Here is a 238,901-nt window from a genome sequence, read left to right as displayed (position 1 = left end):
GAGGGTGTGGGAGCCTCCAGCCACTGGCTACAGGAAGAAAATCTGGCTTGCCAAATTCACCACTAGAGGCAATGCCCTACTTCTAGCTACTGGGTCTCAGGAGAACCCAAATCCACTTACATGTGGCTGAGGCGGGAGCCATATCTGCATGAGCCTTCCTGCAAGTGAGGAAGACCCTGAGGGCTTCCCCTGCCCCAGCGCTGCTTTGTGGGGCCAGTCTCCCAACTCGAGTGTACCCCAAAGCAGAGAGTACTAATGTGTAAAGGGAGCACTCTCTACCCTCCCCCCTGCAGTTAGTGGGACTATGGAAGTGAAAGGGGCATGTTACCCCAGCCACCAAGTACCTGGGTATATTGGAGCAATAACCCCTATAATAAGCCTCAGCCTGGTGCCTAGAGAGCACATTCTCCCCACTCACCACCCACCAGGATGTAAATTCCAGAAGGGCAGGTATTCACATATGTTCTGTTCACTTAGAGCAGTGACTGGCATGGTATGTGCTTGATAAACATTTGGTATTGATACCTCCTGTGTAGGTGACATCCCATACCCATCCTTGCCTTCTGGCTTACCCCCCTGAGGATGAACACTTCTCATTCCCTTCTGCTCTGCCTCAGCAAGCTCCAGGGCTCTCCAGAAGCCTCCATTCTGGTCAAACAGAAGGCTGCACTTAGACTTAATCCTAAAATCCGAGCCCTGGCCCCCTTCTGACAATACTACCTTCCCCTCCCTCATCATGGCCCAGCCACACTGACTGACTCTTTATAAATCATTGAATTAAAATACACATGCAGAAAAGCTCACAAAGCTCATTTACTTTTTATAAATTGGGCACACCCATATAACCAGCACTCAGGTCAAGAAACATACTTTGAGAGGCAGAGGCAGACTGATGTCTCGAGCTTGGGAGTTTGAGACTAGCCTGGGCAACATAGTGAAACCTCGTCTCTACAAAAAATACAAAAATTAGCGAGGCATGATGGTCCCAGCTACTAAGGGCGCTGAGGTGGGAGGATCGCTTGATCCTAGGAGGCAGAGGTTGCAGTGAGCCGAGATCGCACCGTGCCACTACACTCCAGCCTGGGCCACAGAGCGAGACCCTGTCTCAGAAACAAAAAGACAAACAAAAATCACAACATGGCAAACCCCAGAAGCTCCCTTCAGGTCTTCTCTCTTCCCCACCAAAGGTAGCCACTCTCCTGACTTCTAACAATGTTAGGTTACTTTGGTCTGGTTTTGTGTCCAGTTTCTTTCATTCTGTACGTTTGTGAGACTGATCAACATCGTCACATACATGAGTAGTTTGTTCATCCTCATTGCTGTATTCCATTTCATTGTATGAACAGACCAGACTTTAGCCATTCTTACGTTGCTGAGCATTTGAGTTGTTTTATATTTGGGGCTATTAAGAATTTTTTTTCTTTTGAGACAGAGTCTTGCTCTGTTGCTCAGGCTGGAGTGCAGTGGTGAGATCTTGGCTCACTGCAACCTCCACCTCCCTGGGTTCGAGTGATTCTCATGCCTCAGCCTCCCGAGTAGCTGGGGTTATAGGCGTGAGCCACCAGGCCCAGCTAATTTTTGTATTTTTAGTAGAGACAGGGTTTCACCAGGTTGGCCAGGCTGATCTCAAACCCCTGATCTTAAGTGATCCACCTACCTTGGCCTCCCAAAGTGCTGGGATTACAAGCATGAGCCACTGCGCCTGGCTAAGAATAATTCTGTGAACATTCTTGTACACATCTTTTGATAGACATATGTACTCATTTCTTGGGTATATAACCTAGGAATGGAATTGCTAAGTCATTGCGTAGACATGTGACCAATCAGCTTCAGTAAATCATGCCAATTTTCCAATCTACACTTTCCCAGAGTTGACTCCCCATCATTCGGCATTTCCCATCTTTTTCACTGCAGCCATTCTGGCGGATGACTAACCTTTTTTTTTTTCTTTTCTTGGGACAGGGTCTCACTCTGTTGCCCAGGCTGGAATGCAGTGGCACGATCTCGGCTTTCTGCAACCTCCTTCTCTCAGGTTCAAACGATTCTCCTGCCTCAGCCTCCTGAGTAGCTGGAACTACAGGCACCCACCACCACGCCCGGCTAATTTTGTTTGTATTTTTTTTTTAGTAGAGACAGGGTTTCACCATGTTGGCCAGGCTGGGGATGACTGACCTTTTAAGGACCACATTGGGATGCAGAGGGAGGGAGTGCCTACTGAGTGCCAAGCCCCAACAGTGTGCCAGGCACTGGCGGATATCAGAGTCCCTGCCCTTAGGAATTTCCCAGGATGAGGGCAGAGGCTGGTGTGAGTGATCAGAGACCTTAATACAATGTTTTCACCCTACTGTTCGACCCCAGGGACCTTTGAACTTTCATATTTTGGACGCAACTTTGTTCTGCCAACATAATAGATACCGGCCTCCTTTATCCTTCAATCTAATAGGACATTACCCAGAAAATAAAAATAGAACATCTTACCAGATTAACAGTGACTATTACCAATAAACATAAGCACCACAGAATAAACTGACAGCAGCCAAAACTCTGAACCTGAAACTGTGTTGAGGGAAAATTGATGGAAGTTTTTGATGTTCTCAACAAAATGTGGACCTGCAAATTTTGATCCTGAAATATTAGACTCAATGGAAACTGTCCACAAATAAAGCTCAGAATGACAGGAGGTATTCATTCAACAAATATTTATTGAAGTGCCTACAGGGTCCTAGGCACTGTTCCTGTTGTTTTGTTTTTATTTTTGTTTTGAGATAGGGTCTTGCTCTGTTGGTCAGGCTGGAGTGCAGTGGCGTGACTATGGCTCACTGCAGCCTGGACCCTGGACTGAAGTGATCCTCCTGCCCAGGCACTGTTACAGGCAAAGGGGATACAGCAGGGAACAAAAGATTTAAAAATGCCCGTCCTCATGGAGCCTGTATTCCAGCTGGGAGAGACAGAAAATAAACAGCACAATTTGTGTATTATATGTATGTAGGGAAGTGATAAGTATGGATTAAGTTAAAAATAAATCCAGAGGCTGGGTGTGGTGGCTCACGCCTGTAATCCCAGCACTTTGGGAGGCTGAGGTGGGCAGATCACTTGAGGCCAGGAGCCTGAGGCCAGCCTGGGCAACTGGGCTGGGCATGGTGTCACACGCCTGTAATTCCAGCTACTCGGAAGGCTGAGGTGGAGAATTGCTGGAGCCCGGGAGGCGAAGGTTGCAGTGAGCTGAGATCGGGCCACTGCACTCCAGCCTGGGTGACTGAGCAAGACCCTATCCCAAAAATAAATAAATAAGTAAATCTGGTAAGGGGGGTGTCAGGGAGTTGGGGGGAGAGGAGAACCTGAATTTAAATAGGATAGTCAGCAAAGGTGATTACTTGAAGGAAAAAAATGTGAAGGAAGCCAGAGATGAACTACACAGATGCAAGAGCATTTCTGGCAGAAGGAACAATCAGTACCAAGTTCCAGAAGCAAGAATGTATGTGCCTGAGATGGTCAAGGAGCAGCCTGAGGCCAAGGAGCTATCTGAGGGAAGCTGTTACTGCTTGAATTTGACACAGATAAGAGAATCAGTGTATGGATTGAATCATCGTTGCAAAAATTAACCAGAAAATGATCACGATGAAAATAACTTCAGAGAAATGAAACAGCCAAAATTGGTTTTGGGTTAACTGCACCACTGTATGGCATTGATCAAGGAATTAAATTGGCTCAGGAGAATTCACTCCGGTTCAAAGTTGCTCAGTAAAAATTCACCTGAGTTGAGTTGGTCTAATTCCAATTTTTTTTTAAATTTTTTTTTTTTTTTTTGAGACAGAGTCTTGCTCTGTCACCAGGCTGGAGTGCAGTGGTGGCGCGATCTCAGCTCACCGCAATCTCTGTCTTCCGGGTTCAAGTGATTCTCCTGCCTCAGCCTCCCGAGTAGCTGGGACTACAGGTGCGTGCCACTACACCCAGCTAATTTTTGTATTTTTAGTAGAGACAGTTTCACTATGTTGGCCAGGATGGTCTCCATCTCTTGACCTTGTGATCTGCCCGCCTCGGCCTCCCAAAGTGTTGGGATTACAGGTGTGAGCCACCGCCCCGGCCTTTTTTTTTTTTTTTTTGAGATGGAGTCTCGCTCTGTCGCCCCGGCTGGAGTACAGTGGCAAGATCTTGGCTTACTGCAACCTCCACCTCCCGAGTTCAAGTGATTCTTGTGCCTCAGCTGACAGAGTAGCTGGGACTACAGTTGTGCACTACCATGCCTGGCTAATTTTTTGTATTTTTAGTAGGGACAGGGTTTTACCGTGTTGCCCAGGCTGGTCTCAAACTCCTGGGCTCAAGCGATCCACCCGCCTTGGCCTCCCAAAGTGCTGGGATTACAGGCGTGAGCCACCACGACTGGCCTTAATTCCTATTAAATTAAATTAAATTAATTAATTAATTTTTGAGACAGAGTCTCACTCTGTCGTCCCAGCTGGAGTACAGTGGTGCGATCTTGGCTCACTGCAACCTCTGCCTTCTGGGTCCAAGCGATTCTCGTGCTTCAGCCTCCCAAGTAGCTGGGACTACAGTTGAGCACCATCATGCTGGGCTAATTTTTGTAATTTTAGTAGAAACGGGGTTTCACCATGTTGGCCAGGCTGGTCTAAAACTCCTGACCTCAAGTGATCCACCAGCCTCAGCCTCCCAAAGAGCTGGGATTACAGGCGTGAGCCACCGCGCCTGGCCTGATTCCAATTTTAAATGTTAGTATTCGTAAGCAGAGCCAATACTTTAGAGGTCAAGTGCATGTGAGTCAGAGGGGTGAATCCAGGGCCAGTTGAAGGCACAGGACCCAGGCAAAGCAGCTGGGAATCAACAACCATTACCTATACATAAGTGTGAAGAAGGATTCATTTGTTCATTCAATCATTTATTCATTCATCTCACAAATATTGATCAAGTGCCTACTATGTGACAGGGATACAGCAGTGAATAAAACAGGCAAAAATTCCTGCCCTCTTGGAGCTTCCTTCAAGAGGAAGGAAGCTTATTGATTTATTAAGCTTATTTATTATCTGTAGGAGACAGATAATAAATTTAAAGAATAATTAACAATTTGGAGTAATGATAATAGCTAAATAAGTAAAATACAGGCTGGGGACCATGGCTCATGCCTGTAATCCCAGAACTTTGGGAGGCTGAGGGGTGCAGATACCTTGAGCTCAGGAGTTCAAGACCAGCCTGGGCAACATGGCGAGACCCCCATTTCTACTAAAAATACAAAAAATTAGCTAAGCATGGTGGCATGTGCCTGTGGTCCCAGCTACTTGGGAGGCTGAGGTGGGAGGATCACAGAGGTCTAGGCTGCAGTGAGCCGAGATTGTGCCACTGCACTCCAGCCTGGGGGACAGAGTGAGACCCTGCCTCAAAAAAAAAAAAAAAAAAAAAAGTAAAATATATAATATGATAGTGATATATGTTGAGGAGAAAAATGAAGCAGGGAAGAATATAGTATTTGTGTGTATGTGTTTGTATGTGCGCGCACACCTGTAGTCCTAGCTACTGAGGCAGGAGGATCCCTTGAGCCCAGGATGTCAAGGCTGCAGTCAGCTATGATCCCTGCCACTGTATTCCACCCTGGGCAACAGAGCAAGACCCCCATCTCTTAAAAAAAATTAAATTTAAAAATGACGTTTGATGAAGATCTGAGGGAAGTGTCTAATTGAAGAGAGAACTTTGAAAGAAGAGTAAAACTTTCAAGACAGTCTAACACAGGGGTTAGGGTAACGTCCCCTGGAGCCATACTGCCTTGGTTCAAATCCCAGCTTCCTCCATACTAAATGTGTGACCTCATACTCCTATTTTCCCCCTCTGTAAACTGGGGCTAATGATGTTAACTACCTCGTAAGGATATCAAGAGGATTAATCTGAGTGCTTACAATGTTGTTTGACACAGATTAGCTGTTTGTAAACATTGGCTGGCTGAATGAATTAATCTTCATATTAATACAGTAATCATGGAAGTTTTTAAATTAAAAAAAACTTCTTCAAAAATGAGATTGTGGGACAATGGTTTGGGGAATGTTCAAATTGTGGACCCCAAGATGGAAGGTGGTTTTGGAACCCTGGCAGTCACTACTTCGAAGTTTTGGCTCTGTTATTGAAAGTGGTGGGGCAGGATATGGTGGCTCATGCCTGTAATTCCAGCACTTTGATAGGCCAAGGTGGATAGATTGATTGAGCTCAGGAGTTCGAGACCAGCCTGGGCAACATGGCAAAACCTCGTCTCTGAAAATTTAAAAAATTACCCAGGTGGTAGCGCACACCTGTGGTTCCAGCTACTTGGGAAGCTGAGGTGGAAGGATTGCTTGGGCCTGGGAATTCGAGGCTGCAGTGAGCCATGATTGTGCCACTGTACTCCAACCTGGGTGACAGAGTGAGACCCTGTCTCGAAAAAAAAAAAAAAAAAGTGGTATATATTTACTTATTTAGCTATTATCATTACCCCAAATTATTATTTGTTCTTTTTTAAAAAGATTTTTTTGGTCCTGCATGGTGGCTCACACCTGTAATCCCAGTACTTTGGGAGGGCAAGGCGGGTGGATCACCTGAGATCAGGAGTTCAAGACCAGCCTGACCAACGTGGAGAAACACCATCTCTACTAAAAATAGAAAAAATTAGCCAGGCGTGGTGGCACATGCCTGTAATGCTAGCTACTTGGGAGGCTGAGGCAGGAGAATTGCTTGAATCCAGGAAGTGGAGGTTGTAGTGAGCCGAGATTGTGCCACTGCACTCCAGCCTGGGCAACAAGAGTGAAACTCTGTCTCAAAAAAAAAAAAAAAGTCTCCATAGTCTTGTTACGTTCCCCAGGCTGGTCTGGAACTCCTGGGCTCAAGGAGTCCCCCCGCCTTGGCCTCCCAAAGTGCTGGGATTACAGATGAGAGCCACTGTGCCCAGCCAGCCTTGTCTTTTTATTTTCTTTCCAATTCCTTCACCTCCTTCAAGTCGTTGGTAAACATCAACTTCTTAAAGTGGACTTTCCTTATTTAAAATTCCAATCCCCTTTTATTACTCACTCTCCAAATGTTTTCCCTGCATATCACACACAAACTGCATTAGGCATGGTGTCCTTTTAGTTATAGTCATGGTACTAGGAAATTTTTTATTTTTTTTATTTTTGAGACAGGGTCTCGCTCTGTCACCCAGGCTGGAGGGTAGTGGCATGATCTCAGCTCACTGCAACCTCTGCCTACGGGGTTCAAGTGATTCTCATGCCTCAGCCTCCAGAGCAGCTGGGATTACAGGTGTGTGCCACGACACCCAGCTAATTTTTTATTTTTAGTAGAAACCGGGTTTCACCATGCTGGTCAGGCTGGTCTGGAACTCCTGACCTCAAGCGATCCGCCCACCTCGGCCTCCCAAAATGCTAGGATTACAGGTGTGAGCCACGGCACCCGGCCCCAGTCTACTTTTTTTTTTTTTTTTTTTTTTGAGACGGAGTCTCGCTCTGTTGCCTGGGCTGGAGTGCAGTGGCGCAATCTAGGCTCACTGCAAGCTCCACCTCCTGGGTTCACACCATTCTCCTGCCTCAGCCTCCCGAGTAGCTGGGACTGCAGGCGCCCGCCACCACGCCTGGCTAATTTCTTTTTGTATTTTTAGTAGAGACGGAGTTTCACCATGTTAGCCAGATGGTCTCTATCTCCTGACCTCGTGATCCGCCCTCCTCAGCCTCCCAAAGTGATGGGATTACAGGCGTGAGCCACCGCGCCAGGCCCCCAGTCTACTTTTTAGGTGTAAAGGTGTCAGGCAGATCGCGACTCCTAGGCATCCCGCAAAGTAGGCTGGTCACCTTAGGGGCGACCTTTACCAGCTCAAAAATTCGTCTCACATTAGCAGTGAGGATTCGGGCGTCACCCCGAATAACAATCGTTATTTTCCTTACTCATAAGTTTAAGACATGGTACTGGGAATTTAAAAAAATAAATTAGGTTATTTTAGTGAGAGAGAAAGAGCGAGAGAGAGAGAGAGAAAGAAGAAGAGGAGGAGGAAGAAAGGGAGGAAGGAAAGAAACCATCATATTCTTTTTTTTTTTAAACCATTATATTCTAAATGAAGTAACTCAGGAATGGAAAAGCAAACATCGTATGTTCTCACTTTTTTGTTCTGTTTTGTTTTTTAAGATGGAGTTTCGCTCTGTCGTCCAGTCTGGAGTGCAGTGGCGTGATCTCGGTTCACTGCAACCTTTGCCTCCCGGATTTAAGCGATTCTCCTGCCTCAGCCTCCCAAGTAGCTGGGATTACAGGTGTGTACCACTAGGCCCGGCTAATTTTTGTATTTGTAGTAGAGACAGGGTTTCGCCATGTTGGTCAGGCTGGTCTGGAACTCCTGACCTCAATTGATCCACCCGCCTCAGCCTCCCAAAGTGCTGGGATTACAGGCGTGAGCCATCGCGTCCGCCCTGTTCTCACTTACAAGTGGGAGCTAAACTATGAGGACCCAAAGGCATAAGAATGATACAATGGGCTCTGGGGACTGGGGGGAGGGGGTGGGAAGGGGGTGAGGGGTAAAAAACTCCACATCGGATGATGGGTGCACCAAAATCTCAGAAATCACCACTAAAGGACTTTTTCATGTAACCAAACACCACCTGTTCCCCCAAAACTACTGAAATAATACTAATAAAATAAAAATAAATTTTAAAAACCCCTAAATCCATTAAGATAAGGCAGGACTGGTGGGTTGGGGCCAGATCACACAGGGGTTTGACATGTGTGTGTTCAGAAACTTATTTGTTTATTTTTAGAGATGGGTTCTTGCTATATTGCCCAGGCTGGACTTGAATTCCTGGGCTCAAGCAATCCTCCCACCTAAGCCCCCCGAGAAGCTGGGACTATAGGTGCATGCCACCATACCCAGCTTAGAAATATATTTAAATTTTATGAATCAAAAGCCTTAATGCACCAAGAGTTCATCCAGAGTAGGGTGTGGAACTTGGGAAGGGTTTATAGCAGGAAAATGACCACAGCATGAGCCCAGCTAGGCCATGTACCGAGTGGCCTTGGGCAAGTCATTTATTCTCTCAGAACCTGTTTCTTCTTGTAGAAAAGGGGGATCATGTTGATCCCTAACTCACAGGGTGGCTGGGAGCCTTAAACAAGGCCATGACTGCAGTAAGTTCTGCCATGTATTCAGAGCTAACTATATGTCCTAATCACTTTACATGTATTATTACCCCCATTTTAGAAAACAAAAAACACCGTTCCAGTGCAGTCCTTAAGATGGCTTGGGTTCAAATCCCATCTCTGCCACTTATGGATGTTTCCCCATCTGTAGTATGAGGAGAATAAATGTGCCTATTTGTGAGGATTAAATGAGACAGTACATGAAGGGCATTTAGAATGACAAATAAAAAGAAAAAAAGAGAAAAAAATAACACATGATCGGCATTTAGAATTATTCCTAGTACATACAAGCAATCAATAAATGTTAGTCAGACATCGAAGTCTCCCTGCGCAAAATTGCTCACAATTTTCTCACAAACCAGCTAGGAGAAAAAGAAAGACAATCCCACTTCTATGCAATTCATGATGAATATTAGTGGCAGATATAATCAACGCAAAATTACACAGTACTTAACTGAATCTCTTAACAGTTTCTATCTTACTTTCATTGATGGTTATTATTAATAATTAGTAATAACCATTAATTATTTATAAGATATTCCCCACCAGGCCTTAGTATTCTGGGGATATATAAAGCAGGGTTTTTAGAATAAAATAATTAATGAATAAAGTACTCTATATATTATCAATAGCTCCAAAGCATCATAAATGTATGTCTCCAGACCTGTTAACACCAGAGGAATCAATACATTTTCTTGTAATTTTAATTTAAAAAGCCAGAAACTCAGGATCTAGAAGAATTTGCTTTAAAAATAAGTAAGGCCAGGCGCGGTGGCTCACGCCTGTAATCCCAGCACTTTGGGAGGCCGAGGCGGGCGGATCATGAGGTAAGGAGTCCGAGACAAGCCTGGCCAACATAGTGAAACCCAGTCTCTACTAAAAATACAAAAATCAGCCAGGCATGGTGGCGCATGCCTGTAGTCCCAGCTACTCGGGAGGCCGAGGCAGGAGAATTGCTTGAACCCGGGAGGCGGAGGTTGTGGTGAGCTGAGATCGCGCCACCGCACTCCAGCCTGGGCAACAGAGCGAGATTCCGTCTCAAAATTAATTAATGAATTAATTAAAAGCCAGTAGCAAAAAAATTTAATTATACAATTTTTAAGAATATGAAATTAAAAAACAGCAAAATTAAACTTCGAAGATAAAAACTAAGTGGAAAAAAGAAACCGAAAATTAAAAAGCCAAAATATTAAAAACAAAGGCACATAACCTTCGCACCTTTCCAAACTAGGATTCGTACAGATGCCACCTAAATGAAAAACACTCTGCTCGCTTTCCCCAGCCTCTGCCTCTGCCAAGACTCTTAAGTCATAGCGACTTCTGGGCCACCATTGTCCTCATCCAGAATCCGCTTTCTCCCTTTTCCAAAAAATTCTACTAGCCCTACAAACGTGGCCTCTTTGGGAAAGCTTTCATTTTGGAAAAAAAAAAAAAAAAAAAAAGCAGGGGGTGGGCGCCAGAAGGGTCGGTCTGGAATCTGACCTTGAAAAAGGCTGATTCATCAAATTGAAATATATTAAAAACAATCATATGCACACATACGGGTAACATTTCTATACCAGGGTTCATTCCGGGGGGGGGTGGGGGGGCGGTCTGGATAAAAGCCACTACCAAAGCGCTATAGGAGAAAACCAAACCATCAGCGCGTTCAATCAATCTTAGTGTTTTGAACCCGCCTCCAGATTGTTTTCCTGAATTGTGGCTGCGCAGAGACTCCGGGGTGGGATGAGAACCAAGACTGCCCCACTGCCTCCCTACCCGACTGACATCGGACATGGAACAAAAGACCTGACAGGGTCCAACAGAGAAACGGGGATGGGCTCAGAGCCTCTTTCCAGACCCGCCAGTCTCTGGTGCAACAGATGATGTCCGGGAAGAGGCGGAGCCAGGTGTGACAGTTCTGAAGGCCAAAGACAGCCGTTGGGTTAATCAATTGTTCTTTGGAGCAGCTTGGACACCTTTAGAGGGTGGGCTCTATAGGTGAAAGAACGGCAGGCGGACCGACCAGAAGTTCGTGCTCTGATGGCCGGGGATGTGCAGAACTAGAGGATGCGGAGCCGATTGACAGCAGGCCTGAGAGAGAGGTTAGCACCCATAGTTCTTCCGCGAGAAGAGGGCGGGGATTGAAACTTGATTGATGGTATTTCCGACCAGTGAGAACGTCTGAATCAGGGGCCCTTGAGTGGTATGTGTCTTTTGGCAGTAGAGGGTTGGTCCTTACTTTGACTGACCCTCTTATCATCCAATAAACATGCCTACTTGCGTTGGGGGCGGGGCGACTGAGTGCAGAAAAGACGGGATCTTGTCCTTGTCCTCGTTTCCCTTAAAGAGGAAACTCAGTTCCACCAGTAGCTCCCTACCCGCTTATCTGTTTTTTATTTTATATTTTTTATTTTTTTGAGACGGAATCTCGCTCTGTCGCCCAGGCTGGAGTGCAGTGGCACGATCTCCGCTCACTGCAACCTCCGCCTCCCGGGTTCCAGCGATTCTTGTGCCTCAGCCTCCTGAGTAGCTGGGATTACAGGCGCCCACCATCACGCCCGGCTAATTTTTGTATTTTTAGTAGAGACGGGGTTTCACCATGTTGGCCAGGCTGGTCTCGATCTCCTGACCTCAATTGATCCGCCCGCCTCGGACTCCCGAAGTACTGGAATTACAGGCGTGAGCCACCGCGCCCGGCCTTATCTGTTTTTTAAAACGCATATGATGCTTTAAAAAATTCGAAAGTCACAGATTTAGAACAGTTTAGCTTTTCCGCGCTGTACAGAAACGATGGCCTCACTGCACCTGTGAAAAAAGAGCCGCCCCAGAAAAGGCAGTCTTAGGGTTGGGGAGTTGGCCTAGGATTGGAATTTGATTTGAGATTTTAGGCCTGAGAGGCTACAATGGAGGGCGGGTGTTTCTGATAGAAGATTTCTGGGGTGAGTGATGGAAGGGTTCTAGGGACAATATTGGGGTCTGTGGAGATCAGTAATAGATGGTTAGTGGAAAAGCTAAACTGTTCTAAAGCTGAGACTTTCAAACGTTTTAAAACATCATATGCCTTTTTAACAGATAAGCGGGTAGAGAGCTACTGGTGGAATTGGCCAGTCTGGGTCACCCATGTAGACACCCATAGTAAGAGCCTATTCTCTGATGAGGCCGACTGGAATCAAACAGCTGATGCACTTCTAGTTCACTGCCCCCTGAACATGGCAATGCATCCACCATCATAGACTGGGCACAAAGTAAAGGACTCTGTTTCTGACACAGACCATTTGCAGTCTGACAGTGGTGTGCCTTTTGTTGCAAAGGCCACCCAACTATGGGTCAGTAGTCAAAGCCTTCCATAGATGTTCTATGTGCCCTACCATGGGCAGGTATCTGATATTGTTAAATATTGAAATGGCCTCCTCAAAAATGAACTCAAAAGGATTGCAGAACCTACCTCTCTCTCCTTCTCCTGGTCCACTCACCTTAGTAAGGCCGTTTGGTCACTAAATGTGGCTGTCCCAAGAATGGGATTATCTCCCATTGGGTACCTCAGATAATGGTCAGGACAAAAGGGGTGGGCTATAGAGGCATTTGGGATTCTGCCCTGGCCGTTCCTGGACGTGATGTATTTTTCCTTCCTTTAACAGTAATCACAGGTCCCAGGCTAGCCTAGTTGGTAACCCTCCAGGCAGCAGCCCAGCCCAAAAGAGCCCTAGGGGACTTAAACTTTTTTTTTTTTTTTTTTGAGACTGAGTCTCGCTCTGTTACCCAGGCTGGAGTGCAGTGGCGCAATCTCAGCTCACTGCCACCTCTGCCTCCTGGGTTCAAGTGATTCTCGTGCCTCAGCCTCCCAAGTAGCTGGGATTACAGGCACCTACCACCACGCCTGGCTAATTTTTGTATTTTCAGTAGAAACAGGGTTTCACCATGTTGGCCAGGCCGGTCTCGAACTCCTGACCTCAGGTGATCTGCCCACCTTGGCCCCCCAAAGTGCTGGGATTACAAGTGTGAGCCACCATGCCTGGCTCGGACTTAAACTTAATTCTGGTCAGTCACCTGAATTCTCTTGTTGGGTGGACACGGTCCTAGATCCTAATGACAATGACCACTTGATTGAGTACACCACTCACCAAGTTCCCATACAGCAGCTCACACTGACTAAGATAGAAGACATAAAAAAAAAACTGTAAATTTTATAAAAATGCCTTTGGCCCTCTTGTACTTGACCCTTCTGGATGAAAGGTCTGGGTACAAATAGGGGATGATTGGGAAAAAGTGAAGTTACAGGCTCTGGGATGGGATACATTGATTTCATGAGATGTGGAAGGAGAGCATTTGGGGAGTGATATGGTTGGTTTGGCTCTGTGTCCCCACCCAAATCTCACTTCGAATGGTAATCCCCCTGTGTCAGGGGAGGGACCTGATGGGAGGTGATTGGATTATGGGGGGAGTTTCCCCCATGCTGTTCTTGTGATAGTGAGTGAATGAGTTCTTACAAGATCTGATGGTTTAAAAAGTGCATGGTGCTGGGCACGGTGGCTCACGTCTGTAATCCTAGCACTTTGGGAGGCCAAGGTGGGCAGATTGCCTGAGTTCAGGAGTTTGAGACCACCCTGGGCAACATGGTGAAACTCTGTCTCTACTAAAAATACAAAAAGTAGCTGGGCGTGGTAGTGTGTGTCTGTGGTCCTAGCTACTCAGGAGGCTGAGGCGGGAGAATGTCTTGAACCTGGGAGGTGGAGGTTGTAGTGAGCCAAGATCACGCGACTGCACTCCAGCCTGGGTGACAGAGCAACACCCTGTCTCAAAAAAAAAAAAAAAAAAAAAAAGTGGGTGGCTTTCTTCCCTCGCTTTCTCTCCTGCTACCTTGTGAAGAAGGTTCTTGCTTCTGCTTCACCTTCTGCCATGATCGTGAGTTTCCTGAGGCCTCCCCAGCCATGCAGAACTCTGAGTCAATTAAACCTCTTTTCTTCATAAGTTACCCAGTCTCAGGTAGCTCTTTATAGCAGTGTGAAAATGGACTAATACAGGGAGGGAATATCTTAGACCCTCAGAGGTGCAAGATGGGGAGAAAATGAATGCTCTCTTTGTCCCCTAGATCGAGCACTCGCAGCCCAACAAAACAATCATCTGGTCTGCTGGAGTCAAGCAGCAGGTGCAGCTGGCAATCTAACCTGCTGCTAGGTTTGCCATCACCATCCTTGGGTGACAAAACCAGAAAAAAGCATGTGAGTATGGCTGCTCCTGAATTACTCTGCTGTGCCTGATGCCATCAACAGCAGCTCCTGAACACAGGCTTCCCTCATACCTGTAGACATACGTGGGCCAGCACAACCTTGTTTAGATCTGATTGATCCAAATTCATCTGCTTCTCCTGGCACCCAAGTGGCCTTGGATTATGCCACGTTTAGAGATTTAAGTACAAGCACTAAGATGCTACTTGCTATAGGTGGAATGTTTATGTTACCTCAAAATTCATATGTTGGAATCCTAAGCCCCAAGGTATTAGAAGGTAGGGTCTTTGGGAGGTGATTAGGTCTTGAGGGCAGAGCCCTCATGAAAGGAATTAGTGCCCTTATAAATGGGGCCCCAAAGTGCTCCCTTGTTATTTTCTCCATGTGAGGACACAGTGAGAGGATGGCCATCTGTGAACCAGGAAGTGGAACCTCACCAGATGCAGAAATCTGCTGGCACCTTGATCTTGGACTTCCAGCCTCCAGACGTGTGAGAAATAAACTTGTTGGTTATATGCTACCCTGTCTATTGTATTCCATTATAGTAGCCTGAATAGACTACTGCTCATAACACTTTACCAAACCAATGTAATGGTGAGTCCAATCAAGTTGAACAACAAATGCTGAAGTGAAATGAACTGTTCCCCTTTGGATGGTATATTTGTATATGGGGGGAACAGTAGGTAACAGAATGTCTCTCCACTGGGACAGGGTTTGCTTTGGGGCCCATGTATTGCCCCCTAAATTATTGACAGTATGCCAAACGTCAGCGCATCAGTCTAAATTCCTTTGTGTGGGTTGTAGCGTATAGTAACCTGGCCTTAGTTTTACTACTTTGTAGCTGCCTAAAGATACAAGGCCCCAATCACTGATTACCCCAGCCATTTCTCAGGGTTGTGATGACACCGAGCAACCCTGTGGGATGAGGCAATGTCTCCCTCTGGGGCAAAAAACAGGCTGGATCACTCATGCTCAGATGCTCAGTGTTTCTTGGCTGTGATGTAAACCTATTGTGTGTGCAACGTCCACCAGGGACCCTCTGCATCACTCCTGTGGGACTTGGAGGACATGGGGAGCAGGTGCCCACGTGATGTGCATGCTGCTTGCTGTCCTAGGAGCAGGAAAATCCTTTGTCTCAGCCTCAGGAGTCTCATGTTTTCTGTCAGCATCTCTAAAACATGTTAGCTTGTAAGAGGGTGAAGTCTCAGACCTTTCGCAGACCCTGACAATCAACAGTGGAGGGATTTTTTCTTTATGCTCTGACAGTCTCTATGGTCTGGCCACAGTTTTGGAAGATCAGTGATTGGTTGCCAGTGGTGTCAGGATGAGGCTCCAGGGACTCGAATCCTGAGGTAATTAATAATTGGAGGCCTTTGAGGCTACTGATTGAGGGTCTGTGGCTGTCAATCATTGGGAGAGGGGCCATAGTGGTAGTGTTCGTGTGAGCCAGTGATGAGTGACGCTCTGTGCTTCCTTCCTTCCTTCCTCCCTCCCTCCCTCTCTTTCTTGTTTCTTTCTCTCTCTCTTTCTTTCTTTCTCTTTTCCTTCCTTCCTTCCTTTCTTTCTTTCTCTTTTCCTTCCTTCCTTCCTCCCCTCCTTCCTTCCTTTCCTTCCTTCTTCTTTCTTTCTTTTCTTTCTCTAATTCTTTCTCTTTCTCTCTCTTTCATTCTTTCTCTTTCTCTCTCTCTCTCTCTTTTTTTTTTTTTTTGACAGAGTCTCGCTCTGTTGTCCAGGCTGGAGTGCAGTGGCACAATCTCAGTTCACTGCAAGCTCCACCTCCTGGGTTCAAGCGAGCACGCCCAGCTAATTTTTGTATTTTTAGTAGAGATGAGGTTTCACCATGTTGGCCTGGCTGGTCTCAAACTCCTGACCTCAAGTGATCCGCCCACCTCAGCCTCCCAAATTGCTGGGATTACAGGCATGAGCCACTGCGCCCGGCCTCGTTCTCTTTCTTCTTTCTTTCTTGCTCTGTCACCCAGGCTGGAGTGCAGTGGTTCAATCATAGCTCACTGCAGCCTCAAACTCCTCTCCTCAAGAGGTCCCCTACCTTGGCCTCCCAAAGCACTGGGATTACAGGCATGAGCCACAGTGCCCGGCCTTGATTGTGGTTTCTTTGGTTCCTTAATTGGATTCTTGGAGGGTCAGTGATTGGGCCTATGTGTGATTACTGTTTGGAGACTTTGGAGGACCCTGTGGGAAACAGCTGCCCCAGGCAGGTGGGAATGGGTCTCCAGGAAAGCACAGAGTTGAATTTTTTAGGTAATAGTCTCCCTTTAGATTCAGACCTACATTTATTTGGTACATAGCTCTACTACTTACTAACATAGTATGACCTTGGTTGAGTTTCTGATTCCTTCTGAGCCTCAGAAGTTTCCTTATCTAGAAAATGGAGATAATATAGAATGCATATGCTATATAATACTGTAATATATATAGTATATAATATATACAATGTCCTAGTATTGTTGTGGAAAGTCCTTTCCATAGTGCAAAGCCATAGAAGATTTGTGGGAATAGGGGCAGTGACACACTGGGATACACCCCTGTGGATTCAGGACTTGCAGGGCGAGAGGTGGGGAGAGTATGAATGGGGACTGGCTTTGCTGCAGGGCAGCTGCTCCCCCACCTCTCTGTGGTAAATCCTATCTCCATGTATCCTGTGAGGTACTTCCACTCCCTCGGACAAATCCGACCTTCACGTGTCCTATCAGGTTCACAGTTTGACTCAGAGAAAGGCTAGCATGGAGACAGTCCTAGGGCAGATCTCCTGGTTTTCGGCCTAGGCAGGTAATCTTGTCAGCAGAGAAGTTTGTAATCTTGTCAGCAGAGGGTAGACAGTGTAGGTTGCCCAGGATGTGCACTGAAATATTCAGGAGCTTTATTTTAAGTAACCCTGACATTGTCATCCTGCAGCCTGAGCTCTTGACCTGAGCCTCACAGATGCCCCCTGCCCTCCACAATCACTGACCTCCACAGACTACTCATTCTTAAAGTTTCGTTTCTTTTTCTAGTTTTCCTGAACTGGCTAGATTCTTCAGTACAATGTGTTTTTTGTTGTTGTTGTTTGTTTTTTGAGGCGGAGTCTTACTCTGTCGCCCAGACTGGAGTGCAGTGGCGTGATCTCGGCTCATTGCAACCTCTGCCTCCCGAGTTCAAGCGATTCTCCCACTTCAGCCTCCTGAGAAGCTGGGATTACACATGCCTGCCACCACACCCGGCTAATTTCAGTACAATGTTGAATGGCAATATTGATACTAGAACCCTTGTCTTTTTCCTGATTTAAAGGAAAATCTTTCAACTTTTCCCATTGAGAACATATTTTGTAGAGACTATCACGTTAAAAAAAACTTCCTGTCTTTTCCTAGTTTGATAGGAGTTTTTTTGTTTGTTTGTTTTTTTGACAGGGTCTTGCTCTGTTGCCCACGTTGGAGTGCAGTGGCTCCATCATTGCTCACTGCTCACTGCAGCCTTGACCTCCCAGGGCTCAAGCGATCCTCCCATCTCAGCCTCCCAAGTAGGTAGGATAAGCTCACTCCACCATGCTCAGCTAATGTTTTTTTTTTGTTTTTTTTTTTTTTTTTCTGTAGAGACGAGGTTTTGCCATGTTGCCCATGGCTGGTCTTGAACTTCTGGACTCAAGCAATCTGCCTGCTTCAGCTACCCAAAGGGCTAGGATGCTGGGAATAGAGGTGTGAGCCATCATGCTCAGCTTTTTTTTTTTTTTAGACAGGGTCTCATTCTGTCACCCTGGCTGGAGTGCAGTGATGCAATCATAGCTCACTGCAGCTTCGACCTCCTGGGCTCAAGTGATCCTCCCCCCTTGGCCTCCTAAGTAGCTAGAACTAAAGCTGTGCACCACCACACCTGGCTAATTCTTTAATTAAAAAAATTATAAATGGATGTTAAGATTTGTCAGATGCTTTTTCTGTGTCTTTCTTGGCAACCACAAGAGTTTTATCTTTTAATCTGTAAATATGGTAAATTGGCCAGGCAAGGTGGCTCATGCCTGTAATCCCAGCATTTTGGGAGGCTGAGGCAGGTGGATCACTTGAGACCAGGAGTTTGAGACAAGCCTGGGCAACATGGCGAAACCCCTCTCTACTAAAAATACAAAAAATTAGCCAGGTGTGGTGGTACATGCCTGTAGTCCCAGCTACTTGGGAGGCAGGCGAATCGCTTGAAACTGGGAGGCGGAGATTGCAGTGAGCTGAGATCATGCCACTGCACTCCAGCCTGGGGACAAGAGCGAAACTCTGTCTCAAAAAAAAAAAAAAGTAAATTACATTATTTAATTTTCCAATATTAAACTAACATTGTATTCCAGGAATAAACCCAACTTGTTTATTGTTTATAATATATTAACATTTTTATGTATTACTAGTATTTCATTTAGGATTTTTGCATCTATGTTCATGAAGGAGATAAACCTGAAAATTTCCTTTATTAAAAAAAATTTTATTATTACTTTTATTTTTTAGAGACAGGGTCTCATTCTATTGCCCAGGCTAAAGTGCAGTGATGCGATCATGGCTTACTGCAGCCTTGAATTCCTGGGCTTAAGTGATCCTCCTACCTCAGCCTCCCCAGTAGCTGGAACTACAGGTGCACGCCACCACATCTGGCTAAATTTTTATTTATTTACAGACAGAGTCTCACCATATTGCCCAGGCTGGTCTTAAATTCCTGGCCTCAAGTGATCCTTGTTTGTTATGCTATCTTTTATGGGTTGAATTGTGTTCCCCGCCAAAAAGATGTTGAAGTCCTAACCCCTAGTAGCTCAGAATATGATCTTATGTAAAGTTTGGAAATAAGGTTGTTGCAGATGTAATTAGTTAGGATGATGTCCTTATAAGAAGATGGCCATGTGAAGACAGAAACATACTGGGAGAATGCCATGTGGCCACGGAGGCAGAGATTGGAGTTTTGCTTCTCAAGCCAAGGAACGCCAAAAATTGCTGGCAAACCACCAGAATCTAGGAGAGGAGAGGAAGGATTCACCGACAGGTTTCAGAGGGAGCATGGCCCTGCAGACACCTTGACTTCAGACTTCCAGCTTCCAGAACTGTGAGAGAATAAATTTTTGTTGTTTTAAGCCACTCAGTTGGTGGTCGTCTGTAATGGCACTTCTATGGAGCTAATACACTATCCTCTTAAAATGAATTGGAGATTTAAGCCTCTTTTTTCCTCTTCTCTGTAAGAGTTTATGCAGTACTAAAGTAATCTGTTCCTTGAGTGTTTCGTAGAACTCAACTGCAAAGCCCTCTGGGCTATTTTCTTTGCGGGAAGGTATTTCTTGAATAGGAACTAAACTCTTAGTCATCTACTGTGTATCTTGAGCACTGAATATACAGGTGGGAACAAGACAGGCAAAGTCTTTGACCTCATGGAGTGCCAATGGACAGAAAAAATACATTCTGGATATATCTATCTATCTATCTATCTATCTATCTATCTATCTATCTATCTATCTATCTATCCCATTGGTAATATCCAGTAGGCAATTGGATATGTGTGTCTGGGCTCTGCAGAGGGGCCTGGGATGCATGTTCAGAAGTGGATGGTTGTGGCTGGGCACAGTGGCTCACGCCTGTAATCCCAGCACTTTGAGAGGCCGAGGCAGGTGCATCACCGAGTCCAGGAGTTCGAGACTAGCTGGCCAACATGGTGAAACCCTGTCTCCACTGAAATACAAAAATTAGCCAGGTGTAGCAGCAGGTGCCTGTAATCCCAGATACTCAGGAGGCTGAGACATGAGAATCGCTTGAACACAGGAGGTGGAGGTTGCAATGAGCCAAGATCATGCCATTGCACTTCAGCCTGGGTGACAGAGTGAGACTCCATCTCAAGAAAAATAAAAGTGGATGGTTGTTGAGACTTTGGGAAAAGATGAGTTTGTCCAGAAAGAGAGGATACATTCCTTCATATAAAATTATTTCTGATGCAATAAATTCCTCCTTATACTATTTGTGCAACCTCAGGTCTGTGATATCTTTTCCAGAAAAGTTTGTGTAGGATTGGTGTTTTATGTATTTTTGAGACAGGTTCTCACTCTGTCGCCCAGGCTGGAGTGCAGTGGTGTGAACATGGCTCACCGCAGCCTCAACCTCCTGGGCTCAAGCAATCCTTTTACCTCAACCTCCTGAATAACTGGGACCACAGTTGTGCACCACCACATTTGGCTAATTTTAAAATTTGTTGTAGAGATGGGGTCTTACTGTTTTGTCCAGGCTGGTCTCAAACTCTGGGGCTCAAGCAGTCTTCCCGCCTTGGCCTCCTTAAAGTGATGGGATTACAGGTGTAAACCACTGTGTCTGGCCTAGGATTAGTGTTTTCTTCCTCTTTAAATGTTTGCTAGAATTCACTGGTGAAGCCAGTTAGAACTTTGGGTACAATATTGAAGAGAAGTGATAAGTGTAGATATTCCTGTCTTATTCCAGATCTTACGAGGAAAGCATTGTTTTTCACCATTAAGTATGATGTTAGATGTAGGATTTTTGTAGAAGCCCTTCATTTGGGGATTTTCCAAGAATCTTTCCATTATTGATTTCAAATTTAGTTCCAATGTGTTCAGAGAACATTTCTCATTTGACTTGAGTCCTTTTTAATGTATTGAGGCCTGTCGATGGCCCAGAATATACGTTTGTAAGCTTTCTATGTGCACTTGAAAATAATGTGTATTCTGCTGTTGTTGAAGGAGTATTCTACAAATGTTATTAAGGTTTAGTTGGTTAGTAGTGTTGCTCATGTCTACTATGTCGTTGCTGATATTGACTGACTACTTATTCTGTTAATTATTAAGAAGGCTTATTGCCCGGGTGCGGTGGCTTATGCCTGTAATCCCAGCACTTTGGGAGGCCGAGGAGGGCGGATCGCCTGAGGCCAGGAGTTCAAGACCAGCCTGGCCAAAATGGTGAAACCCCATCTCTACTAAAAATAATTTAAAAAAAAATTTAGCTGGGCATGGTGGCACATATCTGTGATCTCAGCTACTCAGGAGGCTGAGGCACGAGAATTGCTTGAATGCAGGAGGCAGAGGTTGCAGTGAGCCAATATTGCGCCACTGCACTCCAGCCTGGGTGACAGAGTGAGACTCCATCTAAAAAAAAAAAAAAAAAAAAAGAAAAAGAAAAAAGAAAAAAAAGGAGGCTTATTGAGGCCGGCAAGGTGGCTCACACCTGTAATCCCAGCACTTTGGGAGGCTGAGGTGGGTGGATCACCTGAGGTCAGGAGTTCGAGACCAGCCTGACCAACATGGAGAAACCCTGTCTCTACTAAAAATACAAAAATTAGCTGGGCATGGTGGTGGGAACCTGTAATCTCAGCTACTGAGGGAGCTAAGGCAGGAGAATCGCTTGAACCTGGGAGGCGGAGGTTGCAGTGAGTCGAGATTGTGCCACTGCACTCCAGCCTGGGCAACACAGCAAGTCTCCATCTCAAAAACAAAAAACAAAAAACAAAACAAAAACAAATAAACAAACAAGAAAAACACGAAGGCTTATTGAAAGCTCCAACTATGATTGTGGGTTTGTCTATATCTTCTTGCAGTTCTATCAGTTTTTGCTTCATGCATTTTGAGCTCTGTTTTCAGGCTATAAATGTTAATAAGGCTCTTAATATCTTCTTGACCTTCTTTATCCCTGAAATTGACCTTTTTCAATATTAATAGTCACTCCAAGTTGTTTGAAAATATGAGCATGATATATTTTTTCTATCCTTTTACTTTTTTTAATTAGCGTCTTTGTATTTGAAGTGCATTCCTTGTAGGGGGCACAGAGATTGGTCTTGCTTTTTTATCCAATCTGGCAATGTCTGCCTTTGTATTGGAGTGTTTAAACCACTTATATTTAATGTCATATTGATGTGGTAGTTAGATTTGATTCTATCACCTTCCTATTTGTTTTCTATTTGTCCTGTTCTTTGTTCCAAATTTAATTTTTTTCTGTGTTCTTTTGGATCAATTAAATACATTTATGATTCTATTTCATGTCTTTTGTTGTCTAATAAGCTATAAGTCTTTGTTTTTTTGCTTTAGTGGTTGCCTTATATAGTATACATTGTTATACTATATAGTATATATTGTTACTATATTTATACATATAGGGTTTATAGTATACATTGTTAACTTATCAGAGTCCACTTTCAAGGGGTATATCACTTCATGTGTAGTATAAAAAAACCTTATAATATTATACTTTTACCTCTCTCCTTTTAGCCTTTATGCTATTAGTTAATGCATTCCACTTTTATATATGTTGTAAACCTTAAGGAGCCAATTATATTTTAAAAATATTTAAATAATAGAAAATACATATATTTATCCATATAATTACCATTTATTTATTTACAACTGGAGAATTTTCCTTTTGCTTGATGCATTTCTGTAACATTTCTTTTTTTTTTTTTTTTTTTTTGAGATGGAGTCTCGCTCTGTTGCCCAGGCTGGAGTGTAGTGGCGTGATCTTGGCTCACTGCAACCTCCACCTCCTGGGTTCGAGCGATTATTTTGCCTCAGCCTCCCGAGTAGCTGGGACTACAGGCACATGCCACCACACCCAGCTAATTTTTGTATTTTTAGTAGAGATGGGGTTTCACCTTATTGGCCAGGTTGGTCTTGAACTCCTGACCTCGTGATCCGCCTGCCTCGGCCTCCCAAAGTGCTGGGATTACAGGCATGAGCCACCGCGCCCGGCCTCTGTAACATTTCTTATAGTGTGGCTCACTGTAGCTTCAACCTCCTGAACTAAAGCAATTCTCCTTCCTCAGTCTCCAAATAGCTGTGACTACAGGCATGTGCTACCACACCTGGCTAATTATTTTATGCTTTTGTAGAGATGGGGGTCTCGATGCTACTCATTTTTGTATGGTGATTTTGTATCCTGCAACTTTCCTGAATTTGTTCATCAGTTCTAATAGTTTTTTGGTGGAGTCTTTAGGTTTTTCCAAATATAAGCTCAGATCATCTGCAAAAAAGTATAATTTGATTTCTTCCTTTCCACTTTGGATGCCCTTTTTCCTTTCTCTCTCTCTCTCTTTCATTTTTTTCTTTGAGACAAAGTCTCGCTCTGTCACCCAGGCTGGAGTGCAGTGGCTCGATCTTGGCTCACTGCAACCTCTGCCTCCTGGATTCAAGCGATTATCTCCTGCCTCAGCCTCCGGAGTAGCTGGGATTATAGGCGCACGCCACCACACCCAGCTAATTTTTTTTGCATTTTTTGTAGAGACGGGGTTTCACCATGTTGGCTAGGCTGGTCTTGAACTGACCTCAGTTGATCTGCCCACCTTGGCCTCCCAAAGTGTTGGGATTATAGTTTTGAGTCATCCTGCCCCGCCATATTTCTTTCTCTTGTCTGATTATTCTAGCTAGGACTTCCAGTGCTATGTTGAGTAACAGTGGTGAAAGTGGGCATCCTTGTCTTGTTCCAGGTCTTAGAGGAAAGGCTTTCAGTTTTTCCCCATTCAGAATGACACTAGCTGTGGGTCTATCATATACAGTTTCATTGTGTTGAGATATGTTCCTTCTACACTCAGTTTTTTGAGGATTGTTATCATGAAGGGATGTTGAGCTTTATCAATTCCTGCCATTTGGTTGTTTGTTTTCTGATTGTTTTGTGGTCTTCTCTTCCTCCTTTCCTTTTTCCTGTCTTCCTTTTAGTGAGGGTGGTTTTCTCAGGTGGTATGTTTTAATTTCTTGCTTTTTTATTTTTTGTGTATCTGTTGTATGTTTTTTGATTTGAGGTTACCATGAACCTTGCAAATATCTTATAACCCATTATTTTAAACTCATGACAAAGTAACACTGATGGTATAAACATACAAACAAACAAACAAACAAGCAAAGAGAAAACTAATAAAAACTCTTACACTTTAACCTCATCCCCCATTTTTTAACTTTTTGTTGTTCCTATTTTTATCTTATTGTACTATGTCTTGAAATGCTGTCGTAGTTATCATTTTCAACTGGCACATCTTTTAGTTTTTTTTGTTTTGTTTTGTTTTGTTTTTTTGAGATGGAGTTTCACTCTTGTTGCCCAGGCTGGAGTGCAATGGCGCGATCTCGGCTCACGAAAAACTCTGCCTCCTGGGTTCAAGCGATTCTCCTGCCTCAGCCTCCCGAGTAGCTGGGATTACAGGCATGTGCCACTATGCCTGGCTAATTTTGTATTTTCAGTAGAGATAGGGTTTCTCCATATTGGTCAGGCTGGTCTTGAACTCCCGACCTCAGGTGATCTGCCTGCCTTGGCCTCCCAAAGTGCTGGGATTACAGGCGTGAGCCACTGTGCCCAGCCTCCTTCAGGACTTTAAATATGTCATGCCATTATCTCCTGGCTTGTAAGGTTTCCACTGAGAAGTCTGCTGCCAGATGTATTAGAGCTCCATAGTGTTATTTGTTTCTTTTCTCTTGCTGATTTTAAGGTCTTTTCTTTATCCTTGTCCCTTGGGGTTTTATTATTATTTTTGAGACAGGATCTTGCTCTGTTGCCCGGGCTGGAGTGCAGTGGTGCAATCATGGCTCACTACAGCCTTGGCTTCCTGAGCTCAAGTGATCCTCCCATCTCAGCCTCTCAAGTAGCTGGGACTACAGGCGCATGACCCCACATCTGGCTAAATTTTGTGGGTTTTTTTTGGGTAGAAAGAAATGGGATTTTGCCATGTTGCCCAGGCTGGTCTCAAACTCCTGGGGTCACGTGATTTACCCACCTCAGCCTCCCAGAAAGCTAGGATTACAGGCATGAGCTGACATGCCTGGCCAGGAGTTTGATTATTAAATATCCTAAGGTAGTCTTATTTTGGTTAAATCTGCTTGGTGTTCTGTAACCTTGTACTTGAATATTGAAATCTTTCTCTATGTTTGGGATGTTCTCCGTTATTAGCCCTTAACAGAAAACTTTTTTCCCTATCTCTCTTTCTGTCTCCTTTTTAAGGCCAGTAACTTTTAGATTTGCCCTTTGAGGCTATTTTCTGGATTCTGTAGGCATTCTTCTTTCTTTTTTGTTCTTTTTTCTTTCTTTCTTTCTTTTTTTTTTTTGTGAGACGGAGTCTTATTCTGTCACCCAGGCTGGAGTGCAATGGCGCGATCTCAGCTCACTGCAACCTCTGCCTCCTGGGCTCAAGTGATGCTCCTGCCTCAGCCCCCCGAGTAGCTGAGATTACAGGCCTGGCTAATTTTTGTATATTTAGTAGAGGTGGGGTTTCACCATCTTGGCCAGGCTGGTCTCGAACTCCTGACCTTGTGATCCGCCCACCTCGGCCTCCCAAAGTGCTGGGATTACAGGCGTGAGCCACCATGCCTGGCGTCTTTTTTCTTTTGTTTCCTCTGACTATGTGTTTTCAAATAGCCTGTCTTCAAGCTCACTAATTATTTCCTCTGCTTGATCAATTCTGCTATTAAATGACTCTGATGCATTCTTCAGTCTGTCAATTGCATTTTTCAGCTCCAGAATTTCTGCTTTATTCTTTTTTCATTATTTCAATGTCTTTGTTAAATTTATCTGATAGGATTCTGAATTCCTTCTTTATGTTATCTTGAGTTTCTGTGAGTTTCCTCAAGACAGCTATTTTGAATTCTCTGTATGAGAGGTCACATATCTCTGTCTTTCCAGGATTGATCCCTGGTGTCTTATGTAGTTCATTTGGTAAGGTCATGTTTTCCTGGGTGGTCATGATGCTTGCCTGGGCATTGATGAGTTAGGTATTTACTGCAATCTTTGCATCCTGGGCTTGTTTGTACCCATCCTTCTTGGGAAGCCTTTCCAGGCATTCAAAGGGACTTGGGTGTTGTGATCTATGTTTTTTGTCATCGAAGCCATATTTGCATTGGGGGGACTCCAAGCCCAATAACACTGTGGCTCTTGTAGACTCGTAGAGGTACCACCTTTGTGGTCTTGGATAAGATCCAAAAGATTCCTTTGGATTACCAGGGAAACATTCTTGTTCTCTTCCTTTACTTTCTCCCAAACACACAGTTTCTCTCTCTGTTCTGAGCCACCTAGAGCTAGGGGAGAGGTGACACAAACACCCCGGTGGCCACCACCAGTGGGACTGCACCAGGTCAAACCTGAAGCCAGCTCAGCACTGAGTCGTGCCCAAGGCCCATGGTAACCACTGCCTGGCTACCACTAATGTCCACTCAAGGCCCTAGAGCTCTACAGTGAGCAGGTGGCAATGCCAGCCTGGCTTGTGTCGTTCCCTTCAGAGCAGCAAGTTTCCCCAGTCTTGAGCAGGCCTAGAGATGCCATCCAGGAGCCAGGGCCTGGGCATGGAAACCTTGTGAATCTACCTGGTACTCTATTTTATGGTGGCTGAGCTGGCACCCAAGCCACAAGACAAAGTCATTCCCACTCTTCCTTCCCCTTTCCATAAGCAAAGGAGTCTCTCTCCATGGCCAAAACTGACCCAGGTCCTTGGCAAATATTGCCTGGCTACCATTGCTATTCACTCAGGGCCCAAGGGCTCCCTATTCAGCTTGTCGTGAATGCTGTCAGGCCTGCAACTCACTCTTCAGGCTAGTGGGCTTTCCTCTGGCCCAGGGAAGGTCCAGAAATGTTGTCTAAGAGCCAAGGCCTGGAATCAGGGACCCCAAGAGCCTATTTGGTGCTCTATCCCCGTGTGGTGAAGTGGAACATAAACTGCAAGACAAAGTCCCCTTTACTCTTTCCTCTCCTTTCCTCAAGCAGAGGGGGTCTTTCCCTGTGGCCACCACAGCAGGGAATGTGCTGGGTCACACCTAAAGCCAGCATGTTTCAGGGTCTTACCCAAGGCCCATGGTATACTACCTGGGTACCACTGTTTGTTATTCAGGGCCCGGGGGCTCTTTAGTCAGCAGATGTTGAATTATACCAGGACTAGAGCCTTCCCTTCAAGGCAGCAGGTTCTCTTATGGCCCAAGGTGTGTCTAGAAATGTCATTTGGGGCCAGGCGCAGTGGCTCACGCCTGTAATCCCAGCACTTTAGGAGGCCGAGGTGGGCAGATCATTTGAGGCCAGGAGTTTGAGACCAGCCTGGCCAACATGGTGAAACCCCGTCTGTACTAAAAATACAAAAATTAGCCAGGCATGGTGGCACGTGATTGTAATCCCAGCTACTCGGAAGGCTGAGGCAGGGAGAATTGCTTGAACCCGGGAGGCGGAGTTTGCAGTGAGCCGAGATCGCACCACTGCACTCCAGCCTGGGAGACAGAATGAGACTCCTTCTAAAAAAAGTGTGAAAAATGTCATCTGGGAGCTAGGGCCTGGAATGGGGACTTCAGGACTCTGCCTGGTGCCATATCCTACTGTGGCTGAGCTGGCTTCCAAGTCGCAAGACAAAGTCCTCTTTACTCTCCCCGCTCCTCTCCTCAAGTAGAGGAAAGGAATCTCTTTCAGTGGTTTGAGCTGCACTGCTTGGGGTTGGGAGAGGGGTAGCTCAAGCACTCCCTTGGCCACCCCAGCTGATGTTTCACTGGGTTGTGTGTCCAAATCCACTGGCTCCAAGCCCAGCACAGCAACAGGACTTGCCCAGGAAAGGCAGTCCTTGTAGCCCAGACTGACTTTCAAGTTCATTTAGGACTGCAGAGCACTTTAGCCCACGGTGGTGAGGCTTGCCAAAACTCAGGTTCTGACTGCTGGGATGGACAGTTTGCCTCTGGCTAGGGCTGGTCCAAGTGCTCCCCTTATGGGTGCCGGCTTAGTTCTCTCCGGTTTTTGCTTTCTGTTGTGACAGGGAAGCACCGAGTTCCAGCACAAAGTCTCACGATTGCTGTGCTCTCCTGCCCCCAAGCGCACAGATTCTCTCTCTGTGCCACACACCTACTACCAGGGGATGGGGGCGGGGTGGTGTAGGTGATTCAAAGCTGTCTTCCCTACCCACTTTAGTGCCTCTTTCAGTGATAGGAAGTTAAAACCAGGTACTGTGATTGCTCATCTGATTTTTGGTTCTTATGAAGGTGCTTTATTGTGTGGATAGGTGTTCAATTCAGCATTCCTGTGAAGAGGATGATCAGGAGGCTTCTATTCAGCCATCTTGCTCCCTAGGTTGACAGTTTTTAAAATTCATTCTTTTAAAAATGTTGCACCACTGGGTCATTTTTATATCTTCTATGTCTCTTGTTGAACTCTTATGAACTTGTGGAACATAGCTTTAATAACTCTTAATGTCCTTATCTGCTAATTAATTTATGCATCAAATCTGGGTTGGTTTTCCTTGATTGACTGTTGTCTTCATATTTTCCTGCCTTGTTGCATGATTAGTAAGCTTTTTTTTCCCCCCCAAGATGGAGTCTTGCCCTATCGCCCAGGCTGGAGTGCAGTGGTGCGATCTCAGCTCACTGCAACCTCCGCCTCCCGGGTTGAAGCAATTCTCTTGCCTCAGCCTCCTGAGTAGCTGGGATTACAGGTGCCTGTCACCACACTCAGCTAATTTTTGTATTTTTAGTAGAGACGGGGTTTTACTATGTTGGCTAAGCTAGTCTTGAACTCCTGACCTCATGATCCACCTGCCTTGGCCTCCCAAAATGCTGGGATTACAGGCGTGAGCCACCATGCCCGGCCTGACTAGTAAGTTTTTTGTTTGTTTGTTTGTTTTTAGAGACAGGGTCAGCTCTGTCACTGAGGCTGGAGTGCAGTGGTGCCATCATAGCTCATTGCCTCCTTGAACTACTGAGTTCCAGCAATCCTCCCAAATAGCCTCTTGAATACCTAGTGAGAGGTGACAGCGTGCTGGCAGTCCTCACAGCCCTCGCTCGCTCGCTCTTGGCGCCTCCTCTGCCTGGGCTCCCACTTTGGTGGCACTTGAGGAGCCCTTCAGCCCACCGCTGCACTGTGGGAGCCCCTTTCTGGGCTGGCCAAGGCCAGAGCCGGCTCCCTCAGCTTGCGGGGAGGTGTGGAGGGAGAGGCGTGAGCGGGAACCGGGGCTGCGCGTGGCGCTTGCGGGCCAGCTGGAGTTCTGGGTGGGCGTGGGCTTGGCGGGCCCCGCACTCAGAGCAGCCGGCTGGCCCTGCCGGCCCTGGGCAATGAGGGGCTTAGCACCCAGGCTAGTGGCTGTGGAGGGTGTACTGGGTCCCCCAGCAGTGCCAGCCAACCAGTGCTGCGCTCGATTTCTCGCCAGGCCTTAGCTGCCTTCCCGCAGGGCAGGGCTCGGGACCTGCAGCCCACCATACCTGAGCCTCCCACCCCCTCCATGGGCTCTTGTGAGGCCAGAACCTCCCCGATGAGCACCGCCCCCTGCTCCTGGGCGCCCAGTCCCATCGACCACACAAGGGCTGAGGAGTGCGGGCGCACGGCGCGGGACTGGCAGGCAGCTCCACCTGCAGCCCCGGTGCGGGATCCACTGGGTGAAGCCAGCTGGGCTCCTGAGTCTGGTGGGGACGTGGAGAACCTTTATGTCTAGCTCAGGGATTGTAAATACACCAATCGGCACTGTATCTAGCTCAAGGTTTGTAAATACACCATCAGCACCCTAGCTGTGTCTAGCTCAGGGTTTGTGAATGTACCAATCGACACTCTGTATCTAGCTACTCTGGTGGGGCCTTGGAGAACCTTTATGTCTAGCCCAGGGATTGTAAATACAGCAATCGACACTCTGTATCTAGCTACTCTGGTGGGGCCTTGGAGAACCTTTATATCTAGCCCAGGGATTGTAAATACAGCAATCGACACTCTGTATCTAGCTACTCTGGTGGGGCCTTGGAGAACCTTTATGTCTAGCCCAGGGATTGTAAATATACCAATCGACATTCTGTATCTAGCTACTCTGGTGGGGCCTTGGAGAACCTTTATGTCTAGCCCAGGGATTGTAAATACAGCAATCGACACTCTGTATCTAGCTACTCTGGTGGGGCCTTGGAGAACCTTTATGTCTAGCCCAGGGATTGTAAATACAGCAATCGACACTCTGTATCTAGCTACTCTGGTGGGGCCTTGGAGAACCTTTGTGTCCACACTCTGTATCTAGCTAATCTGGTGGGGACGTGGAGAACCTTTGTGTCTAGCTCAGAGATTGTAAACGCACCAATCAGCGCCCTGTCAAAACAGACCACTCGGCTCTACCAATCAGCAGGATGTGGGTGGGGCCAGATAAGCGAATAAAAGCAGGCTGCCTGAGCCAGCAGTGGCAACCCGCTCGGGTCCACTTTGACACTGTGGAAGCTTGGTTCTTTCACTCTTTGCAATAAATCTTGCTACTGCTCACTCTTTGGGTCCACACTGCTTTTATGAGCTGTAACACTCACCACGAGGGTCTGCAGCTTCACTCCTGAAGCCAGCGAGACCACAAGCCCACCGGGAGGAATGAACAACTCCAGAAGCACCGCCTTAAGAGCTGTAACACTCACCGCGAAGGTCTGCAGCTTCACTCCTGAGCCAGCGAGACCACGAACCCACCAGAAGGAAGAAACTCCGAACACATCCGAACATCAGAAGGAACAAACTCCAGACGCGCCACCTTAAGAGCTGTAACACTCACCATGAGGGTCTGCGGCTTCATTCTTGAAGTCAGTGAGACCAAGAACCCACCAATTCCGGACACACTAGGACTACAGGCATGCGCCACCACACCTAGCTAATTTTTGAATTTTTTGTAGAGACAGGGTCTTGCTATGTTGTCCAGGCTGCTCTGGAACTCCTGGCCTCAAATAATCCACCTTCCTCAGCCTTCTAAAGTACTGGGTTAGAGGCATGAGCCACTGTACCTGGCCCCATTAAGTTTTTCTTTTCTTTTTTTTTTTTTGAGACGGAGTCTCACTCTGTCGCCCAGGTTGGAGTGCAGTGGCGCCATCTCGGCTCACTGATGTGGCCGCCTCCCGTGTTCAAGCGATTCTCCTCAGCCTCCCGAGTAGCTGGGATTACAGGCATGCGCCACCACACCTGGCTAATTTTTTTGTATTTTTAGTAGAGACAGGGTTTCACCATTTTGGACAGTCTGGTCTTGAACTTCTGACCTCAGGTGATCCACCCACCTCGGCCTTCCAAAGTGCTGAGATTACAGGCATGAGCCACTGCACCCGGCCCTATTAAGTTTTGATTGGATGTCAAACATTGTGATTTTTTTTCTTTTTGGGTGCTGGATATTTTTGTATTCAATATAAATCTTCTTGAACTTTGTTGAGTTGCAGTTAAGTTTCCTTGGAAATATTTTTATCCTTTAAGGTCTAGCTTTTATGATCTGTTTGATGGAGTCGAGCAGTGCTTTGTGTAGGGCTAATTATTCTCCACAACTGAGAAAAGAACTTTCTGAGGACTCTACCCAATACCTCATAAATTATGCGTTTTTTTCCAATCTGACTGGTGGGAGCAGGCACTATTACTGGCTCTGTGTGAGCATGAGGCACTATTCCCTCTAATTCTTTCAGGTGTTCTCTCCCTGGCCCCAGGCAGTTTCCTCACATGCATATACTGATCAGTAAGTACTCTTTTGAATACTGAAGGGTATGCTCTTCAGATCTCCAGGGTTCTCTGTCTATTAGGGTTCTCCAGAGAAACAGCACCAATGGGATATATTAGGATATATGTATCTATATCTATCTACTACCTACCTACCTATCTACTATCCATCCCCAAAGATTTTAAGGAATTGGCTCACATGATTGTGGAGGCTGGCAAAGTTCAAAAATCTTCAAGGTAGACCAGCAAGCTGGAGACCCAGGGAAGCATTGATGCTATAGTGTGAGTCTGAAGGCAGTCTCCTGGCAGAATTCCCTCTTCTGGGGATATCAGTCTTTTTCTATTAAGGTCTTCAGCTGATAGGATGAGGCCCGTGTGCATTATGGAGGGTAATCTGCTTTACTCAAAGTCTACTGATTCAATGTGAATCTCATTTAAAAACTACCTTCACAGAAACATCTAGAATAATGTTTCACCAAATATCTGGGTTCCAAGGCCTAGCCAGGTTGACATATAAAATTAACCATCACACTCTTTGTGTAGCTTTTTGCTTTCTGGTACTCTGTTCTATCAACTCTAGCTATTTTGATCTCCCAGAAGTCTTAGCTCCAAATCCTCAACTCAGGGAGTCAGGTGGGCTCTACCTCAGTTCTCCCATCTTGTGCCATAGCCTGAACACTTTCTCAAGGGGGCAAACTGGTCTTCCGGGTGTGGCGGCTCACGCCTCTAAATTCTAGCACTTTGGGAGACAAAGGCAGGAGGATCACTTGAGCCCAGGAGTTTGAGATCAGCCTGAGCAACACAGGGAGATGCTGTCTCTACTAAAAATTAAATAAAAAAAATTAGCTGCATATGATGGTGCACGCCTGTAGTCCCAGCTACTGGGGAAGCTGAGGCAGGAGGATCCCTTGAGCCTAGGAGGTCGAGGCTGCAGTGAGCCGTGATCATGCCACATGCACTCCAGCCTGGGCAACATAGCGAGACCCTGTCTCAAAAAAAAAAAAAAAGGCAGTAAACTGGGGAATCGTAACTCTTCATCTCGTTTGTTTCCCATCTCTCAGCCCTTGGTTGCCTGCTGTGCATTGTTCAAAACCTGTTGTTTCATGCATTTTATTTTTTTTTTTTGGTTTATTTGGTTGTTTCAGGTGGGAGGGTAAATCTGATCCCTGTCCATCTTTGGGACAATCAAATCTGAATCATACATTCTTCTCCAGTATAGCCTCTCAATATCTCAGTATGATTTAGAAGAAATCTAGATGAGACTAAGCAGTTTACCTTTTTTTTTTGAGACGGAGTCTCTCTCTGTCACCCAGGCTGGAGTGCAGTGGCGCCATCTCGGCTCACTGCAAGCTCTGCCTCCCGGGTTCACGCCATTCTCCTGCCTCAGCCTCCCGAGTAGCTGGGACCACAGGCGCCCGCCACCACGCCTGGCTAATTTTTTTGTATTTTTAGTAGAGACAAGGTTTCACCATGTTAGCCAGGATGGTCTGGATCTCCTGACCTTGTGATCTGCCCGCCTCAGCCTCCCAAAGTGCTGGGATTACAGGTGTGAGCCACTGTGCCCGGTCAAGCAGTTTACTTTCAAATAACTTGGGCCCTAAAAAATTCTTAACTGATTAAAGTAAATCTAAATGAAACTGAGTAATTGATGTGAAAACAAGCTCAGAATCACACATTCTACTCCAATGTAACTTCTCAATATGAGTTAGAATAAATCCAGCAAAATTAAGCAATTTATGTATAAAATAACTTAGAATCACGTATTTTCCCTAAATAAAATTTTATAGTGAGTTAATCTAGGTGAAACTAAGAGCTTTATTTTAAAATATTCAGAATCACAATTTTTTTTCTCAAAAGTAATATCTTATGGAGAGTTAAGAGTATGTGAAGATGAAACTAAGCTGTATATGTACTAACAAGCACAAGATCAGACATAGTTCTAAAAAATAACTGCATATGGTGACTTAGTGCAACTCTAGGTAAAATTAAGCAATATAAATGAAAACAAGCTTAGAATGACACATTCTTCTCAAAAGTAATTTCCCACTGTGAGTTAGGGCAAAATTAGATGAAAAGAAGCAGCATGTCTTAAAACAAGCTCAGAACCTCACCTTCTTTGGCAAGGAAACCAATTCTTGAAAGTTTGAGCAAATTTAGATTAGTCTAAGCATAAGCATTATAAGTAAAGATGTGCTTAGAATCACACTTTCTTTTCTTTCTTTTCTTTCTTCTCTTTCTTTTTCTTCTTTCTTTCTTTCTTTTTCTTCTTTCTTTCTTCCTTTTTTTTTTTTTTTTGAGACAGTCTTGCTCTGTTGCCCAGGCCGGAGTGCAGTGGCGTGATCTTGGCTCACTGCAACCTCTGCCTCCTGGGTTCAAGTGATTCTCCTGCCTCAGCCTCTGGAATAGTTGGGACTACAGGCATGTGCCACTATGCCCGGCTAATTTTTTTGTGTTTTTAGTAGAGACAGGATTTCACCATGTTGGCCAGGCTCATCTCGAACTCCTGACTTCAAGTGATCCTCCCGCCTTGGCCTCCCAAAGTGCTGGGATTACAAGCATGAGCCACTGCGCCTGGCCAAAATCACTCACACATTCTTCTTCCAAAGTAATTAACTTTTCTTTCTTTGTTTTTATTTTTATTTTTTTTAATTGAGACAGAGTCTCGCTCTGTCACCCTGGCTGGAGTGCAGTGGCACGATCTTGGCTCACTGCAACCTCCACTGCCCGAGTTCAAGCAATTCTCATGCCTCAGCCTCAGCCTCCCAAGTAGCCATGTGCCACCACACCCGGCTAATTTTTTTTGTATTTTTAGTGGAGACAGGTTTCACCATGTTAGCCAGGCTGGTCTTGAACGCCTGACCACAGGTGATCTGCCCACCTTGTTCTCCCAAAGTGCTGGGATTACAGGCGTGAGGCACTGCGCCTGGTCCCAAAGTAACTTTTTACTGTGAGTTAGAATAAACTTAGATGAAATCAGAGTATTTGTGAGAATAAGCTCAGTGAAAAGACCAAAATAATGCATTCTTCTCAAAGTAACTTCTTATGGCTAATTGGAGAAAATATTATTATTATTATTTGAGATGGAGCTTCGCTCTGTGGCCCAGGCTGGAGTGCAGTGGCACAATCTCGGCTCACTGCAACCTCCGCCTCCTGGGTTCAAGTGATTCTCCTGCCTCAGCTTCCCAAGTAGCTGGGATTACAGGTGCCCGCCACCATGCTCGGCTATTTTTTTTTGTATTTTTAGTAGAGACGGGGTTGCACCATGTTGGCCAGGCTGGTTTTGAACTCCTGACCTCAAGTGATCTGCCCTCCTCGGCCTCCCAAAGTGCTAGGATTAGAGGCATAAGCCACTGCACCTAGCCAGAAATCTTGTTATTATAAACAGTGTATACGAAAACAAGATCACGGCTGGGCACGTGATTACAGATCATGCCTGTAATCCCAGCACTTAGGGAGGCCGAGGCGGGTGGATCACTTGAGGTCAGGAGTTAGAGACCAGCCTGGCCAACATGGTGAAACCCTGTCTCTACTAAAAATACAAAAACTAGCCGGGCGTGGTGGTTCGAGCCTGTAATCCCAGCTACTTGGGAGGCTAAGGCAGGAGAATTGCTTGAACTGGGACCTGGGAGGCGGAGGTTGCAGTGAGCCGAGATCACGCCACTGCACTCCAGCCTGGGCTACAGAGCGAGACTCTGTCTCAAAAACAAACAAACAAACAAAAATGAAACAAAACAAATAAACAAGATCAGTCAGAATAACACATTTTCCTACAAAGTCAGCATGAAGGTTAGGTTAAGGGATAATGTTAGTGTTAGGGTTATGGTTAGGTTTAGGATCAAGGTAAGGTTCAGGACCAGGGCAACAGTTAACTTCTTTTTTTAAAAAAAATTTTTAAATTATAAATAGAGATGGGGTCTTGCTATGTTGCCCAGGCTGGTCTTTAACTGCTGGGCTCAAGCGATCTGCCCACCTCAGCCTCCCAAAGTGTTGGAATTACAGGTGTGAGGCAAGACGCCTGGCCAGGAAACAGTTAATTTCACTATTAGGGTCAGGTTCATGGTCAGAGTTTGAGTATCAATTTCAGAATCGATGTCACGATGAGTCAAGTTCGTTTTTGGTATCAAGATTAGGGTTTAGCATCACGGTCAGGATTAGGGTCAGGGCAGGTTCTGGGTCATGGTCAATGTTCTGGTTAGGTTTAGGTCAGGGTCAGCTTCATGGTTAGGGATATGTTTAGGGTAAAGATCAAGTTTATGGTTAAGTTAGGGGTTATGGTTGAAGTCAGGGTCATGACCAGGTCATATTTAGGATCTAGTTTATGGTCAGCGTTAGCATTAAGGTTTATTTTTTTATTTTTTTTTTTTATTTTTTGAGACGGAGTCTTGCTCTGTCACCCAGGCTGGAGTGCAGTGGCACGATCTTGGCCCACTGCAACCTCCACCTCCTGGGTTCAAGCGATTCTCCTGCCTCAGCCTCCCTAGTAATTGGGATTATAGGCATGTACCACTGTGGCCAGCTAATTTTTGTGTTTTTAGTAGAGACGGGGGTTTTGCCATGTTGGCCAGGCTGGTCTTGAACTCCTGGCCTCAAGTGATCTGCCTGCCTTGGCTTCCCAAAGTGCTGGGCTTACAGGCATAAGCCACCATGCCTGGCCTAGCATTAAGGTTTATAGTCAGGTTTATAATCAGGTTTAGGATTATAATTAATGGGAGGGTCAGGTTCATGGTCAGGGTTAATGTTAGGGTTACATTTAAGTTGAGGTCAATGTTCAGTTGTTCAATTTCAGGGTTAGGGCCAGAATTAGGTGTGGGTTAGAAACAGGGCTGGGGTTCCCTACTTGAGGTTGGTTAACTAGCTGACTGCAGCTGGGATTGGAGGAGCATATCCAGGGGATTTGGATCACCCTCGTTCCATTCCAAGGAAGACCTCTTCTTTTTTTTTTGAGATGGAGTTTCACTCTTGTTGCCCAGGCTGAAGTGCAGTGCCACAATCTTGGCCCACTGCAACCTCCACCTCCTGGGTTCAAGCGATTCTCCTGCCTCAGCCTCCTGAGTAGTTGGGATTACAGGCATGTGCCACCACGCCTGGTTAATTTTTGTATTTTTAGTAGAGATGGGGTTTCACTATGTTGGCCAGGCTGGTCTTGAACTCCTGCCCTCAGGTGATCTGCCTGCCTCGGCCTACCCAAAGTGCTGGGATTATAGGCGTGAGCCACTGTGCCCGGTCCATGGAAGACCTCTTCTAAAAGGCCTCTGAACTCTGTGTTGGCTGTTATGGACTTCCCAGAGATGTCCCTCACAAACAGCTTCTGCACCCTCTGCACAGATCCGTGGGACCTTCTGGTGCTGGTCTCGCTCCTCTCTGATGTCCCCATGTTATGAATGGGGATTGGAGACAACTGGGACTATGTGAAATAGCAAGCTATCTGCATACAGGGAAGCACAGTATGCAGTAATGGATGCCCCCACCCCCAACCTGGTCTGCTGTAATCCCTCCTAAAAGGCTTCTTTCTTCACTGTGGAGGCCTTCAGGTGTTCATGAAGTCATTCTAGCTGCTATCTGATTTCTCCCAGCTGAGTAAAGTCTGGGTTGAAATAGCATGCTTAACCTGCTGCAGTTGGAGGAGCTTGGTCTAGAGGTAGGGACCAGCCCTGGATGTTGGGTCATCCCTCAAAAAGGCCTCTTGGCTGGCCGCAGTGGCTCACGCCTGTAATCCCAGCACTTTGGGAGGCCAAGGTGGGTGGATCACCTCAGGTCAGGAGTTCAAGACCAGCCTGGCCAACATGGTGAAACCCCATCTCTACTAAAAATACAAAAATTTGGCTGGGCATGGTGGCTCATGTCTGTAATCCCAACAGTTTGGGAGGCCGAGGCAGGCAGATCACCTGAGGTCAGGAGTTTGAGACCAGCCTGGCCAACATGGAGAAACCCTGTCTCTAATGAAAATACAAAAATTAGCCGGGTGTGGTGGTGCATGCCTGTAATCCCAGCTACTCAGGAGGCTGAGGCACAAGAATTGCTTGAACCTGGGAGGCAGAGGTTGCAGTGAGCCGAGATTGCGCCACTTTACTCCAGCCTGGGCGACAGAGCGAGACCCTGTCTCAAAAAAAAAAAAGAAAAGAAGAAAAAAAGCCTCTATAACCTCCAGAGGTTGCTGGTGCTAGTCCTGCTGATTGCTGAGGAAGGAGCCTGGGAGCCCAGCATGCCTGTTCTCCATGGGAGCCTCGAAAGGACCAGCAAGCCTGTCCTACTTCTCTCTGACCTCACCTGCTGAGAGCTGGAGCTGGCAAGCCATGGGGTGGGGGTCACACAGTTAGTCTTGGCCGGGTGCAGTGGCTCATACCTGTAATCCCAGCACTTTGAGAGGCCGAGGCAGGAGGATCATTTGAGGCCAGGATCTCAAGACCAGCCTGGGCAACATGAAAAGACCACATCTCTACAAAAAATATAAAAATTAGCTGGGCATGATGGTGTGTGCTTGTAGTCCCAGCTACTCGGGAGGCTCGCTTAAGGCCAGGAATTCGAGGCTGCAGTGAGCTGAGATTGTACTACTGTACTCCAGCGTAGGCAACAGAGCAAGACCTTATATTGAAACAAACAAACAAAAAACCCCAAAACAGCCTCCTGAGGTGTGAGGAGCTTGATCTGGGGCTATTGTACACCTAGAGATAGGTATCTGGAGGGGACCTTCAGAAAGGCCTTTGCACTTTATGCAGAAGCCCCTGGGGGCTGAGCAAGTCAATCTGGCTTCCAGACCATGGTGTGAGAGAGTGACCAGGACGATTGCAGGTGGCCAATTGGCTAGAGAGGATGGAGCCCAGATGGGGTTTCAAAGAGCCCTTGTTCCACAGAAGGTCTCCCTGAAAGTTCCCTTCCCCCCTCACAGTGGCCACTGGGGTCATCCCATGGGGTTCCATCACTCTTCAGCCTCCTCCATGTGATAAACTGGGCCATAAGTCCCTGGTAGTTATTGGAAAGCCGGCTGGCTGCATGGAGTGGGTAGGGAGGCTTCTTGGGATATCAGATGCCCTCAGTTCCTGTAGTGCCCCTCCTGAAAGGCCACTGCACTCACCACGGAGAACCCCAGGGCTGATCTGTGCCATTCTCCCCAATTCTTTTCTTCCCTGCCCAAGAGATGGGGCCACTAAGTGCCCGAGTCAGGTTGTATGTCTAGCCACCTGTGTTGGGAAAGCATGTACTGGTGTTTGGCTTTGCTTCTGTTCCCCAGTGGGTCCTCCCTAAAGGGACTGGGCACCCTTAGTGTTAGCGCCTAGGGATTTTCCCATGTCAGTCTTGCTGCCCTCCAAACTCCTTTACCCAAGAAATAGGGCCACCAGGTGCCTGGGTTATTATCTAAAGACCAGACAGACACAGAGGGTTGGGGATCCCTGCTCAGAGTTCTTATTGTTCCTGCTTTCCCTTAGGTCTGTTCTTTTTCTTTCTTTCTTTTTTTTTTTTTGAGGTGGAGTTTTGTTCTTGTTGCCCAGGCTGGAGTGCAATGGTGCCGTCTCGGCTCACTGCAACCTCTGCCTCCCAGGTTCAAGCGATTCTCCTGCCTCAGCCTCCCAAGTAGGTGGGATTACAGGCGCCCACCACCATGCCTAGCTAATTTTTTTGTATTTTTAGTAGAGATGGAGTTTCACCATGTTGGCCAGGCTGGTCTCAAACTCCTGATCTCAGGTGATCTGCCTGCCTCGGCCTCCCAAAGTGCTGGGATTACAGGCGTTGAGTCACTGTGCCCGGCCTCCCTTAGGTCTGTTCTAAAAGGAGTCTGCATCCTCTGTGGAAGTCTCCAGGGATACCTCTGTCAATCCCTCTCTTCTCCTTTCTCCCCTGCATGAGAAATGGGGTCACAAAATCCCCAGGCTGAGGTCGAATGGTAAGACAGCTTCAGTGACTGCTTATGACAGTTGGGACTTAGCCTCTGCAGAGAAAATTAGAGACTTCCTATCAGGACTATGAAGTGGGGACTTAGACTTGGGAGCTGAAATCAGAATTTAGCATCTGTAGGGGCAGTGGAGGAGAGTTGGTCCCTGGAGGGGGATTCGGGGAACCTAGTGCTGGTGGCATAAATTGGGACTTATCCTCTGGAGGCAGAGATCCCGACTTGCTTTCTGGCAAGATAGGTCAATACTCAGCCTTGAAGCATAAAGTAGGACTTAGGTCCTAGAGCTATTAATGTGGAGTTAGCTTCTGAAGGGGGAATTGGGGACCTAGTAGTAGGCGACATAGTATCTGGCAGGGGGAAGGCAGGACTTAGTGTCTGGTGTGAGGAGTCTGGTGTTAGTGCCTGCCTGAGGACCCTAAACTCAGTGTCTGATGGGTGAGAATCAATGTCTAGAACTGTAAAGGGGTTGAGGTTTTACCCTATTTTCAAGCCAACAAGATGTCTTATATCATGGAGGCAAGCAGAAGACAAGAGATTCCTTGGTCAGAGATAAAGGATTATACTATTCACAGCAAAAGCAGTAGCCAGAGTATCAGCATGATGTTTGGGCTGGTTTGCCATGCCCCCAGGTCTCAGAGAGGTATGCAGGTGGGCCTAGATGCATGTGTGCGCACATAGTGGGGTTGTGTTATAGGAGAGGTACACTGAATGTGGTGGATTCATTGCTTTTATAATGAGCAGTGACAAGCTCTGCTTTTGTCTGGAAGGAGATATTACCTGCTTTCTCAAGGGAGCTCATTGAGCCACTGCCTCTGTAAAGAGTGGTCAGGGACTCGCATTCTTGGCATGCCTAGCACAAATGTGCAGGGACCCTCAGGAACCACGGCGCATTGCCTTTTGGTAAGTCAGATTGACCAAATGGCCTGCTTTGTGGTTTGATAAGATGTTCTGATTTGGGGGTTGACCATAAGTCTGGGTTCACAGGTTGACCAGATGTCTTGATTCAACCAACTGTTCCTTTTAGAAGTTTGGTTGACCAGATGTCCATTTAGACAATTGGCCAAAAAAGACTCAGATAGTGCTGGGCTTTAACATTTGTCAGGGCGGAGGCTTCCACCACTGGGGAGTGGAGCTAGAGCCTGTGCCCCAATAGATTGAGTTCCCAGGTCCAGGAGTTCCAGAGAGGGCAAGAGAGCCACACCGGGGGCCTCGGATTACCTGTAATTCCTGGTGATCTCCTCCTCAGACTTCTCAGAACACACCACTGTGGCCCCTGGAGCTCCCTGGAACCATTCCACTCCTCTCCCCTCTACCTTGATTGAGAAATGGGCTGGAAGTGACTGGGTTAGGAGGCTAGCCAGTTCTGTTGAGGTGGGGGACGGTTCCCTATTTTAGGCTTCGGATCATCCCTGGTCTTCTGAGGGTCTTCAATAAAGACCTCTATACTCTCTTTGGAGCCTTGGGAACCTCCCTGTGCCAGCCCTGTTGCTCTCTCAATACCCTCTTTTGAGAAATGGGGATGAAAAAGAACCAAGTAGAGATCAGACAACTAGTAGGCCACAGTGAGGGTTGGGGATGGGGAGAAGGAGGCCAGCCTGGACCATCATATCCACCTGGTACCTTGGAGAGCTCCAATGAAATGGCCTTTGTAGGTTAGGTTTGAGCCCAGGAATTCATAAACAACTTTATGACATTGCTTTCCCCAGCTCCTGACCTCATGTGCATGGATTGGATCCTGATTTACATACCAAAGACTGTGAGCTGAGCTAATGCTCCGTCCAAGTCCTAGACTAACTACTGGGTGGTACACAATGGGATGGACCTGAATAACACTGTAAAGTCTGTAAAAACTGAATGGAAAAAAACCCCACACCAACAGAAGGCAGGATGGAACTTGTGGCCTGAACCTAACTGTATAGATTGCATGCTAAAACAAATGTATCAACATTCTTCATATGATTTAAACAAGGCCCATATTATGTATTATGAATACACAATATTCAAAATGGCCAGGATACAATCCAAAATTACTCAGCATGCAAAGAATAATGAAATGCTCAATTCAAATGGGGAACAACAACCAGTAGATGCCAAGAATAAGATGATGCAGATGTTGGAATAATCTGACAAGCACTTTAAAGCAGCTTTATAAAAATGATTGAATGAGCAATCATCCTTGAAACAAATATTAAAATGGAAAGTATTGGAATAGAAAAGAGGAGACATAAAGACTAACCAAATGGAAATTTTGGAACTGAAAGATAAAATTTAAAAAAATCACTGGGTAGGCACAACAGCAGAATAGAGATGACAGAGTGAAGAGCCAGTGAACTTAAAAATAGATCAATAAAAAATATTAAACCTGAACAACACAGAGAAAAAAAGATTGAAAAACAACAACAGTCTGAGGAACTTGTGGGGTAACAACAAAAAGTCTAATCAAGCTATTGGAGTCCCAGAAAGAGAGGAGTGTGGGGCAGAAAAAATATTTGAGGCCGGGTGAAGGCAGTGGCTCAAGCCTGTAATTTCGGCACTACAGAGGGGGCCAAGGCGGGAGGATCATCTGAGCCCATGAGTTTGAGACCAGCCTGAGCAACATAAGGAGACCCTGTCTCTAAAATAATAATAATAATAAAATAAAAAAATAAAATAAAAAAAAGCTAGGCATGGTGGCATTTGCCTGTGGTCCCAGCTACTTGGGAGGTTGAGGTGGGAGGATTGCTTGAGCTCAGGAGGTCAAGGCTGCAGTGAGCTGTGATTGTGCCACTGCACTACAGCCTGGGTGACAGAGCAAGACCCTGTCTCAAAAAATATACACATTTAAAGCAATAATGGCCCCTAACTTTCCAAGTTAGGTGAAGACATAAAGTCAAGAAGATGGGCAAACCCCCAATAGGATAAAGCCAAAGAAATCCACATCCAGACACATAATCAAATTGCTGAAAACTAACGGCAAAATAAAATATCTTGAAAGCAGTGAGAGAAAAATGGCTCATTACCTGTAGGAGAACAGTGATTTCAATGACTGTGGATTCCTCATCACAAACCGTGAAGGCCAGCGCTATGGTTTGAGCATACCCACCAAAACTCACATTGGAACCTTAGTTTCCAGTGCAACAATGTTGGCAGATGGTGCCTTTAAGATATGATTAGGTTGTTAAGATACATTAATGTCTTTCTCGTGAGACTAGATTAGTTCTGATGGATTAGTTCTCTCTGAAATGCATTAGCTCCTATGAGAGCGGGTTGTTATAAAGTGAGGTTGTCTCTTGAGTTTGGTTTCTCTGCATGCACCTGCTGCCCCTTTGGCTTCTCTGCCATCTTGTGATGCAGCACGTGGCCCTCACCAGAAGCTAAGCAGATGCCAGCACCATGCTGTTAACCTTTCCAGCCACCAGAGTTGTGAGCCAAATAAATCTCTTTCTTCGTAAGTTACCCAGACCCAGGTATTCTATGATAGCAATACAAAACAGATTCAGACAGACAGAAGGAAATTACACACTTTTAAAGTGCCAAAAGGCTGAAAGAAAAGAACTATTGACCCTGAATTGCATATCCAGTGAAAATAGCCTTCATGTGAAATAAAGACATTCTCATATGAAAGAGTGAAATAAAGACATTCTCATATGAAAGAAAAGAAAACTAAGGGAATTCATAGCCAGGATACCTGTTCTAAAAGAATTGCTAAAGGATACTTGTTCTAAAAGAATTGCTAAAGGAAGTTCCTTTTTTTTTTTTTTTTTTAAATCGAATTTTCCAGGCTGGAATGCAGTGGTGCGATCTCAGCTCACTGCGACCTCCACTTCCCTCCACTTCCCGGGTTCAGGCCATTTTCCTGCCTCAGCCTCCTGAGTAGCTGGGATTACAGGCCCCCGCCATGATGCCCGGCTAATTTTTGTATTTTTAGTAGAGACAGGGTTTCACCGTGTTGGCCAGGCTGGTCTTCAACTCCTGACCTCAGGTGATCCACCTGCCTCGGGCTCCCAAACTGCTGGGATTACAGGCAAGAGCCACCGTTCCCAGCCAGGAAGTTCTTTAAACTATAAAAAGGATACAAGAAGGAAACTTGGAACATCAGGAATGAAGGAAGAAGAACAGGAATGGTAAACATCTTGGTAAATATAATGGACTATTCTCCTTTTGAGTTCTTTAAAACATGTTTGACAGTTCAAAGCAAAAGTTTTTAACATTGATGAGTTTTCAATGTATACAGAATATATAATACACTTGTAACATGAAGGAGAAAGGGTCATGCCTGTAATCCCAACACTTTGGGAGGCCAAGGTCAGGAGTTCGAGACCAGCCTAGTCAACATGGCAAAACCCCATCTCTACTAAAAATACAAAAATTAGCTGGGCTTGGTGGCGGGCACCTGTAATCCCAGCTACTCAGGAGGCTGAGGTGGGAGAATCACTTGAACCCGGGAGGTGGAGGTTGAAGTGAGCCGAGATCACACCACTGCACTCCAGCCTGGGCAACAGAGTGAGAGACTCCATCTCAAAACAAAAACAAAAAACAAATCCAACTTGAATTTCAAAGAACTGAAATAAAAAATATGCTCTCTGACCATAATAGAATTAAATCTGAAATCAATACCCAAAAAGATAATAATAAAATCTCCAATCATTTAGAAATTAAACACACTTCTAAATAATCCATGGGTCAAAGAAAATGTCTCCAAGGAAATTAGAAAATATTTTTAATTTAACAAAAATGAAAATACAATATATCAGACTTTGTGGGCTGCAGAAAGAGCAGTACTGAGAGGAAAATGTATAGCATTAAATGTTATTTTAGAACAGAAGAAATGTCTCAAATCCATAATCTGAGATTCCAATTTAAGAAACTAGAAAAAGAGCAAAATAAATCAGAATAAAGCAGAAGGAAGGAATAACAAAGATAAAAGGATAAATCAATGAAATTGACAACCAAAAAATGAAATCAAAAGCTAGTTCTTTGAAAGATCAATGCAACTGATAAACCTCTAGCAAGACTGACAAAGAAAAAAGACACAAATAACCAATAGCAGGTAAAAAAGGGGATATCACTACAAACCTCTCAGGCATTATTAAAAGGATAATAAGGAAATACTATTAATAACTCTACATACATAAATTTGACAACTTAGATGAAAAGGATCAATTCCTTGGAAGCCGCAAACTAACAGACCTCACCAAAATTAAGTAAGGCACCCAAGTGGCCTTGTCATTATTAACGAATGTTAAAAAGCTTCTGAAAAACAAATCTCCGGGTCCAAATGTTTTCGCTGATGAATTTTGCCAAATATTTAAAGAAGAATAATAATTATACATTATCTTTTCCAGATAGTAGAAGAAGGAATACTTTCCAATTCATTTTATAAGGCCAGAATTACCCTGATGTCAACCACAGACGAAAGATAGTAGATGCAAAAATCCTCAACAAAATATTAGAAAATGGAATTCAGCAACATATAAAAGTAGTAATATGTCATGACCAAGGGAGGCTTATCTCAGGAATGCAAGAATTGATCATATTAACAGTCTAAAGAAGGAAAACCACATAATCACATTAATACATGCAGAAAAGTAAATGAGAAGGGAACTTCCTCAATTTGAGAAAGGCCATCCACAAAAATACATATAACTAATATCATATTTAATAATAAAAGACTGCATGCTTTTCTCTTGAGATTGGGAACAAGACAAGGCTGTCTACTCTTACTATTTCCATTCAACATAATAGTGGCAATTTTAGCCAGTGTAATAATGCAAGAAAAATAAAAACATACAAACTGGAAAGAAAGAAAGAAAATTGTCTCTATTCACAGAAGACATGATTATATACCCAAAGAATCTCAGAGAAGCTACAGAAATACTCTTAGAACCAATTAGTGAGGTTAGCAAACTCATCAGATACAAAGTCAACCTATAAACGCCAATCACACTTCTATAAACAAGCAATGATCAACTGGAGACAAATCCAAAAAATAATAATAAGGTTGGGTGTGGTGGCTCACGCCTGTAATCCCAGCACTTTGGGAGGCTGAGGTGTGTGGATAGCTTGAATACAGGAGTGCAAGGTTGCAGTGAGCTATGATCGTGCCACTTCACTCTAGCCTGGTCCATAGAGCAAGACCCTGTCTCAAATAATAATAATAATAACATTTACAATAGCTCCCAAAAGTGAAATACTTGGATATAAATCTAACAAAACATGTACAAGATCTGTATGCTGAAACCTACAAAACACTGATGACAAAAATTGAAGAAGGCCTAAATAACGGGAGAGACATGCCCTGTTCATGGATAAGACTCAGAACAGTAAAGAAGTCAATTATCTCCAAATCGTTTTACAGATTTAAAGCAATTTCAGGCCTGGCGCGGTGGCTCATTCCTGTAATCCCAGAGCTTTGGGAAGTCAAGGCGGGAGGATCTCCAGGAGTTTGAGGCCAGCCTGGGCAGCATAACAAGACTTCGTCTCTGAAAAGCAAAAAATCCAAAAAACCAACCAACCAAACAAACGAAAAAATGACCATAGTGGCACGCACCTGCAGTCTCAGCCCAGCTACTCGGGAGACTGACGTGGGAGGGTTGCTTCAGCCTGGGAGGTAGAGGCAGCAATGAGCCATGATCGTGCCTCTGCACTCCGACCTGGGTGACAGAGTAGATCCTGTCTAAAAAAAAAAAAAAAAAGCAATTCCAATTAAAAAATTGTAGCTTGATTTCTTTTGTAGATATGGTCAAGCTGATTTGAAAATTTATATGGAAGGCCAAAGGAATTAAAATAGCCAAAACAATTTTGAAAAAGAGCAAAGTTACAGAAATCACACTACCTAATTTTAAGACTAATTTATAGTGACAGAAAGCAGATCAGTGGTTTCCTGGGAGCAGGGGACAGGCAGGCAGAGGGGCTGAAGAAAAGGATTATGACAGGACAAGAAAAGTTTTGGGGTAGTGGATAGATTCATTATCTTGTTTGTGGTGTTGGTTTCATGAATGTATATATGTGACAAATTTGTCAAATTATACACTTTAAATATGTACAGGCCAATTATAACTCAATAAAGCTATTTTTAAAATAAGTATTCTTTCCAAAGAGACATATTACTTTTACATCCAGTAGGTGGCAGCTGGAACCATGGATTTTGACAGCATGTTTAAGTCTAACCCTCCAGCCATATTTTAGTTTGTAAAATAACATATAGGAGGTGAAATATCTATGTAGGTTAGCTAACATTGTGGTATATTTTATAAGATTGTGATGAAAATAAAAAGGAACATAATAGGTCATTACCAGGTTACTATTTATTGTTCCTTGCAGCTTTAATATAGTTAAGTATGAAATGCAGAATCAAGAAGAGATATGTACCCACCCACCCTGGCAATTTACAAAGAATCAAAAGGCTGATTGACAGTTGAACGATTCTTCGCCCTTCTATAGTACCTTTTACAGAAAGCCTTATAAGTGTGTTATCAAAACCACCTGTCACCCCTTGTTAAAAATGCTCTGCCTTTTAAAAGTTGTAAATTAAAACTTAACGCTGTTAATAAAATCATTGCCTCATTTTTCTTTCTAACTAGATTGAAATTTCAGGCCCAGAATTCTCTAGTTGTCTTCAGAGCTCCCTCTGGCAGGAAAGAAGACCTGTCCTCATCCCGCATAGGAGTAGGGAGCAATTCCTTTGACCCCCAGACCAGTTATCTGTTGAAAAAGAAAAGAGGGAATCTCAGGTGAAAGGTAATTCACAAGTATTCTTCAAAAGCATTTTTATGATTTGTAGTAATATACTTAGCCACCTATTATCTTTGTTTTATCTCCTATCATAAAAAGGAATTACCTGACTGGATATTTATGGTCCAACCCAATTATTCATATAGTTTATAATTCAACTAGCAATCATTTACGACTAACTTAGATTTAAAACTGGATTACTCCTATCATCTGCCGCCTGCTAAGAAAGGGGTTTCTACATTATGTATTTCTTTTCAGCTCAAAAGCTCTATGATTTTTATCAGTGTTTATTCTGCTGCCAAAAGATGTTTAAAATCTGAAAAATCCTTAAGACATCAAAACAATCAACTGATCTTCTAGGCATGTTGTAAATACTGGCTTTCCAAGTTCATTCTACTGATCTGAAGAATTTCAATAAACAGGAAGTAAAAAAATTAAAGTAATGTACAAAGTAGGCTAAACACATCATCTTGGACTTCAGATAACTTACTCTCTAGAAAATTGAAACAAAATGTTTTTCAGTCTAGTATGATGAGCTTAACATGCTAAATAGGATTATGCTTTGGAAGTATGCAAAAGTACCAATCACTCAGTTACTTACAGGGGATCCCCCACCCCCAAAATAAAAGAAATAGCCATATCACCTTGAAAATTCCACCAGCTTCAGGTTGCCTCAAAAGACCCTCGGGGTCCATCCCATCCCGGGCGCAGGTCACATACATTTCAGAGTAATTCTTCCCTCCAAAGCAGCATGAAGTTGTTTTATCAACAGGCAACTTCACAGTTTGAAGTCTTTTCCCTAGACCACCAAATATTTTATTTTAAGTTTAGTTGTAGCAATTTCCAACCTGTGTATTGTTTCTAGGGAAGATCTAAGAAGACTGTGGAGGTCAGGATTCATCTGTGCATTTAATATTTAATCTACTTTCCCTGACAATTTATTTTGAGCAAAAAGTCGCACCTCTACAGGAAAAGAAATTCTGACTGTAACTTTCGGGCTATATCTCTGCCTAGCCATGACAAGGATTTTTCATTTTGCTGCGGGCCTACCTGTCACAGGATCTAAACGAATCACTCTTCCTCCATTGTAACAGGCCACCCAGAGCTTCCCCTCAGCATCAATACACATTCCATCTGGGATTTGTTCTTCCTTTTCTAGCTTGTAAACACTTCTGCGGTTGGCTATGGTTAAAAGGCAAAAACAAAAACAGAACCACAACAAAACAACAGGCCACTAAATACTGAGAATCAAACAGAGAGCTCTCAAGCTGGTTATAAATACAGATCACTTCAGCTTATCCAGTGTCTGGCATGTGAACAAAGGATTTTTACCACATGATTGGGATGGATTCATTGTCTTTTGTTTGGGTACAGGCATATCTGTTTAAGCATTCAGAGGGAGAGAGAAAAAAGAAAGCAGAATTCTTACTAAAATACCAATAATACTTCTTTTTGAAGCTGACCTGAACTGGGGCCCTGCATGTCTATGTCAAGTACACGCCAGCTTGTGGTTAGACCTTTGCTGTTTCAGTTACAAAACTCTTGAGATCCGCAAGGCAACTTAATGGTACCACGTGAACAGTTCATGCACAAAAACTAGCAAGATACATGAATTCTTTTTCTGCCTGACTGAGTGCTCCAAATTCAAGACTAAATATTAGAAGAGCCTGTTTCTTGCAGGAGGGGCACTCAGAAACAAACTAGGTGCCCTTAAAGGGGGGTAACCGTGGTATACAAAAAACAAATATCAAAATCCAGAACTTTATACTACAAAGTCCAGGTCACTACAGTCATTAGATTGAGGTATAATGGAAAAATGTTAAAACCACGTACAATGACAATGGGTAAAAACAGTCATAAAAAAGAGCACTACATCTTTCTTTCTTTCTTTCTTTCTTTCTTTCTTTCTTTCTTTCTTTCTTTCTTTCTTTCTTTTTTTTTCTTTCTTCTTTCTTTCTTTCTTCTTCTTTTCTTTCTTTCTTTTTTTTTTTTGACAGAGTCTCGCTCTGTCGTCAGGCAGGAGTACAGTGGCACGATCTCGGCTCACTGCAACCCCTGCCTCCCGGGTTCAAGCGATTCTCCTGCTTCAGCCTCCCGAGCACTACATATTTCAAAGCAAAACATCTGCACCAGAATAGTTTGCCTCTGATTAAATCTGCATGCAGAGTTCTGGGGATATTTTTTCCAAGTCATTTTTATTATTAGTGTTGCTCTTTTGTTTCATAAAAGGTTTGGCACCTTTCATGAAACAGTTTCAAGGACTCCCTTCTAGATTCTAAATAATTCCTTCCCTCCCAGTTTCCAACTATGGCTCCTTTCAAGCGTATTGATGGAGTTGGACAACGTGCAATTACTTTTTTTTTTTGCTTTTCCATTTTGAAAGGTTGGTAATTAGCTTCTGAGTACTTGCCTATGGTTAACTAAAGTACAAACAAGAAATAGCAATCAAAAACCTCAAGTTTTCTGCTCTTTTGCGCCAATACTCCATTAAGTATTATCTGCCTTTAGGCACCTCCTGGTAGAATAGGATCTCTTTTGCAGTGAACCTCTTTCTGGTGATGATGGCAAGGAAAAGGATTGAGAATCTACCCATATTTGTATTAATTATTTTTTATTAGCTTCCCCAGATCTATCCATATTATGCCAAACTCTTGCCATATTTAAATGTGTTGAGGACCATGATTTGATTGGCAGCACAGTCAAGTCTGTGCTGTCGTTACTATATTAGAATAGTAGCATCAGAAAGCTCTCCATTTAAGTAAAGACTTCTTCACATGAGGCGAGGGAGAGGCGCCTTACTAGTCACAAACATATGAAAACAATAGTGGCAGCACTGAGACAAATAATGAAAAATACATACAGATCTGTCCTGTCTGCAGGTCATAGTCAAAGGCATCCACGGAGTAGGACAGGCTGTCAATGTAATAGAAGATTTTGTGGTCTAGCGACCAATCCAAACCATTGGAGATGTCCACCTGGTCAAAGTACTTTTTCACGTGGTGATCAGGAAAGAGGGAGTACAGGGCCCCCTGGTGCCGCTCAAGAACTGCCGGAGCTGTTTCCTCAGCCATGGTGCCTACAAAAACCAAACAGCACTGAGCTCTGCCCCATAGCATCTCACCCCATGCACGACACCATCCTTTCTCACCAGGGATCCTTTCCAGTGATTAAATCAAAGGAAATCACTACACAATTCCAATCTGGGCCATATATATATATATATGTGTGTGTGTGTGTGTGTGTGTGTGTATATATATATATAAAGTATATATAATATGTATATATATAAGTATATATAATATGTATATATATAAGTATATATAATATGTGTATATATAAGTGTATATAATACGTATATATAAGTATATATAATATGTATATATGAGTATATATAATGTGTATATATAAGTATATATAATATGTATATATATAAGTATATATAAGTATATATAATATGTATATATATAAGTATATATAAGTATATATAATATGTATATATATAAGTATATATAATATGTATATATAAGTATATATAATATATGTATATATAATTTTATATTATATTTATATAATATAATATTATATAATTATATTATATAATTATATATGTAATTATATATACATATATTATATTTATATATAATATAATTATATTATATAAATATATTATATGTATATAATATAATTACATTATATAATTATATTTATATAATATAATTTTATATTATATATACTTATATATATAATATAAAATGACAATTATGTTGCATATAATGCAAATTAAAACTGTGCCTAGAAGTTCTGGTTCAAGATAAGAAGGAGTAAACATGCACTAACCTCATTTTCTCCCACTGAGCACAGTTATAAAACCTGGATAAAATACATGGCACAGCCATCTTGGAACTCTGAAAAGCAAATATTAGCAGGTAGCTCAGGGAAGAACAGCAGACTTGGAAGTACCATGGAATTGATGGTGAGCTCTTCATTTTCTTCTCTGGTATCTGCCAGCCTGAACTCAACACATCCTGAAATCTGGAAATGTGCACTGTGGTGCAGACAGAGATCCAAGAGGAACCCCCTAGATCTGGCTCAAGGAGCAGGAAAAGAAACTCCTGAAGCTCAGAGAGAGTGGAGAAAATCCCTAGGTTATTTTCCACTCCTTTTTCTCCACTGTCTCACGCACCAGTCCCCAGACAATACTGCAGCACGGGTAGCAACGGCAGAGAGAATGGCCAGCAGCAGGAAACTGTAGGAATGAAAACTCCAAGGGAAGTAGACATTCGTCTCCATTGGGTGAAGCTGCAGCCCCAAAAGGGTGACGGCGAATACTGTTGCTTTTATATTCTCTTTCTCTGTCCTTCTTGCTGCTTGGCCCCAGAGGCAGCACAGTCATAGAAATGGGTGGTTTCTGGCTGGAGGAATGAAAAGGAGAGCTCCAGGAAACTGGAAATGACTGAGAGATAGTGAAAGGGCAGTTGCTCAGGAACGCAACCCCCTTAAGCTGTTTACGATCTCCTAGGCTCACCCCCAACTTGGACTTTTACATGCATGAATTGGATTCGAATTAGCCTACTGAAGACATTGAGAGCAGAGTTGATAGAACTCCTTCTGGGTCCCAGACTGACCACTGAGTGGCACACGTGTGGGACAGATCCTAATAACATCTAATAAAAAACAGGTTGGAACTTGTGGCCTGAACCTACACATATACATTGCCTGCTAAGACAACTAAGACAACTATAACAACATTCTTCAAAGGATTTCTTCTTCTTTTTTTTTTTTTTTTTTTTTTTTGAGATAGGGTCTCACTATATCATCCAGGCTGGAGTGTTGTGGCGCAGTCATGGCTCACTGCAGCCTCGACCTCCCAGGCTCAGGCAATTCTCCTACGTCAGCCTCCTGAGTAGCTCGGGCTACAGGCACATACCACCACGCCAGGCTAGGTTTTTGTTGTTGTTGTTGTTGTTGTTGTTTTGTATTTTGAGTAGAGATGGGGTTTTGCCATGTTGCCCAGGCTGGTCTCAAACTCCTAGACTTGCTCTGGTTGCCCAGGCTGGAGTGCAGTAATGCAGTCTCGGCTCATGCAGCCTCCACCTCCCCCAGGCTCAGGTGATTCTCCTACCTCAGCCTCCCGAGTAGCTCAAGCAGCTCAAGCAATCCACCTGCCTTGGCCTCCAAAGTGCTGGGGTCACAGGCATGAGCTGCCATGCCAAGCCTCCTCCTTCTCCTTCTCCGTCTCCTTCTTCTTCTATCTTCTTCTTCTTCTTCTTCTTTTTTTTTTTTTGGCAGAGTGTTGCTCTGTTGCCCAGGCTGGAGTGCAGTGGCGTGATCACAGCTCATTGCAGCCTCAACCTCCCGGACTCAAGCATTCCTCCCACCTCCACCTCTGAGCAGCTGGGACTATGGGAGTAAGCCACCATGCCTGGCTCATTTGTTTTATTTTTTTTGTAGAGACGGGGTTTCACTGTGTTGCCCAGGCTGGTCTCAGACTCCCGAGCTCAAGTGATCTGCTTGCCTCGGCCTCCCAAAGTGCTGGGATTATAGGCTTGAGCCACCGCGCCCGGCCAAAGGATTTCAACAAGACTCAGGGCCTCATAATATTCAAAATGTCTAGAACACAACCCCAGATTACTTGGCAACACAAAGAAACATGGAAATCTCAACTCACGTAGGAGAAGAGAATCAACAGATGCCGAAAATGAGATGGCACAGATGCCAGAGACAATGTAGATGGGAAGCCTGAATAGCAAGCAAGACAGGGTCGATCCTCCCTCCCTGGGGAGAAGGATGTTCCCTCGGCAGTTTCCTGCTCTAGGGCAGTTGGGTTTATTTCATGACTCTCCCTGCACATTATCTGCCTCACAGAAAAAGAGGCCTGGAACATGCATGTGAATCTCCTGCTGCTTGGAAAGCCTCTTCCTTGGTGGATAGAATAATCTAGAGCCCTGGCTTCATTATCTAGTAACAAGCATAGACAGGTCAGATCTTGGGTGTGGTGATATATTCAGGGTGCGATCACCTTGAGAATCCATCTAGACTATAAGATAACCCCACCTTTTTCTGGGCCTGGGGCACCTCCAAGCACCTGCCAAGAGCTATGACCTCTCTTGAGAAAGAGTCTCAGGTGCTTCTGGCAGATGCATAGCACTAGTATATACCTAACAGGTATATACTAGTGTACTAGTGTTATGCATCTGCCAGAATACTATAGTATTATATTATAATTATATATAATATAATATTATATATTAATATAATATATTATATATAGTTGTATTATATATTATATAATATATAATTATATAATATATAATATGATTATATTATATATGCTTATATAATTATAATACTATATTATAATATATAATTTAAAATTATATATTATAATACATAAAGTAAAACTATATATTATTATAAGTATAATATTATAGTATTGGTATTAGTACTATAGAATACTATAGTAATACCTAATAGTTACACCTACAATGACACCTATAATTTTAAGAGGTCTCCTGATGGCCCAGAGACTCCATGCTAAGAATGGAGGCCTTGGAGGCCATCTTTATTTTTGTCTCACAGAGTGCCTCAGAACTGTAAACTTTTTAAGAAAAATATGGAGCTCTTCATGCATTTGCATGTCATCCTTGTGCAGGGGCCATGCTAATCTTCTCTCTGTCGTTCCAACTTTAGTAGATGTGCTGCTGAAGCGAGCACAGAACTGTCAACTTCTACTTAAAAGAAGGAGAGAAAATCAATTTCACCAGGAGGTGAAATATCCAATCACATATCTTTATCCTGCAGAAATTACTGCAGAAGGGCTTCCAACAGATTCTCATCTTTAATCTTTCAACCTGTCCCGGACCATATCTGTGGTTGTATAAAGTCCAGGAAGATGGGAAGCAGTCTACAGTCAGCTGCTCTGACCTCTCCTGCCTTCCATATTGAACTTGCACAGGGCCAGGACAGCAGGGCCAACAATGTGAGGCGGCAGTGTGGGAAGGTGGGAATAGTAGAGATGGAGAATCAACTTCGGCTAACTCAGAAGGTTATTATGATGAGAAATATATGTGAAATGCAGTATCTAATTTAAAACTGTAGATAAAATTCTTTTAAACCTGCATGTAAGTCATTCTGCAACTATCATAGTAAACTTTGGTTCAAGAAAGAATCATCAATGAATGTAAAACTTAAGGAAGAAATTTTGATGAGGACCAGGATATTTGTGTGGACTTAGAGTATCTCCCCATGTTGTAGCCAGCCTCCAAGACAGCCCCTAATGATTCCCACCTTTCAGCATTCTCACCCTTGGATAGTTCCCTCTGTCATTGTCTGTGTGACCAATAGCATATGGCATAAGTGATGGTATGTCACTTTCGATTGGTTAAAGACTGTAGCTTGCATCTTGAATCTTGGGTGCATGCGTTCTCTCTCTCTCTCTCTCTCTCTCTCTCCTGTTATCACTGATTCTAGGGGCAGCCATGTCCTGAGCAGCCCTGTGGAGAGATCCACCAGCTAAGGAACTGAAGCCTCCTGCCAACCCCTATGTGAATGAGCTTGGAAGTGGATCTTTCAGACCTCTGCAGAGAATCCAGCCTTTTCCGAGGCTGCAGCCCCTGTGGAAAGCTTGACTACAGTCTTATGAGATAGCCTGAACTGGATCCATCCAGCTAAGCTGCACCCAGATTCTTGACCTTCAGAAACCATCTGAGATAATAAATATTTCTTATTTTAAGCCTCTAAGTTTCAGGGTAATTTGTTATCCAGCGATAGATAACTAACAACCCCCACAAATTGCTTATAAATTGCATTAAAAATAGTTATGCAGTAGAGAAATCTGACAGGGCCTTAACCTGGTGATCAAAATCACTAACGAGGGGACACACGGACATCGTGTACCTCCAGATGGGTTACCCTGAGAGCAGAACATTATCTATGCGGTATTCCAGTCAGGAATGTATAACATCAACTTAATCACAAACAAACACTAGACAAATACTAAATAAGGAATGCCCTATTAAAAAAGGGGGAGTTGGGTAGGCCTGGCTGTATTCTTCAAAAATGGCAATGTTATAAAAAACAAACAAAAAAAGCTATGAAAATGTTCCAGTTTTAAAAAAGATCAAAGAGATACGAAAAGGAAATGCAATCCATGAGCCTAGACTGCATCCTGTGCTGGAGGGAAAAATGTGAGAAAGAACACTTTTTGTACAATTGACAAAACTGGGATTTAGATAGTATATCAGATAAAATGACTGTGTCAATGCTAAACTTCTCTAAGTTGATCACTCTAACTGTGGTCATGTAAGAATATGTCGTCTTTCTTGGGAAATTCACACTGCAGCATTTTAGGGGTAAAGGCACATAGGATATACATGCAACCTACTCTCACATGATTCTGGAGATAGGCCAGGCGCAGTGGCTCACACCTGTAATCCCAGCACTTGGGAGGAAGAGGTGTGAGGATCACTTGAGCTCAGGAGTTTGAGATCAGCCTGGGCAACATAGTGAGATCTCATCTCTATTTTTTTTTTAAATAAAGGACTCTGGAGATAAATATGTTTAGATATATACAGACAGCAAATGATAAAGCAAATGGAACAAAATGTTAGCAATAGGTGAACCCGGGTAAAAGGTATACAAGTGTTGTTTGTACTATTCTTTTTTTTTTTGAGATGGAGTCTCGCTCTATTGCCCAGGCTGGAGTGCAGTGGTGTGACCACAGCTTACTGCAAGCTCCACCTCCCAGGTGCATGCCATTCTCCTGCCTCAGCCTCCCGAGTAGCTGGGACTACAGGCGCCCACCACGCCCGGCTAATTTTTTGTATTTTTAGTAGAGACGGGGTTTCACCGTGTTAGCCAGGATGGTCTCAAATCTCCTGACCTCGTGATCTGCCCGCCTCGGCCTTCCCAAAGTGCTGGGATTACAGGCGTGAGCCACCACGCCTGGCCTGTACTATTCTTATTTTTTTCTGTAAATTTGAAAATATTTCTGATTTAAACATCAGCAACAAAACCCCTGTATTTAAAACTCATTTAAACCACCAAAATACCATACAGATTTTAGTCTCTGCTAGAGATGGAAATGCAAATGAACATTTTATCATAGAATTTTTTTTTTGTCCTACAACTTACTCAGGCAATAATAAAAGAAGAACCCAAGATTCATTATAAATAACACTTTTGAGGTAGTGAGAACTAACTAACTTACTTACTTTCTTTCTTTCTTTTTTCGAGACTGGGTCTCACTCTGTCACCCAGGTTAGAGTGCAGTGGCACGATCTTGGCTCACTGCAGCCTCAACCTCCTGGGCTCAGATGATCCTTCCAACTCAGCCTCCTGAGTAGCTGGGACCACAGATGCATGCCACCAGGCCCAGCTAATTTTTTGTATTTTTGGTAGAGACAGGGTTTCACCATGTTGCCCAGGCAGGTATCGAACTCCTGGGCTCATGCGACCTACTCGCCTTGGCTCCCAAAGTGCTGGATTACAGGCGGGAGCCACCACCCTGGTCAGTAGTGAGAACTTTGTATGTCAAAGTATTTCCTCCAAGGCTCAGTAATAAGTAGGTGTTAAGAGAAATCTTACCAGCAAAGTACCTCCCGGCGGGATCCACCTTCCCATCATTGAAGCGATTGTTTTTCTTGTCGTTATCCACCGTGGCCAAGACAACTGCTGATTGTTCTTTCCAGTTCAAAGCACAGAACTTTGTTCCAATGGTGGCAACATAGCCTCCCGACTGGCGAAGAGCCACGGAGCTGACTGGGGCATCTGTAGAGGTAAAGCAACAGTTAAAAAACAGTACCAGTTTAGTGGCTGAGGCCACTGAGATCACTGTGCTACCTGGCATCTCTTAGAGTGGGAGCCCAGCTCTTGTGACAGTGGGAGCGCTCTCTTCCTTCTGTTGAGTAGGGAAGGCTATGTAACCTAGTACATTTGTTGAGTATGAATTCTGTGTGCTGATCTGGGCAGCAATAGATAGAAATGTGAAAAAAACCCAACTCCTCTGGAAGCTCCCAGTCTTGTGGGAAAAGCAGAGAAGTGAAAGCACAGTGGCCATGATATGGGGCAGGTGCCACATCCAGTTCAGAGGAGGAGTTTCTAATCTAGGGGCACCGGGACAGTCATCACAGAGCTAGTGATGCCCCATTTTGCCAGAAAATGCTCCAGAAAATTCAGAGACACAAACCGAGTTTATTTACAGCAACTAGGTTTTGTGACATCTCTCTCCCTCTCCAATCCAGGATTTGCATTTTTTTTTTTTTTTTGAGACAGAGTTTTGCTCTTGTTGCCCAGGCTGGAGTGCAATGGTGCAATCTCAACTCACTGCAACCTCTGCCTCCTGGGTTCAAGCAATTCTCCTGCCTCAGCCTCCTGAGTAGCTGGGATTACAGGCATGCACCATGCCTGGCTAATTTTTATTTGTATTTTTAGTAGAGATGGGGTTTCACCATGTCGGCCAGGCTGATTTCGAACTCCTGACCTCAGGTGCTCCACCCGCCTTGGCCTCACAAGGTGTTGGGATATTAGGCGTGAGCCACCACACCAGGCCCAGGATTCGTCTTTTCTAAGGGGCCCTATTTTATATGTATTTAATTGCAAATTGTTTCTCAGATCCTTTTTTGGAAGTAAGCATGGTAAAAAATAATAAACAGATAGGAATGTAGTTGCAGAGATAGTACAATCACATCTCTTCATTATATTACTATATTTTATGTTTTTAAATTTTAGGTTTTCTTCATTTAATATTTTTCCATGTATAAGAAAACTTTTTTTTTTTTTGAGATGGAGTCTTGCTCTGTTGCCCAGGCTGGAGTGCAGTGTCGTGATCTTGACTCACTGCAACCTCCGCCTCCCAGGTTCAAAGGATTCTCCTGCCTCAGCCTCCCTAGTAGCTGGGACTACAGGCTGTGCTACCATGCCTGGCTAATTTTTGTATTTTTAGTAGAGACACGGTTTCACCATGATGGTCAGGCTGGTCTTGAACTCCTGGCCCCAAGTGATCCACCAACCTCAGCCTCCCAAAAGTGTTGAGATTACAGGCATGAGCTACTGCACCCGGCCAAGAAAGCTTTTTTTTTTAAAATTTATTTTATTTTTTTAAGTGGAGAGATTGATTGCTGTGGTGAATGGTCACAGGAAATAAATTTATCAGAATAGATTTTGAAAACATTTCCTAAGCACCCCTTCAGTGTAAGATAATAGGAGCTTCAGGAGCCACCCTTAGCTCAAAGCCCTGCTCACACTTTGATTGGAGCCATCAAGGGTCCCAAGGAATGTGTAGGACACACTCTCATTGGGGATCCCAACCTGCAGCCTGAGACTTCTCTTGGTAGCTCTCTAAGCTACTGCTGACACCACAGATTTTTCCATGGGTTGGGGGCGGGTGGTGGGGGGGGGCGGGCTTTTCAGATCACAGGTTGGCATGTGTGTCTGCTGCAAGAGACTAGAAAAGGCAAGGGGACCCCATCCCCATTCTACACTCAGAGGTCACAGTCACTTTACCACAGTCATACTTCTGGGTGAATTAAAAAGTTGTTCCCTTTCATTTAAAAATAAAGAAGTTTAAGGCTGGGCGTGGTGGCTCACACCTGTAATCTCAGCACTTTGGGAGGCCAAGGCAGGAGGATTGCTTGAGCCCAAGAGCTCAAGACCAGCCTGGGCAATATAGGGAGACCCTGTCTCTACAAAAAATAAATAAAAATTAGCTAGGTGTGGTGGCACGTGCCTGTGGTTCCAGCTACTCAGGATGCTAAGGTGGGAGGATTGCTTGAGCCTGGGAGATTGAGGCTGTAGTAAGCCATGTTTGCATTATTGCACTCCAGCCTGGGTGGCAGAGCCAGACCTTGTCTCAAAAAAAAAAAAAAAAAAAAAAAAAAAGTTGAGGTCCCAGTTCTGGGTTGAGAAAGAATGTCCCAAGATTATAGGAATTCCTGATATTTTTTCCCATGGGCTCAGTGAAAACAAGAAACTTCTTTCTCTATCAGTAATTACATTAAGCCCATTCCCTTGGGCCATAGAAAGTGATAAATCCCTTCTTTAGAATTCGCAGGGCCATAAACGCATCACACTCAAATGCACATGAAATTCCATCATGAATTCTATTTTGTGCAGTAAACAAAGATGGTCCTGGTTGATGCTTTATACATCCAAAAGCTAGTTTTCACTTTCAAAGAAGAGAGGCACCTGTTTTTGTTTTGTTTTGTTTGAAAATTAAGGTTATTTTGTTTGAAAAATAAGGTTATTGTTTGAAAATTAAGTTATCTGCCTGACCCAAGGCAGATAACTGGGTCTTTAACTTTCCATGGTTATCTGAAGGTATTAAGGAAAGACAGGAACTAGAGTGCCCCAGCATCCAAACAAAACTGGGAATGGGCTGGGCGTGGTGGCTCACGCTTGTAATCCCAACACTTTGGGAGGTCGAAGTGGGTGGATCTCTTGAGCCCAGGAGTTTGAGACTAGCCCAGGGCAACATGGTGAAACACCATCTCTACAAAAAATACAAACTAGCTGGACATAGTGGCACGCACCTGTAGTCACAGCTACTAGGGAGGCTGAGGCAGGAGGATCCCTTGAGCCCCAGGAGATCAAGGCTGCAGTGAGCCGTGATCACACCATGGCATTCCAGCCAGGACAACACGGTGAGACCCTGTCTCAACAAAAACAAAACAAAAAATAAACAAAAACACCCCCCCCCCAAAAAAAAACTAGGAATGTTGCCCCTCATTCAAAGAGGAAGAGGAAAGTATTGACCATCCATAATTAAACCCTGGGTCAAAGTGGGAGGATATGGAGTGGGGACAGACAGCGTGACAAGTGTATTCAGTGTGCTTTAACAAGAAGGGTGCCGTGGTGACCGCCCCTCCCCTGGGAAAAGGTAGCTGGCTGATCTGAGTCCAGCCTTCATCCTTACCCATGGTCACTCGCTGTACTTGCTTGGTGAATGAATCCCACCGGCAAACCTTTTTTGCAGGAATGTCTACAAAGAGCAGAGAGTTGGACGCTTCCTCCCATACTGGAGACTCACCACACCGGCAGTTCTCTGGCAAAACACACTCAATCTTAATGGAAGACATGGTCGCAGGGGAGATCTATTGAAGGTAACAGAGGTGAATGAAAGGTCATCGCACAGAACAAATACAGTAAAACACCTGGCTAAGAACTGGCAAGGCTGGATACACTTCCCCCAGATCAGAGCAGGATATGCAATGTGACAGGGAGAGACACATAGGCAAAAGAAAAGAGCTGATAACAGGGACCATGAGACATCTTCAACCAACTTACCAGTGACGTGTTTCTCGAATGATCTTTCAAAAAGAAAACAAAAAAGTGACACTCTGACCTCCACTCCTTGGTGTTTGTGACCCTCAGAGAACTGGCTGTTGAAATAGTGCAAGGCCGTCCTTTATGTCAATACCCTGGGCCCCAGGGCGGGTCAGGGAGCTGGCAGTTTGCTCATTGGTGGCCCCTCTGGGTGTCTGCAGGGCACCTTCTGCTCCCCCACCTTCTGTTGATGCTGTTGAGCCCCTCTATGAGGGTGCAGAGGTCAGGGCCCGCCACACCTGCATTTTTCTGAGCTGCTTTACTGATTTATTTATTTTTCTTCTCTGTGTGGTTGATTTTTATGAACTGCATTTTTAGGACTATGTTCACCCCAATGAGAACTCGCTGAATTCGAACTAACACACATTTTCCAACGCAGACCATGGAAGGAGTGGAGAAAAGGACAGCATCGAACCACCCTGGCAGGAACTGACAGCCCCTCAGTGATTTCTTGCTTCCCAGGAAGACACCGTGCCAGTTTGGCAAAGAGTGTTGGACTCCACAGGAGAGGAACATTCTATGCTGGGACTTTAGGCCAGAGACCATGACCAGCGAACTGGGAGAAGACAGAGAAAAATTATCTGAAAAGGAGAAAAAATCAGATAAGAATCCCATGTGGGAGAGGAAAGACAGGCAACTTTCAAGAGCAATCTTTTCTTTCTGTACCTCTGCCCTGAGTAGGCGGTTTCCAGGAATGATCCACACTGCCTGCATTTGTCAGGGATTACAGGCTCAGGCCTGTAATCCCAGCTCTTTAGGAGGCTGAGGCAGGAAGATTGCTTGGGCCCAGGAGTCTGGGACTGGTGTGGGCAACATAGTGAGACCCTGACTCTATAAAACAACAAAAAATTAGCGGGTGTAGTGGCACATGCCTGTGGTCCTAGCTACTCGGGAGGCTGAGGTGGGAGGATCATTTGAGTTCAGGAGGTGGAGGCTGCAGTGAGCCGTGATCATGCCACTGCACTTCAGCCTGGGCAACAGAGCGAGAACCTGTCTCTAAATAAATAAATAAAAATGGCCTGCATCTTCATCCTTCTCCCAGGGTAGCTATCTGCTTTGAAGTAAGTGGTCCTACACATGGTGGGCAAATGAATAGAGAGGGAAAAAAGAAAAATAATGTTTGATCTAATATTTCCTTCAATAAACTACATTTTAAAAAAGAAACACAGGCCGGGCATGGTGGCTCATGCCTGTAATCTCAGCACTTTGGGAGGCCGAGCCGGGTGGATCATGAGGTCAGGAGTTCAAGACCAGCCTGACCAACATGGTGAAACCCCATCTCTACTAAAAATACAAAAAAATTGGCTGGGCACGGTGGCGGGTGCCTGTAATCCCAGCGACTCACGAGGCTGAAGCAGGAGAATCGTTTGAACCCGGGAGGCAGAGGTTGCAGTGAGCCGAGATTGCGCCACTGCATTCTAGCCTGAGCGACAGAGTAAGACTCTATCTCAAAAAAAACCAAAAAACCAAACCAAACAAAACAAAACAAAAAAACAAAAACCAAACCAAACCAAAACAAAACAAAAAAAACAAACAAAAAAACCTCAGCCCAAACTGGTCCCAAATACAAACTGCCTGCATCTGCAGCAGCATTTGAAATGTTTTTTGGCTATTAAAAATGGGCTCAGGCCGGTGCCGGTGGCTTGTGCCTGTAATTCCAGCACTTTGGGAGGCTGAGGTGGGAGGAACATTGAGGTCAGGAGTTTGAGACCAGCCTGGGCAACATGGTGAAAGCCCGTCTCTACAAAAAATACAAAAAATTAGCCGGGCTTAGTGGTTCGAGCCTGTGGTCCTAGCTACTAGGAAGGCTGAGGCCGGAGAATCGCTTGAACCTGGGAGGAGGAGGTTGCAGTGAGCTGAGATTGGGCCATGGCGCTCCAGCCTGGGCGACAGACTGAGACCTTGTCTCGGGGGAAAAAAAAAAAAAAAAAAAAAAAAAAAAAAAGCGGGGGTGGGGGGCAGTGTTCAGACTCCAAAGGCCTTCATCCTATCAGTCTTAGATAAGGCTCAAGATCAGTGGCACGACTTTTGCAATAGCGACTTTTAACCCCATGCTCCCTAGTAGAAGCCGGTGGGGAGGGGACGGGGGTGCCAAATGTTCCATTTAGGCCCGGCCCGTGACCACAAAGGAGTGGCTGGGCAGCAGGGAGCGGGGACGAGGCTTCAGGTGCCCGCGCTGCACCCGGGGTACCTGTGCGGGTGAGAGGCCTCCACAACAATCTGGTAGAGCCGCTGGGACCTCGGGCGACGGCGACGGCGACAGCGACAGAGAGGCCCTGGGAATCTGAAGGTTGAGCCTGCCTCCTCCCTGGCGCAGGCTTTGCAGAGGGCGCACCAGCCAGCCCGGCTGAACGGGCCCGGGTCCCCGGGTGGGCACAGAGCAGTCAGTCTCCTGGCGCGATCTCCTTCTGGCAGTCAGCTGTCAGTCGCCTTCTGGGAGATCGGGATGAGCGGGTCTGGCTCTGTTGTCGCCGGGGCCTTTCCTTTCCAGGGAGGGGGCGGGGAGGCCGGCCTGGCTCGGGCACTCGCCAGGCTGGAGATTTCTCAGGCGGCTCGAAGGTCAGGCAGCGGGCCGAGGGGAGGGGAAACGCCTCCCGGGACTCGGCGGCTTGGCAGGTGGATGGCACGGGCCTGGGACCCCGCCCCGTCCCCGTCCCCGTCCCCCGAGGCTGGAAGAATCCTGCAAAGCCGCCCCTGGCAGGCCCGGGGATGGTGGGTACAGGCTTACGGCCCAGTGAACCTGAGCTTTGGAGTTTGGACGAATAGCTAGTTTACCTCTTACTTCAACCAAGAAAAGTTGTTAAATGCCGAACAGAGAGAGACTGGGACGGTTAAACCCAAACAGGTTAAAAAGGAAAGAACAAAGCTCCTCTCCATCCTAGTGGAGAAGACCCTGGTGGCCGAAGGCCAACTCTTGCAAAAACGTTTTTGGTGGGGGAAGAGGAAAGGCTCGATTTCATTTTCAAATCATATGGAAAACACATTCCTCAACAACACTCAGCTCCACAACCCCATTCTCAGCCTAAATGTATTCCTGGTCCTGCCATCTGACGGTCCAGGCTTTCTCTAAATAACTCATATTAAAAAAAAAAAAAGGCCAGGGCCGGCACAGTGGCTCGGGCCTATAATCTCAGCGCTTTGGGAGGCCGAGGAGGGTGGATCGCTTGAGCCCAGGAGTTTGAGATGAACCTGGCAACAAAGTGAGACTTCGTTTCTACTAAAAATTTAAAAAAACCCAAAAAACAAAAAACAAAACAAAACAAAACTGGCCAAGTGTGGTGGCTCATGCCTGTAATCCCAGCATTTTGGGAGGCTGAGGCAGGCAGATCACCTAAGGTCAGGAGTTTGAGACCAGCCTGACCAACATGGTGAAACCCCGTCTCTACTAAAAATACAAAATTAGCCGAGTGTGGTGGCACATGCCTGTAATCCCAGCTACTCGGGAGGCTGAGACAGGAGAATTGCTTGAACCCGGGAGGTGGAGGTTGCAGTGAGCTGAAATTGTGCCATTGCACTCCAGCCTGGGCAACAAGAGTGAAACTACTTCTCAAACATATATATATATTTCTGGGTGTGGTGGTGCATGCCTATAGTTCCGGCTACTCAGGAGGCTGAGGCAAGAGGATCACTTGAGTCCAGGAGGTTGAGGCTACAGTGAGCTGTGTTTATGCCACTGCACTCCAGCCTGGGTGATGGAGTGAGACTCTGTCTCAAAAACAAACAAACAAAAATAACTCTCTTCCTCTACTTCCTCAGTGCTGATGTCTCCCTAACCTTATCTCAGCCCAGATGTCGCCCCCAGGATACAGGCCAGCAGCTTAACTGAGCTGACCCAAACCAATCACATCATTTCCCACCAACCTCCTGAGCACTCTGTCCTGGGAAATGGGCTGTGGTGCAGCCAATGGGCCGTGCAAGAAGCCCTGACACCTCGCAAGCCTCCTCTTGGTCCTAACTCAAGTCCAGTTAGTCACCAGGTCATAGAATTGTCCCTTTAATGTCCTTCTATGTTGGCACTGCCTTAATTCATTCAGGCTTTCCCCATTTCTTGCCTAGATTGTTTTAATCTTCCCGGAGGCCTCATCTCATCCCTGTGGATCTGCTGCCAAAATGACCTGCTAGACCGTGAGTCTTGCAGGGGAGGGGATGTATCTTATTCACCCTCACCTCCCTGGGTCCTGCCACAGTGCTGACACATAGAGGTTGTTCAACTATATGCTTTTTAGGCTGGGCACCGTGGCTCACCCCTGTAATCCCAGCACTTTGGGGGGCTGAGGCAGGAGGACCACTTGAGGCCAGGAGTTTGACACCAGCCTGGGCAACACAGCAAGATCTCATCTCTATTAAAAAAAAATAGCCAGGCATGGTGGCTGTGATCCCAGTTACTGAGGAGGCTGAGGTGGGAACATCGCTTGAGCCTGGGAGATCAAGCTTGCAGTGAGCCGTGATAGCGACACTGCACTTCAGCCTGGGTGACAGAGTGGGATGTGGGATTCTGTCTCTAAAAACAAAACAACAACAACAAAAACTATATGCTTTTTTTTCTTTTTCTTTCTTTTTTTTTTTTTTTTTTTTTTGCTGAGAGGGGTACCTTTATTTAGAAAAAAATTTCAGTTTTACAGAAAAGCTGCAAGAATAATAGAAAAAATTCATGATTACCCTTCACCCAGATTCCCCAAATGTTAAGTTTACCACATTTGCTTTACCCTTCTCTCTCTTATTTACATATACATCTATATATAATTTTTTTCTGACCAGTTTGGGAGCAAGTTGCAGACATGATGCTCCTTTACCTTTAAATACTGTAGTTCAGTGTGTGTTTCCTGAAAGCAAGGGTATTCTCTTCCATAAACACAGCACGATAGTCAAAATCAGGTAAATTAACATTGATACAGGATTATCTATTGGAGTCTCACCAATTGTCCAACTAATGTCCTTTATAATAAAAGGAAAAAAGATGTTTCATGCCCAAACCCAATCCAGGGCGAGGCATTGCATTTAGCTGCATTTAGTTGCTTTTCACCTGGAACAGCTCCTCAGCCTTTTATTTTTGTTTCCTGACATCATTGACATTTTTGGAATTCAAAATGTAGAATGTCCCTTAATTTGGGATTCCTTGATTTTTCCTCATGGTCAATTCAGGCTATGCCTTTTTGTCAATGCTACAAAAGTGATGCTGTATCCTCACCATCTGCAGGCAAACAAATGTTGATTTGTTAACTTTGATCATAATATGTGGTTATGAATCTTTTAAAATTGGCTGGGCATGGTGGCTTATGCCTGTAATCCCGGCACTTTGGGAGGCCGAGGCGGGTGGATCACTTGAGGTCCCAGCCTGGCCAACATGATGAAACCCCATTTCTACTAGCTGGGCATGGTGGCGCGTGCCTGTAATCCCAGCTATTTGGGAGGCTGAGGCAGGAGAATTGCTTGAACCCAGGAGGCGGAGGTTGCGGTGAGCCAAGATCATGCCACTTCACTCCAGCCTGGGCAAGAGAGTGAGACACTGTCTCAAAAAATAATAATAAATAAAATAAAAAAATAAAGTGTAGTCATAGCACCCTGCAATGGACCCCGAGCACACAAGGCTCTTCGAACTTGTGGGGAGTCCCTTCTTGACCTCTGTCATGTTCTAGCCATGTTCTCTGCTTCTTGACTTTGAACTTGCTATTCCCTCTGCCTAGAACACTTTTCTCTGACCACTAATCCAATGCTCCCTTCTGCACTGGACTAACTTCTATCTAAGAGTAAGTTGAATGTCCCCTCCATCAGGAAGACTTCGCTGACCCTCCTCGCTCTCTGACCTATTGCTCTTCCAGGAGCGCCTCTTTATGTTTTATTACATTACTCATCACACTGAGATCCATTGGTTTATGTGTCTCTCCTGCTTTATCAGGAGCTCTCTGAGGATACATAGGGATCTTTTATTACAATATAAGTGCTCTTTATTCGCAGACCACCTGCAGTCAAACACATCTGGGTTCATTGACTCTTTACAGTGAGGAGGGAGAACACACACCACAGGGTACCTGGGACATCTCAGTAACAGGCTGTTAGAAAGAACCTACTATAGGCTAGGCACAGTGGTTCATGCCTGTAATTCCAGCACTTTGGGAGGCAGAGGAGGGTGGATCACTTGAGGTCTGGAGTTCAAGACCAGCCTGACCAACATAGGGAACGCTGTCTTTACAAAAAATACAAAAATTAGTGCGCGTGGTGGTGCATGCCTGTAATCCAAGCTACTTGGGGGGCTGGGGCTTGAATCTGGTGGGTGGAGGTTGCAGTGAGTGAGCGGAGATCGTGCCATTGCACTCCAGCTGGGGTGACAGAGCGAGATTCTGTCTCAAAAAAAAAAAAAGTTTTTTTTTTTTTAAAAAGAAACTACTATAGAATTTGGCCTTGTATTAGGTGATGTGATTTTGGGGCGAGTCCAAGGATTGAATGCTGTCAGGGAGTAGGGGTGACTCCATGATTGGGCATTTTAATTTTCATCTAGAAGACAAGGAGAATGGGCTGAAGAACAAGCAGCCCTCACTCAGATGAGCCAGGATGGGGCGATGTTGAGTCATTTTTGTGATTTTTTTTCCTTTCTTTTCTTTCTTTCTTTCTTTCTTTCCTTCCTTCCTTCCTTCCTTCCTTCCTTCCTTCCTTCCTTCCTTCTTTCTTTTCTTTTCCTTTCTTTCTTTCTTTCTTTCTTTCTTTCTTTCTTTCTTTCTTTCTTTCTTTCTTTCTTTCTTTCTTTCTTTCTTTCTTTCTTTCCTTCTTTTTTTTTGAGATGGAATCTCGCTCTGTTGCCCAGGCTGGAGTGCAGTGGTGTGATCTCCACTCACTGCAACCTCCACCTCCTGGGCTCAAGCAATTCTCCTGCCTCAGCCTCCTGAGTAGCTGGGACTACAGGCACGCGCCACCACACCTGGCTAATTTTTTGTATTTTTAGTACAGACAGGGTTTCACCGTATTAGCCAGGATGGTCTCGATCTTCTGACCTCGTGAACCGGCCACCTTGGCCTCCCAAAGTGCTGGGTTACAGGCATGAGCCACTGCGCTCGGCCTGTGATTTTTTTTTTTTTTTTTTTTTTTTTTTTTAGTAGAGACGGGGTCTCACTTTGTTTTGCCCAGGCTGGTCTCGAGCTCCTGGCCTTAAGCAATCCTCCTGTCTCAACCTTCCAAAAGTGCTGGGATTACAGGTGTGAGCCACCACGCCCGGCCCAGATTTTTAATTTTTTGTAGAGACGAGGTCTCCCTGTGTTGTCCAGGTTGGTCTTGAACTCCTGGGCTCAAGTGATTCTTCCACCTCCGCCTCCTGAAATGCTGGGATTACAGGCATGAGCCATCAGGTCCAGTCCATTTTTGTCATTTGTTCAGTCTATGATTAATCTTGTTTTTGTCTTGATCCATTGCAGTCCCAGAATGGCCTTGTCTGATGTTGGTGACCTCTGAAATTGTTCATGTTCAGCAGGAGAATGCCAAGGCCTAGCTGTGGGTGCCATGGTGGATTTTGGATGTCACGGACTGCTTTTCTTTCTTAATCTCCCCTTTTGTCCAAGGTCAGATTAAGTAAAGGCCATAGGACGTGAATCGATGATTTTCCGATCTTCACCATTTACCAGGATTTTGCTGATCTACAGGTGGCTCCAAGAAAATTGTCTGTAGTAGGACAAGGGTTAGTCTGCCCACCCTTTAAAAAAAATTTTTGAGACAGTGTCTTGCTCTGTCACCTAGGCTGGAGTGCAGTGGCAGGACTGTGGCTTATTGCAGCCTTGACCTCCTGGGCTCAAGCAATCTTCCCATCTCAGCCTTGTGATTAGCTAGGACTATAGGCACACATCACCATCCCTGGCTAATTTTTTTTCTTATTTTTTGTAGAGATGGGGGTCACACTATGTTGGCCACGACAGTCTCGAACTCCTGGGCTCAAGCAATCCTCACACCTCAGCCTCCCAAAGTGCTGGGATTACAGGCACAAGCCACTGTGCCTGGCCAGTTTTTATAAGACCAAAGTTTGGGGTTAATGATGCAAGGGAAACTTAAGAACCAGAAGGGGCTTACTAAAGGAAATGTACCTTCTGTAGTGTTTAAGGAAGAATGATTAATTTTTTTTGTCAGCAAACAGTTAAATTCAGAGCAGTAGCTATGCTCTGAGAAAAACCTATCAGGATGCTTTGTTTTTTCTTTTTTTAATTTATTTCTGAGACGGGGTCTTGCCCTGTCACCCAGGCTGGAGTGCAGTGGCACGATCATGGCTCACTGCAGCCACAACCTCCTGGGCTCAAGTGATCCTCCCACCTCAGCCTCCCAAGTAGCTGGGACTACAGGCACACTCCACCAAGTCTGGCTGATTTTTGTACTTGTTTTGTAGAGAGGGGGTTTTGCCATGTTGCCCAGGCTGTGTTTTTTCTTAAGTGAGAGGGGACTGTAAGGGTTCAGAGTCACAGGATGAGGGTAAGGGAGAACACACTGAGAAGCCTTTTCGTCTGTTAGTATCATAGAGAGAGTGTAAAGTACAATAGGCAAGATGAGCAGGAGAGTGAAGGGAAACAAAAGGGCTGCTGAAGAATCAGAAAATTAACCTTGAGTTGAAGTTGGCCACTTCTGCAGTCAGCGGTTTCTGGAGGGCTACTAAGAATGTCTTAATTTAAAGTGTCCCGATGGAATGGACATCCAGGAGTCAGGATAAACTGATGTATATCTTTTAAGTTGGGAAATGGGAACTTAAGTGTCCCGTTGGAGTTTTATTGCTGCGCAAGTTGCTAACAGTCCCTGATAAGGTCTTTTCCACGGAGACTCAAGTAGTTTTTCTCTGCTGTCTTTTCAGAAAACCAAACCTTCAGGTTTGAGATCCTGCAGAGGCTGCTGAGGTGGGGGTTTTGAAAACGCAATTTACTAGGCGGGCGTGGTGGCGTACGCCTGTAATCCCAGCTACTCAGGAGGCTGAGGCAGGAGAATCACTTGAATCTGGGAGGCAGAGGTTGCAGTGAGCAGAGATTGGGCCACTGCACTCTAGCCTGGGCAACAGACAGAGCCAAACTCCGTCTCAAAACAAACAAACAAGAAAATGCAGTTTATACCTGTTGGTGAGAAAGCTGGAGGTATTGTAGGAGTCCCCTGCAGTAATGAGTCATATCAGCCTGTAATAGAGTGGAGTCTAGCATTGGGAATACTTTCCAAATGCATAGGGAAACCTGTTATTATCTCAGAAGCAGATAACTTGTGAATCCTTTGTGGGGGATGCAGATCTTATTGCCATGAAAAATAATGGCAATACTTGAGGCTATGGAAGTTCAAGGGGTTTCTAAGAGCTTTGATTATTGTGGTTTTCGAATTCCAAGAGTTCTCTGTTTTTGTTTTGTTTTGTTTTGTTTTGTTTTTTGAGACAGAGTCTTGCTCTGTCACCCAGGCTGGAGTGCAGTGGTGCAATCTCGGCTCACTGCAACCTCCACCTCCCGGGTTCAAGCAATTCTCCTGCCTCAGCCTCCCAAGTAGCTGAGACTACAGGCGTGCACCACCACGCCCGGCAATTTTATTTTTTTATTTTTTTATTTTTAGTAGAGACGGAGTTTCACCATGTTGGCCAGGCTGGTCTCGAACTCCTGACCTCACGTGATCCGCCTGTCTTGGCTTCTCAAAGTGCTGGGATTACAGGCGTAAGCCACCATGCCTGGCCAGTTCTCTGCAATTTTTCTGAATTGACAGTTGATAAGGACCGTGCCACTTTAGGAAATGAGAATAAAAAATCACCTTCAGTGACTAGTGTTTTCTATCCATTCCTTACTCAGAAACTGTCAGTTTCTTATGTGTCCAAAGATTATTTATTAATGAACTTAATCTTTTGTCTTAAGTCTTAAAGTTGGGATCTAGAGATTTCAATTTTAGCCAATACATTAAATCCTTATGATTTGTAGAAATTTAAGAATTTTTCAGGCTGGGTGCAGTGGCTCACACCTGTAATCCCAGCACTTTGGGAGGCTGAGGCAGGAGGATCACTTGAGCTCAGGAGTTTGAGACCAGCCTGGGCAACATAGGAAGACACTGTATCTACAAACAAAAACAAAAACAAAAACAACAACAAAAATTATTTCATGAAGGTGCAGAATGACAAAATATAATAAAACAGAAAAAAAATTAGCCAGGCCTGGTGGCTCATGCCTGTAGTCCCAGCTACTCAGGAGGCTGAGGTGGGAGGATCGCTTGAGCCCAGGAGGTCGAGGCTGCAGTAAGTTATGATTGCACCACTGCACTCCAGCCTGGGTGACAGAGTTGAGACCCTGTCTCAAAAAATTTTTTTTTCATAAAATTAAACTATTTAAAAAGACACCTGTTAGTATTATTCCTTTCAGTCGTTCATATATATATGAAGTTATAGAAACAATGGTAATTTACTTAACCCATAAAATCAGTGTAGGAAATTTAGAAAGCTTAAGTAATTTAATCCTGATTTTTGTACAAGCAAAAATATTGTTCTGACATTACTTTAAAATGGTAAACTATTTTTAAAGATCTTCAGTCATAATTGAAAGCTCTTCTTTATCTTGAAATTAAATTCTTTTCTTATTTTTTCATAAGTATAATAACAAAGACTATTGTGTTAAATATACTTTCTAGTGTCCTCCAAAAGAAACACATTCAATAACTTTTTCTTTCCTTCTTTTAGACACTTTTGACAGTTTATCCAGACTAGATATTTCTAGAGTGTACACAGAACAACTAAATTTTTTTTTTGAGACAAAGTCTCGCTCTGTTGCCCAAGATGGAGTGCAGTGGTGTGATCTTGGTTCACTGCAACCTCCGCCTCCCGGGTTCGAGGAATTCTTTTGCCTCAGCCTCCCAGGTAGCTGGGTGCCCACCACCACACCTGGCTAATTTTTGTATTTTTAGTAGAGACGGGGTTTCACCATGTTGGCCAGGCTGGTCTTGAACTCCTGACCTCAAATGATCCACCTGCCCTGGCCTCCTAAAATGCTGGGATTACAGGCGTGAGCCACTGTGCCTGGCCCTGAATTTTTTTTTTTTTTGATCAGTTAATCTTTAAAGTTTCCCAAGGGAGTAAAAGAGAGGGAGAGGAACAACAACAACAAAAAGCCAGCTTCAGACAAATATGAAATTATCATTTATTAGGTTGGTGCAAAAGGAACTGCCATTACTTTTAATGGCAAAAGCTGCAGTTACTTTTGCATCAACATAATAAAAGGCTAATTTTGTTCTTTCTTGAAGGACAGGGAAGAATATATAAACATAGAAAGACCATTTTGACAAACACACTGGGGGGTGGGGAGGGAGACAGAGTACAGAGTACGGTATTGTCAAAACCAAGTTATTGGTTTAGACAATAACTTGGGCCTTTGACAGTTTTATCCATGTAAAGAATTTTAAAGCTACCACTCATTAATCCTTGAAATGTGGAAACAAAGGAGGGGGGGTCACCTACCCCCCAAAATAATTTTTCTTTTAGGCAAAACCAAATAATCTCCTAATAAGGTTTTCTTCACTCTTTGTTCTAAGATGCCTCTTAAATGAACAATCTTGTTCATCTCAAAAGTTCCCCAGTGTGGCCGCAGTAATTTCAAACAGACCCTAGAGAAATTTTGCCATATGGAGAATATTATAGTAGGAAAACATGAAGGAAGCAGGTATTTAGTATCAAAGACTTGCAGTTTTAGACTTGGAAGACCCCATGTGAATGTTCATGGGCTGTAATGATGACGCTTGGGCAACTTTGTGTCTATGGAACCTGGCTGAAGGCCAATCATTACCCGTCAAGAGGCCATGTAAAACTTCCTGATTCCAGGCTGATTAGTTTGTTTTTAACTTTGAGACTGGGTTTCACTCTGTTGCCTAGGCTAGAGTGCAGTGGTGTGATCATGGCTCACTGCAGCTTTGACCTCCTGGGCTTAGGTGATCCTCCTGACTCAGTTTCCCTAGTAGCTGAGACCACGGATGCATGCTGCCACACCCGGCTAATTTTTAAAATTTTTGTAGAGACAGAGTCTTGCTATGTTGCCCAGACTGGTCTTGAACTCCTGGGCTCAAGCGATCCTCCTGCCTCGGCCTCCTGAAGTGCTGAGATCACAGGGATGAGTCACCCACGCCTGGCCAGAGTATAATTTGATTAGTTTTGACATATGTATACATGTCTAGAACTATCTCCACCACCAAGATAATGAACATTCTGGTCACCCCCAAAAGTTTCCTCCTGCCCTTTTATTATCCCTTCCTCCCACCTTTCCCTGCTCCTAACCCCCAGGCAACCACTGGTCTGCTCTCTGTCACTCTAGATTTGCTCCTATTTTGTAGTTTTTTTGGTACCTGGGATTATATTTATACAGTATGTATTCTGTTTTGTCTGGCTGAGCATAATTACTTTGAAATTCTTCTCTCCCAGTCTGTGATTTCTCTTTTCAGTCTATTAATAGCATCTTGCAAAAAGTAGTGGTTTCGGCTGGGCATGGTGGCTCACGCCTATGATCCCAGCACTTTGGGAGGCCAAGGTGGGAGGATTGCTTGAGTCTAGGAGTTCGAAACCAGCCTGGGCAACATAATGAGACTCTGTCTCTATTAAAAAAAAAAACAACTTATCTCTCACCATATACAAAAATCAAATCAAAATGGACTTCAAACTATGAAACTACTACAAGAAAACACTGGGGAAAATCTCCAGGACATTAGTCTGGGCAAAGATTTCTTGAGTAATAACCCACAAGCACAGGCAACCAAAGAAAAATGGACAAATGGGATCATATCAAGTTAAAAAGCTTCTGCACAGCAAAGGGAACAATCAACAAAGGGAAGAGACAACCCACAGAATAGGAGAAAATATTCACAAACTACCCATCTGACAAGGGATTAATAACCAGAATATGTAAGGAGTTCATACTATAGGAAAAAAATCTAATGATCTGATAAAAAAATGGGTATGCCCCCACACCCTAATTTTTAATTTTTAATTTTTTTGTACAGATGGGGTCTCACTATGTTACTCAGGCTGGTCTGGAACTCCTGGGCTCAAGTGATCCTCCCACCTCGGCCTCCCAAAGTGCTGGGATTACAGGTGTGAGCTAATGTGCCTGGCCAACTGTAGGGTTTTTTGTAGGTGTTCTTTATAAGGTTCTGGGTAGATATCCTTTCCTCAGCTTCTATTCACAGTTTGCTGAACACTATTATCAGCAGTAGATACTGTCAAATGTTTTTATTTATTTATTTTATTTTTTTGAGACAGAGTCTCGCTCTGTCACCCAGGCTGGAGTGCAGTGGCACAATCTTGGCTCACTGCAACCTCTGCCTTCAGGGTTCAAGCGATTCTCATGCATCAGCCTACCAAGTAGCTGGGATTACAGGTACCTGCCACCACGCCCGGCTAATTTTTGTATTTTTAGTAGAGACGGGGTTTTGCCGTGTTGGCCAGGCTGGTCTCAAACTCCTGGCTTCAAGCGATCCACCCGCCTCAGCCTCCCAAAGTTCTGGGATAACAGGTGTGAGCTACAGCACCTGGCCTCAAATGTTTTTTATGTATCTATTGAGATATGGTAAATTACACTGATTGATTTTCAAATGTTAAGTCAACCTTGCATGTCTGGGATAAATCTTACTTTTGATATATTCTTCGATTAAATCAGCTAACGTTTTGTTAAGAACTTTTGCATTATTTTTATTTTTATTTTTGAGAGGGAGTCTCACTCTGTCACCCAGGCTGGAGTGCTGTGGCATGATCTCAGCTCACTGCAACCTCTGCCTCCTGGGTTCAAGCGATTCTCCTGCCTCAGTCTCCCAAGCAGCTGGGGTTACAGGCACCCACCACCATGCCCAGCTAATTTTTTTGTTATTTTTAGTAGAGACAGGGACTTCACCATCTTGGCGAGGTTGGGTCTTGAACTCCCAGCCTCAAGTGATCCTCCTGCCTTGCCCTCCCAAAGTGCCGTGATTACAAGCATGAGCCACCACGCCCAGCCACTTTTGCATTAATTTTTATGAAGGATATTGGTCTCTAGTTTTCTTATGTATTTGTCTGGTTTTGGTATTGGGGTAATGCTGGTTTCATGGAATGAGTTGAGAAGTATTCTCTCCTGTCAAATTTTTTGGAAGAGTTTATGTATAATTAGTATTATCTGTTTCTTAAGAGCTTGTTAGAATTTACCAGTGAAGTCATCTGGGCAGAGTTTCTTCAAAGGAAAGTTTGACTGCAAATTCAGTTCATTTAATAATAAGGAGCTATTCAGGTTATCTCCTTTTTTTTTTTGAGATGGAGTCTCACTCTGTCGCCCAGGCTGGAGTGCAGCGGCGCAATCTCGGCTTACTGCAACCTCTGCCTCCTGGGTTCAAGTGATTCTCGTGCCTCAGCCTCCTGAGTAGCTCGGCTACAGGTGCGCACCACCATGCCCGTACTTTTAGTAGCGATCTGTACTTTTAGTAGAGATGGGGTTTCACCATGTTGGCCAGGCTGGTCTTGAACTTCTGACCTCAGGTGATTGGCCTCTCAAAGTGCTGGGATTACAGGCATGAGCCACCGCGCCCAGCCTGTATGTTTGTTTGTATTTATTTATTTATTTATTGAGACGGAGTTTCCCTCTTGTTGCCCAGGCTGAAGTACAATGGCGCAATCTCGGCTCACTGCAACCTCCACCTCCTGGGTTCAAGCGATTCTCCTGCCTCAGTCTCCAGAGTAGCTGGGATTACAGGCTGGTCTCGAACTGCCAACCTCAGGTGATCCGCCCGCCTTGGCCTCCCCGACTGCTGGGATTACAGGCGTGAGCCACCGTGCCCGGCCAATATTTAAAGTGGGCTTCTTGTAGGCAGCATAGAGTTGCATTCTTTAACCTCCAAGCTTGGCTCAGGTATCTGGGGTGTTTTAAGAACTCAACTCTCAGGCCATTCACTTCCTTTTAGGAAGCTCTGATAACGAAAGCATTTATCATAATGAGCTACATGTGCCTTCCATAACTTCCCCTGTGGAGTAACACTCAAGGAATTATTTCTACTTCCCCAGGACAGTTTTTCAGACAACAGGACCATACAAACCTATGGGCAACTCCTCAGGCAGTGCCAGATTCAGCCACGGTGGATACAGCAGGCCCATGGAGGATTATCCAAGGCTACCTAAGAAGTACCAAAGGCTACCTTGGAAAAAGTGTTGGGGGATGGGGCGAGAAAGAGAAAACTAATTTCTCTAGGGGAGGATTCTATTGATCAAAAAAAAACACTGGTTTTCCATTTAATGGAAAGAGTTTCAACTAATGAAAGTACAGGACCAACCTAGAGTATCACAGCAGAGATGGACACACTGGGAAAGGAACATTCCCCCAAAAGGGTAGGGAGCACTTGCAGTATGCCTAGTGTATTAGTTTTCTATTTCTGCTGTAAAAATTACCACAAATTTAGTGGCTTAAAACAACACAAATGTATTCTCTTAAGAGTTCAGGAGGTCAAACGTCTAAAATCACAGCATAGGCAGGGCTGAGTTGTTTCTGAAAACCTTCTGAGGTGGGGTCTGTTTCTTGTCTTTTTCCATTTCTAGAGACTGTCTGCATTCCTTGGCTCATGGCTCTTCTTTGCATCATTCCAACCTCCCGCTTCCATTGTCACATCTCTTATTACTGACTTGGATACTCCTGCCTCCCTCTTATAAGCACCCTTGTGACTATATTGGTTGGGCCCACCTAGATAATCCAGGATAACTTCCCCATCTTAAGGCCCTTAAATTTTTATTTTAGAGTCGGGGGTATATGTGCTTGTGTGCTACATGTGTAATGGTTGGGGTCGAAAGCCCTTAACTTTAATTACATCTTCTAAACCCCTGTTACCATGCAAGGTAGCATACTCGCAGGCTCCAGGGATTAGGACATGGACATCTTTGGGGGGGCATTATTCATCTTTACTATGCCCAGTTGCAAGTTAGATTAGCTACGGAGAAGGCAAATCCACCAGGTCCTAGATCTGTGAGGTCTGTACTGTTCAGATTTGTGTGACGTATCTTGTGTTTTGGACGTGAACCTCTAAACTGACTTTGTGTTAGATGACTAATTGTGGTCCAATCAACTCTGTCCAGGCGTCACGGATAAAGTGGTACAGAATCCTTACGACCAAACCCCAACTCATGTTGGTTTCTTCAGGGAGAAACTGAGTAAGAGTGTTTAGAGAGGGGGCTTTGGGCACAGGAGTCAAGCAAAGTGACTAAAAGTATGAGTTGTAGAGGCAACCTCACAGGTTCTAGCTTTGAACAACTGTCTTAAACATTTGGCCTCAGTTTTCACGTATCAAATGCAGCTGATAGTATTATCTTCATATGGTTGTTGTGAGAACTAAATATAAGGTAGCCCCATGTAAAAGGCTTAGCAAAAGGCCTGCCATAGGTTAAGGGCTTGATGAATATTGTAACTTTTATTATTTGAAGGCTTGACTGGTCCCAAACAAGTTTCCTGGCTTGTCCGACCAAGGTTTTTTATTTATTTTTTGTTTATTTTTATTTTTTTTTATAAGATGGAGTTTCATTATGTTGCCCAGGCTGGTCTCGAACTCCTGGGCTCCAGCGATCCTCCCCACCTCAGCCTGCCAAAGTGGTGGGATTACAGGCATGAGCCACCACGCCCGGCCCCAAGTAGCTGTCTTGAAACTGACCTTTAGCTTGAAACTGCTCATGCAGCTCTCAGTCCATCTTTAAGGACTGGGGGACAAGACACGGGCACAAATTCTGCCCCAAAGATGCAGGCAGCACTGTCTGATCTTGTTCATTGTTGTCCTTGAAGGCAAATATGACTGAAAAGGCTGAGTGGCCACAGTACTGCACACAGCTAACCACCACTTTGTGAACACTGTTGTTGCTTAACCCCTAGAGCCACCTTTGTTTGCAGAGCTAGGGGGAGGGGAAAGAACCAGAGATCCAGTTTTGTAAAGTAGAAAAGTTAAGGTGAAGAGAGGAAAAATCTGTTACCAGAACACTGGCACCTATGCCAGGCTTATCTGAAGCAGGAATACGTATTTAATGTTTTTTTCCCTAAGCAGCGGCTGAAAGATCTAAAATGGTACTGGTCCAACCCGAAGTGTCTTTCTGTTGTGAGGCTGAAGTGATTATAATTTTCAAAATTTCAGCAATTTTTCGAATGAAGTTTTCTCATGTGAGAAATGACTATAAAATAACGAGATCCATTTCCACGTGTGGTGTATGAAAGCAGTGTCATTACATTATGGCAATACTTTAGAAAGCAATGTTGAGCAAAAAGTGGTTCCGCAAATGGCCTCTCAATTCAGATAACTCGCTGTAATCAGTACAGCTTGAACAGACCAATTCCATCTTTCCACCTTGTTTATAACCTGATATTCAGTTATAATAAATGAAATTGAGAAGAAGAGTGGAAGTAGTGAGAGGAGGGGAAAGAAATTTAAAGCTTGGGGCATTCAAGCCTTGAGGCTGGACTGCTCACATCCAAATCCATCTTAATAAAATGAGAAATGATGGATGCTCTAAGACCCTAAAAAAAAAAAATCATCAGTGGCCAGGCATCATGGCTCATATGCCTGTAATGCCAGCACTTTGGAAGGCCGAGGCGGGAGGATTGCTTGAGCCCAGGAGTTTGAGACCAGCCTGGGCAATATAGTGAGACTCCATCTCTACAAATAGAAAAATGTAGCCAGGCATGGTGGCATGCTCCTGTAGTCCGCAGTTACTCTGGACCTGAGGCGGGAGGATTGTTTGAGTCCATGAGTTGGAGGTTACAGTGAGCTCTGATCATGCTGCTGCACTCCAGCCTGTGTGACAGAACGAGACCCCAACTCAAGAAAAAAAAAGATGATCAGTGACTACATAGAGTAGGGGACCCTAGTCTGGGGCTTGATCCTCCTTAACCTTGATTTATTTGAAGAACAACTATCCTCACATCTTCAGGTCATGCAATTTGTTCCAATCTGTATAGTAAAATTAACCGTATTCAAAGAAACTTCTTTTACAGTGCTAGATTGTTATAAAGCTCCCACATAGAAGTGATAGCCTCAGGGTGGGTCTTTATTAACTAAAAATTACTTAAAAAAATCCAAGTTTGCATGGTTGTTAGTTAAAAGAACAAATTAAAAAAAACCACACAATTGCTGCTTTCTATTAATATTAAACTTGAAAATAGCCGAATTAAGGTTGTGAAAATCTAATAACATTTATAAATAAGTTAGATTTTTTGGAAAATATCACATGAAAGCTATTCAGTAGTAAATAAGTTTTTACTTCTATCATGTACTTTTCCCCAATTCTGAAAGGTCAGCAAGCATACTGAGGATTTTAAAGTCCTAGAAGGAAAATAACCCAGGATTGTGCATTCTTTGGCTTATCCTCTGAATTTAAAGTTGCTTCAACACAAGGACAAAGATTCATCTCCCATTGGAAATGTACACATTAGTATAAACTCAATAGCTTTTTTTGGCTGTAACAGGGTATACCTGTAGTTTCAGTTCTCTAGCAGAGAGAGAGAAAGAGAGAGAGAGAGAGAGAGAGAGAGAACCAACTTCACCTTTTACCTATCTTCACCACTGATTTACCCAATGACCTTTGGCAAGTACATTTTTCAATCATGAAAATGTTTATAATGCCTAAAAGCCCCCCTTGACACCACATAACCCCATGACATCAACATACTCACAAGACTCCATATAGAGATGCCTGACTGAAGCCTTTTCAGTCTTGTCACTTTAGATAGGATCAATCTCTCTGGTGATGTTTTATGATGATCCTAAGGCCTTTATCTTAACAGTCTGATAAAATCATGATTTCTGGGTAAAGTTCAAGTATCCAGAGTTCTCCTGGGTCCCCGGTATTGACTCGAATGTTGAATGTGTGCTTCTAAACATTCAATTCCTCCTCTTCCTCCTCCCTCTCCCCACACTATCTGTTTTGTTCAGTGAATATAATTTTTTAAATATAAAAGGAACATGTGTAACCAATATGCCGAAATAAAAAACACACTGACAGTAGTTAGCAGTTTTCATAATTTAATGAAAAAGTATTGGTAAAAAGGTGACATTTGAAAAAGGACTGAGCTTATCTTGGAAAACTGGACTATATAAGACAAAATGAAAAAAATTAACAAAGAAGGTTAAGAGGTAATACTTCAAACAACAAAATGTAGCAAATACATTTTGGGGTAATTGAAATTTACAACTGAAGGCTCCTTCATTTACCTAGGAATATCCTGTAAAAATATTACAACTATATTTCCCTGACGAATGATATTTTAGTCAATACTCTCCCAATGGCATTACATATGGAATTTGGCTGAAGCACTGTTTTGATGTTTGCTTTTCCTCCCACTCAGAATTGAAAGGCATGAAGGGACAAAGGCTACCGCACTGGCCTCTGACATAAGGAATTTATAACACAGCTCCATCATAATTTCATTACCATGAAGGTATCAAATTAATATCTACTCCAGAGAACTCAAAGAAAAAGCACAGAAACCTAGTGCATAAATAGGGGAAATTCTCTTCCTCATTTTGATAGTTTTTTTCCCAAACAAAATACAGGACACCTACCACACATGCTATGGCATGTTTACACATGTACATAGGCACAAAAGAAATGTTTTGAAGATGTAGCCAAAAGAGAGGCAAAACACATACATTTTCAGAAAAGGAGAAAGCAAAAAGCAAAGGAACCCATTAACAACGTTACAAGAACACAACTGGGGGAGAGGAAAACTGCTGAGTTTTCCATATTGACGGAGAGAGGGCCCCTGCCTTGACTGACTGGCACCTACTACAACTGGGCTGTTTCACCAGTAAGAAGCTTTAAAAATGGAAAATGGCCTCTTTTGTCTGAATATTCCCACTACACTTTCCCAAACTAGAAGAAAGAGAATATTAATTTAAGGCTAAGAAGAAAAGAGAGCTGAGAATTATAGTCTGCTTCACATTTAAAAAACGGCATCATTTCTCTCTTATTTAAATGAGAAGCAGACATGTTTTTATCCACCACCCCGCCCCCCCGCAAATGTAATTATTCTCTTCCTACTAGAAATTAATCAAGGCTGATAGTTTGGGAACAGGGTATAAGCAACTTCTGAAAAATGGCTCCAGCCTTTTTGTTTGGGAAACTGCCTCAGATTCAAAGCTGACACAAAGCTAAATTATATCCATGTGTTAAACACATGCTTTCAAATTCTGTTTGACAATAAAAATCTGTTTCAAAATTAAAGCAGGTAAGAATACTTAACCTCTGTGCATTTTACTATATTTTAATTATACCTCAATAAAAATTTTATAAACATTAAAGCAGGTATACAAAAACTGTCAGCCAAACTTATTTTAGTCAAACTTATTTGAAAACAACACAAAAACCCTGACCTGGTACAAATACCCCAGAAATGGTCTCACTTTGGGAAAGGCTCTGGAATCCTTCACAAATGCCTAAACAGAGAATCAGAGCATTTTCCTTGGAAGTAGTACTTTTGTACTTTTGTAAACACTATCCACAAGTTAGCCTTTTATGCTTGTCAGTCAGGTGAAATAGTTATGAGTGTGTCCCCAACAAGCAAGTTTAGGAACAGGCACTGGACACTGATAAGCATGAGCAGTATTGACTCAGTAAGTTAAGATACTGTGAAAGAAACTCAACCTTGTGCAGAACAAAGGAAGACAGTAGTGAGTTTGACAGTATCTAAGATGGTGGTCTCCTGGTCTCTCCCCTGAAAAGGGTTTATAGATACCAGTGGAATCAGAAACTTCCTACAGACAGGAGCTCTGGGAGTCACATGCTGTAGCTTCAAAAGATAAGTAGTTTTAGTGTCTGATAATCATGGTCTCTTGCAAATCAGTTAACAATGCAAGGACTCTTAATACATATACTTGTCAATGTGTTATATAACCGGAAAGCTGCCCCAAAATATTTACTGAGCAAATACCCTGGGCCCAGCTGTTCCCAATAGCCTCTGACAAACCAACCTCTGGACAACCTGCAATTACTGTAATGTGCTTGTAAAAACTAGACTTGAAACATTTTCAAAAACTGCAAGACAATTTACTATGGAAAAATGTTACCCTTTTCACTGCAATTCCTCTTAACATATGCTAAAATCCTTTTGGTGTATGGGTTTTCCCCAATATATGGGGCAAAGGCAAAGGTTGGGTCATCCTTGGAAGTTTCTAATCACCTTTGCATTGAACTGTGGGAAAGGGGATGTGTCTTGCTTTTACCATGGCAATCCCGTCTAGAGTCATGGGGAGGATTTTCCCTGTCTGAGCTATCTTTCCTTACCCTGACTTTTTCTTTATTCCCATCACTTTCTGCTTCTGAATCACTCAGCTCCAAATCTGGGCAATAGCCATCATTTTCCTGATATGGAGCCCTTCCTGCAGACCGCCTGAGAACCTGTCTACCCCAGAACTGCTCCTTGGGGCTCATATTCTTGGTTGGCTTCACATAGCACTGGAGGTCCTCTGTGTTCTTCACCCACCTATTGGTGGTCTCTTTAAAGGACCTACTCAAGTGTTCTACAGTGGATTTTCTAAAGCTGCCCTGACTGACCAAGTGGGGGCTGAGCACAGGCTCCTGGTCACAGAACATCTCACTCGAGCTGTCTTTTTGGGTGACATTCCCAGACCAGCTGCCCTCCAGGCCATTGGATTTGGCAAACTTGGAGTTAGGCTGACTTTTCCCATTCCCAATGGAAGACTGTCCATGGAGGGCAGCCTGAAGGACCAGAGGCTTTCCCAGTGACTGCCCATGATAGCACTCCGAGGACGGGGTTCTCCAAGCAGGACTGGACTCCTTTGCTTCACTCCTAGAATGGCTGAGACTGGCCAGCAAACGGTTATTCTTGCTCTCTAGTGGGTATCTCGGATACGATTTCGTTCTCATTTCTAGTGACTCCTGAGGCACCTGCATGCTCCTTATACTGTGAACAGATGAGCTGCTGTCAGGAGAGTGGGGCTGCTGATCGGTTTCTGTGGAGCTGTTTCTGTGGTCTTCTGGGGTTGATCTGGGCATTTTTAACTTCAAGGTAATTCTTGGTGGTGGGTAAAACAGTGAGTTTTCGAGTGCATTTGTCAAAGGAAGCCCTGAGATAAAAAAGAAAGATTCGTTTTAACAACCGATTTAAATAATGGCTTTTGTGCTTATGGCAGAGTGAGTTCACATACCTACTCTTCCAAATGTTTAACAAGCACCTGGCTCTGCTATGTATGTATATCATGGTGTAGCAGCTGGAGTGAGCTGAACTAGAGGTTGGGGCCAAGAATGCTACAGATGAAAAACTCAGCAATGCCACTGTTTGCTATATGGCTCCACACCTCTTCACCTCTGCTCTTTCAGTCTGTAAAATGATCGCAAACTAGTGTGTTGCCTCCTGCGTCCCATCTCTGCCCTTCCATTTCTGAGAAGAATGTCTCTAGCAATGGTTTAGAACAGGGTCTTCCTATTTGTGTGTCTGTGTATGCATGTGTTGGTATGGCACAGCACTTAGTATGTGTCTTAAACACACACATTTCAGGCCCCATCCTCTAATCTCTTCTGGCCTTCCTGAAGCAAGGCAAACACAAACCTTCAGAAATGTTGCAAGGGTTTTGGTGGGTGAAGAGTATGTATGTGTTTGAACTTGGCATTAGAGTTGATAGTTGGGTGGTTCCCATAAATTTTATATCCTTAACCTAGAATAATTTCCTGACTACAAATGAACATTATGGAGGTGGGAGGTTTTGTAGTGGTAAGGCCAGCAGAAAAGAATCATAACATTCCTGCCAACCAGCCTGCTATAGGATTGGTTGGGGAGTATCGGCAATCAGTTTCTCAGTTAAGTCATCCTACAATCACAGTCAGAGCAGGTCTTCTTCTATTATTTCAAGTACTTTGAAATTTAAAAAGCACTATCAAACAATTCCTCCTTGTATATGGACTTGACCTTTGCCCATTACCATCTTACTGTACCCTCACAAAAATGAGATATCGAGAGGACAGCTCTTAGGTATCCCAGTGGGCAGCATTTGTTCCCCAAAGGTCCACCTTGAACACCTACAACCCCCATCTCTGTCAGGAGCTGTCACCTGCTGATGCTGCAAGTCATAATGAGGTTGACTCCTACACATCAGAAGGCATGTGGGTAGGAGCCAATTTCCTTGGCATGCAGGGACTCTCCCTGTTGTCCTCTGCTTCTCCTTGTTTTGCTTGTCATGTTGCCCTTTGTGGCTGAGCAGTCTTGCTGCCTCCTGCTACACTACTCTGTTGAGACCCATGACACTTAGATACCCCAAGGCCTCTGACACCCACCTGTCACCTCATTTCTGAGTCTCTCTCATGCTCCATGGCTGACCCTCCCTTGGCAGGAGCTGATTCTGCACGCCCTGTCCAGTGACCCCTAGTTGCCCAGGCTCTGCCATTGACCTCTGTGTTAAATGAGGCACAGGGAGTTTACAGGTGTCACTGAATATGACTGTCATCATTCCAGCCAAGCTCCCTATGCTTAGGGCACTATAATTATGCTCACCTGTCTTGCTCACCAAGTGGGCAGTGTACCCTACAGGAAGGGATTTTGTCTTGCTTTCTACTGTATCTTGTAGCTCAGCTCTTAGTCCACTGCAGATGCTCAACAAATATTAGTGAATAAATGAAAAGATAACAACTCAGATCTCCAAACTTACTTCTGGCTAAGGATTTGTTTTAATAGACTATTGTTAAGATGAGTAACCCTAGAATTAAGTGTTTTCTGGAAACGTGTTAGATCCTATCCTGTCAATTTCTAAATGAATTTGATAATTACAGAATAATTTCATGGCTTCCACTAATGGCCTCGAATATCTGTTTGGGACCTAGATTACCTGCCCTAGACCTGCAACTCCTCCTACCCCACCCTGGGATTTCTTGCCTTATGAACTGACAGTGAAATGGGCCAGGTTATATTAAGATTAGACTGAAGCAAATGAGATATCTGACAAGAATTTTAAAAGATTTTTAAGTGGAATGACTGGCATGAAATTTAAATTGTTAAGATAGGATATAACCAGAGTCTACATATTTGTTAGGACATTTTAAATATACAGGTTACCTGCATCAATTTCTTGGTTAAGAAGCTGGACTTGCAAACCGAAGATCTGTTCCTGTATTTTGTTGTGTGACAGCTTCAGCTTCTCTCGTCTGCTTATCATATAGCACAGATTTCGGACCTGAAAGCCCAATCCCCAACAAATAGAGATGTTTGTCATGTTAAGCAAACCTGACAACTGAAATTGTTTGGCTAAAATAAAGACCTAAAGTCAGGTGGGGGTGAGGAGAGAAGACAGAATCCAAGAGTTGCAGAATGAGACCCACTCCACAGGAATTCACACAGCATGGTCAATTGTGGGATCTATCAACCAATAGTAAGAGCAAAATGCTCCAAATCTGCCTTCTGAAACCTACTCTCCTTGCAGTGTCATGGGCTTGATATTTATTTGCACAGCCAGGTTTGGAAGACTGAATAATGGTTTAACAATTCAGCCTTCCCTTTAGATCTCTGAGTACGAATGATGGCAATGCTGGCTGTATCCAGTACAATTTTCTAATCAGTGCCGGACGAGCAGGATACAGTTGCACTGGGAAGACTAGAAGTGTTTTTTTTTGCTCACACTTTCAGCTCAACCAAGTTTCCACAGCCACAAAGGTGAGATACTCTCTCTCTCATACTCCCTACCTAGGCAAGTTACACAAACTTTCTTTGCCCCAGTTTGTTCATCTGTAAATAGTGATGATGATAATAATAGTTTTTCATGGGCATGTTAGAATTAAATGAATTAATATTTATAAAATGCTTAGGACAGTGTTGGCAATAATAGTAATAGTAGGTGCTATATGTGAGTGTCTTAAATTTTTAAAAGTGAGCCAAATCTATTAGTTCTCTTTCAAATTCTGGTAGCAGAGAAAAAAAAACACAAGCCATTTATAGATTTACATTTAATTAGAAAATTCTCTAGGATAAACACAGGGCTTAACTTACCTTTGAAGCCCTGCAGTATCTCATTTAGTAGATACCTGATAAATATACCATGAGTTATACTGAATTATCATGTGGAGTGGCTCTCAACTGGAGAGCAAATTTGGTAATTTGCAGACATTTTTGGTTGTCACGCTGGGGGTGTGTGTGCGGGTGCTACTGGCATCTAGTGGGTAGAGGCCAGGGATGCTGGTAAACATCTTAAATTGCCCCTACAACAAAGGACAGCCCCCTAACAACAAACAACTATCCAGTCCAAAATGTCAACAGTGCCAAGTTTGTGAAACTCTAATTTGGTGTTTTCCTGAACAAAATTCACTCTTTTTTCAGCCTAAAGTCTCATAAATATGTCAGTAAAATATGGATGGGCCAATTTAGGCTCAACAGTGAATAAAAAGTAAACCAAATGAGAGTTTATTTCAAATGTAAAGTTCATAGAGCATATACCCGAGGCCTCCCAAATCCCCTGCATGTGCCTGTCAGAATTTACACAGAGCCCAATGTCTGGGGCCACAAAGAGATCAGAAGATAAGCAAGGACACAGAAGCCCACACTATTATGAGCTGACTGACCATTATTAAACCAGAAGTGGGACCTCCATTTCTACACAGACCGAGACGTATATACTAGTCACAGCTGGTCACCTTACCCTCTCCAGGTCCTGGCGTAGATGCATAAACATTCTCATTCGAGTGTGAATGCTTTCCTCTTTTGGCTGCACCAGCCCATTTTCTTCATCCTCCTTTGGAGGAAATAATGGCTTATTGAAGTTACTTTTCCGCTTCAGTTTCCAGTAGTTATAGATAAAGTCCACAGCTAGTGTGGGCATACCCAGCTCTGCGGCCACATCTTCCACTCGTACCAAGGAATAGAACTCCTCCTCCAGCTCCCGAAGCTTCTGTGCCCGCAGGCTGGTTTTCTCACTTTTGGCCTGGCTCTGCTCTTTAGCCCTGTGGTGGGGGTACTCAGCTTCTCCAAGTTTCTGCCTGTTTTGGCTATGCTTGAGGCAATATGACTTGAACTTCACTTCGTCTCCCTCATCTAGGATGGTCTTCATCTCTAGGCCGTGCTCAAAGGCACAGGTGACGTGGAAGGCAGTGATGCAGCTTTTTATAGAGCACTGTAGGAAGAAAATATGTGTCAAGGTAGCAGAGTTGGAGGAAAAGGGAGAGACCTATGTTTCTGGACCTAAACTGATAGCTTGTAGGAAGCAAAAGAAAGACTGGGAGAAAGTTAGTCCTAAACCGACCATAACAGATGCTTTACAAGTAACCCAAGAAACCTGTTCTAACAGAAAACAGCAAACACAGAGGCCAAAAAAAATTCAAACACTCCTTTTGAGGTTTCAGCTCAAGCATTCAAGCATCAAGTTTTCTGAGATGCTTTCCTGGGCTCCTGTAAACAGTCATGTAGTCTCTTCTCTGTGTCTCCCACATCACCCTATAAATGCTTTTAAAATGGTACTTTTCACACTGTACCTATAACAATTGTCAAGTCCTTAGGGATAGATCTTAAAAACAGAAGCTGTGTCTTTCATTTTGCATTGTCATTAACTATTGAAGAAGCAGTTGCTCAGAAAATGTTTCTAAACAAACAAAAGAAAACACACAAAGTGAGTATTATTGCTAGAGCATCCACTAGTTCTAAAAAAGTCATAGGAATTCCAATATCTAAGTAACCTAACTTCTTGAATTTTTTTTTAAACATAAAAATTTTAGGCCAGAGCACAGTGGCTTACGCCTGTAATCCCAGCACTTTGGGAGGCCAAGGCAGGTGGATCACTTGAGGCCAGGAGTTCGAGACCAGCTTGGGCAACATGGCGAAACCCTGTCTCTACTAAAAATACAAAAGCTTTCTGGGCATGGTGGCGCACGTCTGTAGTCCCAGCTACTTGGGAGGCTGAGGCATGAGAATTGCCTGAACCCGGGAGGTCCAAGCTGCAGTGAGCCGAGATCACACCACTGTACTCCAGCCTGGGCAACAGAGTGAGAACCTATCTCAAAAATAATTTTTTAAAATATTTAAAAATAGAGAATCTATGTTGCTCAGGCTGGTCTTGAACTCCTGGGCTCAAGTGATCCACCAGCCTCAGCCTCCTAAAGCGTTGGGATTACAGGTGTGAGCCACCATGCCCCGTGAAATTGTTGTTATAGAACTGAGCTGTCCAACTTGGTGGCCAAGTAGCCATGAGTGGCTATTTAATTTTTTTTAAAAATTTTTTTAGACGGTGTCTCACTTTGTCGCCCAGGCTGGAGTGCAGTGGTGCAATCTCGGCTCACTGCAACCTCTGTCTCCCAGGTTCAAGCAATTCTCCTGCCTCAGCCTCCCGAGTAGCTGGGATTACAGGCATGTGCCACCATGCCCGGCTAATTTTTGTATTTTTAGTAGAGATGGGGTTTCACTATGTTGGTCAGGCTGGTCTCAAACTCCTGACCTCAAGTGATTTGCCTACCTTGGCCTCCCAAAGTGCTGGGATTACAGGTATGAGCCACTGCGCCTAGCCTTAAATTTAATTAAAATTATGTATAATTTAAAAATTTAGTTTCTCAGTCACAGTAGCTACATTTTAACTATACTAGACAGCACAGATATAAAACATTTCCATCACTGTGGAAAGTTTTTTTTTTTTTTTTTTTGAGACAGAGTCTCGCTCTGTTGCTGAGGCTGGAGGGCAGTGGCACAATCTCGGCTCATTGCAACCTCCACCTCCAGGGTTCAAGTGATTCTCCTGCCTCAGCCTCCCAAGTAGCTGGGACTACACGTGCCTGCCACCACACCTGGCTAATTTTTTTGTATTTTTGGTAGAGACAGGGTTTCACTATGTTGGCCAGGCTGGTCTCGAACGCTTGGCCTCAGGTGATCCGCCCGCCTCAGCATGCCAAAGTGCTGGGATTACAGGTGTGAGCCACTGTGCCTGGCCCACTGTGGAAAGTTCTATTGAACAATATGGTTACAGACAATCTGAAATTAAGTTTATAATATTCTGCCATTCAGTCATAGATTTAACACATTTATTAAGCATTACTATGCAGTATGTACTGACTATTCATAGGGGGGGAAAAGGGGGAAGGACCTGGCCCATGACTACTATACTCCTGTGCTTCAGTTAGCCTTAATTACTATTTGTTATGGTTACAATGTTACAGCTTTCCTTCCAAAGACTGACTGATTGATTGAGACAGGGTCTCACTCTGTTGCCCAGGCTGGAGTGCAGTGGCGCGATTTTGGCTCGCTGCAACCTCTGCCTCCCAGGCTCAAGTGATCCTCCCACCTTAGCCTTGTGAGTAGCTGGGATTATAGGCGTGCGCCACCACGTCCTGCTAATTTTTGTATTTTAGTAGAGACGGGGTTTCACCAATTAGCCAGGCTGGTCTCAAACTCCTGACCTCAAATGATCTGCCCACCTCGGCCTCCCAAAGTGCTGGGATTACAGGCATAAGCCACTGCGCCAGGCCTAATTTTTTTTTTTTGGAGACAGAGTCTCACTCTGTTGCCCAGGCTGGAGTGCAGTGGCATGATCTCAGCTCACTGTAACCTCTGCCTCCTGGGTTCAATCGATTCTCTTGCCTCAGCCTCCCGAGTAGCTGGGACTACAGGTGTGCACCACCATGCCTGGCTAATTTTTGTATTTATAGTAGAGATGGGGTTTCACCATGTTGGCCAGGCTGGTCTGGTCTTGAACTCCTGGCCTCAAGTTATCCGCCCACTTTGGCCTCCCAAAGTGCTGGGATTACAGGCATGAGCCACTGCACCCTGCTGCCCAAAGATTTAAAATGCATGAGTGCATCTATGTGTTTATGTAGAGGAAGTGGGGAAAGTAAGGGAAGATTCATTTCTAAAGAAATATTGGGAATTCTTATGGTTAAAGCCAAGTGTTAATTCTTACATATGAATAAAGACAAAAAGAATGCAAAGGCCCAATAGATCATCTTAGATTGAGAAATTCAACATCTAAGAGAATACTGGCAACTGTCAAAGTTTTAAAGGGGCATATTCCATATTTCATTTAAACTAATTTCATATGATAAAGAATTCCAGGGATGAAATATAATTCTAAGATCATCTAATCCAGCCTTACATTTATTATTGCTTGAATTTCCTCTAGAGTACCTGATTTTCTGCCTCCATCCCCCACTCTATACACCTCCCCCTCCACTTTCCAATTAAGTGGTAATCTAGCCACTTACTGAATTCTTACAGATAAGAAGCTCCTAAGATGGTCCACCCCGGCTTTTAACACCACTATCAGAAAAGTTTGTCATATTACACTGAAGCCTCTCGAAAATGAGGATGATGAAAGTTCAAGATGTACTTTTACCTGGGTACCTTTTGTTATCACTTGGCTAAGAAACTAGTCAGACGTTTAAAAAACAAAGTAAAAGGTATTCTTTAGTAAAAGATTTAAAGTGTTGGGCACAGTACTCTTTTGCTGTTTAATAACTGTTAAAGATATGGGAAGAAAAAGCAAATGATTTTCTATTCAAGGGAATGAGTAAGTGACATCAAACTACTATTGGGAAGCTAAAAACAGATCTTCTCAGGTCAAATTTATAGAACGTTTATAGAATGTAGAGACAAATATAAACATAAATTACACAAAATAAAAGATAATGCACAGATAAGAATTGGGTACTTATATGAAAAATATAATACCTCTTAGGAAACTGCCATAAAATCCAACTCTTTTCAAAAAAAGGTAATTCTGTGGTATTTATAGCTGGAGATCTATATATTTTGGTGGTGAAAAAATGCTGGTCAATGGGTACGAAGTTGTAATTGGGAGGAATAAGTTCTGGTGTTCCATTGCACAGGGTGACGACAGTTAACAGAAGGGTATTATATTTTACAAAATAGCTAGAAGAGAGGCTTTTGAATGTTCTCACCATAAACAAATGATAAACGCATGAAATGACGGATATGCTAAATATCCTGATTTGACTATACAACATATATAAAGACATCAAATTATACCCCACAAATATGTACAACTACAATGTGTTAATAAAAATTGCAATTTAAAAGATAAAACTTGGGCTGGGCATGGTGGCTCACGCCTATAATCCCAGCACCTTGGGAGGCTGAGGCAAGAGGATCGCTTGAGCTCAAAGGTTCGAGACCAGCCTGGGTAACATAGTGAGACCTCGTCTCTAATAAAAATTAAAAAACTAGCAGAGTGTGGTGGTGCACGCCTGTGGTACTCGGAAGGCTGAGGTGGGAGGATTACTTGAGCTCAGGAGGTCGAGGCTATAAGGAGCCATGATTGTGCCACTGCACTCCAGCTAGACTGTAAAACAACAAAAAATGTACAATAATATTACCATTAAAAAAAAGAAGAAGAGTGCCGGGTGCAGTGACTCATGCCTGTAATCCCAGCTATTTGGGAGGCTGAGGCAGGAGAAATTCCTTGAACCCAGGAGGCAGAGGTTGCAGTGAGCCAAGATCGCGCCATTGCACTCCAGCCTGGACGACGGGGCGAGACTCCCTCTCAAAAAAAAAAAAAAAAAAAAAAAAGAAGAAGAAGAAGAGCCAGGCGCAGTGGCTCACGCCTATAATCCCAGCACTTTGGGAGGCCAAGACGCAAGGACTGTTACAGTCCAGGAGTTCAAGACCAGCCTGGGAAACATGACGAAATCCTGTCTCTACAAAAAATACAAAAATTAGCTGGGTGTGGTGGTGCACACCTGTGGTCTCAGCTACTAGGGAGGCTGAGGTGGGAGCCTGGGAAGTTGAGGCTGCAGTGAGCCGTGATTGTGCCACTGAACTCCGACCTGGGCGATGGGAGTGAGACCCTGAAAAAAAAAGGGTTGGGCGCGGTGGCTCACGCCTATAATCCCAGCATTTTGGGAGGCTGAGGCAGTTGGATCATGGGTCAGGAGTTCAAGACCAGCCTGGCCAAGATGGTGAAACCCCATCCCTACTAAAAATTACAGGCGGGCACCTGTAATCCCAGCTACTCAGGAGGCTGAGGCAGAGAATTGCTTGAACCTGGGAGGTGGAGGTTGCAGTGAGCCGAGATCGCGCCACTGCACTCCAGCCTGGGCGACAGAGCAAGACTCAGTCTCAGGGGAAAAAAAAAAAAAAAAAAAGGAAGAAGAAAGGTGCCAGTCAGATACAAGATACCTATTTGTTTTCTTCTAAAACATATGTCTGGCGCATTCTATTAAACAAAATGCCTTTGCATACATCTCACTTATTTCCACTGTAACCATGGAAGGTGATAGAGAGGTTTTATTATGCCCATTTAAAAAATATTTTTATCTTTACAAATTTAAAATAAAAAATTGAGATAGCACTGTTCTCATTGTGGCAAGCAAATAGCACTTGTACAAAGCATCTTTTATACATGTGTCTTTAAACACTTTACTACGTGCATTACAGCATGGTCATTATATTCATTCACCGAAATGACAGAAATAGCTTTATTAAGATATATTTTATATACCATAAAGTTCACCAGTTTAATGTGTACATTTCAATGGTTTTCAATATATTTACAGTCATGCAACCATTGCCACTACCTAATCCCAGGATATTTTCATCACCACCAACCCAAAATCTTGTGTCCATTTGTAGTTACTCCCTGTTACCAACTCCAGCCCCAAGCAACTACTAATCTACTTTCTGTCTCTATTGATGTGCCTATTCTGGACATTTCATATAAGTGGAATTACAACAATATGTGGCTGTGTGAGTCTGGCTTCTTTCACTTAGCATGTTCTTCAGGTTCCTCTATGTTGTAGCATGTATTAGAACTTCATTCCTTTTTATGGGCAAAAAATAATTGTATGGATATGCCCCATTTCATCAAGTTGATGGACATTTGGGTTGTTTTAACTTTTTGTCTGTTATGAAATAATGGTGCTATGAAAATTCATGCAGCAGTTTTTGTGTGGATATATGTTTTTATTTCTCTTGGGTATTGTGCGGTAAAGGATAACCTTGTCTAAAAAAAAAAAAGGTTTGGCTGTTTGTCTTTAGCTCCTTAGAAGTAACCTTTAAGCCCCTGGAATGTCCTGCCTGATAAGAGTGTCTTTGTTTACCTTGGGTCCTTGGGCCAAATGAGATAGTCTATGCTAACGATGTGATTTATGGTAGAGACTTTGGGGCACCTTCTATCAGCCTGACCTCTGGAGGGACTGGAGAGTAACATCAGCCACGTGGATGGTGAGCAATGCCTACGTGGCCAACTCTCAATAAAATCGCTGAACACCAAGGGTGAGCTTTCCTGGCTAGCAATACTCTATGTGTATTATACATTGTTGCTGGGAGAAATAAGCACTATCTGCACAACTCAACTGGCAGGGGTAACTGGAAGCTGCATTCCAGGTCTCTCTTGGACCATGCCTTATGTGCCTCTATCCTTGGCTAATTTTAAATCTGTATCTTTTCACTATAATAAACTATAACTGTGAGTATAACTGTTCTTCTGAGTTCTGTGAGTCCTTCTAGTGAATTACTGAACCTGAGAATGGTCTTGGTGATCTCTTAAACTGCAGGTATATACTTAGGAGTAGAATTACTGGTTTATAAGGTAACTCTATGTTTAACATTTTGAGGAGCTGCCAAACTTTTTTCACAGCAGCTGCATCGTTTTTACTTCCACCAACAATGCATGAGGGTTCCAATTTTCCCACATCCTTGATTGTTTGCCTTTCTTATTACTGCCACCCTAGTAGGTATGAAATGGTATCTCACCGTGGTTTATTTACTATTTTTTTTTTTTTTGAGATGGAGTTTCGCTCTTGTTGCCCAGGCTGGAGTGCAATGGTGCAATCTCGGCTCACCGCAACCTCTGCCTCTCCTGGGTTCAAGTGATTCTCCTGTCTCGGCCTCCCAAGTAGCTGGGATTACAGGCACATGCCACCATGCCCAACTACTTTTTGTATTTTTAGTAGAGATGGAGTTTCATCAAGTTGGTCAGGCTGGTCTTGAACTCCTGGCCTCAGGTGATCTGCTCGCCTTGTCCTCCCAAAGTGCTGGGATTACAGGCGTGAGCAACCGTGCCCAGCTGGAAAAATAATTTTCTACATATTCTTCAGGAATTGTAGAAGAAAAATACTTTTTCAAATGCTTTCACTAGAGGAAAAATGCTACCTTTTACAAATCCACATTTGTAAGAAGAGTTTCCGTGCCCAGGCTTATCTTGAACTTCTGGCTTTAAACAATCCTCTTGCCTCGGGCTCCCAAAACACTGGGATTTTAGGTATGAGCCACTGCATCCAACCCAAAGTTTCTTCAAAGAGGAATGATATGCCTTAATTCCTAAATCAGTCTCTGGTGTTCTTTTTCAAGATTTTTATTCTAGCCACTCTATGTTATTCAATTTCTATCCCACACCTCAAGCATTTATCCTTTATGTTACAAACAATCCAATTATACCCTTTTAGTTATTTTAAAACAATCATTCATCATGACCAAGTGGGATTTATCCTAGGGACGCAAGGATGGCTCAACATATGCAAATCAAGCAGTGTGAAAAATCGTATCTTCAGCATGAGGGACAAAAACCATATGATCGTTTCAACTGATGCTGAAAAAGCATTTGATAAAATTCAACATCCTTCATGATAAAAACCCTCAATAAACTGGTCATGGTGAATGATCTTTTCAAAGTATTGTTAAATTTGGTGTGCAAGTACTTTGTTGAGGATTTCTGCATCAATGTTCATCCAGAATACTGGCCTGTAGTTTTCTTTTTTTGATGTGTCTTTGTCTGATTTTGGTATCAGGGTAATACTGGCTTTGTAGAATGAGTTTAAAAGTATTCCCTTCTCTTCTATTTTTTGGAATAGTTTGAGTAACACTGGTACTAGTTCTTTAAATGTTTTGTAAAATTCAGCAGAGAAGCCACTGGGTCCCAGGATTTTCTTTGAAGGGAAACTTTTTATAACGACTTCAATCTCACCATCTGTTACTGGTCCGTTCAGATTTTAAATTTCATCATGGTTCAATCTTGGTAGGTTCTAGAAGAAGGTTCACTTCTTCTAGGTTTTCCAGTTTGTTGGTATATATAGTTGCTCATAGTAGCCTCTAATGATCCTTTGAATTTCTGCAGTATCAGTAGCAATGTCTCCTTTTTCATCTCTGATTTTATTTATTTGGGGTTTCTCTCTTTTTTTTTCTCAGTGAGTTGGGCTAAAAGTTTGGTGATTTTATCTTTTCAAAAAACCAACTTTTTGTTTTGTTGATTTTTTTTTCCATTTCAACTTCACTTATTTCTGTTCTGATCTTTATATTTCCTTTCTTCTACTAATTTAGGGTTTTGTTTGCTCGTTTTTATAGTTCTTTAAGATGCATCATAAGGTTGAAATTTTTCTACTTTTTTGATATACATGCTTATTGTTATAAACTTTCCTCTTAGTACTGCTTTTGCTATATCCCATAGGTTTTGGTATGTTGTGTTCCCATTTTTTTTGTTTGTTTGTTTCAAGACAGTTTTAAATTTTCTTCTTAATTCCTTCATTGACCTACTGGTCGTTCAGGAGCATGTCGTTTAATTTCTAAGTGTTTGTATAGTTTCCAAAATTCTTCGTTATTGATTTCTAGTTTTATTCCACTGTGGCCAGAGAAGATAATTGATGATTTCAATTTTTAAAAATTATTTTAAGACTTGTTTTGGCACCTGACACACGGTCTATCCTTGAGAATACTCCATGTGCTGAGGAGAAGAATGTATATTCTGCAGCTGTTGGATGAAATGTTCTGTAAATATCTACTTGGTTGATTTGGTCTACAGTACAGATTAAGTCTGATACTTCATTTTTTATCTGGATGATTTGTCCAATGCTGAAAGCAAGGTATTAAAGTCTCTAGCTATTATTTTATTGAGGTCTATCTCTTTAACTCTAATAATATTTGCTTTATATTTCTGGTTGCTCCAGAATTTGGTGTATATATATTTACAACTGTTCTATCTTCTTGCTGAACTGAATCCTTTATCATTATATAATGATCTTTTTGTCTCCTTTTATAGTTTTTTTCTATTAAGTATAGCTACTCCTGCTTTTTGATTTCCATTTGCATGGAATATATTTTTCCATCCCTTTATTTTCAGCCTATATGTGTCTGTATAGTGAAGCATGTTTCCTGTAAGCAACAGATCATTGGGCCTTGTTTTTTGTATTGATTCAGCCACTCTGTGTCTTTTGGAGAGTTTTGTCCATTTACATTCAATGTTATTGATAAGTAAGGACTTATTCCTGCCATTTTATTTGTTTTCTGGTTGTCTTGTGGTCTTTTCTTCCTTCCTTCTTTTGTTCTTGTCTTCCTTTTAGTGAAGGTGATATTCTCAGGTGGTATGTCTTAACTTCTTGCTTTTTATTTTTGTGTGTATCTGTTGTATGTTTTTGATTTAAGGTTTATCATGGGCCTTGCGGATAATATCTTATAACCCATTATTTTAAACTGATGACAACTTAACACTGATTGCATAAACAAATTAACAAAGAAGCAAGGAGAAAACAAAAACTCTACACTTCAACTTCATCCCCTTAACTTTTTGCTGTTTCTACTTACATCTTATTATGCTGTCCATGTCTTCAAAAGTTGTTGTAATTATTATTTTTGACTGGCTAATCTTTTAGTCTTTCTATTCAAGATAGGAGTTTTCATACCACAATTACAATATTATAATATTCCATGTTTTTCTGTGTACTATTACCAGTGAGTTTTGCACCTTCAGATGATTTATTGCCATTAACATCCTTTTCTTTCAAGACTGAAGAACTCCCTTTAACATTTTTTGTAGGACAGGCCTGGTGTTGATGAAATCCCTCAGCTTTTGTTTATTTGGGAAAGTCCTTATTTCTCCTTCACGTTTGAATGATATTTTCACTGGATATACTATTCTAGGATAAAAGTTTTTCTCCTTCAAAACTTTTAATATGTCATGCCACTCTCTCCTGGCCTGTAAGGTTTCCAATGAAAAGTCTGCTGCTAGATGTATTGGAGCTCCATTGTATGTTATTTGTTTCTTTTCTCTTGCTGTTTTTAGGGTCCTTTCTTTATCCTTGACCTTTGGGAGTTTGATTATTACATGTCTTGAGGTAGTCTTATTTCAGTTAAATATGCTTGATGTTTTATAACCTTCTTGTACTTGAATATTGACATACATTTCTCTACATTTGGGAAGTTCTCTGTTATTATCCCTTTGAATAAACTTTCTACTCTGATCTCTCTCTCTACCTCCTCTTTAAGGCCAATCATTCTTAGATTTGCCCTTCTGAGGCTATTTTCTACATCTTGTAGGCATGCTTCATTCTTTTTCCTTTTGTCTCCTCTCATTGTGCATTTTCAAATAGCTTGTCTTGAGGCTCACTAATTCTTCTGCTTAAGTCTGCTGTTAAGAGACTCTGATGTATTCTTCAGTCTGTCAATTGCATTTTTCAGCTCCAGAATTTCTGCTTGATTCTTTTCCATTATTTCTTTTTTTTTTTTTTTTGAAACGGAGTCTCACTCTGTCGCCCAGGCTGGTGTGCAGTGGCATGATCTTGGCTCACTGCAAGCTCCGCCTCCCAGGTTCACACTATTCTCCTGCCTCAGCCTCCCGGGTAGCTGGGACTACAGGCGCCCACCACCACACCTGGCTAATTTTTTGTATTTTTAGTAGAGACGGGGTTTCACCATGTTAGCCAGGATGGTCTCGATCTCCTGACCTTGTGATCCACCCGCCTTGGCCTCCCAAAGTGCTGGGATTACAGGCGTGAGCCACTGCGCCCAGCCTCTTTTCCATTACTTCAATGTCTTCGTTAAATTTACCTGATGGGATTCTGAATTCCTTCTCTGTGTTATCTTGGATTTTGCTGAGCTTCCTCAAAATAGCTACATTGAATTTTCCATCTGAAAGGTTATATATCTGTCTCTCCAGGATTAATCACTGTTGCCTTATTTAGTTCATTTTGTGAGGTCATGTTTTCCTGGATGGTCTTGATGCTTGTGGATGTTCATCAGTGTCTGGGCATTGAAGACTCAGCATTTATTGTAGTCTTTGCAGTCTGGGCTTGTTTGTATCCATCCTTCTTCGGAAGACTTTCCAGGTATTCAGAGGGACTTGGGTGTTGTGATCTAAGTCTTTGGTCACTACAGCCATATCTGCTTTAGGAGGCACCGCAAGCCTAGTAATGCCATGGCTCTTGCAGACTTGTAGATATACTACCTTGGTGTTACTGGGTAATATCTGGAAGAACTCCCTGGATTAACAGGCAGAGATTCTTGTTCTTCTCCCTTACTTCCCTCTAAACAAATGAAGTCTCTCTCTGTGCTGAGTTGCCTGGAGATGGAGGAGGGCTAATACAAGCACCCCTATGGCCACCACCACTGGGACTACACCCAGTCAGACCTAAAGCCAGCACAGCATTGGGTCTCGCCCAAGGCCTGCAGTGATCACTGCCTGGCTACTACCTATGTTCGTTCACATCCCAAGGGCTCTACAATCAGTAGGTGGCAAATCCAGCAAGGCTTGTGTCCTTCCTTTCAGGGTGGCGAATTCCTCCTGGCCTTGGGTGGGTCCAGAGATACTATCTGGGACCCAAGGCCTGGAGTCAAGAACCTTAGGAATCTTATCTGATGCTTTCTTCTACTGTGGCTGAGCTGGCACCCAAGCTGTATGACAAAGTCCTTTCTACGTTTCCTCCCCTTTCCTCATGCAGAGGAGTCTCTGTAATGAAATTCCTTATAATCAAAATTGTAAGAGTCTCAATTTGGTAAGACCTTTATAAAATAAAGAAGCTGAACTCAAGTAATGAAAGTAAGAATCATTGCTCTGCAAATGAGAAACTTACACCAGAATGTTTCATCTCTCAAACTGTTCATCCATCATCCATCCATCAATCTAATATTAATTGTCTGTCTACTAGATTCGGGTATAGGGGATCTAAGGATGAAAGTCTAAGTTTACAGTCTACTAGGGCAGATAAAACTCATAGATAAATAACCATAATAGTGGCAGAATGTGGTACATCAGGGCTGTAATACAAATCCAGGTCTGTTAAGGTCAAGGCCAATATTTTCTCTCACCAAAGTCTTATTGCCAATTACTAATTATTGTAGAAAAAAATAAGCCTGGGCAACACAGCAAGACCCTATCTCTACAAAACAAAAAAATTAGCCAGCCATGGTGGCATGTGCCTACAGACCTAGCTACTTGGGAGACTGAGGTGGAAGGATTGCTTGAGCTCAGAAGTTCAAGGTTATAGTGAGCTATGATCTCACCACTGCACTCCAGCCTAAGTGACAAAGCAAGGCTCTGTCTCTCTTTAAAAAAAAAAAAGAAAAAAAGAAAGAAAAGAAAAAAAAGGCCAGGTGTGGTGGCTCATGCCTGTAATCCCAGCACTTTGGGAGGCCAAGGCGAGTGGATCACCTGAGGTTCGAGACCAGCCTGGCCAACATGGTGAAATCTCATCTCTACTAAAGATACAAAAACTTAGCTGGGTGTGGTGGTGTGTGCCTGTAATCCCAGCTACTTGGGAGGCTGAGGCAGGGGAATCACTTGAACCCAGGAGGCAGAGGTTGCAGTGAGCTGAGATTGCGCCATTGCACTCAAGCCTGGGCAACAAGGAGAGACTCGGACCAAAAAAAAAAGAGCACAGTGGCTCATGCCTGTAATCCCAGCACTTTGGATTGGAAGGCCAAGGCAGGAGGCTCACTTGAGGCCAGGAGTTCGAGACCAGCCTGGACAACACAGCGAAATCCTGTCTCTACAAAAAAAATTTTTTTTAAATGAGCCAGGTGTAGTGGCGTGCACCTGTGGTATCAGCTACTCGGGAGGATCATTTGAGCCTGGGAGTTCAAGGCTGCAGTGAGCTATGATTGTGTCACTGCACTCCAGCCTAGGTGACAGAGTGAGACCCTGTCCCACAACAAAAGCAAAAATGGGGGAAACTGCAGTGACCACAATAAAGAAAATAAGTTACTGGATATAAATCCAATGTGCTACTATAAAATGACCAATAACTGAAAAATGAAAAATATATTATTTTTAGAGGGGGAAATGCATATCACAAATGAATCCATGGTACAATAAAACATGAATGTATTTATTTGATAAACCATAATTAAGTACTAACAATGGGCAGGCTCTCTACTTTGTGCCAGGGAAATTCACAGAAAAATGATGCATAATCTTGGCCCTCAAGGGACTCACACATGGGCAGCAACCAGGAGAGAGCTTAGATAAACACACAGGCAATGTCCTAGGGTAGTAGTCTCCATGGAAAGAGTTTTCCTTTAAATATTTTTCCTTTATGATTTTTAAAGTGCCATAGTTAAAATAAATAAAATCATCCAAGAAAGGTTAAAAAAAAGAGGAAGTAGCCAATTCTGTCAAATATAAGAATGAATCCAAAAAATTAAAAGGGCCTTTGGGGGTCCAGATTGTGTTATTCAATTACAACTTCCCAGTGAAAGACCCTGGGTTCCTTGGAGGAATAGCTAATCCCAGGTCTAGAGCAAGAAATCTACACGATAAGCCTGGAAAATATTATCATGCCAGACAGCAAGAAATGTCACAAAGTGCCTAGAGTCATTATCCCTAAAGCCAGTGGTCCCCAGCCTTTTTGGCACCAGGGACCAGTTTTGTGAAAGATAATTTTTCCATGGACTGGGGGGAGATGGTTTTGGGATGATTCAAGCACATTACATTTATTGTACACTTTATTTCTATTATTATTACATCGTAATATATAATGAAATAACTATACAACTCACCATAATGTAGAATCAGTGGGAGCCCTGAGCTTGTTTTCCTGCAACTAGACGATCCCATCTGGGAGTGATGGGAGACGGTGACAGATCATCAGGCATTACATTCTCATAAGGAGTGCTCAACCTAGATCCCTCGCATGCGCAGTTCACAACACGGTTCACACTCCTATGAGAATCTAATGCCACTGCTGATCTGACAGGAGGCGGAGTTCAAGTGGTAATGCTCACTTGCTCGCCACTTACCTCCTGCTGTGCGGCCCGGTTCCTAACAGGCCATGAACCAGTACCTGTCTGTGGCAGGTTGCGGACCCCTGCACTGTGCAATGTCCCCTCTTCACCAAAGAAGGTCGGCAGGCAAATATAACTCCAACCAGCTTGCAGTTCACATGTAGGAGGTCTGAGAGGTGAAAGGTCAGCCCTTCCATCCCTCTAGCCAGAAGAGCCATCTTATTACATTTGGGATAGAAGGAGAAATAACATGGAAAGAGAAGGCAACCTTTGTGTCTTTGCTGGAGGTAACTGGCCGTTCCCAATCCCATCCACGTCTCCCCTAATTGCAGAAAACCATATACTGCATGTTCTCACTTATAAGTGGAGCTAAACATTGAGTAGGCATGGACACAAAGAAGGGAACAACAGACATTGGGGCCTACTTGAGGGTTAGGATTGAAAAACTACCTGTTGGGTATTATGCTGATTACCTGGGTGAGAAAATTATCTGTACACCAAACCTCTGCAACACACAATTTACCCATGTAACAAACCTGGACATGTACCCTTGAACAGAAAATAAAAGTTGGAAAGACAGAAAAAAACAAAAAAAGAAATCATGTCCTTTGCAGCAACATGGGTGCAGCTGGAGGCCATTATTCTAAGCAAATTAATTCAGAAACAGAAAACCAAATACCACATGTTCTCACTTACAAACGGGAGCTAAACAGTGGGTATACACAGACATAAAGACAGGAAAAATAGACAGTGGGGATTACTAGAGGGAGGAGGGAGAGTACAAGGGTTAAAAAACTACCTATTGGGTACTTACTATGCTCACTGTATGGGTGATACAACCAAATGTATTTCAAACCTCAGCATTATGCAATATACCCATGTAACAAATGTGCACATGTAACCCCAAAATTGAAAATAAAAGTTGAAATTAAAAAAAAAAAAGAACATGGGCCTGGTTGTTTCACAATTATAGCCGATTTCCACCCAGGATGGTATCACCTAGCTTTAGAACTCACTGAATTCATCAGCTCTGACAGCAAAGGATGAAGATAAACTATCACTACGAATATTGAAAAGAATAAGCTGAATGGTCCAGAGGCAATATCCAAAAAAGGGATTTCCAGAAATGGTCTGTACAATGGCAGAGCCCTAAGAGTGGGTGGGCGATCTCCTGAGTGACCTTTCAGTTGACAGGACACTCTCACTGGGAGGGTGAGTCCAGCTAATTTGGTGTTAGCCCACTCTACCACTTCTCATGGGGACTTACCTGAATACAAGCCCCCGTCTTCAACTTGCACAAGTTGCAGACTAAGGCCCACCGACTGGGTGGGATGTGGGAGATCTTCGTGATCGGTTCCATCCTCTCAGGACAAGCAATGCTGACCTACAAATAAAATACTACCATAAGGCATCCCAGAAGTACCTTTCACAAACCATAAACGATGTTACATAAAGCTAAGAACATCAAAACAATGAGGTAAGTCACATCTCTTAAGGTTAACATGGAATCAAGAATAAACAAAACTTATTTCCACTGCTCAGTCCTTCACTCATTTCCAGTGATGTAAATAATTCACATATGGGATGAGAGAGCAGGAGTATAGACTAGGCATGATTACCTTTTACTTTTCTTTCTTTCTTCTTTTTTTTTTTTTAGAGACAAGGTCTCCCTCTGTCACTCAGGCTAGAGTTCAGTGGTGCAATCATGGCTTACTACAGCCTTGAACTGCTGGGTTCAAGTGATCCTCCCACCACAGCCTCTACCACACCTGGCTAATAAAAAAAATTATTTTTGGCTTTTATCTAAATGACAGGCAATAACAAATGCTGGTGAGGAGTGGAGAAAAGGGAACCCTCATACACTGTGGAGAAAAGGAAATGCTTATACACTGTTGGTGGGAATGTAAATTAGTACAACCACTATGGAGAATAGTTTGGAGGATTCTAAAAAAAACACAAAAAATAGAGCTACCATATTATCCAGCAATCCCACTGTTGGGTATATACCCAAAAGAAAGGAAATCGGTATATCAAAGAGGTATCTGCACTCCCATATTTTTTGCAGCAATGTTCACGATAGTCAAGATTTGGAAATAAGCTAAGTGTCCATCAACAGACGAATGGATAAAGAAAATGTGGTACATATACACAATGGAGTACTATTCAACCATATAAAAGAACGAAATCCTGTCATTTCCAACAACGTGGACAGAACTGGAGGTCATTACGTCAAGTGAAATAAACCAGGCACAGAAAGGCACACATTGCATGTTCTCATTTATTTTTGGGATCTAAAAATAAAAACAACTGAACTCAAGGAGATAGACTGTAGAAGGATGGTTACCAGAGGGTGGGAAGGGTAGTGGGGGGAACAGGGCGGGAGGAGGGTGACGATAATTAATGGGTACAAAAAGGATAGTCAGAAAGAATGAATAAGACCTACTATTTGATGGCACAACAGGGTGACTATAGTCAAAATAACTTAACTGTACATATAAAAATAACTACAAGAACATAACTGGATTGTTTGTAACACAAAAAGGATAGATGCTTGAAGGGGATGAATACCCCATGTTTCATGATGTCATTATTAGGCATTACATGCCTGTATCAAAATCTCATGCATCCCATAAATATATACACCTAATATGTACCCACAAAATTAAAAATTATTATTTTTGTAGAGACCAGGTCTTGCTATGTTACCTCAGGCTGGTCTTGAACTCCTGGCCTCAAGTGATCCTCCTGCCTTGGCCTCCCAAAGTACTGGGATTACAGGCATGAGCCACTGAGCCCAGCCAAGGTTACCGTAATGGACACTTTTACTTAGGAACCAAAGAAAGCTACTGAAAGTAACTAAATCGAGTATCTATTATGTTAAGAGATGGTGCTACATGCCTTGTTGTTTCATTTAATCAACTAAGGATAAAAAACAGAGGGAGTGACAAGTCTTTCCATTTGATTTACAAAGGAACCATGATATTGTTGGAAAACAGCACATCCGTGTAATGAAGAGACTGCAGAATGTAAGTAGAAAGGATGAGGATGACATTTTAAAACAAAAGTCTTTAAAACCACGTAATTATCATGAGCTTACCCTACTCCCTCAGCCAAAGTAGCTTCAAAGTGAAATTAGTCTTTGGGAGAGTGCTGAAAAGAAAGGGATGCTTTTTTTTTTTCCTTTTTTTTATTATACTTTAAGTTTTAGGGTACATGTGCACATTGTGCAGGTTAGTTACATATGTATACATGTGCCATGCTGGTGCGCTGCACCCACCAACTCGTCATCTAGCATTAGGTATATCTCCCAATGCTATCCCTCCCCCCTCCCCCCACCCACAACAGTCCCCAGAGTGTGATGTTCCCCTTCCTGTGTCCATGTGATCTCATTGTTCAATTCCCACCTATGAGTGAGAATATGCGGTGTTTGGTTTTTTGTTCTTGTGATAGTTTACTGAGAATGATGATTTCCAATTTCATCCATGTCCCTACAAAGGACATGAACTCATCATTTTTATGGCTGCATAGTATTCCATGGTGTATATGTGCCACATTTTCTTAATCCAGTCTATCATTGTTGGACATTTGGGTTGGTTCCAAGTCTTTGCTATTGTGAATAATGCCGCAATAAACATACGTGTGCATGTGTCTTTAGAGCAGCAAGATTTATAGTCCTTTGGGTATATACCCAGTAATGGGATGGCTGGGTCAAATGGTATTTCTACTTCTAGATCCCTGAGGAATCGCCACACTGACTTCCACAATGGTTGAACTAGTTTACAGTCCCACCAACAGTGTAAAAGTGTTCCTATTTCTCCACATCCTCTCCAGCACCTGTTGTTTCCTGACTTTTTAATGACTGCCATTCTAACTGGTGTGAGATGGTATCTCATTGTGGTTTTGATTTGCATTTCTCTGATGGCCAGTGATGATGAGCATTTTTTATGTGTTTTTTGGCTGCATAAATGTCTTCTTTTGAGAAGTGTCTGTTCATGAGTGAACAGGCAACCTACAAAATGGGAGAAAATTTTCGCAACCTACTCATCTGCTAATATCCAGAATCTACAATGAACTCAACCAAATTTACAAGAAAAAAACAAACAACCCCATCAAAAAAGGGATGCTTTTTCTGTTTTCCTTTTTGAATCAGGGTCTCACTCTGTCACCCAGGCTAGAGTGCAGTGGCAGGATCAGGGCTCACTGCAGCCTCGACCTCCCAGGCTCAAGTGATCCTGCCGCCTCAGCCCCCTGAATATCTGGGACTACAGGCATGCACCACCACACCTGGCTAATTTTTTGTATTTGTAATAGAGATGGGGTTTTGCCATGTTGCCCAGGCTGGTCTCAAACTCCTGGACTCAAGTGATCTGCCTGCCTCGACCTCCCAAAGTGCTGGGATTATAGGCGTGAGTCACCACACCCAGCAGAAAGGGATGTTTTTTAAAAAGATGGAAATATTCTTTTCCATGTGAAAATAAGGGGTCAAGCAACTGCTGGTGAAAAGTATTTTCATTCCCCCCACCCCGCCAAATATATACATGAGTTTCTAAGAGAGATACAGCTTTAAAAGGTGAAGAACTGTCAAATAAGGATGCCAAACTAGTAGGTTCTGCTCACATCAGGAAACTAACAGATCTTGAGTAGTCCAGAAGGCACTGGAAACCAAGAACTAGAAACCATAAGAGAATGTCAATAACTGAGAAAGTCTATTTTGTTTTTAAAGAGCTCTTCCTGAGTCATGTTCTGGACTTTTATAAGCTGAGAGAGCCTACTCTATTAGCTGAGGGATTTGCTGTTGGAAAACAGTCATTCTCAAGCCAGAAACCTGAGTTTATTTTATGTCTAGATGTTCTTAGTGAGAAAAAGAAACTACTATTCAAATATTTTTTAAAATACTGATGTCTATAGCCATAGGAATACAAAAGTATATATATGGGACTTTTAGTGTAACTCTGTGAGCTTCTTTATTAGACAATAACTCCCCTGGAACCAATATTAACAAGATTAAAAACAGGAAAATCTTAAAGGAGAATGAGTTACCGATATAATGTCAGCTCCCCATTAACTAGATTCTGCAGTCTCTCTTGTCATGCAGTTAAACTGCCTAACAAATTTGCTGGTTTGGATAGTGGCTGGGGAGAGAGGGCATGAGTGGGATATCCACACAGCTAAAGAAAAAAAAAAGGCAGCCATAAGAAGAAATGTCTTCAAGCCCCATTTTACTTAAGTTAGTGTACATGTAGCCACTCAGGAAATACCAGCAACTGAAGGACCAGGCTAGATAATGATAAAAAATTGAATTTTGAGTAAAGAAGGTCTTTGGCAGATGTTGAGTGTAAGCCCTAAAAAGAGCTTCAAAAAGTAAAGGGCATCGGCCGGGCGCAGTGGCTCACGCCTGTAATCCCAGCACTTTGGGAGGCCTAGACGGGTGGATCACGTGAGGTCAGGAGATCGAGTCCATGCTGGCTAACACGGTGAAACCCCGTCTCTACTAAAAATACCAAAAAAAAAAAAAAAAAATTAGCCAGGCATGGTGGCGGGCACCTGTAGTCCCAGCTACTCGGGAGGCTGAGGCAGAAGAATGGCGTGAACCTGAGAGGTGAAGTTTGCAGTGAGCCGAGATAGCGCCACTGCACTCCAGCCTGGGTGACAGAGCGAGACTCTGTCTCAAAAATAAAATAAAATAAAATAAAATAAATAAAAATAAAAAAGTAAAGGGCATCATCACAGTAGACAAAGAGTTATTGCTCACTTTATTTGTAATAGCCTAAACCTGTAAACAACCCAAATGCCCATCAAAGGAAAATGAATAAATCAGAGTATATCCATACAATGGAATATTAGCAATAGAAAGGAATAAACTATTGATACACACCACAACATGGAGTGTTAGCCAGACCGAAAAAAATACATACTGTATGAAGTTTAAAACCAGACAAAATTAATCTATCATGATCAAGACAAAAATGGTGGTTATTCTTGGGGGATAGAGACTGGAAAGTGGGTATAGAGGATCTTTCTGGGGTGCTTTATGTCTATTTTTAGGGTATTTCATGTCTTGGTCTAAGTTGTGGTTACAGATACAAACATGTGTAAAATATCACAAAACTCTACACTTAAAATTTGGCATCTAAATACAAGTTTTACCTTAAAAAATTCTGCTGCTCACACCCTGGTCTTTTGTGTCTCTCCTCTCATACAAATTTATCAATTTATACATGATATACCCAAATATCATGTATATATTTGGGTATTATCCCAAATATCGTGTATATATTCGGGTATTATCCCAAATACCGCTGGGAATACCACCTATATATTAATCACCATGGGCTTACATGCAAGTGTGCATCCAATAAGGATCTGAGGTAGCTCAAGTGGAAGTACTATTACTTCAGAAACATGGGCAAGCATGAAACATTTCCATACTAAGCCTGAGTCAGTCTGAATGTTGTGGGGAACAGGGACACCCTGGAGCAAATGGTCTCACGGGCCTGGATGAATTCTTACCTCTGGGATCCACAGGGCACAGCTGACATGAGCCCATTTAGTCCCTGTCTTGGTGGTCTTCAGGGCTCCACCTTTCTTTGGACATAACACACATTGCGGATAAATGCCCAGGACACAGGAGCGACACAGCCAGCTGCCTTCTGGGACCTTGAGGATGCCATAGCAGGCCTGGAGGTATGAGGAGGAGAGGGGAGAATGGTCAGCACCTTCTCACCAGGGTTGGTATCTGTTCTGATACACAGTCACAGAATATCCTCTGCTTTTGGGAGAAAGGCAAATAAAGCCAAACAAGCTTATATCCAGTATCGAGTGATTTAAAAATACTCAAAAAAGCAACTTCCAGCATCTCTCCTAAGATCAGCATGTCTGTCCATGAGAACTGACTTTAAGGATGATAGAACAAGACGAGGAGATACAGCCAACCGTTAACCCAACTGTTATCTGAGTATTGTGATTACAGCATTTTTTGGTCTGTTTTCTAAAGCTTCTTCAATGACTATGTATTATAATTAGTCAAACACTTATTGAACATTTCCTAAAAGTCATACACTGTTGTGATCAAGAAAAAAGTTTTAGAAAATAAAGAGAATGAAACTTCTGAGGAGCAAATGAACTGACGTTTATAAAAAGCCTATTAACGCCTGGTGCATAAAAAGTACTCAGTAAATTGTAGCAATTGCTTGCTTGGGTTGAAGAAACAGGGACTTGTGAATGAATCTTGAATAGAATATTACACTAATCACAATAATTCATAATGAGTTCTGGAAGGTGCTTCAAATCCTTTATGGAATGAAGTTGGACAAATAAATAATTACTGTGAGAAACTGGAGATTAGTTTGGGAAACATTCTAGACTCCCTTTTTGCTAACCCCAATTTTGCCCATCATTTCCTCCTTACTGCTCTACTCTATTAGAGACTAACTGATTCAATATGGCAGCTTCAAAATTTCTGTCTGCCTCAGGAGATTCACCCTCAACTCAGATTCAAGTTATAACAGTTACCATAATATCGGTCCCCCCACAACCTGGTCCTTTTCCAAGCTCCTTCTTTCCGTGTCACCACCATACTTCCTATCTTCCAGATCCAAATTCCTAGACTTGTATTACTCACTTTCTTTCATCTGCTGACCTGGTACTTGCTATTCTCCCTAGACTCTGACGTTCCTCTCCGTCCTCACCACTTGCTCTATCCAAGTTCTCATTATGCCATGCCTGGATTGATTAATTTCTACATTTTCTTTTTCCCCCTGCACACCTTCAACCCTTCCTCTACTTGACTGCCAGATTCTCCTCACTAAAAGAATTCATACCATTGTACAGTGGCAAGCCCTTTAGATATTCCTTCTACTCTTACCTGCCCCCCACTATCCAAACTAGGGGTTGGCTATTTTCCAAGGTCTGTTTTATAAAGCCAACAAGCTAAGAATGGTTTTCACATTTTTAAAGGGTTGTAAAGAGAAGAAGAAGAACACGTAACAGAGACTGTATGTGGCTATAAAGACTGAAATATTTACAGCGGATCCTTAAAGAAAAAGTTTGCCGGTTCCTTATCTAAAGCCTGTTGTTCCTTGTACTTCACTATCTGATCTCATGCCCCACTATACCCAAACACAGGGCTTCTGACTTGGACAGGCAGGCCTCCTGGTTTTCCCTATAACTGGTCATTCTCATTTTCACATCCATGTGTCTAAGCAGCTTCCCTGCTCTACATGGTCAACTGTTGTTTGCATAGTTGGACCTTTCTCACCCTTCCAGACCCGGTTCAAACTCCAGGCCCCTCCAAAAATCCTGCTCAGGTCACTGTAGCCCCTTGCGTTTGTCCCACTGCCTGACTCCCATCCTCCACTCCATGCAATTTCCCTCACCAAGTACATAGTCAGCATCATGTGTTCTTTAATTTTATTATTATTTTTTTTGAGACAGGGTCTTGCTCTGTCACCCAGGCTGGAATGCTGTGGCATGATCTTGGCTCACTGCAGCCTCAACCTCCTGGGCTCAAGCAATCGTCCTACCTTAGCCTCCCGAGTAGCTAGGAGCACAGGCATGTGCCACTCTGCCCAGCTAATTTTTGTAGAGACGAGGTTTTGCCATACTGCCCAGGCTACTCTCAAAATCCTGGGCTCAAGTGATCCACACTTTGGTCTCCCAAAGTGCTGGAATTACAGGTGTGAGTCACAGCACCTGGCCAGCATCATGTATTCTTTTTCTCTACATTTGCTGTTGTGTTTCCTCTCCTCAGTGAGATTTTTAGTATTTTTTTTCTTTTAATTAACCCTGGCCTACAGAACTCAATGAGATTTTAAAGTCACTAGAGGTAGAGCTGTTATCATCAATTTACCTGGAATGCCCCCTATGCTGAGCTTGAGTAGGTGGTTGGATAAAACAAATGTATTTAGCTCAAGAACTGAAGCTGGACTCTAGGTAGGCTCCTCTCACAAGAGCAAGGCATCATTTTATAAGGTTTCTAACCTTTAAAGCTCTTTGTCTGAGGCCCAGAATGTTTGCTAGGAAATGAAAGCAAGCTTCCTCCCTAAAATAGAGTCTCTTTCAGACTGGCAGAAGAGAGGTCAGGTCAGTGGTCGGCTCTTGGAATATCCTTTAGCTCCTGGCCAGTCTATTGGGCAGAACATCATTTACTGAGCCCTTTTGTGGACTTACTCACAGTCATAAGATCATAGATACATGTAAAAGGATTTAGAATGGCCCTAACTTTCACATTTTTTTTTTTTGAGATGGAGTCTCACTCTGTCGCCCAGGCTGGAGTGCAGTGGCGCAATCTTGGCTCACTGCAATGTCCACCTCCTGGGTTCAAGCAATTCTCCTGCCTCAGCCTCCCGAGCAGCTGGGACTACAGGTGCATGCCACCACACCCAGCTCATTTTTGTATTTTTAATAGAGACGGGGTTTCACCATATTGGCCAGGCTGGTATCGAACTCCTGACCTCGTGATCCACCCGCCTCGGCCTCCCAAAGTGCTGGGATTACAGGCATGAGCCACCATGCCCGGCTCAACTTTCACATTTTTTAAAGAAAAAATGTTAAATTCATTGTTAAAATCTAAAGGCTACTTATGTACACATCTCTTCTAAAGTACTGACCATAAGTGTATTTTTTGTCACTGAGGAACAAACACTGAAATGTAATATGGTGTCAGTAAAGAAGAAAAATCATGTTTAATAAATTCAGATGTCAACATGTCCCCATTCTGTTAGGGAGTAAACCAAATCTTCCAAGGCATTTTAAGTCACTTTTCAGCCAACAGAGGGAGCTCTAAGCTAAGTATCTCTTTAGAATCCAAGTAAATATACTCACTTTGGAAGAATCTCTTACGTGAAACTTTATAGGGTACCAATGTCCCAGCTTTAATACATACCAGTTTACATACTGCAAGGTCTGGTCAGTTATTGTCATCTCATCTCTTTCTATGTGAGAAAGGGGTATCATTTATAGTCATTACCGGAATCGTTTTTAAGACTAATAAATAGCATTGGAGATAATTATGCTACATTTGAGTTTGTTAAAGAACCTGAGAATACTTACTATTTTGTCCCAACTGTAAAGGACAAACATAAGAAATATATACAGATGACCTTTATGCTATTCCTTTTAAGCCTACTACAGATCCACAATCATTTATCTGAAACCTCTAGGGTAAGAAAAATTAGGAAATTCAGAATTGCTCAGATCTTAGGAAAGTATATATATATATATATAGTATATGACCTAAGCCCCCAGTGGGACCAGGGGCAATACCATATAACCAAACACATTAATAGTTCTCTAACAAAATATATGAGTATTTAAACAAAATGGATAAGGACTACAAATGGTCTCATACTGGGTGGGTTGTGGTATTGTCCTCAAATCAGTTCTGGTGTGAAACTTCAGCAAAAACATGCATTTTTCAGAACTTTATAATTTTGGAATTGCAGAGAAGGGACTCTGGGCTTGAATTGTGAGATATAATACTTAAGTTCATAGTTAAATGGTAAAGATTTTCTGCTCTCACTTAAAGTCTGATATAAATGCCAATAATTGGTAAAGTGAAGACAAATTTTCAAAATTCACTTTGTTAAAGGTAAATGAAGAAAAAGACCCAATTGGTCACAGAATAATTCTGAGTACTTTTTACATACAGGGTGGTTAGGTTAAGAGGCCCAGGGAATTAAAATAATCTTAAGCCCTGGTTTCTATCTGCTATGTTATCTATTCTAATTACTTTAGTCATTTTGTAGCCGGAATGATCTTTCTAAAATACATATCATATCCTCCAGGGTTGACAGGACAGAACTGAAGTTCCTTAGTTTGTCAGACGGTCCTTTACACACGTCTCTTGTATCCCTCTCTACCCTCACTTTCCATGCCTTCCCTACTCTACTCTGCCACTTTACAGTTTCTGAAGCCTTCAGTTGCCTCTGACACATTTTGCCTGCTTTCACTACCCTGTCTGAACATTTCTCCTCTCTGCCTGAACACACATTGCTGGTTTACTTGACATCTCCTTTTGGACATTAAGATTTAGCTTGGGTGCTACCTCCTGGAAGTTGTCCCTGACCCTCGTTTCTCACAGATGCATTTCCACAGCAGCTTGGACTTATATCTATACAAACACTTGCCATATGATGCTAAATTGGCAGTTTCCTTATATTTCTTTCACCAGACTATGATCTCCCTGGGGGCACAGACCATGTCTGCCTCTTCATCACTGACTGTGTCCTCAGCATGCATCACAATCCTGGCCCATGGAGTACTGTACCTATTTGCTAGACAAATTAACAAAATGAATGAAATATACAACAGGTTCAGAAGAACGAAAAATCACTTAGGGTAAGGGAGTTCAAGAAAGGATTTGAACTAGACCTTGAAAAATATGTAGATTTTTGATAGCTGGGACATAGGAGGAGGCATTTACAAATTGGAGTGTGGCTGAAACATGGGAGATAGGACAGTGTCAGGAATATTCATCACTGCACCTTGAGTAACCTTATTTTGTTGGAGCACAGTGCTTGTGGGGGAAAAAATGGAAAGAGCTGAAAGGAGGGTTGATATCATAATCATCATTATTAATTAAAAAGGCAGTATAGTAGAAAGAATGACAAATAACCAGCTTGGGTAAAGTCACTTCACCTCTCCCGGTATTTGTGTAAAATTGAGGAGTTAGACAGTCTTTTGCAGTCCTAAAATTCTGTGATCTTTAAAAGTGGGGTGGACATTCTTATGAGTGGTATGTTTAGGGGATGGGGGAGGGTTACGAGTGCCAGGAATAAGGAGTCTGGACTTCTATTTGTAGGAAGTGTAAACTCACCAAGGTTACTGACCATGGGTGTAACCTCATGAGGCCATGGAGATTTGAAGGAAGAGGAGAGACCTCAGACAGGCAGCAATGAGATCCCCCTGGGGCAGGGGCCTAGGGGCAAGCTGAACAAGGCAATCCCAATGGTCTGGGCATAAAGTGACACAATAAAGACCTGGGTTTAGCCCCATGGGGTAAAGTTAGTCAGCAAGTCATCCTGGGGGTCATAAGAAGCATTGTTTCTAGAGGAAATACTGAAGAACAACCAGGCCAAATCTTTATTTTCACCCTTAAATGCAAGCTGCTACCCAGATATGGGTGCTGGAGATCATCACTGAGCTTCAGAAAGGCTGACCGTAGGGAGATGACGGTCTCCACTCTCACTAACCTGATGCACACAGACGTTACACTTATCACAGAACACCATATCATTCCCTTCTTCACTGTCTGGAGACCGGCACACATCACAGATCACATCTTCATCATACTCTATGCCTAGCCCTTCCTCTGTCTCAATAGCATGGTTCATATTTTCATGGCAATGGCGTTCCAGGACTTCTACTGTCTTTTCCATAAGATTCTCATCAACTGGCCCACAACCTGCACAGAAATACAAACAATCAATCAACCCATCAGTCAGCTGTCATTCCCAAAACACCTACTGTGAGCCCAGTGCAGGAGTGGGTAGGATTCTAAAGGATAAAAACATCTCTTTCCTGCTCTAAAACAACCAGATTTCAAAAAATCTGTTGCTAGTGCTACTCTAACATTTACCTATAATCATATATTAGTGTTTGACACATGAAAGGAGATGTATATTTCACCATGTTCCTTAGAAGATATATTACTGACCCTTTTGATTTCTTGTCCAAATCCTTGCCAGTCTCCTCTTAAATCTCTATATTTTCTCTTATTCTCACTGTAGGAGGACTTTCACCAAGCTTTATAATTCTGGACACGATAATTTGTAGCATAGTAATTAAAATCACATAACTATTTGGATATAATTCATTCTTAGCAAGTTAGCTTCAGTGAGCATATCTAATGATTATACAAGGAAATTTTCATATGAAAATGTATGAAGCCCATAAAAGAAAATTCTAGGTCCCATGTGTAGGTGATTACACATATAAAATATTTTGTTTTTCAAATATGACTTTTAAAAAATCTAATAATATTTTTCAATGGCAAACTATAACAACATATAAACCTGTTAATAGTCACAAAGGTCTAACTTCAATTCTGGAATTACCTTCTTTGCTTCCTGATTCCTTTTCCCAGCTATAACTTTATTTTATCTTAGCCTTCCACACTTATTAATCAAATTTTGTGACAGCACTTATATATTTATTCTAACAACTTGTAAACTCAGGAATAATCCTCAAGATGATCCAAAACAAATGTACCCAAGTATTCCACTTCATTTGTAATATAAGATGTCCTAAGAAACTTTAGAATTCCACATAAACTACCATTTTAAGGTGTGGCTACTTATGAAACCAAAAACTGCCCAGGCCTTATGTTTCATTTTTCCAGCCAAGACAAGTTATACATTTTTTTTTTTGGAGTAAAGGAATATAGTGTCTGGTTACAAGAAAACTTGGATTAAAATTCCAACCTTACCTCATATTAGCTATGTAAACTTTGACACGTTATTTGTCCTCTTTAGGGCTTAGTGTTCTTATCTATGAAATAAGTATAATAATAAGAAACCCACTGATTTGTTGTGAAGCTGAGATGAAGTAATATTGGTACATTGCTTAGTATGGTGCTTAATATGTAGTCAGCACTCAACTTAAAAAGTTCTTAATTCATAATACGCTTAATATTGTTTTTAAAAAGTTTACTTTAAGCTCTTAGACACCTCACTGCAATATCATTCACCCTAAAGAAAAGCTTGAGATACTGCAATCCTCTTTTAAAATTCTTACAAGCCTAAATGCAATGTGGTATACTGGATGGGATCCTGGAACAGAAAAAGGTTGTAAGTGGAAAAAAAAAACCCTTGAAATCCCAATAAAGTCTGAAGTTAACAGTAATGTACCAGTATTGGTTTTGTAGTTTTGACATATGTACCATGGTAAAGTAAGATGTTAACATTAGGGGAACTGAAACTGTGAGGTGTATAGGAGAACTCCCTGTACTAACTGCAACTTTTCTGTAAATCAAACTATTCCAAAATAAAAAGTTTATTTAAAAAACTCACCCAAGGAGAATTAATTACAAAATACCAAAGGAACCTCATAATAAGGTAGTTTCATGCCAAAGGCAGCCTTGCAATGATTCTGATAGCTATGGATATTATATGCATTATGAACACAAGCGCACATTGAGCCATGAATCCATTTGATTATGTCCTCATATTCTGATTTTACTTCTCTGTCAGTCTTTCATTCCCTTCTCTTTGTGGTTGCCACCCTAAATTTACCACTCCCCTCTCCTCTTAGGGGGCAGAGCAAGAAAAGACATAAAACAAAAAGCTTTAAAAATCAAGGAATAAGGATTGGTTACTGGCAGAGTAACTATCATTCCCATGCCAAACTGCTTTAATATAATTTTAGTTTTTTATTCATGTGCATTCAGATACTAGCCTCAAAAGAAAGAAAGGAAAAAGGGAGGGCGGGAAGAAAAGAAAAACCACTGATCCTTATACTAACAATGAACAAATGTGATTCAAACAAAAATGAAATAAAATGTGATTCAAACAAAAATGAGATCAAATGTATCCTTCACCATATCTTATACGGAGACTTAAAAACTACCCACAGATCTACAGGAAAACTTGGACGTGAACACTGCTTAGACTGAAAACAGATGAACAAGAACTGTGTGTAAGTATAAAATGAGTTATCTTTCAGCCTAGCATTTCTCAGTATTGTTGGTATGGTATTGTATGGCATACATTTACTTTAAAATTATTAATTATGTTTACTTCCATATGTAAACATAAATTTATTTGCTTGTTTTTGTTTCATTTTATCTTTTGAATATTGTATATGACAACTCTAGAACTCCGTAGAAGTAGCTAAGAACTGCTTTGTGAATGTTTTGCTCTAGGCCTGCAACTTTTCTTCCAGGTAGCAAGTCCTGCATTAAGGGGTACTGTCACAGCAATCTGTCAGTTGCAGTGGTGCTGCTCAATGCTGAAGTTGGAGATTCTCTCCAAGCCCCTGCCAGAGGGGCCTCTACCTCTGGCCCTGCTCACTGATCACACTGCTTTTCAGGCCAGGAACCTGCCTCAGAATTCTCAACCGGAAGTCCAATCAGCTATGGCCAATCAGCTATGGCCATTCTCAAACTTCCTGAATTGGGAAACAACTTCATGAGACCTATATGCTATCCTTGATCTGTGCCATTAACTATGAATGAGGAAAGAAAAGGTCATATTTAAATGTTATTGCTTTATTTCTATGTATGCATTTGAAGAAATATCTCACTGAAATAAGATAAAATCAACGAGAAAAATAAATGAAAAGGCCAGAAAAGAAAGGAGGCAACAAAAATAAAAACAAGCTAAAGGGTTCTGATAACTTAAAAAAAAAACATGAATTAAGTCACAACTTACTTGTGAGAAAAGAACTTACCCATTTCTGCAAGGTCTTCATTGAGTTCCTGAAGCCAGAAGATGTCCATGTCATCTAGGTCATAGCGGCAAACAGATGCTGCCAACTCCATGATGTTGATGTAGCCAGGCTCTGTGGTGTCTGGGCTGGAGCAGTGAATATACTTCCGGGGTCGGATAAACAGAACGTCCTTTACCTTCTCAGCTATAATCCTAGAAAAGCAACAGAAAGACAATGATAACAATCAACAAATGACAGATTTCAGGCACTGAATGGATGGCCAAATGCCCTCTGGGAGGTATGGCAGATTCCTTTCTAGAAAGCAAATGGTTTTACAAATTTAGTTTTGTCATGTGCTGTTAACTCACTGACTGCTTACAATATTCTTTATTCACCCTCATGGATCCTGGTTCCCAACATTCTAATTTTTAAAAAAATTTTTAGAGACAAGCTCTTGCTCAACCACCCAGGCTGGAATGCAGTGGCAAGGTCATAGCTTACCAGAGCCTTGAACTCCTGGGCTCCAGTGATCCTCCTGCCTCAGCTTCTCAAGTAGCTGAGACTACAGGCACATGCCACCATGCCTGGCTAACGTTTAAAAAATTTTTTTTGGGTAAGAGATGGGGTCTCACTATGTTGTCCAGGCTGGTCTTGAATTCCTGGCCTTAAGCAATCCTTCTAACTTGGCCTCCTAAAGTGTTGGGATTACTGGCGTGAGCCACCACGACAGGCCCATTCATTCTAATAAAATGTCGTCACATTAGTGTGTTCTTGGTACAATGGCCACCAAGTTTATTTAGAAGAGGAAACCAACCTGGGAGAGGGCGATATCTGCACAAAGGCACAGCCAGATCCCATACCAAAGATATATTTCAGCCAAATTAATAATTTTCTGTCACGGAGACAATACTGGATGGTGGTAAAGAAAACAAGCTTTAGTCTCACAGAGGCTTGTTTTTTTTCTGTCACTCACTTACATGGTGATCTCAGGCTATTACTTTATTTGTTTGTTTGTTTATTCATTTATTTTGAGATGGAGTCTTGCTCTGTTGCCCAGGGTAGAGTACAGTGGCATGGTCTCGGCTCACTGCAACCTCCGCTGCCCGGGTTCAAGTGATTCTCCTGCCTCAGCCTCCCAGTAGCTGGGATTACAGGCAAGTGCCACCACGCCCAGCTAATTTTTTGTATTTTTAGTAGAGAAGGGGTTTCACCATGTTGGCCAGGCTGGTCTCGAACTCCTGACCTCGTGATCCGCCCACCTTGGCCTCCCAAAGCGCTGGGATTACAGGCGTGAGCCACTGTGCCTGGCCACTTACTTTATATAAGGTTCAGTTTTCTTAGCTAAAATGTAAGGATAACAATCATTAAATATGATAAAAATAATATCTAGCAAAGACATGGAATTAACCTAAATGCCCATCAATGATAGACTGGATAAAGAAAATGTGGTACATATTCACCATGGAATACTAGGCAGCCATAAAAAAAAGTGAGATCATGTCCTTTGCAGGGACATGGATGGAGTTGGAACCCATTATCCTCAGCAAACTAACGCAGGAACAGAAAACCAAAACCTGCATGTTCTCACTTATAAGTGGGAGCTGAATGATGAAAACACATGAACACATGGTAGGGGGAACAACACACACTGCTGCCTGTCAGTGAGGGGAGGGAGAGCATCAGGAAGAATAGCTAATGCATGCTAGGCTTAACAGCTTGGTGATGGGATGATTTGTGCAGCAAACGACCATGGCACACGTTTATTTATGTAACAAACCTATATATCCTGCACATGTACCCCTGAACTTTAAAGTTGAAGGGAAAAAATGCCAAATTTGTAGGACTATTATAACAATTATATAGAAAAAAACAGAAAGTGTTTGGCTTAGTGTACAGTAAAAATAGATGCTCAATAACGTCTTTGTTATTGTTTTTATATTCCTTATTATTTTCACTATTTATGCAAATGAGTTAAAGCCAAGAGGCCACGGAGCTATGCACACTCAATCCATTTCCCAACCATAAACAATAGCAACCATAAATCTAAGCCCAAGCAGACTGATATTTCCCCTCACCCTTCCTGACATCCAAGGGCTCAAGGCAAGGAAACCAGAGAAAAAAATAAATTTTTTTCATGCCAACAAGTTATTATTGGTGGTTTAAATACTGTATGAGGCCTCAGAAAATTTAACCAAGAGAAAAATCTGGATTATTATTCTGTGGCAATTTTAAAGAACAAGGTGGGCCATCTAAAAAAAGAAATAAACACACGTATGTCATCATAAAATAATGAAAATCATTTCTCCGGAAGGCTTCTAGAGCCAGTTTCTTTACTCTAGAGTCATCACATATATGGAAGGATTTACAAACACAAACATATTCCAATGAATAAACATAAAATATATACAGGCATAGTCCACCCTATAAATGTAGAGAATACTGCCTCCTAATAAGCATTCTTCCAAAAAATGAACCTGAATAAAGCTAATAACAACTACACACATTTGCACATTTTAATTTTTCTACTATATGGAGTTTTTAAAGCCAAAGGGAACAAATATTTGAGGAAAAATGCAGAAACCTCAAATACTAATTGAAACTAAAATTTTGGGAATTGCTGTTAGAGGCCTGCTTCCAACTGAAACATACCCAACTAAAAAGGGTAGGACAGACATATGAATTCTTTAGAGACTATGAAATTAAATATGTCATGTTTCTTTAGTGCATGGCCTAGAAGGGAGAATCTCCAATTTTTTTGTCAAGAGTTATCTTTTTCTAAAAGGAAGACCGTTTTGCTAACTATTCATCTCAATTGCCTCAAATTCTACATGGAACAAGGTAGGCTATAAATGTTTTTCTATACCAATATGCTCATTAAGCTTCTGGAAGAAAACAGAGGAGAATATATTTATGACCTTGGGGCAGGCAAAGATATTTTAAATAAGACACAAAAGCCATTAACCATAAAGGAAGAGACTGAAAAATGAAACTAGAACTTCTGGTTATCAAAAGAGACAATTAAGAGAATAAAAAGGCAATCCATGGGACAGGAGAAGATATTTGCAATTGCACATAGACAACAAAGGACTTACATCTACAATATATAATAAACTCTTACAAATTAATTAGAAAAAGACAACCCAATTAAAAGCTGGGCAAAAAAACTTAAAGAGATACTTCACAAGTAAGGCTATCCAGATGGCAAATAAACTTTTAAAAGGTTCTCAACCTCATTAATTATCATGGAAATGCAAACTGAAATTACAATCACTATTATCTACCAGAATAATTAAACTTAAAAAGACTGTCCAAAAATTGAAAATACTAAATGTTGGTAAGGAAATGGAGCAAATAGATTATCTCTTATGCTGCTGGTGGGAGTGTGAATTTGAACAACCACTTTGGCAGCAGATATTATAGCTGAACGTACACATACCCATGACCTAGCAAACCCACACTAGGTATATACTTAGCAAAAGTGTACACAGATGCATACCAAATGATAAATAAAAAGGCTCGTATCAGCATTTTTATGGTAGGTAAAAACTGGAAACAACCCAAATATGTATCAAGAGCAGAATAAAAAATGTGGCATATTCACACAATGCATGACACAGAAGTGAAAATTAATGAATTACTACATGCAACAGGATGGATGGATGGCAAAATCCTACTGATGAGCAAAACAATCCAGTCTCAAATGACTATACTGTAGGAGTCTACTCATAGGAAGCTCAAAAACTGGCAAAACTGTTACCTTGGGTGAGGGAGGTCAGTTACTGGCAGGGAGAAGAAGGAGGGGTTCTTGGGTGTTGGTAATATTTTCTTTTTTTTTTTTTAGGTAGTTCTCAGTGGCATGACCAAAGCTCCTGCAGCCTCAACCTCCTGGGCTCAAGTGATCCTGCCACCTCAGCCTCCTAAGTAGCTGAAACTACAGGTACACACCACCACGATGGCTAGTTTTAAAATCTTTTGTAGAGTTGGGGTCCCACTGTGTTGCCCAGGCTAGTCTTGAACTCGTGGGCTCAAGTGATACTCCCATCTTGGCCTTGCAAAGTGCTGGTATTACAGGCATGAGCCACCGTGCTCAGCCATGTTTTATTTCCCCATCTGGGTGGCAGATAAATGAGTGCATTTAATTTGTGAAAATTCATTGAGCTGTACAGCTTTGTGTACTTTTCTGTGTGGATATTATACTTCGATGCAAAATTTACAATAATGATAATGACAGCAATGTCATCTCACTCATCTTTCCTCGTGTATCTTGAACTAAAGGTCTGCATCTAAGGACCGAGACCATGACAATAAATTATGTACTAAAACAGTAACACCAACTACAAGAAAATACGTGGGTAAAAGATGAAGTTAATATAAACTCACAAGGAGAAATTATTGTACTTATAATGAAAGAGGGGGAAGGGCTGTGAGAATTAGTGAAAAAAATATGTTTGGGATTTTTTAAATGCAGCTTCAATATCTTCGAGTATATATAACATGGCTAAAGCTGGAGGAAATCCCAGGATTATCCTCCCTGGATGGGTGATTTTCTTTCTTGGCTATGTACTATGGATAGACACACTTTTTTTTTTTTTGAGACCAAGTCTCACTCTGTTGCCCAGGCTAGAGTGCAGTGGCATGATCACAGCTTACTGTAACCTCTGCCTACCAGGTTGAAATGATTCTCCTGCCTCAGCCTCCCAAGTAGCTGGGATTACAGGTGCATGCCACCATGCCAGGCTAATTTTTGTATTTTTAGCAGAGATGGGGTTTCACCATGTTGGCCAGGCTGGTCTCAAACTCCTGACCTCAGGTGATCCACCTGCCTCAGCCTCCCAAAGTGGTGGGATTACAGGCGTGAGCCACCGCGCCCAGCCTGATACACTCTTTAAATGGTCACTAGACCATTGACCAAATCAGCAAAAGCTCGCAAGCCTAGAAGCATGAGCAATTTTGTTAGGATGAGGTAACCTCAACTTTCAATTTGGATGCTTGCATGTAAATGAATGTTGTAATAACTTTCCAGATGACTAGCCTTTGGTGAAAAGACCCACAATCACATCTGCTCTCCAGGGGAGACCAGTGGCTGGAACACTACTACCTCTGGCCCTTGTGGATACTGCTGTGCCAACTAAGGAGGCAATAAAAAGGTAACTGCAGTCACTCTAACCTGATCTATGGCCTCCTCCAGTGTCTTATGTACAGAGACCCCTCAGTGTCTCTTCAGTTGATCTAAATATTTGGCAGGTACACACTATGCTACATTTCCTAATAAGTGGATTAGAATCATTTGTGAACACTGCAGAAACTGCATAAAACCAAAACCTCGTAGGTTTTCTAAAGGTTTGAAATAAATGCCTTAAAAATGAACCAGATAGAGTTGGGTGTGGTGGTATGTTCCTATAGTCCCAGCTACTCAGGAGGCTGAGGCAGGAAGATCACTTGACCCCAGGAATTTGAGGCTGTAGAGAGCTATGATTACACCACTGCTCTCCAGCCTGGGTGACAGAGTGCGACCCTATCTCTAAACACACAAATAAAATTAACTAGATAGTAGTTACTGTAATAACAACTCTAGGAATAATTTCCCAAGATGACCCTTGTTCATCCTACCACTCTGGGATAATCACTTCTCTCCAAGTCTCCATGACTCAAAACAAAGGACAATGATAACCCCTGCGACAGATGGTATTTTCCAAATCCCACATTCTTCTGCAATGTGACTTTGTCATCTTCATCAAGTAGTGAAGTCTATCTCCCTTCCCCTTAAATAGGGGAGGGCTTGTGATGGTTTTTGATCAATAGAAGTGATGCCATGAGAACTGCAAGGCTGGGTCATAAAATGGAATGTAGCTCCCTCCTGGTTTGCAGGAACGCATGCACTTGGAGCCCTGTGCCTGACTCCTGTAAGAAATCTGACTATGCTGAGGTTGTTAGGCTATGAGGAAGCCAAACTAATGGAAAGGCCATGTGTAGTCTATGTTATCCAAGCCCAGGGATGGGCTGTTACACAGATACGCAGTGAATAAGCCTTCAGTTGATTCCAGTGCCCAGCTGTTGGGTCACTCTCAAACTTTGTCTTCCTTGATGAGGCCCTAGACACATCATGGAGCAGAGAGAAGCCATCTCCACTGTGCCCTATCTGATTTCCTGACCCACAGAATCAATGGGTATAACATAGCTGCTCTAAGCTGCTAAGTTTGGGGGCAAATTATCATCAGCAATAGTAACTGGAACAACTGCAAAAGGACTGTTTTAAATTTTAAATAAGATAAACGTGTACGAAAGTGCTCTGGGCCGGGCACGGCGGCTCACACCTGTAATCCCAGCACTTTGGGAGGCCGAGGCGGGTGGATCACGAGGTCAGGAGATCGAGACCATCCTGGCTAACACAGTGAAACCCCGTCTCTACTAAAAAATACAAAAAATTAGCTGGGCTTGGTGGCGGGTGCCTGTAGTCCCAGCTACTCGGGAGGCTGAGGCAGGAGAATGGCACGAACCCGGGAGGCGGAGCTTGCAGTGAGCCGAGATCGCGCCACTGCACTCCAGCCTGGGTGACAGAGTGAGACTCCGTCTCAAAAAAAAAAAAAAAAAAAAAAGAAAGTGCTCTGTACATTGTGCTCCTTACTGAATTCTCATAATTGAAAGTAAAAGTGATAGAATGCTGCTGCCTAAAATGGGATGAAAAAGGAGGTGTGGGAAGAAGGAGATGGGGTGAGGAGAGTAAGGGGAGATGGGAGGGGCCTAGATGACCAAATACAGCAGTGGAGTGGGAGGCAGGCATGTGTTTCCATTTATCATTAGGGGTTGTTCTTTTACTATATGAAATATGGATATATTTTGAAAGTAGAGTTAACGGGATATCCTGTTATATTGAATATGGGATATAAGACAATGAAGAATCAAAGATGACTAAGAATTTTGGCTTAAACTGAAAAGACAGAGTTACAGCTAGAAGGATAGATTTTTCTATCAGCTAAACCTAGAAAACTACAAATAGAACTGGTTTGGGAAGATCAGTAGTTCAGTTTGGGACATTTTTAGTCTGAGATGTCTACTGGACATCCAAGTGGAACTGTTGAATTGGCAGTTGTATATTTGAGTCTAGAGTTTAGTAAAGAAAGCACTGATCTCCATAGCCCAGTAATACCAGAGTTTACACTGCAAGGGGAAATAGGGACCTATCTATATCCAATCATTTCCTCTTTCAGTTTTATTAACGATGCAGAAGTATATATTAAGTGAAAAAAGCAAGTTATAGAATAATCCCATTTATATATACATATATGCATGTGTATAAGCATACACTACACAGTTAATTTTTTTGTATTCTGATTGTATTTGTATAATAGTTCATCCGTAATTTTAAAAACATACACACATGCACACACACACAGTAAAACTTCATTAATCATTGTGTATTATACAACTTATAATGTATGTTTGCTTTCAACAAAAAATGAAGCATTGTTTTCCTTCTATTGGAATCTTACTGCAATAGAAACTGATTAAAATATATAAATGAATACCCAAAAAGAAATATCTGAAGCTCACTGTTAATGACTCAAAATCCTTCAGTCTACCTAGAGACATGTAAATAGGGTTAACACCATCTTTATTTGTTGAACTCACTTTCGAAAAATTTCTTTTGGTCATCAGTACTTACCTAAGCAGCTATAACTTACAGTGCAAGATGGCTCTGTAATCTCTGTACCCCTCCCTTCAATCACCACATATATACACTATACTGAACTAACAGGGAAACTGCAGAAAGGACAGTGAAACAGATGGGAAAACCTCATCTGAAAGCCAGAACAAAGATTCTGAAAGGATGTGCTCTATCTATTCTTATTTCTCCCTCATCCATTTTCAGTTACTATAGCACGAGTAGAGTAATTCTAGCACCCAAGGATCAAATCAATTAATTTATATATATATCCAAAATTACTGCTCTAAGTCCATTAGGAAATAAGATGCTAAAGCATTTTGATAACCTTATAAATTAGTTAATAAATAAAAAGCAAGAGTGTACTTCAGTCTTATTAGTAAAGTTTCTCTAGCTGACTAATCTGTCTATAGGCAACAAGACAAGTAACTCAAGACAGGCATGGTAGCTTGTGCCTGTAGTTCCAGCTCATCACGAGGCTGAGGCGGGAGGATAGCTTGAGCCCAGGAGTTTGAATCTAGCCTGAGCAACATAGCAAGATCTGTCTCTTAAAAAAAAAAAAAAAGACAAACATTAAAAATATTATGACTGTGGTAGATCAAAGATGGCCACAAATCCTTTGATATGCCTTTTATTGAGAAATGGGGCCTATTTTCCTTTCCTTCAATTTGGAAGCCCTCTGCAACTGCTCTATTAAAATATAGTGCAAGTAATACTGTGTCAGTTTCTGAGCCTAGGCTTTGAAATGAGCACCTTCCACTTCTTACCTCTTAAAACATTCACTCTTGGAGTCCTGAACTGTCTGTAAGAAGTCAGACTATCCTGCTGAGACACTAGGTGGAAAGATCCTAAGACTATATGGAAATCTGTGCAGTGTAGACCATAGCATCAACTACAGGGTTACAGTGGTGAATAAAACCAATAACGTTCCTGTGCTCTCATAGCTTTGACTTTGTAATGCCACTATCAAAGAGCAGCAGAGAAGTGCGAGGTGTTCACCAAACCCTATTTCCATTTCCACCTGCACACATAGCAAGACTGCGTTCTCCAGCCCCCTTTGCTGTTAGGTGGGCCATAGGAGTGAGTTCTGGTTAATGATATGTAGGTAGGTAAGTCACTTCAAAGCCTACCCCCGCTGCCCCCACCAGAAAAAAATCCCAACTGTATAACCCTCCACTCTTTTCATGCTGACTGGATTCAGAAGTTAGAGAGTAGAAAAGAGAATGGATAGTAAATAAAAGCACCATTCATAAAAAGAGCTTGTGTCCCTAAATAACTGTGTGGGGCAGAGGGAATCCACATTCAAACCCACATTGGATGGAGACATGTGCGAAAAATAAAGACTTCATTGTATTAAGATGCTGAGACTGGTCGGGTGCAGTGGCTCACGTCTGTAGTCCCAGCTACTCAGGAGGCTGAGATAGGAGGATCTCTTGAGCCCGGGAGGTCGAGGCTGCAGTGAGCTATGATCATGCCACTGCACTCCAGCCCGAGTGACAGAGATCCTGTCTCAAAAAAAAAAAAAAAGATGCTGAGACTTTTGAGGATGTTTGCTATAACAACTGGTGTATCCCAATACATAAGAATTATTTCCAAATATTTTTAAGTACATTTTAACTTAATTTACTATTGTATTATATTTGATTAATTCCTTTTTTTTTTTTGAGACAGTCTTGCTCTGTCACTCAGGGTGGAGTGCAGTGGCACAATCTTGGCTCACTGCAACCTCTGTTTCCCAGGTTCAAGCGATTCTCATGCCTCAGCCTCCCGAGTAGCTGGGATTACAGGCATGAGCCACCACACCCAGCTAATTTTTGTATTTTTGGTAGAGATGGGGTTTTACCATGTTGGCCAGGCTGGTCTCGAACTCCTGATCTCAAGCGATCCACCCACTTTGGCCTCCCAAAGTGCTGGGATTACAGGCGTGAGCCACCACACCCGGCCAGATTCATTCTTAAATTTCTCTAACAGATTTACATTTTGTAATATTTTCTCCATAGAAGTGAGATTTCCATCAGCAGAAACTAACCAATTGGGTTTTAATTTTACCAAAACTAATATGAAGTAGCAAGCCCAAAATAATATATTCATAATTTTTTGTTTTTACATTCTGATACTTTCCATATGTTATTGTGAATTGCTATAACATTCTTTATTAAAAACCTTCAGCGCAGAATTAAGGAATGTCATCATGGTTTCAATGCACTCTGACTTACAATTTTTAAAATTTGGAAGGTGGAGATAATTTTTACAATTCAACAATTATTAACATAGTAATACATAATCACTGAAGAGTTTTAAATCCAAAAATAATTATTGCAAGGGTTTGTTATAGAACACTTACATTTATTTAAACTTGGCAATTACATTGAAAGAGAACATTTTTATTTATGGTTTTTGAGAATAAAGCTATTTTTAATTTCAAAAACTGTTTAAAACACACAAAAGGAAAACTAACACAAAAGTTATAAAATTAACCAATAAAAATTAACATAATGCTGTTTTGTCGTGTAGGGTGGGAAAACAGTAACATATAAGAGGCCTTCAAAAAGTTCATGGAAAATAAACTATATGTAGATTTCAAAAATTTACACAAAAATAAATTCATACTAACTTTTACAGGCACTAAGAAGGATAAGACATCAGCTTGAAAAGGGCCCCTATTAGAGCAATAGGAATTTGGCTAAAACTGAAGCAAGAACAAACATCAAATTTATGGTGAAATCTGGGTAGAAGAAAGGAGAAATCGCTGTTTTACAAAAAGTTCATGGGGACAATGCCCCAAAGAAATCAGCAGTTTACAAATGGATAGCTTGTTTTAAGAAGGGAAGAGACAAAGTTGAAGATAAAGCCCACATTCACATCATTTTTACATCGCATCAATTTGCAAGGAAAAAATTCATCTTGTTCATGCCCTAATTAAAGAGGACTGATGATTAACAGCACAAACAACAGCCAACACCACAGATATCTCAATTGGTTCAGCATACAGTCACAGTTCTTCAGTCACAATTCTGACTGAAAAATTAAAGTTAAGCAAACCTTTCACTCAATGGGTGCTGAAACTGGTTACAGCCAGATCAGCTACAGACAAGTGCAGAGCTTTCAATGGAAATTTTAAACAAGTGGGATCAAGATCCTGAAGCATTTCTTTAAAGAATTATAACAGGAGATGAAACATGGCTTTACGAGTACAATCCTGAAGACAAAGCACATTCAAAACAATGGCTACCAAGAGGCGGCAGTGGCCCAGTCAAAGCAAAAGTGGATCAGTCAAGAGTAAAGGTCATGGCAACAGTTTTTGGGGATGTTCAAAGCATTTTGCTTGTTGACTTTTTGGAGAGCCAAAAAATGATAACATCTGCTTATTATGAGTGTTTTGAGAGAGTTAGCCAAAGCTTTACAGAAAACTGCTCAAGAAAGCTTTACCAGAACGTCTTTTGCTATCACAACAATGCTCCAGTTCATTCTTCTCATCAAACAAGAGTAATTTTGTGAGAGTTTCAATGGGAAATCATTAAGCATCCACCTTACGGTCCTGTTTTGCCTCCTTCTGACTTCTTTTTGTGTCCTAATATTAAAAAATCTTTAAGGGTACCCATTTTCCTTCAGTTAATAATGCAAAAAAGACTGCACTGACATGGTTAAATTCCCAGGATGCTCAGTTCTCTAGGGAAGAACTAAATGGCTGGTATCATTGCTTACAAAAGTGTCTTGACCTTGATGGAGCTTACGTTGAGAAATGAAGTTTATATTTTTAATTTTCATCACTTAATTCCATTATTCCATTAACTTTTAAAAAGTTCCCTTATATTTGGACAGAGTGAAGCATAAAGTACAGAAATTAGCATCTCAAACTAGATAAAAAAATTTTAAGTCACTTTGGTAGATTTGTGAAACAGGAGATTAAAAAAATAAAACTGGCTGGGTGCAGTGGCTCATGTTTGTAATCTTAGCACTTTGGGAAGCCAAGATGGGATAATTGCTTGAGGCCAGGAGTTTGAGACCAGCCTGGGCAACATAGCGAGATCCCATCTCTAAAAAAATAATAAAAAATAACTGGGTACAGTGGCATGTGCCTGTAGTCCCAACTAACTGGGGAGGCTAAGGCAGGAGGATTGCTTGAGCCCAGGAGTTCAAGATTACAGTGAGCTATGATTGTGCCACTGCATTCCAGGCTGGGCAACAGAGAACGAGACGCTGTCTCTGAAAAAAGAACTAAGATTTCAAAATATAAAACTAGGATTTCTTGCTAATTCAATAACTATGCTTTCTTTCATAGCAGCCTGACTTATAAGGAATACATGGAACCAAGGTAGGTGGGTTTGGGGTACAGTGTTCATCATTTTCAAAAAGGAAGCTACCCAACAAATGGTGTTGCGACAACTAGATATCCACACATAAAAAAAAATGAACTTGGACCCCTAATACCTCAAGCCAGATACAAAAATGAATTCAAATGGATCAAAGACCTAAATGTAATAGCCAAACTATAAAATTCTTAGAAGAAAATATAGGTATAAAACTTCTTGACCTTGGCTTAGGCAATATTTGATATTTCTTGGATATAACATCAAAAGGACAAGCAACCAAAAAAAAAAAAAACAGATAAACTGGACTTCATCAAAATTAAAAACTTTTTTTTTTGAGGCAGGGTCTCACTCTGTCACCCAGGCTGGAGTGCAGTGGTGTGATCATAGGTCACTGCAGCCTTAAACTCCTGGGCTCAAGCAATCCTTCTACGTAAGTCTCTTGAACAGCTGGGACTATAGGTATGCGCCACCATGGCTAGCTAATTTTTTATTTTTTGTAGAGATGAGGACTTGCTATGTTGCCTAGTATGGCCTTGAGATCCTGGTTTCAAGCCATCCTCCCACCTCAGCCTCCCAAAGTGTTGGGATTACAGGTGTGAGTCACTGCACCTGGCCCAAAATTAAAAACTGTTGTTCCTCAAAGGACACCATGAGGAAAGTAAAAAGAGAATCAACAGAATGGGAGAAAATATTTACAAATCATATTTCTGATAAGAGACTTGTATCCAGAATATGTAAAGAACTCTTATGACTCAATAAAAAGACTGCCCGTTTAAAAAAATTGAGTTAAGGATCTGAATAATTTCTCCAAAGACAACATAGGAGGTGTGCATGGATGCAGTATTAAAAAATGGGACATTCTAGAACACTGATGGTCAGGGAACTTTGCTGCCCTATTCATTAAAGGGTCAGATTTTCAGCAGCCAAGGACACACATACTCAAATGAATGTGATGGGACTTAAGACGACTCATTCTGGCTGTGTGAACAGCAGCATTTCATAGAAGACAAAGATAAAATCTTGTGTTTTCTGACCTCATAAAGGCTTTTTTTGTGTGATAAAGTAGAAAAGGTCTCTTCAAAAGATATATAAATGGCTAAGGACATCGAGAAAAGCTGTTCAACATCATTAGCCATTAGACAAATGCAAACCATAATCACAGTGAAATACACTTCATACCCACTAGAAAGGCTATAACAAAAAGACAGACAATAACAAGTATTGGTGAGGATGTGCAGAAAATGTAACCTTCACACATTACTGACAGGAATGTAAAATGTTGCAGATGCTATAAAAAATAGTTTGACAATTCCTCAAAATGTTAAAGATAGAGTTACCATATGACTCAATAATTCTATTCCTAGGTATGTACCCAAGAGAAATGAAAACATATGTGCACTCAAAAACCTGTATGAATTTTCTTCTAGAAGACCTGATTAAAACAAAAAAAAACTGTATGAGGATGTTTATAGCACCATTATTCGTAACAGCCCATATGTGGAAACAACCCAAATATCCATCAACTGCTGAACGGATTAACAAAATGTGGTGTATCCATATAACAGAATATTATTTGGTCATAAAAGTAATGAATACTGATACATATAACACGGATGAACTTCCAAAACATTATGCTAAATGAAAAAAGTCAGACTCAAAATGCCATACATTGTATGATTCCATTTATATGAAATGTCCAGAGCGGGCAGTTCCATAAGAACAGAAAGCAGACTAGTGGTTGTTATGAACTCAATAGGCCCTTCTCAAATTCATGTTGAAGACCTAACCCATGATGTGACTTTATTTGGAGACAGGGCCTATAAGTAGGTAATAAAGGTTATGAGAGGTCATAAGGATGGGGCCTTAGTCTGATAGGGCTGGTGTCCTTAGAAGGAGACACCCCAGAGCTCCACCCCCACAAACTGTGCACGTACAGAAGAAAGGCCATGTGAGGACACAGTGAGAAGGTGGCTGTTTACACACTAGGAAGAGAGGCCTCACCAGACGTCAACCCTGATGACACCTTGATCTTGGATTTCTAGACTCTAGAACTATGAAAAAATAAATTTTTTTTTTGAGAGAGAGAGAGGGAGAGAGAGAGAAAGAGAAACGTCTGAAAAAGTCCAAATTTTTGTTCTTTAAGCCACCCAGTCTGTGGTATTTTGTTATGGCAGCCCTAGCAGACTAATACAGTGGTTGCCAGGGGCTGGGGGAAGCGGAGAATGACTAGTAACTGCTAACAGATGTGGGATTTCTTTCTAGGGTGATAAAAACGTTTTGGAATTACACAGGGATGATGATTGTATAACTCTGTGAATATACTAAAAACCACCATATAATTTAAAAGGGTGAATTTTATGGTATGTGAATTCTATCTTGATTTAAAAATTTACATGGCCGGGCGCGGTGGCTCACGCCTGTAATCCCAGCCAAGCCAGGCGGATCACCTGAGGTCGGGAGTTCGAGACCAGCCTGACCAACATGGAGAAACCCTGTCTCTACTAAAAATACAAAATTAGCCGGTTGTGGTGGCACATGCCTGTAATCTCAGCTACTCGGGAGGCTGAGGCAGGAGAATCGGTTGAACTGGGGAGACGGAGGTTGTGGTGAGCCTAGATCGCACCATTGCACTCCAGCCTGGGCAACAAGAGCGAAACTCCGTCTCAAAATAAATAAATAAAAATAAAAATTTATAATAGGTGAATTATCTCACTTAAAAAAATCTAAGAAAAGCAAGCTGCACATTTATGAAAACCACAGAGGTCATGTGACAAACTTAAAACTTGATCTGACTGAGGAACTTAGTAAAATTTCCCTATCTCCCATTCTCCTATTTTGATTTAAAACATCACTTATTAGTTGTAATGTTATGTCTACTTACATTAAACTCTTTCAATCAAGCACTTGAGAAAGTGAAAAAATCTTTTTTTTTTTTTTTTTGAGACGCCCGGCCAAAAAAATCTTTTTATTTTAGTATAAGAAAGGCAAGTGGGCCAGGCATAGTGGTTCACACCTGTAATCCCTGTACTTTGGGAGGCCGAGGTGGGAGAATTGCTTGAGCCTGGGAGTTCGAGACCAGCCTGGGCAACACAAGGAGATCCCATCTCTACAAAAGATACAAAAATTAGCCAGGTACGGTGGTGTGCGCCTGTAGTCCTAGCTACTTGGAAGGCTGAGGTGAGAGGATCCCTTGAACCTGGGAGGTCGAGGCTGCAGTGAGCTGTGATTGTGCCACCACGCTCCAGCCTGGGCAAGAGAGTAAGATCCTGTCTCAAAAATGAAAAGAAAAAAAAAAGAGAAAGGAATGCAAATGGTGAAAATGGAAGGCTTAGTTTCCTCCTGTTCTCATCTTTGTTTTTCTGACTTATATTTTGGCCCTTCTCAAATTTTCTTAATTAACATCCACCTTTTTCCTCTTTGTTTTCTTTTCCTATTCTCCTTACAACACATATTTACTGAAAACCTTTTTATCTGAACAGTAGGGGTTCTGCCCTTAGGTAGTTTACAGTCACATCTTGTCTTTCTCCTTTTCTAACCACCCGTGATTGTGTCTTCATGTAGCCACTATCACATTTCTTTTTGAGACAGGGTCTTGCTCTGTTACCTAGGCTGGAGTGTAGTGGTACTCTCTGCAGCCTGCAGTGGCTCACTGCAGCCTCAACCTCCTAGGCTCAAGTGATCCTTCCAACTCTGCCTCCCGAGCAGCTCGACTACAGGCGCATGCCACCATGCCCAGCTAATTTTTTTACTTTTTGTAGAGACGAGGTCTCACTATGTTGCCCAAGCTGGTCTTGAAGTCCTGGGCTCAAGTAATCCTCCCGCCTTGGCTTCCCAAAGTGCTGGGATTACAGGTGTGAGCCACTACACTCGACCCCACTATCACATTTTCTTACCCATCTATACATATACACACCTCTACTTGTGATGATTGTTCATATACTTATAATGTATCTATGTGTATATATGAATACAAAAGTATTATATTCATCATATACATGATTTGGGTATACAATAAACTGTATATATTTTAAATGTATAAAGTTTTGACACACACATCTACATACATTTGTACAACTAGCATCACAACCAAGATAATGTGTCCATCACCCCCAAAAGTTTCCTTGTATCCTCCTGCTTCCCTGTCTCCTCCCAGAAAACCAGTGATCTGCTTTCTGTCACTAAAGATTACAGATAGTCCTTGCTTTGCATGGTGGTATGATACTGTAAAAATGACTGTGCAAGCTAAAACTGTGAAAAGCAATCTTAATAAACAATGGGGAAAACTGTCATTGTTTAATGACCTTTAAAAATTTTGTCAAAACATTAAAAAGCTATCTTCCCATTGACTATAAACATATAGTGAAATAAAAAATAATAAAACCAATATGTATTTAATATACTATAATTTGAAACACTAGAAACATTGAGAATTACACTTTTATTTATTTGTAAAAACTTATCAAGATTACAGTGCTTAACTCCTTTTTTTTTAATATTAATCTTTTTTTTTATTATACTTTAAGTTTTAGGGTACATGTGCACATTGTGCAGGTTAGTTACATATGTATACATGTGCCATGCTGGTGCACTGCACCCACTAACTCGTCATCTAGCATTAGGTATACCTCCCAATGCTATCCCTCCCCCCTCCCCCCACCCCACCACAGTCCCCAGAGTGCAATATTCCCCTTCCTATGTCCATGTGATCTCATTGTTCAATTCCCACCTATGAGTGAGAATATGTGGTGTTTGGTTTTTTGTTCTTGTGATAGTTTACTGAGAATGATGATTTCCAATTTCATCCATGTCCCTACAAAGGACATGAACTCATCATTTTTTATGGCTGCATAGTATTCCATGGTGTATATGTGCCACATTTTCTTAATCCAGTCTATCATCGTTGGACGTTTGGGTTGGTTCCAAGTCTTTGCTATTGTGAATAATGCCGCAATAAACATACGTGTGCATGTGTCTTTAGAGCAGCAAGATTTATAGTCATTTGGGTATATATCCAGTAATGGGATGGGTGGGTCAAATGGTATTTCTACTTCTAGATCCCTGAGGAATCGCCACACTGACTTCCACAATGGTTGAACTAGTTTACAGTCCCACCAACAGTGTAAAAGTGTTCCTATTTCTCCACATCCTCTCCAGCACCTGTTGTTTCCTGACTTTTTAATGATTGCCATTCTAACTGGTGTGAGATGGTATCTCATAGTGGTTTTGATTTGCATTTCTCTGATGGCCAGTGATGATGAGCATTTTTTCATGTGTTTTTTGGCTGCATAAATGTCTTCTTTTGAGAAGTGTCTGTTCATGTCCTTCGCCCACTTTTTGATGGGGTTGTTTTTTTCTTGTAAATTTGTTTGAGTTCATTGTAGATTCTGGATATTAGCCCTTTGTCAGATGAGTAGGTTGCGAAAATTTTCTCCCATTTTGTAGGTTGCCTGTTCACTCTGATGGTAGTTTCTCTTGCTGTGCAGAAGCTCTTTAGTAATGCCGCATACCTACAACTATCTGATCTTTGACAAACCTGAGAAAAACAAGCAATGGGGAAAGGATTCCCTATTTAATAAATGGTGCTGGGAAAACTGGCTAGCCATATGTAGAAAGCTGAAACTGGATCCCTTCCTTACACCTTATACAAAAATCAATTCAAGATGGATTAAAGATTTAAACGTTAGACCTAAAACCATAAAAACCCTAGAAGAAAACCTAGGCATTACCATTCAGGACATAGGCATGGGCAAGGACTTCATGTCCAAAACACCAAAAGCAATGGCAACAGAAGACAAAATTGACAAATGGGATCTACTAAAACTAAAGAGCTTAACTGCTTTTCATTGTATAACTTACAACATGGAGCAAGCACCTTTTCTACCCCTTGGCAAATTGTCATATTCCCTTCTAAGTGTGGATTAGTTTTCAACATTTTGTTCTTTGTACCTTCAATGTTGTAAAATACTTCCAAGAATTCCTTTAATGTGCACTTTTTCACTAGTATCACTTCCTCTGGGACATCTTCATTCTTTTCACCATAACCATTTTCTTCATTTATGTTGATAAGTTTGCCTTCACTAAGTTCTTTTTGGCTGTAAACCTAGAGCTTCTAAAACAGCAGCATATCCCCATATTCCCATGGTTAGCTATTTCTTTTATAACTCTATTCATCTTTGATTCAAATTTCTCTTCTACTGTTATCACTTGTTATTTCTTTCAATGTTTGGTAGAATTCTCAGTGAAACCATCTGGGCCTGGAGGTATTTTTAGGGGAAGTTTTTAATTACAAATTCAATGTCACTAATAGCTTTGGGGCTATTCAAATGATCTATTTCACATGGATCGAGTTTGGTAGTTTGTTCAGGGAACCTCCAAGGAAGGTAGGAAAAATAAAACAGAGAAATGAAAAACAGAGAACACACACACACACACACACACACACACAATAAAAGGACACGCTGAAGTCCTAACATATTAATAATTGCATCAAATATAAGTGGTCTAAACCAATTAAAAGACAGATTGATACAGCAGATTTAAAAATATGATCCAAATATATGCTGTCTAAATAAAACATACTTAAAATATAAGGATATAAGTAGGTTGAAAGTAAAATAATGGAGAAAGACATATGATGCAAACATCACTCAAAAGAAAGCAAAAGTGACTATACTAACATCAGATAAAGTAGACTTCATAGTAAAGAAAATTACCAGAGATGAAGAGGAATATTATATAATGATAAAAGTGTCATCAAGAAGACATAGCAATCATAAATGTGTGTGCACCAAACAACAGTGCTCCAAAACATGTGAAGCAAAAATGAACTGAACTCAAAGTGGAAATGGACAAATCCATGATTATAGCTATAGACCTCAACCTCTCTCAATAATTGATAGAACCAACAAACAGAAAATCAACAAGGGTACAGAAGAACTCAACACTACCACCAACTAACAGAGTTGAACGAATTGACATTTATGGAATACTCTACCCAACAAGAGCAGCATACACTTATTTTTAAGCACCCATGGAACATGTACCATGACAGACCATATCCTGGGCCATAAAATAAACCTCAACAAATTTAAATAACTGGAATTATATAGAGTGTGTTTTCTGATCACAGTGGAATCAAAACTAGAAACTGGCCACACGCAGTGGCTCACACCCATAATCCCAGCACTTTGGGAGGTCAAGGTGGGAGGATTGCTTGAGCCCAGGAGTTCGAGACCAGCCTGGACAATATAGTGAGATCTCATCTCTTAAAAGAAAAGAAAGAAAAAAAAAAGAAAACTAGAAATCAGCAACAGAAAGATAACAAGAAAACCTCCAAACGCTTGGAAACCAAAAATCACACTTTGAAATAATCCATGGGTGAAAGAAGAAATTTCAAGAGAAGTTAAAAAAATATATACTTAAGAGAACGAAAATGAAATTCAACATATCAAAATTTATGAGACACGGTTAAAGCAGGTGCTGAGAGGAAAATTTATAGTACTACATGCTTACATTAGATAAGAGAAAAAGCTTCAAATCAATAAATTAAGTTCTCAACACTAGAAACGAGAAAAAAGCAAAATAAACCCAAAGTAAGCAGAAGGATAAAAATAATAAAGACCAGGAATCAATGAGATTAAAAACAGAAAAGTAATGGGCCGGGCGCACTGGCTCACACTTGTAATCCCAGCACTTTGGGAGGCCGAGGTGGTTGGATTGCTTGAGCCCGGGAGTTCAAGACCAGCCTGGGCAACATGGCGAAACCCCTGTCTCTACAAAAAAAAAAAAAAAAAACTACAAAAATTAGCCTGGCGTGGTGGCATGCGCCTGTAGTCCCAGCTACTTAGGAGGCTGAGGCAGGAGGATCACTTGAGCCCAAAAGGTCCAGGCTGTAGTGAGCTGTGATCATGCCACTGTACTCCAGCGTGAGTGACAGAGTAAGACCCTGTCTCTAAAAACAAACAGAAAAATAAAAAGAGTGTTCTGTGAAATGATCAAGATAACTGACCAACCTATAGCAAGAAAAAAAGATAATACAAAAATTGCCAATAATAGGAATGAAAGAGGGATACTATTTTTTTTAACTTGTTTCAAGTATGTTCACAATTGTTCACTGAAGCATTTTTATGTTGGCTGTTTTAAAATCTTTGTTAAACTATTCTAATATCTGGCATCTTGATGTCGGCATCTGTCTTTGGTCAAGTTGAGACCTTCCTGATTCTTGATGAGTAATTTTTTACTGAAACCTAGACATTTGGGGCATTATGAGACTCTGGATCTTATGCAAACCTTCGATTTTGGCTGGCTTCCTATGACACTATCTGGCTGGAGATCAGGGTTGGGGGCATTGCCTTGTTACCACCAGGTGGTTCTATAAGACCTAGTTCACCATTTGGCCTGTGTCAACATCCCTGTTACTGTTGGGTGGGGCTGAGAGTTTCGGCCCCCCACTAGGCTTCCATGGATACCTCCATCACTGGGATTGGTGAGAATGCCTTGCTATTGTTTCCTGCATGGCCTCCACTGACACTGCTGAACAGAGGTGAAAATCCTGACTGTCCACTCAGTCTCCTCTAACACAACCCCAAATGGGGTACATCATTGCTGTCTAGGCTCCCTACTACATCTTTGCTGGAGAAGGTTGGGGTGGCCCAAAGTATTTTTCTGTGGTGTTTGACTGGAGAAGAGTTTTCTGTCTAAAAGTTTTTCATGTTGGCCAGGCACAGTGATTCACACCTGTAATCCCAGCCCTTTGGGAGGCCGAAGTGGGTGGATCACTTGAGGTCAAGAGTTTGAGACCAGCCCGGCCAACGTGGTGAAACCCCACCTCTACTAAAAATACAAAAATTAGCTGGGTGTGATGGTGTGCACCTGCAATCCCAGCTACTTGGGAGGCTGAGGCAGGAGAATCATTTTAACCAGGGAGGCGAAGGTTGCAGCAAGCAGAGATGGCGCCACTGCACTCCAGCCTGGGCGACAGAGATTCAGTCTCAAAAAAATAATAAAATAAAAAAAAAAAGGTTTCCTGTCTGATAGGCTGTCCCTTTCCTGGTCATTTGGCTAGAGAGGACAGGCTTTTCTTAGTTTTTGTTTTTTGTTTTTGCTGGTTTGTGCTTCTGGGTTGCTAGCTTCTCCAGCACCAACTCTGGGAACAAAAAGAAATCCCAGGGAACATAAAACTGGGTTGTTCCTCAGGTCTCAAGGACTCTAACTGTTCTGCTTTCTTCTCCTGATCTTTCAAAGTCTTATGTTTGCATTATATAAAATGCTCAGGGTTTTTAATTGTACTTAGTGGGAGGCATAGGGAAAAGCATACCTACTCCATCTTTCTGGAAGTAGAAGTCTAGCCAAGATTGAATTTTAAAATGAAAGCAACACAGGGAATACTATGAGCCATTCTATACATGTAAATTCAACAACTTAGATGAAACAAACCAGTACCTTAAACTACAAACTACCCGAAGTCACTCAACATGAAATAGTTACAGGGCTATTCAAATTATCTATTAAAGGACTCAAATTTGCCACGTGCAATGGCTCACGCCCGTAATCCCAACATTTTGGTAGGCTGAGGCGGGAGGATCACTTGAGCCCAGGAGTTTCAGACCAGACTGGCCAACATAGGAAGACTTCATCTCTACAAAAAATTCTTAAAAAATTAGCCGCATATGGCGGCACAGGCCTGTGGTCCCAGCTCTTGGGAGGCTGAGGTGGGAAGATTGCTTGGGCTTAGGAGGTTGAGGCTGCAGTGAGCCGTGATTGTGCCATTTCACTGCAGCCTGGGTGACAGAGCAAGGCCTCAAACAAACAAACAAAAAAAAGAACTCAAATTTATACTTAAGCAAATCCCCAAAGAGAAGCCTCCAGGTCTGGAGTGTTTCATTGGAGAATTCCATCAAACATTTTAATAAGAATTAACCCCAGTTCTATACCATTTCTTCCAAAAACTAGAAGAGGAAGGAATATTTCCCAACTAATTTTATAAGACCAGTACTACCCTGATACAATACAGATATAAATATCATGAGAGGTTGGGTGCACTGGCTCATGCCTGTAATCCCAGCACTTTGGGAGGCCAATGCTGGAGGGCTGCTTGAGGTCAGGAGCTTGAGACCAGCCTGGGCAACATGGTGAAACCCTGTCTCTACAAAAAATACAAAAATCAGCTGGGCGTGGTGATGAACACTTGTAATCCCAGCTACTCAGGAGGCTGAGGCAGGAGGATCACTTGAGCCTAGGAGGTGGAAGTTGTGCTGAGCTTGAGATGGTGCCACTGCACTCCAGCCTGGGCAACAGAGCGAGACCCTGTCTCTCACATTATTTATATATATAAATAATTTATAAATGTATATATATAATAAATATATATATATAAATATAAATATATAAAAATAAATTTATATATATAAATTTATAAATATATATAAAATATATATACATTAATTATATATAATATATATAAATTAATTATAATATATAATATATATATAAATTTATAGCTATATAAATATATAAATTAATTATATATAACTAATTATATATAATTATTTATATATATATAAGACTACAGGTCAATATTCCTCGGGAACATAAAAATAAGACATAAAAATACACAGACATAAAAATTTCCAACAAGATATTTGCAAGTCAAATCAAGCAGTATAAAAATATAATATAATCCCTGATCAACTTGGTGTTATGGACTGAATTGTGTCACCCCCAAAATTTAACCCCCAATGTGACTGTATTTGGAGACAAGGCCTACAGGAGGTAATTAAGCTTAAATAAGGTCATAAGGGAAAGGCCATGTGAACACACAGTGAGAAGGCAGCAAGCAAGGAAGAGAGCCCTCACCAAAACTGAACTCTGCAAGACCTTGATCTAGGACTTTCAGCCTCCAGAACTTTGAGAAATAAATTTCTGTTGTTTAAGCTATCCAGCCTGTGATATTTTGTTATGGCAGCCCAAGCTGACTAATACTCAGGTTTGCTCAAGCAATGAAAGGCTTGTTCAATATTAAAAAAAATCAATCAATGTAATCTATAACATTAACAGGCTGAAGAAGAAAAAAAATCACCTGATCATATCATTTGATAGGGATCATTTCAGTTGACAAAATTCAATACCCATTTATGAAAAAAACTACCACACATTAGGAGTAGAGGTGAACTTCCTCAACTTGACAAAGAATATCTATGAAAAACCCTATAGTTAATATCATACTTAATATATTGAAAGACTGAAAGCCTTCCGCCTAAGACTGGGAACAAGACAATGATGTCTGCTCTCTCCACTGCTATTTGACATACTACAAGACATTTTAGCTGCTAGAATAAGGCAAGAAAAGAAATAAAAAGTAAACAGATTGGAAAGGAAGAAATAAAACCATCTTTATTTGCAGGTAACATGATGGTCTACACAGAAAATCCTAAGGAACCTCTTTTTTTTTTTTTTTAAATAAAACTGCCAGAACTAAGTAATTCAGCAGGGTTATAGAAAACACAAGATCAACACACAAAAATTGGTTTTATTTGTATGTACTAGCAATGACCATGTGGAAACCTAAATTATAAATACAACACCATTAACAACTGCTCAAAAAATTTTAACACTTAAGCATAAATTTAGCAAAATGTGTACAGGACTTGTACAGATGTCAATTCTTCCCAAGTGATAAAGGTTTAATACAATCCTTATGAAAATCCAGCAAGATTTTTTGTACATATGGAAAGCTTATTATAAAATTTGAATGGAAAGACAAAGAAAGTGGAATAGCCACAGCAATTTTGAAAAAAGAATAAAGTGGGAAGAATCAACTTACCTGATTTTGAACTTTGATCTATGCCTCATATCTTACACAAAATTAATTCAAAATGGTTCACGCATTTAAATGTAAAACTATAAAACTCTTAAAAGAAAACATAGAAGAATATTTTTGAGACACAGAGCTAAGTGAAAAGTTCACAGCATGACATTAAAAGCATGATCCAGAAGAAAAAAAAATCAATAAATTGAACTTCATCAAAATCACAAACTTATACTTTGTGAACAACCCTGTTAACTGGACGAAAAGTCAATCTATAAATAGACTGGGAGAAAATATTTGCAAACCACATATTTGACAATGGATTCATATCTCAAATTTATAAGTAATTCTCAACACTCAATAGTAAAAAAACAAAGAATCTGATAGAAAACAGGCAAAAGACAAAGATATATTTCACTGAAAAGGGTATATGGATGGCAAATAGAAAGCTCTGCCAAAAAACCTTAAGACTAGCTCCTAGTTAAAAGGCAAGTCTGAGAGTAACTTCATACCATGGGGTATCTAAATAGGCCTGAATTTATATAGTACTTAAAAATGTTAATTGAACTCATTTGATTTTGAAAATCTGTTGAAGGACATGAAAACAAATTATTTATTAATGTTCCAATATAATTTCATATCACAAAGATTTAATTTTTAAGGTGACTTACAAAATTCAGAAAGTAAAAATCACAAGACATAGTTTGACCCATGCAAAATGATGATAGTTAAGGGTTGCTGTGATAAGCAGCTGTGGTTGAGGAAATTAGGTACTCCAAACAAAGTTTAGGTACTCCAACCAAATCCTAAATAGGTTGAGCCTCCAATATGGCTGGCTCATATTGAAAGCCAAAAGAGAAATCCAAGGAAGATGATAAAAGTATGGAGATTTCCATTAAATTCAGGAAATGAGATAAACATATTTCATAACAAAATTGTTCTCAAAGTGTCATCCCCAGACTAGTGGCATCAGTATCATGTCAGGAGTTGTTAGAAATGCAAATTCTCAGACCTCACACCTCAGATCTACTGAATCAAAAACTAGGGGTGAGGTTAAGAAATCTGTTCTAACAAGCCCTCCAAATGATTCTGATGCACCCTAAAATTTGAGAATTACTGTTCCATAGGAAAGGCTACATACTACAGTACAAGTCTTATTGATATTTTCTAAAAACAGAAACTGATATACCTACCAAGAGCAACCAGTTAAGGATTTCATTAAGGAATTCAATATGATCAATAATTTAATAGTCTGCCTTGTTGTTCCATTAAAATTAAGAGTTTCGTATGATAGGCAAAGAACTATGGGAAACAGAAAAGATTTACCAACAATTCACAGCACTTATAATGGTAAATATTTGAAGCCCTCGGAACAAATATTAGAGCACTGAAGCCACACACGAATTAGGAATGCACATCCCTATATTTGAAAACAAGTTAAACTCTTTTAGTTTCTAAAATTACTGTTGTTCTTAGGCTGAGCGCGTGGGCTCACACATTTAATTCTAGCACTTGGGAGGCCAAGGCGGACAAATTACTCGAGGCTAGGAGTTTGAGACCAGCCTGGCCAACATGGTGAAACCCCGTCTCTACTAAAAATACAAAAATATCCAGGCATGGTGGCACATGCCTGTAACCCCAGCTATTCAAGTGGCTGAAGCATGAGAATCACTTGAACTCAGGAGGCGGAGGTTGCAGTGAGCTGACAACATGCCACTGCACTCCAGCCTGAGTGACAGAGCGAGACCCTATCTCAAAAAATTAAAAAAATGAAAATAAATTACTGTTCTTAAACTGTTGCTCCATTCTTGCTACCCTACTTACCCATGGCTCACTTATCAGATAACATTTTTAAAGTGGTACAGGGGACATTTTCCACTCAGCCTAAAAGATTAAAATCACCTCCAATGAGTAGACAATTAATACTGACTTACAAACAAGACTAAAGTCAAGATGCTAGTCACACTCAATAATCCTCGGAGTATCAATGGAATGGTGATGGTCAACTCAGCACCAGGGCTGCTATATTTGTATAAAAATACTGACAACAAGGACATGAAAACACTCAACTCCTATGTTCATTCATGATGCTACTCTGATTTTTAGGGGGCAGGAGTGGTGTTGATGATGAGCCAGTGAGTTTTGGGACATGTGCTGAGCAAGGCTGTGGAGCTTTCCTTAACAGAGCATAGGCAGCCTCTCTGTGGGTAGGACAGCCTCTGTGGGTAGGACAGCCTGGGTTTCTAGAAATGATTCCAACAAGCATTTCTGGAGCATGACTAGGTCTTAAAAACCTAGTACTAGGAGCAGAGAATTCAAGGATGTTATCTCTGCCCTTAAAAAAATCTAATATGTAATAGAAATTGATGGGTGTACAATAAGATCTGCAATTTCTCACAGTAACCAGTAGGTCCCACTAGCCCCTTTATTTGGCACTCTACATTCTACCCATTCATTCATTCACTCAAACTTTTACTCAGCATTTTGTTTAATGTCAACCTTTGTGTAAAGTATTGGAAACACAAAGACCAGAAAGAAAAAATGGCTTCCAAAACCAGTCGCTACTCTTTAGCTGAACTTATTACTTATTACTTCCTCTGGCAGAAAAGTCCTTCTCTCCTCTTTCTAAAACCAAAGCCCTCTCCTATTTCAATTTTCTTCTCAGGTCTAATGCAAATGAAGGCCATGTGCTTAGAGTCAACTCAATCATTCAGTAATCCCCTTTTATTTGGGTTTATGCATTTACAAACTCTATGTTTTTGGCCCTCTATTTACAGGTACCATTACTCTATGTTTTTGACCCTCTATTTATAGATACCATTACTTTAAGACCCTATTTTATATATATATATGTTATATATATATAAAACTTCCCACAGGTGTTTCTATAGTTTGAATGTGTCACCAAAAGTTTGTGTATTGGAACCTTAATTCCCAATGTGACGGTGTTGGGAGGTGGGGTCTTTAAGAGATAATTGGGTATTGAGGGTGGAGTGCTCATGAATTGACTAATGCTGTTATAGCAGCAGTTAGTTCTTGTGGGAATGAGTTCCTGCAGGAGTGAATTAATTCTCACAAGAGTGGGTCATCATAAAAGTGAGCTTGGCTCACTCTTGTGATCTCTTAAACACATGTTCACTTGTCCTTCTTCTTTTCTCACATGTTATGACACAGTATAAAAGCCCTTCAGAAGCTGCTGCCATGCCCTTGGACTTCCCAGTCTTTAGAACTGTGAGCCAAATATTTCTTTATAAATTATACAGACTCGGCCAGGCGCGGTGGCTCAGGCCTGTAATCCCAGCACTTTGGGAGGCCAAGGTGGGCAGATCACGAAGTCAGGAGTTCAAGAATGGCCTGGCCAGCATGATGAAACCCTGTCTCTATTAAAAAAAATACCAAAAAAATTAGCTGGGCATGGTGGTGCACGCCTGTAATTCCAACTACTTGGGAGGGTAAGGCAGGAGAATCTCTTGAACCCGGGAGGCAGAGGTTGCAGTGAGCCAAGATGGTGCCACTGCACTCCAGCCTGGGTGACAGAGTGAGACTCCATCTCAAAACAAACAAACAAACAAACAAACAAATAAATAAATAAAACAGACTCAGGTATTGTTATAACAACAGTAAACAGACTAAGACAGGCATTATGTAATTAATTCTGTTTCTCTCAGAAGACTAATAAATGCTACTGACTGTTGAGTCAAGACTTGGAAATTCTTGTCTCCAAAATTTTATCATAATTTCAGATTGGACTTCAAATGGTTTTATCCTATGAATAATGGGCACATACTATATGTCCCTAAATACATGAGCCTGACTTTACTGCTTATTATAGCCTGGTAAAATCTGCCACTGGTCTGAGTGAATTGGTGAAAATGGTATGGGACTTTGTACTATAAATGCATAATTAGCCACTCTAAGTTTCTCCCCAAGCAGCAGACAGATAAACATGAGAGCATTCATTCCCTAAGTCAAAGGTGCAAGCATGCAAATACCTGAGAGAAGGCTGTGGAACAGTGTCTGGACTGGCTGGTACCTGGACTCCCTTTTCCCATTCTTCCTTCCACGTATCAGCAAAGAGGTAATAGCTATCAGGATTAATGTGGTGAGAATCTGGAAGTTTCATGGCACTGATGAGGTCCTTCCGGAATACCTGGAAAGATATTGCACATATCTTGAGTAGACCATCACTATGCAACTGATACCATTCAATGTTCTCCTTTTAAAAAGACCATCCCTATCCACTCTGCTTCCAACAAGAGAAACATCTCTAACTTCCTAAATGGCCAGATCAACTTCTGTTTGGAAAGGTTTGAAGTACTGACAAGGAAGCCAGCTTATTTGGGATTTAATAAAGGGTAATGCAGTCCTTCCTGAATTATTTTCTTGGGTGCTCTAAATTTAAACCAACAATACAGGTTACTCAAAACAGTTTGTATAAAACAATCCTTAACTTTCTTAAATTAAGTAACAAGTATCCACTGATAGTTAATAATTATTTGGGCATCATTTCATTTTAAAATTTATTTAGAAATAATTTTAGACTTAAAGAAAAGTTATCAAATAGTAAAGTTTCCATATATCCTTCACTTAGTTTCCTCTAATTGTTTACAGTTTATATAACCAGAGTTCAATTACCTAAACCAGGAAAGTAGCAATGCTATAATACTATTAACTAATGTATAGAATTCATTCAAATTTTCACTATTTTTCTCCCTAATGTCTTTCTGTTCCAGAATTTAATTTTATTTTTTTGAGACAGGGTCTCACTATGTTACCTAGGCTGGAGTGCGATAGCATGACTTTGGCTCACTGCAACCTCTGCCTCCCAGGCTCAAGCGATCCTCCCACCTCAGCCTCCTGAGTAGCTGGGACTACAGGCACATACCACCATGCCCAGCTAATTTTTGTAATTTTTTTTTTGTAATTTTTGTAGAGGCAGGGTTTCGACAGGTTGCCCAGGCTGGTCTCAAACTGCTAAACTCAAGTGATCTGCCCGCCTTGGCCTCTCAAAGTGCTGGGATTATAGGCGTGAGGCACGGTGCCTGGCCTCAGAGTGTCTTTAATGAGGCAGTGGTTAAGTAGTGGTGGCAATTTCCAATTTGCTAAACTACTATCTTTGGGAAAGATGGTGCTGTGGGAAATCCTTCCTTAGTTCTGGAAAGTGTGTGTCAACATCCTAAAATATTTCATTATTTTCCAAGTGATAGTCTTTATAAAATATATCAATTGATTACAAGATCATGCTTTGGGCTTGACTAATAATGAATAATGCCAAATGATCTAATTACAAAGCATAAGCCGTACCTTCATACTTGACATAACTGCTTATGAAATCTGCTCTACATAGTTTCCTAACCTGAAAACATATTGCAGTGGATTGAATGGTGGCCTCCAAAAAGATATGTCCACATCCTAGTTCCCAGAAACTATGGATATTACTTTATTTGGAAAAAGGGTCTTTGCAGATGTAATTAAGTTAAGAATCTTCAGGTGAAGATATCATTCTGGAATATCCAAGTGGGCTCTAAGTCCATTGACAAGTGTCCTTACAAGAGAAAGGTGGAGGGAGATTTGAGATGGAAGAGGAGTAGGTAGTGTGATCATGGAGGCAGAGATTAGAGTGATTCATTGATCCACAAATCAATCAATGCTGACATCCACCAAAAGCTGGAAGAGGCAAAGAACGAATCGCCCTTAAAACCTACGGAGGGAGCACAGACTGGCTGATTTTTTACTTTTGGCCTTCATACTGTGAAAGAATAAATTCCTACTGTTTTAAGCTACCTCGTTTATGTTAATTTATTACAGCCCTAGGAAACTAATACACATGTTTACCAAACAGAAGAGTAACTTGAAGACTACAGACAAAGGTATACAAAAGCAGAGGCCAATGAAATGTGGTCCTTGTCTATGGCTTCAGAAATACTCAAACCTGGCTGGGTGCGGTGGCTCACGCCTGTAATCCCAGCACTTTGGGAGTCCGAGGTGGGTGGATCACGAGGTCAGGAGATCAAGACCATCCTGGCCAACATGGTGAAACCTCGTCTCTACTAAAAATACAAAAATTAGCCAGGTGTGGCGGCGCATGCCTGTAGTCCCAGCTACTTGGGAGGCTGAGGCAGGAGAATTGCTTGAACCCGGGAGGCGGAGGCTGCAGTGAGCCGAGATTGTGTCACTGCACTCCAGCCTGGGCGACAGAGCGAGACTCTGCCTCAAAAAAAAGAGAAATACTCAAACCTCCACGAAGGTGAAGTCTGGGAAACCACCAACCAATTCATACCTGTTTTTCTTAAGCAAATGAAAACTGAATCCAATGACTATTATAATTTTCCCTTCCCCTTTAGAGAAAAACAGGCATACGATAAGCCTGATTTCAATTTTACAAGCTAGCCAGATTAAAGAGCATCAGATCTAAGTTTTCTAGAGAAGCATTTTTACTTAAGGCAGAGTGTGAGAGGCTGCCTTATCTTGCTATAGAAGTCAGTCTCAAGCATGAGACAGAACATAAAATGCTGAGTAGATGGGAATGTCAGTTCAGTACTCAGGCAGAAGATATCTGCAAAGTGATATAAAACATATTTACCAGACTGGTCTCATTAACCCGCTTTTGATAAGAAAAGACATTTTTAAAGTTTTTGAACTGAAAACAAAATAACTATAGCAAATCCCGATTAGTGAGGAGAATTTTATATACAGACAGTGGCACACACATACATACATATTTGTATATATTTTCATAAAGAAACAATAAAAGGATAAACCAAAAACTTAACAAAAAAGGTTAACTCTGCAGAGTGAGGAGAAAACAGGGAGGGGAGAGAGACTTATAGAAAAGTTACCAAAATAGTTGAGTTGAATCTAGCTGGATCTCTCAATATATTTTGTTTTACAGTTTAAAGTCTGAAGCAGGCAAATACTTTATATAATTAAAAAATCTTAGGCCAGGCGTGGTGGCTCACACCTGTAATCCCAGCACTTTGGGAGGCCAAGGCGGGTGGATCACGAGGTCAGGAGATCGAGACCATCCTGGTTAACACGGTGAAACCACGTCTCTACTAAAAATACAAAAAATTAGCCGGGTGTGGTGGCGGGTGCCTGTAGACCCAGCTACTAGGGAGACTGAGGCAGGAGAATGGCATGAACCCAGGAGGCGGAGCTTGCAGTGAGCTGAGATCACACCACCGCACTCCAGCCTGGGCGACAGAGCAAGACTCCATCTCAAAAAAAAAAAAAAAAATCTTAAAGGAATATGGGTCTGGGACAGACCACCTGGATTGGTATACTGGTTTCACTACTGAGTAGCTTTCAGCAAGTTATCCAAATTCTGCGCCTCAACTTATCTATAAAATGGGGATAATAACACTCACCTCATAGGGGTTGTTGTAAAGATTAAATGGGTGAACTTGTATAAAGGACTTAGCACAGTATGGAGCTCACAGTAATTTCCAAATAAATGCTAGATGGTGTTATTTTATTATCATCACCATAGCATTCCTTCTAAAATCAGAAACAAGTATATAACTGAGTTCTTCTCTATAGTCCACAAAGTAATTGTTGATGGGGTAAGAGAGATATGAGTTCACAGCTCAGTTAAAATGTGCATGGTTTGGCTCCCAAAGACACAGTTCCCAAGCAAGAGCCCCATCAAGAACTTTAACCAACGTTCCAAAGGCCACAAGGTAATGTAGAAACTTCACAAAATAAAACACAGCCATTTGTTGCTAAATTAAAGATAATGAAGGAGGGATCTAGATGCTGACCCTGACCTTTCTAGGTAATGAAGTTGAGAAGTTTTACAAGTTCTTAATAGTGTGTCTATTTTATATGCACTGGTAGTTTTCCCAAAAGTTCCTGAAACAAAAAGGCTTTGTACTTACCAGATAACTGTTCATTTATGGTCAAAGAGGGGATTCACTGGCTAACATACAGTCCAGAAGCTATGCCAAGCCCAACACTGTGTGCACATCTGGCCTGTCAGATGCTTGCAGAAACAAAGGAGGCCTCACTATGAATTCAATTAGAACATCAATGCTTAACCTGCCAGAGCCACAAAATGAAAATGCCCTTTGCAGACAACTCTGGCTTTTATTGCTCTCATTAACATCTCTCAGTTGGCAGTTTTTTAAAGCACAGCTCCTCTGAACATTTGTGTGACATTTTTCATAGGAAAAGTCAAAACATTAACTTCCTGTATGACACAAAGAGTAACACTGTCTGGTCCGTGTGAATAAAGCAGAGAGATTGATCAATTTTGATTCAGTCACTGAAATCTGAAGCTATACATAACTGACCACAAACTAACATGTCACCCCAAAAGCATAAAACAGCCACAAACTGGTAATTATATTTAAGCAAAAGGAATTAATTATAATTATACAATCTTTAGGCAAAAAAAGTTGTCAGGTTATCCAGAAAATCAATAGCAGAGAAAACTTAGCAAAGAACACTGTGCCTAAAACCCTTAAAAACTCTGTTCTTGTTTTGTCAAGACATTGCATCCCACATTGATTTTTTTCAATGAATCAAAAAGCTTATGTAATTTCTAAATTTAAAACTTTAAAACCCATGGAAATATTTTTCAAATAGTTTAAAATAACTCTCAGGTTTCTTATAAAGAATAAACAGAACGTTTTGATGGCTATGGGCTAACACCAACTGCAACATCAATTACCATAAAGCAATGTACCTTTGGGTTGCTTAAGTTGGATTATTACCTTGCCCCCATATCAAACAGAGGTGTAATGGAGAAGGGGGAGCAACAAAGTCTGATTTAGAGATCTGAGCAATTTCAGCACAAGAAATAACATTTGAAGGCTGCTTTGCAAATTATTCTCCCTTCCCTCAATGTCCCTTTTTGTGTAATAAGTATGCACTTGTAGCTCAGTGCTTTTTATCTGCTGTAGGTCAGAAAACCAAGTAATTAAGCTTGTTAGAAATATAGGTACAATGATGTAAACAGGCTTTACTAGAGAGTATGTAGTGCTCTCCACTGAATTAAAATATATGAGCTTTCATTCTGTTGCTATGAAAGTCTTGGATAATAATGAGACTCCAGGCCTATAGATGATATGCAGTCAATGTTTTAAGATAGGTTGATATGTTTTACACACCAGACTAGTAGTCAAAAATATCCTAGCTTTTGATAAAGAATGGAAGACTTTTTAATAGTCTCCCAAAGTGCAGTAACCCAGCCAGTTACTATGTACTTTTTCTAGAGATTAAAAAAAACAACAACAACTTTACGAGTATGGGCCCTTTTAAGAATCAGATAAGGCTACTATCTCAGAAAAAAAAATTAACAAAGAACATACCCTTAAAAATCTGTATACAATTTCCAGAAGGTACACAAAGCCCCTGAACCATACAGGGGATTCACACATCCCTAGGAAACTCTTCTCTACAGGATAAATCAGAGGGAGATTTGCACAAGAATCTCACTGATACACTAAATATCAAAGAAAAATATGTATCTTTTAATGCAGCCAATTAATCCTCTGCAAAAGGGGTAATTTATATTGCATGTCAGTGACTAATTCCCAGTAAAATCATAAGGCTCAAGAATTCTGGTTTTGTCTCAGACCTGTAGTCAGAAAACAAAAAACAAAACAAAACAACCTCCCGTTTTTATAAGAAGCAAATGGCAGGACAGGCAGCAAATTAACAAATTTTCATGAACCCATCAGAGAAATGAATCACAGCACAAATACCCAATTCAGAGAGACAGGTGCCTGCAGGGAGACACAGGGCAGAGCATTTGGTTACCTGTGGCAGAAGCCACAGCAGGAACATTAAACTAGAAATTTTGAATCGCTGGATGCTGCGTGGGGACTGATATGAGAATATGAAGTTCTTGGGGGCTGTAGTTATGGGGGGGGGTCCCACCTGCTTGCAAGCTTTTTCTTCAGGAACCCAATTAGGCTCACACAGGGAAGCTGGGGCGGGGGCAGGGCCGGGGCAGGGGCGGTACCTGGAGAAAGCACCAGAGTGGTGCTGTCTGGGTACTTGGTGCTTAGTGCCCTGGTTCCCTTACTAAACAAAAGGCTTCATCTGCAGGGGAAGGGTATCAAGTGAGGACAATGGTGTAGTTTCATTACTGCTGGGAGAAGGGAAAAGCATCCAGCCTCAGCCTCCCTGTGTTACCTAACGGGCAAAAAGGTAATCTACAGGAGAGAGAACCTCAAGGACAAAGGCTGAGAACATCAGAAGATACCTGCTACAGGCCAATGAGGGAATAGGGGGCAGGGGCAAAAAGGCTCTACCTGAAGACTACCTTCCCTACCACCACTTCCACCCCCAGAAACAGGACCACTATGCACCCTAAAGACTAAGAAAGAGTTAATGAGAAGATTAGCGAATACTGCCCCTCCCCCATACCCTCTACTACGCTAAAGACTCCAGGGATAATAACACTGGCTAACAGCTTGGGAGAGCTGCAAGAAACAAAATTCCTATGAGGACAAGCACAAAGAGACCTTGAGCCAAGAGGAGAGACAAAAACAGTGTCACTAGAAGAATTTGAAGTCTCTGTTACAGCAATAACAAATTTCCAACACTCTCATATATTGCTGGTGTGACTGAAAAATGATGAGCCCCTTTGGAAAACAGACTCGTAGTTCTTTAAGTAGTTAAATGGTTAAGTAGAGTTACTATATGACCCAACAATTCCACTCCTATGTGTATAGTCAAGACAACTGAAAACGTATGTCAACATAAAAACTTGTACCTGAATGTTCATAGCAGAATTACTCATAATACCCCAAAAGTGGAAACAACCCAAATGTCCACCAACTGATGAATGGATAAACAAAATGTGGTGTACTGATAAAATGTAATATCATTCAGTCATAAAAAGAAATGAAGTGGCCAGGTGTGGTGACTCACACCTGTAATCCCAGCACTTTGGGAGGCTGAGGCGGGCGGATCACCTGAGGTCGGGAGTTCAAGACCAGCCTGACCAACATGGAGAAACTCTGTCTCTACTAAAAATACAAAATTAGCCAGGCGAGGTGGTGCATGCCTGTAATCCCAGCTACTCAGGAGGCTGAGACAGGAGAATCGCTTGAACGTAGGAGGCGGAGGTTGCAGTGAGCCGAGATTGCGCCATTGCACTCCAGCCTGGGCAACAAGAGTGAAACTCTGCCAAAAGAAAGAAAGAAAGTGGGGGGGGGGGGGGGGGGAGCGAGGGAGTGAGGGAGGGAGGGAGGGAAGGAAGGAAAGAAGGAAGGAAGGAACTAATACATGCTACAACATGAGAGGTGAAAACACTATGTTCAGTGAAAGAAGCTAGACACAAAGGGCACGTATTGTATGATTCCATTTATATGAAATGTCTAGAATAGGCAAATCCATAGAGAAGGAAGGTAAATTAGTGGTTGCCAGGGGTTGCAGGTAGGGAGATTGGGGAGTAACTGCTAATGGGTAAGGGGTTTCTTTCTGAGGTGATGAAAATGTTCTAAATTATGATTGTAATGGTTACACAACTCTGAACATACTAAAACCCACTGAATTATACACTTAAAATGGGTGAATTGTATGCTACAAGAATTATATTTCAAGAAAAGATGTTAAAAATGGTTTTTAAAAGAGGGTGATTATTGGGGTGTCAATGTACACCACCTGAGAGGTCTTGATGTTCACTCTCTCCCAGCAATAATGAGGCACCTCTCCTCCTCAATGTGATGTTGGCAGACTGGGTAGGGAGCCTGGGCTGTCACCATCACTGATCAATAAGGTGGTACCTTCACTACCACCATACCCTCCATCATCAGTGGGGGCAACAAAGTGGTGGGAATTTCCACCTCTATGAAGCAGTAGAGACTCCCCAGCCCTGCTTCCCAGAGAGTGAAAGAGCTAGGATGGGAAGCTTAGGAATTCTACAACAGGTAGTAGAGAGTCAGGACCCCTCTTCCCCACTGGCCTGGTTATAGCAGAGGACTACTAAAACAGAAGATTTAAATAAGACTCAGTGTCTAATGACATAATACTAAAAAAGTCCAGGATACAACTGAAAATCACTCATCATACTAAGAACTGGGAATGAGAAGAGACAATCAACAGGCATCAACACTGAGATCCACAGATGTCAGAATTATCTGACAAGGATTTTAAAATATCCATGATAAAAATGTTTCAACAAGAAATTACAAACACTTTTGAAACAAAAAACAGAAAGTCTCAGTGAAGAAATGGAATATATATATAAAGAATAACCAAATGGAAATTTTAGGATGGAATAATGCAATTACTGAAATAACAAACTCATAAGATAGGCTCAACTAATGAATGGAATTAACAAACAGAAGATGGAACCAATGAACAAGAGAAATTATTCAATCTGTTCAACAGAATATACACTGAAAAAAAGAGAAAAGTGCCTGAGGGACCTGTGTGAAAATAACAAAAGATCTACTATTCGTGCAACTGAAGCCCCAAAAGGAGGGGAAAAAGAAGGTGGAGTTGAAAAATATTTGAAGAAATAATGGCTGAAAATTTCCCAAACTTAGTGGAAGATATAAATCTACAGATTCAAGAAGCTGACTAAAGCCCGAAGAGGATAAGCCAAAAGAAATCCATGCCCAGGTACATCATAATCTAACTTTTAAAAACTAAAGACAAGAAAAATCTCAAAAACAACTGGGAAAGAAATGACTACCTAGAGGAGAACAACCTATTTGAATGGGGGCAGATTTCTCATCAGAAACCATGGAGGCCAGAAGGAAGTAGCACAACATTTTCCAAGTGCTGAAAGAAAAGTACTGTGAAACCAGAATTCTATATCAAGTGAAAATATCCTTCAGGAATGAAGGAGAAATCAAGACATTCTTAAATGAAGGAAAACTAAGTGAATTTATCACCAGCAGACCTATCCTAAAATAATAGCTAAAGGAAATTCTTCAAACAGAAACAAATGAACAAAAAAGAAAAATGGGAACATCAGAAATAAAGAAGCACATAAATATGTCATATTTCTTAAGTGAACCTTAAAACAATTGTTTGAAGCAAACAGGTGCAGCAAGTAAGGCCAGGAAAATCAGAAATTGTGAGAAAAGTGATAGTCTGCTATCAGAAATAGGGCATAAACTGACGCTTTGAAAAAAGCAGCCAATGGCGGCAGGGCACAGTGGCTCACATCTGTAATCCCAGCACTTTGGGAGGCCAAGGTGGGTGGATCACGAGGTCAGGAGTTCAAGAACAGCCTGACCAAGATGGTGAAACCGTCTCTACTAAAAACACAAAAATTAGCCAGGCACAGTGGCAGGCACCTGTACTCCCAGCTACTTGGGAGGCTGAGGCAGGAAAATCGCTTGAACCTGGGAGGCAGAGGTTGCAGTGAGCTGAGATCGCACCACTGCACTCTAGCCTGAGCAACAGAGCGAGACTCTGTCTCAAAATAAGTAAATAAATAAAAAGCAGCCAATGGCAATATTGCTTCAGTTTCAGGGGCCAAATAGGAAGAAAGAATTCACAGTGGTTCCATCTGATTCCTCAAAGGCTGCCTTCAGACTCACCTGTGAGTAGTGTGTGCTTGTCACCTTTGCCAATTCCCACTTAACTTTTACTTTTCTTCTTTTACCAAGGGTTCCTACCATATTCTTGCTGCCTGGGTTCCCAGCCCCTGTTCAATTCCAGGTTTGTTCTCTCTAATCTTGAGTTTTGCTCTCACTTCATTATGGAAACTTTGATTATAACTACTCATGAGAAAACACTGGTGCTGTCCCATATTTCTTAACTGCCAAAGTTTCAACAAGTGTTTACTATATAGTTATTGTATCCTACATAATATGTCCAATGCATACTGGTTAATAAAACAAGATTCAGGATGAATAAAAACTTGAATGTCAGTTCTGCTTTTTTTAATGACCCTGGGCAAGTAACTTCTCCGAGCCTCATCACCTGCAAAACAAACAAACAAAAAACCGGAAAGTACCTACTTTATAGTGTTACTGGAGGAATAGAACAAGAGTATATTACTTCCCCGACGTGCTTGATTATAAAAATCACCTGAGTCACTTTTTAAACTCCAGATCCCAGGCACTTTTCTTGGAAATACTAATTCAGTAGTGTCACAGGGTGGGGTAAGTCTGGAATCATTATTTTAAACAGGCATCCAAGGAGAGTCTCATAATTGTTTAAATTTGGGAAACAAACTATTTAACGTAAAGCTTTTGGCACACAAAACTTCAATAAATGATAGCTATGAGAGATAGGTATGATAATGTCCATGTTATGCTGACAAATTATTTCAGAAAGATGAAATAAGCCAGCAAAGCAGAACATGGGATCAAGCTCTTCTAATGCAAAGGCTAGTTTTGTCCTACAATATCACCAGGTTTTCCTTTTTATAACAGAATATTAAATATAAACGAAAACAATTTGCTTTCAGCAGCCCAGGTCCCCTATCCCTTGCAACAAAAAGACTACTATTACCACTGCCTGGGAGGCAGTAGGCCTCAAAACCCAAAGCCCTTGAATTGCCTTATGTCCTAGAACCAGCTGTCGTCCTAAAAGGGTAGGTAGTGAGGTTTCTTTCTCACCATTCTGTAGTCAAAGTCTCCTCTAGACAGATGGGAAATTTCTTCCACTCCTGTTTATGTGTGTTATATTCCCTAAGTCTTTCTGTATGACATGGACATATATAAATAAACTCTTACATTCTATTGTGCCCAGAAAAATCCCTGGCAAAAGAAACAAATGAAAAGTGACCTCCAAGGAAGAGAGAAATGCTCTCTGGTGGACACACCCAAAAGTAACTCACAAAGAGTCACTCCCTTTCTACTAAGGCAGTGGGACCTGTGACTTGCTTCTAAACAACAGAATATGGCAAACATGATGGGATGTCATTCCTTTGATTAGGTCACATTATATAGCAAATGTGGTGGGGATGCCACTCCCATGATTATATTATGTTATGTAACACTACATCTTAGCTGACTGGAGGGAAAGACTCTCCTTGCTGGCGCTGAATAAGTACGCTACCATGTTGTGAGAGGATCTATGGAAAAGGCCATGTGGCAAGGAACTACAAGTGGCCTTTAGAAACTGAGAGTGCTCTCTGCCAAAAGCAAGAAGGAAAACAGAAACCTCAGTCCTTCAGCTCCAAGGAGACAAATTCTGCCTACAACATGAGCTTGGTGGCAAATTCTTCCCTAGGCAAGCCTCCAGGTAGAACACATCCCATTTTCCACAGTGATTTCAGCCTTGAAAGATCCTGAACAAAGAATCTAGTCACATCATGTCCAGATTACTGACCCACAGAAACTGAGATATAAGTGTGTGCTGCTTTAAGACACGAATTTTGTGATAATTTGTAATGTAGCAATACGTAACTAATATATTCTCTGTTCCTTTACAGCTAAGGAAGTCTACTCATAGTAGAAGTGAAGATATACAAGGTCATTTTATCATTTAATTATCACAGAGTAAAGTCTGTAGGATCCACTAAACCATTATCAAGTCCAAGAGGAACGCTGGCACTTTGCTGCCCTTTGTGGAAAGGATGACCAGCCTGATAAGGATTGACCTATTCTTTCTGGGCCAGCAGTGATCCAAAGGCTGTAAGGACCCATCACAGCTTCACAGACCATGACCCATATGATCTTTAATGTAGTCCATCTAAAACCTACTCACCTATCCCTTTCTGTACTATCTCTCCTCACCTGCTAACTTAGCTTTTCCCAATCATAGGCCAGGAGATCTCTAGGTCCTTCCCAGTTCCCCTAGTCTGGCTCTCTTTGACTTCCTGGTTAGGGGAGGAATATTCTAAAGCCAGGCACTACGTGTCATCACAGTGTGAAGATGATTGAAATCACAAAATGAAATCACAGTGTGAAGATTATTGTTCTCCTAAAGGAGATAGAAAATGAAATCTTTCTTGGAAAACAAATAAGTTCATCAGAAAACAAGCCTACCCACTGACACATTCTTTATTCTTCACATCTTCAGATTCTGGGTATTGTTGGTATATAGTTAGGAGGCAGCCATTTATATTTTTAAAAGTTGTCTTAGTTTATTTAGTATTGCTATAAAGGAATACCTGAGGCTAAGTATTTATAAAGAAAAGAGGTTTATTTAGCTTATGGTTCTGCTGGCTGGAAGGTTCAAGACTGGGCAGCTGGTAAGGGCCTCAGGCTGCTTCTACTCATGGTGGAAGGCAAAGGAGAGCTAGCATATGTGGAGATCACATGGCCAGAGACGAAGCAAGAGAGAATGGGAGGAGGTGCCAGACTCTTTGTAACAACCAGCTCTGAAGGGAACTAACGGAGTGAAAAACTCACTTACCCCCCTGCTCTGGGAGGGCATTAATCTATTTATGAGGGATATATTCCCATGATCCAAACATCTCCCATTAGGCCTGCACCTCCAACATTGGGATATAATTTCAACATGAGATTTTGGGAGACAAGCATCCAAACTATAGCTTAAGTCTAAAAATTGAGAATACGATCTCACCTCAGCAGGTTTCTTGTGTTCATTTGGAATTTTTGACTTGATCCTATACATTGAGCCAGAAGTAAAGGAAGTGGAAGGACCTGTAAAAGATAATTAGAAAAAAATACTGAGACACATTACCTACTAATATAACCAAATGTCATAAAACTAAATGTCATCCAAGAGAATATGAAAAATATGATGGAGAAACCAGAGAGCTCATACCACTGAAGAAAACAGTCAAACTGCACTGAAGAGTGCCTCATAATGGAGTTTAGTGACATTTATAGATGATCTCCTACAGTGCAAAAGCTTCAACAATGCTAAGGATGAGATTATCTGATTTGGTATAATCACACCTCATAATGTTCTGCAATAACACAATTCATATTCCACTTGAAGAAAAAGTATCTCCAAAAACAACTGGAAAAACTACAAATGTGGAGCAAGTAATCTGTGTATCCTTCAGCACTTCCCCATAGGCTATTGCTAATAAGGTTACTGCCTTTTACAAATGACGATTGACTCACAGTCAAACACTTAGTACCTAAGCTACAATTAGAATCAGGGCCTACAATTTATGCTCTTGTACTTTTCTTCTTTCTAGAGAAGCTCTGTTAAAGCATTACTAGATCTGGCTTTTGTTATTTAGGTAAATGAAAAGTGAAAAGTTATATGCCACACACAATCAATTCTTCTAATTTATCTATCTCTAATGAAATTTAAATAAGAAAATGGTGCCCTGAATTTTCCTTCTCAGAAACATTTTTCAACCATTGAAAAAAGCATGAAATGGCTTATCCTCAAATGAAAGGAAAAATCCCCAAGGGATATAGATAGAAAGGTTACCAGCTGCCAGCCGGTTCTACTCACTCTCGTCTGAACTGTCACTGCTGCTGACAGGCCTATGGCGTTTCATCCTGGAGCATCCTGGGAAAAAGAAAAACACTGAATAAAACAGTTCACACACACCCATCCCAGAGGGCAGTCAACACTGTCCCACGGATCCCAGAAATAGCAGCAAGCAAATCATACAAACTGAATGATTTTTGTCAAGAATATTCTCAAATGACTTAGAATAATGACAGAAGAGTACTACCAGATCTTTCAATACAAAGCACGTCAAAGACTAAGAAAGGCCACATTAGCCTTAGGAGGAAGCCCAAGCCACAGATGAGTGGTACAGCACTAACTGGAGCCTCAGATGTGGCCACATGGCCACTGTCCACCAAAACAAAGGGTGGGGCAGCCATGGGGCCATAACCAGCCAGTGATCCCCAATAAGAGACGAACAGGAAAGAAAAAATCAGTCATGAGGGCAGGGCCATCAAGAGCCAAGGTTGAAAAGCATGAGACATAGTTGGCTGAAGAAAGAACAAGTGAGGCACATCCACCTTTAAGAACACGACCACACTGATTTTCTGCCTGCCCTTTATCCCTCTCTCACTCTCTTCCTGTCCCCATATCCCAAATAAGTAGCCTAAAGTCATAACTATATATACACTACAAGGAATGTTAAAGAAAGCTCCTATATTGTGAAGGGTAAATAAAAATGCTTTGGACTAAAACTTCCAACAGTTCAAGTGTACTCCCCTGAGTATGGCCAATGACAGATAAAAAAGAAGCATCACCCTTCTGGGAACACACTAGCACTGGAGTGTAAGAAAAAAGGAAGACACAGTTAAGCACTTTAAGTCACAAACGAAGTGCTGAAAATGTAAACTTGAAAAGACAGCAATACAGTCAGTGACTGACATTCTTTTATGTGCCACAACATACAACATGCTACCAGGGGCTATCATGATTCCATAATGAATAAAGGTCAGGGCTACTGCCTTCAAGCTATTTACAATCTACTGAGGAGGTAGAAATCCAAGTACAAGGCCACTCTGAGCAATTAAGAATAGCAGCAACAAAATTTTACGTTAAAAAGCTTATAGAGTTCCACTTCTGGCATAACAGTGTGAGCAGCTCCATGGACGACCCTCTTCCCAGCGAAATTGGTGAAAGTTATTTCAATTAAAAAAAAAACCAACCATTTAAAGTCTCTGGAAATGGTTTTAAGGGCATACAGCAAATGAAGAAGTATTTATTCGAGAAAATCTACTAAAATTCATAAAGTCAAAGTCAAAGTCTGCAGTATTTGGATCTAGAACCACTTCCTCCATCTTCCCTCCCAGCACAGATCTCATGCCAGAGTACAGTAGCCAAGAACACAGGGTTCCTTCTACCCCAGCTCCAAGCTCCTCTCTTCCTGGGAAGAACAGGATGTCGGCATCTCTTATCCTGTTCCCAGCTACTTTTGCTGAGGCTACGTTCCAGGAGAATGTGGCTGAGAGGTGGGGGCTCCCTTCTTCCACCTAGCCCCCAACTCATGGGATGGAGGCTATGCCTTGGGTGTTGTGCCACCAAGAATACCAGAGCCTTGATTGCTCTGGTGTTACCTTGTGGGGTGGGGGTTCTATACCAGAAGAGGCAAACCTGGGAGACCTGGGGCTGACACTCAGAGGGAAGCTCACCATTTATTTCCATCCACTGCGCCAGAGCTGTGGCTCAAAGATTTTTCCCAGGGAGAGAGGCAGGGCATAGAATAGGGGGCTTCAATTCTCCTGCAATGAAACTGACTTCATTTGCAACTGAGTGTACAGCAGTTCAAGCCTAGGCTGCCTAATATGCCAGAGAGAACCAGAGAAAGAGACAGCAGGGAAAGAGCCTCTTGCGGTCAGAAGAAATCTCAAACACCGATCTCAGGAACTATCTTTAAAGGAGCCCTAATTTGATTGGATCCGTTTGTGGAGCAATTTATGTTCCAGGACATGATTAAAACAACAGAGCAGCTGGGAGTGGTGGCAGGCGCCTGTAATCTCAGCTACTCCGGAGGCTGAGTCAGGAGAACTGATTGAACCCGGGAGGTGGAGGTTGCAGTGAGCTGAGATCGCGCCACTGCACTCCAGCCTGGGTGACAAGAGTGAAACTCCATCTCAAAAAAACAAAAACAAAACAAGAGCAACCAGTCAACAATTAGTAGACCATAACAGCATGGTGTGGTCAAGTAAAGAGACAGCCAAGGAGAGCCTCACCAAAACCACTGTCATCCCAGGGTGACTGTGGGCATATACAAGCTTGTACCCCCGAAGAGAAACATTAGAGGCTTCATACTGCAGGGTGAGAATGGGGGTTGAGGAAATAGACTTCAATAAAATAATCCAGGCAGTTACTAAAGCAGTAAACAAGCAAATAATAATAAAGAACCCTGGTGGAGGGGTAGTACCCACAATTGTTACAATATATTATCCAAAATGCCCAGTTTCCAACAAAAACTTAAGAGATATGCAAAGAAACAGGAAAGTATGACCCATACAACCACGTCAGATTTAACAGGCAAAACCTTCAAATTAGCCATATAAATATGTTCCAAGAACTAAAGAAAACCATGATTAAAGAAGTAAAGGAAGGTATGATGACAATATTTTACAAAACAGAGACTATCAATAAAGAAATAGGAAGTATAAAAAATAACCAAATAGAAATTCTGGTGATGAAAGCACAACTGAAATCAAAAATTCACTGAAGGGCCTCAACAGTAGATTGAACAGGCAGAAAAAAGAATTAATGAACTTGAAGTAGGTCAACAGTGATTAGGCAAGTTGAAGAACAGATGGAAAAAAGAAGAATAAACAGCCTCAGAGAAATGTAGAAAATCATTAAGTTCATCAACATATACATAATGGGAGTACCAAAAGGAAAAGTGAATGAGAAAGGAGCAGAAAAAATATTAGAAAAACTCCCCAAATTTACTGAAAAACATTAATTTACATATTCAGGAAACTCAAAGAACTCCAAGTAGGATAAATGCAAAGAGATCCAGAAAGAGATTCCTCATAGTAAAATTACTGAAAGCCAAAGACAAGGAGAAAATCTTGAAAGCAGCCAGGGAAAAAAAACAACTCATCACTTACAAGAGAACTCCAATAAAATTAACAGCTAACTTCTCAGAAACAAATTAGAAGACAGTGTGAAAACATATTGTGTCCTTTGGTGATTGGTTGCACATATCTGTGAATATATTAAAATAACTGAATTGTATACTTTAAGTGGGTAAGCTGCATGGTATACAAATTATATCTCAAAGCTGTCATTTAAAAAACTAATAAAATTAGTACAAGAATCAGAACCATTAACTAAGGTTCTGTTTGTCCTACAGTCAAAGTCAATTGAATATTTTTAAAAAAGAGCCTCCCATCACATAAATTTTTGGGGCTACATTTGGCTCTCTGGTGCAAAATTTCATTCAAATCTCTTCTGAAACCCAAACAAAACCAACAGTAACAACAAGACACTTCCTATTAAAAAGTAGTAGTGGGGAATTTAAAGTCACAATGAATGTAGAAATTTAAGCAGAAATAAAAGTAATACATTTTCTAACTATTCCCCACTGAATGCACAGATCTACTTAGAGTAGCACTTCATTTATCTGATATCATGGGGATGTTGCATATATAAAAATTGTTCAGATACACAGTATACCCAAATGTATAAAATCCTATTTTAACAGAAGCTTTTCTAAAACACCTATTTATTAGTTTTCTAATGTTACAGTAACAAATTATCACAAACTCAGTGGCTTAAAACTACATAAATTTACAATCTTATAGTTTAGTGGGTCAGGATTTTGACACAGGTCTCACAGAGCTAAAATCAAGATGTCATCAGGACTGCGTTCCTTTCTAGAGGCTACAGTGGAGAACTCATTTCCTTGCCTATTACAGCTTTTAGAGGACACTCTTACTCCCTTGATCTCGGCTGTCTTCTTCCATCTTCAAGGCAAACAACACTGCATCTCTCTGATCCTGTTTCTGTCATCGCATCTCATTCTCTGACCCTTCTGTTCTGCTTCCCTCTTCCACTTTTAAGAACCCATGTAATTACATTGGACCCACCCAGATAATCCAGGATAATGTCCCTATTTTATAGTCAGCTAAATAGCAATCTTAACATATTCATAGGTTGCAGAGATTAGGACACGGACATCTCTGCCTACCACAACCTAATATACAAAATGTAACTCAAAATGGATCACAGACTTAAATGAAAAATGTAAAATTATAAAATATTTACAAAAAGCATAAGAGAAAGTCTTCAGGATCTAGGGCTAAGCAAAGAGTTCTCAGACTTGATACCTAAAGCATGATTGGCAAAGAAAAATGTGTTTTCATCAAAATTAAAGACTTTTGCTCTCAGAAGCATATCCAGGGCAACTTGAATCTATGCTGCTGGGTTGTGGTCTTCAAACTTGGCCCAAATAAACTATCTACTTATATTTTTAAAAAAACTTCTGCTCTGAGAAAGACCCTGTTAACAAGATGCAAAAGCAAGCAGAATGGGACAAAATATTTACACATATTACACACACGTGTAATATCAAATACTGGAGAAGATGTGAAGAAACTATCACTCATACATTGCTGGTGGGAATGTAAAAAGGAATAGCTATTCTAGAAAATATTTTGGTCATTTCTTAGAAATATTATACATGTAATATTTATTATAAAACACGTATCTGACAATGAACTTATATTACAGAATGCATAAGGAACTCTAAAAATTCAACAGTAAGGAAACAAATGACCTAATTAAAAATCAAGAGATGGGCCGGGCATGGTGGCTCGCACTTGTAATCCCAGCACTTTGGGAGGCTAAGGCAGACGGATCATTTGAGGTCAGGAGTTCGAGACCAGCCTGGCCAACATGGTGAAACCCCGTCTGTACTAAAAATACAAAAATTAGCTGGGTGTGGTGGCATGCACCTGTAATCCCAGCTACTCGGGAGGCTGAGGCATGAGAATTGCTTGAACCTGGGAGGCGGAGGTTGCAGTGAGCCTAGATTGCATCACTGTACTCCAGCCTGGGTGACAGCGAGACTCTGTCTCAAAAAAAAAAAAAAAAAAATCAGCAGACATTTTATCAAAGAGGAACGCAAATGGCATTTAAGCCCGTGAAAAGACATTCAGTATCACCAGCCATTAGGGAAATGCCAATTAAAACCACAAGATATTATTACATACTTATTATTACAATAGCTGAAATAAAGAAATAGTGAAAATATCAAATCATGGAGAAAGTGTAGAGAAACTATATCACTCGTACATTGCTTGTGGGAATGTAAAATAGTATAGCTATTCTAGAAAATATTTCGGTCATTTCTTTAAAAATTAAATATGCAACTATGACTCAGCAATTGCACTCCTGGGCATTTATCCCAGAGAAATGAAAGTTTATGTTCCCACTGAATATACTGAATATAACCTCCATATGGATGACTCATGATGGGATCAAGGGCAACAAATGTCATAGAAAAAACATTTTTATTCTCTAAAAATCTCAGTGAAGAAAGCCAACTGACCATGGACCCTCTCTCCTCACCTCCCTGAGAGTTTCAGAAGACCTAAGACTTCTTGTGAGATGGATACTCTTCTCATCTGAAGTTCTGGGTATGTGTACTTTGGATAAAACAGTTTCTCCATTTTCTATAATATTCTGTTCTTTAAGTAAAAGAGTTATCAAACTGTTCTTGACAGAGGGAGATTTTAAAGAATAGGCAAAATTTGGCATTTTTAAAACAATTATAGTAACAACTATTTTTTATTATAGATGGAAACAAAAAATCTTGTATTATCAGTAAAAAGCCTAGGAAACAGATTATCTAATACGAGTTACACCAGTCCTGGGAAATAAGAAAATGAGTCATCAGTGACTTTTAGAAAAGAAAACAAAGCAAGTTAATTTTTGGGTATGGGCTGTTTAAAGTCCAGTGATTTGTCTGTCCATTTCTGTGACATACTGCTGTTTTAATTATTGGAGGAAAAATGACAGAAAACAATAAATATCAGCAGAATAATTCAATGATGGTAAATCTTTATATCTCTATTTATTATTTCTAAGCACAACAACAGTCCTACACATAGCAGCAGCAGCCATTTTACAGATGAGGAAATTGGGGCTCAGAAGCATTAAAGCGACATGCTTAGAGCAACATGGCCACCAGGGGGCAGTCAGGTACATTGACAATGAGCACTCCAAGTTGATCCAGAAGCCAGAGGACAGGCTGGAGGGATGACAGCAAGAATGGTGCCCCTTCTAAGCCCAATCTCCTCAGCATGGCTTGCGAGGCCCAGTTCTGGCTCCCAGTCTCTCAGGCCTCATCAACTGCTGTTCCCCCCACCCCACTCCAATTGTTTGGCATACACTATGCCCCATGTGATTCCGGGAACACGTTTGTCTTGTTTCATACTTGCTTGCCAGCCTTTGCACAGGGCTCTTCCTTCTACCTACAATTCCTCCCCATGTTTTCCTTGACCAGCCCATTTTCCCCAACCCTGGTTCTATTCATTCATTGGATGTCCTCGATGAAGCTTCCCAGATGTCCCTCCCCCACAATTATTCACTCCTTTGCTTTCTATCCAAGTACATGCAAAGAAGCACCTCACTTGCACCATCAATATTCTTTACATCAAGCTTGTCCAACCCGCAGCCTGCATGTGGCACAGGACGGCTGTGAATGCCACCAAACACACATTCATAAACTTTCTTTAAACATTGAGATTTTTTTTGTGTGATTCTTTAAAGCTCATCAGCTATCGTTAGGTGTTAGTGCATTTTATGTGTGACCCAAGAGAATTCTTCCAATGTGGCCTAGGGCAGCCAAAAGATTGGACACTGCTGCTTTACATGGTCAGCCCTGTTGTCACTAGACCACAAGCATCTTGAAAGCAGGGACTGTGTCACATTCATTTTTTACCCCTAGCTCTTAGCACAGTATCCTGCACAAAATAAACAGGCAAAGGAATAACACACTGTGCTGCCCCCACCCAATCCTGTTTACCTAGCTAGCATACTGTACCCATTTTCCAGCTACTTCTTGTTGGCTGCTAATGGCTCACAATGGCCCCTCTCTTCCCAAGAACTGGGGATTACACTCTTCCAGTCTCCCTCCCAGAGGCAGCCTGCAGTCAATAATTGTTCTGCCATCACCTCAAACAGGCTATGGCTAGATTTTCTTAAGACCCTAACTGGCTGCTCCTTCCTTACCCGGTTACCCTCTTCCCCTTACAGGTTTCTCCTGAGAACACTCCTCAATAAATCATGTACGTTTGAATACTGTCTCAGGTTCTGCTTCTAGGCACCCCTACTTAACATGTGAATCCTTATTAAGTGGTAATTTTAAGAATGTACTACTTAATTTAAGGTAAGTCCTAGAGATCTTTTGTACAGCAGAGTGCTATAGTTAACAATACTATATTGCATACCTAAAAGTTTGCTAACAGGATAGGCCTTTATATTGTGTTCTTACCACGACAGAAGAATAGAGCAAAGGGAAACTTTTGGAGGTGACAGATAGGTTTATGGCATAGATTGTGATGATAGTTTACAGGTATATACTTATCTCCAAACTCATTTAGTAGCTGCTGTGTTTTTGAGACAGAGTCTCACTCCGTCACCCAGGCTAGAGTGCAGTGGTGCAATCTCAGCTCACTGCAACCTCTGCCTCCCGGATTCAGGCGATTCTCATGCCTCAGCCCCTGAGTAGCTGGAATTACAGGCATGCTCTGCCACACCTGGCTAGTTTTTGTATTTTTAGTAGAGACGGGGTTTCACCATGCTGGCCAGGCTGGTCTCCAACTCCTGACCTCAAGTGATTCACCCACCTTGGCCTCCCAAAGTGCTGGGATTGCAGGCGTGAGCCACCACACCCAGCCAAACTCATCTAGTTGTATATATTAACTATGTACAGCTTTGTGTATGTCAAAAAAATTTTTTTAAGAAAGAAAAGCCCCATAGAAGGACTAGCCCTCTTTGGTTGACCAGGCAGATCTCAAAGTCACAGCAGCCCAGGGGCTGAGCATGATGCTTGATGACACCTGAAAGCATACGGCAAACAATTGTTTTCTGTGATGTCCCTGTCATGAATATTCATTTAAGAACTAGAAGGGAAAGAGGCCCAATAAGGTCTGTGATTGTCAAAGTAACTTCTTGAGAAGAAAAGAGGAATAAGGAACATAAAACAAAACAAGCAAATAAATTTATTTGTACCATGAAAAAAATTACCTTAGAATAAAATGTTTTGTTAAGCAAAACCATAAATCAGTATAGTGTAATCCTGGAGTAACTGTGATATATCTCGATGTCTTACACTTGGTTATATTATTCAGCTGTTTATTTTCTAGTCCTCAGATCAGAGCACAGACTTTATAAAGGCATTCTTTTCTTCCTTACCTTCATTTTGGCAGAAACGAAATGTACACTAGACCTCACCTTGCACCACTGGGAACAGTAATTTGATGGCAGTTTTCAGATCTTATTCCTACTATCATCTCAAGTACAATGATTAACAGCACAGTGGTTTAACAGTGACTGCAAACCAGGCAAAATACAAATGTCTGGAGTAGATGTCTTCCTTGAGTAAAATACCCTTTTAAAGGAGGACTGTCTGGAAGTCAACCCAACTGGGATTATTTGGGACTGGAACCTAAGCCTGTGGTTTGGTGGCTACTTGACTCCCCATTAATATTCCCACGGAAGAACATGCAGGCCAAGGAAAGGAAAAGTGATTAGCTCAAACATAGCCCTTTCCTTTCCTACTATATACCCATGAGACATACTTTTGAAATGCATGGTCAGTGCAAGGGGCCCCTATTCACTGCCCTCTGCAGGGCCATGTAGCAGTTTAAAAAATAATGCTCTACTTTAAACATATTCACACCGTTTGACCTAGGAATTCTATTTCTAACATTCGTCCTTGAAAATTAATACAGGCTGGGCACGGTGGTTCACACCTATAATCCCAGAATTTTGGAAGGTCGAGGTGGGCAGATCACTTGAGGCCAGGATCAGATCACTTCGAGACCAGCCTGGCCAACATGGTGAAACTGCGTCTCTACTAAAAATACAAAAATTAGCTGGGTGTGGTGGCAGGTGCCTGTAATCCCAGCCACTCAGGAGGCTGAGGCATGAGAATCGCTTGAACCTGGGAGGCGGAGGTTGCAGTGAGCTGAGATCATGCCACTGCACGCCAGCCTGGGTGACAGAGCGAGACTCTGTCCCCCCCCCAAAAAAAAAAAAAAGAAAAAGAAAAAAGAAAGAAAAATAATTTGAAACACGGAAAATGATTTATGAACCAAAATGTCCATAATAAAAATAATAATGTCATAATAAAAATAAAACCGACCTATCACACAAAAGAGGAATAATTAAGGTACATTAATATTATGGTATTTCATCCAGTCATTTAAACATGGTATACAGGGAAACATTTATGCTAAGATATTTTAAAATGTATAAAAACTGGTTTTACAGTGAAATTACTATACATGTATGAAATAAAATATATAGAAAGTAAAAACCATAAACCAATTTACTAACATTAGTTGCACTGAAGTGACAGATTTCTGGTTGATAAAAACATTCTTTCTGAATTTTTCCATTCCCCACAGTTTTAGAGTAAACATATAGGACGTTTACAACCGGAAAAAATACTTTTCTAAGATTTCAAGATATCTGTTCCCATGTCACTCCCAAATGATTCAGCTGACTTGAAACATTGAAACTATAAAAGTGGCCATTGCTGTCATTCAAGATGGACATTAACCAGAGCTGAAAGAAATCCAGAAAAGTGCAATATAATCAATTAAACAGAGACATCTCTGTGTCATAAAGACAGTCGCACAGACTTTGCATTTTGGAAAAGCCAAAGATCTAAGCAGTGATTCTTAACTGAAGACAATTTTGCCCCCCCAGGGGACATTTGGCAATATCTGGAGACATTTATCAGTTATCACAATAATTGATGTTACTGGCATCTAGGGGTAGAGGTCAGGAGGGATGCCGTTAAACATCCTACAAGGCACAGAAATAGTCCCTTACAATGTGCAGACTTATCTGGCTCAAAATGTCAACAGTGGCAAGGCTGAGAAATCTTGCTCTAAAGGGATGAAACAGAAATCAATGAGCTATTAAGAAGAGTGTAGAAATGATCAGCTTGATTTTATTCATCCAATTATAGAATTAAATAACAAAGGGGTATTCCCTGAAACCTAAAGGCAATTTTATCAAAAGGAAAACAGGACTTTCGGCCATGCTTAGGGAACTAACTTAGAGAACTCATCAGTTCAAGAAGTGAAACAAAATGAAAATGTAAACAAGTTCAAGAAGGACTGAGATAAAAATCAGAATAAATCTGTGATGGTATTTGGAAGTAATCCTTAAGGAAAGAAACATCTGAAAGTCTAGCTCCCTTAGGCTTTCAGGAAAATATTCAGAGCCATTATCAGAGACAGACATTTCAGTTAAGCCACTGGTCAGACCAGAGCAGCATGTTTCTTATATCCCGAAGGGTGAATTCCTGCCCATGTGGTCAAAGAACCTCCCAAACTTTTTTTTTTTTTGAGACAGAGTCTCACTCTGTTGCCCAAGCTGGAGTACAGTGGCGCGATCTTGGCTCACTGCAACCTCTGCCTCCCAGGTTCAAGCAATTCTCCTGTCTCAGCCTCCCGAGGACTGGGACTACAGGCATGCGCCACCACACCCAACTAATTTTTTTGTATTTTTAGTAGAGACGGGGTTTCACCATGTTGGTCAGGCTGGTCTCGAACTCCTGACCTCAAATGATCTGCCCGCCTCGACCTCCCAAAGTGCTGGGATTACAGGTGTGAGCTACTGCACCCGGCCCAAACTATTTCTTTGTTTTGTTTTGTTTTGTTTTCTGAGATGGAGTTTCGCTCTTGTTGCCCAGGCTGGAGTGCAATAGCGCAATCTTGGCTCACTGCAACCTCCGCCTCCCTGGTTCAAGCGATTGTCCTGCCTCAGCCTCCCTAGTAGCTGGGATTGCAGGCATGCACCACCATACCTGGTTAATTTTGTATTTTTAGTAGAGATGGGGTTTTGTCATGCTGGTCAGGCTGGTCTCGAACTCCTGACCTCAGGTGATCCACCCACTTCGGCCTCCCAAAGTGCTGGGATTACAGGCATAAGCCACCACGCCCGGCCAACTATTTCTTAAATAGAAGTCATGAATGCTATAAATGTGTTTCTTGAGCTGATTATCCTCTGCTTTGGGGCAAACAATCCTAACCTTCTCTATAGTGAGACAGTTTAAGTGCCTGTGCTTTAATTCAGAATTCACCCCTCTCTACAAAACAGTTCTATCCCTGCTTCAATGTCATGGAAACAAAACTCTATCCTTCAAATCTGTTCATCTTGTGTATCTTTCATTTCTACCACTTCTCAGTAGTCCAGTAATTAAAGCCATAAACATCTATCTAGAGATTGAATAAACAAAAAATAAGAAGAGAACATATTCTACATATGTCACTGCTTCTCCTCACCCCTAACAAATCTTTGAAAGATAGCAGAAGTTGGGATAATGAACTTTTCTAAATGAAGACTTTATCTCAGCATTTCAAAGCTTATTTTTAAAAATTAAGATATACCATATGACTCATGAATCTTGTGACCAGATGAGGAGTCTGGAGGTCAACTCTTTTCCAAAGCCCTCAAAAAACATCCAAGGAAAAATAAAGGAAGAACATACAAATTTACCTAGGCAGATTCCTGCCACAGACAAGTATTTCTTTGTCAACCACAATTATCTCTGTCACCAGGAACCAGGCTTACCCTCTTTAATATAAAGACTTGTTAGCAAATTATTTGGGAATTTCAAACTCTGTGAGTAGAAATCACCTTGCATGAGAAGGCCAGGTTGGGAAGTGTGTCTAAACCAGGGGTCAGCCAACTTTTTCTGTAAAGGACCAGATAGGAAATATTTTTGGCTTTGAGGGCCACATGGTCTCTGTCACAACTACTCAAATCTGCCATTGTAGCATGAAGGCAGCCATAGACACAGTACATAAACAAATGAACACAACTCTCTTCGGAATAAAACTTTATTCCAGCCGGGTGCGGTGGCTCACACCTATAATCCTAGCACTTTGGGACACTGAGGCAGTGGATCACCTGAGATCAGGGGTTCGAGACCAGCCTGGCCAACATGGTGAAATCCCCTCTCTACTAAAAATACAAAAATTAGCCAGGCATGGTGGCACATGCCTGTAATCCCAGCTGCTCGGGAGGCTGAGGCACAAGAAATGCTTTAACCTGGGAGGCGGAGATTGCAGTGAGCCGAGATCGTGCCACTGCACTCCAGCCTGGGCGACAGAGTGAGACTGTCTCAAAAAAGAAAAAAACAGAAAGACTACAAGTTCTCCAAACACTTGGAAACTAAACATCACACTTCTCTCAATACAGTGACTTGAATGCCTGAATGTAGATGAAAATACAGCATATCAAAACTTGTGGCCAGGTGCAGTGGCTCACGCCTGTAATCCTAGCATTTTGGGAGGCCGAGGCAGACAGATAACCTGAGGTCAGGAGTTCGAGATCAGCCTGGACAACACGGCAAAACCACATCTCTACTTAAAATACAAAAATTAGCCAGGCGTGGTGGTGAATGCCTATAATCCCAGCTATTCAGGAAGCTGAGGCATGAGAATTGCTTGAACCCAGGAGGTGGAGGTTGCAGTGAGCCAAGATCATGCACTGCACTCCAGCCTGGGAAACAGAGTGAGACTCTGTCTCAAAAAAGAAAAAAAAACTTTATTATACTATTTGAATTTCATATAATTTTCATGTGTTATGAAATATTATTCTTCCTTTCATTATTTTTCAATCATTTAAAAATGTAAAAACCATTCTGTATGCTGGTAGGCCATATCAAAACAAGTGACAAGCTAGATTTAGCTCACAGGCTGATTTGTCAACCTCCGGTCTAAACTAAAAAAAATGTTTACTGAAAGAAAGAATATTGAAAATTTGAAGAATACAACTGAATTATCACTCTCCTAACACTCCCCACCCCAATCCCTAATTTCTCAGCTCACTGTTTGGCTGCTATAGACCTCACTGGGTGGTCAACTCTATAATGTTATCTTGACAGATTTTAATGGTGCTAGCCCTTTCTAAATTAAAATCTGCTTTATGTCTTTTTTTTTTTTTTTTAGACGGAGTCTCACTCTGTCGCCCAGGCTGGAGTGCAGTAGCGCAATCTCAGCTCACTGCAAGCTCTGCCTCCCAGGTTCACGCCATTCTCCTGCCTCAGCCTCCCGAGTAGCTGGGACTACAGGCGCCCGCCACCATGCCCGGCTAATTTTTTGCATTTTTTAGTAGAGACAGGGTTTCACCGTGTTAGCCAGGATGGTCTCGATCTCCTGACCTCGTGATCTGCCCGCCTCAGCCTCCCGAAGTGCTGGGATTACAGGCGTGAGCCACCATGCCCGGCCTGCTTTATGTCTTTTGAAGAAAAGGCCCCCAGTTCCAATAACTTTTAAAAAATTTGCAGTACATTTTCTTAATTTATGTACATATATTCAAAAATTTCAGCTGGGCACAGGGGCTTATGCCTGTAATCCCAGCACGTTGGGAGGCCGAGGCAGGCGGATCACTTGAGGTCAGGAGTTTCAGACCAGCCTGGCCAACATGGTGAAACCCCGTCTCTACTAAAAATACAAAAATTAGCTGGGCATGGTGGCAGGCGCCTGTAATCCCACTTACTCAGGAGGCTGAGGCTGGAGAATTGCTTGAACCCAGGAGGCAGAGGTTGCAGTGAGCCGAGATCGTGCCATTGCACTCCAGCCTGGGCAACAATAGTGAAACTCCGTTTCAAAAAAAAAAAAAAAAAAATTTCAACTACCCAGATAAGTCAACTTGGTATCTTAAGAATAAAAAGATATATACATGTACAAAACATAAGTCCCTTTAAGATAAAATACCATTTGCAGATAAGACCTCTTAAGAGTAAAGTAAATCAATAAGAGATGCTTTTACTATGAAATACACAATTCTTTCTCCAGATAGAAACTCAAACGATTTTAAAAAACAATGATTTCCCATTGTTTTATCTGCTGCTGTGAGTTGTTTCCACACTGAAATTTTTACCCACATGTACCCATTATACATTTACAATAACATTCATGTGATTTAAAGTAATCATCCCAATTTATTAGAAGGAAAAACAACCTTTATCCCAGGTTTTCGTAACAACGTAACATGCCTTATATGTGAGGCATGTAAACCTCACATATAAGGTTAAACACACAGAAATGACCCCAAACTTACTGAGCAAGTTCAAATCCACTGCACACCAACTTTTAATACTGTGCTAACAGAGGGCAGGCACTGTACTGGCCACCAGAAAGAGGACAGACAAGGAAAAAACTGAGAAACCAAGTCCTTTGGCTCCCACAGAGCCAGGGTCACAGGACCACGTGCACCAAACACTGTGGCTTGGGTGATCACAGCCTAAAACTGTTAACCAATGATGTGTGACAAACCAATTAGAGGGGGGTTTGAGTTAATCCCAAGATCAATCAAATAGGGTATGGGTGTGACATGAAGGAGGGTTGCTGTTAAACCCTCACCTCTGGTCAGATCAATGCCCATGGCAAAGGAGCAGTCAGACATGGAAGTTAACATACAAGTCAGTACTGACTTTGAAGGCAACAAAAAATGAGGGAAAATGAAATGGCAACAAATTTCCCTGGGGAGAAATCAAAGAGTCTGGCAGATAAATGCCAATACATGTTAAATCCCAAAAAAATGTATTTGGCCTCCCCAGCAGAGGTTCTCAACCCCCATTACACATGGGAATCATATGGAGAACTTACAAAAATCCCAATGTCCAAATTGCACCCATTACCAATTAAGTCAGAATCTCTCTTTTGGAAGAACCAGTTTTTAGATGGATTGCTTTTTCTGTTTTTCTGTTTTTGATTACATTGACTTTTGTTCTTTTATTATTTCCTTCCTTCACTTACTTTGGGTTTATCTTGCTCTTCTTTTTCTAGTTAAAGTGGGAGCTTAGATTATTCATTTGAGGCCTTTCATCTTTTCCTCATATAAGCATTCAGTGCTCTAAATTTCCTTCTTAGCACTCATTTAAGTTACGCCCCACAAGTTTTTCTTTTTGAGATGGAGTTTCGCTCTTGTCACCCAGGCTGGAGTGCAGTGGAGCGATCTTGGCTCACTGCAACCTCTGCCTCCCGGGTTCGAGCAATTCTTGTGCCTCAGCCTCCTGAGTAGCTGGGTGCCTGCCACCACACCCACCTAATTTTTGTATTTTAAGTAGAGACAGGGTTTCGCCATGTTGGCCAGGCTGGTCTTGAACTCCTGACCTCAGGTGATCTGTCCGCCTCGGCCTCCCAAAGTGCTGGGATTACAGGCGTGAGCCACTGCGCCCTGCCACGAGTTTTGATATGCTATATTTTCATCTACATTCAGGCATTCAAGCCACTGTACTGATGAGAAGTGTGACGCTTAGTTTCCAAGTGTTTGGAGAACTTCTTGTAGTCTTTCTGTTTTGTTTTGTTTTGTTTTTTTCCTTTTTTGAGACAGAGTCTCACTCTGTTGCCCAGGCTGGAGTGCAGTAGCACGATCTCGGCTCACTGCAACCTCCGCCTCCTGGGTTAAAGCAATTCTCGTGCTTCAGCCTCCTGAGCAGCTGGGATTACAGGCATGTGCCACCACACCCGGCTGATTTTTGTATTTTTAGTAGAGAGGGGGGTTTCACCATGTTGGCCAGGCTGGTCTTGAACTCCTGACCTCAAGTGATCTGTCCGCCTTGGCCTCCCAAAGTGCTAGGATTAGAGGCGTGAGCCACCACACCCAGCCGTCTTTCTGTTTTTGATTTCTACTTTGATTCTATTATGGTCTGAGAATATACTCTATAGGATTTCACTTCTTTTCCATTTGTTGAGGTTTGTTTTATGACCTGGGATGTAGTCGACCTTGGTGAATGTTGCTTGTGCACTTGAAAAGTAAGTATATTATGCTGTTGTTGGGTGAAGCATTCTATAAATGTCAATTAAATCTGGTTGACTGGTGGTGTTATTTCTTCTATATCTTTGCTGATTTTCTGTCTACTGGTTCTATCAATTACTGAAAGAGGGGTATTAACATTCTCAAGCATAATTGTGGGTTTGGGTTTGTCTATTTCTCAATTCAGGTCTGTTGGGTTTTGCTTTGTGTTCTTTGAAGCTCTGTTATGTGGTGCATACACATTTAAAATTGCTATGCCTTCTTGGTGGATTGACCCTTTGTATCATTCTTTTAGTCCCTGGTAATTTTCTTTGCTGTGATATCTAATTATCTGATATTAGTATAGCCACTCCAGTTTTCTTTTGATTGGTGTTTGCATGATATTTTTTTCCATCCATTTACTTTTTATTTTGAGATACGGTCTTGCTCTGTCACACAGGCTGGAGTGCAGTGGCACAATCGTAGCTCACCATAACCTCCAATTCCTGGGCTCAAGCAATCCTCCTGCCTCAGCCTCCCAGGTAGCTAGGACTACAGGTGTGCACTACTGTGCCTGGTTAATTTTCAATTTACCTTTAAACTCACTGTATCATTACTTTGAATTGGAATAGACTGAAATGTGTCTACTCCATCCTGTCTGGAATGGGAAGTTTGCTCTCTGCACTATTTTTGCAACTCCTGTCTAAATTTATTATCTCAAAATCTCTTAACTCAAAATAAAAAATTAACTCAAAATTTAAAAATTAACTATTAAAAAAGCAAGTATATGATAAAAAGAGCAGTTTATTAATGTTCCTACATATCTGGAAAGTATTAATTTGAGAAAGAGAAAGAATCAACCTATCATTTTGTGAGATTTTCACTTACTGTACTCTTCCAGAGCGAGGAAACAAACAGGCTAAGAAACGGGTAAAACTTACAAGCCTGGGGATAATTGGGAGGCTGACCCCCTATCTGTGGGCCCAGAAGAAAGCAAGTCACTTTGTAACAAGGAAGTATATCTATTTTTCCTCAAAAGATAAATATTCACCACACCTGGTATTCCTGGTTTTGCTTTGGGAGCGGGGAGCTGTTTTCTCAGTCCTTGCATTTTCTAGTCTCCCTGCCTGGATTTTAGTCATTTCACTACTTATTAGCATTCTGAAAGGTTAACAGAATTTAAAATGTGTAACTCGAGAAGAAATAAAAGGCTAATCAGTTAGTTACAACACTTGTTAGTTCTGTAAAAGCAATGATGAGTGAGAAAGCTGGAAAGTACTGACTAAAATATGGCTTTCTGAGAATTAGTTGAGTTCAGTCATTTTTGCTGTTCATGCTCCAGTACCCGCCCCAGGAAGCCAGATTTGGAAACAGATAGTACCTGAGTCATTTGAGACAAAACAACAAGTTACCCCTGAATTGTTTTAAATGTTAACGAAAGAGATCACTAAAAGATCTAAGTCATGGATGGAACCTAATTACCTCCCCTTGGCCCTAGAAAACCAAAAACATCCAGATAGCAATATGAAACACAGAAGAAAGCAGGTTTTTCCTTTCTATTCATTTCTCCTATTATCTTAGCCCTATTTTAATTATTCTGAGTTAATGCCATTTTACAAAAATGGACAGATAAAAAATTAAACTCAAAATTTTGAAACAAAGACTCTTTGTTGCTGTGTGTGGAAAGTGACCATCTTGTCAAAAAAATACCTGTGAGCCTACAGCATGATTGATTGTTCAATGTGATGAAACTTTCCTGGACCCTAAGCCTCAATATTTTGTTATCTGAAAATCTGCAGTTTAATTTCATCCTTCAAGATCAAAGGCAAATAAATTAACTTGGTCTAGTGATTCCACAAATCTCTAGAGAGCTGCCAGGCAAGGCAGATCCACAGAATAACTCATTAACTTATAATGCTTAAAGCAACTTTGGGAAAACTGTTAGGAATTGAACACAGGCTAAAACTCCTGAAGGCACTCACCAATGTATCTTTCTACACAGTTGACCAGAAAACAGCTAAGCTCTGCTTGACTACTCCAGTGACCAGGAGCTCACTATCTAACAAGCAATTTATTCTAATGTCTAGACAGCTCTAAACATATGGATGATTTTCTATGAACAAAAAATCTGCCTTTTAACTTCCAAATTCTGCCTTTATACTGGATTTCTTTCTGTTAACAGGTTCCAATCTCTCTACCTTTATTCCCAAACCATCTCTTGACCCTACTTCATTTTTCTCTAGCTAATATCCACTTTCTTTCTTTCTTTGCCTTCTCTTGCAAACTCCTCAAAAAGTAGTTTACAGTCTGTAACTCCTTCCTTACTCTCAATCTCTCCTTAATTGCTTCTATCTCACCAGAATTCTTGGAAAAGTGTGCATACTTCCCAACCCTCATCTTTAAGTATCTGTATGCTGCATTTGACACGCTGATCACTCTGGCCTTCTTGAAACTACTCCTTTGGCTTCCAGAAGCTTTTTTCAAGTTCCCTGTGTTGCTAACACTTTTTTTCTTCCTCTAACCATCTTGTAGGTGATGGTGGTTCCCTGAAGTGCCCTACCCACATGCTTATGGCTCCCAAAACAAGGTCCTCTGGTCCAGAGCTGGAGATAGAAAGGAAAGGCGAAAGAGACAGGAAGGTAGGAGGGAAAAGCAAAGCAAAGAAGGAAGGAAGAAAGAATGGGAAAGATACATCAACAAAAAGAAAAAAGTCCTGACAACCAGATACATCAACCTGGAAGACGATCAACACTGAGGAAACTATGTTCTCTTTTCCACTAGTTCTTCCTACCTTCTAACTGGTCTCAGTTGGCACCTTCCTCTATGCCATCACAAAATCTAGAAAAATCTCTGAGCTCTTTCCTATATCTTACCCTGGAACATCCAATCAATTATTAAGCCCTGTCAGTTAACCTCTAAAATAATCTTCCAAATCAATGTTCCTTTCCCATCTCAGCTGTCATTTTCTTAGTTTAGGACCTATCTATTTCCTCAAACCTAGAATGCAAGAGCAGTTTCCTAACTGGCTTTAAAAGTCCTAATCTTGTTGTCCCCAAATTTACCCTCCACCCAACTGCCAGAGACCTATCTAAAACACAAATTGGATCATGTGCCTCCACGGTCAAGAGATTTCAATGGCTGTCCTTTGCTCCTAGGATCTTTATTAAGGTCCTCATCAAGGCCAACACAGCCCTCCACAATCAAGCCATGTCTACTTCTGCAGCTTTATCCCTCACCACATTCTGCCCCAGTTTTATGCTCAAACAATGCTGAGCCTCTGCAGTTCCTACCTCTAGGCTTTATACCATCCCTTCTCCCAGGAGGACCCTCTTCTTGCTTCCTCACTTTTAAAACATATAAACTAATTCTTATAAGGCTCAGCAAACAGGAGCCTTATCCTTATAAGGCACAGCAAATCTCTTCTAGGATGCCTCCCCTACTGTGACTCACCCACACTTTGACAATCAACAGCAGTATGCTCTCAGAGTGGCCTGTGTATAGTACCATCACTAACTTAAAGTATTTTTAACCACTAATATTATCAAATCTCCGAGAATGAGTTCCTACCAGGTATGGACTGGACTTTAAAAATTTTGTAATGGATGTTATTCTTCCTTTATCTCTTTGAAAATCTTCCAGATTTAGACAGTGAGCCAATAATACATTTGTCCCTGGTCCTAAGTCTCTCTCTGCTCTCCTGCCTGCCACTCTGAACAGAAGCAACATCTTTTTACTGTCTCTGTTCATGGGCAATCTCTGACTTCACAGTCAGGGATCATTTCCTCCATTCACTGAATGTTTTAATCCCATTATCTACAGAAATACAATTCCCAGCCATCTCTACCTTTTTCTGGACCTAAGAGTCCAGAATGTCCATAACTATAGGCCTGTAACTAATAATCCTCACTTATTGTCTGATCTGTTTCTGGTCCAGAGATTTATACTTTCTTGACCGCAGATATGTCTAATTTTTTACTTTATTATCACTTTTAAAGAAAGGAGATATGAGTTTAAAGTGTGAAATCAGAGCCATCTTGATGAGAAGCCCTCAAGTTTAAATTTTATGACTATTACACAACCTTTTAGATCGGGGTCAGCAAACTACAGCCCATGGGCCAAATCTAGCATACTGCTTATTTTTAGTATGGCCTGGAGGCTAAGAATGGTTTTTACATTTTTAAATGGTTGAAAACAATTTAAAAAATATTTTGTGACACATAAAAATTATGTGAAATTCATATTTCAGTGTCCATAAACTTTTATTGGAACACACCCATGACCATTCACTTATGCTGTTCCAGTTACTGACTGTTGTGCAACAAACAACTGCAAAATTTAGTGGCATAAAACCACCACCACTTTATCACTTCATGAATTTTGTGGGTCAGGAATTCAGATAGGCACAGCAGTGATGACTTTTTTCTACTCCACAATGTATGGGACCTCAGTTGGGAAGATTCAAACAGCTGGATCATCTGGAGACATCTTCACTCATCTGGCATCTTTGACTGGGATGGCTGAGCTTAGCAGAGACTACCTCCAGAGTGCCTACCTAAGGCCTCTCTGGCATAGGTGGCTTCTCAATAGTCAAACTTCTTACATGGCAGCTCAGGAGTCCTAGTATGAGTGTTCCAATGAACAAGGCAGATTGCCTTTTATGATTTAGCCTCAGAAGTCTCATACTCTATTGTATTGAAGTAGTCACAAGCTCACCCAGATTTAAGTGGAAGGACGCACAGATCCTACCTCCCAAGGAGAAGAGAATAAAAAAATTTGCAGCTGTGTTTTAAACCTTCATTTATGGGTTTCACATCATTTTATTGCAAGGATCCAGGATTAATGACTGATTTAAAATGTGATACACATCCAGGTCTCAGAGCATCCAAGCTTCAAAACAATTTAGCTTCACAAGAGGACCATCATCAGGGTCATGACATGTGAACAATTTTAATACTTTCCTATTTGCTTCTGGTCAGTCTTTAATTCCAAACACATAGAACACATGCGTTTTTAAGTGTTATAGGAGTAGACTGGTGCCTTAAAAAAGAGTAATTTGTATCTGTGTGATAGATAGCAAAAATGGCCCCAATTCTTTATCCATGCCCTTTCCTTATGGATGCTCCTTGAATCTGGACTGGCTCTGTGGCTTGCTTAGGGCAATCGAGTACAGTATGAGGTGATGGTGTGCCAGTTCAGAGCCTAGGCCTCAAGAGGCCTTGCTGCTTCTATTCACTCTTACAAACCTGACCAACTACCATGAGAACAAGTCTGGGCTAGCCTGCTGCAGGATGAGAGATGCATAGCTCTGTGCTCCTACCTCAGATGCATAGCTCTGTGCTCCTACCTCCTACCACTGCCCCAGTTGACAGCCATTGGACTTCAAAAGCAGAGCTCCCTGCTGACCTGTAGTTGACCATAGGCATAAGGGGAGACCAGCTGAGAACAGCAGAACTGCTCAGCTGAACCCAGCCCAAATGACTGACCCATAGAATGAACTAAGTAATTACTATTTTAAGCCACTAACTTTTGAAGTGGTCGTTATATAGCAATAGTTAACTGACAGAATTTGAAACACAGCTTTTAATGATTAACTGTAGAGTGGAAATTTCATCACAAACCTCAGTCCTACTACACTAAATCACTTTGGGTACTAATTTTCCAAAGTAGGCATTACTGCTGGGATCCACAGAGGAAGGCACTGTAGCTAATGCCAAGATCACAGATGGGTCAAGCACTTGACCCAAAAGAAGTACATAACAGCAGCCATACGAGTAGCAAATGTCACTCTATCTGGAAGTTTCTAATCCTGTCTGATGCCAAGGCAGCCATAAGGTACCTCCCCTGTCCAGAGATAAGCGTGGCACCTGCAACCAGTGGTTAACTATTTAACTGGAATGTCAGAGTAACACATCGGAGCACCCCTATAATCCCAGCACTTTGGGAGGCCAAGGCGGGTGGACCACAAGGTCAGGAGTTCGAGACCAGCCTGGCCAACATGGTGAAACCCCGTCTCTACTAACAATACAAAAATTAGCTGGGCGTGGTGGCAGGCACGCATAATCCCAGCTACTTGGGAGGCTTAGGCAGGAGAATCGTTTGAACCTGGGAGGTGGAGGTTGCAGTGAGCGGAGACTGAGCCAGTGCACTTCAGCCTGGGAGACAGGGCAAGACTCTTTCTCCAAAAAAAAAAAATTAGTTTATATTAGGTTGAACCATATGAAACTGCCATTGTTGCAAGTCAAAATGTTTGCATATCAGCAATTTCATAGGGTTCAATCTAATACTGCAGGATTTGGCTCATGAACAAAAATAAGCAAAAAATAAAAGCTTCCTTCCTTTGCTTCTCTTAGTCTCCAAAGCCCTCACATATTCTAGAGAAGTTTAATTCCTATGAACTTTTAAGGACATATGTTAAGAAATACATAAAGCCTCGCTTATAAATACATTTTTTTTCTCAATTCAAAACACCTAGTTTCCTTTAGGAGTTGTATTCCACTTACCAGACTTAAGGTAATTGGCCTGTGGGTCCCCAGTAGAGTATTAGGTCTCTCTACCTACATCTCAAATTTCTAGATCAGATCTGAGCACCCTCTTTTCATGTGCCATTTGTACACGGCGAACCAGGATTCCAGAATGTTGTTTAACACAAGAGGAGGTTGTTGACAAAAAAGTATTCTGATTATTACTATCAGTGTGTGCTTGGTGTCAGTGGGGGGAGGATATATTTGATTTTATTCTAGTTTCTGCTTTTTCTGCCCCAGAGTTGCAACCAGATGGCTAGACTATCATCTCTGGGTCTCTTGTCAGTCAGAGCAGGAGAAGCCTAAGAGGCAGGATTCCTACCCCTGCATATGTGACTAGAGTGGTGAGGCAGTTTTCCTCCATCTTCCTGGGCAGCCACAACAAGACCCTGTGAGGAGGCGCAGGTGCTTCGAATAACTGGCACTCTCCCAGGCCACAGCCGAAGCCACATGCTCAGAACAGAGGCTCAATTTTAATCCTTCTGAGACACCATTTCAGGGATTGGCCAATATACAAACATGTAATCAATGTAATGCTTTTGTGTGCTCGTGTGGGTCTTGAGCTTGTGAATTTTTTGCATTAACGGTTTTAGAATTTTCTGCCTAGAAATTTTTAGAATTACCCAAGTATAAATGCAGTCTTTTTTATGGTAAATGTTATTTCATGAGAAACACTGCATACATAATTTCAGCTTCAATGGTCAGAAGATCCTGTGCTTTCAAGCTTACTGTTAGAAATGCAAAACAGGGACACCAAAACTCCATCATCCCACCTCAGTTCCCTCAGTACAGGATGTTTCCCTCCTTCAAAGGTTTTTTATAAGATCTTTCGTCCAGTGTATTTTACATAACCAGCTTTGTCTATTTCCCAAAGAAAATTATTGCACAGTCTAATTAAGTTTTCCCTTAGGAAACACCACTCCTGACACACAAAGGAAGACAAAACAATGGTGGCAGACTGTGGAAACAGAAATATTTCATTTTTACCAGCTGAAAAACTATAAAAATTAAAACTACCCCTAAGCTATTAATATGCAACGATTTGAAATATCAGCAATTCACAGGAGACTGGTAAAAAGCCCTTTGTTCATTTACCGTTTTTATCAAGTTCTGAATTCAGAACCCCACATAACTACTTTGACAACTGATAGCATCACAACCACCTAAAAACAAGTTCAGAGCGTTCCGTTGTAGACAGTATAAATGATGCTTGTTTTTGCATGATCTGTCTCAGAAGTACAGCCAAGGAGGAACTAAGTCTCACATGTTCACTCTCACAGGGCCCATCAAAGAACTCAATAAAGATCTGATGAAGGAACTTAGGCGGAATTTGGAAAATCTGGATAACACCAAATTTCTAGTCCATTATATTATTTTTATTATAATGGCTTTGTAGTAAGTTTTAATTTGATAAAGCAAACTCCCCTCACAAATTTTCCTGCTTCTGGGGCATTTATTCTTTCCAAAATGCAAACCTGATTATGATACTTGGTGTAAAACCCTTCTGTTGCTTCCCAGTGCTCACAGACTCCCTTTTAGGCCCCTGCAGAACTGCGGTTTAGTAGAGTGGAGAGTGCGAGTTTAGGGTGAAATCTGACTGCTCAACAGGAGAGTCACTGCCACCATCAGAGAACCTCTCTCTCTGCCCTGGTTCCTTACCAGGCTCACTCTCTCCTTTAAATATGCATTGAACGAATAATGGTTTTTGCAAGGGTGCTGTGTAAGGGGTTCCCAAGATCACCCCTAGGTTCAGTGATTCACAAGGAAGACTCACAGGATTCAGCATATAATCATACTCATTGCTATGATTTATTACACTGTAAGGATACAAAGCAAAATTAGCAAAGGGAAAAGGCTCATGGGATGCAGTGCAGGGGAGACAAGGCACAAGCTTCTAAGAGTCCTCTCCCAGTGCATACACAGAACACAATTTCCCTAGCAACAAGTTGTGATGATACATGTGAAATGTTGTCTACTAGGGAAACCCACTAGAGACTCAGTGCCCCAGGGTTTTTATTGGGGACTGGTCACATAGGCACCCTCTGACTGGTACAGACCAAAATTTTAGACTTCAAGAAATAAAGCAGGTATTCAGCATAAACCATATTACTTGTATAAACAATTCCGGCACAATGAGCCACCCTTATCCGTTCTGGGAAGGTCAAGAACCCTCCCCAAAATAAAGTTCTTATTCGCCAGCCCAGAGTCAACCTTGTAAGCAGGCCTTTTCAAAGTCAGGTCTGCTTTGATAACATTTTTTTTTTTTTTTGCACAAATGCCAATCATTAGCTTGGCTGGGCACCTACACATTCTGCCCAGACCTGGATGGGGTAAACAAAACTGTGACAGTACTCTGAGCAGGGGACTAAGGGAACAGGAATAGAGGAACACCCATCCTTTTCCAGTGGCAAGAAGGAAGGGGCAATGAGGACTGCTTCTTGGGAGAGGCAATGCCTGAGCCCAGTTTGAACATGATAGATATTGTGGTGTCCATAGATTTAAATGCCAACCAGGTAAGTGAGCTTGGTAAATTAATGAGACTAAGCTGTATCTCAGAAAGTGAGTTACCCATATAGACCAGGGCTATTAATCACTTTGATTCCCTGCTTTAAACTTTGTATGGCTTCTAAATCTCCTGCAAACCATGCATCTCTGTCAGAGGTGGTGCCAACCTACTTTTCCAGTCCTACCTGTGATACTCTGCCCCTTCAGTCTCTGTGGTCCCAACATCCGGTATTCTTTTCAGTGCCTGGAGTACGTTCTTTTCTACCTCCAATACTATCCTACCCCCTACTCTGGACTGCTCATCATCACCCTATCCTACTTCACATGGCTATCTCCTAGTCATGTCAGATTTCAATCCAAACAACATTTCCTCAGGATAGCCTTCTGTCCCCTACCCCAGAGTAGGTAGGGACCCATGTCATTTGCTTCCCAGCACCAAGTAACTTCTCCTTTATCACTGTGGGCACATTAAAGTCCATTTCCTTACACATTGACACTTCAAGAGGGCAGAGACTATGCCTGTGTTGTTCACTGTGATAACCTCAGAGCCTAACACGGAGCCTGGTACATACTGGGCACTCATCAAACATATGAATGAAGAATGAATCAGGGCTCACTCCCCTTCCCCAACACTACACACCTCCTGTGTCTAAGGCACATGGCCTAAGCTAGGTCGACAAGTCAGCCAAGTGTTTTGACAGAGGTATTGGGAAAGAGGCACTGCATTGCTACAGATACAGTCTGCCTGAGAGTGAAACTAAATCACGGGAACACACAGGTGAGAAAAGGAGATTTGGGGCTGCAATAACAGCCTGGATGTTGCCATTCCTAAAGTCAGCAGCCTGTGGACTTCATTTACCAGTAAACCCTCTTTCTGTTACTTAGGCTAATTTAAGTCAGGACTCTGAGATGTATAACTAAGAATCCTTATAGAAAAATAGTAACTGGAATTAGGCATGTGGTTGGTCCTAAAGAACAAGAGAAAGACTACCAGGAAGCCTAACTTGTGATGTCCCAAGCTACTGGCCTAGGGAGTCCTTACAGTTCCTTAAATTATAAAAAGGGTTGGTTATTGTTCAGGGAGAAAAGATGCCCTGGCTGGGAAGTAGAGCACAAGCATCCTGGCTGGTCATTATCCTAAAAACTACTTTATTTGTGGAAATTCAAACCAGATCTCCCAATAGGCTACAGAGAGACAAAAATCTCCCTTATTTTCAAGGGGGGTAGATATAATTATTGCAAATAAAAAGCTTGAATATCACTTCAAACTAGATTCTAAACCACATTAATAAAGCATTGGCTGGATAAGCACTTGAAAAAGAAAACAGTCACTAGCAGCCAGCATAGGCTCTCTAAGAACATGACACACCCAACTTACTTTAGGCTCTTTTCTGTTCCAGTCATTCATTTATTGAGAAAATTGTTTATAGGTACAGTAATACGTGGAGGCAGCTGACAGGATTTTCCTGCTGATAGATTTAAAAAAATGCAGGCTGCAGGCAGGTAATCCTGAAGGTAGGAGTCTTCTGGTGGGACACAGAGCTATGCCCTTGGCCCTATCTTGATCAAAGCTTTGATGAGTAACATAGATGAATTTAGGGTTATTGACCCTAAGAGGGATAACATTCATCAAAGAAAAGAGGAGAATTCAAAAGCAAATATTATAAGCAAAAACAGGATGAAATTTAACTAGAACATATGTAAAGTCACTGCAATTAAATTTTCCCAAATACAGGATGATAGCAGTTCAGCTTTTGATGTCAGTAAACACCACAGTTTAGTGATGCAGCTACTAAACTCGGGCTGAATTCAGAAACATAATGTCTACCTCAGTTGGACAACAACTGGACAACCATGTTCCAATCTGAGTACCATTAATGGTGACCAATGAAAGAGCATCCAGAGAGGGGAACCAAGACTAGAAAAAGTTTGGGGATCATATCACATAAATGACCATTGAAAGGGTGAGAGATGGTGTAGCCGCCTGGGAAAGCAAAGACAGAATCCTATAAAACTGAAAATATCCAAACCCTATGACCCAGCAATCCTATTTCTAAACACATATCTGAAGAAACTCTCACAAATTTGCACAATGATCAACATAGAACTGTTTATAAAAGCAAAATTCAGAAAGTAGTTAGGTTTCCATCAATAGAATGGCTAGACAGAATAAGGTTCATTCATACTCTGGAATACTTTGCAGCAGTTAAAAACAATGAAGTGGGTCTATAATCAATCAGGATGGACTAAGTTTGCCAAGGTAACAAAAGGAACCTAAAATCTGAGTGGCTTAACACAACCAAAGTCTGTTTATTCCGTATGCTACATGTTTAAAGTGAGTTGGTAGGAGAGCTTATTGTAGTTATTCTCGACCTAAGCTGTCAGAAGCTCCATCTCTACCGGCCAGGGGAATGGAATGTGGCAAATCTCATATTAAGTCTTAAAATTTCCATTTGGAAGTGCATTCATTACTTTTACTGACATTTCAATGACCAAAGCAAGTCACAGGGCCACGCCTAACCTCAAAAGGGATAGGAACTACAATCCTACCACATGCCCAAATGGCAGACAGCCAAAAACATCATGTGACATATAATAATATAATACATACTATGCAAAGATTAATAGAAAACATATGAAAAGATCTAAGATATTTTGCTGTGTAGAAAAAACAGACACATTCATAATACCACCATTTATGTAAATTAAAACATAGATCCAAAACAAATCTATATATCGTTTATATCTATCTATCTATCTATCTATCTATCTATCTATCTATCTATCTATCTAATCTATCTGAAACTGAGGAGGGAGGAGGATGACATTAGAAGAGGTGACCAAAGGAGAAATAAGCATTTCTGTAATGTTTTAGTCCCTTTATTTAAAAATGGTGGCTCATGCCTATAATCCCGGCACTTTGGGAGGCTGAGGCAGGTGGACTGCTTGAGCTCAGGAGTTTGAGATCAGCCTTGGCAACATGGAGAAACCTCATTTCTACCAAAAATTAAAAAAAAATTAGCTGGACGTGGTGGTGCACATCTGTGGTCCCAGCTACTCAGGAGGCTGAGGTGGGAGGCTCACTGGAGCCCGGGAGGCAGAGGTTTCAGTGAGCCGAGATCATGCCACTGCACTCCAGCCTGGGCAACAGAGACCCTGAGAAAGAAAAAAGAAAAAAGAAAGGAAAGGGGAGGGGAGGGGAAGGGGAAGGGGAGAAAACAAAAGGGAAAAGGAAAAGGAAAGAAAAGAAAGAAAAAAAAGAAAAAAGGAAGGAAGGAAAGAAAGAAAGGAAAGGAAGGGAAGGAAGGGAAGGAAGGGAAGGAAGAAAGTAGCTGGGCATAGTGATGCACACCTGCAGTACCAGCTACTTGGGAGTCTGAGGTGGGAGGATCGCTTGAGCCCAGGAGTTCGAGGCTGCACTGAGCCATGATTGCGCCACTGCACTCTAGCCTGGGCGACAGAGTGAAACCCTGTCTCTAAAATAAACAAGCAAGAAAAAAAGAAAAAAAGATATTACAAAATCTTAATTGTTGATAATTCTGGCTGGTAGAGAATATGAGTATTTATCATATTATTCTTTGAATTTTTCCATTATATTAAAATCCTTGAAATAAGTTGTTACATGAATCAGAAATGTTTTAGCTTAAAAGGCCACGGGGGCCAAGTGCGGTGGCTCAGCCTGTAATCCCAGCACTTTGGGAGGCCGAGGCAGGTGGATCACTTGAGGTCACGAGTTCAAGGCCAGCCTGGCCAACATGGTGAAACCCCTTGTCTACTAAAAATACAAAAATTAGCCAGGTGTGGTGGTGTGTGCCTCTAATCCCAGCTACTTGGGAGGCTGAGGCAGGAGAATCACTTGAACCCGGGAGGCAGAGGTTTCAGTGAGCCAAGATGGCACCACTACACTCCAGCCTGGGCAACAGAGCGAGACTCTGTCTCAAACAAAACAAAACAAAACAAAACACACAAAAAAAGGCCACGGGTGGGAGAAAGGGGAATAGGAAGTAGGAAAATAGATAGCTTTAAATATTTTGGACAAAAGAGATTTGCTCTGTGTGACTATGGAGAGGAGAGCCAGGAATGATGGTGACAGTTCCTGAAAGGCAGATTTTGGCTTGGGAATAAAGAACCACCAATCTATTAAGGTTTTTGGTCTTATTTTTTTTAGTAGCCTCAAAACTGTATGGAGGAAAAATATGTATTCTTTGGGGTAAAAAATAAAGTTGTCAAGAGTCAGACAACCACCTGTCTGACAGATACTGTGGCAAGGATTCCTGCACTGGGAAGGAATTTGGATTTGGTAATCTCCAAGTTCCCTACAATTCTCAGGTTCCATCAACCTTGGACTGGAACCTCTCAGTTTCTAAATTCTAGTTCACAGGCTCTGGGAAATGCACCACAGTTATCCCAAGGAAAACTTTAAAAGATAATGCAACAGTCTGAACACAATACAAATCTGAATTGTGTTACCTGGGAATATTTCACAATCAATAAGGAATAAATCACTTAATTGGGACTAATAGTTATTATAGGCAAGAGAGTCACAAGAATTATACTGGCCTTGAATAAAGCTAGCTTTAATTCTCACACCCCGATCAACCTTATGCACATAATTAAATCAGTATTATTTGGAGAACTATTGCCTGTTTAATTACTGTTTCTGTGACTTGTTATTTGTTCTCCCAGTACCAAAGGCAAATTGCTCCCACAGCTAAAGAGATCTCCACAGAAACATGCCACTGAAATAAACATTCCTTTATAAAATGGAAGAGTAAGAATAATGAATGTGTTTTCTTTTAAACTAGTTGCTTTGGCTGCTGTCAAAAGAAAAAATAAAAGTCTTAGCAATGGAAAACAAGTATCACTTCTATGAGGAGGGCCAGTCTGGCATAAAGATAGTGAGGTTAAAAACTCAAGCAGCTCTCTGCTGCTACCCTGCTCCCAGCCAAGAAGATAAGCGATTTCAATAGGAGTAAATGAGACATGTTATAGCTGAGGATTTTCTTTCAAAAAGGTACCATACCTTTTAAACCAGTAAGGTTCTTTGCTGTACACAGTTAATATATGCCTAGAAGGTTACAAGTTGAGCAGCCTTTGCATGCCTGGAACCTGATAGATCTCAACAAACACCTGGGAAGCCCACTGTGGCTTTTAAAGAATGCATATTTCTGGCTGGGTGCGGTGGCTCACACCTATAATCCTAGCACTTTGGGAGGCCAAGGCGGGCAGATCACTTGAGGTCAGGAGTTTGAGACCAGCCTGGCCAACATGGCGAAACTTTGTCTCTATTAAAAATATAAAAATTAGCTGGGTGTGGTGGTGCACGCCTGTAATCCCAGCTACTCAGGAGGCTGAGGTAGGAGAATAGCTTGAACCCGGGAGGCAGAGGCTGCAGTGAGCCGAGATCGCACCACTGCACTCCAGCCTGGGCAACAAAGTGAGACTCCATCTCAAAAAATAAAAATAAAAATAAAAAATAAAGAATGCATATTTCTACCACAAAAATACTGAAAGCATGCTGCAACATAAAAACATGTGCTCTGCCCATGTGTTTTTGCTCGTTTAGGATTTCCTTCCTTCAGTGATTCTGTACCACATAACTAACAATAGGAAATACTTTCATAAAAGTGACTGTTATTTAGTAGTTTCTTCTATTAACTTTCAAAACTAAAACCAAACCAAACAAAACCAAAACACAGCCCACAAAGCTCTTAAATATTCCCAAGTTAATGAGGTTAGTATGGCTTAAATATACCTTCTTTCTAGACCCACATTCCTGACTGTGCTGGAGTTTCATGTGTCCTGGTCTCTGTTACCCACCAGAAATACCATGTGAGGCAGAAAGCCCCAATACGCTGGAAAAGCAGCTGCCTAGACCACCACAATGCCTTGCAGAGACACAGTTGGGGCCCTAATCTATGAGCAAAACCTGATTCCCACCCCCCTCCAGGTTTCTCCATCCTTCAAATGCAAGCACTTAACATCCTAAAATGTCACAAAGCAGTGCATTTATCCTTGGGAGATAGAATTTGGTGACAAAATGCAAGACTGTGATGTTAGGAAGGACAGAGTGTGGAGAAAGCCAGAGACAAACAGGAGAGGGAGGAGGAGAAAGGGGTTGAGGAATGAAGTTCTGCAGGGCAAAGGTTACTGGAAAACAGCAGGACAGAAGCAAGAGACTACGACAGAGAGGCAGGGCCAAGGAAAACAACGAGGTCAATGATATGCTACACAAAGACAAAGAACTGTGCTTCCAGATGAGATTACCACATATGCCTTTAGAGAAGTGGTTCTGTTTTTCAGGGGGTCATTATGTATTCAGCCAATAGTGCAGCTCCTCTGCTTACTCTTAGCAACTTTTGTCCACCTAACTGCACCAAACACTACATATCTGAAACTATTATTTCAGAGATATAAATACTTTAAGGGGGAGGGAAAGCAACCCAAAACATCCATTAAAATATCAGTGAAGACTTCTGGTTCCAAGTAAGATGGTATAAACACACACGTAACCTTTCTGTTCACCAAATGCAACTATAAAATCTGTAAAGAAAATATGGGCAACTATTAGAGAACTCTTAAAAGTATATAACAGCAGGCGATCAAGAAAGAAGGCCAGAATGCGGAGTACAACTGAACTGGCAGTGACTTAACCACTTTTTTTCTTCCAGTATTCACTGGCCTGAATTCAACACAATGAAATCTGAAAGTGAGCACTGTGGTTAGAGCACATGTTCTGGTTCAAGGTGCTTTTTTGGAAAAGGGAACTACTAATGCTCAGAGAAACTGGAGTGGTGAGGTGGCGGTGGGGGCGGGGGGAATCCCCTGGGTTTTTCTCTCCTTTTTCTCCCCTTTCTAATGTCTAGAAAATCCCATGGTAGAGGCTGTGGCAGCAGCAACAAAAAGTAACTGGCATAGGGAGACTGTACGAGCTAAAACTCTGAAAGAGAGAGAAGAAACTTCTGTCCATTTGGTGGAACTATGGCTCCAAAAGGGCAAAGCCAAATCCCATTGCTTTTTTTTTTTTTTTTTTTTTTTGAGACAGTCTCGCTCTGTCACCCAGGCTGGACTGCAGCGATCTTGGCTCACTGCCACCTCTGCCTCCTGGGCTCAAGAGATTCTCCTGCCTCAGCCTCCTGAGTAGCTGGGATTACAGGCACGCACCACCATGCCCGGCTAAATTTTATATTTTCAGTAGAGATGGGGTTTCACCATGTTGGCCAGGCTGGTCTCAAACTCCTGACCTCACGTGATCCATACGCCTCGGCCTCCCAAAGTGCTGGGATTACAGGCGTGAACCACCGCACCTGGCCTCCCATTGATTTTTCTTACTTTCTTTCTCTCTGTTTGCCTGCCCCTTGTGCCCTAGAGGCAGTGTGTTGTGAAAGTGTGTAGTTTCTCACTGGAGGACTAAAAAGGAAAGCCCTGGAAAAGTAGAAAGTACCAGAGAAATAACAACGAGGGAAGAGCTCAGGAACACAAACTCACAAAGAGTTGCTTACAAACTCACAAAAAGTTGCTTACAAACTCCTGGGAAGGCCTCCACTTCCTCACAGGTGGATCTGATTCTAATTAGCATATCAAAGACTTGGAGAAATGAGTTAACACACACTTAGGTCCCTGACTGACAGGTGGGTGGCACACACACGACAGAGGTGAACAGCACTGCAAAGCCATTGAATACTGAACTGATATTTGAACTACACCCCACAGAAAGTGAGATGGAACTTGCAGTCTGAACCTAACCAGACCAACTGCTGCTGAAACAAATACATTGACATTCTCCATGGGGTTGAAACAAGATCCAGAGTCTCATAACATAATATCCAAAACATCCAGGATAAAATCCAAAATTATGCGATATACAAAGAACCATGAAAATGCCAGCTCACATGAGAAAAGACAACAGATGCCAACAATGAGATGACACAAATGTTGAAATTATCTAACAAGGACTTTAAAGCAGCTACTCTAAAAATGCTCAGATTGCCATGCATGGTGGCCTGCACCTATAGTTTCAGCTACCCAGGAGGCTGAGGTGGGCAGATCACTTGAGCCCAGGAGTTTGAGTCCAGCCTGGGCAATAGAACAAGATCTTGCTTCTAAAACAACAACCACCACCACACACTCAAACAGGCAATCACCAAACCTGAACACTCTTGAAAGAATGTTAAAATAGAAAATATCAGTAAAAAGAAGATATAATGATAACCAAATGGAAACTCTAGAACTGAAAAAACAACCGAAATAAAAATTAACTGGAAGAACACAACAGCAGAATGGAGGAGGCAGGCAACCTGAAGACAGATAAACTGGCCAATCTAAACGAAAAAAAGATTGGAAAAAAAAATAACAAAGCCTCAGGGACCTGTGGGATAACAATAAAGGATCTAACATCTAACATTTGTATAACTAGAATCTAACACAGAGACGAAAAAGTGTGTGATGATAATTTTTTTTTTTTTTTTTTTTTTTGAGATGGAGTCTCACTCTGTTGCCAGGCTGGAGTGCAGTGGTGCAATCTCGGCTCACTGCAACCTCCACCTTCCGGGTTCAAGAAACTCTCCTGCCTCAGCCTCCCAAGTAGCTGGGACTACAGGCGCATGCCACCATGCCTGGCTAATTTTTGTATTTTTAGTAGAGACGGGGTTTCACCATGTTGGCCAGGCTGGTCTCGAACTCCTGACCTCAAGTGATCCGCCTGCCTCGGCCTCCCAAAGTGCTGGGATTATAGGCTGGGTGCGGTGGCTCATGCCTGTAATCCCAGCACTTTGGGAGGCCGAGGCAGGCGGATCACTTGAGGTCAGGAGTTCGAGACCAGCCTGGCCAACATGGTGAAACTCCGTCTCTATTAAAAACACAAAAGTTAGCCAGAAATCGCTTGAACCCAGGAGGCGGAGGTTGCAGTGAGCCGAGACTGTGCCACTGCGCTCCAGCCTGGGCAACAGAGCGAGATTCTGTCTCAAAAAAATAAATAAAAATAAAAAATAAAAATAAAAAAAAAGTTTAAAACTGCCAAGACACTAAGAACACCAAACAGAATAAATACAAAGAAATCTACACCTAGGCACATCATGATCAAACTGCTGAAAACTAAAGACAAAGAACTGAAGAAATAGACAATTGGACACTAACAGAGTTTAACAATCCACCCTTGGTAATAAATAGAACTAGAAAAAAATAAAGAATATACAAAACCTAAACAAGAACTATTTTAAAAATTGACCTAACTGGTATCTACAAAACACTCCAAGAAAAGCAAAATATACATGCTTTTCAAGTACACAAGCTATATTTCCCAGGAATTATTGGTAGGACTATAAAAGGGTTCAGCCACCTTGGAAAACTGGCAGTTTCTTTAAAAAATTAAATATAAATTTAACATACAGCCCAGCAATTCTACTCCTAAAAATCTACCCAAGAGAAATGAAAACTTATGTCTACACAAGGATATGTACATGAATGCTCACTGCAGCATTGTTCATGAGAACCAAAAGCTGGAACTATCCCAAATACCCATCTGCTAGCAGAGGGATAACCACAGTGTGGTACATCCACATGATGGAATATTATTCAGCAACAAAAAGGAATGAATTATTGATATGTTGTACCACCATAGATAAACCCCCAAAACATTATACTACGTGAAAGAATCTGGACACACAAGACCATATGTTATATGCTTCTATTTATATGAAATGTCCACATCTACAGTAATGGCAGAAAGTAGATTAGTAGTTGCTTAGGGCTGAGGGGAGAAGAGTGGAGTGACTGCAAATGAGTACAAGGGATTTTATTAGGGTGACGGAAATATTCTAAAACTGAGTTATGGAGATGGTTGCACAACTTAGTAAATTCATTAAAAGGCATTGAATTATATACTTATGCAGGTGAATTTTGTGGTATATAAATTGTACTTCAATAAAGTTGTCATTTTAATAATTTTACATAAGTGAAACTATACAGTATGTAAACTTTTGAGATAGGCTATTTTTCATTCAGCATAATGCTTTTGAGAGCCACCCAAGTTGATCCACTTATGAATAGTTTGTTTCTTTTATTACATTTTATGAATGCACCACAGTTTAACCATTTACTTACTGGAGGGCATTTGGGTTGTTTCCAGTCTTTGGTTATTAGAAATATAGCTGATATGAATATTCCTCTACATCATGGATGAATCTCAGAAACATTATATTGAGGAAAATAAACCAAAAATAAGCCAGACACAAGAATATATACACTATATTATTTCATTTACATGAAGTTCAGTCATAGGAAAAACTATATGGTGACAGAAATCAGAATAGGAGCAGCTACCTCCGCTTAGAGGGGACTGACTGAAAAGAGACACAATGATACTTTCAGGGACATAGAAATGTTTTATATCGTGATTAGGGTGTGGGCTACGTGGGTATATACATTTGTCAAAACTCAAACTGTACTCTTAAAATCTCTGCATTTTACTATACGTAAATTATGCCTCAATAAAAGAGAAATAAGGAAGTCACCACTACTACTCATCAAAATGGCTAAAATTCGAAACATCAACAATACAAGTGTTGTTGGCAAAGTGCCTCTTTATGCTGCTGGTGAGAATGTAAATTAGGATAAAATCTTCGGAAAGCTGTTTTACAATAGCTACTGAAGCTTACTTAACATGTGCACACCCTATGACCCAGCTACTTTACTCCTAATTATATATACAACAGAAATGTACACAAATGTTCCTCAAGACATGTATGAGAATGCTCAGATAAGCACTATATGTAACAGCCCCAAGCTAGAAACAACCCAGAAATGTTCATCACTAGTAGAGTAGATTTGGCTGGGCGTGGTGGCTCATGCCTGTAATCCCAGCTCTTTGGGAGGCCAAGGCAGGCAGATCACTTAAGCCCAGGAGTTTGAGACCAGCCTGGGCAACATGGCAAAACCCCATCTCTACCAAAAAAAAATACAAAAATTAGCCGGGCATGGTGGCATGTACCTGTAGTCCCAACTACTCTGGAAGTTGAGGTGGGAGGATCACTTAAGTCCAGTGAGTCAAGGCTGCAGTGGGCCATGATTGTGCCACTGCATTCCAGTCTGGGTGACAAAGACCCTGTCTCAAACAAAAAAGTAGAGTTTTTTTTTTAAATTGTGATATGTTTGTGTATGTGTATTCTCCATCTACACAAAGTGTGAAAATGAGATTAGTCTATAGTGACAGAATTCAAGATAGCAGTAACCTGGTAACCTCTGTGGTAGAAGAAAGGGGTACTCAGGAAGAAGGCCTCTGAGGTGCTTATAATGTTCTTCTTCTTGACTGGGGCACTGGTTGAATGTGTAAGTTCGCTTTGAGATTATTAATAGTGTTGTACCCTTATGACTTGTTCACTTTTTCTTCAGGTATATTATACTTCTACTTATATGCTATATACTTTTTTATGCTCTATGTACATATATTTAAGGCTTTCCCTCTTTGACACTATCTTTATCCTTCTTTGCATTCTCTCTCCACATTCTTGTCTGCTGAACTATCAATAATATATTGTATTTAACCTGTATCTTCATTGCCAATGATTAGGAACACTTAAGTCAAAACTGATGCAAATAAAGTGAGCCCACAAAATGAATGCAGGGAGAATACAGGCATCCTTTACACAGGCAGAATTTCATGAGTTAGCATCAAACAATCTGGCCTGTCTATCCATAGAAGGGAAACCATCCTTTAAATAGAAGGATTAGTTTATTTATCCACATAATTCCAGGACAAAGGTGTAGGTCAGGAGTGACATTCCTTTGCGTGCTCCTTCCTATATAGGGAATCTGTCCAAAGGCACTTTCACATACTTTAGCAATTATCAAAGCTGAGAAATATTATAAAGGAGGCAAAAAGCTGCCCAGGAATTGATTCTTAACTGACAGTACACAACTTGAATTTAGACAGTGATCTTAATCTTAAAAACTCCCACAGGCTAACTTTCACCAACCCTTTAATTTCACATAATTTTATTTATTAATCTATCCACATGCCAAATTCATCTAGAGGCCTGATACAGTTGTGGTATCAGATATCAGGGACAGATAATTGCAGGTCTGTAATCTCCAGGAACGTGGGCTCTGGTGGAGGGATAAGGAAGAAAGGAAAACAAATTATCAGAACCCAGAGTAACAGGTTGTATAACAGAGGAAGAAAGGAAGGCTCCAAATTTCCTGGGGGCATGATAGAATATTGACTAAATCTGTCCAGAGACGGCATGGAGGCTCCATGTTGGAAGTGACACATTATCAGGACATGGACCAAACGGCACGGTACCTCTCATGCTGGGGATGAGCAAAATGCAGGTTTTTATTATGAAAGATAAACTGGTAAAATCTGCATTCAGATGTAATTGGACAGCTAAGGGGACAAACCCTGATATTGCCTATATAGGAGCCAAAAAAGCTCATCAATATCCAAAACTCCAAATTAATTTGGGAATGGCATGGATACAAAAAACAGTTACGTCTGACTTCATTTCAGGGAGGCAGGATTAGAATATGACTACAGTTTAGTAAAAACAAACAACTGTAGTTTATATTCTACTTAGGATGGAAAAAGACTAAAAATAAAAGGGGGATCAGTCTGAAGGAGTACAAAAACGAAAGTTACCCAGCTTGAAATTCCTATGTAAGCATGGTCCAGAGGAGATACAGTCCATGTCCAAGTATCTACCCCTCCGGGCTCAAGGACAAGAACACCGCAGTTTCAGAAAAAGACCAAAAGGCCAGGCGCGGTGGCTCATGCCTGTAATCCCAGCACCTTAGGAGGCTGAGGTAGGTGATCAATTGAGGCCAGGAGTTCAAGACTAGCCTGGCCAACATGGTGAAACCCTGTCTCTACAAAAAAACACAAAAATTAGCCGGGCATGGTGGCGCGCACCTATAATCCTAGCTACTCAGGAGGCTGAGACATGAGAATCACTTGAGCCTGGGAGGGGGAGGTTGCAGTGAGCTGAGATCGTGCCACTGCACTCCAGCCTGGGTGACAGAGTGAGACTCCGTCTCAAAGAGAAAAGAAAAGAAAAGAAGAGAAAAGAAAAGGACCAAAAGCAACTCTCATGCTGATGGCATCAAACATGAGAATCACATAACTAAAGTCCCTGGTCCAAGTCCACACTTGGGATGTAATCTTCTGAAGATGGCTTGGCCTACCACATAACTCACCCAAAGACAGAGAGATAGTATCAGTGATATGCTGATAAATGTTTATCATCAGGCTCTTCAAGAGGGAGAAAAAGCCCTGATTTGTAGTTTACTGATTCCTGTGATATAGATACTCCCACGATGGTCAATTTCAAGCTACTAAGATGATGTCACTCAACATGGAGTTTGAAAGCCATGCACGCAAATCGGCTCTTGCAATCTGGTGTGAGGTGGCTCCATCATATGAAAATGCAATCACAGTTGAATCTTCACTATATACCAATAAACTGCCATCTTAGCTCATACAGATCAGATCTTAAGAGCTAGGTGACCTCAAGTCCCTCCCCAAGTACAGGAGGATATACTCATGGAGGCACTATTTTAATTCATTTAATCATACATGCCACATGATAGTATCTATTTACACAGAACAGCTTCAGGGAGCTGAGATCTGAACCCATGGACTAATTCCCAAAGACACATCTTTCCACTACATTATGCTACCTCCATGGGAGGGCTGGGTGATGACGTAAGAACACACCCCCACCCCCATCCTGCCGACTGCCTCTTAAGTCCTCTACATTTACCTTAACTTCCAAAAGGGAGAATATGGACATTTTTTTCTCAGGCCTAGCCAGGAAATTCTACTATATTCCTTTGGGACCCATTTCAACAGTTGTCAGAAATACTTCCTTATTTTCTTAAACCTATCATAGCAAGAAAGTCTTTATATTATTCTCAGTACCCATAATTATAACTGGCTACTACCTATTTTCATTTAAAATGTTCCAAGTACTGAAAGGGCACCCTCTTGATCTTCTCTTTTGCAAGGTTAGTAATCATAATTCTTTACCTGCTACTCTGAAGTCTTGCTTTCCAACAGGAATGTATGCACTATAAGGAATATACTATCAATACATACACAAATCCTCACATATGCCCTACTTAAGCATAAGGAGATGAACACACCAGGAGGATTCTCACCTGTTAGGGAGTGCCTAGGAGCGGCCTATCCTACCAGAAATTTGTATTATTGAGGGAACAGGATTCTCCTGTTAAAGAAGGGGCCCCAAGAGAAAATGGTAGCTCACCAACTGAATCCGGTGGCAATATTCCAAGGTGTGAGGGAGTAGTAATTCATAAAACTGTGTGAAGTGTGTTACTCAGGTTCATTCTTTAGCTCAGCTAGCTTGCAAGGACTCAGTTCAGAATCCTAGTGAGAGGCTCTTCACAGAAACCTAAATAAGCTGACATGCAGCTCCCACAGCTCCAGGAGTCCCAGCTACAGCAGAAAGATGAGAGAGCCAAGAACCTTAGCACAGACACTAGTACCCTTAGTTGAGTACTGCATGAGTGGGTCAGCCAAATGGGAAGTCAAGCAAGTCAGTGGTAGCAGCAGCACTGGGGGCTGTGCAAACATATTAATAGAAGAGAAGCTTCCAGAGGTTGAAATCAATAGTAGTCCAGGAAAGACCCTGCCCAAGAGGTCACCAAAAGTGCTAAGAGGAAAGAAGAGAGAAGGGACATTAGGTGCTATAAAGTACCTAGTCAGGAAAACACAGCAGATACCTCCAGGGCAAAATGGGTATAGCTGAAGACTGCTCTGGAAGCTGGAGAACTATAACAGCTAAAGTCTATGAGTGACTATCATCCAGACTCTGGTTTCACCCTCCTGGATGATGTGGCCCAGGGCATTTAGGACAGCTGTATTTCATGGTAGTAACAGATCCAAGAGTGAATAGCTATAAAATACACATATGGACTGGGCACCTCCCAGCACTTTGGGAGGTCAAGGTGGGAGGAACTGTTTGAGCCTAGGAGTTTGAGACTAGCCTGGGCAACATGGTGAAATCTCATCTTTACAAAAATTATCAAAAAAAAAAAAATTTAGCCAGGTGTGGTGGTGTGCGCCTGTAGTCTCAGCTACTTGGGAGGCTGAAGTGGGAGAATTGCTTGAGCCCAGGAGGTCGAGGCTGTACTGAGCCATAATTTTGCCACTGCACTCCAACCTGGCTGACAGAGTGAGACCCAGTCTTAAACAAAAAGAACACACATATGTATTGAAAATACATATGCATGAATAGTACAAAATTTGTTTTTCTGTCACCTAAAAGATAAGTTTCCAAATCAAGAGAGTAACATTTTTATTAGCCTAAAAATTAATGTGTATAGAACATTTAAAATTGGTGGTTTCCAGAGACATGGTATACCAAAATCTCTGGGATGTAAAAAAGGCAGTGTTAAGAGGAAAGTTTACAGTACTAAATGCCTATATCAAGAAGTGAGAAAAGGCCAGGCATGGTGGCTCACTCCTGTAATCCCAGAACTTTGGGAGGCCAAGGCGGGTGGATCATCTGAGGTCAGGAGTTCGAGACCAGCCTGGACAATATGGTGAAACCCCCTTCTCTACTAAAAATACAAAAACATTAGTTGGGCATGGTGGTGGGCACCTGTAATCCTAGCTACTCGGGAGGCTGAGGTAGGAGAATCGCTTGAACCCAGGAGGCGGAGGTTGCAGTGAGCCAAGATCACACCATTGCACTCCAGCCTGGGCGACAACAGCAATACTCAGTCTCAAAAAAAAAAAAAAAAAAAAAAAAAGAAGTGAGAAAGATCTCAATTCAATGATCTAACAGCCCACCTAGAAGAACTAGAAAAACAAGAACCCCAAAAGCTAGCAGAAGAAAATAACTAAAATCAGAGCAGAACCAAATGAAACTGAGACCCAGAAATCCACACACAGAATTAACAAAAAGTTGGTTATTTGAAAGGATAAATAAGACTGATAGACTGCTTACTAGACTAACAAAAAGGAGAGAAGATCCAAATAAGCACAATCAGAAATGACAAGGGTAACATTACACTGACCCCACAGAAATACAAGAGATCCTCAGAGACTATTATAAACACCTCTATGCACACAAACTAGAAAATCTAGAGGAAACGGATGAATTCCTGGAAAAATACAACCTCCCAGGATTGAATCATGAAGAAATTTAAACCCTAAACAGATCAAGTTCCAAAACTAAATCAATAACAAAAAAAACTACCAACCAAAAAAACGCTCTGGAACAGATGTATTCACAGCCAAATTCCACCAGATGTACAAAGAAGAACTAGTACCAATCCTACTGAAATTATTCCAAAAAAATTGAGGAGGAGGGGCTCCTCCCTAATGCATTCTATGAAGCCAACATCATCCTGATAACCAAATCAGGCAAAGGCAAAACAAAAGAAAACTATGGGCCAAAATCCCTGATGAAGGTAGACAAAAATCCTCAACAAAATACTAGCAAACCAAATCCAGCAACACATTAAAAAGTTAATTCACCATGATCAAGTAGGCTTTATTCCTGGGATATTAGGTTAGTTCAACATATGCAATTCAATAAATGTGATTCACCACATAAACAATTAAAAACAAAAACCATATTATCATCTAAATAGATGCATTTATGCCAAATAGATGCAGCAAAAGCTTTTGATAAAATCCAACATCTCTTCATGATAAAAACCTTCAATAAAATAGGCATCAAAAAAAATACCTCAAAATAATAAGAGCCACCTATGAGAAACCCAAAGCCAACACCATAATCAATGGGCAAAAGCTGGAAGCATTCCCCTTAAGAACAGGAACAAGACAAGGATGCCCATTCTCACCACTATTATTCAACATAGTACCAGGAGTCTTAGCCAGAGCAATTACGCAAGAGAAAAAAATAAAAGGCATCCAAATTGGAAAAGAGGAAGCCAAATTATCTGTTTTCTGATTATATGATCTTATGTCTAGAAAACCCTAAAGAATTCTCCAAAAGACTCTTAGATTCTGTAAATGAATTCAGTAAAGTTTTAGGATAATCAATATATGAAAATCAGTAGCATTTCTATACACCAATAACATTCAAACTGAGAAACAAATCAAGAATGCAATCCCATTTACAATAGCCAGACACACAAAAATAAAATACCTAGAATACATCTAACCAAGGAGGTTAAAGATCTTTACAAGGAGAACTACAAAACACTGCTGAAAGAAATCACAATGACATAAACAAATGGAAAAACATGCCATGCTCATGGATTGGAAGAATCAATATCATTAAAATGGCCATACTGCCCAAAGCAATTTACGGATTCAACACTGTTCCTATCAAATTAGCAACATCATTTTTCACAGAATTAGAAAAAATATTCTAAAATTCATATGGAACAACAACAACAAAAAAGAGCCTAAATAGCCAAAGCAATCCTAGTCAAAAAGAACAAAGCTGGAGACATCACATCACCCAACTTCAAAACATAAGGCTACAATAACCAAAACAGGATGGTACTGGTACGAAAAGACAAATAGACCAATGGAACAAAACAGAAAACCCAGAAATAAAGCCACACACCTACAACTATCTGATCTTTGACAAAGTTAAAAATAAGCAACGGGGAAAGGACTCCCTACTCAATAAATGGTGCTGGGATAATTAGCTAGCCATATGCCGAAGAAACTGAACCCTTACCTTTCACCATATACAAAAATTAACTCAAGCTGGATTAAAGATTTAAATGTAAGACCTCAAACTATAAATATACTAGAAGAAAATCTAGGAAATACCTTCTGGACATCAGCCTTGGCAAAGAATTTATGGTTAAGTCTTCAAAAGCAACTGCAACAAAACCAAAAATTGACCAGTGGGACCTAATCAGAGCTTCTGCACAGCAAAAGAAACCATCAACAGAGTAAATAGACACCCTAACAAACGGGAGAAAAATATTCACAAACTGTGCATCCAACAAAGGTCTAATATCTAGAATCTATAAGGAACTTAAAAAATTCAACAAGTGAAAAAACAACCCCATTAAAAGGTGGACAAAAGGCCAGGCACAATGGCTCACGCCTGTAATCCCAGCACTTTTGGGAGGTTAAAGTGGGCAGATTGCTTGAGACCAGGAGTTCAAGACTAGCCTGGGCAACATGGTGAAACCCTGCCTCTACAAAAAAAAAAAAAAATTAGCCAGGCATGGTGGCACCCGCCTATAGTCCTAGCTACTCGAGGGGCTGAGGCAGGAGGATCACCTGAGCCTGGGAGCTTGAGTCTGCAGTGAGCTGAGACTGACTGTACAACTGCACTCCAGCCTGGGCAACAGAGTGAGTCCCTGTATCAAAAAAAAAAAAAAATCTGGGCAAAGGACATGGACACTTCTTAAAAGAAGTCATATACAAGTGGCCAACAGACATATGAAAAAAATGCTCAACAAAACTAATTGTCAGAGAAATGCAAATCAAAACCACAATGAGATACCATCTCACTCCAGTCAGAATGGCTATTATTAAAAAGTCAAAAAGTAACAGATGCTGGTGAGGCTGCAGAGAAAAAGGAACTTAGACACTGTTGATGGGAATGTAAATTAGTCCAGCCACTGTGGAAAGTGGTTTGGAGAGTTCTCAAAGAACGTGAAATCAAACCACTATTCGACCCAGCAATTCCACTACTGGGTATATCACCCAAAGGAAAATAAATTATTCTACCATAAAGACACATGCACTCATATGTTCATCACAGCACTATTCACAATAGCAAAGACATGGTATCAACCTAGGAGGACTGGATAAAGAAAATATGGTACATATATACCATAGAATACTATGTAGCCATAAAAAAGAATGAAATCATGTTCTTTGCAGCAACATGGATGCAGCTGGAGGCCATTATCCTAAGTGAATTAATACAGAAAACCAAATACCGCATGTTGTCGTCTATAAGCAGGAGCTAAACACTGGGTACACACAGACATAAAGATGGGGACTACTAGATGGGGAGAGAGGGAAGAGGAAGGGCTGAAACACTACCTATCAGGTACTATGCTCACTGCCTGGGTGACAGGACCATCTGTACCCTAAACCTCGATGTCATGCAACATACCCACGTGACAGACCTGCACACGTATCTTCTCAATCTAAAATAAAAGCTGAAATTATATTTTTAAATGAAAAAATAAAATTGGCAGTTTCTAGGTTGTTTCTTAGGTGACCCACCTAAGCTTAAATTTCAGTGGGTAACAAGATGATTTGTGCCTTAAAAAAAATCCTTAAATGTATACGTACTGTAGATGTAGCTCATTTGGTCTTTGAAAAGAAGGGGAGAAAACGGGAAGAGGTTGGGAACAACAGGCTATGGACATCTCAATAGGCTTCTGATGTCAGCTGGCAAGGTGGGTCTATAGGCTCAGAAGAAAGGCCTCTATAGGGGTAAGGGACAATGTCAGGCTGAGGTCCTGGTAAGAGTTGGGCTTTCCTCTTCATTTAAAAATGACCAGCCATTTCCTCCTACTAGCCATAGAGAAACACCCTCGCAAAAGAAGCCTACAGAAAGGCAACTAGGTAACTAACTAGACCTATAAAAAGCCCAACTCTAGGAAAACAGAAATATAACCAGGAAAACACAGAATTTTAAATAAGAGCCTTTATCTCCTCCAGCCAGTAAAGGCTTCCTAAGTCCCTTATGCATGGGTCTCAATGCCTCCAACAATTTTCAAATACCTAGGTAGAAACAACTCTGACTTTTCCTCCTATCAACCTCTCCTGATCTGATGGGCTAATTTAAAAAGTACAGATAATGTGGAATATTGCTGTAGGACTGATAATGTTTAATATATGTTAATAGACTAGGATTATAATCAGTTAACTCTCATCTTCTAATTTTCTCACATCTAAGATACTTATTCAAAGAGTAAAGTTTGAATCCTAGCTACCCTTTTCACACAGTTCAGATTACTGACACTCTAACCTAATTCACTCAACATTATTGTAAACCAGGAGTTAGCGAACTTTTTCTGTAAAGGGCTAATCAGTACATATTTTTTGCTTTGTAGGCTATTTGGTCTGTGTCCTAATCAATTCTGCCATTGTAGTGTAAAATAAACCATGGGCAATATGTAAACAAACCGATGTGGTTGGGTTCCAATAAAATTTGACTTATGGACACTGAAATTTGAATTTCATATAATTTTTACATGTCATGAAATATTCTGAGTTTTTTCCCAACCATTTAAAAATGAAAAGCCCATTCTTAGCTTATGGACTGTACAAAAACAGGTAGCAGACTAGATTTGGCTGGCAGGCCACAGGGTGCCAATCGTGCTCTTAACTAAGACTTGATGCCTCACTGAAGAAACTGAAAATTTCAGACTTTTCCTGATAAAAAGTAGAGATTTCAAACCAGTATCTCACCATAAACCTATGTTAAAGTTTCAGCTTGAGGGAGGGGAAAATTCTGTAAGTACACAGCAATACATTACAGTGGAAACAGTACGTGAAAATAAGACCTGCAACTTACTAGGTATGTAAAGCTACAAAACTCACTTATTTTTTCTGGGGCTTAATTCCTTCCATTCTAGTCCGTTTTTAACAATCTTCCACATCATTGAAAGGGAGCAGGAGTTACAACTAGAATTTACTAACGTTAAATTCTGTCTGGGATGTATAGTAAATACTTATATATTTCACTGTGCAATTCCCTATGATGCCAAGCCACTTTCAAAAGAAGTCTTTTATCAATATTATTCCAGTCTATTATAAAATCTAGAGCTGACTTATACTTTCAATAGCCTGAGCAGTGAAAAATCCCAACAGAAAAAAAAAAAAATTAACCCACGTCCAGGCATACCTAAATCAAACTGCTGAAAGTAATACAAAGAAAAAAATCTTGAAAGCAGCAGCTATTACATTACCTTATGGGGGTACAACATTTAGAATGACAGTGGATTTTTAATCAGAAACCATGGAGGCCAGGCTGGGTGTGGTGGCTCACGCCTGTAACCCCAGTACTTTGGGAGGCCAAGGTGAGTGGATCACTTGAGGTCAGGAGTTTGAGACCAGCCTGGCAAACATGGTGAAACCCCATCTCTACTAAAAATACAAAAAATTAGCTGGGCATGGTGGCACGTGCCTGTAGTCCCAGTTACTCAGGAGGCAGAGACAGGAGAATCACTTGAACCAGGGAGGCGGAGGTTGCAGTGAGCTGAGATCATGCTACTGCACACCGGCCTGGGCGACAGAGCGAGACTCCGTCTCAAAAAAGAAACCATGGAGGTCAGAAGGAAGTGGCACAACACGTTTGAAGTGCTGGGGGTAAAAAAATGTCAACACAGAATTCTATACTCAGCAAAAATGTCCTTCAGAAATGAGAATTTATAGCCAGCAGACCTACTCTAAACGAACTGCTAGAGGATGTTCTTCAGACAATTGGTAAATGATACCAGAAGGAAACTTAGAATATTAGGAATGAAAAGAGCAACATAAATGGTGAATATTTGGATAAATACAATATACTATCCTTTTCTTGAGTTCTTTAAAATATGTTTGGTGGCTGACAGCAAAAATGGTAACAATGTGTGAAGGAATTTTCAACAGGTATAGGTGTAATATATAAGACAACTATGACATAAAGAAAGGAGGGTAAAGGGACCTATAGGGTGGTAAGGTTTCTGCATTCCTCTTGAAGTGGTAAAGTACTTACTCTAAGTAGACTGTATAAAACTATGTATATTATAATCCCTAGAACAACCACAAAAAACAAAGAGATAACTAAAAAATCATAGTAGGTAAATAAAAATGTAGTAGCACTAAAAATGTTCACATAACCAAAAGAAGACAGGAAAATGGGAAAAAAAGAGGAAATAAAAACAGGTATCAAAAATAAAAAATGACAGATGTAAAACAATCATATCAATAATTCCATTAAATGTAGTGGTCTAAACATTACAATTTAAAGACAGATTGTTAGAATGGATTTTTAAAACATGACCCAACTACACACTATCTGTAAGAAAATCACTTCAAATACAATGATATAAGTAAGTGAAAAGCAAAAGGATGGAAAAAGATATGTGATGCAAACACTGATCAAAAGGAACAATCTATTTATTTGTTTATTTATTTGAGATGCAGTTTTGCTCATCGCCCAGGATGGAGTACAGTGGCGTGATCTCAGCTCACTGCAACCTCCACCTCCCAGGTTCAAATGATTCTCCTGCCTCAGCTCCCAAGTAGCTGGAATTATAGGCGCCCACCACCACGCCTGGCTACTTTTTGTATTTTTAATAGAGATGGGGTTTCACCATGTTGGTCAGGCTGGTTTCAAACTCCTGACCTCAGGTGATCTGCCCGCCTCGGCCTCCCAAAGTGCTGGGATTACAGGCGTGAGCCACCACGCCTGGCCAAAAGGAGTAATTTAGAGCAAAGAAAATTACCAAGATAGAAGAGGGATGCAGAGGGACATGACATAATGTTAAAAGAGTTAACACATCCAAAAGACTTAACAATCCTAAATGTGTAAACATTTACAATAGTGTTTCAAAATACGTGAAGCAAAACTCTAAGATCTAAAATAATAGAAAAATCCAATTACACTTGGAGGTTTCAACACTCTAATTAATATACAGAACTAGTAGACAGAAAATCAGCAAAAATATACAAGAACTGAACACCATCATCAACTGTCATTACCTGACATGTACAGAACACTTCACCCCAAAATAGCAGAATACGTGTTCTTTCAATAAGATAGACCATATCCTAGATCATAAAACAAACCTTCCAAAATATAACATATGGAAATCATAAAGAGCATGTTCCCTGACCATAAAGGAATTAAAATAAGAATCAACAACAGAGACATAAGAGGAAGATCTCCAAACACTTGGATATTAGACAGCATATATTTAAATAATCCACGAATCAAAGAGAAACTTTCAAGATAAATTATAAAATATTTTGAACTCAAGAAAACCAAAAATATAACCCATTTTGTGGACTACAGTGGAAACAGTGCTTAGAGAGAAATTTATAGGATTAAATTCTCTTTTAGGAGGAAAAAAGGTCTCAAAAAAACAACCTACACTTCTACCTTAGGGAACTATGAAAAGAAGAGCAAAATAAATCCAAAGCAAGATGATTAGGAAACAGTCAAGATAAAGGACTAAACAGAAAAACAACAGAGAAAAATCAATGAAGCCAAAAGTTGGTTCTTTGAAAAGATCAACAAAATTGATAAACCTCTAGCACAACTGAAAAGCAAAAAAGAACACTCAAATTACTAATATCAAGAATGAAAGAGGGGATATCACTACAGGTCCTGCAGATATTAAAAGGATAATAATTGGACACTATGAACAACTCTGCACACATAGACAACTTAAATGAAATGGAGCAATCTCCTGTAAATAACAAACTACTAAAACTCATTGAAAATAAAATAAATAACCTGAATACTCCCATAACTACTAAGGAAACTGAATTCAAAGTTTAAAACCTTTTAAAAAAGAAATGCCCAGACCCAGATGGTTTTACTGGCAAATTCCAACAAACATAAAAAAAAAATCTACAAGATCTCTTCCAGAATATGGGCAAGGAGGGAAGCTTTCCCAACTCATTTTATGAAGCCTTGATACCAAACACAGACAATACATACAAAAAGAGAAAACTACAGACCAATATCCCTCATGAACATAGAAACAAACACCTCCAACAAAATATTAGCAAATCTAACAGTAATATGTAAAAATAATAATACCCCTCAACCAAGTGGGGTTTACCCTAGGAATGTAAGGCAGGTTGGGTTCAGTGTTCAAAAATCAACGTATTCTTGGGAGGCTGAGGTGGGCGGATCACCTGAGATCAGGAATTCAAGACCAGCTTGGCCAACATGGCAAAACCCCGTTTCTACTAAAAATACAAAAATTAGCTGGGTATGGTAGCAGGTGCCTGTAATCCCAGCTACTCAGGAGGCTGAGGCAGGAGAATTGCTTGAACCCAGGAAGCGGAGGTTTCAGTGAGCCAAGATCGTGCCACTGCACTCCAGCCTGGGTGACAGAGTGAGACTCTATCTCAAAAAAAAAAAAAAATCAATGTATTCAACCACGTTAAATCTAAAAAAAGAAAAATCAGCCAGGCATGGTGGCTCATGCCTGTAATCTCAGGAGGTCGAGGCTTTAGCCCAGGAGATCAAGGCTGCAGTGAGCCGTGTTCACGCCACTGCACTCCAGCCTGGGTGACAGAGAGAAACCCTGTCTCAAAAAAAAAAAAAAAAAAAGTGAAAGACTTAAAGTTGAAACAAGAAAAAGATGCCCTTTCTCATGACTCCTAGTCAACGTCATACTGGAAGTATCAGCCTGTACAATAAGGCAGCAGTCCCCAACCTTTTTGGCACCAGGGACAGGTTTCAATTTTCCACGGACGGGGGAAGGGAGGATGATTTTCCAGATGAAACTGTCTGTTCCATCTCAGATCATCAAGTATTAGATTCTCATAAGGAGTGTGCAACCTAGATCCCTCACATTAGCGGTTCACAACAGGGTTTGTGCTCCTATGAGAATCTAATGCAACCACTGATCTGATAGGAGGTGGAGCTCAGGCAGGAATGTTTGCTTGCCCACTGTTCACCTCCTCCTGTGTGGCCTGGTTCCTAACAGGCCACAGACTGGTAAGAGTCCACAGCCTATTTTTTGTAGAGACAGACAAGCGGCTTCTAAAATTTATAAAGAACAGCAAAAGAACTAGAAGAGCCAAAAACACTTTTTTAAAAAAAGAATAAAATTGGAGGAATAATAACAATTGAATTTAAAACTTACTATAAAGCTATAGTAATCAAGATAGCGGTGTTGGCAAAGTGATTAAAAACAGACCAACAAGCTGGGCACAGTGGCTCATGTCTGTAATCCCAGCACTTTGGGAGGTTGAAGCAGGTGAATCACTTGAGGTCAGGAGTTTGAGACCAGCCTGGCCAACATGGCAAAACCCCGTTTCTACTAAAAATACAAAAATTAGCTGGGCATGGTGGTGGGCACCTATAATACCAGCTACTCGGGAGGCTGAGGCACGAGAATGGCTTGAACCTGGGAGGTGGAGGTTGCAGTGTGCTGAGATCGCACCACTGTACACGCCAGCCTGGGAGCCAGCGTGAGACTGAGAATAAACCAACAGAACAAAAGAGAGACCAGAAACTGACCCTCATAAATACAGGCAACTGATTTTCAACAAAGATGCAAAAGTAAATTAAAGACATCCATATACACAAAAATAGACCTTCACCTAAACCTCATTCCATTTACAAAGATTAACTCAAAATAGACATAAATGTAAAATTATAAAACTTTTATAAGCAAGTTTTTCTTATGAACATAGAAGAAGGCCGGGCACGGTGGCTCAGGCTTGTAATCCCAGCACTTTGGGAGGCCGAGGCAGTTGGATCGCTTGAGATCAGGAGTTGGAGACCAGCCTGGCCAACATGGTAAAACCTCACATCTACTAAAAATACAAAAAAAAAAAAGGCCGGGCGCGGTGACTCATGCCTGTAATCCCAGCACTTTGGGAGGCCGAGGCGGGCAGATCACGAGGTCAGGAGTTCGAGACCATCCTGGCTAACACAGTGAAACCCCGTCTCTACTAAAAATATAAAAAATTAGCCAGGCGTGGTGGCAGGCACCTGTAGTCCCAGCTACTCGGGAGGCTGAGGCAGGAGAATCGCTTGAACCCGGGAGGCGGAGCTTGCAGTGAGCCGAGATCGCACCACTGTACTCCAGACTGGGTGACAGAGGGAGACTCCGTCTCAAAAAAAAAAAAATTTGCCAGGCGTGGTGGTGTGCGCCTGTAGTCCCAGCTACTCGGGAAGCTGAGGCATGAGAATTGCTTGAATCTGGGAGGCAGAGGTTGCAGTGAGCCAAGATTGTACCACTGCACTCCAGCTTGGCTGACAGAGCCGAGACTCCGTCTTAAAAAAAACAAAATGAAAATCTTGCTTAGTGAATGACACCATTAAGACAATGAAAAGCCAAGTTACATACAAAAAATATTTGCTGATAAATCAAATAACCAAAGGATTTTTACCCAGACTATTAGGGAAAAAACCTCAAAAACAACAGTAAGAAACAACCCAACTTAAATAAGCAAAACACTTGAACAAATACTTCTCTGAACTAATACTTGGGCAAAATACTTCTCTCTGATGGGTTTGACAAAAGTCATGGATTTGAAATTAGCCCAGCATTTTTTTTTTAATTTTAAGGATGTGAACAACGCTGCTTCCAGCTTTCTACATCCTGGGGCAGAAGCTGGCCGAGCTAATTACTTTTTCTAAAACACTTTATTGTGAAACATTAAATAGTAGATTTTTTGTTTTTAAATAATCACCAGGAAAAGTGGGTTGAAATTTTTTCTTCCACTCCTGTTCTCAATCCACTCCACCCCATCCTCCCTGGTATTTTAAAATTTTGGTTCACACTTCCTCTGCAGAGGATTCCCTATACTGCATACGAAGTTGGCACTTTGATCCTTTTGTATGAATGGGAATCACACCTGGATTACTTCTGAGTTTGAATTTTTATTGTAAGATGTTTCATGCTTCTTTCAATAAAGTTGTCAAGCTGACTCAGAATACTTATAAATACCAGAATTAGTGAACCATGTTTTAACCTCTTCTTCTTGGTTCTCTGCATATTTCAAATTTGTGTGTTTAATATTCAGTGGTCTTATACTGTATATAACTAAGCTTTTGTTAATGTGAAGGAGTTCCACTCTTTTGCATGACTCCATTTTTAGTTCTTTGGGTAATGACAAGGCAGACTGCCACCCTCCGTTTGGGCTCTGCTCTCCATTTTTATTCTGGACAACTGCAAATCAGTGATTGATATTAAGAACCAGTGGAGCTAGTTTTTGACAAAGGGGAGAGGGAACATGGGGATGTGCAGGGCCAAGCACAGTGCCCACAACACAATGGCCATTAGCTGAATTTGTTGATTTGATTATGCTGTTCAGTAGTATGAAAAGGAAAAGTATTAAAATCTGTTAGAGAAAAAGAGGATATACATGAGCTATAGTATATTTTGCCAAAGCTATTAGATTTTTGAGGCAGCTGATAGTTTATCAATTTTTATTGCTATGATATAGTTATTTTATGGCCATTACTAGGAAAGCCAGATTATAGAAATATTGTTTAACAAGAAAGACCCCGTGAGTCTGTTTGCCATGGATCTCCTAAAACAAAGGCTCTTAATGTCATCCTCTCAGCTTATAGACAGAACAATAACATGATACGAAGGAACATTAGTTTCTCATTTTGTGAGAGAAGTCCCAGAAAGTCTTTCTGCAGTGTTCTTGAGTACCTGCAGAGGTATCCAAAATTATTCCTGTGAAGACCTCTTCAAGTACTAGCATGATCACAAAGGTATTTGAAGGTGCTAGCACAGCATCAAAACCAACAGTCAGTAATGGATTTCAGGGACTCTGTACAGGATGGGTCATGACCCACAGGCAATGTTGTAGAATGTTTGGGTATCGAAATATAATTTTCAAAATCAAAAACATGACTCATACAAATGTAGACTGAACACATGTCAAAGACATTTAACTTATTAGGGAACTAACAGGATTTAAAGCTTATTCAAAGAATATTTGAGAGACTTGCTATATATAGGCCTTGAAAGAATGCTCGAATAAAATTGCTAAATTAGACAGAAAAGTGGTTATGCCCTATAGGAAAATTAATCTGTAGTCTTTAGGATAATTTCTTCTACCAAACAGAAAATTTTACATCTCTACCAGGCAAAAATCTATAAGTTAACATGTTGCTTGAAAAGGTCTCGACTCTAATCATTAGTGAACAGTGAGCCAAACAAAGATGCAATCCCCTAGAGAACTAAGTAATTCTTGGGTGGGCCCGTCAGCCAATGCTCCAGTACGACACTGAAAGGATGTTCAGACATCCTTTTGCTTTAAGTTTTAAGTAATTTCTATTAACAGGGGACTAATTATTTTGTAACTAAGTCTTTGAAAGTAAAATTAAGGTCCTAGGGGGGGCCACCTTTTAGAACAGTGTTGTAGTGCTTACGTATTTTTACTTTACACAGGCATTTCAAAACAGTCATTTATTTACCTTTTAAACAAATCATAGAATCTTAGAAGTCAGATCAGATCCAGCTATCTTCTAGTACAAGAATGCTTTCTTTAGCAGCCTTGACAGGTGATCATGAAGCATTGGTATACAAGGAAGAAGGAAACCAACATTGAGTGCCTATTATATGCAAGTTTATTTTCAAAGGGCCAAACTTCTTTTCACATAGTAACATGTTACCTATATATTTAGCCACATTTATCAAATAAATGGATTTCTTCAGCATAATTGCTTTGATTACGCTTTAATTTAAAAAATTTATATAGGCTGGGCGTAGTGGCTCATGCCTGTAATCGCAGCACTTTGGGAGGCCGAGGCAGGTGGATCGCCTGAGGTCAGGAGTTCAAGACCAGTCTGGCCAACATAGTAAAACCCCGTCTCTACTAAAAATACAAAAAATTAGCTGGGCATGGTGGCAGGCACCTGTAATCCCAGCTACTCAGGAGGCTGAGGCAGGAGAATCGCTTGAACCCGGGAGGCAGAGGTTGCAGTGAGCTGAGATCGTGCCATTGCATTCCAGCCTGGGCAACAAGAGCAAGACTCTGTCTCAAAAAAAAAAAAAAATAAATAAATTTACATATACTGTAATTTACCCTTTTTAACGTACAGTTAAAGTTTTGACAAATGTATACTATTGTAATCACTACCACAAACAATATATTAAAAAGTTCCAGGCATAATTGTTTTTAAAATGTCAATTAATCAACAGGCATTTATTGACTACTGATGTGTCTAGTAGTCACTGCTTAGTCTTTAAGTGGAGATATGCCGGGAATGAGAAAAGGCATAAGTAAAAGGTATTATGCCTGCCTCCAAAGAATTCCCATAGTTTAATCATTAAACGCATTGTCCTACACATAAACCAAGCACCAGATGCAGGAAAACACAGGCAATCCACTAGGTAATCATCTGTGTGAGATGTGGGCTCTACTTTTGACATTGCCACCATGTGACTTTGAATAAGCCATTTATTATTATTTCTTATCTGGGCCTTCCTTTCCTCATTCATAACTAGAAGGGGCTGTCTCAATTTCTAAGGTTCCTCCTAATTATAAGCACATGTGATTCAGGTAGTGAGCGTTCAGGGTATGGATGGGGGGCTGGAAAGTTGAGAAGAGCTTTATGGCACTGAGGTGGTCAATGGGTTGACCCCACAGGGTTAGAGAATAAGGGTAAGTAGGAGGGATGCAACATGGAGCTGAGGTGGGGTGTAATGAACTGTCTGTCATAGGGCTGTGATGGGGGCAAATGGATGGATGCTGGTGCAGTGGGGCAAAGAAGAACTTCAAGGTGTTATTCTGGAAGAATGTGTTGAAGTCAAGCTTTGAACTTTTGTGAGAGCCAAGAGGACTGGGAAGTTTGGTTGTCTATTAAGCAAAGAGAGGAGTGACACCACAATGACAGTAATCCACAACAGTCTTTTACTGAAAACCTGCCATGGTCATGCCCTCTAGGCCCTGGGGATATAGCAGTACAAACCCTTCCCTTTCAGTTATTTATTGCTATGTAATTCACCCCAAAACTTAGTAGCTTAAAATAATAACCATTTTATTAGCTCACAATTCTGTGGATTAGCAATTTCGGCTAGAATCAGCTAGGTGGTTGTTCTGCTGGTCTTTTCTGTGGTCCCTCATATGGTTACAGTCATCTGCCAATGTGACTGGGGCTGAATGTTCTAAGATGGCTTCACTCACATATCTGATGGCTGGTTGATGACTGGATCTCTCTCTCCCTCTCCACACCATCTCTCTTCCTCCAGCAGGTTAGCTGGGGCTTCCTCACATGGTTGCCTCAGAATGGAGAGTAAGAAGGAAGCTACAACACTTCTTGAGACCTAGGCTCATAAGTCATCTGGAGTTACCTGTGCCATGTTTTACTGACCAAAGTGAGTCACAAGGACAGCCCAGATTCAAGGAGTAGAGAAACAGACTCCACCTCTTGTTGCGAGGATCTGCAAAATCACACTCTAAGTGTACATACAGAGATGAAAGGACATTGTAGCCAGTAAGTACTCTACTACACTATCCCATCTGGGTAAATGAGTGTTGAGCACATTTAGTCCTGTGGGGCTTCAGAGGTGGAAGAAACCACTGTAGTGAAAAGATGAGCTTTTCACTGGGTCCTGAAGAACACACAGGATGGAACACTCGGAGCAATATGGAGAACACTCCAGGCAGAGGCAGACGGTCAGAATGACTCATGGTATGTTTAGACTCTAGTGAATACATGCTTGGACAGAGTGGCTAGAGAAAAGTATTTGAGAGGAGTCAAGGGTAGTGGGAAAGATTATGACTGGGTATGGGGGACCTTGAATGTCAGGTTCTAGAGGGTACACACGCTACTTACTGTGCAGTGCACAGCCAGAGGTCAGTGGTAGCCTAGTGGTGAGGGTGGGAAACAAGGGTATAGTGAAGAAGCCTTTTGAGTCTGCATCTTTATGGACAGCAGTCCAGAAGGAAGTTGAGTCGGACTTGGAATATGGTGACACAGAGATTATGGGAAGAAAGTAGCCTAGAGACAGTTACCCTAAAGGCAAGTGTCTACATGGATTATCCTTAAGAGGCTAAGGGGCATAATTGGAGCTCTTTCAAGTAAGTTTATTTAGAAGTCTAAAAAAGCTCCTTCTTGCATGTTAATTTTCTAATCCATACTATCAACTAAAGAAAGAAAAAAAAGTTTCTTCTGGATTTATGTTAGTTATTCCAAAGAGAGCTAAATTTAGGCTTATCACACACACATACACAAACACCGCTCCTGTATAAGTTTCATGCGAGACAAGTAGGATACAGCTGTTTATAGTCAAAGTTTTGTCTATATTTGAAAAGACAAAATTCCTGGTGTTAACATTGTTTAAGTGGGCAAGGAATCATGAGGAAGGCTAGAAACCAAAATGGAGCCAGAGAAGAGCTGTCTGCAATCTACACTCTGAAGCCATACTTTACCCAGGCAGACTGTACAGCCACACTTTTCACAACGGTAGCATGGCAAAGCAGCAGTTTTGACAATCTGCAAAATGTATATTTCTTTTCCTAACTATTGTTTTCCACAGGAAGTATGTGGCCATTAGATCACGCTACATGCAGCTGGGGAGGGTGGCTCACACTTGTAATCTCAGCACTTTGGGAGGCTGAGGCAGGAGAATCACTTGAGGCCAGGAATTTAAGACCAGCCTGCACAATATAGTGAGACTCTGTCTCTACAAAAAACAAAACAAAACAAAACCCACCATTTAATTAGCTAGGCATGGTGGTGTGCACCTGTAGTCCTAGCTACTCAGGAAGCTGAGGTAGAACAATTGCTTGAGCCCAGAAGTTCAAGGTTACAGTGAGCTATGATAGCACCACTGTACTCCAGCCTCGGTGACAGAGTGAAATCCTGTCTTTAAGAAAAACCAAAAAACACAAATAAGAACATGTTACATGTAATTTTTTTTACACAAAATGATAATCGATATTTGGTTTGTTAATTGAATAAGAGGCAGCAAGTCCCCTTCAGGTATTTGTGGGAGATAAGATGCAGAGAACCTGAGGGTTTTCTATCACTCTGTCTAGCTGCATACCTGCAAGTCACATGTATACAAATAGGTCACAGAGTAAGGAAGTATGGCATTAGGTGCCAAAGTGAATAGAAAAGACAGGACTTAATGAGGAAATATGTAGTAGGGGATGGCATCCAAAAGAATAGAGTTGGGGGTAGTGGAAAATCTCTCGCTGAGATAGAATTTACAGGAATTTGGAAGAATTGGCCCAGGCAGGATTGGCAGGGCAAAGAGGGAAGGATTTCCCAGCTGTAAGGAAAGGTGCAGGTAAACATGAGTGTTGGATTGTTGATGGTACGGGGGAGGGAAGGCAGTGCAGAAACAGTCCAGAGATGACATCTCTTAAGATTGTGTGCTCAAGACTTTTTGTTCCACCCAGTTCTGCTGAAATCCCAGATAAAGAACTGTCACAGTTGATGGACTGTACCATGTGAAAACATTACAAAATGATGAACAGACAATAAAAGAACATTTAGGTTCCTTATTGCAAATGCTGAATTTCATCCACTGCCTGGTGAGTGAATGGGTAGTCTTCTGTGTGCACCTCATAGGATACAGGAAAATTCTCCAGGGGAAAACATATCCTCTCTGCCCTTGGTGCCTGCTCAGACTGAGCCAGACCATACTATGTGGCAGTTATGCAAGAAAGGGTCTCCACTGCATTTTCTAATGGTATAGTGCTCTAGGGCAAGACTTGCTGAGTATTTCTGTAATTCCGACCTCAATGTGTTTCTCAAAACTGGGGAGATTAAGCCAGGTGGTGGCTCCCGCCTGTAATCCCAGCACTTTCTGAGGCCAAGGCAGGTGGATCTCCTGAGCTCAATAAGTGTTCACTGATTCTGAGCTACTTTTTGCAGCTTCTTCCATGAAATATAGCAATGTATTCAATTTTCGGTGAATCTGATTCTTCAGTGTTGACAGGGCAAGTCAAACCACCAAACTTGGGCATCTGGTCCAACCTTTGGATGTTATACAAGACTCTCATACATCTATGTTCCTAAACCTTTTCACCACTGAGGACTTCTGAAATTTTCCCCAGGGACAACATATTTTGAAGGCTTGCCTACCAAACACGCCACACTTATAGATTACTTAATTTCTCCATTTTAATTCATCAAAGATGAATGTTTCTCACAAAAAGGGTTCTATTAAACATGAGATAATAATATATTCAGTATGTCATACATTGCTCAGCATTTTATCCTTAATATGTCATTTATTTCACACAACAATACCAGTGGTTAACTTCATTTTACAAATGAGGAAACTGAGGCACAAAGAGGTTAAACTGACTCAAGGTTGCAGAGCTAGTAAAAAGAAAAAGCAGGATTCAAACTTGGGTCTCTGCTACTCTATCCATCCTAGCATTCAAACTCTATCTAACTAGTTTTACCATGAATGGTAGTACAATTCTAGCCATCATACTCCCAGGTATCTATCCTAGAGAAATGCAAACTTATATGCACACAAACACATGTACATGAATTTTTATAGCGGCTCTACTCAATCACCAAAAACTGGAAACAACTCAAATGCCCTTCAACGGTGAATGATTAAACAAGCTGTGGTATATTTGGACAATGGAATACTACTCAGCAATAAAAAGGAACAAACCATTGATATATACAACTTGGATGAATCTCAAAAGCATTACCCTGAGAGAGGAAAATGAGACTCAAAAGATTACAGTTTGACTCCATTTATGTGATATTCTCAAAATAACAAAACTGTAGTGATAGAACACAGATCAGTGGCTGCCAGAGTTTAGGATGGAAAGAGAGTATGACTAAAGAGTCAGCACAAAGGAATTTTTTGGGGTAATAGAACTGTTCCGCACCTTGATTGTGGTGGATTGTGGTGGTGGTTGCACTGATGTATTTATGTGTTAAAAATCCACAGAACTGGGTCAGGTGTGGTGGCTCACGCCTGTAATCCCAGCACTTTGGGAGGCCAAGGTGGGAGGATCACTTGAGCCCAGGAGTTCAAGACTAGCCTGGGCAACATAGTGAGACCTCACCTCTACAAAAAAACTAAAAAAATTAGCTAGGTGTGGTAATGCGTGCCTGTAGGCCTAGCTACTCAGGAGGCTAAGGTAGGAGGATTGCTTGAGCCCAGGAGTTCGAAGCTACAGTGAGTGACAACTGTGACACTCCAGCTTGGGCAACAAAGTGACACCCTGTCTTAAAAAAAATAATCCACAGAACCATAAATAACCCCAAAAAAGTCCATCCTACTGTATAATTTTTTTAAGTCAATAGGCCAGGTGTAGTGCCTCAGGCCTATAATCCCAGCACTTTGGGAAGCTGAGGCAGAAGGATTGCTTGAGCCCAGGAGTTCAAGACCAGCCTGGGCAACACAGTAAGGTCCCATCTCTTAAAATAAAATAAAATAAAATAAAATAAAATTAGCTGGGCATGGTGGTGTACACCTGTAGTCCTAGCTACTCAGGAAGCTGAGGTGGGAAGATTACTTGAGCCCAGGAGTTTGAGGCTGCAGTCAGCTATGATAGAGCCAGTGCACTCCAGCCTGGGTGATGGAGTGAGACCCTGACTCTCAAAAAAGAAAAAAAAAAGTCAATACGTCATCTTTTTTTTTTTTTTTTAGACGGAGTCTTGCTCTGTTGCCCAGGCTGGAGTGCAGTACTGTGATCTCGGCTCACTGCAAGCTCTGCCTCCCAGGTTCACGCCATTCTCCTGCCTCAGCCTCCCGAGTAGCTGGGACTACAGGCGCCTGCCACCATGCCCAGCTAATTTCTTTCTGTATTTTTAGTAGAGACCGGGTTTCACTGTGTTAGCCAGGATGGTCTCGATCTCCTGACCTCATGATCCCCCTGCCTCAGCCTCCCAGAGTGCTGGGATTACAGGCGTGAGCCACTGCGCCCAGCCAATAGGTCATCTTTTTGGTCACTACTAATTTCTGTGTTTCCCATTTACTACAACATTTCCACTGACCACTAATGCAGGATTTAACAATTAAAATAGCTATACTATAAAGTGAAACAACCATCATCAGGTCACACATCCCCACTGAATGATAATAGTCATCTCTTTAAATAAGCATTCCTTAAAAGTTAAATAAATTTGAGAGCTTGTTCCCTTAAAAATAAAAGTATTTACTAAGTTATTAGATGGCATGATATTTCACACAGCAATTTCTACAGTCAAACAGAAATAGTAATCAAAATTAACCCTGGGAAGGAGAATGTGATAGGATGAGGATGTCAAGAACAACCATGGCTCTTTCTACAATTTTTCAATTTTTTGCTAGGATGCATTCATGTATCATTAGTATAAAAATAGAATTCTTAAAAGAATTAAACCTTTCTAGATTGAAATGGAGATACTGTGCAAGTTGTAATATCCTTCCCTCCATGGGGTTTCCACTGCCCTTGGGGACCCCTTGGTTATTCCACTTACCAAGTCAGGTTTGTATTCTACTCAATACCTAGTGCCTCACTCATAGTACAGTGGGCACTCAACAAATGTCTGCTGAAGCGAACGGCACCTGGCGATGTGGATAACAAAAATGACAAAAACATGGTCACTAACAAAATCTACAATCTAAATAGATAAAATCATGCTCTAATTTTCAGTGACGCAAATTACTGAGTGCTAATGACATATTCAAAAACTACAAAGGCATACATTGAATTTTGGAAGAGAGCAAGACAAACGTATAATGTTTAAGTGGTATAGAGGATTTTTAAGCCTAAAACAGGGAGAAACCAACCTAGAATCAATTATTCCTGGCTCCCTAGTCATAAAACCATAAAATTCAAGAGAGTAAGAAAAAGAAAAATAAAGGAAAACTAACCTGTACTGAGTTTCTATGTACCATGCACTGCATTAGACATTTATATAGATTAAAACTTCCAGGTTTCAGCTTGGATATAAAGCACTGGGATGCTACCATCTCCACTCTCACTAAAAGAAAAATGCTAGACAAACTGAAAAGCAACTACTTTTCTTCAATATGACAGAACTGAGGTCCTAGGACAAACCACTATCCCACAATCCCAATATATGGAAATACTCATACCCGCAGGGAGACACAGGATCCGAGCATATAAACTTGTAGGAGGACCAAACTAGAAGTTCTGACAAATTACTGGAGACCAGAGTATGAGCTGGCATGAGAGTGTGAAGCTTGTAAGAGGTTGCTACACTCTTACAAGCTTTTCCTACAGGAATTCCACCAGGCTCTCACAGGGAAGATCAGGGAAAAATCTCAGAGAAAGCGCCCACCATGGTGCTGGCTAGCTGGCTGAGGAAAACAGCACCCACTGTGAAACCTACCCAGATCCCTTTATCCCCAATACAGAACAAAAAGGCTTAGTCTTCGGAAGAAGGACTTGAAACCCATGGTTGGAGAACACTGGTGGATACCCACTGCAGCTAGGGTAAAGGAACATGGGAAAAAGAAAAAGAAGCTCCAGTCCAGGAGGAGGAAAAGGAAATCTTGCCAAGGACACACTAAAGACCCAGGCTCTAGTACCTGTCTAAGTAAGGTTTAATCAGATCATCAGAGAACTCCCTCTTTCCCTACTAACCACAACCTGGCAAACCAGCTCCATGGTTAAGAACAATAGAATACAACTGGGAGAGCTGTTAAAGATAGCTCTTGGGAAGCAGAACAAAGTAAAAACCCAAAGCTAAGCCAAGAGTCAAAATGAATGTATCACTAGAGAAATCAGAAATCTCTGGTGCCTGGTGGAGCACAGTGGCTCATGCCTGTAATCTCAGCACTTTGGGAAGCCAAGGCAGGAGGATCGCTTGAACCTAGAAATTCAAGACCAGACTGGGCAACACAGGGAAACCCCATCCCTACAAAAAAAAATTTAAAAATTAGCTGGGCATGGTAGCATGCGCTTGTGGTCCCAGATACTCAGGAGGCTGAGGTTGGAGGACTGCTTGAGCCCAGAAGGTTGAGAGGCTGAGGCTGCAGTGAGCCATGATCGTGTCACTGTACCCCAGTTTGGGTGACAGAGCAAGACCCTGTCTCAAAAAAAAAAAAAAAAAAAAAAGAGAGAGAGAGAGAAAAGAAAAGAAATCTCTGGTACCCACAGCAAAACAAAACAAACCCAATATCAAACAGGTCAAATCTTGCTGGGCGCAGTGGCTCACACTTGTAATCCCAGCACTTTGAGAGGTCAAGGTGGGCAGATCACCTGAACCCAGGAGTTCCAGACCTACTCTGGGCAACATGGTGAAACCCCATCTCTACAAAAGATCTTAAAAACTAGCTGGACATGGTGGAGCACACCTATAGTCCCAGCTACTTGGGAGCCTGAGATGGGAGGATAGCTTGAGCCCAGAAGGTCGAGGCTGCAGTGAGGCATGATCACGCCACTGCACTCCAGCCTGGGTGACGGAGAGAGACCTTATCTCAAAAGCAAAAACACAAAAACAAAAAAACACAGGCCAACTCCTGACCAAATTAACACAAATTCCCATAAATATGTTCTTCTCCAAACATATCAAATATTTACCTAAGCATCTCCTGCCCATGTTCAGCTTTCAGCATATTTAGGAGGCGTAACAAAAGGCAAGAAAACACTCCAAGTGACAAAGGAATTACTAAATCCAGACTCAGTAAATGCAGATGTTGAGACTATCAGAAAAAAATGTAAAAGAACTATGATTAATATCTTAAAGACTCTAATGTAAAAAATAGACAATATGCAAGACCAGACAGATAATTTCAGCAAAGAGATAGAAACTGTAAGAATGAATCAAAGGGAAATGCTAGAAATTAAAAAAAAAAAAGTAAGAAAAACAATGGGCTGAACAGTAGACTTGACATAGCCAAGGAAAGACTCAGTGAGCTTGAAGATCAAGGTTATTGATCAGTCAATAAAAATTAAAAAGAGACTAATGAAAATACTGAAGAGCACTCAAGAACTGTGGGGCAATAACAAACAGTATAACACACTTGTAATTAGAATCCCAGAAAGAGAAAAAAAAAAGAACAAGATAGAATTATTTGAAGAAATAATGGCTGAGAAACTTTCCAAAATTAGTGACAGGCAACAAACCACAGATATAATAAAGTTTAGAGAACACAAAGCAGGGCAAAAATGAAAAAATTTTAAAAGCCACACTTAGGCATATCATATTCAAGCTGCTGAAAACCAAAGACAAAAAGAAAATCTTCAAAGTAGTCAGAGGAAAAAAGACACATTAACTATGGAGGAACAAGGATAAGAATTAAAGCAGCCTCAAACTAACGCGGGAACAGACAGCCAAACACCACATGTTCTCATTCATGGGTGGGAGAGTCGAACAATGGGAACATATCGACGCAGGGAGGGGAGCATCACACACTGGAGTCTGTTGGGGGATGGGGGACTGGGGGAGGGATAGCACTGGGAGAGGTGCCTGAAGTGGGTGATGGGTTGATGGGTGCAGCGGGCCACCATGACGCATATATACCTATGTGGCAGACGTGCACATTCTGTACATGTATCCCAGAACTTAAGGTATTAAAAAAAAAAAAAAAGAATTACAGCAGCCTTCTCATCAGAAACCACATAAGCCAGGCAATGGTGGAGTACTATGTTGAAAGAGGAAAAAAAACTGTCAACCCATAAAAGTGTCCTTTCAAAAGTGAAGGAAAATGAAAACTTTCTCAGACAACCAAAAACAGAGAATTTACTGCCAGCAGATCTGCCCTCAAAAGATAGGTTAAAGGAGATTCTTTAAGCAGAAAGACTGTGATCAAGGTAGGAAACCTGGATTACCATAAAGAAATGAAAAGCATTGGAAAAGGAATAAATGAAGGTAGAATATAATCTTTTCTTTTTAAACATTTGAAAAGCCAATTTCCCAAACACCAGCTAAGGGCCAATCGTGCACGTTGGCCTTCTAAAGATAGCAGCCTCAGGTCTGCTATGTTAACTCTTTTCTGCACAACACAGTATATTAAAAAAAAAAATCCTACAACATCATACTTGATGGTGAGAGATGGAATGCTTTCCAAGATTGGAACAAGTTAAGGATGTCCTCTCTCACTACTACAACTCTGAAAAAGAAGAAAAAAGCCAGGCCAGGTGCAGTGGCTGACACCTGTAATTCCAACACTTTGGGAGGCCAAAGCAGGAGGATCACTTGAGGCAGGAGTTCAAGACCAGCCCAGGGAACATAGCAAGACCTTATCTCTGCACAAAAAATATTTAAAAATAGGTGGGCATAGTGGCATGTGCCCATAGCCCCATCTACTCAAGATGCTGAGGCAGGAGGATCACTTGAGCCCAGGAGTTCAAGGCTGCAGTGAGCTATGATGGGGCCACTGCACTCTAGCCTAGGTGACAGAGCAAGACCCTGTCTCTTAAAAAGCAAAAAAAGCCAGATGTGGTGGCTCATGCCTGTAATCTCAGCACTTTGGGAAGCCAAAGTGGGAGGACTGCTTAAGACCAAGAGTTTGAGACTAGCCTGGCCAATACAGTGAGACCCTGTTTCTATAAAAAAATTTTTTTAAAAATTAACTTAAGCATACCCTGAGAGAAAGATTTTAAAAAGCCAGAGTACTCTATTACCTGATTTCTAGGCTTATTATAAAGCTATAATAATCAAGACTGTGTGTTAATGGAGAAATGATAGATATATAGATCAATGCAACAGAGAGCCCAGAAATAGATCCACAGAAGCATAGTCAACTGATTTTTGACACATATGCAAAGGCAATTCAATGGAGAAAGGGTAGTCTTTTCAACAAGTGGTGCTGGGACAACTAGACATCCATACGTGGAATCACATTCATGGCAGGAGAATATAAAATGGTAGAACCACTTTGGAACATAGTTTGGTAATTTCTGTCAAAGAAAAATCCACTAATCCCATTCCTACGTATTTACCCCAATAAACTGCAAACTTATGTCCACACAGAGATCTGTACACTAATGTTTACCACAGCTCTATTGATAACCACCAAAAAACTGGTAACAACCAAGTCGTCCTTTGACAGGTGAATTAACAAACTGTGGTACATCCATACAATGGAATAGTATTCAGTAATGAAAAGGAACAGGCTATTCATTCACATAATATGGATGAATCCACTAAAAGCAAGACCAAAAAAAAGGCTACATATTGCATGATTCCACTCATGTGATATTCTGGAAAAGGCAGAATTATAGTTAAAAATTCAGAAGTACACTATTGTGAGGCATTTCTAGGGGGAAAAACTGGCTAGATTTTTTTTGAACAGGAATAGCTCTGATCAGGTCAACTCGGACAGGAGTCTATGGAATTTTGCATCACTATATATCATCTCTTTAAAAAATGTATTTAACTTTTAAAATAAGAAAATATATTCACATTGCTTAAAATTCAAAACACATACGTAAAAGTTTATGTAGTGAAAAGTCTCCCTCTCACCCTCTACCTGCTTGGTCATGCATGTTCCAAAACTATCAGTGTCTTCAATATTCTTGATTAACCCTTAGGATATCTTTTGCTACTACGAGCAATACTCCAATTAATATGCAAATATTTGTTGAATAAATTCCTGGAAGTGTTTGCGGGGTCTAATGATGTGTGTGTTTATAAATTTTGATTGCTCTTTCAAGTCACTGACTTTTAAAATGTCAGAGATTTTTAATTTTTATCCTAGGAGGAAAGAAGAAAAGCTAAGATTCTATCACCAGGCAATTTTCTGAGGGAATGTACATCTCTAAGACATACAAAATGAGCCTTGTATAGTTTCCCACACATACTTCCTAGGGTCCAGTTGCATTTTCATGTAATATATTTCAGGCCACAAGCTGTTGTGAAGCCTATTTCAGTTATGCGGAAAGTGTTACTTCTGAGATCTTCACAAGCAAAGGTCAAAGGCTGATGCCCCAAATTGGTAATTCCTGGCCACTCACTTCACAGTACAATGATGGATTTCTCACTGCAACCACAGGAAGATTTTTAAATCTTAACCAATTAAAACACATTTACAGAGAATCCCTTGTCCTTATTACCAATGCTCAAATAAGGATTTCCTCTCTTAGGTACAAATTATAAATCATATAAAGGTTCCAAGGAAAGACTGCAAATGTTTCTTTCATCTCTTAAGTGGTGGTGGTTCCCAAATAACGGTCTTTCGGCTTGACCACAAAACCTAGTAGAGTCTAATACACTAGGGTTTTCGTGATAATGCTTGAATGGAAGGTTGAGGAAATCTAGAGACTCCTTTGATAATAGCCACACAAGATCAGAAAGCAGTTAAGCCACTCACAAGAATATCTATGTCCAAAACCACACTGTCTGCCTTTGGCTTCTTCCTAGAAAAACCATCACTCCATTCCGCACTTGGTGGAAGAGGTGTTACCAATGGCACAATCACATTATTTAGTCTCTAGAATACACTACATTCAGAAATGGGTGTTTAACAAGATTTATCAAAGCTTAACAGCTTACATTCATTGCTAATTATTATGAATTATTGCAGTAATGGCCCCCAATTTTTTCACATCTCCCTGTATCCACACCTTTGAATGGTCACCACCCACAATGACTCTGGGCTTGGCCACAGAAGCACTTCCATGCTTTAGCTTATGGGACAAAAGCAAATGTGACACAGCAAACATTTGAAAAGTGCTTGTGCACTGGTGCTTGCTCTCACTTGCTACTCTGTGACTTCAAGACCACCATGTTAATAAGTCCAGACTAGCCAGCTGGAGGGCAGACCACATAGAATGGAGATGAACCATCCCGGCTTAGGGCCTCCTAGACCAACCAGCCTGCCAACCACCAGATGTGTGAGTAAGGCTATCCCAGATCATCTAGCCACCAGCTAACCACCCTCCCCCAAAAAGCTAATTGACACAGGCTACTTAAAAGTAAATATGTTTGTGGCCTAGTACTTATGGGAAGGGGAACAGAACACTGGTTTTCCTCCTGTGAAGTTTACTCTGTAGATAAGAAATAGTTTCAAACAGAAAAACTTCCAGTACCTGGATGAGAATAAATAAATATATAAGTATTGAAAAAATACTTAAGTCTTCCCAGATTCTAACAAATGTGCTGTCTGCCATCACAGATGGCACACACATGCAAAAAACAAAAAACATAAAAAAATTTCCATTTAGTCACTGAAGTATCTTTATCATGATATATTTAAACCAAAGTCTTATACTCGACAGTTCCATTTCTAACACTGAACAACAACTCAGGTTTCCAGGAATTATGTTTTCTCTCAATTCTACTTTTTCCCCATGTGACAGGGATCAGTGGGAGCTGAAAGAGCTCCCTTAATGCAGCCTAAAAAGCATCAGCTATATGAGCCTAATTAAACCTCCTTCTAGAAGCATTCTGAAGGACCAGCTTCTTCCAGCATCATAGAAACTCTTTTTAGCCATGTTAATGGCAGTCAATAAAAACTGTTTAAGACCTATGCATTTGGTCCAGAGACATTGCCTCTATTGGATAGCAAGGTGGGACACTGAAGGGGAAATGACTTTCTTAAACCATTTTTGTTTACGCCTCACTATATGCTTCCCTGGATGAGAGAGGATGAGAGAGGATGAGAGAGAGAGAGAGAGAGAGAGAGAGAGAGAGAGAGAGAGAGAGAGAGAGAGAAACACCTCTCATTGTACTTGGAATAAAACACAAGCTCTTTAATGAGGTCCCGTAAGGCCCTGTCAATCTTTCCCTGCCCACCTCATCTCTCTTACCCCAAGTCCTAGCCAAACCTCTGTGGATCCTTTCCACATCTCTCTTCCACCTCAGTGCCCTCACAACACCTGCTGCTACCCCTGCTTGGCAATCCCTTCTCTCTAACCTTTACCTTGCTTATTCCTGCTCATTCTCAAGGCTCAGGGCACCATGATGGTCTCCCTCACAGGGACATTCTACCTTATACTTGCTGCGTGACCTTGGGCAAGTTACCTTTGCTTCACCTTTCTGAGTCTCACACCTCAGAGAGAGAGATCCTCTGTTAGTTAAGCACTTAGCACAGTACTCGGGACACAGGAAATGTTTAAGAAATCATTGGTGCTGTTATTGTTATTATCCTATACGGTAATGTCCATCATAGCTCTTAGTGCAATTAGATATTTATTTGTTGAAAAAATAGAAACACACCGCGCCACCCCCGCCCCCGCCCCCACCAGCTTGGATCCCACCTTAATACCTATTACTTTTCAGGCAATTTCCCCATACATTGCATTTTTGTAGAGTAAGATGAAATGAATGTTTACAGAGCATCGATCAATTCTCACTACCACCCTCAGAGATATGGTTTGACAAAGAAATTGAGGCACAGAGAAGTTAAATAACTGGCCAAGAGCAAGTGGTAGAGTTAGGATTTGAATCCAAGTTGGCCTGACCTCACAGCCTGTGCTGGGTATATGACACCAAAGGCTTCTCTAACTCATGAACCTTGTCGTCTAAGAGCAGGCCTCAGAGAAGACAGATCTTCATAGTTACACCCATCCCAAATGACTCCCAGAGATCTACTTATCAGATCCTTAACCAGGATGGTGCTCCCATCACTCCCTGTGAACCACTTCAGCAGAGCACTCTTCCCCCTGACTGTGAGAAGATGACTTAATTCCTTTCCACTGGAAGTTGAGCTGTTAAGGGGGTATCTTTCACCTCTTATACCCCTAGCAAATAGAAGGTATTCAATACATGTTTGCTGAATGAATTAAATGAAAATCTTGGAGAATATATTATTGTTGCAAAGTTGGGGAGTGGAGTGAATTTTCATTAACAATATTAAAGTTTGGCATAGTTAAGAACAAACTTGACAAGAATGGTGAGAAAAGTGGTGAGAAAAGTGGAGTTTATCTTAACCACTTTTACAATCGATAATGATTTCTATATCTAGCCCTAGAGATTCTACATGGTTTATAAACTGTGTGCTTCACAGCTGTAGGTAGACTTTGCTCTACCTCTGGACCCTGCCTCACCACCACTGTTCTGCTATACCCAGTGGCTGCAACTGAGCCACTGTTCAGGACAGGATGCCCTTGATAAGTACCAATCTCTCAGTGATTACTAACAAATGGCTTGAAAGAAACAATAAATAATAAATTACAGTGATTACTAACAAATGGTTTGGAAAGAGAAACTAAAAGAGCAAGTGATAAAGCAAATGAGAGCAAACCGTTACTAATTGGGAATATAGTGAGTTCTTTGTACTATTCTTGTAACAGTTTGTAATTATCAAAATAAGTTTTTAAAATTTAAAAAAGAATGTGTCCCAGAAGATTCCAACACACAAAGTCTAGTGTATTGGCCATGCTGGTATCATATTTTCTTGTCATGTGTCTCAGAACAAAACAAAACAAAACAAAACAAAAAAAACACATTCTAGGCTTGGGTTTCCTTGCCCATCAGCCAATACCAAGGGAAAAGGAGCTCCTTGGGTAGCAGGGCACAGCCATGGTTCCTGGGTTTTGGCAAAGATTAAATTATTTGCTGCTTGAAAAGCATTGATGAACTCATAGGTGTTTCCTATTGGTCAAAGCCACAGTACTATTTCCTCACACCAGGTCCTTCATTCAGTCGGCTGTCTTCTGACTTATCACCTTCCTTTTCACAAGCCTAGCTATGAAATCGGGCAAGTTTTTCCCAGGACCCTTTTTTTTTTTTTTTACTTTCTCCCAAGAAAAGCACAGAGGCAGTTCTAATGGTAAGAATATTGCTGTTATTATCTATGGAAAGACCTACAGGAACAAGGCAAAAATAACCATGGGGGAGTCATAAAGATTCCAGAAATCAGAAAACTCAAAGTGGTAGTTATTTGGTTTGTAATGACCACTTACTTGCTAGTACCTGTTTATTTGTTCATCACTTTTACCCATTCACCCTAGATCCTCCCCACCACACAAACCAGAATGCTTCAGCTTTCCCAGCCACTGTAACTGGAACAACAGAAACTTGTGAGCCATTAAAGTGTCCCCATGTTAGGAGAGTGCCAGACAGGTGTCACCTAACACTCACTTCTCACCTATATTGTGGGACTAGTCAAGATCATAGTAAATCATACCTCAATGAGAGATTTTCTTAATGTAAGACAGCATATTACCTCTGTCTTCTCAGCTCCTATTTTGTGTAAGCTCCACAAGGAGGTAGGTGCATTATGTCCCATGATAATGCTCAGCTTCATTTTTGGACTGGCTCTCTGTAACTCTGATCAAGGCTTGTAACAGCCCTCCCTAATGCCATGTCTTTACCAGCACCTGATGCCTCCTACCTCCCCCACCTCTTCCAAAATACTTGCCTAGTTCCAGCCAGACCTCAAAGCAGTGGGCAGAAAGAAGATATGGCTTTGTGTAGGTTAGGGGAAAAAAATGGGTTGTTATGGTTGGTGGAACACAAGAGAGGGAAAAGACAAGCGTTATTAAAGGAGAGGACAATACTAAACCTACAAGTCTTCAACACCCTTTCTTCTTTAACTTTCACCAATCCATACTTCTTAGCTATGATGCCAGCCCTGCACCATCACCTGTCCTGCTCCTGGGAATCTCCCCTACGGGCCTGAAGGTGGGTCACAACACTTCAGGGAGGAGTGGGAAGCCTTTCTCTACTTTTTTCTACCTATGACCAGATTCACATCGCATTGCCGAGGGCAAGCAACATGACTCAGAGAAGAGGGGAGAGAGAAAGTGTGAATTCTAGAGCCAGACTTGCACCCCTGAGTATTCCAGAATTGACTGGACAGAAAGCAAGGCAACAATATTGGGTTAAAAGCTATTCTCTAGCAAACAAAAGCATAAAGAAGAGCACAGCTGGAGAAAAGGTGGCAAAGACGGTGGCTAACATCGATTGAAAGTTGAATACACGCTGGGCACTGAAACACTTCTCAACGATCTCAGGTAATCCTTGAAGAGAGGGTATTATCCTTTTACAGTTCAAGTATTTAAGCTCAGAGCTCACTTTAAACGAAAGAGAAAATGATATGTTAAGGAGGTAGAATACTCCTAGGTTAAACAAAAAAGAAAAAAAATCTATTTTTACTTATCCGAAGAGTAATCACATGATGCTACAAAAGCATGAGAACCACACTACTCAAAGGGTACGAAGGCCGGGACCCATATTCCCATTGTCTACAGATGTTTTGGAAGTATTAAACTAAATAAAAACACAATGCTTTGTTCAGACCAACTCCTCTCTCAGCCCTACTCTTTCTCCCTCCCAGCCTAGGCTGACAAGAAGTGGCTAAAGGGAAAGTATTTAACAGGAGAACTGGTCTGGGAAAGTGGATTGTGGGTTGCTTAAACTAAGCAAAGACGTTGTGCAACCAGTTTTTACCTAAATTATTTTTCATTACTTCCCAAGTTTAGAGAGCAGCAGTTCACTTTATCAGACTGAAGACAGGGAATGAGGTCGCCTTTCCCTCCAGGCCACCACTGGAATCACCTTCAACACGGTTTTGACTTCTTACACAATCAGACGGCGGGAGGGGGGAATCTCATCCTCAGCTTCACAGATAAACGCACCTCACGGCACACACACACAAACAACTCGCGCACATCTGAGGCCACGGATTTCCTTGCAACTCAAAGTCGGAGAAGCGGCCAAACAAGTTTCTTGCCAAATCCCTAGTAGCCACATATGTCCCAGGGCTGCACAGCGATAAAAACTTTGAAACATGCCTCCACATACCACCATTGTGGTCACTCACTCCAGATCCCGCCACCCCCTCCTCACAAATAACAAACGCAGGCTGCCCTGTGCAATTTAAAGCTAGACTCCACCGAAGCACTGGCTCTGCTGTGAAAAGCGGGAGAAAAAGATTGACGGCTATTAAAACAACAACAAACAAACAAACAAAAAACAAAACAAAACAAAAAAAACAAACTACGGCCCCCGGGGCGGAGGGAATAAAACGAACTCGAAAGCTGGAGAAAAGTTAACTTTGCCTTGCCCAGCGGTGGGAAAATTTCCCCGGAAGACTAGCAAAGCCCTCACGATTTTCCCACCCCGGGACCGCCCGACGCTCGGCGGCCACGGACCCGCAGTTCGAACAATGCCGCCAGCGGGAGGGAAAGTTCGCCGGCCCGCCGGGCGCCCGCGCTCCCGCCGGGTGGGCACCCGGGCTTCCCGGGGTGCCTCGCCGCACCCAGCACCACCCGTTCTCCCCTCTCCAGGCACTCGGTTCTTTCCGCCCCCCAACATCTAAACAGCCAGGGCGCGCCCTCGCTCCCTGGAGCATCCGACCCCTGGCGGCAGACAGAGCAGGTCCTCCCGCCACGGGTCCGGCCCCGTCAGCCCCGAAGCCAGGCAAAGGGCAGGAACGGAGGAGGGGGCGCCAGGAGGGGGCACCGGAGGAAAGAGCCGCAACAGTTATGGCGCTCAATTCCTGCCCGGTGTAGCCGGGAGCTGCAGCCGAGCTCGCGCGTCCGCCCCCGCCCCCCGCCCCCCGCCCGGGCCACCAGGCACTACCCGGGCGGGCAGAGGGGCCACCAAGCACTTTACCTCAGCCCACACACGCTCTCGGCCCCAAGGCGCCGGGGACGCCGGAGGCGACCACGATGTGGAACCGGAGCGACCCGGAGCGCGGCGAGGCCGGGCCGGGACTGTGCGCTCCGCGCCGCCCGCTTCTACTCCCGGAGGCCGCCGCTCCCGCCGCCCAGCCGGTGCGACGCCCCCAACCTCGCCCGCGCCGGGTCCGGCCTCCGCGGCGCCTACCTTCGCGCAGCTGGCTCGCGGCTCCTGCCCGGCTCCACGCCGCGGCCCGGCAATGTGCCGGGTGAGTCCGGTCGGAGTGGTAACCGCCCCCCTAACCGCTCGCTTTCTTCTCTTCCCTCCCTCGCACCTGCCCCTTAATCCCCTCCTCGCCCCCGCCCCCCGCCGGGGCCGCCCCCCGCGCCTCAGCTCCCGCCCTCGGCCCTCGTCCGCCCGGCCCGTCAGGCCTCAGCGCTGGGCAGGCGGTTGGGCGGCGGCGGCGGCTGAGGCGGCGCGGAGCACTATTGTATTCCTGACACTGTGCGCTCCCACGCTCCGCCTCTTCCCTTTCCTTCCTCCCCCAACCTCTCCTCCCACCCACCGCCGGCCGCGCTTGCCCTACCGGAGCGGCTCCCAGCCGTCTGCCGGCCGCGCGTTCTTCTGGCGGGCTGGGCGCCGTCGCCACCCGCCGCCTCGCCGCCCCGCCCACTCGGCGCTCCCGCACCCGCGGCGCCGCGTTCCAGGTGGGCTCCCCTCCCGTCCAGCTGGGTGCGCCACTGCCCGAGACGCCCCAGCCCCGCCGAGCGCTAGAGAGGACGAGGTGCAGATGCCTCGGCTGTGTTGAAATACAAACTAAGCTTTTCATGGCCCCTTCCAACTCTGAAGTTCCAAAGTGGGACTCTCATACATCAACTCGGTGGCCGCTATTGATTTATGTCGCTTGTGCTTGAATTACCTGTAATAATAAAGCCAAGGTGGCTATTAACATAATTCATTTATTCAGTTGCCAGCACAGGTGGTTTGTGATGTTGTGTGGCTTTTTCGATGTGTCCACTGGTTAGGCTATCGCCCACAGTTATTTGATCGAATGCCAATCCAGGTGTTGCTCTGGAGGTATTTTGCTGATGTAATTAAAGCTCCTAATCAGTTGACTTAAAGTTAGGGAGATAATCCTGGATAATCTAGGTGGGCCTGACGGAATCAGTTGGAAAGCCTTTCAATCAGGGCTGAGGGTGCTGAGTACGTCAGAGAAAGAGAATTTCCCCTATGGATGACACGTTTGGCCTATGTCCATTGGTTCCAGCCTGCTCCTGATCTTCCCTTCCTGACTGTATGCCCTACAGATTTTGGATTTACTTGGCCACCACCATAATCGTCTAAGACAATAGCTTCAAAGAAATGAATGAACAGGGAGTGTATATACGTATATTCCCACCACGCATTCTTCTGGCGGGCTGGGCACCGTGGGTGTATGTGTGTGTGTGTGTGTGTGTATATATGTATGTATGTGTGTGTGTGTGTATATATATATGTATGTGTGTGTGTGTATGTATATATATGTGTGTGTGTATATATGTGTGTGTGTGTGTGTGTGTGTGTGTGTATATATATGTAATTTCCTACTGGTTCCGATCCTTTGGTTGAATCCTAATATAGATGTTTAAGCAACAAACCTTTTTGGCTTACCTCTCTGGGTTTGGAAATGTGCTATATGCAACTATGATGAACTCATTCTCTTTCTTTTTTCTTTTCCTTTTTTTTTTGAGTCAGGGTCTCGCTCTGTCGCCAGGCTGGAATGCAGTGGCTCGATCTCGGCTCACTGCAACCTCTGGGCTCCCTGTCACCCAGGCTAGAATGCAGTGGTGAGATCTCTTGGCTCACTGCAACCTCTTGGCTCCCTTCAACCTCCACCTCCGGGGCTGAAGTGATTCTCCCACCTCAGCCTCCCAAGTAGCTGGGACTACAGGCACACGCCACCATGGCCCGACTTATTTATTTATTTATTTATTTGGTAGAGACAGTTTCACCATGTTGCTCAGGCTGGTCTTGAACTCCTAAGCTCAAGCTATCTGCCTGCCTGGGCCTCCCAAAGTGCTAGGATTACAGGCATGAGCTACTGTCCTGGGCTATTTTCGTTTACATTTCTAGGATGAACAATAATGTAGGCTCTTTTGTATTTTGTCTGTTTTCCATGTTAAAGATCTAGTTATATTCCATAATATGGAAATGTGTGAGTTCTAAAATATTCGTAGTCCTTCAGACTTATCTCACTTTATTATACTTATTTAAAAATAATTATAGATTCACCAGAAGTTGTAAAAAAACATGTACAGAGTGGTCCCATGTACCCTTTGCCCAGTTTCCCCCAATGGTAATAGATAACTATAATACAATATAGATATTAACATTAATACAATCCACAGACCTTATCCAGATTTCATCAATTTTCATGCACTGATTTCTGAGTCTGTGTATATAGTTCTGTGCAATTTTAACACATTTAAATTTGTGTAATCACCACAATCAACTTTTTCTCCACCACAAAGATTCCTCCTGCTACACTTTGTAGTCACAGTCACCGCTTTCTCCTCCTCTAATTTCTGGCAACCCCTAACACGTTCTCCATCTCTATAAATTTGTCATTTCAAGAGTATTACATAAATGGAATCATACCTTTTGAAATCAGCTTTTCTTCACTCAGCATGATTTTCTTGAGATGTACCCAAGTTTGTTGCATGTCTCAATGATTTGTTGCTTTTTATTACTGAGTAGCATTCTGTAGTATGGATGTCCCACAGTTTGTTTATTCATGCATTGAAGGTCATTTGAGTTGTTTCCAATGTTTGCCTATTAAGAATAGAACTGCTATGAGCATTATTGTAGAAGTTTTTGTGTAAACATAAGTTTTCATTTCTCTGTGACAGATGCTCAGGAGTGCAATTGCTGGGTCAGATGGTTAAGTGTATATTTAGTGTTACAAGAAAATGCCAAACTTTTCCAGACTATACCACTTTATATTACCACCAGCAATGTATGAGAGATCTAGTTTCTCCACATCTTTGTCAGCATTTGGTATTGTCATTATCTTTTTCTTTTAGCCATTCTAATAGGTGTGTAGTGATACCTCATTGTTGTTTTAAATTGCATTTCCTTAATGGCTAATGCTGTTGAGCATCTTTTCATGTGCTTATTTGCCATCTGTATAACCTCTTTGGTGAAATGTCCATTCAAGTCTTTTGCCCATTTTCTAATCAGATTGTTTCCTACTGTTAAATTTTGAGAATTCTGTATACTACATTCTAGATACAAGTCCTCTGTCAGATATGTGATCTGCAAATATTTTTCCCAGTTTGTAGCTGGTCTTTTCATCCTCTTAAGAGATTTTGCAGACCAAATTTTAAATTTTGATGATGTCCAATTTATCAATTTTTGCACTTATGTATCATGTTTTTGTGTCATGGCTAAGACATCTTCATCTAGCTCCAGGTCCTGAAGATTTTCTCTTATCTTTCCTTCTATAAGTGTTATAGTTTTATATTTTACATTTAAGTGCATGATTCATTTACTTTTTATATAGGATCTAAACCTAAGGTAGAGGTTCCTATTTTTGTCTATGGTTGTCTGATGGCTCAAATAAAATGACTACTTTTCCTCCGCTGAATTGCTTCTGCACCTTTGAAAAAAATCGATTGGGCATATTTGTGTGGGGCTATTTGTGTGGGGCTGTTCCTGGGTTCGCTATTCTGTTCTATTGATCTATGTGCCTATACCTCTGTGAATACCAGTCTTGATTACTATAGCTATATAATAAGCCTTAACATTGGGTAGAGCACTTCCTCCCACTTTATTGTTCTTTCTCAGAATTGTTTTAGCCATTCAAAGTCATTTGCCTTTCCATATAAACTTTGGAATGAGTGTATTCTGTATCTACGAAAACCTTGCTGGGATTTTGAAAGAAATTGTGTTAAGCCTACAGATCAGTTTAAGGAGAATTGACATCTTTACTATTGTATATTGAATCTTCCAATCCATGAACACGATATGTCTATCTCTCCATTTATTTAGATCTTCCTTGACTTCTTTCGTCAGCATTTTTGAATTTCCAGCATACAGAACCTATGCATGTTTTGTTAAATATATACCTAAGTGTTTCATTTTCTTTGTCATGATTGTAAGTGGTATTGTGTTTTTGTCTTCACATTCATTGGTCATTGTTAATATATAGAAATGCAATTAATTTTTATGTGTTGATCTTGTTTCCTCTGACCTTAGTAAACTCACTTACTAGTTCTAGGAATTTTTCAGCAGATTCTTTGGGATTTTCTATGTAGACAATCATATTATCTGTGAATAGGGACAGTTTTATTTCTTCCTTTCCAATCTGTGTACATTTTATTTCCTTTTCTTGCCATCTTGTTCTAGCTAGAACATTCAGTACAATGTTGAATAAGAGTGGAGAGAGTGGACATACTTGCCTTGTTCCTTATCTTAAGGGGAAACATTGTCTTTCGCCATTAAATATGATAGTTGCAGGTTTTTTGAAGATGCTCTTTATTGAGTTGAGAAAGTACCTCTCTATTCACAGTTTGCTGAGAGTTTTTATTATGAGTGAATGCTGAATTTTGTCAAATGCCTTTTCTGCATCAAGTTATATGATCGTGTGATTTTTCTTCTTTAGCCTGTGGATATGGTAGATTACATTGACAGAATATTGATTTTTGAACCAACCTTGCATAGCTGGAATAAACCCCATTTGGCCATAAAATAATTATTTTTATACCTTGCTGGATTCTATATTGCTAATGTTTTGTTGCAGATTTTTGTGTTAAAGCCCATAAGAGATAAAAGTCTGTAGTTTGGGGGAGATTTTTGCTACAGTCCTTGTCTGGTTTTGGTATTAGGATAATACTGGCCTCATAAAATGAGTTGAGGAAGTTGTGCAGAAAAGAGTTAACATAACAGGCCCTTGGCAGGCATCTGCGAACTTGGATTTCAGGAGAGCTCTCATTGTTCCCAGAACTGATAAGAATGGCTAACTATATCTAAGCTGTTTGTACAAATGTTATTTATGCTGGGACTAGAACTCAAGTCTCCTGATTCTCAAGCTGTGCAGAAAAGAGTTAACGTGAAAGGCCTCAGTGCTATCCTTTGAAAGCCCTGCATGCAAGGTCGGTCCTTGGATGGCATTTGGAACTTAGATTTGAAGAGGGCTCTCACCATTCCCAGGGCTGATGAGACTGTTCACTGGGCCTAAACTGTTCGTGCAAACAATATGGTTTATGCTGAACACTTGTTTTCCTTCTAGGAGTCTGGAGTTTTGGTAAGCGCTAGGCAGAGGGTGCCTATATGACCAACCCCCAGTAAATGTCCTGGGAGCTGAGTTTTTAATGAACTTCCCTGATAGACAACATTTCACACACGTTGTCACAACTTGTTGCTGGAGGAATTAGTACTTCCTGCGTGACTCCACTGGGAGAGGACTCTTGGAAGCTTGTACCTCGTTTCTTCTATACTTCCATGTGCCTTTTGCCTTTGAAGATTTTGTTCTGTGTGCTCTCACCGTGAATGTGACTGTCTGCTGCATTCTGAGTCCTCATAGTGAATCATCAAGCCTGGGAATGGTTTGGAGGACCCCTAGCACAGAAGTGTTCCCTCCTCTTTGGTATTATAGAATCTATTGTGTAAAATCGGTGTTAGTTCTTTAAATGTTGGGTAAAATATTCCAGTGAAACCATGTGGACCTGGAGCCTTCTTTTTTCAATAACTTTTACATTATAAATCCTATTTTAAAATAGTTATTAGACTATTCAGATGATAAATTTCATATTGGTCGAGTTTTGGTAGTTTGTAGTTTCAAGGAATTGGTCCATTTCATCTAAGTCGTTGAATTTATATATGTAGGGTTCTTGATAGAATTTCTCTATTTTCCTTTCAATGCCTGCAGGATCTGTAGTAAGATCCCCTGTCTCATTTGTGATTATAGCGACTTATGCGTTCTCTCTTTTTATCTTAGTCAATCTTGCTATAGGTTTATCAACTGTACTGATCTTTTCAGAGGAACAGCGTTTTGCTTAATTGATTTTATCTATTGTTTTCCTATTTTCGATTTCATTGATCTCTGCTGTTGTCTCTTTCCTTCTGCTTGCTTTGAAGTTTTAATTTTGCTCTTCTTTTTATAGTCTCTTGAGGTGGGAGCTTACCTGATTGATTTAAGACCTTACCTCTTCTTTTTTTAAAATTTTAAAAAAATATATTACAAATTTTTCTTTTAGTGGCAAGTGACCGGCAGCCTCTTTTCTAATGTAAGGATTTAGTGCCATAAACTCTCTTGTCAGCACTGCTTTAGCTCCATTCCACAAATTTTAATATGTTATATTTTCATTTTCATTCAGTTCATTGTATTTTTAAAAAATTTCCCCTGAGACTCCCTTTTTGACCTATGTATTAATGAGAAGTGTGTTGTCTAGTTTTCAAATATTTGGAGATTTTCCTGCTTTGTTATTGATTTCTGGTTTGACTCCCTTATAGTCAGAGAACATGACACAGTGGTTCATGCCTGTAATCCCAGCACTTTGGGAGGCTGAGGCAGGAGGATTGCTTGAAGCCAGGAGTTCAAGAGAACATACTCTGCATGGTTTCAGTTCTTTTACATTTGTTGAAATTTTGTATGACGCAAAATATGGGTTATCTTGGTGAATGTTTCATGGGTATTTGAAAAGAATGTGAGTTATGCTATTGGGTAGAATGTCCTATAAATTAGGTCCTGTTGCTTTATGGTATTGTTGAGTTCTATAATCCTGCTGATTTTCTGTCTAGTATTTCTATTGCTGAGAGGAGGGTATTGAAGTCTCCAACTATAATCATGGATTTACCTGTTTTTCTTTCAGTTCTATCAGATTTTACTTCATGTATTTTGAAGCCCTATTTATTGGTGCATACATGTTTAGGATTTCTTTGTCTTCTTGGTGGATTGACTCATTTATCATTGTGTAATATCTCTCTTTGTCCTTGGTAATTTTATTTGCTCCAAAGTCTACTTTTCTGATACTAACATATAGCCATATCTGTTTTTATAAATGAATGTCTGTGTAGTATATCTTTTTCTTTTCACTTTCTACGTATGTTATCATATTTGAAGTAGTTTCATATAGACAGCATATAGAGGGTTATTTTTTAAAAATCCATTTTGTGATTCTCTGCCTTTTAATTCATGTATTTAGACCATTTAATTAGAAGATAATTATTGGTATCTTAGGGCTTAAGTCTAATGTTTTATTATTTGCTTTTTGTCTGTTCCCTCTATTTCTCATTCCTCTGTTTGCTGTTTCTGGCCTTACTGTGGGTTACTTGAACATGTTTTAGAACTCCGTTTTACTTTATTATAATGTTTTTGAGTATATCAGTGTGTATAGTATTCTGTTTTTTAGGTGTTAAAATATACACATATAACTTATAGTGTATTGTTATCAACATTTTACCACTTTTAGTAAGGGGTAGAAACTTTATTTTCCTTTAGGTTCCTTTATCCCTTACCCTCCCACTTTTTTTTTTTTTTTTTTTTTTTTTTTAGACATAGTCTTGCTCTGTCACCCAGGCTGGAGTGCATGGCGCAACCTGAGCTCACTGCAACCTCTGCCTCCTGGGTTCAAACGATTCTCGTGCCTCAGCCTCCCGAGTAGCTGGGACTACAGACATGCACCACCACGCCTGGCTAATTTTTGTATTTTTAGTAGAGCTGAGGTTTCTCCATGTTGGTCAGGCTTCTCTCGAATTCCTGGCCTCAAGTGATCTGCCCGCCTCGGCCTCCCAAAGGGCTGGGATTACAGGCGTGAGCCACCGCACTCGGCCTGTCCTCCCACTTTAAAAATATAATTTCTATTTCTTGTACATACATTGAACCCACATCAGATGGTGTTACAATTTTTGCTTCAACAATTCAACATAATTGAAAGAAATTCATTAGGAAAAGGATAGTCTATTTATATTTATCCTTATTTTTTATACATTTCATTGTTTTCCTTCCTTTCTGAAGTTTCAGGTCTCCTCCTGCTATCATTTCCTTTTTGTTTGGAGAACTTCCTTTAGCTATTCATTAATAGTAAGTCTGCTAATGAAATTTTTATAAATTTTCTGTCATCTGAGAATGTCTTTATTTCCCCTTTATTCCTGAAGGATATTTTCATTGAACATGGAATTCCAAGTTGACAGTTCTTTTCTTTCATCACTTGAAAAATGTACCACTTCCTTCCGGCCTTTATGGTTTCAGATGAGAAATCCACTATGATTTAAATCAGTGTTCCTCTATAGGTAATGTGTGTTTTTCTCTCTAGCTGCTTTCAAGATTTTTTTTCTCTATCTTTAGTTTTCAAAAGTTAGTTATGATGTGTCTTGGTGTGGATATTTTTGGGTTTTCCTGGCCTACTTTTGTGGACTGTGTAGTTCCAATGACAGTTTAGTTTTTAGAACCCTTGCGGCACTATTCTGGTCTGCTTTGTGTGCTACTCCCAAGCCACGTTGAAAACCTGAGTGGTATGCCACACAGTAGTTCAGTTGTCAGACCTGCAGACCTGGTGATTTACTTAGTTTCACGCTTGGGTCAGACAGGTGTCTTTCCAGGACTTCCTATGCAGATGTAAAGAATGCCTTTCTGCAGCTCCTTCCTCTCTGAGATCCCTTCTGCACTCTAATTGGAAGGGTGAGGGGCACCAGCTGCCACTGGCAGATAAGGGTGAAAGTCCAGACTCCTCACTCAGTCTCCACTGACATGGCAACAGTGGGGAGGGGAGCACCTGTCTGCATCCTCTGCTGATGCCTGCTGGGAGCCGGGCAGCAGATGTCCAGATTCCCCACTAGTTCTCTGCTGACACCACTGGCGGGAAAGGAAAGTACCCTCCCAGCTGCCTGCCACTTGATGGGGCTTGGGAGACTCCCCACTTGGTCCCCGTCATGGTGCCTGTGATGGAAAGTGCCTCCCTGGGCCGTCTGGTGCCACTGGGTGAGGGGTTGGGAGATGCTAGGCCGGTAGGGGTTGAAAGTACTAATCCTGCCTACCTGCTGCTGCTGGGTCGGGGACAAGCGTCTGGACTCCGTGCTGGGTATACGCTGATGCTGCCAGCAGGGCTGAGCACGCCTCCTCCGGCTGCCTGGTGTGACTGGGGCTCCCCCTAGCTCTTGGCTGTTGCCCAGCGTGGTAGGAAAGTGCTTCCCTGGTACCGCTGGGACTCCCACTCAATCCTGTCTGGTGTTCCCGTGGGGGAAGAAGGCGGCTTTTTGCCCAGCCACCTGAGGCTACTGAATGGGGGACAGAGCTCTTCCAGTCCCTACTCAGTCTCACTCTGCTGACACCACAGGGTTCAGCTTGGGTAGGGCTAGTGCTGTCCACAGGGTTTTACTTATGCTGGGCTGGGTTTTTCTCCTTTCCCAGTCCTTTGGCCACAAAGAACAGGTTTTTGTTTTGTTTTGTTTGTCTGCTCTGATTGGAGATTCTAGGTTGCAGGCTTCTCCAGCACCCAGTCTGGAACATACAGAAGATAAAAAGAAAAGCCAGGAGCCCATCAGTGTCGTTCCTCAAGTCCTGAAGTCTCTAGCCAGTCCACTTTCTTCTTTCCACCTACCAGTCCCCTTATGATGGACTTTTGTATTACTTTTAGGAATTTTAATTGTACTTAGCATGGAAAAGCAAAGAGAAATGGGTCTGTCATCTTGTTTGAAACTTGGTTACCTTACATTTTAAAATAAATTAATGAGGGTGGGCACGGTGGCTCACGCCTGTAATCCCAGCAATTTGGGAGGCCAAGGCAGGCGGATCAGTTGAGGTCAGGAGTTCGAGACCAGCCTAGTCAACATGGCAAAACCTCGTCTCTACTAAAAATACAAAAATTAGCCAGGCATGGTGGCAAGCGCGGGTAATCCCAGCTACTCGGGAGGCTGAGGCAGGAGAATCGCTT

General features: G+C 41.8%; 2 protein-coding genes and 2 non-coding genes across 7 annotated transcripts; all 4 read right to left on the bottom strand.

The window, feature by feature from the left end:
* Nucleotides 1-7,768: 7,768 nt before the first annotated feature.
* LOC115932596 (U12 minor spliceosomal RNA) lies at nt 7,769-7,924 on the bottom strand. Its single transcript, XR_004068849.1, has one exon. It is a non-coding gene; the product is annotated as a U12 minor spliceosomal RNA (small nuclear RNA).
* Nucleotides 7,925-46,862: 38,938 nt separating this feature from the next.
* RGN (regucalcin) lies at nt 46,863-63,319 on the bottom strand. 2 transcript variants are annotated; one of them, XM_055375660.2, is made up of 8 exons: nt 62,821-63,222; nt 60,591-61,210; nt 60,220-60,397; nt 56,895-57,077; nt 50,170-50,385; nt 48,360-48,491; nt 47,954-48,108; nt 46,863-47,279 (listed from the first exon to the last, which is right to left on the bottom strand). In XM_055375660.2, the coding sequence occupies exons 3-8, from the start codon at nt 60,380-60,382 to the stop codon at nt 47,229-47,231; spliced, it is 900 nt and encodes a 299-aa protein (XP_055231635.1). In that variant the 5' UTR covers nt 60,383-60,397; nt 60,591-61,210; nt 62,821-63,222; the 3' UTR covers nt 46,863-47,228. The 2 variants fall into 2 exon arrangements, with proteins under 2 accessions (XP_055231635.1, XP_004064105.1); XM_004064057.3 differs by lacking the exon at nt 60,591-61,210 and having other exon boundaries at nt 62,821-63,319.
* Nucleotides 53,917-54,023, bottom strand: LOC115932460 (U6 spliceosomal RNA). Its single transcript, XR_004068739.1, has one exon. It is a non-coding gene; the product is annotated as a U6 spliceosomal RNA (small nuclear RNA).
* A 16,253-nt stretch (nt 63,320-79,572) lies between the features above and the next one.
* On the bottom strand, nt 79,573-229,668 carry JADE3 (jade family PHD finger 3). Of its 3 annotated transcripts, none has more exons than XM_055375642.2 (11): nt 229,577-229,668; nt 156,933-156,989; nt 156,081-156,160; nt 143,624-143,781; nt 115,871-116,061; nt 112,675-112,886; nt 106,994-107,161; nt 101,751-101,867; nt 86,205-86,675; nt 84,632-84,749; nt 79,573-82,652 (listed from the first exon to the last, which is right to left on the bottom strand). In XM_055375642.2, the coding sequence occupies exons 2-11, from the start codon at nt 156,976-156,978 to the stop codon at nt 81,742-81,744; spliced, it is 2,472 nt and encodes an 823-aa protein (XP_055231617.1). In that variant the 5' UTR covers nt 156,979-156,989; nt 229,577-229,668; the 3' UTR covers nt 79,573-81,741. The 3 variants fall into 3 exon arrangements, with proteins under 3 accessions (XP_055231617.1, XP_030861872.1, XP_055231616.1); XM_031006012.1 differs by lacking the exon at nt 229,577-229,668 and adding an exon at nt 229,198-229,496; XM_055375641.1 differs by lacking the exon at nt 229,577-229,668 and adding an exon at nt 228,985-229,146.
* Nucleotides 229,669-238,901: the final 9,233 nt, after the last annotated feature.

Source organism: Gorilla gorilla, chromosome X, assembly GCF_029281585.2.
Source record: "Gorilla gorilla gorilla isolate KB3781 chromosome X, NHGRI_mGorGor1-v2.1_pri, whole genome shotgun sequence".
NCBI classification, from domain to species: Eukaryota; Metazoa; Chordata; class Mammalia; order Primates; family Hominidae; genus Gorilla; species Gorilla gorilla.
This window is presented reverse-complemented; position numbering and strand designations above follow the sequence as displayed.

Bases quoted from the DNA above. Each gene is read 5' to 3' on its own strand.
- RGN (XM_004064057.3), bottom strand. From the start codon at position 60,382: ATGTCTTCCATTAAGATTGAGTGTGTTTTGCCAGAGAACTGCCGGTGT. The intron at 57,078-60,219 runs GTAAGGATGAAG...TTACCTCTACAG, and splicing joins AGTACAGCGAGTGACCATGG to ATGCCCCAGTCAGCTCCGTG. The intron at 50,386-56,894 runs GTAAGATTTCTC...TGGTTTTTGTAG, and splicing joins CGCCGGGAGGTACTTTGCTG to GCACCATGGCTGAGGAAACA.
- JADE3 (XM_055375642.2), bottom strand. From the start codon at position 156,978: ATGAAACGCCATAGGCCTGTCAGCAGCAGTGACAGTTCAGACGAGA. The intron at 112,887-115,870 runs GTAAGTTCTTTT...ATTTCTGTGCAG, and splicing joins TGAAGACCTTGCAGAAATGG to GTTGTGGGCCAGTTGATGAG. The intron at 107,162-112,674 runs GTTAGTGAGAGT...TCATACCTCCAG, and splicing joins GTAACGTCTGTGTGCATCAG to GCCTGCTATGGCATCCTCAA.